Here is a 285,636-nt window from a genome sequence, read left to right as displayed (position 1 = left end):
TTTCTATTGTTTCTTTTTATTTTTTTTATTAAACGCCGACATTAAAACTTGTCCATTTAATGCGTTAAACCCTGCCTCTGTGTTTCTATAGAAACCGGCCGGCTACAGCTGAGGATTCCCAGGCTGACCTCATCAGCATCTCCCTCGGTGGCGTCTCGCCCACTCACAGTCACGTTGCTGTCTCAGTCTCACGGCTCCAGATCCATCCTCCCCTCTTCTCACTGCTTACCCCCCATCCCCTCTGTCACCCCCGGCTCCCTCTGTGCCCCTGGGTGTCTGAGGTTGGAGGGGAAACCCTAGCACAAAGGGCTCTCACAAGGCTGCCACGTGCAGAAAAACACCATCGCCACTGCAGGAGTGATTTTTATTTCCTTTCCTCCTCCGACAGTGCTTTGCCATTTGCTCGATGCTGAAGGAAAGCTACTCCCTTACAATGCTTGGGGATGGATTACCATTTAAATATTCCACCGGAGGATTCCCGTACGTGCGCTATATGCGCAATAAAAAGAGAATCCCCTCGACTGTGTTTGACTTGCAAGTGTAAAATCTGCACATTTTGCAAGTGAGCTGCCTCTTAATTGGCGAGGAGCATCTGCAGAAATCAGAACACTTCTGCTCCTGGTGTGGCCCAGCACAGCATCTCCCCTTCTCCAGACACCTTTCATTTATCTTCCCCCACTGTCCTGTGACCCGGCATGCTGGTCCCCTGCATGCAGCACTGGTTTTGCCCCACTGAGCAAAAGTCTCAGTCTCACCAGCCTTTGTGCACAGGAGGCTGCTTCCTTCTGCCCATCTCTCGCTGTAAATCAGGCGAGGCCCCAGGCTGAAGCAGGACATGGAGCTGCCTGTCCTCTGCAAAAGGGGCACAGCCAAACCTGCGGCTCAGAGGCCAGCAGTTTCCAGGACCCATGTCACTCTTTATTATTGCCTTTCGCCAGATGCCTTCTTCACAATCCAAACTGTTCAGCTGCTTCTTTTAGACTGACTTATTTAGCCAAAGATCATTGCAGAGGGCAAAGCAAAGGGCAGCATCCCCCTTTCAAACTGACTGACAGGATCGCTGTCACTTGAGCTCAGGCACGGGGCCTACCTGGGTATTTTCCTCCATCAGGTGAAGCAGATGAAACAAATCAGGTATACATGTATTTACAAATGCAAAATGGCATTTTTCTCCAGAACATCCATACGTTCCTGTATCCCCCCAAATCAGCTAACAGCTCTCAGTCCCATCTCCAGGGTTATCTTGAAGCTTTTGTTGTGCTGTAAGTCACATTCTTGAACTAATTGACCCAATTAGCCAAGACTGTCCCATTTCTCACCCAACCCACACACTTGTAACCAGACCCAGGACATTCCTGCCCTGCCAGGTGCCCCTGGTTAGTAGCTTGGAGTGACTTCAGGTCTCTCTTGTATAAAAGAAGAGGCTTAGGGAGGTCTTGTTCTTTGGTCTGTGTGAACAGTAATTAGCATCCTGTTGTCCTCTAGGGTAGCAGCAGGAAGATTTGGGCTGTGATATCTGCTTCTGGACAGATTATGTTAGAAGGCAGCAAGGAGGTAAGGTTTAAGAAGGTCTTTTCCAATTTTCTCATTCTAGTTAAGGAAATGCTACTGAAAGCTGTTTGCTGTTTCTCAGTGCTATGTACTAACATGAAGCTAGCACACAGCATTGGACAAGCTCACAAGTGCAGAATGATGCTGAGATCAATATTCAACTGAGTAACTGCCAGGAGGTATTCAAATGACCTTTCAGATCAAGAAGCACTCTGTGTGATGAAGCCAACCAGAAGGGACAGTTAATGTGAACTAGTTGGTACACCAGACTTTGTCTTGATTGTGCTAAGAGTTATTATTGCTGTGAGAGAATAAAATAGCTAAAATGGATTGGGGAAAAAAAGTATGTGTGGTCTCATGTACAGGTAAAGGAACAAAGTGAAATGGAAGGGATGAAGGGGAATCTTACAGGGATATGACTCACCCCAAAGAGTGGATGTGTATCTAGGCAATATATTGGCGATATATGCTTCAGAAAGTCATCGTGTCTAAGATCCTGGCTCAGATGAACAGCAAGGGTGTTTCAAACTGAAAGATGATTTAAGAGGGCATAAAAAGAGCTGGCCTTGTGAGAAAGGACAGAAATGGGGTCAAAACAGTAGAGTTTAAATACCTCAGCCATGAGATGGAAAGTAAACAAATTGGGGAAGCAGCTCTTAATGATCAAGTGGTGAACTGGAAATAAACTACTTCCTCTGCTGTGATTTAGGGCTGCCTTATCATGCCCCGCTGTAGTAGGGGCTGTGTGTGCCTGGTGTAATAAAGCTGTCTTGCTCCTGGTCGCACAGTGAGGATCATGCTGTGTGGCTCTGTGGGCACCAGCAAACTGAAATGGAGAAAATCCAACTTCATAATAACTAAGCCATAAATAAAAGGCTTTCTATGCAGGAGTCCTTTTATTGAGGAATAGGAACACAGAGCATCTCCTTTGTCCTGGCTTTCAGCTGCAAGCTGTGATGACACTCTCAAAGCCCCCATAACCCCCAGAGTAGAAAAGCAGGGTCCCTGAATTGACTTTTAAGGGGGCTTTAAGTATCCAAGCCCAGCTGCTGCCCTCCTGCTCAGCTGCTGCAGAGCTTGGCCCCAACTATGTCACCTGAAGGTCCCTGGGCTTTTGTTTTCAAAAAGAGATTTGTTTTCCTTGTGCCTCTGTGCAGCAAACCCAGCTGTGGAAATTCTGAAAAATTAACATCTTATCACATCTGTGCATATGAAAGCTCTTGGAAAAGCTCTCATCAGTATGCACCAGGCCAACCACAAGCACTAATAGGCTGAAACAGCCAAATATGTTTTGCCCCTATTCCACCAACTGTGCTGTGTCAAAATATGCCAGCCTAGTGCCAGTTTTCCCTTGCATTTCAGACCTGCTGGAATCCCTGTGCAGAACACCATTGAGCATAACAGGGTAGATATTCAAAAAAATAAATGTTTGTATAAATAGTCCATTAGGCTGCATCACACCACCCAGCATTTTTTTTTTTGCTTTTGTGAAAATCCCTGGGTAGCTCAGAACTCAGGATCTAAAATCTGTGCTTGTACTTCACAGAGGACAATTTTCTGTGATCAGAAAGAGCTGTTCTGGAAATTTATCTCCCCAGTAGGCCCAATGGAAAAAGACAGCCAACCTGCAGGACTAGATGCAGCAAGAAAGGGTGGATGAAGCTGGCTTTCCCTGTGCAGCCTGAGCCTGTGTGAGGGCATCCCCCAAAGAGCTTAGTTATTAGTCCTCCCATTCTGTTCTGTCCAGCCTGGTGTGGGTTTTATCACTGTTCTTAGTGTTTTGGTCTTGCAGCATTGAGCCTCACAGCTTATTTAAAGGTGATAGATTTTCTTCCTCCTCTAAGCAAATGCCACTTGATTTCATGAAACCAAACTGACCTTCTACCAAATACCTCTTCACTGAGGAGAAGGGAGGCACAAGGGATGCCCTTGGGTTAGGAGCCAGAGGACCCTGGTGCAGGAGGCTCTGGGCTGGGACTGCGCTGCATCCCTTGGCTGGCAGGGGAGATGATCCAGCACAAGCAGAAAGCCAAATGGGAGAAGAAACCAGGACTTGCCAGGCACAAGTTGCTCAACATCATCATATTTCAATATTTATAGAATGCTGTTGCCTCTCAAATGTAAAATTGGGCTGTTATCTCCGTATGTGCAGATTTTCTACAAATGCAGATATACTTGCTTTGTACTATAACTCTTTCGGTCCCTTCCACTATTTCTTTCCTAATCAAAGAAAATCTTTAAAAGCTTCTCTTCATTTTCCTCCTCCTATAATTAGGATGGATTTATTTTCCATTACATAAAATTCCAGACAACGCACCCCAAAAACACTGCAGTTTTGGGGTATGGCTTCCTCAGTGTGAGGACTTGAATGCCTCAAAGCCCTCACTGTGTCATAACCAGGGAGGTTCCTGCCTTTACTGATTTACGATGTTTTTGACAGATCTACCACAGGTTAATGAGAATTTCCCCCCAAAAAGCTGAGTTTCTGAAAATCACAGTTTCTAAAACAGGGACTACAGGGGAAAGTAAATTTGGCAGAAAAAGCTGTTGCCTTACTGTGCTCTAATCATCATTTCTGCAACTGCTGTCTTCAGGGATGCCTTTAAAAGATGGAAAGGGCCCTATTTCTGCCCCCAGGTAACCTCACTGAAACCAGAACAGCTTCACTGCTGGAAAAGCAAGTTTGAAGTGAAATAAGCACCACCCACCCCAAATCCACTTACCTGCCTGCTGATAAAGAACCTGATGTTTTTCCCACCCCCAGCCAAGGATTTTTGTCAGTTTTATGTAAAATTATGCGGATCTGCCCTCTGTTTTGTGATGTGGAAGATGTATCTTGGCTTAATTATTCACCCTGTGAAAACACATTTTACTCCAGGCAGATGGCTGCTGGCTGGGACAATTTCTCATTTTCTGGCAACCTTAAGACCTATAGGGACCATATGCCGTACCATATAGCTTATGCTATGTCTGAGCAGCCCCAATCAATCTTCCCTTGCAGGAACAGACCTGATTTTAATAGCATCCCTGTCCTTGTTTTATCAGGGACTGTCAACAGCATAAAGAAATACCCTAATAAATAGTGATACATAAATACTGAAACCCTGTATTTACCACATTCAGTGCGCATTGCTGAGCTGTTCATCATTTGATGTTACTGGTGTTGCGTGGCAACTGGTGTTTAAAGGTTTGCTGACTCAAAGAGCCTCTGTACTGTAAAAGGTTCAGTGTATTTATTTGACAGCCTCTAGCTTCAATGGGTTCTTTTTCATCTTTATGTGTGGCTGATGTCTATAATGATTATGAAAACAATTTAATTTTGGTTTCCATAAAGCTGAGGATTTTAGAGTTTTTAATATTACTGGGGGGAAAAAAAGATTTGAGCGTGTCAACAAAGAGGACTTGGTGTGTGTGTGCTGCTTTCCAAGTGTACTTGAGATCACCAGCCATGGCTTTGCATTCATCAGAGCGTGGCCTTTTCATGAGACCATGACCGGGTGAGATGAAACCCTGCGGTGTCACAGGTGGCTCCGCTTCACTGGATCCTTCTCTGCCTCTCTGCAGTGGCAAGAAAAGAAAAGAAAAAAAAAAAAAAAAAAAAGGAAGGCAACCCAAGGGTTTGTCTAGTAGCTGCGTGTTGCAAGGCTGCTTTCCCAGCACCTGCTGATGTTCTGCTGCAAACAAATGTTACTGTGGAGAAGGCTGTGAGATGCCTTTTTTTTTTTTTTTTTACTATAGTGAAAAGTACATTTGAATAGCATGTGGAGTTTCAAATTCCCAACCTAAATGTACCAAAATTCTGTGTAACAACATGGTATTTAAAAAAAAAAAAAAAAAGGTACTCTGGAGACTCATGGTGATCCCAGTGCAAGAGGTGCTGTAGGTACAATGCTCAGATATGCCATGGGGCTTGGCAGCTGTTCAGTTTCAGTATGTTGCATTATATTATTAAATCCCAACACTGGCTAGCAACACATTTATTTATACCTATTAAAGGAATGAATATTTGATTGATATCAATTTCTAAAGTTTGTCCTTTGTTTCTGCATGCTTTTGCTGAAGGATGTTAGCGATTTGCTGTCTGTATATTAAGATACTATGAGAGAGCCAGCCTGTGGTAAATCTTTGTTTATTCAGCCTCCTGTTCAGAGTTCAGATGTTAGCATCAAGGGAGTTTTCCATTGGTTTGAGCCAGTTTTAGCTAAAGCCTTCAGAGAGACAAACTCCACAATTTTTATGCAAGTAGAGTTTTGGAGGAGGTTTCCTCTAAGCTGGGAGATGAACGATCTTCTCGGGGGAGACAGGGAGCTGGAGGAGAAAGAATAATTTCTTCCTTTCCTGGAAAGCCACAGAGATGAAGGGTATTTTCTTGGTGGGAAAGCAATAGGGCTAACCGATCGCTACTGTCTTGTCCACATCACTAGAAAATTAAGTAGCAGCCACAGGTTATTTTTTTTTCTCTGAATGTTTGTTTTGTAAAGGACATTGCAGCAGAACTTCAAAATGACTGGAAGAAAAATAAAGGGAAGATGCTGGACATGGTGGCAACTGGGAAACTGGGCTTGCTGTTGGCCTTTTCAAGTACTGCCAAGACACGCTTTGCCTCCTGCTGCCAGCTTGATGCATTGTCAAAGGGATGCCATGTTTAATTAATACTGCATGCAGAGGTTGCTGGAGAGGGCGCTGAGTTTTGTTTATTAAAAGAAGATTAGCTTTGCGAAGCAGGTATATTTTAATTAAAGGAAATGTTACCTTATGGTCCCTGTAGGCAGGGGAAGCAGTCACACCTGCATCATTTCTGTGGTTTTTTCCACATCAGAATGCTGGGATGTTTTTTCTGCTAATAATGCTTTTTTTCTGGATTCACCCTTCAGTGTTGTTGTCTCTGATGTAAAGGGAGGTTGCCTATTGGAAACACCTGTCACTGCCTGAAGCCTTGACTAACACTGTGCTCAATGTCAGAGTTCCTGCAAAACCACAGAGTCATGTGGGATTTGGCCAAGCCCCTCTCCCTTACCTGGGTGCTCAGCAGTGACTTTGGCATCACCAGCAGCTCAGAAGGGACCAAATGTCTCAGCTTCCATCACCTGCATCACAGCAAGATGCATGTTGAGCCAGAAAAGCATCCCCACACACAGCTCCCTGCTGTGCAAACCAAATGCTCCAGCATGAGGACGTGGTCTGCAATCCATGCTGACCAGAGCACTGCAGAAACCTCAGGACTGCCCAGGTCCTGGGCATCTCCTTAGCTCTGCATGGAGAAGAGCTGGTGACCTTTAATTTTCCCTTATGTCAATGAGGTGAGGAGATCAATGTAAATATTTCGGAGCAGAGCGTACATGTGGGAACTGATCACAGTTGTACTCCATGGGTTATTTTCCAGGGTTTCCATTCAGACAGGTTTTTAATCAGAAATAGTTTTTTCCTTCAGACTTGTCAGTGCTGGCACAGCACCTGGTACAGAGGATCCCGCTGCGAGGCACTGACATGAATAAAGGAAGAGGAGGTCAGGGATCTGCCAGGCAGCTTCATCACTATTTTCTTCTTCAGACGCAATATTACTAGCCATTTTTGAGAGAAGAAATGACTTTTAATTATGCTGCATTATAAAAGATAGTGCTTTTGCATCCTACATACACCTTGACAATACTTCATCATTAACCCACATAAAAGCACTCAAGCAAATGAAAAGGTTGCCATAGGCAACCTCCTTTCGACATGGCAACATTAATTGCAGGACTCCCTGAGTGGATCAGGGATTCCCTACCCATTAACTAACCACCTTGATGAGAAGGCAGCAGCAGTTAAAATTAAAGAACTGAGCTGAGCTTTGCCTTCAGAAGGTGGGGGGAAGAATGACTAAAATACCAAGCTTTAGCAATTGCAAATCATAAATGACTTTCTTTGTATGAGAAGAATAAGAATTGTTTTTCTAAAATGCAGCAGAATGAGTAGAAATTGTAATTCAGCAGATTAATTCCAATAGGGGCATAATTGATACTTAAACTCAAATAATAATCTTTTAATCTACATAACTTAAACTGTGATAATCTACAGGAGGGAGTTATTAACAATACTTTCCAACAGTTAGTCTTGATCAGGTTCTTATCCCTTCAAATAAATCTCTTTACAATAAATACATTATATTTTAGAAATTAATGTGTTCTTCCACTCGAGTTCATCCTCAGAAGTTGACTGAATTCTGACAGATCTATAAAGCAAGCTACAGTCTTTTTATTGGAATCTGGCAAGGGATGACTCTTATGTCATGGATGTGCTTTGTGCTGTCCCTGGGAAAATCATCTCATATTTCACCAAGCTATAGTCTCCAGAAAAATTGCTGTTTTCATACACTCAGTAAAGACTCACTGGAACACCGCACAGAAATCCCTGAGGATCATCTCTGCAGTGAGCCGTGCTGGAAGGCTGCAGGTGGCCAGGGGCTTGTGGGATGGACCCAGGCAGCAGAAGGCCAGCACTGAGCCCTGCCCTGCTGCCCATGCTCCTCTTACCGATGTCCTGAAGGTGAAAGGAAAAGGAAACAGCAGCAGCAAGGGGAAGGAAAGTGAGGAAGGAGCCAGACTTCCTTCAAGAGGGAAGTGAGCAGAATTCAGTAAAGGGGTGGGAGAATGCAGGACCAGTGGGAACTGGGAGAAGGAGCCTTGAGATCCCTGGCAAGGCTTTTGGCCAGCAGTTAAGGTAGTAATTAATTCAAGACAGTGGAAAAGCCTTTACTTGCTGAGTTTTATCATTTCTGCTCTACAGCCTGCAAGTGCTTGTCCTTGAGCAGAGCCCGGGGGGAGGAGATGCTGCCCAACACAAGCCAAAAGGTCTGAGTTTACTCACAAAGTATTTGCTGTCAAAGGTATAGTTGTGTGATTTCCAGAGATTTCCTTTCCCATCTGTTTGCAAAATGGGCTTTACAGGCCTCAGAGGAGCAGGGAAAACACCTGCCTGGACTTGTTCTGAGGTTTCTTGGGCTGATCTCTACTAGGGTGAATTTTTCTGTTTAAAAATGTGTCTGTGGGCAGCTGGAAGTGCAGCATGCATGAGTCTCTCGAGAAGATGCTGAACTCTTTCCTTTTGAATGCTTCCTACATAGCTGTTGCCAACAAGAAGGAAGAAATCCATTATAAGCCAAATTTCTACAATGCTTTATAAGCTACTGATGAAATCCATGCTCGCTCCATTTTTTTCCCCTTCATCTTTCTAATTAAAATGCAAAATTAATCTTACTGGAATTAAAGCTGGGATTTTTTCCCTTGCTTAGAGTTGTTCTGGAATAAGGACACCCACATTTCCCTTCACATTATGCTAATTGCTAAATCAGCTTATTATTAGCTGCCCCTTGCTTTAATGAGAAGATTTTCATAGGGGTGGACAGGGCAGCTCAGCATGCTGGTAAGGAGGCCTGAATGCCAGACCCACTGTGGGAGCATCTTCAGCTCCTCCTGTCACTGCTGTAAGGAGTCTTTTGATTACAGGAAGGTCTCTGATGAACACCCTAGCTGTGTATCTAAACAGAGAAAATACATTTATATGAGCATATACACTTATAAAGGTAATTGCCTGGATTCTGCTGTAGAAATACCAGTGCCTTTCATCTAGCCACTGCCATCACATGAAGCACTTTTAAAGTGAGGGGTGAGCTTTCGTGGAGCAGAAACCCTCCAGTGCCTGGAGAGCTGTTTGCAGGGGCTGGGCAGTGAGATGTCCCCTCCCCGTGCAGGCACAGCCTTGTCTTGGTCTGATCTCAGCAGCTGGCTTCAGCCCCTGCTCTCCAGCCCCAGGCTTTGATGTTCACCCAGAGGAAGTGCAGAGCAGGGTGCAGTGACCCCAGCTGCAAAGCATGTTTCAAGCCTAGCATCACAGATTTGGCCCAAATTAGGCTTAATTTCACTTAAGTAAGGAATGCTGAAAATGAATGAAAAATGATTTACTCAAAAGCTTTTTAAAATCTTGTTTTTATTATAAGCTTCTTGGGATTTCTGCCAGAAAAATACCACCAATGATTGTTTACACCCTTGCCCATACTGTGCTTCAGCATTAATAGCCCTTGAGATACTGAACTCACACAACAATCATCCTAATGGACTGTAGCTTTCCTTGCTAGTTAAAAAGCAAATATATATTTAAAAAAAAAAAAAATCAATGCCTTATTGAAGTATATTTGGGCAGAGTTTTACTGGAATAAGTGAAAAATATCAGACTAGTACACAGCTCTTTACTAATGCAACTACTTGCAGTATTCCAAATTGTGGAATCCTTTTCTTGGTAATCAACTGTTAGCACAGATAATCTGTTGTAATTTGCTCCAAGAGTGGAATAAGGTTTGTTTCAGAATTGTGGGCACCAGCCATGAGGTAGGTCCATCCTTTATGGACTTGACCACTTTCTCTCATGTTAGCCAGGTTAATTATCCTGTGGGATTTAATGAGAATATTTGCCATCTGAGATACTGTGAAGGGCATCGTAGGAAGGGTGGAAAAATCTTTGTGTTTTTTTTTTCCTTGCTTTTTCTCAAGTCTGTAACATGAAAACCTCTAAAGAATGAAAAATTAATATTTCCAGCTGATTTTTTGGCAAAGGTGAAGAGGAGGAGAGGTTTGGGTGACCAGCCAAAGGAAATAGGTTTGAGAGAAGGAAACATTTTCAAAATGTCATCAGCTAAACAGAGGAAACAAGTGAAAGAAAAAAAGCTGTACACAAGACAAAGAATAAAGGTTTTCAATCAAAATATCTCAGCATGAATAAGATACAACAGGATAACACAACTTTTTCAGTTTTCATTGTTCTCCATAAAAATATTATAGGAACAATAAAAAGCAGAAGGGGCAGCAAGTTTGGCGTGCTTTGCTTTGCCCAGAAATGCCCAATTTTCCCTCATTTTCTCTTGCCTCAGCCATGTCTTTGTGGGGCATCCCTGGGCATGTGTAACTAAGGCAGCCCCATCCTGCTCAGAGCTCTTCCCACTCACCTCCTGCCACACTGCACAGGGACCTGCTGGTGAAAGACAGAGGGAAAAGCCCTGTCTTGGCAAAACCCACGTAATGAAATAGGACTGAACTAATGTGCCCAGTTTTCCAAATTCACACCTGTGAGCAGCCTCAGCCAGCACATCAGTTGGCAGCGCTTTATTAAGTGTTACTTCTCCAAATCGTGCAGCAAAAGGCCTTGTCGCTTCAGTTTCTTTCGTGGGTGCAATATTTGCTTTATAGTCACATCAAAGGCAGGAGGCAGTTTTCACTGTGTCCTGTTCTGCTCTTGGGCTGCTTACCCAGGGTTTCCACCGGCTTCAGGACTTGGAGGAAATGCAAGGGCTGGGGTGGGTGCAGGAGGGCGAGAGGTGGAACTGGCTCAGACAAGCTGGCTCTGTACCTCCAATGAGACCAGCTTTTAAAATCTTGCCTTGATTAAGCCTGGGGAATGGCCTTATACTCTGCAATTGGTGGCAGAGAGCCTGGGCACAGGCTGGTCCTCGACACACTGCTCTGAAGCCAGATTCACCTCTGCAGTGGCTGGAGACCTCTAGCTGGGGTTGGGTTGGCCTTGCTTGGTGCTTTCTTGATCTGCTGCCTTCTTCACAACCTTGCCATTGAGAATAAAACCCAATGATTTGATGGAAGAAACCCCATAACTTTATTGCAAATGGGTCTGAATAGGCCCAGACTTTCTGCAGGGTCACTGGGTCTGCTGGGCAGCAGTGCTGCGCACAGAAGTGCTGCTTTTATTTGCTCAGATTGACAAAATATTGCATGAAACAGCAGTGACAGAAACACGGCTCAGCTCCAGCAACTGACTGCACAAAAAAAAAAAAAAAATCCCTGTCCAGGACATGTCCATCAAAACCAGCCTCTAAAACCAATTTCCTGTCTTTTCCTTGTGCCAAGGCTGTAGCAGTAAGAAAGCTGTTGTAAAAGAATCCTTTCTTGACCTGCCAAACTGGGGAGATATAGCAAAGGTTATTATTTAAATGTAAATGTAAAAGGAACCCTGCTGGGCAAAGGGCTGGATGATGGGGCTGGGCTGGAATGGCTTCATGGGCACAAGGAGGGCCAAAACTATAATCCCTGTTGCCAAGGCTAAATTATAACATCTCCGTTATTTTCTGTTTTGGTCGCTGTTCAGTACAAAAACAATACTCCCTCAGTTGTTAACATTTCCTACTAATGAATTCGTGTTTCTCCTGTGGAAGGTGGTAGGTGTTATGTGTGCAGCTAGCGCTTGATTAATATGAACATTCAGGCAGGACTTGAACCCAACCTCGGAGGAGGGAGAGCAGCTCTATCCATAAATACCTCATCCTCTTTCATTCTGTGCACTAGCAGGGGCTGGAAGCACTAAAATGCCCAAGGAAAATTGTTTTTAAGACCTCTCCAACCTGCCCAGATGCACTGAGCAGGAGGAACTCACCAGAAATGCTGTCTGCATTTAATTTCCAGCCTGGTTTTGCAAATCCCTGTGGCAGAACCACAATTCAAGGAGCAGCCTGGCCACGTCAGGTGCACAGCTCACACCAAGAGGGAGGAGGGACAGATGGACAGCGGAGGGGGCACACAGACTGAAACAAGCAGCAGGTCCCATGCCAGCAGCAGTGCTGACAGTGAGATTCTGATTCACCCCTGGTCTGAGGATTAAGATAGACAAATAGCAGAGGGGACACTATTTGTCCCCTCTCTGCAGATGAGGTGAGGCTATGGCACAGGTTTGGGGCTACTCCAACCTCCCATGCCTTGGGGACCCCACAGGACCCCCCTCACAATGCTCATCACACCTCCCTTTCATGGTTTACAGTGTAAATGCCTTAATCTGCGCTAGCCATCCAAAACCTCCGTGAATGGAGAGAAATAGGCACCCATGAGGGTGATTCATCTTGTCCTTATGGAGCTGTCTAAAATAGGTCAATGAATCACGCTCTAAAAATGCCTTTTTCTCCTACAAACCAGCAAGGGAGTTTCAAGGATGAGCTCAGATGTAGATGCCTACCTTGTGGACATCTGAGGATGCATTTGCCATCCTACCTCTCTATTTCTTCTTTCTGCGTGGGCTGGCCCAGGGAAGGCATTTCAGAAACCTGCAGGGAAGGAACAGCTTTTATTTGGAGAAGGCCTGCCAGTCCAGTGCGGGATCCCAGTGTCTCCAGTCATCTCCCACGGATGGTGACACCCTCCCACCAGGGCACCGAGGCTCTCTGGTCCATCTTCAGGCTTTTTCCAGCAGCACACCAAAGTTTCTGCCAGGTACAGATGGTGGCTGGAGCTTGCAGCCAGCAGGCAGCAGCACCCAGAGGACTCACAGTCTGTGCCACTCTCACAAATACTGATGGTTGGCAAAGCGTGGCCTCAGGTGAGCGGGTGGATCACTGAACAACCACCTGCACCTACATGTACCGATAGGGTTACAGCTTTTATTCTGACTGAGCCTAGACCCCACAATCCTTGTGGAATGCCCACACCCTGATCATCGCTTTTCCTTCAGCCTACCCAAGGTCTCTGCCCTTGCCAACAGGGCACGGGATCCCGAAGCTGCTCCCAGCTTCCTTGCAGACTCTGTTCAGTTCCTGGCATTGATCCTGGTCACATTTCTGGCCGTAGCCGTTCAGCCAGATCACCCACCTGGGATTCCTGCTCCATCCCGAGTCCACGGTCAACTCTCATTTAAACCTGATTTTTCTTGATGCTATCAGCACCACACAATGCTCAGTTTGTGAACTTCTTGCCGGGTGCAGCCAGGGCCAGAGACGCTGCTCAGGTCAGGGCCTTTGGTTTCACTCTCCCCACTGACCGGGCAGTGGAAACACGTGGCTGAGAATCACACAGTTCAGCAAGAGAAAAGGGAATTTCTCAGCAAAATTTTGCAGGTTTTGTCTTCTGCCCTGACAGTTACAGAAGCTCATACCAGACTCATCTATATCAATCCTGCTCGCTCTCACTGCTTTGTCACAACCACCATTAATCTCCGCCAACACCAATGCACTGAGCAGACACCCGGAGCTTCCCTCTAATGAATTGCACGGGAAGGGTGGAGCTGGGTCAGCCCTTTCCATGAACAAGAACAGCCAAGGGCATCACAAACATACGAGAGCAATCTGCTTATGGCCTCGTTGCTCCAGCCTGCCTGGAAAGCTGCCACTTTGCCTGTTCCGAATTTGCTACCTCGCATCTCAGACTCTACAACCTCGGGCACGTGAGTCAAGTCTTGGGCTGGCAGAAGTCAGCTGAAGGCACCTACCTGGCTCTGTATTTCACTGTAACTGCCTTTCCATAGGCAAACAGGGAACACTTCTCATATCAAGGTCTAGGTGATGTCCATACCTAGACAATCACAACGCAATCAGGCTACCAGCCGGCATGGTACCGAGGAGGAGAAGGTCATTCCAAGGGGTTTCTTGGGCAGACTGGCAAGTAAACAGCAGGCACTTGATAATATAGCCAGTGTGCTCCTCAGCTCTTGAAAAACCTCTAACAGGTATAAATTATTCTACCTGCACTGGCTTCAGTGGAGTGTCAGAGCTGAAACGTTATTACAATGTTTATTCATTTATGTTCGGAGTTTAGTCAATCCAGACATCTGTCTTTAACACAGCATATTAACGAGACTGCCAATGGCTCCAAGTTTAATTTTATGCATACATGAAAAGCGTAACTTCAGTCGTGCCACACACTCCTGATTTACAGACAAAATGAATAGCAGCTCTACCAGTTTACAGCCGCCTGATTGATGCTGTGATGTCTGTAACATAAAATTAAATGGAAAGGCATTATCTGCGGGAGGATGGCTGGGCAGCGCTGTCCGGGGCTGGCAGTGGGAGCAGGCTGGGCATCCTGCCGTGGCAGCCCTCAGACCAAGCAGAGCCTTCTCTCTGGGCTGCTTCACCTCCTCCTCTGCACGTCTTGGATCGCTCAAGTGCTTGTTTGTAAGCGCATCAGAGCACGGTTATGATTAACGGCTCGGCTTGCTTGCTCAGCCAGTGTATCTGCTTATCAGAGTCATCTCCTGCAGGTGATTAGGGGATTACCTCCCGGCACTGCTCCCTGCACCTCTCCTGCTATGAGCACCTCGTGGAGGTTGGCAGCTGATTGTGCTCTGAGAAGCTTCACAGGGGTCCCTGGGGCCACTTTGCAGAAGGGGACACCAACCTGCTGCCTCTGGTCACATGGAGCCATTTCCCTTCCACCTCAGTGCACAGATTAATGCAATAATGGGATGCTCGGGGAAGGCAGGCGAGGTTCAACCATGGGAATGTGAAAGCATCGGTACCTTTAATTTTTAATTGCTTCTCATCAGCTGGCATCGGGGAGGACGAAGTTTCCTGAAATTTTAATTGGCAAACCCATTGACCCATTTCCTTCTGCATCCCTGGGTGGCAGCACAGGGAGCGCGCTGGGCTGGCAGGAGGACGTGTGTCGTGCCAGAACTGGAGGTCTGGGGCTGAGAAAAACCCAAACCCTGAGGACATCTGGCAGCTAAAAAGCACTTGTTTTGCAAGGGCCAACAGCAGTTTTTCCTGCTGATTCTTGGTAGATCTCTTCAGTCACAGAGACACAGACACATCAGGGGGACAGAGCTGCGGACACACTGCCCTGACAGCAATGGACCTTCTATTGTCATTGTCATTGCAGAAGTCACTCAAGGATGGCTTCCCCCAACAGGTCCAATCCTCCCAGTGAGCTCAGAGTCACTGGAGCATTTTCTGATCCACTCACAAACTGGAAAAGAAATGTAAAATGGAGCAAATCAGACAGAAAAGTGTTCTCAAACTCAAAATGAAGCAAGCCAAGCCTTCCAAAGAGGGTCAGTTTTGATGAAATTTGGTGAAATTGTTGGGTGAGAAGTCACTAAACCACCTTTATTCCACCCAAAGCATGTCAGGGCAGCCAAGAATCTGCCCTGGGCCATGGAATGCCTTAATCAAAGCTCTGAGCAGTGAAGGAGCAGGCAGGTGTTGGCTCTGCTGGAGGATGGCAGAAACAGAAATCCCTTTCAGAAGGGGGAAGCTGGGAGGAAATCCTGCCAGATGAGATTCTTGACATCACTGTGCAGATGCAGGATACTCCAATGTTTTGGATAATCACAGGAACTGGGAGCTGGGCGTGGAGCCGGTGCCAAATGCTCTGTGCAGGGCTGGGGAACGGGCTCTGGGCTTTCCCCAGGGAACATTTCTCCCAGAGCAGTGAGTCCTGGCCACCACCTGGATGAGAAATACCTTGAATGATGCCTGGCTTCAACGAGACAGGGAAAACCGTGTCAAACTGACATCGTTTCCATGCCTCATTTTCACAGAATATATAGTATTGTTTAACAAGGAGAAAAAAATCTCCTAGAAAGAGACTGCCAATCACAGAAAGAGGCTTAAAATCCTGTTATACATGAATATGAATTCAGAGTCATATATAAAATAACATTCTTGTCAATCAGGAGCTGTGTTATAGACACAAACCTGACGTCAAATCCAAGCATAACAAGGAAGCTGACTGAATGACAGATTGCATGGAAGACTTCCAGAATCAGGCTTTAAAATGCAGTTGGCCAGACACCGACTTTAGCAGCATTTAGAGATGAACTCACCATTTAAAGTTTCAAGTTTCATTTTTAAGGAAAACAACGTGCTCTGTTACCCAGATGGAGGTTTTCTTTGAAAAGAAGTCATTAACTTTTAAATCGCCTGATGTCATCCACCACTGATACATACACACACCTACGCGTGCAGAGCAGACAAAGAAGCTCACCACAATCCACTTCAAGGTGATGTGTAATGACTTCAGAAAAAAAAAAAAAAAAAAGAAAGAAAGAAAAAAAAAAAAAGGCAAAAAGAAAACCCAGAGAACCCCCAAAGAGCTGACTGGGTATTTAAAAGCAGTTTTTAATCTGTACACAGAATTCAGTGATAAAGTAGCATGTCCTAGGGGAGAGCAAAAGCAGGAAATGGGAGGAATATGTCCAGCACTCTCCCCAAATTAGGACTTCCTACAAAAAAATCAGATAAAATCCTTACTGCCTGGTGCAGCTGGGAAAAACATTCATAATTCAGAAAGGCAGATGCTGCCTTGAGCCTCACTGAGCCAGGGCCAGGGGAGAAAAGAGCAAAGCGCTGCCGCAGTGCAAGGGCAGGAGGGCTGATTCCCCTCCACCTGGAGCCCAGCAGCACACTCAGCCTCGCTCAGCACCACGCTGGATGAAGGTCGTGTGAAGCAGCTCTGCTGGGAGGCAGCAATGCGTGTTGCCCTCTAGATGACAGCAACGCCACCTCTCAGCATAGTCTCGATAGAGATGCTTGCTTCTCCCACCTCCAGCACTGATGTTTCGCAGGCTTAGCCCTCGCCGCCTTGGAAATTAAGATTTAATAGGGATTTGGGAAGGTGGCTTCTTTATGCAGGTTTAATACTAATTAATCAGTCAGGGTATAGTTGAGAACAAACCTGGAAAAAATCAGCTGGCATTTCAGTATTATGCGATAACCACCACAATTATTTGCAGATCGATGTGTCTCCTTTAGATTTAAAATGACAGCTCATTCCTCTGTGTTAAACACCAACTGAGATTATTAAAAACATCTATTGAGGCTTTAGCATCTCTGCAGTGAAATATTCATCAGTCTCATGCTTATTAGGGCTCAAAAGAATTGATACATTTTTAATAATCAATTGCCATTTAAAATACCATAACATTCCAATTAGACACAAATTAAACTTAACCATCCCAAATAAATTAACTTTTTTATTTAAAATGCTAATTAAATCAAAATGTTTATGGCTTTGAAACATTGTTCCTTCATTTCTTATTTGAAGAAAGGTGTGCACACTGCACAAAACACGAGTTTCAATGTTCATTCTGCTCGGGCTGTGCTGTGCTCCTCCACAGACTGTTTTCACAGCAAAAAGAAACTGCCACACACCAGGAAATTAGGTCTGTTAACGAAGCAGCTAATCAAAGCCTTGACACTGCAATTTGCCGGCCAGCCTCGGCTGGTGGCTTCAGGTGAAGGCAGCTGAGCTGAAGCCCCAGGGGGCAGGTGAGTGGCAGCGCATCCATCGCTGCAGCCTGAGACCCGGAAAACAGGTATGGAAATCTTCCCCATCAGGAAATTATTTATTTTCAATAGTGTTTGAGTCACGGCTGAGCCACTGCTGATAGAATGCAGGAGTTGTGCAGGGGCGTAGTGGAAAAGAGATCCCCGCGGGATCTGTGCGGGGCCGTGAGGGGAATCCTTCCCTCCCACTGCACCAACTCATACTCTGGTTAGCAGCCTCAGCAAAGGGGGATAGAAAACGGATAGTGGAAAAGAGAATATCCCTTCTACAGCTGGAGTCAGCCTCCCTGGGTCAGTTTTCATCCAAGATACTGGAAAGGGAATTCGCTTTTCCTCTGCCAGGGGGTTTACACATTTTCAGTGGGGAAAGAGTGGGTGTTAAAGTCTCCTTTCAGTGCAAGTTTTCCACAGTGCTAGATTTTCACCAAAGAAACACTTCAACTATTTGTGCCTCTGTGTTTCCATGTTTTGGCAGCATGTGCAGAAAGAAGCCCTGTCCCGTGCAGAACCTCAGTTTGTCATTCTGCACCTCACCTCCAGAGTTCGCCTCCTTCCCTTGCAAAGAGGGATTAACATCCCTCACCAGGACTTCTTGTCATCAAAATAATCTCTCCTATTCCTCGCCAGAAGGCAGGAAGACAACAGCAACTCTTTTTGTACAGATGTGCTCCACTTCGTGGTTGAGGCCCCTCAACCCAAGTGGACAGCACGTTTAAAAGAAAAGGAAGAACTACCCCACACAGAGTAGCTTCGTGCTGCCTGCAGGAGGCAAGTCAGAGGCCAGGCTCAAAGCAGAGCCTGGAGCTCCCCTACGAGTAGGTGATGCTTGCAGGAGCTCAAACTCCAGTGCTCCTCCTCAGTCCCTCAGGACTTGTCCAGGTCTAAAAGATGCAAATTGCATCCTCTAGAATTCGTTGCTGGTCACCGTTTCCCGTCCCGAATTGATTGTTCACCATCACAATTAGCAGAAAAGAACAGAAAGTGCAACAGCCCACTTGAAGCTATACACCAAAACCCAGGGGCTTCACTGCCTCTTTTGTTTGTCTGGGATTATCCTTATTGTTATTTTACAATCCTCTGAGTACATCTTCTTGCAGAGAGAGGCACTTTCAGCGTGCTGACTCTGAGCCATCAGCAATGATCTATCTGGAGAGCAGGATTAGAGGTCGCATCATTTAAACTACAGAAATCAATTGAGATTCATCAGATGCCGTACTGTTCCACATTCTTTTAATTGTTATTTTTATTGCTATCACTTTTTCTAAAGCTTCCTGGAAATTAGAGATAGAAAAAGCTTATTAAGATGTGCAGGTTTTCTCAGCAGATGCAACCCAGGGATGATCCCAGTTTGTCTGTTGTGAGATGTGCCAACCAGCAAAGCTCCCACTGCTTTAGTGCTGCCCTGATGGGTCTGCCATCCAACCCAGCCTCTGCATTACACCACCTGCTACATGTGTGCCTGTAAGGTTTGGGAAGCAAACAACCTCGACACAGGATCAACTCCTTAAACCCCTTGAGTAAACAAGTGTCCTGCAGGAGAACAACACGAGGAAATGGGATTTTAATGGGGAGGGAGTGTTTGGTGACCGCATCTTTAGAAGAAGCTAGCTTTGCCCCAAAATCTGTGCCTGACTGGATGTTTTCCATCAAAACTGGCTTTGGGGTGCATGCACTTTTCTTAAGGAAGAAAGAATTTGTTGTCAGTTGTGTTGGAAGCTCACGGTCCTCCAAGGCATGCCAAGCTCTCATCACAGCCCCTTCTTGGGGCCAAGTGAGAAATAAGGCAGCAGAGAGCAGGCATTTTTAGATGCACTTTCTTGGCAGCCAAGCAGTTAACAAAGCTCTGATGAGGAGGGCGATGCCCTGCTCGCATAGCGTGGCCGTGTGCGAGGCATCCCCTCGCTGGCAGGGAAGCAGATGCGCCCGGGCAGACCCGCTCCGTCTCTGTCAGGTGCAACCTGCAGCGTTATTTTAAAGGAGATTTTTGCATTTTATCTTTTGTATCGAGCAGCGTGCGAGTCCAGCTCAGTTGCTAAGCAACATCCCCAGCGGGCCCTGGGCTTCCTTCCTCCTACAAATGGGAAACAACAACACCACAAATCCCTTCGTGTTCGCCAAAATGAGGCAAAGCCCTCCGAGTCACTGATCCTAATTGCATCCTCCCCTCCAAGGGCTTGGTCCTGCTGGGACGGAAAGAAGGCACATAACTGCTGTCATGATGCACAGGGTTTTGAGCCACAGAAGGAGAACAGAGCATGGTGTGGGGGCAGAAATAGCAGGAGCAGCCCCACTGCTCCCTTTCGCTGGGATGTGCTTGGTTTTGCAGATTCCCCACACCTTATCTCAGCTGTCTGCTGGTCGTCCAAACTTCACACTGCTCCAGCAGAGTCTGCTTACTTAGGATTTCTTTTCTTCCTAAGAGCAAATTATAGCCGCGAGCAAAAATCTCCAACAATTTGTGTTATCATATAATATTTCTAGTGCTTACAGGTCTTCCCATGCCTGTAGCTGTTGGATGCATTTCTCAAGGGCTCTTTGTGCGGAGGAGTCTCCCCTTTTCACTGCTGCCATTTCCAAAGGCTTTCGGAGATCTGCAGCTCCCATGGTCTTCAAGCGAAGGTAAATTCTTTCCTCCCCTGCCCAGCTCCAGCTCAGCCAACCTCCAAGCACCCAAAATCGGAAGCTGCAGGGCCCAGATGCCTTAATCACCCTGTGTCTAACTGTGCAAACGCTGTAAGAGGAAAACACTGCTGTAGAAACCTCAGATATATCTACATTACTGTGGAAAGCTTCCTGGATAATTAGCAGGACTCCAGGCAAATTAGGCTGAGAGAAATGAGGAGCTCTTCCACCTTTCCTCTCTGTGCAGACGGAGCAGCCTACCCACCACTGCCCCCCTGCCTCGCACGAGCTTTTTGGCCTGTTTTTCCCTCGAGCAGCAGCTCTGCCAAGCAGGAGGGCAGTCGGCGGGGCGGGTGGGTGCCCAGCGGGGCCACACGATGCAATTTGCACCCGCGGGTACCAGGCAGGCGGGAGAGCGATGGGAAGAGGCAGGCTTTGAACTCGGCGGTGTCAAAATAAAGCGATTTGCACGCCTGATCACAGCCTTGTCACGCCGTCGGCTCGGCAGCAGGCACAGCTACGCACGCTGTGATCTCGGCGCGGCGCTGCCAAGAAAGCAGCCCCGCACAAAGGAGCGAAGGCGAAAAGCGGAGAGCGAGGATTTGTTTGTGCTGCTCTGCGTACGGCCGGCGGATGATAAAACCTTGCAGAAGTGCCTTTGATGGAGATGTTTGCTTGGGAAAACATGAGGAATTACAAACTCAGCTGGGAGCATTAGTGATGTCCTGGCCGCCTCGGTGCCCTCCCGCCTGCACCCCATGGGCAGGCTCCCGCACTGCTGCTCTGCCTCCCAAACAGCTTGCAAAATGAGCTTATGTGATTTTAGACTTTGTTTCCCTAAACTGGGCCATTTAGCATCCCAATTATTTGGCGTGAGTGTTATTAAGATTATAATCCACTATTATCCTTATTGCAGGCAGACAGCCTGTCGCACAAGGTGCCGTATGAGCCCAAGCAGGTAACGCTCTTCCTCCTGCAGTTTTCATATGCATTAATTATTTTCCTTTTTTTTTTTTTCACAACACACTTGTAGGCTTAGACTAATAGATGGAAAACAACTCCAGATTGTCTAAAAGTTGCAGATATCATTAGGTAATGAATAATCAAAATTTCTTTTAATGATTTTAATTAATTTTACTTAGTGGCATTTTCAATAGCTGTGCAGTTTATACACTCATTCTTCCTTCCCATCACTTGGGATTTTTGCCAGTGGTTTCATTACTTTCAGGTTCCTTTCAGCTTGTCTGCCTCAGGAGTGAAGATGCTATCAAAATAAGGACAGGGAGCTGCCATCTGCATGGCAGGAAGCTGTTAGCAGCTCGTCATTTAATAACATACATGGTCTGTGACACAGAGCCAAGGTTGGCAGGTTCCCCCACACACTGCAGGAATGCAAGCAGGGCAAATTCAGCCACATTTAGGTTCTTGTAAAACAAGCTTTTACAGAACTCCCGAAAAATAAACGTTTCCATAAAATGTAAGCACAATAGAAAAAAAAATAATAGTGTGGGTTTTTTTCCTAAGCAAACATTTTCCTGCTTGTCTTGCAGCTGAGATATTGCAATTTTATGCTAGTGCATGTGGCCAGAGAGCGGTGCTGAATAGGAACAGATGGGCAATGTATGCAAATCGCTCCAGTGAAATGGAGACTAACGAGTTCGTGGTGACCCAGGAATCCCACTGCAGGAAAGTGCGGGGGTGGCAGGGCGTGCAGCGAGGTTTTTCCACGTGTGGCCTCGCTGATGGATGGATGCAGGAAAAAAGGTTTTAGAGAAGGCCTTGTGGAGAACTCCGTGGTACCCCAACCTCAGTGAGCTGTTTCAGGCGCCGGGGAACCCTCCTGGATGAAACCCAAAGGGAAATGTTAGCGTTTCTGTGGCTTGCAGAGGCTCTGTCACCGCTCCCCACGCATGCCAACTGCGGACGTGTAAAGCAGAGCTCCCTACAAGCGCGCTCAGAAGCCTCAAGATTTGACACTACATGACATCTGAATCACGAAAAGTCCCAAGATGACAAGCTGAGGGTTTGTATCACCTCCTGAAGTGCCTGTCTGGGGCATCTTGTCCTTGTTCTGCCAGCAGCCCAGTTGGCAGATCCCACCTCCCCTGCGCCAGGAGGGATGGCAGCTCACACAATGTGACATCTGGGAGTAAGGCAATGATCCTTGTTCCCAAACACCTTGTTCCACATCGCAGTGAGACAGCAACAGCACTGCCATCTCCCACCTAATGCCCCGAGCCAGCTTCTGCTGGAGACAAGAGCAATTTGCCCCTTAATGACAAAGGGAACTTGAGGAGGTTCCTTGATGTAAAGGTCGTCTTTATATCTCTAAATCTCCATTTAAACCAGTCGAACTGTGCCAATTTGCATCAGCCAAGGATCTGACTTCCATGATTGTGACACTGGTGTCAGCACTGAGGTGTACAAAGTAGAGATCATCTCTACCCAAGGGAAACCTTGTTTTTCAAAAAGCTGTCCATTGATTTAGCCATAAAACAGAACAAATTTTTAAACTGCACGTGAATTGGGGCTTTAGTATTCTTTATCTACTTTGCGATATGGCTGGTAAATTTGTTTGAGCCAAAATGTTATAAAAATGCACTTTAAAGCCCTAATAAAACCAGAGTTAACATTATGCACAGCTTGAAACCCTGGGAATTAAATACAAGGCAAAGGAAACCTGCTCCAGCTCTCCCTTAAAATAAACCCTAGAATTAAACACAGCCTTCAACTTGTCTGCAACACAGCCTTATGTGCACGAGTGGCAGGACCCGGCACAAGCCATCGGCAGCACCGTGAGCACAGGGGAAGCTGAGGGTGTCCCATCATGGAAAATGCAGCTCCCAAGAGCACAGGTCTCCCTGGGAACAACTCACTGCTGAGCGAGCGTGGGGTGGATGCTGGCCCAGAGCAAGGGGAAGAGAAGGAGGTACAAAGCAGACAAAGGCAGGAACCACTGATGCTCTTGTAATATGGGAATGGGACTGGAAAGAACCTCCTGGGCCTTGAGATGTAACTCCTTCCAACAGTCCCTTTTGCATCCCATATTATCCCCCATTATCACTCTGAATCATTTGTTTGTCCCCATCCCCACTGCTGAATATCTGGGCTAGAATTTCCCTTCTGTGGAGGATGAAAACATCCATTTAGCCTCTAGACAGTTTATGCTTATTTGTTCTCATGCCAAAATTGTCCATTAGCTTACACAGCACTGCTCTTTCTCAGTGTTTACCTCTCTGATGTATTCATAGTGAGCAATCATCTCCCTCCCTTTGTTGCACCTGAACATGTCTTTTTTATGGCTGATATCAGAGCAAACGCTTAATGTTCCACGTTTTTTTTAATTATTTATTTTATTTTTTATTGCTATAATTGCTCTGCAGATCTGAAATGTGTCCACTCATCTTTCAAACTTCTGTGTCACTATCCATCATTATTATCTTTTCCGATCTTGTCTCTCATGAGCTTGCCAGGAACCTGGCAGCCCTTCCACAGCCAACTGCCTGGCCTTGTAGGTGCTTGTAGGACAGGGCATGAGATGTCTGGGGCTTCTGCTCCCATCGCACAGGAATGTGGGTCAGCGCTGAGCATCGATTCAGGGATGTTTGACCTTTAAAGAAGTTTCTGATTTCAACTGAAATTGTGTTTCAGCTACTAATGTCCTGATGCCAGATTAAAACATCTACCATGAGAAATAAAAGGTCACTAAATCTGAACCTTTCACCTTTATGTCTGGAGGACTAGAAAGAACATATTGAGTGACACAGTTGCTAAGATGGTCTTAAATCTCCTTTAGTCCCAAGGAAGCTTTGGGGACCTATGACATGCCTAAACAACAGAAATTTGTGGGTAAAAAGCTTTCCGCAAGCGTTTCTCACTGCACACACAACCTTTGCCAGCTCCATGCAAAGGTGCAGCCCCAGCTCAGGCAGGACAAATCAGAAATAAATTCTTGAGCTGCCTCAGCTGGAGGGGAAGGGGAAAATGTGAAGCTGAAGCATGGAGCTGCCCATTTGGACATTATTGGAATAGCAATGAGGAGCCCAAGGAAGCACCAAAGAGGATGCAGAAGTCCACCAGGACTTTGCACTGCTGTCGTGGGCCAGTCAGACCTTACACAGGTTGGAGACAGAGACCATCAGTGCCTGCAGGGGGAAGACGACTCCAGTAGATTCAGCACTGAAAGATTTTTTTTCTGTTTGTTGTTTCTTTTTTATTCATTTTTGTGTTTAATAACTTTCCTCCAATGGGACTGCAAGTGCCTGCAGACGGGGAACAGAGCCTTGGCTGAAGCACAAGCACAAAGGCCAGGAATGAATGAAAATACCTCTGGCAGCCCAGGGAGCCGGTCCCAAGGGCCTGCTTGTGGTGAGGAGATAAAGTTTCTCGCAATATAGCAACAATGCAAATATCGAATTGCACAGAGAAAAAGAAACATCCCAGCCCAAACCTGAGCCTGCAAATGAAAATGCGATGAACATTTAAAAGAGTCTTTGCAAGCCGTCCAAACCAGAGTCACTGGGAAGGCTGCTGAGGAAGCTGCACGGTCACCACAGCGCCCGGGGCAGATGTCAGGGCCGGTGCTTTGCCTTCCTGGGCTGGCTCCAAGCCTTTTCTGAATGCAAAGAGTGACATATTGCAATTGCAACAAAAATGAGATTAAGCAGGGGCCCTGATCCTTGGCTGTGTTCCTGTAGGGACTTGGGGCTGAGTCCTCACCACGTGGAAATCCACATACAGCGAGTGCCGTGAGAAGGCAGCTCGTTGCATGCCCGATTCACACCAGCTGAGGGCATTTGGCCTAAACTAAGAGTCAGGGTAGGAAAAGGCTCCTTTGCAGTACGAATATCAACCATAAAGATGCCAGGCTGATGAATGTTGTGGCTCCCATGGAGGAGTTAGCCTCCTTGGCAGGGTGAAGCACCTTTCACTCGCCCCCAGTTCTTTGATGTAGAAGATTTTCACCGAAAGCCGTAAGGCCAGGAGCTGCGTTCACTCATTTGCCAGGAGAGCACCGTACCTCTGCTGCAATGTGGGAGGACTGCATGTAAAATTAACATATAATCCTTTACAAGCAGATTTTCCATAGCCTCTTTTGTAACCCGGTGACTTGTGTAGCCATTTACACCCACACAGAGCAAGAGAAAGCAGTGCAGGTAAAACACTGCTAGGAGGGATGGTTTTGCAGCTGCTTTACATGACTTTAATGCTGACACAAGGCACTCGGTGATGCTGAACTGGTCCTTTAATATTCACAGCCTTCGCTGCCTGGGCATTCTCAGACCCAGGCTAATACTAATGCAAGTATAGGATTTTGGCAGCCTGGAGAGAATAGCGGTTGTCGTGCTCTCTGAGCACCAACCCAGTCCCTTTGCACTGCCCTTCCTTTGCCTGCCAATCACTGTTTCAGTCACAGGGCCTCAGGCTGTCACAGTTTCAGGTTCCCCTCTCATGCTCTGACCTTGGGCAGCTCTCCATTCCTCAGTTTCCCCACCAGTAAAACAGAAATAGTGCTTCTACCCTTCCTAGAGCCCTCCGAGACACACAGTAGAAAAGCACTGCTTAAGTGCACTTAGGATGACAGTGGATTATTTATTATTCCCCCAGGAAATTGTTCCACAGCCTGATACATCTCATTGTTAAAAAGCTATTCTTGATATTCAGTATGATTTCTTTCCTTCCCCAATCCCATTCCATTACTCACAGTAATTTTACTTCTCTTGTTTCCCTTCCCAAGGGGAAAGGAAAGGGTTGCATTTTTAAGAGGTGGCATGTTGTGCCTTGTTTTTATATGCAGCAAACCTTTCCCGAACACAACTGCTGAGCACCTCCAGTGGCCTTGAAACCCATTCTGTGAGAGCTGCTCTGCCCCCAGACTGGCCACGAATATAATTAACTGGAGGGATTAGAAAAGAACATAATGCACAAAAATTCATTTGTTTCTTTCTTTGTTTTGCTTAAATTAAAAAAAAAAAAAAAAAAAAAAGAGCTACCTCCAAGGTCCTCTAGCATTATTACACATCCTCCTCCTTCTGCTAAAAAGAGGCAAGGACTTTGGATGAATTGTACTGATACTTTATTAATAAAAATGTTATTAAATGTAAGCGTTAATGTATTAATTAAATAAACCCTCAACTGCTTCCCTTTCTGTTATCTTTTCTAACACATTTTGTATTCACATCCCCAGTGGCTGAGTTTCCAGCGTTCACCCTGTAAAACTCAGTCGAGGAGATCTGCAAGCTGAGCAGACATTTATTTTCTTCTGGGACATCTCAGTGAAACAGGAACAAGCATAAACCTGGCCATGGCAAGAGCAGAACCATGCAGTACAAAATATGCCTTTTAGAGGTCAAAAATGATCCAGCAAGAAAGAAATCATCATAGTGGATTGGAAAGACATTTCTGGTGCCCGTTCATGCACACCACCAAGTTTCTCCGCCTTTTTCCAGCACCTTTCCCAACTTGATCTGCCTCTCCAAGAGACTGAGGCTGGAAGTCGAGGGTCAAACCCTGCCAGGAGTGGCAACGTCCCCAAGGACCTGCTCTCTCCTGAGGACAGGCAGCAGAAGTGCTCTCGGTTACACACCAGAAAACCTGGGGGAAGCTCTCTGCACCCGGTGAGGCTTCCCAGAGCTGCAGCAGTATCGCTGGCCACTATGTGTGCTCACTGCCTCGGGTACTGTAGGACAGTGGGGCTCTGGTCTGGTGTCCTTCTTCTTCCTCCAGTCTAAATTCTGCCATACACAGGCACCAGCTAATGGGTTTGTAGCAGAAAGTATATATAAGAAAGAAAATATATGGGCTTTGCAAAAGCCTCCTATCCAGATGTTAATTGCATTTGGGCTGAGTAACACTCAGTTCATTAATGGGTTTTCTCTCATTTTCTACATGCAGTTGGACAGTGGCAGCCTGTGATTATTTTAACTGACCAAAGTGCATGGAAATCCTTTCATTACAGTGAAGAATCTTGTATAAGCAAGTGAGTTTGGAAACACAGAGACATATGTGTCGTTTCTGCCTTCTCCAAGGAGTGCAGGAGGGAAGGGAGACGGTGAGAAGTCAGGAAGGGATATTGAGGAAGGATTAGTGCTCCTCTGAAACAGCAAACAACATTAAAATGGAAATAGAGAGGGAGGTTGAAAAGTCAGCTGCTAAATGCTCTGCGAATAAATGTTGTTAAATATTTAAATTTCACAATCAAGCACATTTTTGTTTATTAAAAAAGAAAAAAAAAAGAGAAAGAAAGAAAGAGAAATGCCCAGAAGGACTCCGTGGTTGAGTCATTAAGCAGGGTAATGACATTTCCACCTGCCCCCTCCCTTATATAAACAATTATAAGTGAATTATATACGAGGGAGGAATTTCAATAGTTCGACTGGAGCACTGCAGGTATGTGATGGGCTGATCTCCCTCCCGCAGCTCCAGCCAGGCACCATTTCATCCCCAAGGGCTCACACTGAGGGCACCCTGCTCAGGGACATTTTAATCACCAGGAAAGGGTTTCCACCACTGTCAGCACTGTGTGGTTGTCGTGAGCTGGTGGAGGAAGCACCTTCCAGTAGGGATTTCTGCTCTTTCAACAGTTGTTCATCCCACCTGAGAATGAAGGTACAAATGGAAATGAAAATGAGTTACGAGCAAGGCTGAAACATCTTGTTTCAATATTTTCAATTAAAGCAAAATGCCTGTGGCTGACCCGGAGTTTGTTTTCTCTTCTTATTTTCTTGCCATTTCCCAGTGGAGATTTCAGCAGAGTGGATAGGATCGGATAGGGCAGCATGGTTGGGGATTTTTTTTTTTCACACAGCTTGATAGTTAATTTGAAATGGTTACTCTGAGGCACTATGAAAGGCTCCTAATTTTCAGTATTCAGAAGTTTCCACCAACACCAAGCCACTTTCAGGTCTTTGAAAGCAAACGTTCAGCACTGAAGAATTCAGCAGTTCTCCTCCACCAGCCCAGCTCTCACCCACCATGGCTGTTAGAAAGAGTCGTGCCTTCTCTGAACTCCAGTAAAAGCAATAGCAGCACTGGTATAAGCAAACACTAAAAAGAAATTGCTCATAAACAGTGAATTCCTCAACCCAGACTCCATTCAAATCATCATTTAAATACAAATTTCCAAACCTATCTCCTGCCAAAAAATAAATGCATTTAAACAGTCCTGAGACATATGTACAATAACACCTTATTCACCCACTCTAATGAGCCTGAAAAGGAGATAAACCTCTCAGAAAGCATTCCAAATTTCCCTTCCCTGCTGATATTTACAAAAATCTGAATCAAAGGAGGGAGAAAGAGTGGAAAAGTGGTCTCTGCTTTCAAGCTTTTAACACTTACGGCTAGATCAGATAAAGGGCTTGAGCCGGGGGTGGACAGCAAGTCTGGACTTTCATCTCTCAGCCCTACCGAAGAGCTGCTGAACCCTGGAAGTGCCTGAGCTCTGAATCACACTGTTTGACATTAAGGTATTTTAAGCACAAATTTATGGTGGAAAGTTTGGCTCTAGCCTCTCCACTTGTCTCCGTCCACAGTTTTAGGGGCTCAGGTGCTCACCATGCAAGAGAACAGTGCAAAGCCTTAGAAAGCAGATCACTCCCGTGTGCAGCTCAGGACCGTGGCCCTTCCACCAACCCGGGGTCACGGCGTGATGCTCTGCTCTGGTGAACACCAGAACAGCTTCAGCCTGAACAGGGACCCCAGAACAAAGCTTGGTGGCTGTTCCTCTACCATCCCATTCCATCAGCCTCTTCTCCTGCAGACAGCTGCCCGGGGTGAGCCAGTCTGCAGCGGCTCCAAAGGGAGAGTTTTGCATACCAAGCTCCTGCTGAAATGGGTCCAGGACTTTTGGAAGTCCTGGATTTTGGAACTGGCTTTTGAAAATCCTGCTCCTTGTTCTTCTAGTAACAAAAATCCTCTCAAAGCAGGCTTGTGCCATGAGAGTGGGAGGTTGGCTAGCAGACAGGGTATCGAGGAGCTGCCAGCTTTCAGGATGTGCTCAGGTGCCCTTGACTGTCCCTGGGATTGCTGAGATTTCCCAGGGAGCAGCAGAAACCAAGGTCTGGAGACCCCACACTGCTGGCTCTGAGTCAGCCGGCGAACCCAATTCTCTGTTCCTGCAGTTTCCTCGTGTTCCCTAAGAAAACAATTTGTTGGGAACTCAGTGAGCAAAGCTACAAAGAGCATCCTTATACCCTGGAGGAGGAACAGCTGGCTGGGCTGTGCACACATCTCCCATCCCTCGTGCGGTAGGAAACGCTCCCTTTCACTCCGACTACACTTCAGGACGGCTCTCTGCGTTAACGTTATTATTTGTGCATGACCCAGAAAATGCAATCTACAGAATATCTGGCTGCATTTAATAAAATTTTCAAAGCTACACTAGTACACCATTAACATTATTTTGTTCTGAGTGACAGATTAGTAGTACAGAGGGAACACTTGGTTCCTCTGCTCAGCGCAGAATAAAGCCAGGGTGTTTTGCAGGGATCTGGTGGTGCATGAATGAATTTGTTCCAACTTCTTGAGCATGTCTCCCATGGGCAATATTTTATTTTCCACATGGAAGCAATCTCTGTTTGGAGATGAGCAGGCCACCAATGTAACAGAGCTATCCTGCTTCTGGTGAGAGAAAACTGCCTGGAGGGGCTACATGCTATCAATAAAGTAATCAATACAGGAGTGACTCTGTACTGTGGATGGCCAAGGACTATGGCGCAGAAGATGCTATGCACACACTGGGATAGATGTGCAACCTCAGTGCTAACATCTGAGGTCAGAGGAATGCTTCAGGGGGAGTTTGTCACTGAAGAACACATCCAGATATATTCTTGTTCAATTGAAATGTTTCCCTTTTTTTGGTCAGAATTCACATCCAATTGATCATGGCATTTCAGCAGCACAGTGAAGAGCTAACTGTTTTGGTCCTTAGTTCCAGCACTTATACTTGCCCTTGCACATCCCCTCATGGGGCAGACACAGCTCTTCCCCTTGCCCTTGCCTATAGGACTGCATGGCCACAGCCCAGGGACACCCCACAGCCAGTGCCCTCAGCTGGTGGGTGCCCCCTTTACAGCTGCCTCAGGAGCAATGGAAGGGCTCTAACCCACTCATGTCCTATAACCAGACTTCCAGGCTACAAAGCACTTAAAAACCTATTGCTGTCACAGGATGGAGTCATTCATGTAGGTCAAGCAGGAGAGGTGAGTGCCAAGGTCACCATTGCAACCTTTCTTCATGCACTGTGGGACACGAAGCATTTACTGTCCATTGGCACATCCTCACGTGATATTTAACTCTTCTAAATCTGCTCATTTTCTCAGACCAGGCTGAATCTGGCCCTGTGCATCTCGAGGGAAGAAGCCGTCCTATCTGCTGTAGATGGTGGGCTCCGAGCCAGGGTAGTGCCTGTGATTTCAGCACTCATCAGCGCTGTAACAATGCCTCCTTTGTTAGTGTTTTCTTCGGGAAAAGCTGCTAAAAGAACTCTAATATTGCATGCCATAGGGGAAAGTTTAGAAACACAGCATAATTAGGAGTAGAAAAAGCTTTCTGGCTTTCCTTACATTAGGGATTTGCCACAGTTAGTTTCTCCTGAACCACAGAAATTTACTTCCTGGAACCGAGTGAATGGTTGAAACAATTTTCCACAATGAGGCACACACTTGACACCCCAGGGCTCATAAACAACAATTGTTTAAATACGATAAACCTATTTCCAGGGTCTCCCAACTCCTCCCTCCAGCTGGCAGAACCCTGATTTTCCATTTTGTGATTCACATCTTCAGAAAGCTCCTTGGCATGCCTTATGTGTTAAAGACCCTTCAATGAATAGTGCTGGAGGCTGTGGCTGGGCCAAATGAGGAAGAGGAGATGCTCACCTGGTTTGGGTTTGTCATCATACTGCATGCATCTCCATGCCATGTTTCTATCTCAGTGCCTTTGAAAACTGAGTGCCTTTACAAACAGCTCCTGCTTACCTCACTCTGAGTGTATCTTCTTGGCTTGCAGGCTTCAAAACTGCAAGAAGCTTAAATTTTTAAGCATTTACAACCAGTTTTCCTCCCATCTGCCAGCTAACTTGAAGCCAGATGTAACCGGCTCAAAGAGATTGAAGTGTATTTTTCTGTTCAATATTTGAGAAATGGTTTTGTTCAGGTCACTGATGGCTCTTTGAGCAGAGTAAATATTTGATGGTGGCTACTGCTGCGAAAACACATGCTGGGTTTTAGCTGCGAAAATAATTTTATTAAAAGCATGCGGACTATTAGTGTATTAACTGCTTTCTGGAGGTGTGTTTCGGTAATGGTCGAAAAGGCTGATGGCAGAAGTGGGAAAACAGAAGTCTCCAGAGACTCGGGCTGCCTGGCCGTAACTACGAATATCTCATTTCAAATGCCAAGGACCAGCTCCAGTTGCCTGCACACCATATTTCAGTTAGCTGGCTCCAGCAGCCCCTGCTCAGCATCCTCTGCAGATGCTGTCCCTGCAGAGGGACCAGGCAGGGCACAGCTCTAGCAGGCGCCATGTGGTGGGCATCACAGCAGCAGGTTTCCATCATCAGGCTCTCTTCTTGACAGCGGTGCCCTGAACTCCCAAACTCTTCGAGGATGTTTTTCTGGAGCTGTGCTGGCAGGACTGGGGGCAGCAGATGATTCAGCATTCCCGAGCGGAGTTCATGCACCTCTAATGCCTTTCCCAGCCTCTCGTGCAATCCCATCTGTCTCGCCCTGGCTGTGCCAAGACCCTCCCTCGGAGCTGGCTGTGACCACCCGTGTCTGCAAGCGGCTGAGCTGCAGGCCTGCTGCTCCCCTCCTTCCCTCCCTGTGGTGGCCTGGGAAAGCCCCTCCAGCTGTTGCTCGAGGGCTGATGAGAGGTTGGAAGTAGTGTTCTTCCCTTAAACGTGGAACTGCCCTCACCTCTTCATACATTAGGCAGGCTGTTCTCATCTTTTGATTTGTAAAGCTGTTCTTAGATTCTGTGTCTCCTCGTGATGCTCCCTAGTCTGGGAACGCTCTCCTGTAAGTAAAAGAGTGTTAGGCTGATTATCTTGGACATCCTTTAGTTCTCGATTACCCTAACACCATCTAGAAAATGGTGAGCCATCACTCTTCTCTCCGTGCTGAACCATCTTACTGTTTCATGAGTCTTTCTCCTTTACAACTTCAGAACCAATCTACTGCAGCTGGAGCTTAATGCTGCATTAAATGAGGTTTAAAGGTGGAGAAAATGGTAAATGAAGTCTAATCCCTTCCTAGCATATATAAATATTTTTAAGTAGCTGAGTATTTGCAGCAAATTGCTTCCCTGGAGACTTTCTCCTGGACCACAACCACATATGCATTTCAAAGGCATCTCAACCGAGCACCAGAAGAAGAGACTAACAGCAAGCTGGGGAGTAGAATGATGCTGAAATTTAACCCGCTGCTCCAGAGCCCAACCCTGCATGAGCCTCTCTAGCCATTGGTCCAGATGTATATTGCAAAGAGTTTGTTAACCAGAGAACTCTGTTATCTCGGTGTGGAGATGCCCAGTGTTGCTCTCTACAGCGTGCAGTGACACTAGCATCTGCCCGTTGCTTCAGCTAGCTGGAGTGGATGGAGTGTAACCACTGGGGTTCTCTGACCTGGTGTGATGGGTTGCATAAGACTGAGATGGGAGAAATTGCTTCCAAAAGCTTGGTACCTTTGTAGTATGTTCTGCTGCATCCCTACTGGTTGCAACAGCCTCTTGCTTGTAGTATTTGTCTTTTCACATGAAATGGGGACCTTTCTGTTTAGCCCAGAACTAGGCTTGCTCTTCAGCAGAGAGAACTTTGTTAACCCTGCTTGAATCCCCTCTAAAGCTATTCTGCTGCAGAAATCAGAAGAAATGTTTTGCAGCTGTTACAGGATCGGTTATATATGTGGCCAGGCAGCATGCTCAGACTGCTGGAGAAGAGCAAGGTGCTGCTTAAGGCGGAAGGAGAAGCTTCCCTGTGACTGGGAAAGGAGCAGTTGTGGGCAGAATGGCATGGGGATGGGTCCTGATGGTGAGTAATGGTGCAGCAGGAAAGTGAATGATGCTTTCAGAGATTGCTGTGCACTCAACTGAGGTTGAACCTGAAGAATTGTTCTTGGGAAGGCTTTTTCTGAGAAGTGACAGCAGTTTGAGTTGTTCACAGCCCTATTGAGGAACACAAATCCAGTACATCTAACACTGAGCTGTGAAAAGCTTACTCGAACTGACTATTCTTTTCTGTTGGGACATCTCTCTGGCTCTTGCTGTCTAGATATGTGAGAGGGGTTTCCATGCCCTTTCCTTTTGCTGTGCAAGAGGTGTGCAGGGGTCTGTGCTGGGAGGCTGAGACCCTCCTGGTGCAGAAGTATCTGGGTGCTGGTTTGCTTTCCAGGGGCAAAGCAGCATTGTAAGGGTGTGTGGGGTGCTGGGGACTCTTCATGCTCACCATGCTGAATGCTGTCTACAAATGACTTTGAAAAATGCATTTTGAAAAAACTCTCTGTAAGCTACAGAAAACTACATAATGAAAATCTTTGTGTGCGCTGAACTAACTGTTAGCTTGGGTGTTATTTTTGCCTGCAACTTTAGGGATTAACTCTCAGATTGTGTAAATGAGTGCTGCCTCCATGGGAGCCATGTGCTTTCTTTAATTGACGAGCTGTGTGCAAGGAACCTTGCCTTTGTGTCACTGAGAAAGAAAGCAACGGCCCTAGACCAGTATGAACACACTTCTCAGACCAGTAGGAGCACACTTCTGCCCATCATGGTGGGACGTCCTCATCTGCCCAGCCTGCTCTGGAGGATGCCTGGGTACCACAGCCCTCAGCTGGCTCTGTTCCTGAGGACCTCTTCCATCAGCCTTAGGGGGAAAGCCACAGCTGGAAGCACTGGCTTCATCTCTGGCTGCTTTCTCAGGCCAACCACTGACATTAAGAAGCATGCGATGCTTGTTGCCCGAGGTGAATGACCCTGTTATCATGTCTCGTAGCCATCGTGGCTGGTAAAGGCTGGCTTTGTAGAGAGGAGGGGCATGGGTATAAGCTGGTCCTACTGCTAGCCTTAGTAGTAATTAATCTGTTAGACTGATACATGAGTTTTTATTCTTTCCATTTTAGAGTCTCTCAGACTACAAAGGAATCTGGAAGGATTTGATAGCTGAGTCTTTTCTTGTCGCAAGAACAAAGGGTAAGTAGCTATCTCTTTCAGCAGCCTAGAGAGGCTTCTAGCCAAGACTGAGAGATTAAGAGAAGCTACCTGGCAGGCAAGTTGGCTTTTAAAGGGAAAAACAGGCTTTTAAGCTATTGAGACAAGGGAGAGCTGAACCGAACACACAGAAAGCAGAGAGCGCAGCAGAGGTGTTTAATATGCTTTCCTGGTTGCAAGGGTAATGGAGTAGGAAAGAATTAGCAAAACCCCTTTGTTTTGCTTTTTGGACCCTTGTAGCATAACAAGTAAATGTTATGTAGTACAGGCATGTTCTAATTGCTCTTGATTGCTTCTGACTTGCTTGCTGTCTCAGCTATTTCGGTTGCAGTGAGGATTTTACCTCTCTAAGTGACCTCAGAGGCTCCTCTGGCTCCACCTTTATTAGCACATAAATATTTTAGGCAGAAATGAGCACAAAGCCCAGGTACCTCCAGTTCCAGAAATGGATATAAGCCCAAAAGTGCCTGAGTAACTTTTCCATAAGCCCCATTTACTCTGTGCTGCAAAGTCACCCGGATGCTCTCGGGAGCACTCAGGTCAGCGGTGTCTGTGTCCAAGGCCGGAGGGAGGCAGCGAGGCTCCCTGGGGAAATCTGGCTCCGAAAGGAGACCCGCAAATTGTTCAGCACTCTTGTAGCAGAGTCTTGTTGCTCTGCTCTTCTGTGGGGCCTGAGCTCCTCATCTGCTGTGACTTTATTCCTGCCTGGGTTGGAGACTCTTGTTTCAGATCGGTGGCTGCTCTGGGAGCTCCCTGGCTTTGCAGCACTGTCGGTCTGCAGCCTCTCAAGAGCTGCCGTCCAGCTTGGCTGGCCAAGCACGACAGCTGGCCTTACTCAGGAAATCCTCCTGCCCTCTCACTGTGCTCGCTTGGTTTCACCTGATCCTGAACAACCATGATTAGTTGCTGTAAGGGGTTAAAGCACCATCCCTCCAGCTCATTTCCCTCTTGTAGGGGAGCATGAGGAAACTGCAGCAGTTTGAATCCAGTCAACTGTGACCTTCTGCTGCTCAGTCACCTTCCAGGATGTTTTTCTGTCTTCCTTCACTGTCCTGGCCATGCTGCCACTGAACAGGGAAATGCTGCTGTGCCTCCCCTAGCTGCTATCTCATGCTTCTGGGCTACTTCCAGTGTGGCTGGAAGAAAGGGCACAGCAGAGAGATGCCCATGTTACAACGATCATGCTGTGGCTGGGCAAATGCTCAGGGATTTTGTGCAGAGATGAGCTGATCAAACCAGGGATGGAGTGGGATCTCCCCCAGCCTTAATCCATGGTTTGAGCAGATCTAAGAGGTTGTGCAATGCTTGCAACCTGCCTCCAAGGAGCACAGCCTGACCACAGTAGCATTGAAAGCGGTGTCTTGAGCAGGAATGCAGATGTCCCTAAACTGGCATGAGCATAAGCGTGGTGCTGCACGCGGCTTAGGTTCTGGCCTGAGGTTACTCAGCTTCATAGTGAGGGGGAAATGTATCTCATCTCTGTCCTACACTGGCCCTCGCACTTTGCTGCTATTAATGCAAATGGCACTGTGGCTGCTGCAGACCCTCCTTTGGCTTTTCTAGGACAGCCTTGATTTGTGACAAAACACTTATTTGCTGCCCATTGGTGCTTCAGAAAACAAGCTGTGCCAAGACTGTGGGCACCAATAACCTTCAATCAGGCGGTAATTGCTTGTTGCAGCTCTCAAGAACATAGGTTTGAACTCTTATTTAAAGCATTGACAACTGAGGAAAGCAGGCTCCCCTTGTCCTGCGCCTTCAGGACAGGAGAGGGCAAGGTCTGCAGCCTGAGCTCCTCAGCAGTGAGCTAAACCCACGTTCAGTGCCACAAACTGCCAGATAAGATCTGGAAGGAGGTGTTACCTCAATTAAAAGCTGGCTGCCAGGGGTTTGTGGGTGCTCCCTGGTCCGCTGCTGCAGTGCCACAACTCCAAAACAACTGCTTTCCCCTGCCTCATTCAAAGAGGAGGGATTAAATCCAGAGAGCTAACTGGCGTTCACAAATGGTGAAATGGAGCCTGTAGGCTGCTCGCTAGTGGATGTTTAGGAAATGAAGACATTGGCTCCTGTTATTACGTGGGAATCTTCTGGGGTTTGTGCAAATAGGTCTCCCTCGGCAGCAAGCGCTGCACAGCCTCCTTGCTCTCATGGCGATCTAATTAGACTGCTCCACAAATCGTGTTTTCTTCAGAGTCATTTACATTATGTCCAACACGGCTAGTTAGTTTGGGGAACACTTATTAGGATTTAAAACAATGAGCTACTAATTATCTCTTGCTCCAGGGCTGAGTGGGGTAATGCAACCTTTTGTCTCTCCTCCTAAATGAGGCAGCTGAGGAGCTGTGCAGGGAGCTGGGCTGCAAAGCTGCCTGGCTCTCTCCTGGGATATCTGTATTTATGCCTTGCTGCTCTCCCTCCCATGCTAAGCTAGTGGTGGCTTTGACGCTTCTTCCACTGCCTCTTGCAGAAATCATTCGGCAAGAGGAGTTGTCCAGTTGTTCTGTCTGTGAGCAGGAGTGATTGCAGCAGCCACCCTGACCCGGGAGTGGGGCTGGCCTTGTTATGTGTCCTCTCTGCACAGCTGGCTGGGGGCAGTCTTCTTGTATCATGCTCTGGAGACTGCCCACTGCTTCTTGGCTTGCTCTAATGTGTCGTACATAGTGCTTCTCTGAGAGACAAACCCACCTGGTCATGGATGTCTTCTTCCTTCTGTGAAATGAATGATGGCAGCATGAGGAGCTCCTCTATAGTAGGGCCAGAGCCATCTGTCTTCTGGGCAACTAAAGACTCTTTTTTGGAATGTAGCCTGGGCTCCGTGGGTCCTCCATGTTCCTCTCAGTGCTTAATTCTCCTGCAAAAGCTGCCCTTTGAGAGTCTTCAACCTTGCATGCAACATCAGTGCTCAGCTTTTAATGAGGCAAAGGCTGAATCCTTTGGGCCTGCTCCTTGTGTAGCTGTTCAGTGTTGTTTAAGGTGCCTTATTGTAGGGCCCTTGGTTGTTCTGGCTTGTAAGCCATTATCTGGGGGCAGCAGAGAAATAAGTCCACATCTGACATGAAGTCTGCCTGGAGTCAAGCCCTGCAGAGCTTCCTGAGACCTCAGCAGCATTGCCTGTGACCTTCAGCTAATGTGTCTGGTGGTGGGCAGCAGCCTGTGAATGCTGTGGCCTAAAAACCAGGGGTTTTGCAGTAAAATGACAAACTGTGAATGGTTTTGTAATCCTGCTTCTCTGACTGGGATCTTCAGAGTTTGTTATGCAATAAAAACTCTGAAATAGTGAATATTCTTAAACATGAGGATGGATGGAGAGGCTCCAGTGGCTGAAGCAGGGGTCAGTGGAGAGGCGCACCTTGCTCGTGAAAAGATCAAAGTTCAGAGGCCAGCAAGTGTGTCCTGACCATCTTCCTGCCTGCTGTTTTAGTGACCTTTCCTGGTGTTTTATTTTCTTTACAGTAAACTTTCAGAGCAATTTTCAAAGCCACGATGAGCTGGTAGCAAACCGTGGCAACAGCGCTGAAAGTGCATCACGCCCTATGTGCCTGAGCAAGTGAACTGCCTTGATAATTGGGTTTGTTCCAATGTTTGAATCGGTTTAATATTAAACTTATTCAAATAGTGAGGTCTCTTCCAATGAAACAGATTTACATGTGTCATTTTGCTCTGCTAGTCCAGAATCTCCTCGGTTTGTTCTTGCTGTATTTGTGCTCCCCCTGTCCCACTGCCTTTCCTACTGTAAGCAGCAGCCCTAAATCAACTAAATCCCCTCTTCTATCTGGGCATGGCCATCACTGCTGCTGTCACACATGAGAGCATCAAGTGGTGACCCCATACAGTGTGGTACAAACACCCTGGAGCAGACTCTTGCCCCTTAATGGCTTTAGGAGAAATTGGATGCTTCTCTTGCAGTGTGCATGGAAGGCCCCAAATTCACCATAGGAACCACTTCGTCCATGAGATGCTCCAAATGGAGTCAAGAATGGAGCATTACTCATCCTTAGCCCTATGAAATTGGAGCAGTTGGGAAATTTCAGCCAGATTGATGTCTTTATTTATGCTGAGTGGTACTTTATACCAGCCTGCTGAAGCAAATCACCATGATTAAATGTCAGAAGCCGGTTTCTTGTAACCTTTGGTAAGAAAACCTTCCTGTCTGGAGGAGTATTTTAAGGATGAAATACTCTCTGGTGCAGCCTGTAAGTTTAAACCCTCTTGAAATAAAATGCCCTCAGAACAGGGTTTAAATACAAGTTAGATGACATGCAGACAAGTACATGTCTCCTGTCTGGGAAGAACTTTGTCTCAGATGCATAACTAAGCTGCTTTCATTCTGAAAATCCTTCCTCTGCTCCCAAATGACATAGCTAGAAATTTCTCTGATGATGGTTTTCCAAAGAAAGCAACCTGTGGTCCTTTCTTGGTTGTCCCTGGTGCTAATAGAACCAGGGACCTGGGCTTCATCTCGCCATGGCTCAGCGGCCAGCTGCTCACAGCCTGACCAGCACTGCAGCGGCTGCTGCAAACACAAGGTGTTCCCCTAAGACTGTGGTGGAGTAATTACAGGGATAAAACCCTTTATGTGATGCTTTGTGGATGCAGATCTGCATCTGGGGGACCGTTCATGATGCTCAGGTCGCCTTTTGGGACCTGTGCCCACAATGCACTGAGGTTTATTGGGAGCGATGAGATCACACTGCCATTAGGAGCTGTTGGGAAGTGTGATCAATGAAAAGTGTCCCTGCTTGTCAGCCCCGGCCCCTGCTGAGCCACCTGAGGAAAGGCTGATCGGTGAGGTATTGCTTTGGTTTGTTACCTTTTTTCTGTCTTGTTTTTAATGTTAGACATTAGGGCTGTTAGGCTTTATCACATCCAACTTTGTGAGTTGGTGTCTTCACTCACCGCTTCCCTAACACCTTACAAATGTTCTCTAGTCAGCCAGAATCTCTTTTGCAATTTAACCTTCTATGATTGACCACTAATCGGTTACAATTTCTTGGTAACTAGAAGTCTACTAGTTAGAATAGATTTACCATCTCTCACCCTTTGTGTAGCCTTTCAGGAATCGAAAGCTGTATCCTCAAGGGCCACAAATATCCTCACCTCCATTAGCTCCAAGTAGGAAAAACAAACAGCCCAGTTCCTTACCTGTTCTCTGGATCTAAGTAATAAAAACCCTCAACGACTGTCTTTACTTTGCAGGTCACACTTAAAATAGCTCCCCTAGCCTTTCTAGGAGATTAATACTTAGCGGAGAGGCACAAAAGCACTGCCACTTTCTAACAAATGTCTAAGACGTGACAGAAGTTGTCTAACAGGGACATCTTATTTACAGGATTAATGATGCTTCTGAGCCAGTTGTCTTATCTGGAAAGAGCTGCCTTAACAAAGGATCCAGTGGGTGGTTTAAAAAGCCCCCTCAAAGCTGCCACGGTTGAGTTGCAGGCAACATGTGCTTTAGATAGGTGAAAAGTAGGAAACAGGCTATCAGTGATAGTGATCAATGTTTAAAGACCATTGCTTGAGAGCAAGTATAGATCGGATGGTGCCAGGCTGTTTCCAGGTGCAAGGATTAAATAGGGAAGAAAAGACAGTCGAGAAGCAGTGATAGTGTCATGGGAAGCATCTCCAGCGAGGGACGTGCTGCCTGTCAGCGTGTCTTCAGGCACGTGCATGTGCAAATCCACCTCTCTCTTTTCCTAGGCAATAATGCCGCATTGACAGGTCCCCAGGCACCGTGGTGTTCCCCTGGTGTATCCTGCCTGCTGATCGCCTTCTTGCTGGCTCCCAGGTGGAGATCCAAGGGCCCATCCTGCTTGGTCTGTCCAGGTTTAACTCATTCAGCCTCCCTGAGTCCGCAGGATTAATCAGGGAATTTAACCAGAAGCAAAACAAGCCAGGAAGGCAATTAAGCTATTGATTCAAGATGCCTGCAGTCAGGGAAGAAGCCTGCAGTCAGGCTATGCTAATAAAGCTACATGGATTGATCAATTGCTGTCAGTAATTTGGGTTTAGGCAGGAGCTTGTTTTCTGTCATTCAAGTCAAACTTGGTTTTGGAACATTTCCTTGTGAGAATTTGTGCAGGGATATCATCAGGATTGTGCCTGTCAAGGGGTGTTTGTTCAAGTTGTTGCTAAAATATTGGGCTCCCAGCACAAATCCAGCACTGTGCAATCATTAACTGCTTCCAGCTCTTGTCTGATCACCATCTTCCCACTCCCAAGCAGCTCTGCTTGGCTAGCATGGTCAACTGGCTTTTGGAAGGAGGGTTTGTCAGGTAATCACTGAAGAACAGGCCCTGTCACTGAAGGTCCTGCTGTGGATTGTGGGTGACATTGCTGCAGAAAGAGGCAAAGAGAAGAGCACAGGCCTTGGCTGAGAAGAAATAGTAGGTGCGAATTGTGTTGAGATCCTGGGAATCCCTCAGTTATAACTGATCCTAGATCTCCCTGCTTATCTACTCAATTCTTTGGGCTGAAGGATAGGAAGAAAGCAGTTTGGGTGTGCAGTCCCTGGGCCAAGTTGAGAATCTCTTGAATTAATAATAATCATTCCTGATTATTATTAAGGCCAGGATGGCCTGATTTCCACCAGAAGAGCTTGAAGGATGCGGTGTTTCTCTAGAATTTAATGCAAAAAGACATTGTCAGTTGTATCATTCATCCATCTTGTTGATCAGGTTATAAAAAATGAGGTTTGAGAGGATTCAGTAACTTTAAAGTGCCATCACCCTCCCCTCACAGAGGGCTGCAGCATGTCCTGGCAGCTGAAACCCTCCCGGGGCAGGGCTTTTCCCCATCCAAGCTGGTGCTTTTATTTGCATGAAAGCACATCATAAAAACATGTTGATTTTTACAGAAATGCAACTTTTTGACAGCTAAGCTCTCCATTTGGACATTCATAAAGTCTTCTCAGACATATTCTGATAGCCGAAGAGCTTGTATGCCTGTTACTGAATTGAGACTTTGATGGGAAGCCTTAGTGTAGGTCTTTGTTCCAAGTGGGGCTAAAGGGGATTTCTTTTAACAGTAACCTAGGTTTCCTCCGGAATGGAAACTCTGATGTTCACCCAGCACCAATGAATAAGTTGTTGGAAGTTCAATACAGCAGGGTCACATTTTTTTAGTGTTCACATGGGTGTAATACATAGTATTGTAAAGTAAATCCCTTGACTGCTCCAACTAATGTGCTCCAATTTCGTTGGCGTTTGGCCTACTATTTCAGAAAGGAAAATGTCACTGCTGACCTAAATAAGATTTACTTCTAAGAGGCTCTGGGGTAAGAAGCTGCCTCCATCGAAATCTAGAGGCAGTGCTTGCATGGATTAGAGTGGAGCCAGCTCCGTGTTTTCGGTGCAACTGTGTGCCAATTAAAGGTAATAGGCTTCCAGGACAGTGTAGTCAGTAATGAAGGGTAAGCCTCCAAGTTTCAGAAGGTCTGTTCTTAATGAGCCCTTGAAACATGGATGCATCAGGGAACATCTTGTGTCTGGGCTGGGACTGTGATGGGAACAGGTTTTCTAGCTTTTCCAATCCGAGCCAGAAAGAACCTGGGAGCAGATGCTGCCTTTCAGCTTTTCCAGCTGAAAGCAGAACCCCAAAATCTGGAAGGTGAAGTAAAAGATGTGGGGTTGATCAGAAAATTAAATATGGGGAAAAATGAGGGTGATATTTTCTAATCCTTCTGAGCAAGCATGAGGAAAAACATTTACTCATTTATCTTTATATAATATAAATGCCTTTTTCTGGAAGGTCTGTTTCAGGCAACTTAATTTCGTGCATTTGCTATGAGGCTTTGTTTCACAAGCTTGTTGGTGCTTTTAATTAAAGAAGTTGGAAGCAAGACACTGGGTGGAGAGAAAATATCCCCCTCTGCCTGAAAACCAACTCTTCAGGTCTGGTCACAATGTTGGATGGCAAAAGAACTGAGAAAACAAAGGCTTTTGGTAACTTTAAAAAATAAAAAACAGGCATAGGTGAAACAAAGAAATGGGGAGTAAAAGCAGTAATAGGTAAAGGTGGAGCAGACCTTAACTTAGCAGAAATGCTTGAGACTTCCATCTTGTATCTGTGCAACCCATCTTTTGTCTTAAAGCTGGTGGAACCAGAGCCTCTCCTGCAGCTCGAGGGCATGAGATCCCAAACTCCCAGAGAGCTGCTTCACAGAGTGACAGGGGCATGAAGCATGGAAATGAAGTAAAAATGAGGCTGGTTTGGGAGAGAAAGTGTGACGGCTCCTCTCCAGATGTGACAGAAAGGGGCCAGGAACACATAGCTGTATTTATCTCAACCCTTTCATTGGCTGGAACAAGTAGTATTTCAACTAAATGTGCTGCGTTTCCTCTTTTTTTTTTTTTTTTTTTAACCTGCCCTATGAATAATGCTTTGGCCATTTAAAAAGCTGACATACTAATAAAAGATTATTAAATCCTGCCATTTCCTCTATAGAGCAGGAATAAGTCAAGGCAGACATGACTGTGGAGAGGGAAAGAAGGCTCCAGATGTGATGGTTTATTAAGCTTTTCACCCTCAGTATACTTAATATGTATGAGGCTTCTGTCACTGCCCTACTAACGCTGCTTTAGACCCCAGTGACAATAGAAAGGAGCCTGAAAGGAGAGAAAAATGCATCCCTGGCAATGTCACCTGTATGGGACGTTTCTTGGGCCAAGGTGTTGCAAGGAAAAGGGCTGGGGAGCAGCCTGGGCAGCTCCAAGCCCCCAGCAAACAGCACGAGGTTTCTTTTGGTCCAGGCAGTCCCTTGTCTTACTGCAGGGGGGCTGGTGCTGCACCTCCTCCTTCCTGTGCCCTTGTTACCTGAGCCAAAACAAAGCTTTGGCTGGAAACACGTGAGCTTGCACCGCACAGTGCGTACCAGAAGGGGGGCAGCCTTGCAGGTCTCTCACCCTATTTCTTAGGGTCACGAACCAATTTTGTCTCATTTGACCCCCTCTTGCTCCTACTGTTATCCCACGCTTATCTGTGGAACAGATTTTTTTTTGTTGCTGCCAGCACAACGCTTTGCAGATATTTCCTACTGGCCCTGACAAAACGATAATGCTGGCCAACAGAGGAGGCAGACAAATTTGCTGGCTAACAAAGATAAATTTAAATCAAATTATGCTCTACCATCCTGCCACAACAACAAAAATTCTTCTGTGAACTCAGCCTTGCAGATTATCTGGAACAAACACAAAGTGGCCAGGGGCTGGTAACCCCACTAAAAAGGTTTTATGACCCCATTTCAGGTTGAAAACCCTGGTTTGAGAAATGCTGAGCTCTCTGGAAGAAAAGAGGGGAAAAAAAAAAAAAAAAAAGAAAAGAAAATAGACTTGCTTATAGCGGACTGAAGTGAAGCTTTGCTCAGGAAGATGAGGGCCCAGAGCTTTCTCTAAGGTTACATAAATGCAAAGTTTGGATGAGAGAAGGCAACTGCCTCCATGGCTTGCTGTGTATTGTGAGGAAGAGTGAGATTTGACTTCTGCTGGCTGTGATGAATTTCCAGAGGTCCAGATGGGCTCTGGCTTCTTCCTGCTCACAAAGCACTTCAGAGGAAGAGGTTGCTGCAGTATTTATGTATTGCCATGGTACCAGCTCTGTACTGTCCCACAGGGTGGCCATGGGTCCTGCTCTGGCATCCCACGGAAAGCTGCCTGAGCACCCTGAAAGGTGGCTGAAGAGAGCTGGAAGGAGGGAGCCCATTCAGTCCCAGGGTGTCTGGAAGTTTGTTATGATTTTAAGAGAAAAAATAGGGGTAGAAAGTGCTGGAAAATAGGTTTGCTTTTGAAACACCTCCAACTTCTGTGGTGTGAGAAGAACCTGAAGGCCGAGCGCAGGGAGTTAAATGCTGCTCATGGCCCAGAGAATGGGGGATGATTCCTTCTGGCCAGGTCCCTGCTGCCCCAAAGCATTTTGTAACATCCCAGCATCTCATGGGGTTTAATCCCCATTTGGGCTGCAATGGGTCAATGAGTGAGTACTGAGCTCTTCTACAGAAAGCCTGAGGCATCAGCTGGAGGATATGCTTAGAGGTGGAGGAGCTCCTTGTGCTCTTATCTCCTGGGTTTCTCTCCACCACTTCTCTTCATCTTTCAGCCTCCAGATCCAGCTGGTGCAGTTCAGGAGCCCACAGGAAGAGGGAGAGGCCTCTGGGGTGGCCGGCACTCCAGACCAACTCTTCTCTGTGTTTCCAGTCAGCTGAAGCTTTTTTAATAGATGTGGCTGAATTATTCATGGGGCATAAATTAGCTGATGTGCACAGTCTTTTTGTGACTGTTTATCATGCCTTTTTTTTTTCCTCCATGTGGGACATTCACTGCTTAGAAATTTTTGGCCAAATCCATCGGTTTCCAGCAACTTGCTCAGACCATTTGTCTAAGGTAGGGGTTGGCCTTGGTGGTCTTTGTGGGAAGTTTTCTCTCTCCCATGGGGTGTTTTGTGCTCTTGGTGAGATAATGGCATGCAGCAAGTGCTCTTTCTGCAGGTTTAAAGCAGAAATAGGTATTGTGGATTGAAAGACTTTCTGCCTTATCCTTGTGAGAACAAAACAGTGGTGCAAATGGCCAGGGCAGAGTCCTGAGGAGAGGCACCTTAATGGCATATGCCCCAGTGCAGGAACTTGTGTATGCTCTCGGGCCTCTAATGCCTGATGAATGTGCAAAATGAAACTTGTTAATTCCATAGCTCTCAATTTGTCAACTTTAAACAGCTTGTTGGGAAGACTTGAAAGATTCACATGCACATCTTGCTCATCTTGCTCTTTTTTTTTTTTCTTCAATAATATTCAAAGTTGCTTTGAAAACTTAGTTCCCAGTCAATGCTCTCACTGCTGCCCTCTGACCCTTCAAATTCTCTCCCCCTCACACTTCCCACCTGGCTGCTGAGGCATCCCCCACAAAATCTCCCTTTGGGCTGTGTGCAGATACAACCTTGCTGTAAGTGTGCTTTCATTTTGGGGTTCTGCCAAGTGATTTCCCAAATTCCCTGTCCATGGGAGCTACTGGGCACCTGCTGTTCTCGGTGGGTACACAAGGTGTTTTGCAGGGCTCTGTCTTCAGCGTGCCAGGGGTCAGCAAAGGTGCTTCTAGCCCTGTCTGCTCCTCTTCTCCCTCTGCCATGAAGCTCTTGGGTTAATTTTTCCATCTCCTTTTGATTTTATTTTTTTATTCCACCAAATTAGCTTGTTGTTGCACTGCCCGTACTTGTTAAAGGTCACAAAATAAATACTGTGCCACTGTCTTGTGTATCAAAGCTGCTTCCTACATTTGCTTTTCATGTGTTTTCAGACCATTAAAACTGTCTTCTTGCTCTTTGCTTTTTGTGATCAAAGCATCATTTATGCAGTGATCGCATGCTTTATCTCCCCCAGCAACTCTTGCTGCCTCCTGTGATGCTGCTCTTGGAGAACGCTTCCTTTTCTCCAAATGCTTTTCCCCTCCTCTGGTGGACCAGCTTGGGAGGGAAATGGTTCTGTGTTTTATAAGAGGGGGGGGGGAAATAGTAAAATAGACTTTATTTGTTCTGTAATGGGACTCCTGGTACCAGCATAAGCAGTTACCGACTGTTTGTCAGTAAGCCTAGCAAACAGAAAATTGTCTTATAAACTGTTCTGAAAGGCTGAAAGGTCATAAAAAGGATTTAGCACTATCACAGGAGACAACTTTGTTTAAACAGTGTCATTAGTCTCTTCATAGGTCTTTTTATAGTGCTTTCTGCTGTGTTCGTTACTCTTGTATCTTGGTTTGTTTTTGTTTTTTTTTTCCCCCTGTATTCAGTACTGAAGTCGTGTCATCTCCCGAAAGCCACCAGGAGCAGAGATGGGCAGGGCGAGCAAGCCTAGGCTGGGGCTCTGCTGTGCGGCTGCTGGAAGTGGGGTCTTCAAGGAAAAAGGGTAAGGAAACCCAGGCTTATAAGGAACAGAAGGCGACATACCTGGGGTGAGGATGCCCCGAGCCTTTTTGGATTATGTGTTTCAGAGTCAAAAATCCTCTGAGCTGCATGGGAGGGAGCAATATGGGAGAGACCCCCCTGGTGCTCAGGGCTCATGTCAAGTTGTACAACCAGAAACCTTCAGAAGTCCTGGTTTTTGAAAACTTTCTGTTTTCAATGGCAAGAATGGTGCTATGAGGGGCAGGAAGCACAGGGTGGCTAAAGAGTACTCAGGTGTATGAAAATAACTCAAGTCTGAAGCAGACCTTGGTGTAGGAAATGGGGGAGTCTCTGCAAAGAGATCCTGAAGGGGCTGGAGCTGGCAAAAAAAAAAAAAGACAAATCTCTGTTGGCAAAATCTTTTCACAGATGTGTCATTCAGGAGTGGTTCACATAACTGAAGAATGGCAAACAGAGTACTCCATATGAAAGGAGGAGGAAAAGCAATCCAGGCAGCGACTGGCCTTTCACAGTCTGCAAAGCTTTAGACAAATTGTGAAGGAAAGAATAATGGGATGAAAATAGGACTGAGTCCAATCCAGACTTACAAAGGCACATTGAACCTGCTTGTCTTGATATTTTTTTTGTTGGTAGGGGAACTGGTTTCCTCCACAAAAGAAAAATGCATTTCTTCTTTGGCTGGCTTTTGGTTAAGTAACATTTGGGGGATATTTCAGTGGATGAAGAGAAATGAATCATCTGTGCTAAAAGACAATGCTGAGGCATGAAGAAGTAAGTATTAATAGGTGATAAAATAAAAATGCAACCTGGAGAATGGGTTCTTAACAGTTGGAAGAGAGGCTTTTGCTGAGGGATGATGGGTTTGAGGAGACCTGAGCCACGAGGTCCCTCTGTTCCCCTGGCACCTCTGATGTGATATCTGAGCTGAAAGGGAAGGCAAGGGAGGATTAGCAGGGTCGAGTGATGCAAAGCTTGCTGGAATTGCACAGGTTTTCATGCAAATTAAATAGAAGAACACAAATATTCCTAGTGCACAGCTAAGGCTTTGTACGTGGCTAAAATGACCTTGGTGAAGACCAGGACTGCTTGCAGCAGGTGATGTCCTTCGGCAGCTCTGTCTGTGCATTTAACTATTCTTCTACAAAAAGAAAAAGACCCAAGTCCCCCCTGCCCATCTCTGCAGGGTTCTGCTGTGCTCCTGGAAAAAGAGGCTGCCAGCAGAGGGCCCCCAAAGATGGATATGTAGATCCTACAGAGGTCCTGAGAGCAGCTGCCTCCTGACGCTTGTCAGCACATGCTGAGCCCCTTTTTCCGAAAGGAGAAACTGAGGCAGGGGGAGAAGATGGTGAGTGTCAGAGCAGAATGTGTCCTGTGATGCAGAACTGAGATATTCGCTTGCTCTTCACAAGCAAGCTTTGATTTGGTTTCATTTCCTCCTCGCAGACTCTATTTCGAGGGCTTGGGGAAGCTTTTTGGTTTTCTCCTTTTGCACGACCAAAGGACACCAAGGTCCCATGCCAAGACATTTAGAGCTTAAATGTCCAAAAGCCAGTGGGGATGTTTCGGGTGCTCAGCTCATTGCCCCAGAACTGTCAGGGAGAGATGGAGACAGAGGTCACCTTGCAGCAGCCACCTTCTCCCAGCTAAATTTGTGAGGCTGCGAGCGTAGGTGGTGGAGCAAGAGGATCTGCTGACCTCCTCCATCCTCAGCCAGGATTTGGGGCTCCTCAGTATATCACAGCGCCCTTGGTAATGCCAGGATATGGCCCTTAGCTTGATACCCGAAATATAGGCACTTAACCCTGCTGCAGCTTGGATGCCTCCATGTCCTGTGTTAACACCAACTTGCTTTTTGCTCTTAGAGGTGAAGGCATCCCTGAACCACGTGTGTTTGTCTGCTCGTACCTCCCGAGCTTTCTAGACAGCTCCGATCAAAAGCAGTTTAATGCACTTCAGCCTTCGCGAGTGGAAATTTCCTCCACCTACTTCCAGGTCCTCAGGGTTTCCAAATGTCAAGTCGTCAACTGCAAATGTTATCTGAAAATGCTTAACAAGTTGCAGTCCGTTGGCATCAGTCAGTCACCAAAGACAACCGGCTTGTTTTCTTGCTCTTCTCTTTAATATTCCCTCCCAGCAAGGCTCTGGAGACGTCATTAGGAGCAGTGAGCTCCTCGGAGCCAGGCTAACAACCGCTGAGTAGGTTGTTTCTGCGTAAATAATTTGCTTCTTGGTTCCTCTCCGTGCCCTGAGCTGAGGGCAGTGGTGGCTGCTCAGCAGAGAAGGTGCCGGCCCCAATGGCTCAGTAGCACGTGAGGACACTGCTGCCCCTGATACACCAAGGTTTCTAGAGAGACAGGGTGCTGTGAGCAACCCCGCAAAGCCCCACACCAAGGGAGGATGCCCCTAGACCCAAGGGATGTGTCCTGGTCTGTCTGCATGGCTGGAAAAATTTGGGTTGGCTCCAGAGACCCAAAGACCTCCCAGCACAGTGGCAGCTTTGCACAGGATGCTCCAGCGATGGCACCTGCCCGGCAGTGGCTTTGCACTATCCTGACCCCTGTCATGGACCTCAGCTTCACCGTTGGCTGGGGCTGGATGCACCAAGACAGCAGTGTAAGGAGAGAGGGGGAGGAATGGTGCTTGTGGCTTTGCCAGATAAAGAACCCACAGAAATAACACAAATGAAGCTGTGATGGGCTCTGAGCCCTGTACTCCACCTCTGTGATCAACTCAGGAATTTGGGTGCACTGAAGTGGCTGTGCTGGGCCAGAAATTGGCTCCATGGCAGCTTTCAGTGCAATAAACCACCCCCCTTATTAACATCCTTTTGTTTGTTTATCCCCCCAAATTTCTCAGTGGGGTCTGGTTTTCCTCCTCTTCCCACCGCAACCCCTCTGCATTATTAAAAAGAACCATCCCATTAAATGATCTCAGAAAATAACCCTGAAAATTGTACCTCAGCCTTAAAATGAAGGGCTGAATATGTCCCTGAGAGCTCCTTATAGTTGTCACCTGAAAATAATAATTCTAATTAGCTTCCATGCCTGCCCTTGGGTTCAGCCTAATAAATCCTAACAATCGGGAGCTGATTGAAATATATCCTTTCGAGTTATTTAAAACAATGAGTGCTTCACTCCAAGGGAACAGTTAACAGCATTGAAGGGTCACCCACCAGTAGATCCCCTTATAATGAACAGAAGCGAAGCTGGAGGAGCAGAGGTCTGATGTTTTCCATGGGGCCACAGGGATCTGAAATGCTGACATGTAGAGCAGTAAGAAAACCTTAACTAATAGAAATGTCTGCAAATCTTCAAGGCTTTGGGGTGGTTGTTTTTTCTTGTTGGTGGTTGATTTTTTTTTTTGTTTGTTTGTTTCCTCTAAATTGTTCTTCTGGTAGCTTGGGTTTGGCCTCATCCAAGTGGCTCACTTTCAGGCTTGAGGGAGGGCTCGAGGGAGCCTGGCCACAGCCAGGACGTGCCCACTTCTCTCCCCACATGAGCACAGCTTGGGGGGGAATAATCTGTTGTATCCTGTGTGATGGGACATGCTGGGAATGAGAACGAAGTTACAGATTCAAGTGAGATAAGAAGCGGCTTTATTCTTGTGAATTACCCAGATGGTAGCTAATGTGAAAGCAAATCTTTACATACTTCAGCTGCTTTGTAAATGCCCTTTTTTTCCCCTCCCAATATATACGCTGCACCTTTTATCCTATAAATCACCACCCCTTTTGAATTTTCAATTTTTCAGCAAACTGGATTTCCCTTAACGGGGGAAATCTTGATGGCAAAAACACCTGCTTCTGCTAGAGCCATTTCTCCTTCCTCACCTCCCCGTACAAAGGCTGGAGCAACTCTGGTTTCATCCAGCAGCAAAGCAGGATGAAGGGTGACAGCAGGGCTGGGGAGACCATGAGTTCGCCCCATGCTGAGCTGTGCAGCGACACCCACCTGCAGCAAGCACTTTGTGGACTGGGACACGTTTGCCAAAAGCATCCATCAGACGAGCACAAGAGGCAGCTGATAGTGCAGCCTGGGGTGGTCACCCGCAGGAATTTCCAACAGAAATCAACCTCTGTCTCTTGGTGCTGCCGGGCATCCAGGCTGAATTATTCAGAAATATGTTTTTCTTATGCGTCTCGATGTCTCTTTAGCTGCTTTCACCGCACTGTTCTTTGTCCTGCAGATAAGTTTAACCTATTGCTTCTAGCTTGTTTGCTCCTTTATTTACTTGCCAGTCTCTATAGGTCTATAAATAAGAACATTTTCACATACAGAGCTAATGGAAGGGCAAAGGTGAGCTGGAGTTGGACTTTTAACATTCATTTGCCTTTAGTTTGCGGAAGACTTGTGCTCCTGCTAAATTTTTGATACTGATTGAGCCGCATGGCTCCCGTTCAAGCTAGCAAGAGCCTTACTTCTAAAAGCATACACTGTATTTTCAGGCTTGCATATGTCTTTTTGTATTTTTCCCACGTCTGTTGGAAACCTGCAACACACGGAATACACGATGGTGATGGAAAACTCCAGCGTGTCATCACAGGGTTGTCCGTTAAGTGAGACGCTGGAGCCTCCGCTTCTTAGTTACCCAGCAAAGACATTTAGCACCCTCCTTCCCTTTAGGATTCCCTAAACAATCCTAAGTGTTGGAGGTGATGAAGAGGGGGTGTCCTTCACCGGGACAGTGAGCTCAGCACCCTGCTGTGTGGTTGTAGGGCCGCCCCACAGCCCTTTGGGGAGCAGAGAGCCAGGTGTTTCAGGCAAGGTTTGCAAACCAGGACATGACTGCGCCCGGCCTGTGCCCGGCACGTGCAGCTGTTCGGTGTCTACGGCGCGGGATTAAAATAGCCAGCATGCCCCTCGTGTCCTGCAGCTCTCCGCTTTGCCTGCGCAAAACCCCAGAGCAGAGCCCTGAGCTGCAGCCCTGTTGTGGGCAAGCCCCACACCAAGGGCACTGCGTGGCTCCTTTACCAGTCAGGGTCGATACTGGGGACCCACAGAGTGCTGCTGTCTGAGCTGTGCCCTCAGAGCTGGTTGTGCAGTTATTTCAACTTTTTTGGGGGGTGTTAGCAGAGTTTCATGGGAACGGTTTCTATTTTTGCTGAGCGTTTGGTCTAACTCTTTCTAACAGTCCTAAAGCAATTACTTGTTTAAGTCGAGTTGCTTAAAGAGGCCTTGACACGCTGAAGTTTGGGCCTTACAGCAATAAAGTCTTTTTAAATACTGCAGAAGCTGAAATATTTATTTTTGGCTTTGTTAGCTGCCTGCAGTGATGAAAGGATTCTTTCAGGCAGCTGTTCTTTACATCTTGTGAAGTCGGCTGCCCCACGAAAAGGGAGAAAAGATGCTCTCCTGACCTTCAGATGCTCTCTGTGGGTTATGCCTTCAAAAAGAGCCTCCCTTTGCTGACCTCCTTAGAGCTGGAGACCACTCAGATGTCACCAGCTTAGGCTGTCATCCAACGCACACTGCTGTCCAACGAGGGGAAGCTAATTTTGTAATTAAAGCTTTGGGAAATCTGGATCTGCTCCTCTGTTGCAGGCTTCTTGTGTGACCCCAGATAAATTGTTTGGGGTAAAATGTTGTCTCTGAGGATGTTAAAGGTTTTGTTTTCCTTATCTCTGCCTCAGCAGGCTGTCTGAGGAACACAGACTCTCAGTGCTGTGGACAGCTGTGGGTCTACGCTCTCACCCAAGACCTACAGAAACCACCTACAGAATTAAGGTAAAGGATAACAGGAGCCAGCAGAAGGGCAGGTGGGCTTGTGTGCCCCCCACAAAGCATCAGGGAGGAGAAATCCCAGAGCTGGGACATGCTGGACCTTGGTGGGCTCATGGAGAGAGGGGAGCAGAGCAGTGCTGATGTCCCTAGGTAGGGCCGAGGGCTCCGGGCTCAGTCGATTGCAGACGAGCTCGTGGGATGCTGAGCACCATGCAGGGGCTTTGGGCAGACAGACACGTGCTGCTACAGGTGCTTGGGCTTTGATTAAAGACCATAAAGCCACGGCTGCTGCCTCACCAGGCAGGGTGGCAACACAATAAATCAAGATAAAATCAGCGGAGCGTTAAACAAGCCATGAGTGATTTACAATAAATTGTGTAAAGAACATTATAGGAGTTTCATAGCATGAGCAGGATGCAGCACTGCTTAGTTCTTGTTTCCTGTTGCATTTAACAAGATCTTTGGCTCATCACTGTCCTTCTGCAGGGCACAGCACCCAGGGCAGGCAGAGGAGCCTGGCCATGCCACACACAGGTATCCCTCTCACTACCTGCACGCATCCCAGCTGCTGCAGCTCAAGGATTTGCTGCCTGATAGCTGAACCTCTGCAGCAGTGCAATGTTTGGTCCCTTCGGCTTCACTCCCTTACCTTGCGCTTGCCATCCAACAGTTGTCTTTGAGGGATGGAAGAAAAATGTCAAACCATTTAGTGTGTATAAAAGGCATCTGCTTGCTTCCCCTCTGTGGACACGTAACAGTCCCAAATTAAGTTATTTCTCATGCAAAGCATCTTCTAATATATTCAACCCATACATATTCTGTGTATATCCCCATGTATGTTAAGTTCTCTAATATATTCAGCTCTTCAACATCATCATCTTGGGTAATTCGTTTAAAATATTAGCAGCTATTTAAAGGACTTTTGTCCCATAAGATTCGGTACTTAGTGCAACAAAGGTCATTTTGTCCAGTAAATTAGTGAATCTGTACCATCAGCAGTTTGCCTTGGTGATTTCAAATATTCTGTCGCACCATAAATGCATTTACCAACAATAAAATCAATTAGAATAATTTTACCTCTGATGGGGTCTGACCTACAGTGAAGCCCCTTAAATGAACAAATTAATTTTAATTCATTTTAAAACTACTCAGGTAGCTCTTTAGTTAAATTGTTTTATTTGTCTTTAATTTTCTGTTGTCGTCTGAGTAGAAGCATAAATTTTCAGCAAGAAATCAGACTCTTGCAGCCTTTAAAGCTTTAGAACTGCACAAAAAGTGTTTTCTTTACTGGCAACAAACTGAAGAGTCATTATTTTTGTCTTGTCTTGCCCGTCTAATAAACAAGTGGCAATGCAGCAGGCTTGGGCAAAAGTGAAGCTCCTCTCATTCTCACTGCATAAGGCTACAGGGCAATCAGTGACATTAAGGGATGTGAAATTCCAGATCTGTGAAAGGAAACGCTCTTGCTGAGGAAATCATGGCCATGATGATTGCTTGTAGCAGGAACACTCAGAAGGCAGTCAGGAAATGGAGCTCAGGGACCAGTAAGTTATGCAAAGGCAGGGCAACAAGCAAGCAAGCCATGCTGGCATGCCTTTGGGTGTCTACTCCTGCAGGGAACACACATCTGCAGCTCTTGGGCTCTCTGACACTGGTTCTTTCTCACTGAGCGGGTGTCCGCATCAAGGAGATAATGAAGATATTAAGCAAAGGGGGAATATGGAGACTAAACCTGTCTTCCCATTCAAAGTTGTATCTTTCAGTGATTTTGGGGATTTTTTTCAGGAAAGCACCAGCTGTCACTGCCAACCTGGTAGCTCCTCTTCTGCCTCGCTGGGGTTGTTGGCTTAGAACTAACTTCTTCACGTGGAAATTATTTTTAACAAACATTTATTGTGGAAATATTCTATTTGCAACATGTGCTAAAACCATAAAACATGAGAAGGCAGTCTTGAGCGCTGTATTTTTTTTTTCTCAAGGACTTGGAGAATATTTTGCACAGTTATTTTAAACAGTTTTTATATTTAGTAAGTCTAAACATGATATGAGAAGTAAATAAATCAAAGCGGCAAACACAACGGAAGAAAGAAAGAAGCCACAATGCAGGTTTTGAGCCTGTCCAAAATGTGTGGGTTTGAAATATGCTCGGTGATGTATTTAAAAATGCTGCACATTCAGCCGAGAGACTGGAAAGAGTGCAGGTGGGCGAAAGGCTTTGAAGGAAGGTAGCCTTGTGCTTCTCTAACACAGTGCTGAAAGTTGATAGGGGACATTTTCTTCTGAAAAATGATGTTTTTCTGGAAGACAAAGCATGAATGGCAGAGCCAACTTCAGAAGCATCGCATGGAGTCCTGCACCAGTTTTTCTCCAGCCCTGTTCTCAGGATTTAGGTGGGACTTTGTACTCCTCATGTGGGCCTCCTGTTGGATTTCTTAAGGCTCGGTGACCTAGAACCTAAACATTGCACCATAAAGGCATTAAAACCTAGCATGTGACCTTGGGGAGGGGGCAAATATTCCCTAAATTGCCGTGGGTGAAGAAAGAAAAATTGATTTTTTTGAAAATCAATGAAAAAATAGTTTTCATGCTCGATTATCTTGGGTCTTGATGCAACTCCTCTCTCTTCTCCCACCCTCACCACCCTCAGCCTCATCTGAAACCACTGGAAGGAATCACCAAACGTGGTGGCGTGTGAATGAGGCACCTTTGGATGGCTCCATGTCTCCTTCAGCAACTTCTGAATGAACTTCAGCAACAACAGAATGATTGTGGGCTTCAGGGCTGCTGCTGTGAGGATCTCCAGGAGCTGAAGACAGTAAAAAGAAAAAAAAAAAAAAAGTCCTAATCTTGCTCAAATTCAAACTGATGGAAGGATTTCTGGGGATTTTGATGGAAAACGGAGCAGGCTCCAAGTGGAAAGGACTAAGTCCCACCATCGGCCAGGGTGACATAAGTGGTTTGCTGCAGGGAGGGCTGGTGAAGGTATGTCGAGTGCAGGGGAAGAAACAGCCCTGCAGTAGGTAAGGGTTTTTTTGTGCTGGGGAAATGACAAATTATTGGTGAATTTGAAAGTCATAAAAGTAAAAATGTAATGTTGGCTGGGGACCTATTTATCTATCCATTTTAAAATGCATTTTAACATCCGTGTATTTTTAATTAAAAATACATTTTAGCACTAGCACAGCCAAACTACCACCGTGCCAATCTCCTTTTTTGGAAATTTCTCCTTGGCATTTTGAATTTATTACAAATTCATTGTTTCTAATACAATTTTTCCCCTTCTCTCGTCAATTTATTATCTGTTTTTCATTTCCCTTCTCTTTTGTTAATCTTTCTAAATAACTTTAAAGTGGTCTTCCATCTATTTAGCTAAATGAATTCACTCCGCAGATACTCATTATTTTGAGGATGATTTATGCAAGCACTATTAGCTAGATTGTTCCTTGTTTGAAGGTTTTTCTGCAATCAGAAAACCCAGATTTGAGTCAGCTAGAATTAGATCCAGTAAAAAAAATAAAAATTACATAAACTATTCAGCACCTCTGTCAGACTTCATGTATAAGAGGTCAGCTTAATAGGCATAAAAACACAAAGAAGCTTTTGGCTATGGGTCCAACCTACTGATCTCATCTTAGCCTGGGAAACGCTGGAGCATCAAACACCAAAAGTCAAACTGGATTTTTTTTTTTTTCCAGCTGATCCTTACAACTCTGTGGGAAGAGGCTGTGTATCACGTACAGTCACAGACAGGGCATTAAGCTGTGCTACGCCGTTTGATTTACTGCCCGGGTTTCATCTGACAGTGCCCCGCGATGGCACGCCCAGCACATTTCATGGATGCTGGCAGGGCTCCGCTTGGAGCCTCGCTAGCGAGCAGGGCGTGTGTCGTGCAGGGGATGCCTGGTCCTGCTTTCATCATGCCCACGACCTTGAGCAAATTGATTTTCAGTCCCGATGGGTGCCACCGTGGGTCTCCTTCGGATCGCTCCTGGCTCAAGGCGCAGCATCTGGGAGCAGAATCCAGCCGTCCCCCCCAAGCAGGGAGGCTGCAGGGCTGGGGATGCTCCTTCAGCGGGGTTGCCAGAAGGTTTACAGCCCTTGAGAGGCTGCAGGCAAGTTTGGGGGAGGAATATTAAGTACATTGGCTTTATGTAGAATACCTGAGACAACTTGAGGATTTTCTCTTAACATCCTGTCTTGTCTTTCTGTAGCAGCAAATGGCAGCTTCACCCTGAAGAGCATGGAATGGGGAAGATTAGGCAGGTGAGGCTGGGTGTCCACAGCCCATGTGTGGGCTGTGATGGTGGGAGCAAACCTGGTTTGCCTGCAGCTGAACGTGTTGTGGCTGCTGGAACTTAAGGAGCTCCATGAGTTTGCCCTGCTGAGCTCCCACCTCGGTGAACACTAACCAATTCCTTGGTCTGCGAGGGGTTATCTGTGTGATTTTGGGGCAGATGTGCACATCTCCAGCCTTTCCACCTTGCATGCAGTCTGGAATACACCCAGATGCATGCCAGTGGGGGATAATTTATCAGGGCCAGCTAAGAGCATTACACATCCCATTAAGTCAGCTGTGACTTTGCAAGCCAAGTGCCCATTCAGGGTGTACTGTGTATCCTCAGACCAGTATTGATCTTAAAATTTCTGGTGGCTTATTAATGAAAGCAAGGCTGTGGCCAGATCCTTCTGACTCGTGTAAAGCTGAGGAAGCCTTACTGCTGCCAGCGCAGCTGCTGGAGATGAACCTGGAGTAAAGGGAGCAGAATCTGCCCTACTCCTTCCAGCCACTACACATGGGTTAGGCAGGAACTATGGGAGGAAAAGAATGCTTTTGCCAACAAAATGTTGTCTCTCTTCAGCCACGACCACCTTTGGAGTTAATCCTGATCCTTTGGAGAACAAGCCAGAACCCCCTCCGAGGCCAGCATCGGGCCTACTTTTTGCCAGGCTTCTTCAAAATCCTCCCTTCTACAACAGAAGTCCTCAGCAGCCATCACTGCATGGAGCTTATTAATAAGGCTCTTGACTTTAAATACTCTCTCCATCAGGCAACAGGTTAAGACCTGGAAAATGCCAGGCCCCGTGTGCTCTGTCTGGCTCTGGGAAGGATGTCTGCAGCCCACGACAGCTCCGAGCCTCCGCCACCGAAGGACAGGAGCCGGTGCTTGCGGACAGCTGGCGGGGGAACGGCTTTGAAGAGGGATTTGTCAGTCGTGGCAGCAGCATCCCCTGACACAGAGCTGGAGGGAAGGCACGGGGGAAAGTTTATTGACTGGGCAGCTTCTGCTGCTGGGAGAGGGTCAAGAGGCGCCGGTGGCTCTCAAAGCTTGGCCTCTGCTCCCGCTTCCCGGTTTAGGAGAGCTCCTTTTGTTCCTGCAGAGGTCATTTTCTTGCGCGAGATAATTTATGAGTGGAAGATGGTTCGCTCAAGGAGAACTACACCAACTCACACACAAATCTTCCCTTCCCACAGTAATTTATGATTTGCCCTAATTAGCTGGTATAAACGTGTGGAAACTCCAAGTGCAATCTCTTCTTTGCATGGTTCACGTTCGCCTTGCAGGCTGTGTCCTGCTTGTCAGAGGCATTGTTTGTTCAATAATAAAATTGCCACATACTGTTAATCACAACCTGCAAACATCTAATAAAACAACCATTGAAAGTGTGTATGTAAAACCATCTCTTCACTAGCCCCATTAGGCTCGGCTCTTTCTGCTTTGAAAGCTGCATGACCTCCCTTTTCAATCAATTCCCAGTTATTAACCATGAAGAATAGCATTGGGAACTGCATTTGCAAATTGAATGTGGTGGTATATAATGAACTCACTCTTTTAAAAGATTCCAGTGGAGGGGAATGTATCTAGCTAACATTTTTAATCTCTCTTTTCCCCCCTTCCACCTGCACGACGCACAGATAGAATTCGCAGAATCTGAAGTAACTTAAAAGAATAAAACTTCCTAAGCAGAGTTTAAGGGGACGGTGCCTGTAACGACTTTCTATTATCTGTTTATTCTGATCCCTCCGAGCTAAGCCCTTGAGAAGATTAGCTACTCAGCTAAAAATCACTGCAGTTTTCAGAGCCGATCTTTATTTATTAAAACGCTCCGACCTCTACCTCGGGCTTATACATTTCTTTATTAAAACTAATGAATTAATGCCCCGGCGGCAAGCGGGGGTGGGCGGGGGGCTGGGGCAGCCCCGCAGCCCCCGTGGGAGCGGCGCCGGGCGGGTTCCCACGCGGCAGAGCCTGAGTGGGGGGGTGGAAATAGTGGGGGGGGGACACAGGGCCAGCAGGGCCCTACCGCCCCCTTAGGGTCCCGGGGGGGTCGCAGCTGCCCCCTTTGGGATGCGCGGCCCCGGAGAGCCCGGCGGAGCTGGAGCCTCGCGGCACGGGGCGTGGGACAAAGCCGGAGCCCCCCCAGCGGCATCGTAAAGTCCTGGGGTGGGGGGGGGGGGAGGAAAGGGGGTTCCGCCCCCCCCCCCCCCCCCCCAAGTGAGGGTGGCTCCCCGGAGGCCGTGGGCGCCCTGCATAGCCCGAACAAAGGCAGGGGGAGGCCAGCGGTGGGAGGGGGGGCACGGGCAGATGCGGGCGCCCCCCCCTCCCTCCCCTCCGGGGCTGCCCCGGCTCCTCCCGGCTGCCCGCCCCCGGCGGGCTCCCAGCCCCCTCCGCCCCCGCTTCTCTCCTCCCCTCTCGTCTCCCTCCTCCCCCGGTAAATCCGAAGTTTCCTGTTAAGCACGGGCGAAGCTTTGCAAAGCGGTCTGCGGGGCTGCCCGCTCGCTCCTTGGGATTACCGTCGGGAGAGGCTCGGCTCGGCACGGCACGGCACGGGCACGGCTCGGGGAAGGGCCCCCGCCCCCGCCGCCACCTCTCCTCCGCCTCCTCCTCTTCTTCTTCCTCCTCCTTCTCCTCCTCCTCCTCCTCCCCAGCCTCCATCCCCGCGGGCGGGCGCCGCACGCCGAGTCCCGGCCCCCCCCCCCCCACCCGCTGCCTTCGCCTTGCTGGGGGTGTGTGTGGGGGGGTCCGCCGCCTCCCTGCGCCCCCCCCCCCCCAAACCCACAACCCCCCGGCAGCCCGGTCCCATGTGAACCCAAAGGCACGGCTATGCTCCTGGGGGCACCGCGCTCCGCCGAACTAAGGTAGGACCCCCCCCCCCCCCGCTTTCTCGCGAACACCCCCCACCCCCTTTAGCGATACCCATCCCCGAAAATTAAAAGCTGGGAGCGGGGAGGAGAGAGGGAAGGGAGGATGGATGGATTGGGGAAGAGGAAGGGGGGGGGACACACATCAGGCTTTTCAGGGGGGTGGGAGCGGCCGCGCCCCGGTGGCGGCTGGACCCCCCCACACACACCGGGGGCTGCTTTGTGGCGGCTGTGAGCGCCGGGGCCAGGTGGGAGCCGCGCCCCGCTGCCTGGAGGGGGGGGTGGCCAGCGGCTCCCCCCTGACCCCCTGCCCTTGCCCCGCAGGTCCTGGCCGCTACCATGAGCGATGGCGAGAGCCGAGAGCCGCGGGCGGCCGGCGGCGAGGTGCGGGTGCCCATCCCCGTGGCGCCCCGCCGCCCCACCGAGCTGCCGCCGGAGGATGCCGGCTCCGGTCCCGGCGGTTCCCCCGGTCCCGGCGGTTCCCCCGGCCGCGACCCGCCGCCCGAACTGGCCTCCGAGGAGGAGGAGCAGGTGCCGTACCCGGCGCTGGCACCCACCGCTTTCTTCTGCCTCAAGCAAACCACCCGCCCGCGCAGCTGGTGCCTCAGGCTGGTCTGTAACCCATATCCTTTCCCCGGGGGGACAGCACCCCCTCCCATACCCGGAGACCCCCACCCCTCTGTACCTGGAGCACTCCCCTGGGGTCTGCGTCCCCTGGCTCGCCACCCCTGGGATGCTCTGAAGTCCCCGGGGTGTCCCCAGTATCCCCATTCTGTGCTGTCCCGGTCCCAATCTCCTGGGGGGTACAGGGGGTTCTGCCCCCACATCATCCCTATGGGATGCTCAGGGGGTGTGCACCCACGTTTGCTACCCCCTGGCCTCAGGGGGGGGCATGGCACGGACCCAGCATCACCCCCCAGGTGGCACCGGGGCAGGGGGATATGGGGTGTCCCGAGCCGCACCCCCCCCCTGCACCCACATCAGGGAGAAACCCTTCAGCTTCGCATCGCCCTCGGTGGGGCCGGAGGGAGCGAAGTTTGGAGCCAGCCTTGTATTTATTTTAGACGCGGTGGGGAATTTCAGACAGGCGCTGCCCCTTCTGCTGTTTATATAAGAGCCGGGAGTGCATGTGCGCCTTCTCGTCGCAGGGAAATGGAGCGGCTTGGAGTTGGCTTTGGAGGGCACATGCCTCGCTCGCCTCGTCCCAAAAACTCCCCTTGGCTTTTGTTCCTTCCCAACTTGCTGGCGGGGGAGGAGGAGGACGGCCAGACCTCGAAATCTCCCCCTCCCCCGTGTCCTTTACCTAGTTTATTAATGTTAAAGGAAAAAAAAAAAAAAAAAAAAAAAAAGAGCAGCCTGTTCCTCTCGGTTGTGACATGCGGAAAACTGAATTTTACCCAAAATGCTCGTGCGAAGGCAGAGTTGTCAGTCTGTCTTGGTGATCTTCAAAAAGTGAGCTTTCAGCTGCGCTCCGCACGTCAGCTCGGCAGCATTGACATTGTGCAGATAATTAATGCTTTTACCTATCCCTGCTACCTGCCTGCAGCTTGCTGCCTGTATCCTGCCGCTGCTGTTAAGAGCATTATTTATTAATATGGTTATTATTGATCTCCTTTCAGTTAACCAAAGAAACCTGTGTGCATCTGAGATCACTGTTTTCCACAGCAACACCACCAAGCCGAGTGTTGTCATTAGGAGGAATTGCACAATCCTCCCCAGAAAGCTGCCTTAAGCCGTTATTAGGAGAAATCCTTGGAGGGAGAAAACCCCCAATTGTTATGGCCTTGAGTCTCCCGTCGATTAAACTAGGTTTACGTGAACTATCGGCTTCCACGGGGAGATTTCTGCTCTCCACTTTTGCGAGAGGAGAACTGGGCTCTCCCATGTGTGAATGGGAGGGAGAAGTAAACAAGTAGCGGCTCTCCGCGGTGATGCTTCAGCCGTAGAAATATTAAATGTAGCTGATGGTTCCCTACCAAAAAAGTGAAATACCAGGTCCTCGAGGGGCCCGGGGGAGGGCACTGTGCTCCTCTTATGTCAGAGGTGGGGGTTGAGGCTGATCTGTTCCTTCCAGTGTGGGTTATTGTGTTCCCAAACTTTGGGGGCATGCAGGAGGGTGAAGCCTGGGGTTTTGGCAGCGATTCGTCACCCTGGGAGTTGCCCTGGGTTTGGTGTCCCCACAAGCTGGTGGCAAAGCAACCCCACAGCTGGAGGAGAACAAAGCAGCCTCATCGCTGAGGTTTCTGGAGAAGTGGAGTCAGGTGTGTGCGTGCCGCTGGAGGGTGAGGCTGTTTTTATCGTCGGGCAGAACTTTGCGTTTCAGCATCTCGCCAAAGAATTCACGGGAGACCAGATTCCTTCATAAAACTTCCCCGTATGACATAATATTAGATGGAAATTGTGACGGTTGGTTAAGAGGGAGGCAGAAATCTAATAAAACCGCATAAGCCCCGTCTTAGAGCGTTATTGCTGTTGGAGCTGGCGTGTTGTGGCTGGAGCTGAACAATGCTCGCGACGCATCGCAGCGAGAGGGACGAGCTCCTGGCTGGGATTTTTCCCCTTCTCTCCCCTCCCGGTCGCCGGCAGTCCCGCACGCTGCGGTGAGAATTATCTCTTGAGGCTGCTCTGAAGTTTCTTGGCGAGAGCGCTTGTCTTGCTGCTGCTTGTGTTTTCTGAAGCTGCGTCGAGCGAGCCCGAAGTGAGATGTGGTCTCTCTGGGGAGCCGGTGCTGTGCCCGGGTGGTGCTGGTGTGTGTCGGGCGGTTGGCATCTCGGTGCTGAATGCTGCTGCCGACGGCTGGGAAGCTTGGAAAGCAGCTAGCTGGGCAGGCAGCTCGAGGAGGAGCGCAGGCGGATCAGTGCAGTAAGGGCAGAGATTCCCCGAGTGCCTGTCCCGCAGAGACAGAGTCACTTGGAAGAGAGGAGGGAGACACGAAGGTGGCTTCTGGCCACTCGTGCAGTTCTGGTGATTCTTTCTGCCTATGTGAAAGCAGAGATCTATAAAGCATGATAACGAGCTTTGTTTGCATTAAAATCTCCGTCTGGTAGAGAGAGGGGTGTAACTGTGGTGTCTCTTAAAATCTGTGTCTGAAGGGCTTCACTGAGGTGCTTGCTTATCTGGGAAGCACCAAACCTTTCTGTAAAGTTACCTCCTTCAGTGGTGCTTTTTGCTGTCCTTTGCTTCCTTTGGGATTTACTGGTGGGGGGGAAGCTGGGGGAACTCTCCCTCTGCGCCCCTAATGCCTGCGTCCCTCCTTTCCCCCTGCTTGTGGACTGTTCCCCAGTGTGGGAGCACATCTCTGTGTATCCCCCATGGGATGCTCTGCTCCAAAACTCTTCCCCCTGCCACCAGGCAGAAAGACTTTGGCTCTGTACCCCCAGAGAGTACAGAGGGTGTCCTGTCCAGCGTGGTTGGAGTCCCATTTGCAGCGGGATGCTCCTGGCAGAGGCAGGGAGCCGCACTGTGGGGCCCCTGTGGACCTGGGTACACGAGCATCCTAAAAAACAAATGCGGCCACAGCACGGGGAGGGCTGAACGTCATCAATCCTGATCGCTGGAATTGCGAAAGCAGCCCAGCCGCTCTGAATATTTCTCGTTAGCAGAGATAGCACAGACCTGTGCCCTGCAGCAGGTGGAAGTCCTACGCCTCCCAGCCAAAAGTGTGGTTTGCCTCTGGGGCTTAAGCAGAGGGGGTTACTGCCGGGCTTAGGGATGGCTATAAAAAGCTGCTGCCTGGTTCCCGGGGGGACAGGTGGGGTGGGGATCAGCTTTCGGGGCTGGGAGAAAGCCTGGCTGTAGGCACGTGCCTGCCCGAGGTCTGCGGGGAAGGGGGAAAATTGGGGAGTTGGCAGATGGGGAAGGTGCAAGGTTGTGGCTTTAATAGCTGTGCTGTTCGGCAATGTGAGGAAGAACCTGTAAAAATCTCCGTTACCCTCCCCAAAAAACATTTGCATGGTTTTGTATTAACAAAAACGACAAGCTGCTTAATTCTCAAACAGCAGAAAGCAAAAGAGCTGCGAGGAGCTGATTTTCACACGTGGCAGCAGTAATCAAAGAGTTGTGCCCATTAAACTTTAATCAAAGGAACAGAAAGCGCTCGGGCTTGCTCTGGGTCTGATTCGTGCGATGTTGCTGTACAGATGATTTTTTGTCAAGCTGTTTGCTGTGTTGTGTCACTCTTGCATTTGGCTTTCCTAAGCGATGACTTCGGCACAGGAATCTCCTTACAAGCTCCAGGGTTATCTCCAAACCCGGCTTCAACCAGAAATTCACTTGCACGTGGTGGTTTAGAGCAAATGGACAGCTTGGACGTGGTTCTTGTGACATGGGCAGTGGCTGGAGTAGAATCCTTCACCGTCAAGTTATGTTGTATTTTCCTTCAGTTAGGAGCAGCATTTTTATTTGCCTTTTTTTTTTTTTTTTTTTTTTTTTTTAAGGTATATAATTGGAAGTGCACTTACTTATTTCTCCAGTCCCGGATCTCCTACGTGGGGTTATTTATAGAGGCCTGTGGGTGGGGTTTTGTGTGCACGTTGGGTGCACAGAGCAGGATTTTGGCGTTGAGAGCCCACGGGGTCCTTCCCTGGCTGTTCACGAGCCGGCAGCTGGCAGCTTGGCAGAAGCACCGTGTGCATGGAGATGCTCTTTTTGTGTTTTTCTTTCCCATAGACTGTTGCTCTTGCTGATGTTTAGTCCCATGCAATGCCAAGTGACATTCAGGTGGCCGCTGGCTGTCCGTGCGTCTTGGGATGGATCCAGCCGGGGACCAGGGGCTGGTTCGAGCAGCATAAGGCAGGGCTGTGCTGGCAGGAGCACCATCAGCATGCAGGAGGTAAAGCAGCTGGAAGAGCGAATGCTGATTCCGTGGCCCTTGCCAGCACATGGCTGAGGGGGTCTTTGCTGTGTGGCTGGCAGGGGACACGTGCTGTGACCCCAGCTGCATGGAGCAGCACGGAGACCTGCTTCCCATCACAGCTCCGAGTGGCAGCTGGGCAGCGGGGCATCCATAAGGCCAGAGGAACTTTGCTGCTTGTTTCATGATTCATAAAAACATTTCATGATTCATAATAGGTTCAGTTCTGTGTGCCTTAGTCGGGGAAAAAAAAAAAAACACCCTCCTGTGATTTATTTTCTCAAGTGGCTACAGAGCTCGTCGGTGCCAGCGGGTTTCTGTGGGACTTGGCTCTGTTTTCCTATTCGGGTAGAGTGTCTGCATGCATCAAACCTGACTTTTTTTTTTTTTGTATTATTATGTATTTTTTTCTGAAGTACGTCCCCTTGCAGCACTTGCAGGTTGCCCTTACAAGCACTTTGGGGCAGCCCTAACACCCACACTCACGTCCTGCCTGTTATTTCCAGCTATTCCTTGGTGTAGGAGTCTGGAAGTACACTTGGGTGGTGGAAAAAAACCATATTTAATGCAAAATGGTGCAAGTGATCTGCATCTAAGGCTCCAGCCTGTGCCATGTCTGGACGGGGCTGAGCTGCATGCTCAGCACTGTCGTGAGTTGTGCTCTGGCTCGAGGCTGGCTTGTTTCCATCCCTTGTTGCACAAGTTTTGTGCACCGGCTCCTGCTTCTGCTGCAGTGCTGCAATTTGTGGCTTTGGGCTTTGTACTGCAAGCACGTGGAAGTGTGGATAAAAGTGGCAGTGTCTGGGCTCCCGTCAGTTTGGTCAACTTCATTTGATTGCATTCTGCTTCGTAGCTGGCGTGCTTCAGTTTTGAGGAGCTTTATCAGGAAGCCTTTGCTTTTAATCTGGCCCTATTCAGGCTGTATCCTGACAAGTGCACTGGGAGGCTTTGACCAAATCATAATTTGTCATCTCTGAATATAAATATTGCAGTGAAAATATTTAGCGTGCTGTGGAAAAACCCGTTACCGAGTAGCTGTATTTCTGGCCTCATCCTGGGAGCTGCTGAGCACCCACGACGCCCACTGAACGTGGTGAGAGGCGCAGGTGCTGCGCACCCAGCAGCAGCTCCCACTGAGTGACAAGCAATTAGGAAACACAAGTAAGAGGAGTCTTGCAAATTGTAACTCGTCTAAAAATATGCTGTCCACATGTGTTTTTAGCTCCTTTCATTTCAGCATTCTGTGTTGGCTCAATACATCTAATCAAGAGTTTAGTCCTGGGTTTCCTGTTTAGGATCAACAGACAGCGTCTCAGTTGGCCTCTCCCCCTGGCACCACCAAAACCCTTCAGCCCTGACCCCCTAATTTCTGAAGCACTGCTCATTGTACTGCCATAACATGCCTTTTATTCCCACCTTCTAACCAAGCTCATGGATAAGGGTTGGAAATTCCCTCCCTGTGCAGAGCTGAAGCTTTGAGATTTGGGAAGGATGTGATGAAGCAGCTGGGGAGCCAAGGGTGGGCTGCAGGTGTTAGTGGGTGCTTGGCTCCTGTTTTCAGAGGAACTTCTGCAACAAAAGAGGTCAGAGAGCTAATTGGAGGAGTGCTTGTAGAGCAGGTGGGGTTTTGCTGTGGTTCTTTGCAGCGAAGATTGGTGAGTGGTGACACCTGTATGAACTCAGGGGTGTGAATGTAGGGAAACCAGACAGAGATCTGGCGCTGGTGTCCCAGAAGAGAAACGTGAAATTGTTGGGGATGGGGGGGAAGTCTGGCCAAAGTGTGCAAACTAAATCAGGAGTATAAATAATGAAAATTAGATTTTAGACTTTAAAAAATAACTTTCAGCAAGTTGTGTTTACCCCTGCTCCTTTCCTCCCCCACCCAGATCTGCTGCAGCCTTGCTGAGCGCCACTGGGGCTGCTCCCAGGACAGTTGATCTCTGTTCCTTTGGATTTGGGTTTTCCTTACAGGCTGTGTGCACTGTGTCAGGGTTGTACGAGTTTACCCCAGCATTGTCCCAAGTCAGAACAGCAACAAGTGTGTAAGAGCAGCTTTAATCTGCAAATGCACTTAGGAAACTCGCTCCTCAATTCTTCCTTGTTCCTGAACCTACTGAGTGCTTCTATTTCTACAAAAGCCAATTGATTCAAAAGTTAACTCTCTGTATCCACACACAACTTACAGTATCTATAGTTTCACAGAAGGTAGTCATTAATATAATTTTAGAACGTGTTTGTGTGTGCTTTTCCTTTTCTGCTATTTTTTTAATCAGTCTGTATTGGATATTCCTGCTGAGAGAGATGCTAACTTGTTGCATCACATCTTAGTAAAAATTACTTGTAATATCTGTGAAATATCTACAATTCACTTTTTGTTTTCAGGCTGTAATTTATAACACATCAGAGCCATTAATTTGCTACTTTTCATGGCATTTATGAGATGCATCCCAGACTGCACTTTGTAAAGTTTTTCAATTGCCTTCAGATTTCTCACCTCTCAAATCTGGTGGGAACCAATAAATGCAGTTTCAATTTGCAGTTTGTTTACAAGTTTGCCTTACGTATTGAGACCATATGTCCTTTTTCCAGCACGTCTAGATGCCAGATCCTCAGAAATGTGAAGTAAAGTATTGTTGGAGTTGCACTCTGCTGGTTAATGGGAGCAGGAGATCAGAGCTCAGAGTTGGTGTCTCTTTTTCTTTGTTGTAGATGAATTTTACTCAGTGGAGCCCCAGACTGGATGTAGATCTTTTCCTGATAATCATACAGCTGTTTCTAAGATTTTTTTTACTGCATTTTAGTGCACTTTTTAAAATAGAAGAGTAGTTTTAATAGCGGTTTGTTTGTGTTTTTTTTTTTTTTTTTTTCCAAATAATTGAGTTTAGGTAAAGAGCAGTACCTTTGCAGAGCCACAACAGGACTGTGACAGCCAGCCCTTGTTTACCTTCTCCTTGGCTTTTGTCACCACAGTTTTGGGGCTGGGGCTGGCAGCCTCCACCCAGCTTGCTTGGAAGCAGGATCGGAGATTTATCTGACATGCTCTCTGTAAATGACATGTTTGGAGTAACTCCATTAGAGCGACTGGGATCGCATTAGTTTACAGTGAATGAACTCTGAATCATGTTTCTGTGTTGTTTATTTTTAAATTGCTTCTGCAGACAAGCAGCACTGCGAGCTGCCTACTTACAGAGCTCCGATTAGTTTTCCGCTGGATTTCACGAGCACGTAGCTCGTGATCTGCTCCTTCCTTGTGCTGGTGTAAATCAGGAGGGGTCCCCAGCTCTGTGGCCTGCATGCCCAGAAGCATGCGGGTGGGCTTCGCTCTTGCCCCACGTTCCTCCGTAAATTCAACCCGCTTGGGCCCCCAAACTGTGCCGCAGCAACCTCTGCTATTGGCATCGAAACTCGTGCAAGAAATATGTTACCTCTATTTGCACAGATGTTTTAAGGGAACTTGAGCTCGGATTTTGCCCTTAATTCTTAAGGTAGCATCTGGCATTCGTGTCCAATCCATTAATCCCGCCGTCGAAGCAGCATTGTGATTTTAAATAAGGCATACTTTTAAGTGAATATTTAGCTCCCTGGGATGGGAGGGAAGTTATTCCATGATCTCCCCCTAATAGTTAATTCTAAGATAACTGGGAACAACTTAAAATCATCAGGGTATGCGCTGTATTTCTGAACTAGCAATTAGGAGTCATCAGGCTGCATAGAGACAAATTGGGAGTGAATTAGAGGCTGATGAGCTCTGTGCAGGGCTCCCAGGGCTGCTCGCAGCCTCCTGCTGCAGCGGAGCCTTGGAGCGGTCACTCCAGAGGGGCCTGACAAGATGCAGCTGTAAAAGACAATTTCCCTCTTTCTTTCCCTTAATAAAAAATCTGTTCTGAGTGCTGTACCAGGCAGACTAGTTTTGGCAATGGATTAAATGCGCAGCTTCGAGATCTAATTTTGCCTGTTTCAACTGACAGATGGAAATTGTGTGCTCTCACAATGCTACTAGTATCTCCCGAGTTTGCTCAGAAGCAGAGCCTCTGGAAGCCATCCGGAGAAATCAGCCAGCCCTGTGTGTGTGTACGGCTCTGTGACCGCGGTTCCTTTAGATGGAGAGGTCGAGCCGCGGTGCTGCTCCGCGCCTGTTTCCTCCCCTTTGTCCTGCAGAGTAGGAAAGAGGATTTGCGTCGATTTCTAAGATCCCATTAAACCTTCCTGCAGAAAGTAAGCCAGAAATTGTGGTACTTGGTGCCTGGGACGTCTGTCGTGTTCCAGAAGGCTGGGATGCCTGGTGCTCGGGACAAGCAGGGGTGTCTCGGGAAGGGCTGTCCCTTGGGGCCCTCAGGAAGCTCAGTGCTCCCAGCTCTTCCATCCCAATTGCTCTCCGCTGTGCCCCTGTGGTTGTTTTGATTTTTCTGTTGTTGAGCTGCGCAGGGCTCAAACCCTCTGAGGTTTGCGGCGGGTACGCAGGTATTTGCACGGAGATCTGCGCCTGTCTCGGAGGAGCTGCAGCCCAGGTTTCTTCTTGACGTGGTTAAGGAGAGGAAGGGTAAGCTGACACCTCCCTCGTTGGCAGTGACAGATAGGGGAAGGGATGAAGAGCTCGCAAGGAGACAGCAAACCGCAGCTCTTGGTGCTGCAAAGGGAAACTCTTTGGGCACAGTTTGCAGGAACAAATGATGGAAAAGCAGAGGAACACACAAATACAGTGTGTGTGTCTGTGTACAACATAATACGTATCTATATCTCCATGAGGATGTGGTCAGATGGATCTGGGGGTGCTTCCTGGAGCCCTGGGGTGAAATAATGAATCCACGACAGCTTTGTCACTGACTTTGGGTTCCCACCTGTGGAGAAGGAGCGATGATGGTTTGGAAAAGAACCCAAGTCTGTTCTTCTTTCACCCCTTGCTCTAGGTGAGGTAACTTCAGTGCCAGCAAGGCTGATGGGTCCAGGAGCAGGATTTAGCCCTAAACACACAGTGTATCCCCAGCCTCTTATTACCAAGCCCTTTTGTAAGTGTGTTTGTGCAGAGCCTGTAATGGTATAATGTACACTGTAATTTTGTTGTTAAATCTGAGCCACTTTGGCATGGTGGGGACTAGACGGCTTATAGCGATTGGAACATTAGGGCTTATTGAATTTCATAGCCTGGGGGATTGAACCGCACAGAGCAACTCTTGGAAGAAAATAAAAAATACCCCATCCGTTTCTCCTGAATTTCTTTTCTAGGATGATTTTTTTCTCGAACAGGCTTGGACTTTTGGGCAGGGGCAGAGGGATGGGGGGCAAACACTGGGATGGTTGCTGGGCCGTGAAAGAGGCTCTCAAGGAAAGAGGCCTGGATCTGCTCCCAAGGGCACTGGTAAACGCCATGCCTGTGAATATGCTGGGGTTTCCTCCACCTCGCTGCTGTCAGCTCTGGCAATGGAATGGAGGCAGTTTTCCCTTTTTCAGTGATCCCAAATGTTGTTTCTGCAATTCCAAGCGTGTGCCTGGGCCATAAACACTTCTGTCATGCTCACGTCCGCGGGGGCTCTACCAGACACCCTGGTGCAAACCTGGACCCCGTGGGGTTTATGGGGCAGCAGGGAAAACCCACTCGTGGTTCTTGTATGCAGAGAGCCTCGTGCAGGGCTTGTGAGTGCCCAGGGCTGTGTCTTACACCTCGTACCCTGCGCTTGTTCTGTGCCCCGTTAAGTCCCAATGTGGCTCTACAAGGCAGAAGCTGGTTTGATTTCTGCATGTTGCTGTACCCTGCTTCTCTGACAAGGATAGGTGAAATGCTTGCTTTTGGAAATTCCTATTTTTGTTGTTGGTGTGATCTGGAGCCTACCTGCTCTGGGCAGAAAAGATGCCGTATTTCATATGGGCTTGGAGGAGACTTTTCTGATAACAATAGCTTGCTTCCACTACTAAGCATGCTCTTGAATTGATCATTTGGCATTTTAGGAGGGGGTCTTGGCCTGCTGAAGCTGTGGGCAACTCATTCATTGAGGCCAGGGTTGGGGAGTCTCATGTGTACTAACTCTGCTCTGATGCCTCCAGCTCCATGCACCTGTTAGGATGAACTGAAATCTTCACCTTGCTGGAGCAGGATGTGCTGTGACTGGAAAAAATCAGTGCTCAGCCATAGCAAAATGGAGGGTCTTCTTAAAGCTGTATTTATTCTGTTCTTACATTCAAAAAAAAATTTTAAACATGTCTCATTGAAACTTCCCAGGCCCTGCTGAGTCATGGCTGTTTTCTTGTAGCTCCGTTGAATTTTTGACAAGAACCTACTAGGCTTTCCTGTGTGTGTTTGTCACGGGATGGAGCTCACAGAGCTGCTTCTCGTGTGCACGGGCAATCAATTATGGAGCCCATTTGCTGTTCTCCTTATTCACATTTGTGAATAAGGAGCTGAGCCCAGCACCACTGCGAGTGCTGCAGAGGGCACGGTAAGAGGCAATTTGGGGCTTGGGGAGCTTCAGGGGGGGAAGAATTTCTGTCTTCCTGCAGAAAGCAGGAAGGGAACAAAAGCCAAGAAGTGATGAGGTGACTTGTGAGGAGCTGTGCAGCAGGGTAGAGATGGATGTTGTCTCCCTAGGAGCTGCCATTCCTCCTGTGAAGCATCTCCAAAGCAGCTTGCTTCCTTCTGAGCACTAACTTCACCTAGGAAGCAGTTAAGAGAGATGAGTACTGGTTTATGGAGCTGTGCACTGCATGTGGTTGGTGCTCTCCAAATGCTCCAGAACTTCTGATCCCTCTGGTGTAGGCTTCAGGAGGGCAGGCAGGCGGACTATGGAGAGGGAATAACCTCAGCCAAATCATGGAAAGCTTTGGATGTTGCATGGGCATCAGCAGTCCTGTCTTTCTGTGACCTTCTCTGCTTTTTACTATTGCTTATCTGAGACCAGTTCCAGCACATGGGCTGCATGGGCTGGGAGCTCCCACCACGGAAGGGTGGTTTCCTGCCGTGTTCCTGCGTTCCTGTAGTCCCACTGCACCCCAGCGGGGCTGCTCGCTTCGGCAAGGGCTGTAGAGTTTGCCCTTAAGCGAGACAGGCAGGATCAGGTAGGCAAAATCAATCCCCTGCCTGCTCCGTATCGCTTTGTCCTGATAAGCTGTCAGTTTAGCTCTAAATGCTGCGTTTGAAAGCACATCGCTGCTCTCCAGGATGGGTCAGTGTCAGCAGCAGTATTAGCTGAAGGATGGATTTAAGCCACCAGCTCGTCACAAGAAAGGGGAGCTACATCTGAGGCATCATTCCTTGGCAGCCTGTGATCTTTCACAGGTTGGAGAGAAATTTGCTCGGATAAAATATCCTCGGCTACCTCTGAGTCAGCCCTGCAGTTTAATGCTGCTGCTAATAGCGGGTTGTGGCGGTGAGGAGCCGGAGGTGCAGGCGAGGTTGGTTGGAAAGGAGCTTTGGTTTGCCAGCTGGGTGCGGGCTGACCCCTGTCCTGGTGCGAGGAAAGAGGGGGACACAAAGGGGACCCTCGAGCCACTCCACGACCATGCTTGGGGCAAAACCAAGGCAAACAGGACCCAGGCTGTCCCCTTGGGGTGATGGTGCTGCACAGGGTCCCTGGATGTCCCATCTGGGGGTCACGTAAGGACCGTGTTCAGGCTGCCCTTAACCCTGCGTTTCCTGATGTAAGCCAGAGCCGTTGCCTTGTCTGAACGCTGGCTTTGCGGCAGGGGTGATGGATTGCAGCGTGAGCTTTACCACCCTTCATCGCTGCTTCCTGTGCTCTTTTGGCCCGTTATGTTCAGTTCAGTCAGAGTTTATTATAAATAACTTCAGATAGCAAGCTGAAATATCCCGGGCTTGCTTTTTTTTTTTTTTCTTGGCAGTTGCAGAGTATGAATCGGCTTCAAGGCAATTGAGGTATTTTAGCGTAACATTTACAGCCCGTATCTATACAAAATATGACTTGTGTTTATAGAAGTGTGCCTTTAACAGTCTCTTATCAAAACATATGGGACTCTACAGTTGGATGCTGGGGTTCCTCTAAAGCATTCCCCAGACAATACAGCTCCACATTGCATTGTCTTGTGATGTCTGTAGACATGACTGAGTCTGTAATTCTACAAATCCAGTCATGCGCCTTCCCAGTCTGGCCTATGGTGCTCGCTTCTCCTCCTCCAAGCGCCTTGCAAGAGCCTCTGAAGCTCCCTTATCGCCGAGTCCTCCTTTCGCCCATGCACGTCCTTGGCAGCCAAGGCAATGTCACGATGCAGAAAAGCACATCGTGCAAAACAGGATAAGGTATCAGCAAAACGGAGCGGCGGGCTGACATAGCGCTATGGTTGGGAGCAGCTAGTGGTGAATAAGCCCCGAGAAAAGAGGCTTGCATTTTTTTTTCCATGCTGCAGGTCTCAAGAAAGTCTGGTTCTGGGGCGATTGCTCCTTGTTTGCATGGCATGCCCTGGGGTCAGGCTGGGCACCTGGTCATCAGACCATAAAACAGGGAGATGTCCTCCCACAAAGACCTCCGTGAGTCAAGGAATGCGTCTGGCCCCAGGGACATGTCCCCATCCAATCTCGTGTTGGATGCTGTCCAGGTTTTATGCGACTTAGATGGCTCACGGTGCATTTCACCTGCTATGGGGAGGGAACTGGCTGTCCACGAGATGCCCTCTGCGCCGTAACACCCGGACCAGCATCCTTAAAGAGGTGCACGGCCGTGTTGCATTTAATTGGGCTGCCAAGAAGAACGAGCTCCCTGACTCTCATCCCGCAGTATTGTTTCCTTTGGTACACTGTGACACCCTGCCCTTGCTGGAGAGCTTGAGAGCCTTCCAAAAGCTTCAGTTTCTGATTCAGAGCCTGTCCAGGCTTCCATCTCAAGCTTTTTTAGTTGGTAAATTAGAAAGTTTGAGCAAAAAGATTGAGCAAAAACTTCCTGGGGAAGTTGTTGTCCTCTCCAGTCCATGGATTTTAACGGGAATTGGGCATGCTGAATCTCTAGTTGGCTATGCAAATCTTATGAATTGAATCACACTTCCTCAAGCCCAAAGAAGGTCCTTTGTTTGTCTGGGTGCCTGGGATGGCCCTTAATGCTTGGGTTTATATCTCATGCCTATTTGTTACGAGTATGATTGATCCGTTTATTTCAAGGCATTGTTTGCAGAGGACTCTGGCGACTTCAGGAGGATAATGCTCTGTGTCTGAGCAGCATTGTCTAAATTAAGTAATGAAGTTGTCTGGCTGTGGGAAGAGTCTGGTTTGTCTTCCTGGTGGGTGTAAACAGTTGGATTTACACAAGTTGATGGGCTGGTGGCCCAGGCCATGCTGCAGCACCTAGGACGGACCCATCGGCTCCCAGTGCCTCCTACCAGCCTTTGGAAGGGATGATAATGGGTGACCCCACTGAGCTGCCACTTCTGCACCCAAATCCCAATGTCTGGCAGCCCTTGGTGGAACCATGCAGCCCCTTGGATTCCACATATTTTCCAGCACTGTGTTTCGGGCATCACATAGCTGTCCAAAACAGCGTCCTACAGCTCTTGTGCTTGCTCAGTGTCTGGGCATCTCCAACTTTGCTCTTGTATCTCCTGGCTGGGTCTGGGTAACCTCTCCTACCAACGCAGCTAGATCTTTGTAGCTCTGGTGGTGCTCAGTGTCTTTTGGCTGGAGAAATACCTCAGCCATCATGTGGTTTTCCTTGGGTCCCCTCCAGCAGGAAGGGTGGCTCCGCACAGATGTCCCCTGGCTGCAGCACGACGGCTTCTCAGGACCTGTCTGTCCACTAGATGTCAAACCTCTGCTGCAGAAAGGGTGCTCCAGATCACAGGGGAGGTCACAACCACAGCCAGAGTGTCAGGAGCACAATGGGATTTGAGGTCTGACACAGGCAGATGGCCACTGATGGCCTTGCTACCTGACTGGACAACGTGTGGGATTTCAGCTGGCTTTCCCTGGGGACCTGCTTGTGATTGTATCTTGCCTGTACCCCAATTTTTACAGTTTTTATGGGAAGCACCTGCTTTAACATGAGCAGCTACTGATCATCGTGAGCGTGATTTGGAGCAGAAATGAAGTCTCCCCGAGCTGTTGCAAAGTGGATGGGGCAGGAGCACAGTCAGGACTGCTGCTCACAGGCAGGCTGCGTGTCTATGGTGCCATTGCTTGTTCTGGTGATGCTTAACAACTTGTGGCAGGAATTTGGTGTTTCTTTTATCATGATGTTTTACTTTCCTTTGGTTTTTATTCTCTTTTTTCCTCTGCTTGTTTGTTTCTGCCCACAAGATGGGAGATAGATGAACTTCTGGGCTGGCCCGGTTGCCTGTCTGTGATGGAGCCGTCCCCGCAGACATGGTTGTAGTTTGGAGCATCACTTACGTTCCACTGCATGTGTCTGACTCCTGAAGGTTTGTCTGGGCTCCACATTTGGGTGCCCCGATGGAAGGAAGGATGGCGACTTCTGCAGATTTACAAATAGCCCAAAGCTTGCTGTGATCCCACCACACCAGGGGGCCCAATGCATCCAGCCCCTGGCACGTGCCGCTCGACTTGTCTCAAAATTCCCATCAATCCATATCTCCTTTTGTCTTAAGAAAAATACATCTATACTTGTGTGTTCCTTAGTTAAAGCATGAAGAGAAGATTCCTGGTTGGGATTATTTTAAGTCTCTGAAATTATTCATGAGGCTGCTTTCCCTGATTTATGACAGTACCCAGCGCATCGCCATGTAAATGACTTTTAAATGGAATGTTTCAGCAGTTTTATAAGAATTCCTCATGTGAGGGAAAATAAACAGTTTGTCATTTACCAGACTGTATTTGATTATTAGATTTGTTACTATAAACATCAGGCTACGCTTCCTTAAGCTGAAGCTGCCGGAGATGTATGAGTTCAGAGAGCCGTAGTGTTAAATAAAAACTAACCTGACGTGAGAAATCAGCACAGGATTGATCAGACCCATTCCCCACTGGCCATATAGATGCTTCTTGGTCAGAAATGAATGTCTGATGTTAAGATTAAGGAGACTCCAATTTTTTTTTACATCTTGTTCAAAGAGCTCACAAGGTGAGGGGCATGGGCTAGGTGTCCTGGGGTCCTGGTAAGGCCTTGGTATTCCAGCTTTGTGCTCCATATGGGTCTTGTGTGGTGTTTGAAGAAATTAATGTGAAGTGGCAAGCAGGGAAAGAAATGTACAGTGCTAGGGTAAAACCTCACAGCTCTGGTGAGGGGATGGGATGGGTAGAGCTTCATTGGTGTGCGCCAAGGCATTTTATATGCAGGCACTGGAACGGAAGGGCCTTCTTATGAGTGGAAAAATAACCATGCAAATGCATCAATTCCTTGTTACAGGGGTGTAAAATACCTGGGGAGCAGGTCTAAAGAGTAAAATGCTGACTCAGTAACTGTGTGGCAGGTTAGGAATTTCTTATTTGGCTCATCTTTTTCCCTCAAGTTTAATGCGTCCTGCGTGGAAAGGAGTTCTCTGTAATCCCAGTGACTTGGAGGGACATCTGGGCTGGAAGGACTGCAGGGAGCATTTGGGAAGGGGCTGCAGCTGGATGTTGGGCTGGCTGTGTGGTGAGGACGTGGTGCAACAAGGGACACCTGATGTCCTTGGTCCCTGGCACCTGCAGTCGGTGATTTCCTGGTTCCAGCACCACATTTGCAAACCCCAGCCCCACGTGAGGGTGGTATTGGTACATCCCCAGTGTGCCTGGAAGGGAACAGAGCTGGTACCAGGACAGGCACAGAACCAGCGACCCATCTCCTGTCACAAGGCCCCAGGCAGCTTGTTGAGCCCGTCCCCACTGCCCTGCACGCTCTCACCGGGAGCGAGCAACGTGAGCGAGTTACAGACAGAAACGGGCAGGGAGAAAAACCAACCATGAAATTGGTAATTTGAGGAGCTCCACGAGGGACAAAAGCGCTCGTTGTTAGACACCATGTAATTGCATCGCGGTGCCCGTGGTTACAGGAGCCAGCCAGCCTCAGTTTGCTCAGGAGGAGCCCTCCAGCCTTCTGCAAGCATCTGTGGGAGCAGGGCTGATGAGAAAAGTGTTTCCCCTCTCCCACTGCAGCAGGACTGGCCGTGATTCCCTGCATCCCAAATTCTTCCTTCCTTCCTTCCTTCCCGCTCCTCAGCAGAGCTTGGGTTGGCAAGGACGAGAGCCAGGGAGGGCAGGCGGGAGCTTGTGCTTCGTCTGTCACGGGAGTTTAACCGGAATTAGCGGCAGAGCCGAGCGTTGTGGGTTGGGCAATAAATTCTGCCGGGAATATGGTGTTTGTCTGGGTGAGCTGTCACAGGGACAGGCTTTGCACAGGGGGTGACGAGCTGCAAGGCAGCCTGGGGAGGAGGCATCATCCCAGAAGGAGCTGCCTCCCCAAACCATACCTGTGGCTGTGCTTCAAGACCATCCCAAAATACTCTGAGGTACCTGCAGCAACGGAAAGCAGGGCTTGATGCCACCATGGGACCTTGGCTGGGGTTTTATCCTTTGCTTCTGGTCGCTTTTCCTAGTGCCTGAGATGGGGAGCTGTCCCTCGCTGTCTCTGGGGCCAATGCCATCCCGTGCACACCCTGGGCTCTTGCAGAGTAGCAGGTCTCTGGCACCAAACTTCTCGGGGGTTATAAATCGCGTTTTTATATGCAGACTTGTTTTGCTGATTCTTTTTATTCCCCCGTGAAAGGCTAATGCTGCCCGTGTTGTAAAAATAAATCTTTGCCCTCTGCTTTCTGGACAGTGAAGGGCCGGTGTGTTAACAGGAGGGAGAAAGGGAGAGCTGGAGGGCCAGCTGCCAGCGGGATGCGCTTCTCCCCTGGCGCTCCGTGTGCCAAGATGCCTTCAGCCGGCTCCATGAAGGCTTTTCTGTGGTGCCTGAGCTCCTCCGGGGCTTTTGTTGTCTCCAGCCCCATGAGTTGATCCCGATGGTGCAAGGAGGGGGATGTCTGCTGGCAGAGGGGGTCCTGGCGGTGTCCGGGTGTGCATCTTCTCCCCTCAGGACCTATTTCATTGTTCTGCCTGCCTCAAAACATGGCCTTTATCTCCACTTTCTCCTTAAATGAGGCTTTTTGTGGACATCTTTTAGAGCATCTCTTGCTTTTTGTCAACAAACCAGATTTTTTTTCTACTTTTAACAAGGAAAACAGCATGTTTTGTGTATTTATTCTCTCAGAAATTATCCTTTTAACAAGAAAAACAGCATGTTGCTATGTATTTATCATTTCAGAAGTTATCCTTTCAGAAACTTTGGATGCCTAGGGCTGTGCTGAGACTAATTCCAGGTTATCCCAAGTGTTGTAACAGTTATAGTATAGTGTCCTCTTTAAGCTTAGCTCGTTTCAGCGTGCTTATGGCAGGAACCTGCACGTGGCTTCGAAGCGAGCAAGCTGCTGCAGCAGGCTGGGGTTTCCTCTCATTCCCTGCTGGCGTTTATTCACCTCCTGGGAGGCTGCAGCAGCCTGGGGCCACTCCTCAGAAAGTGCTGCTGAAACTCCTGCATCCCCGTTTAACCCCGGGATTAACACTGGTGGGATGTGCTCAGGAGCAGTCCTCTGCTGGGGGAGCTGCTCTGCTGAAGGACCGTAGCAGGCTTGGGAGGGACCGTGAGGAAAATTCATGTATTGACACTAAAACCAAAAAACCACGTTGAAAAATGGAACCTATTTAATGCCTAATGACCACCTATTATTTCCCTTTCCCTTACTGTTTTAAAAACAAAGTGCAGAACTTGTAATACTCGGAGGATCACTTTCGGGTATGCAGCTGTGCTGTACATAATATGCAGCACACGTTCACGTTCAAAAACCCAATAAAACTGGTAATTAGCCCCTGAAACAAATTAGAGCAGAAGATACAATTTTATTTTACATAGTGCCTTTTCTGCAAACTGCGTCTCAAAACACGTTGGAGAGTTAAGTAATGCAGAGCTTAAATAATAAGAGCACTGGGAGAGCAAATTAATAGAAAAAGGATGGATATCTCTGCGAAGCAGGAGGATTAAGGTTGGAGGAGCGGAGTGGAGGCCGTTTGTGTGGGTGTCATGCAGAGTTTGGTGTTCCCCCTCGGTGTTTCGGATTCCCTGGGTGTTGAGGAGGGGATGTGGCCGCCTGTGTGGGGCAGGGAGGTTCTGGCAGCAGGCACAGTGCAGGCAGGGCGAGCAGAGCGGCGAGACGGATGAGGTATGTGCAGCAGGCTATAAAACTACGGAGGGCAATTTTGAGCCAATTTGTTCATCTTTCCCTTTCATGGCTGAAGACGGAGTGGCTGTTGCACCGCGGCGCTTCCCTCCACTCCCTCTCTGCCTCATTGACTCAGCAGCTCACTTTAAATCTCGGCTGAAAGCAGAAGTTTTTCTCCTTCCCTATAACTCTCGCTCTTCCTCTCCGGGCTATTATTTTTAACGCTAACTTTGTAGCTGTATTTAACGCTGGGCAGTGCCGTGGGGATGCAGCCAGGCTGCAGCACCGTGTGCAGGGAGCAGCAGGCATGGCCAAGCCTTGTCACCTTCTCCATCCTTGGGGCTGGTAAATCCTCCAGCAGACCTGAACGCTCTGGGGAAGCTTAGAGAGTGTGGGGGAAAAAGTGTGAAAGTGTGCACGCTTTCCATAGGGCTAAGGGACCTAAGGCATTGTCTATGTGTTGCCTTGCTAGAATGGAGCTCGGATATGGGCCAGGCTGCTTTTGCATCATCAAGAGAATGAGGAGAATTTTTTTTCTTTCTTTCTTTTTAAGTTTCTAAACCAGGAATAAACACACAGGCTGAGAGAAGCCTTGTGTCATGGGCAGAAGAGAGTTGCTGCATATCGCAACGCCTTCAGGATGTTCTCAGGACTATCCCCTTACTCTCTTGTCCCCACAGGAGCTCGTCTGTCCCTCTCCCCTGAGCTGTCCCCAAAAGCACCTTGAGTTTTCAAACCCACAGCCTCAGCAGACGTTCCTTCTTGCTCCCTGTGTCCTTGCCCCAGATGGGTTTGGTTTGTGGAGTGGGGCAGAGGGAACAACCCCACACCTGGGGACCTTGATATAGGGCTGGGTGTTCACAGGTCTCTGCGTGGCCCCTCAGAGCCACCAGGACATGGGGCTGAGCCAAGGCAATGGGACCAGGAGTCAAAGCTAGAGGAGCTGGCGGTGGTTTGGGGTCACAAGGAGAGTCCTGTCTGGGCCCAAATGTGGAAGCTCGCATTTCCCTCTTTGGTGGAGGTGTCTGCAGCAGCAGCACGATGCACCATTGATTTTCCTTGGATGGTTACGAGGTGGCCGTCGGCCAGCCCGCGGGACCTGTGCTCAGGCTGCTCTGGTGCGGTCTGCTGCTCCGGTGCTTTGAGGGCAGCTGCTGCATCTGCAATTTCTCAGTTTGTGTTTTGTTTTTTTCAGCACGTCAATCTGAATGTTTGTTTGCTTTGTGAAAGCCGAGTTGTTGCGTTGAAGGGGAGTGCGGATGCAGTCGTGGTGTGAAGGATGAAAGCAGGGCAAGGCTGCGGGAAGCGCTCTCTGGGGCAAGTGAATGTGTATGGGGGAAAAGCATATCAAGCTTTTTTTGGGTTCAGAGTCATAGCTTGAGGAAAACGCGCAACTTTTGATACAAAAGCTGATGATTTTTGTACTGGCATGCAAATTACCCATGAAGATCCTGGGAAGGAGAACGCGTCTGCTCCTGACTGTTGCCTTTCGCAGCTTGTAACGAGCAGGGCTCGTGTGTGACTGCTCCCTTCCATGGGCCAAATTCAGCCCCTGGTAATCTGTGGTGACTCTGGTAGTAAAGTAGTAGCAGGAAGGAGAATCAGTATTTTTCACAAAGCTGCAGTTTTTAACATGGGGTTTACACCTAACTCGGCATCAGAGGTGCGGTGCTGCTGCAGGGAGGACATGGTGGTGACCTTGCAGGAGGCTGGGATTTGTGCCAGTGTTGCAGACTTGATGGGTTTCTAAAGCTCTGTGTGAATGATGACCATTAACACCACAAGTTTTAATGTTAACCATGGTCAGGTGCCTGTTTCGGCCAGCCAGAGCTAGTTGTCTGGGGGTAATTGAACACTGGGATGACCACAGCAGTTGTCTTACAGAAATCCAGGGCTGCTGAAAATTGGGTATGGAGAGTTTTCATCTGGATACCTCAGGGTGTTAGACTGGGGAGTTTTAGGCTCCTGATGCCGTTATTTCTGTTACTGAAGAAAGAGGATTTCAAGGTCCCCATAACCCGCTTCTGACTGCTCTCCAGTTGGGGTTTGCTTCCTCACGCAGCCAAGTGCTGAGCTCAGGTCTTGGCAAACATTTGTGGCTCTGCTTAAAGTTAGAGGGAAGTGGGAACATTTGGATTCTTCACATTTAAAGTAATCTGCAAGGTAATACATTTTGGTGGACTATCCTTCCCTGGAGCAGCTCATGGAGAAGGCACCGGCTTCCCCCCTCTCTGCTCACCTGCTGCTGTTTTGGGGGTCTGAAAAATTTCCCTTGTACAGATGGCTAATGAAGTCAGATGTGTGTGAGCTCAGTTGGGATATGGCTTTCCCGATGTTTTTAGGCCATTTATAAACTGAAAGAGGCCTGTAGGCCTTCTGTAAGCTGAAAGATGAAACCATCTCCTGAAGCTATGCTGTCTAGATTCAGAGTGATTTTTTTGGGAACCTGGAGCAGTTTTCACAGTGCTTTTAACTCTTGCTTTAGTCTGATGGGATTTCTGCATCTTGTTATGCAGTGGATAAAATAGTAATAGTGTCCTTGAGGAAAGGAATCACTCTTTTATGCGACTTAAAATACCTACCTTTTTTTTTTTTTCTCTAGAAGCCTGCTTATGTGAAATTGGGCCATGGTGATAGGTACTGGAATGATGGCCCTGGAAATGAAGTCTTTGTTTTATACGGAAAAGCGCAGCTTGGGCAGAAATGGGGCAAGAAATGGAGCAAAGTGTCTGATCAGTTTGCTCCTACCCTTGAAGGAGCATCTGAAGAGGATGGGTCCTCCACAGCCTGGAGTCTCTGAGTTTGACAGCAAAGATAAATTATCAGAGCACGCTTGGGCTGAAGGAGGGTCTGATCCTGGGAGCAGTTAATGGCTGAAGTCCTTCATCGGGCCAACCCCTTGGTGCTGCCCGTCATGGTGTCAGCACCTGCAGCTCTTCAGCATCAGCCGTGGCTGCCCAAAGGCTGCCCCACACAGTGTGAAAACCAACCTGGGGACAGAGCTGTTGCTACCAGCCGACCTTGACACGGTGACATTGTTTTGGAGATGGTTCTGTGTGCCTTCATCGAGGCACATGTGCTTGCAGGATGGCGGGGGGAAAGGGCTCTGTCAGAACAGGCGCTTCTGCAACGTGTCCCGGGTCACTCAACCCTCCTTCACCCCCTTAATGACCTTCCCAGGCTGTGTTACTTTGATAACTCGAATAACTTGGAGCTGAAAAGGCACTGAAATAGTCCAACCTGTCCATGCGGCCCGTCTTCAAAGTGACATCCTGCCCTCTGAGCTGCTGAGGATCATGTACATTAAACGGCTTCGCGGAAAGCTTTGCTCTTCAAGGCCATGGTAGCATTGCAGTACTGCAATTTTAAAGGCCTACATTAACCCAACAGCAGCATTTAATAGGACAAAACAAGTAGCATTTAAAATCCTTAGTCTAATCCTACCCAGGGTAAGTTGTTTTTAATTCTGCTTGTTAAGTCAATTAAGCAGCACTGTTAGGGTAATAATTTAGGCTAAAGCTGTAGATGTTTCTAAACACATCTTGTAATTCTACACCTCATTTTTTTTTCTGAAGGGCGCATTGTTATAGGTGGCATTTATGGTGTGCCTCGAGCACGGGCATGTCGGAGCTGGGAGAGGTGTGGTGACTTGATTGCCAGGAGTATTTCGCCTTTTTTGCCATCTTTTAAAGTGTGTTTCTGTCCTTGAGTCGTGAGGGGTCATTGCTGCCTGTTGCTGGAGGTGGAAGGAGAGAGGGGTGGTCATCTCCCTTGTCTCCAGGGCCAGTAGCAGTGGGGTGCTTTGTGTTTTTGTGGTTTGGGCATCTGCAGAGCAGTAATGCATCATCCCAATCATTTGTCATCTTGACCGTCTTGAAGCCAGGAGCATCATTGAGCTCTAGTCCCCTGGGAGGATGTTACTGTCATTAAGCTTGGATTTCGTCAGAAAGCCACAAAGTTATGTTTTTTTCTTTTTTCCTATGGCAATGCTTTATGACAATGATGTTTCAAGAGTCTTTAGCCTTTCAACCTTCAGCTTCTCCAGCATGGTGGTTATCAAACACAGTCCCTTTCACGTCAGCAGCCCGAGTCCGTTCGTAAGTTCAAGCAGCAGGGAGATGCTGAGTGAGTTCTGTAGGTGAGATGCTCCTGATGGGACATCTTTTAAGCTTCAGGTGGCTAGGAGGATGTACGTGTGTCCCCTCAAACCTGCATCTTCAGTGGCTGACTAAATATGTATGGATACACAGTGGATATTTTTTCTCAGATTTCAGAAGAATTTCACCCCAAAAAGATGTATGCACGTGAGCTTTATTAAGCTTTGCGTGCTTGATTCTGCCACATTGGCTGAAATCGAAGGAACTGAAGAACTGGCTTCAGTCAAGATGAGGCAGCTACCTCCCACCAGCGGTAGATTAGCCATATACAATGCTGTTAGGCAGAAACCAGCTCTCGAGCATCCCTGCCCCTCGTGGTCCTGGGTGCCCGCAGCCTGTGCCTCCTGCTGCGGTCCTGCCTCCGTGCCGCCCAGCCGGGCTGCCCGCAGCAGCGAGCCAAGCAACTCCCTCTTGAGTGCTATTAATATCCTTCTTCTACAAGTCTCACAGTCTTATTATGGTGAATAATGAAAGCATTTTCCCTGACCTTTGCCCCTTCTATCCAGATTGCATTCTAACAAGTATGTGTATTTTTGACCCGTCACATGATGGGAAAAAGACTCTGTCCTATTCCGACAGAATTAAAAGAAAGTCCGTTTTAAGAATGTATCCAGATGAAGGCTTTCCTGTTGGCAGCTTGTTAATTTGCTGACTGCTGTCTCTCTTTTCAGTCCCTGTGTTATGATGAACCTTAACAGCATCCCGAGCAGTTGTATTAAAGAGAAGCACTGAAGGAGCTTCTTGCCATTGTCATTTAATTGCTACATGGGAAAACAGTTAAGATGCCAGGTTTTATAATATCTGGGGCTTGCTTTAATAAAATAGAAATAACAATTTTAGACTTCCCAGCCTCTCTGGGAGAAGGGCTGTCTTTCTATTCTGTTTGTGTAGTGCCTGGTGTGATGGGATCCTGCTCTCTCTTGGGCTCGTGGGTACTTCTGCATTACGAATATTTTACTGTTCAGTGCATTTACTGACACTTGTTGCCATTTCAAGGACTTTAAGGTTTTAGAGGATTTTATTTAAAACTTAGCAATCTTCTGACAGTTAGATGTGTTAGATGTTCATCCAACGATACAACCCGGAGATTCCCCCAGGGGGTCCCTGTATCTAGAGGTGATGCTGCAGGTGGAAAATTTTGGAAGTGTTGTCCTAGCACTATCAAGCAGAGAGAAACAGCTGTGGACCTGAATATTTGTTGATTTTATCAGATTTCTGTCTCATATCAGCAGGCTAGTTTGGTGAGCACATTTTGCTATTTACATAAACAAAACACTTTTTAAAATTTATGTACTATAAATAGAAATTCCAAATGTGCTAATCCGTACTATCTGACAGTTTCTCTGGAGTGGGAGGTTCTCACCCAAAACGTCAGTGTTACTGTTTGACATTTAAATGAGAGATTAGGCTGGAGCTATAGGAAATAAAGCCTCTCTTGAAAGTCTGACAGCAGTAGGCTGGGATGTAATATTTGCATGTGAAAGGTATTTGGTTAATATTGCCTAAGACTTTTTATTGTCACTGCAGAGGATAAAAACCATAGAGATGGCTTGATTTGTTTGATATTCATGCAATCTCTTCTGATAAACTAATATCTCATTTACACAAAGCAAACAAATATGAAAAAGTAGAAGCTATATATTCTTTCCCCAGGCTTGTTCAGTTATTATGCTATTATTACAGTTAATTCAATATTATGTGGCTTTGAAAGGAGTAGCATTTGTTATAGAGGTGCTGCAAAACACTTAATACTACGAACGCTACCTAATTGTCCTGTGAGCAATCTCACTGAGATCCATAAATAAAAATAAAAGGAGCAGGGTTGATCTCAGTTCTAGTTTGACCTGTACTTCTTGGACAGTTTTTGAAATGCTAGAGCTCTCATTTGGAGAAGGCATGCAGAATAACAGCAAAGGAGAGCTAAGCAAATGCTTTTTGCATTTCTTTTTCAGCTGGGTTGTGTCCAGCACAAGCTCTGTGTGTGGAAGTCTGCCCGTGGTTTTTGGGAATCGATTGGGAACTGAAAGATGCACTAGGGTGTAGAAGGTGATAGCTTGGCCCACGAGTATTTGTACTTTAGGGACCAAAATTGCTGTTCCTGAAACTGTTGTTGCTCCATGCAAGGGAACAGCAGGTGTAAAGGAGGGAAACTTCAGCTCAACTGGGAAAAAAAAAATAAAAAATGAATGTTTATTAAAATTAAATGGGGATTCTTCTATGTTGTTCTACCCTCTAGCATGTATTCTGCTGGTACCTATGTAGCAGGTGCTCTTTTTGCTGTGGGTCTTTGCCTCTGCCCTCTTGCAGCTCCTGCTGGTGTTTGGTGAGGGGCAGTGGGAGCGCCCCTCTGCTCTGTGGTGCTTGGTTCATGCCCAGACCCAAACTGGTGCCTTGAATCCATTAAATGGCAGCATTTGGGCTTGGGATGGGGCACGTCAACACAGGGCACTGCCCTGCAGTGCCTCCCCTTTCCCCATCCCCTCTGAACGCATTTTGCAAAGCAAGGTGCAGAGCAGCAGGTGGTGTTTGCTTGTGCCCTGTTACAGGTGTCGCCTTGTTCGCAGGGAATTTGAGGTTACAGCAAGGAACGTGGAAGTTTCCTGGACTTAGTGCCTGTGTCTCCTTCCCTGGCATCTTTCGAGCAGCCTGGGCTCACAGTGTAATGCTGTGCGGTCTCCTGCAAGGGCTGCCCAAGCTGGGAGTTCCCCACCTGGGTGGCGTGGCTGCACGGAGCCGTTTTTGGGGAAAGTCAGGGGGGCAGCGCAGGGGTTGGGGTCTGGGTCCAGCTTCCCCCCTGTTTTCTGCCTCTTGCTTCTCTCCCTCGTGTCGTGATTCTCCCTCCCCAGCTGGGTTTTTAGGACAAGAAGAGAATTGCAGTCTCAAATCCGGGGCGAGCAAATTTAGGAAGCAGGACACGGGGCTCGGCTGTGGGAGAGGGCTGGGGGGGCTGAGGGGGATGTGGCAGCACCCGTCGGGGTGGGTGGGAGGGAGAAATGGACACTCGGCAGCCCCCGGGGCCACTCGCTGCTCTTTCTTCGTTTCACTGGGGAAATCTTTTAATTTTCCCCTCCCCAGCAGCTCTCAGACCACGGCATGTCCCTTAGCGTGCTGCTGCCCTGCAAAGGGGGGTTGGCCGCTTGCTTTCCCTTTATTTCATGGGTTATTGGGCAAATGCTGGGGGCGGGCGGGCAGCAGGGCTGTGCCACCTATGTGTCCCCCCTGGCTCATCAGCCTCTCCATCACTCCCACGCACCAAAAGTTTAGGATTTTTTTTTGGTATTTTTTAATTTTTTTTTTTTGGTGGGGGAAGGGAGAATTATTAATGAGTTTGGAGCGGTTACCATGGGAACCTGTTGCTAATGAATCTCTGGGGTTTCCTTTCCACCTTGAGTTTCCTGGTAATAGTGTTCCCATGGCAACGAGTGTCACCGATACCCCGGCTGGCTCCCGGGCCACCGCCGCTGATGGGCAGAAAAAGGGCAGAAAAAGCTCCTGGCAGTGCCGGCCGGGGGGCTCTGTGCCATTTGGGTAGGCTGGCAAACCTGCGGTCCTGTCCTGTAGGCTGCTGCCTGCCAAAATATCCCAGGGCAGAGGGATGGGACAACAGGAGATGGCAGGAGCTGAAGGAGTTGCACCGGGGAATTGGCTGCCTGCTGCCGGAGGTGATTTTTCCCCTAAAACAAGTTTTTTCTTTTTTTTTTCTTTTTTTTTTTTTTTTTTTTTTTCCCTGATGCTCAGCTCCCATCACCTGTCCTAGATGCATAGAAGCTGCTCAGCTTTAGACCTTAACTTCTGTTTCTGACATGATGAAGTGCATCAGCTCTGGAGCTTTGACCCAAGCTTACTCCATGGATGTCAGCGTGCCTGCAGGCACGTGGCCCCACTGCCTGGTGTCACGGGATGGGGACAGTCCTTGTTCTCATGGTGTGTGCAGCCGTGCCCCCTTCCTTTATTTTTTTTTTGAGATTTGGATTTGAAGCATTTCAATCTTGCATTGGTGGGAGCACGGATGCTGGGAGCTGGCTCCTCAATAAGGGACGAGAGGGGACAAGTGCAGGTGCCTGGGTGACAGCTCACCCCAAGAGCTGGATCCTGGTGGGCTGTCTGTGTGCAAGGCTGGTACCAGGTCTCTGTGCGTGTCTATGTGATTGCAGTTCTCTGCTAAAAACAAGTTTATTGGAGCACAATTGATTATCTGCCCCAGGCCTGGTGCTCAGGCAGCCCTGTCCCAGTGCAAACTCTGTGTATGCAAAAAGCAGTTTGAGGCAAGAACAAAACATTTATGTTCTTGTTTAGTACCACCTTTCTCATAAGGCAGGTAAATGAGGGGCATTTCATTAATGGGAAATTCGTTATGAGACCACAGCTGTAATGGCAGTCCTTAACAGAGGTTGTCCTCCGAGTCACACGTGTGGCATTGCTTGCGGTAGTCAGTCTGGCCAAAATTTTTCCTTTCATCTAAAAGCTGTTTTTCAGCAGGAGAATTAGTTGTTTGAGCAAAAATGGAGCAATTGAGAAGATCCGATAATGTACATCCCTCCTCCCCCCTCCAAAAAAAAAAAAAAAAAAAAAGGTGGTTTTCTTTAAATGATGGCATGAATGCAACAGGACCAAAATCTCTTCTGTATCAGCAGTGTCTCACTGGCAAGCAGTAGAAAGGCATATAATAGATGATTAGTGTCTTAGGGGCCTGGCAGTTTATCTGCTCATGCCAGCTATCTTCCAGCCACTAGCCCGGGCTGTAAATTGTCAACGAAGCGGTGTGCGTAAGCACTTAAGTGCTTTTGCTATTCAAGGCAGAGCAGACACCGAAATCCATCAGAAGGTCTATTTTTCACCAGGCAGTATTGACTAATCTGTTAAAGCCAAGTCACCTCTCATCACGGGCTTTGGGCATGATGATATTTTTCCCTCTCGTGGCACCTCTCTTGCAGTGATATTTTTTGTTGGTAGCACTTCGTAGGTGTGAATAAATCAAACCGCTGTGATCGAGGTGGAAGTAGTGAGGTACGAGAGGGCCGGAGTCCTATGAGGGAGAGAAGTAGCACCGAGAAGTCCCAAACCCTTCTTCCATGATCACAATTCAGCTCCGTAATAAAATCAGGATACCAGAGGGCATTTCTCCCAGGATCGCTGTCACCGGGATGAAAGCTATCAAGCATTAACAGCGATCATCTGAAGCTTTCCGTGTGCGTGTGTATTCTGAGGTATGAAAGAGCATGGCTAATGATACCTTGTAAAACGATGAATAATTTATCTAGCGGTTGATGGTAGCTCTGAAGTAGATATGAGATCCTGTACCCATCTCACAGATGAGTAAACTGAAGCTAATTGAGTCTTTGAGAGATCATAAATAAATGGGACGTGTTGTAATACAGGATGTTGCTGTTGATATTTTTTTTATCTGAAAGAGAGGGTAGGCTCTTGGCAGCATGAGATTACCACGATGCAGGGGAAGGAAAATTAAATGCAGCCCACCAAGTGGTTGGCAGGTGAAGTGGGGTTCAATTCAGTGAGTAAGTCTTGGTGTCTGCCCGGATTCCCCAAAATGGCAAAAGTTGTAATTTCACTGTACTTGTGTGCTGTGACATGATGGGAGAAGGATGGGCGTGGGGACAAAACTGCTCCTGGGTGGCATCACCCTTGCCCCACATGCCCGGTGATGCTCAGAGCTTTGCAATATCTGCCTTTGAGAGGCAAAGACGTGGAAAGAGGTCTGTGTCCCACTACTGTCCTGAGGTCTCCATCTGCCTCCCTGTCTGCTCCCATTATTATTTTTTTTTTTAACATCTCATGGATATGTTTTTGTTGTGTTCCTGATGCTCTTCCTCATAACTGCACATTGCAAAGAAGCCTTAAAAAAAATCCCTCTTTGCTGTTGTTTTTAGTTGGATTGGAATGATAAATATTTCATCAAATGCCTGCTTTCTTGTCCGCGTCCTCCTTCAGCGCTTTCCAGTACAGCACATGCAGTGATCTAAATAGCTTTATTTAGATTAGACAGCACTCAAAGGAGCTGTCTGCTTGCCCAAAGAAAGTTGAGTTTTGGAGTAGGCTGGTCATTTTGTGTTTAAATCTGTGGAAGGCCTCTTGGAGTCACCTAAAATGTTTTGATGTCCTGCAGTTGTTTCCAGTAGATGCTTTGCCTTCCAAGGGCTCCTCCGCAACGGATGGCTTTGCTAGGGAGCCTGGAATGTTTTGCTGCTTAATTTAGACTGTTTATCTCAAGAGGTCTTGGAGTTCAAAGCCGAAGAGATGTGCCGAAGCCATTCCCTCTCTTCCCAGCAGCTGCCTTTCGTAGCACAGATGCGTGCTGCAGGTTGACCATGTTGGGATGCCTGAGCAGAGCAGAGCATCCCAACCCATCTGCAGTAGGACTCTCTCCTCTTCATAGTCTGATAACCCAACCCGATACTTCTTTCTTGCTCTTTCTTTGTTCTGGAACTCCAAAATTTCCTTGGAAAAGCACAGCAGCCAGCACAACGCTGCCTCTCCCCTTGGTGCACAGCTCCCACCCCTCCGTTGCTCGCTTCCAAGCAGTGCCTAGAGAAGAAAGATCAGGTTCGAGGAGGATTTATTGAATCTGGCAGCCTTTCTCCAAGGCTGTCGTCCCAGTTCTGCCATCCTTGACCTTGGACGGGAGTCTGATGGGCAGGACTGTGGGTTGCTAGTGGGCTTGTTGGCATCAAGTCCCTGGCCTGTCAAACTTGGTGGAAGTGCTGATGATTTCAGAGCCGTTCAGATTTCAATTTAGTGGGTGTGATTTTATCTCACCTGGGTTGTTATAAATCCGGCTAATTCCAGTGGAATTAAATCATTGCACATGAGAGGCTGTTTGTGGCTGAGCCGCCTTTTGATTTAGGTTTTATTCATGATTTCTGCTATTATCATTTAAAGTTTAAAAAAAAAACAAAACCAAACCCTTCGGTTCAATTAAAAGAGAAATTAAGTATTTCATTTAAATCAAAGCTAGGCCATTATTCAGTCCTTCAGTTGCAAGAAATAACCATTTCTACAACAAAATGTAAAGTGGTCACCGTCTGATAGATGCCACCTTTTATGAATTTAATTAGAAAACATTTGTTTTATTTCATCCAATAATCTGAGAGTGCTCGAAAGGTATGCCAGTTGCCAGGACAACCCTTTTTTCTTTTTTCTTTTTTTTTTTTTTTTCCCTCCCCCCCTTTATTTCTCTTATGTCATTTTTGATCACATCATCTTGAAAGGAGATTTTATTATTTAGGTATTCAGGCTACTTTGATTGAAAGGCAGGTTTTGTGAGGCTAATGGAGTTTGCGGAGCTCTTCTTGCAGAGTCTCTCTGCGTTGGTGCCCGTCCTCTACGGAAAGTCAAAGCGGAGCGAGCAGAGCACAGCAGCGGCAAGGGCAGAAAATGTTGCAAAATCAGAGCAGAAAGGAGCAAGAAGAGGGTTCCCCTCTTCCCACAGAAGCCTCTTTCCTGCATATCTCTGTCCTTGGGCTGTCCGCCTGGCTCAGCCCTGTGGCATGGGACACAGCCGCAGCATCGCAGGCTCTGAGCAGCACTCACAGCCCCTCTGAACACAGCACCAGCAGCAAAATGCCTGTGGGGACATGAGGAAAGGCGGTCTGACTGGGGCCAGGCTCTTGGAAAACCCCTTTTCTCCCTCCCGTCCATCCTTCCCCGCCTGAAGTTGAGGTTGTGATTTATTTTTGATTACTTGAGAAGCAAATAAAAACAAAAGTCATGCACGCAGAGCTTGCCTTTCCTGATGAAGGCTGATTAAACCCAACTAATTCTCTCGCAGCAATTAGATACCACGTGGAGCACTTTCTCAGCCCCTCAGAAGAATTATTTGTGGTCCATGCACGTGCCTTGGGAGTGGGTCAGTTGCTGAGGCTGGGAAAAGGAACCCAGCAAAACCCCAACAAATCCAAAATCTTTGGTGCTGCCATCCTGAACAAGGTCAAATCCTGGAAAGCTGCGTTCAGTCCTTGCTCGAGCAAGCATTGAATCAACAGCACAGCTTTCCTACATGTTTTATAGAAGAGGGCTATCCATCATCCAGCTCGCAGGACGCAGCCGGCGCTGGGGTGAAGCGCTGAGTGTTTGCACAGGGCAGGATGACGGGTTGATTTAAGCCAACAGGGGAAGAATGATTTCTTTGGTCAGCAAGTTCAGAGGCTGTGGATAGTCAGCGTTACGCAGGGATCTGGGCAAGGCACAGGGGGAAACACCTTTATGTGGAAAAAAAAATATAAAAATCTGTTTAATCTACAGCAATGGGGATTTCCCTTTGTGGTCACAAGATGAAGTGCACATCATTTTTTAGTACAACAGCAGGATTTTGTACATCCCAAATTCCTCTTGCCTTTCAGACAGCAGCCTGCCACCACTCCAGCAGTGACAGTGACTGTGCCCACCTCGAGTGCCAGGTCCCAGCTCAGGGGCTGGCCCTGTTCCCCCCCCCAGGGGCTTGGAAAAGGAGCAGCATCAGAAACATCCTCGCTGCAGGCGGTGGGAGATGCTCCATTAGTATTCATGGGGTGTGGCGTCAATGCTAATTTTTTTTTTTAAATGTGAATTGCGTGCACACACAAATTCAGAAGGAAATGTTCCAACTGTATTATTTCCATAGAGAAATGCAGCGCTGTGGTGCAGGGAGATTCAGGTAGGTCTCTGCTGCCATGGGGGTCTTTTCTCCCCCCAGCCGGTGGAGCAGCAGCTGTGGATTACAAAGATATTTTTTCTTATTCAACCTAGACAGCCAGGGGAAAATGGAAGAAGCTACAGAATATATAAAAGAATTGTAGCTGGACTGTAGTGATTTGCAGGGAGATAATTTTGCTGATTAGTTTTGGTGCCGTTCCCACGTTAGACAATGTCACCCAAACCCCAGCACGCAACCAGCCCAGATGTGTGATTTCTATTGCTTTTGCATAAGATGGGGAATCAGGCGCTGGTTCTGATCGTGTTTCCTTTTTTGTGGAGTACTTGGGAAGTCCAGACGCTCTCCTGCCAGATGATGTACTGCTTCTGCCCTGATTAAACCGCTTTGCCTTGCAGAAAGGCTTGTTGGAGCTGGTGTGCTTCTCACTCCTTTCTGCCCTGTTTTGAAGTAATAACAATAGCTGCATCATCTCCACTGACGATACAATATGGTTATGTTTAACAACTGAAATTTTGATTTGCTTTTATTTCTGATAGAGCTGCAAAAGGGAAACGGGTAGAAACGTTTAAAGCCAAGATGGCAAGGCTGGGCCTAGGCCGCGACCTGGGCTTGGTTGCTTCTGCAGAGGAGGATTTTAAAAAAAAATTACACAACCACCTTGATTACAAAGACCTCCCAAGACTCAGTGCTGGAAATACTGGACCAGAAGACTTGGATTTTGAATCATGCTACATGATCTTGAACAAATCACTGACTCCTCCTGGAGCTGATATCTTCTGTAAGAGGCTGAAGGAACTTGGAGATACTTTGGGGAAAAGCTGATGGTGTCTCCAAAATGGTATTTCCTAGGGTCACAAACGAGTTCCAGGTGGGCCATGCTGTGCCATCTCCTACTTTGCAAGTAGACCAAAGCGGACCTGCCCTGTTGGAGGGGCAGAAGTTTGGCTCGGGGAGATAAAAGCAAGAACAGATGGATTAAAACCCTGATGAGCCTTGGGAGAGCGGAGGTGCTCTGCTGGGACCCTGGCTTATGAGGCACGGTCATCGGGCCGTGATCAGGAGGGCTTTTTTTTTCCTTGCCCTGGGAGGAAGACCCTCCTACAGATACATCCCGCACAGTTTGTGGGACAGTGGCATTATTAGGAGTGATGTTTGCTGGCGTAATCCCAATTTTACAAGTTTTTCACTTTGACTTCTGTCGAAATGTGTGAGTGAGCTGGAGCACAAAGCCTTGTCTCCAAAATGCGGAAAATATAATTAAAAAGGGACTTTCCATGCGTTTCAGAGAACATTTAAATGCTGCGGGTTTTTCAGTCTTTCATTTCAAATTTAATAGTGCTGAACGGGTGAGATGAAGGATGCGGAGTTTTTTGTTCCTTGATGGGGGTGAACCTGTTAATGGACTTCATAAATTGATTTTTTGTGCTGCACTTTCTCTAATCAAACAGAAGTAACTAGAAAATCCTTTAACAAATTTCTGTACAGCCAGTGTTTGAATTAGCAGCACATCCTCATGTGTTACAGAATCGGCATTTGTTGTTTAATGAGAGAAACCATAAAACCAATGTTAATAGAAATATTTTCCTGAAGTGTTAATTTTGTGCAGACCTTCGCCCCGCTGAAGCAATGACTTTGGCTGTTCATTTGCCCTCTGAGGGCAGCCCAGACTCTGCAGAGCAGTGCCCAGGGATGGGGGCCAGCCACCGAACACGGCTGGGACCAAGGCCGATGGAGCCGTCTGCTTTTATCTCTCACAATCAGGAGAAGGCAAAAAGGGAAAAGTAAAGCTAGTAAATGTTATGCTGAATTTAAAGCCTTCCCATTTTAAGAGACTAGTTAAATGTCTCATATTTTTCTTTCATGATCAAAATCATGAAACCAGCTTCAGAAAAAAAAAAAAAGCCAAAAAAACCCTTCTAACCTCCAGCCATTAAGATGTTCCTTTTCATCTCTGCCTTAGCCTGGCCTCTGTGCATTTTGGGTGAATATAAATGTGCAGACTGGAGCTTTTGGAAAAAAAAAAAAAAAAAAAAAAAAAAAAAGATTTCTAGACAGACACCTGGCTCCAGAAGTTACAGTGAAAAAGAAAACTTCAAAAAAGGTTATTCCCCATTAAAATGGGAGTAATTGGCTGGGACCTTCTGAAATCCCAGTGCCAGGCTCCTCCTGGTCCTACGGTGTAGCACTGGAGCACAAGCACCGATCCTCCCTCCTTGTCCCCTCCTTCACCAGCCTTGGAAAGAGTGCTGCTCCCATCCCTCCTGGGTCTGTTCAGGCATCATCAGTTCATCTTTCATGAGGCAGAGGGAGGGGAATAAATGTTAATTTTGATGATTAGAGAGAAAGGAAGGAAGAAATGGAAAAACGTAGCAGCCAAGAAATGCTGTGCAGCTCTGTTAGAAAATCTTTGCGTTGCTCAGGTGTGATTCCGAGCTCCTGGGCTGCTCAGATCTCCTCAGCTCAAAGTCACCATCAGGAGCAGCAAGGGGTGAGACAAGAAACCTCGACCTGGCTGTCCCGAGGAGGCTCTGGGTGTCCCAGGGGTGATGCAAAGCATCTGTCCTGGGAGTTCCCAAAGAGCTGTGTGCACTTAGCTCTGCTTTCGGTGAGTTGGGCTGCTTGAGGCTGAAATTGAAGCATAAAGCTTGTACTGTACACGAAGAATTCCTTGAAAACTTCCTTGTGCGTCCTCCTGGTGCACTCCTGACGTTGTCCCAGGGATTTCAGAGAGACGGTGGTGTTTCAATCCATGGTAGGGCTGCTCTGCCTCAGGGGGACAGCAGATAAATAAATAAATAAGCTGGCAGCTTCAGCTGCCCCAGCACAGCTGTCAGGAGCACTGCTGGATGAGCTGGCATGTTGAGCCCTGGGATGAGCAAAAGAACACTGCGAAAGGGGAGCCTGCTTGTGAAACCAGCTTTTTATTTTTTTATGTATATATTTTTTTTAGCTTAACTCTTTAGCCAAGCTCTTTTGCATGCTCTTGACCTGCTGTGGTCTTTTGTCCCGAGGCCAGTCGTTGACTTTCGACGTTTCTAAGCACTGTTTGTCCTGCTGTGAGTCCCAGGAGACCCGTGGTGTTTGCCCAGTGCGCTGCCTGCTCCGTGGCGCTGGTGGTTGCTGCCTCCTTCCCCAACCTTCGTGTCCTGAAGGGACATCTCCCCGTGTTAAGGGAGAAAAATCCTTTGTATCCCTTGTTTCTGACAGCAGGCTGTTACCCGATTAGATTGCAGAGGGCTGGCCAGCAGAGGAGACAGGAAGCCATCAACATGCTTAGAAGCAACAGAAAAAGGTGGCAATGTTTTATAGCTTGCTTCAAAATGAGATTATCAGTTCCTGCCGCCTCTTTGTCCTGCCAGTTGCCCTTATAACTTAATCAATAGCATTGATTGGTCAGTAATGGCATGTGCAACGCTTGGAAGCTCGGTTTTGGGCCAGGAAGGCTGTGATGGAGATGAGGAGCTTGTTCCTGCTTGGTGTGTGCGGGGGCCATACCAAGATCATTTTCTCCAGGATTACGTGTCCTCCTGGATGTCAGAGGCTCTTAGCTCTCTTTGAGACTTTTTTTTTTTTTTTTCTGAGGTTTAAGAGCTCGCTGGACTCAGGTCTCTTCCTGCCATTGCTAATTGCTTGGGTTGAATTCCAGCCAGGCTAATGTCGGCCACAGGATGCCTTTGAGGCCATGGATTTATTATGGTTTTGTCTCTCAGGGACCCACCTTAAAATCGACGTAATTAAGGATCGAGTGGTTAATTCTGAAGCAAGTATGTAGATAGATGAAGGAGTCGTTCAGGAATAGTGGATTTGAACATCGGTCTTCAAAAATACAAACCTTGGGATTGATCAGATCCTTGCATTCTAAGTAGAGTTGTGGATCCTTAATGGTGATGGGGAGCTATGAAACCTCGTGGGGAGGTAAAAGCCCTGAAATAAACCGCTTGGTCTTTGGAAGAGAGGAGGAGTGAGGTGCAGACAAGTATTGGCTGCTCGAGGGAAGGGACTGAGGTGAAAATTAGGAGAGAGAGGTTATTCCTTAAGATCTCCATTGAGTTATCTTGTGATGTGTTTGCTCTGGGCCAGGCTCAGCAGGTCGGGGTGTGCAGGGTGCCGTAGCTGCTATCCAGCTGGGAACTCCTCCGTCCCTGTGTGCCTTTGGTGCTCACCTCACATCGCTGGGCACAGGCAAAGGCTGCTCGTGGCTTCCCACCAGGCCTTTACCTGCCACGAAGCTCTGCTGCTTTTCCAGGGGTCATCCTGACCGGGGCTCTGCCCCTGCTTCAGCCAGGGCCACGCTAAGCTGAGCTGCGGGCCGGGGAGCTAATGAGGAGGAAAGGCAAGAGGAATTGTACAGCTGCTGTTTAATTGATAGCGACATCGATTTCTCTAATTGACGTTTCGGGAGCAGCCGTGCCAGGCTCTCTGCGGAGCCTGTCCCATGCTGTCACGTCTCTCTGGACTTTCCCTGCCGTCAGATTCAGACAAAAGTCCTGTTCCTCTGAGCTTTCTTTCCCGAGCTGCAGACTCAAGAGGTTCAATCTCCTGCCAAGTTTGGAGGTGCTCTCCAAGGAGCAGGAACCCACACGAACTGAGCTTATATCCCATCACCTCTGCCTGGTTTTTCCTTTCCCCAGAGAACCTCCAGGTGCCCTGAAACAGATTTAAGGCTCACTCAGCCCCTTGCATTGGGGTACAGTGTCTGTCCTCCAGGGATGTCATGGGGGACGCTGGTGTTTTAGACCTCACTGAAAGTGGGAAATGAGGTTTCCTAGCAAGGGGTAGCCAGAAATCTCTTGTATGGCCCATCTGATAAAGAGAGGCAAAGATTTCTGCTGGATTAACGGGGATTATGGAGGAATTCACCAGTTTGGGGTTTCCTGCTGTGTCTGGACACTAATTGCTGATTCCTGAGTGCTCCCTGCCTTCTCCTTGGCGTGACAAGGGTATGAATCCGCGCACTCCAGCCCCGTCTCTGATTCATTATTTATCCTCCAACGTTTACTCTGTAAAACATCTTCCTGCAGTCAGTGCAGCGCTGCTAGAGTCAAACAGACCTTTTGATCCACAATTTGGGTTTTGTCTGTTTAACTCAATCTCCGGGGGCAGCGAAAGGGAGGCTTGGAGGGGGAGACGTTAAGCGGAGCAGCTGATCTTCCCATCGTTTTTTTGCTGCCATCGGTTGTTCCAGTTTTGTCGATGATATCCTCCCAACGAGCAAGGAAGTGAGATCAAAGCGAGAGGAAAAATAAATACATGCCGAGACACCCGGCACTCGGCGGAACTGCCGCTTGTTGCGCTCCCTCCTTTGAGACATCTAAATTGAAGCTTTGCTAGTCCACATACTAATTACCCGTTGTTTGATTTTTGCATTTAATTAGGGAAATAAAGCCAGCAAGAAAAGTGCTCTTGAAACTTTCTGGTGGTACTTTGTGCTGTTCTGCGGGCTTTGGCTGTGGGTTTTTGGAGAGTGGATCCGTGCCTGTGCTGGAGCCACAGGGTGCTTGGGTGCCTCGTTGCATTTATCTTGCTTTGAGGTAATAGGATGATTTATTTTCCATTTGCAAAACTATGAAATAATCCATATCCGTGTACTTCTAGACTCTAATCCCTTCTCTTTTTTAGGGTGATTGCATTGAGTGTTATTTTTTTAAAGCTGTTTCCCAGAGTTGCCCTGATTCTGAATTAAAAATAAGAGTGGCTTGTAAATGAGATGAATATAATGCTGAATATTTTTATTAGATTTGTCCTTTCCCCATGACTTCATTTTAATTATATTTTTTTCTTGAAATTGCCCCCCTCCAGTCCTTCTCCCAACTTTGTCACCTAAGGATCAATAATTACTAATTCTTAAAAAAACAGAGGACTCAGCGCAGTTCCTGGCTCACCACCCAGCACCTTCCCCTCCCATCACAGGCCCTGCTTCTACAGAAACTCTTCCATAAACCTGGGAAGGCCTGAAAAGGGTTCAGATTTCCCCCTCCTGCTAATTTGGGAGCGAGAGAAGCCGGCTCACGTGGGGCGCGATGCATCATGGAAAAGGTTGCTTTTACACCCTGAATGGGGGCAAAAAAAATAAATAACATAACGGGAGGAACACAGGCACAATATTTCCATCAGCTTCCGACCATCCAAGGGTGCAGCTCTCCATTTGCGGTGCAGCAGCGGCGTACGAGCATGACTGGGGTATGTAATCTGTTGCAGCATCACTGATTCCCATCAATAAATTAACAGGGGTTGAGATCACTTGATATTGTTCTGAGTGCCAAAGCACGAGGCAAGTGCTGCTCACTCTTCACGCATAGGTACCGACTCGAAATGTCTTGGATAGCCTCCAGCCCTGCGTGGGTGTTGATTTTTGGCTATCCAAAGCCTTTCATGTTGGTTGTATTTTGTGATGGAATAGTTTGCTTTATTTTTATTTTTATATTTTTTTAGACTGTCTTAATTTAATTGACAGATCTGTATGGTGGTGGTTTTTTGTGTTTTTTTTTGGTTCATGAATTTTTATGATAGGAAGATACATTCTCTTGTGTAGCAAGCATGAAAGATTTATGTTTGAATAAATGGATCGGCTTGGCATCCATATAGTGGCCGCACAAATTGCTCTTTTTAAGCTCAGTGGAGATAATTAAAAGTGGCTGCGTGGGCATGGGAGAAACAACAGACCGAATTCAGTCCCAGTGGCACCGGGTCAGGCCTCTCCATATCACCCAGCAAAGGCTGCCGACCAGGAGCAGATCCAGGGTGTTTCATGATTTCATATGAATTAATCAAATTTTGCACTCATTAAAACGCTTATGTCTTTTAATGGAAAAAAATTGAAACCGATATCTAGAGCCTCAGTGAGTGACTGAGCACAGGGCACGTTGTCAGCAGGGAATTGTGGAGCCACCGAGCATTTAGGAGAAATGCAGTGACAACAGAGGGGGGGAATGAAATGGATGGAAGCGAAATTGCACGGAAAGAGGTACTGGGAGGAGCACAGCACCAGCTTCCCATAGCCCAGCAAAGAGATGGGGAAAGCTCATTTCTGGGGATGTTTTGAGCCAGGCTGGGCAGGTTGCAAGGTTGGGGGGATGCAGGTAAATGCTCGCTGGAGGTGACCCTTCACCCAGCACCGATGCAAAGGGTGGTCTCTGCTCAGCGGAGGAGCAGGAAAAATGACCAAGGAGTTGAGTTTTCTTCAAATTGAACCACACTAGGAGAAGATACCAGTTAATTGTCAATTAAAGGGCGATAGTTGTGCAGAATGCACCAACCTGATCACGTCCAATTGTGTGAATGTAACTTAAAATGTGCCCTTTTTTTAATCCTGTCAAATGGCGTGTTACAGATTGTGTGCAGTTTAATGTATTTATTTATTTTTAACCATCTTTAGCTCTAAATCCAGGTCTGATCCGGTGGTAAAGCAGGCATCTAAATCCCAATTTCCTTTTTTAATTAAAAGCAATGGGGAGAGTTGTGCAGCACGAAGCGGTTTGGAGCAGGGCAGCCCCGGCGGCTCCCTCTCAGTGGACTGCAAACCCCATCAGCTTCCCTGAGACATGGGGAAGCCCCTTGGCTGTGAAACCAAGTGGAAATCTGCTTGGGATATTGCTTTGGTCCTGCCATCACCCTGGGCTCTGCTGACGGAGCTTCGGGCTGGGGGGACCACCTTGCAACTTTTACCAATTCATTGAGTCCTAACTTGGGATGTGTGCATAAAATCCATTTTTCTCTGCTTTTGGATGAATTTGAGGATTTTTAATTTAGGAATAAGAAAGAAAAATGAATCGTTGAGGTGGAGCAGGTCAGAGAGTTTCTCTCCTTTGCTTCACTGTTGGTAGGAGCAGCCTGCTGCTGGTGTGGGATCCCCTGCTCCCTAGGTGTGAAAGAGCTCTCCAAATTGTAGTTTCTATCCCTATATCTTGGACTGGAAGTTGCATAATTCATGCAGAAATGGGGGTCATTTTCTTCTGTGTGCTGGCTATGGTGTCTTCTGTGTCTTTTGTCTGGTTGTACCTGTTTTGGGCCTAAAAGCTTGGGCTGACATGATTTAAGCCGGTCGATGAAACACGAAAGGACGCTGGTCCCTGCGTTGCCTCCAAGTTTTGGCTTCTGGGAGGCACCATGCACATGGAGACCCCCTGCAGCATTGGGCAGGGGTCCCCCTTTCCTCTCCAAAATGCTTGTAAAATGATCCAACGTTATATCCATGCTGTATCTGACTATTTATACCCACAGGCTGGGGGAGGAAGCAGCAAAACGCTGCAGGTCACTGTGCTGCTCCTGGTGGGACAGGGCTTAGCTTATATGAAATGGGAGCAAGATATTTGTTTGATTTGAAACTAAAAAATCAGAAAACTGAAAAACAAGCTGCCCTGTCCCTGTGACACAGGACTGATGGCTGCCTGCAGGTTCCCACTTTGCAGTTTCAGCAGCTGAGCACAGCTGGGGCTGCACCTCTTGCTGCTCCATTGGGCTCTGCCTGCCTTCCCATGCAGTGCCCGCAGTCAGCAGCAGGAAATATGCGTGGAAAGAGGAATGCTAGTATTAAAACCTTCTTCATTTTGTTTCAGATGCACTTTATGCATCTCTGAGCATCTTGCCTTGAAGTTCTTTGAGCGGGCTTTCCTGGCTCATCGTTTTAGTCCCCGGCTCTTTACAGTTTCTAAAGGCAGCGTTTATTTTTTTCTCTTCTCTCGGCAAGTCTGGTGGCAGAATAGCTCTGCTGGGTTCCTCCAACAGGAGTGTGGTGTGTTTCACCCGCTAAACAAAAATAATGTGACATTTGCAATATTTGCGCTGGCACCGCGTGCGCCAGACACTTAGAGCTGCAATTAACACCTGATCTGAAACGTGAATTGGCTGCTGGAGAGCCTTATAAAATTAAACCACTTTTTATCTGATCCTTTCCATCCATTGTCTCCCACGACGTGGTGGCAGGCAAGTATTCAGCGCCGAGAGGAGGATGGTCCTGGCACAAGGCTGTTGTTCAGGGCTGCAGCTGGATTTGATTTCTCCTCCAGATAGCGCCCTGCGAGTGCACGGCACAGGCGGTGCAGCCCGGGTTGGAGGAGCTCTGCCAGCCCACCCCAGGGCCCCACAAGACCCCATGGCATCCTCCGTCTCCCCGAAACTGAGCATGTGCTGGGTGTCTGGAATTAGGCATATGTATGCATGTTAAAGTTGTTCTCTTGGAGCTAATCTTTAACTGTCGGAGCTAATCCTTAATTGGGTAAGCTTGCTGCACCGTGGTATTAAAAGAAAAAAAAAAGAAGTAATCACAGCCTAGTTTACAAGTATGAGATTTCTGGGTTTCGAGCATTGGTCTCTGCCCTCATGGGAGCTTGAAGGCGTTTTCTAGAGGAAGAAGCAGGAGGAAAACCAAGATTTTCATGTTGTTGCCTGACTGTCAGGGACTGGGCTTCAAAATGTAATAACCCAAACACAAATCCCAGTAAAATACTGGGAGTTGACAGGACCTCAGGGAAGGAAGAAAACTTTGATAATTACAGAGTATTTTGTTACCCTGGGATTTTTCTTGTGTGTGTTAAAAATCTACATTAAGAAGAGCAGCACTGAGCATGGTGTGTGTGTTTATTAAATACCCACTTGTTGTGCCAAGAGTTCAAGAACATCACTGAGAAAAAGGCAGTGGTGGGGAAGATGATAGAGAAAATCAGGGCTGGGAAAATCCATCTTCATTTCTGAGATGTTTCAGGGGAGACCCTGCCGGATTGTGCCCAGCACTCCTTCATTTCCCAGTGAAGAAGGAGGGCAGTGTGGGCTTTGTTCCCGGGGACATGCTGGAACTGCAAAGATTTGATGCATGCTTTAGAATAATTCAGTTCCTGAGGCTGCTGCTACAAGGAGGTGGAGTGGCAATTCACAAACGTAACCTTTTCTTATTGAACAAATACAGACACTTGTGTGATGCTTGAATGCACGCTCATCCCTGCACGTATGTTTGTGTGTAGAGAAAGGTACAGCGAGTGCCAACATATAGACAAGAAAGGGAGCGTATGTACTTTGTGATACTGCTGATACTGCTTACTCCTCCAACCAGAGAGGTGACTTTTATGTACGCAAGGAAGAGAGACTGCAATTTAGAGCCTGGAAAGTCCTTTAAAATAAGTGCATTTGTCTCCCACAGTGTCAACATGCGCTGACTATCGTTATTCTGCCTCTGAGGTCAGGTTCAGAGCAGCAAAGAGCCCAGGAGTTATTTTCATAATCCCCGCTGACACCGTATCTCACAATTTTTTAATGTATTTGTCTTCCCAGCAACCTGGGGAGGGGGAGTCTGACCGTCCTTCCTTGCCAGGTTGGAGGCTTGAGAGTAAGTGATTTATTGGGGGTCGAAAGCGCTCATGCCCCACGTCCTTCTGTACAGGAAGGTTACCTGGTGCGTAGATGGAGCCGGGAGACCTTTGCGGTGTCACAGGGGCTGTTCATGCTGCTGAAAGCCTCAGCCAGAAACCAGGGCGGTTTACTCTTTACCAGGGAAAGCACATGAACGGGTGCTTTCGTTCGTGGCCGTGTATTTTAGGAAGAGGGGGACACCGAAACACGATCCGTGGCCGCCTGCGGGCTGCCTGCTGGCCGGATGCCGATGTGGCTGCCAGGGCTGGTGACACTGGGAAAGCCACCGCAGAGCTGAGTCACGGCGCTGACCCCGCGAGGCTTTGCTGGTCAGTGGCTGCTGTTAAATAGTTTTGCGAGGAAATTTCAGAGCACCGAGTCACAGCACTGCCTGCCCGTGGGGGACATTGGGAGTGGGAGAGCAGCGTTGGCTTCTTGTAGGGACCAAAAAAGAGTTTAATAGTGAGAGCTGCACTGGGAATGCCTCCGTTAGGTGCCAAAATACTGCTTAAAGCTATCTGTTGGCTGCGGCAGCAGGAGGGAGAAACCACACGCTTTGCAGGGTAAGAAGTACTGAAATTAAAGTTTTGTTTTTTCCCTACTTGAGTAAAATTCATCCACAATCTAATGAATCTCTTGCAAAGCCACACTCCTTTGTGTAAACTTTGCCCTTTCCCCCTGTGCAAGGTCCCAAGCTGCAGGGAAGAGCAGGACACGCTATGGCAAGGGTTTGCAAGGAGATGTCAGGGCTTCCTCGGCTGGATGGAGGAACTGCACCAACCCGTGCGGCATTCCTGAGGTCTGTTCTAGTGACTTCACCCCACGTCTCTGCTCTTAACTTCAAGTTCAGGCGCTACAGTGTTTAGAGGGGAGGACATCTGTAAAGATGAATAACAATGATAATTTAACAAGGAGTCCGGCCAATTTTACTTTTAAATCAAATTTCAACAAGGCAGGCTGTACCACTGTAAATGCCAGGGCTATTTATAGCTCACGCGGAGAGCAGGGATAAAGCAAAGAATTAGAAAACTTTGGTATTTCAGCAGCTTGTTATCAGAATGCAATTTGTAACGGGGCACAAGCCATTAATGCTGACGCAGGCCAGGATAGGGCTTATCTGGAGCAGGGTGCTGCGTTTTCCGAGCCCTGCGCTTTGGGCAGGCTGTAGGGCAGAGCCTCTTGGCTGCTGATCCAGCATCTCCTCCCTCGTCCCTGGGGCTGAACACGTGAGGGTTTGTCCATTTGAGGGTTTGATGCTTGTTTTGGGTGCTGCTGGGGCAGGCTGGTGGCAGGGGGCTGGGTAGGTGTGTGTCCCTCCTGTCTACATGCACCATGTTGGTGCAAAAGGGTCAGGATGCATCCACTTGGACAGCACAAGAAGTGTGGGAGCCTTGTGTTGGTGCTGAGCACGGCTGAGCACCTGGTTTCAGGTCAGCTGTGAGCAGTGGTGGAGCAAAGGCTGGGCTGGATTTCATTAGCCCTTGTCATACACAAACTGTTATTGTTAATCTAGAATATCTCACCACTATGGGAAGAGGGTCACCAGCACAATGTGGCCCTGGTGGCATTTAGGACATATTTCTCCTACTCAGAGAGTAGAGAGGAGATTACAGAGGTCGTAGGGGAAAAGTGCTGCATTTCTGCGCAGAGTGGGACTTCCTTGGCATCGTTTGGGCTTTTCTGTTTGCCTCTTTATGGACTGAGGAGGAAGCACCATGAATCCCAAGTACTCGAAAGCATTTGACCTAATCAGTCAAATTCAATGTTGACTCTGCTTTTGGCAGGAATGCGAAACGGCCTCGGTCGCCGGGTGAGTTGGGTAATAGATATTAAAGGATGTTCTGCCAAAGCGAGCCATGTCGGGCACTGAGGGAGATGTCTGGGCTGAGTCGAGGCTCTGGAGCCTTTGTGACGTTGGCCTGTCCGTGGTGATGGAGATGTGGTTTGGGGCAGCAGTGCGGGATTGTTGAGACCCCTTGCCGGGTCTTTGCACGTTTCATTGCGCCAGTGCCCGGGTGGGATGAGAGGAAGGGGAGGTTTTGAGCCCTGCTTGAGCCCTCGAGCTCTTCCTGTAGTGCTCACCAGGCTGCTTCCAGCCCTGCTGCCAGCAACTGCCAGATCTCACTTCCGACACTGCGGTCAGTCAGGATGCCGGGACATCACGGGAGGGATTTATTTGTTGGAGAAGGGCAGAGAATTGCCCTCATTCCTCCCCTGCTCCCTTCCCTGCAGCCGGCCCCGGCACCCTCTCTGCAGGCTCTGCTCCACTCCCACCCTGGGGAGCTCCCCCAGGACACCCCCGCAGCGGGGCCGGGGCTGCCCGTGGCTGCCGAGCCCCAAATACCACTCGCTTCTTTCTTTTTGTTCCCTTCGCAAAATCCATATATGGGGTGTTTCCAGAAGAAACCTCCCAGTAGGACTCTAATCTAAACAGTGGCAGCATCCCAGTACTTTTGCATAAACGTGCAAGTACAGGCTCCTGCTCGCAGCTGCAGGGAACAGACTCCTTCTAAAATTAAAAGATTATTAGGAATACCGAGCGGTGCTGTTTCATATAAAAACCCGCCTGGAAGTTGGCTGCTAAGTAGCCGTGCCATTAGTGGAAATGTGAAAGGAAGAAACCTCTGCCTGTTTTGAGATGCAGGAGCTGGCGGAATTTGGGCGCTGAGTGTTCATTGTTAAGGGTTTTCTCGTTCTTCCTTTGTCATACAAAGCTCTGCTTCCACCTCCAGTAAATGAAGCTAACTATCCGTATCTAGTTTGATGTGATGCGACCAGCATCTGGCGTCTGCAGAGATTGCGTTTTAGCATTTATGCCCTTACATTCACAACGATGCCGTGCTGCATCCTGAGCGCACTGCGTGTCTGCGATCGGACTGCTAAGGGGGCATAGCGAGAAGGGGGGGAAGGAGAATTGCTCCTTTTCCCCATACTCTTGCTTCTTTGCATGTGCTTTCACCTGTGTGAAAGGGACAGCTCTATCCATGCTACCTCCCTGCAATGGCATCATTGCACGAAGGATGAAAGAAGTTTCTGAAAATGCTGTCTGTGCTGGCACACTGCAGATGCAAATGTTCTCCTGCTGCAACTCAGGTCTGTGGTAGCCCAGGGACAGCAGTTTGTAGCCCTCTGTGAACCTGTGGCTGGAAGGAGAGGCAGGAGAGTCCCTGCAGACCATGGGGCTGTCACGTAACGGGAATAAGCTGTGGAACTGTGTTTGGAGGCGGGTGGCAGTTTTACAATGGGATGAACGCAGGGCTCCAGTTCATATCCATCGAAGGAAATGTAGAGGCAGATTTTATTACTGCAAAATCTTCTGACTTCATCAAAATTGTTTTTTATCCTTTTGTTTTGCGCCGGGGGTTGTGCGTTTAGGGTAAAGCGGCCAGATGTAGGGAAAAAGAGGCTCTCTGCACGAATGCTTTCATTTAGCAACCCCCACCGTCGAAGCCCTGGGTGGGAAATTTGTGCTCAGCCCTACGAATCCCGTCATCCAAAAAACAGCAGCCCCCTCCGCCCCTCTCCGGAGCTCTGGAGTCTTTGTGCATTACTGTGAGAACTTGAGGATGTTTTACATGTTCACAGCGTATGTGTATCGTGAATGAATCTGTTTGTCTGGAAATGAGTCGATGGCAGCAATTAAATCGGCTCCGTAGCTGCCAGCGTGTCTCTGAGTGGCATGAGCCTCGCAGGGCAGCGAGACAAAAGCTTTGAAGCACAGGGAAGGGACGGGCAGGCATCGCTGCTGCCCACCGCCGGTGTGTCGGGGGCATCCTTGGGGACGGTGTGTTTCAGATTAAAGCGCTTGGAAGGGCTTGAATAAGGTCCCTATTGCTGTGTTTGATGCCAAACTAATTGCACGGGGCAGGGCAAGTTTTTCTCAGCCATCCGTGCCTCTGCATTGTTAATAGCACATGTGATTTTTAGGGTTTTTGGGGTGTTCAGGGAATCCCACCCGTATTTTGGCAGTGAGGTGGGAGACCCATCCATGGGGCTGTGTGTCTGTGTGACCTCGGAGCTTTGAGGCTGCAAAATGTCACCTCCGAGCTGTGGCCTGGGGGGCATCACCTCCCTGCCCTGATCCACTCCCCAGCACATTTAATGCACGATGCTCGGTGCTGCTACATGTAACCTCACACACCACTGGCTTTCTCATCGGGGTGTAGGGGACAGCAGCCTTAAATAGGGCTGTGCTGGGAATGGGAGGGTGTCTTGAGCCCAAAGTGCACAAAAAAATGGGGGGGGGGGGGGGAAAACATCGAAGGGACAATGATGTTCGTTCTGTTCCCTCATCTCCCTGCTGTTGAGAGTCAGTTACTGTGCCAGGCCAGGCTGGCTGGAGGTTGTGGCTGTTGCATGGATATGAGCTTGGCTCGTGATGCCGTAATCTTGAACTTGTGACATCAGAGTTCGTGTCATGACAGCAGAGGAAGGTCATGGCCGTGCGCCAGAGGCCTTGGGTTCAGATGGCGAGGAGCAGGGAGTGCTTACAACCGGCCCTTTTCCCTAATAAGGGCTAGCGGGAAAAAAATCCCATCCTAATTTTAACTTTCCTTCCCCCTTGCAGCCAGCTTGCAAGCTTCCCATTCATAATGCAATCTGCAAAATTATCCTTTAAGATTATTTTGCTTCTCCGCATTCACGAGCATTGCCCAGGGGCGGCCTTTGCCCCGGTGCTCCCTGCGCTACCGCTCGCCTGCTGCCTGCAAAACCCCTGCAGTGCCCAGGACGAGTCTTGGACCTGGTCTGGTGACGGAGCTGTAGGAGCTAAGGGGAACTTTTGTGTCTCTTCGGGCTGCCCCTAAGCAGCAGCACCAAGAGAAGGAGGGAGCTCAAGGCACAAGGCAGCAGCCCCAGGCGGAGGTGGCCTCCAACCGATGGCACAGACAAAAACGAGGATGCTCAGGCTGGTAGGGTGTTTTGTTGTGTGTTGTTTTTTGTTTTTTTTTTTTTTTTTTTAAATGAGTGTTTTTTTTAGCTGGCAACCAGCCCCGTGACTGGAGCAAAGAGCTGTCACCTTTATTACTTGCAGGAGTAAGGAGGAGGGGGGGGAGATGCAGCAGCTTAGTGCAAATATTGCCAGGCAGCAGCAGCAGCGAGCCAGATGAATTGGCTGTTTATTGAACTGGGGTGCCTGGCAGATATGAAATCCTTTGCTTGAACTGTGTCGGGATTTCTCCAGAGAGCAGCTGCTCCCTTTCTTCCCTTCCTCTCTTCCTGCGTGAAGTCGCTGAGCAGTGCAGGAGGGGCTGGGCTGGGGGCTGCAGGGGCACCCAGCCGAGAAGTGCCCCTTACCTCGCATTGATGCACGTCTTGTTACACTTCCTTCCCCTCTAAAATTAATCAGATTTGTGTAGATGGAAAAACAAACTAAAATAATAACCGCAAAGCTTGGATAAATTAGTTTTCTTTTCCCTTTTTTTTTAATGAGTGCTTTTTCTGCAGCCAACTGCTTTGCAAAGCAAATGGACCTTCTCTAGCTACCAGTGAGCGAGCAGATACTCCTCTCATCTGCTTATTTTCATTGGCTGCTTTTTCAGCGGAGGTAAACAAAGCTTACGATATCTGGCACTGTAAAATCTAGAGCGTAGCATGCGTTAGGAAAAATAAACGCAGAAGTAACCACAAGAAAAGGAAGGCTGGAGGTAGGCACGCTGCCTTCGTCCTCAGCTTCATCGGGAGGGTAAGGTGTGAACAAGAGGCAGGAGCGAGGACACGTGGGGCATCCCCTGGGTCTGCCTGGTTGCTGTGGGGTCCGACCCCCACATCTTGCTGCCTGTGCTTCTCACCACCGAGCAGAGAAGTGCCATTTTAAACGGCCTTAAAACCCTTTTAAGGGTTTTGAGACCCAGCAGCTCGGGTTTGCGGTGTGTTTGGGGGGTGAGCAGAGCCATCCCCAGCACAAATAACCCCGCTGCCCTGCTGGGGCTTCCCAAAGGTTTGTTCCTCTCCAGTGCATGTCAAGGCCACGAAGGTTTTAGCTATCTTGTTTTCTTTGCCACCGGAACAGAGAGCAGGGCTGGTTGGACACTGTTTGCTCTGCGTTGAGTTGGTAAAACAAACTAATGGGAATTACACTGTGCATAATTTAGGAATTTTTTGTTTGGGTTTGGGGAAGTCTGCGGCGTTTTTGTTTTTGCAGATTGCTCTGGCTTCACCTGAGAATTAATTTCTGCCTGGTTTTTGCTTATCGCAAACATTTGTGTGGCGTATGATTTCCTAGGACAGGCTCCTCAGCCAGCTCTTACTTCCTCATCACCCTCTTTTCTGCCTGGGGGCTATCAGCAATAGCAATTTGCTCTTTGCTGAGTTTATTGAAATGTGCTAAAATAAATTGCCTGAACACAGAAAAGCCCACCAAATCGGTGTCAGTATTTTAGTCTGTGAGTGTTTCCCATGCAGAGCCCTCTCATGTGGCTCTGCCATCACAGGGACAAGGCTCTCGTACACATTAAGCATTAAGAAATCGTTGCTCCTTGTCACTGTGACCCAAGAAACAGGTGAGGAAAAGCAAAGACTGCCTGGTCTCAAATGTCTGTACCAGGGTCTCTGGCGCTGAGCAGATTTATGACAACTGGAATGGGATGTGATGGTGGATGGGCCAGTGCTTGCAATTCTTTGCATCTGCTTCTAGTATCATGAGGATGAGGATGAAAAGAGAAGGGTCAGAATGAGTGCTCTTTGATTTAAACTCCTCGCTCCACCTTCAGAGGCTGGTGGCAGCCTGCCCAAGCCCGTGGCCGTGGATCCGGGCTATCCATGGCAGAGTTTTCCCCACCCCATGAAATGTGATTTCAGGCGTTACGTGCAGCACATAACCTGGCAACCCACCTACACGCGGCACCGAACGCAGCCCAAGTTATCTAATAACTATTGAATATTTGACTTGAAGCAACTCAGTTTGCAGCCTTGAACTATTGACTGCCACGGTACCTGAGAATTAAAAATATGGGCAAGAAAAAGCAAAGCAGCACTTTCAAAGCTGGCTCTGACGCGAGCCATCTATTCCGCTGTAACCAGGTTTGCTTTTCTATTTCCTATGGCACCAAGGCAAAAGCCACCCGTGTTGGCAGGCCCTGGCACGGACCCGGTGTTGGTTATTAACCAAAAACCTCTGCTGGGCTTTTTGATCCTGGGATTTGCACCCTGGTTCATCTAGGAGTACTTCTTCTTGGGTAGAGTTCTTTGGAGTTGTCTAATAACTGGTTTTAAAAAGGAAAAGAAACAGAAAAAAACGTTTTAACAAGCAAACGGCACAACTCGGGCTGATCCTGCCTGCTTTTTTTTTTTTTTTTTTTTTTTTTTTTGTGTTGTTAGGGGTGTTTACACATTGTGACACAGGGAGAATACCGGAGTAATGCGATTCTCCATGTAGTTAGTCACTAAATTAATTCCTGCGCTTCTTTGTCAGAAAGTTGGCAACACATCCCGTCATTGTGAACAGCAGGGTTAATGAGCGCATTCTTCAATATTAATCTTATAATCAAATTCTATTGACTCATCGTCTCGTACACGTCTTAACAAAAGCCCGGCGCTGCCTCCCTGTCGAGATGACACCGAGCTGTGCCGCAGGAGCTGGGTTCCCTTCTCTGTGCCCACTGGGGGAGGAGGGTTTGGGCTGAAATTCCCATCCTGCATGCGATTTGGGTAGGAGGAGTGTGACCCCTGCCACTGTGGGTGCCTCACCAGTGCTAACTGGTGGCACTGGGGGTAACTGGGATAGGCTGGGTGTCCACACACCAGCAGGAGCGACACGGTTTGGTTTGCAGCTTGTGTTTTCGGGGCTTCCCGCTGGTAGTGGTTTTTACCCAGGGTAACTCAGGTGTGGAAGACAAAGGGATTAAGCTGATAAATGGCAGTGAGCAGGCTGTGAGTGCTCAGAGGCTGCATCCGGATGAGTCCTGGAGGGAAGGTGGTGCTTGCCACCGAGGATGAGCCCTCAACAGTGCAGCGATGCCCTGCCTTGGATGCTCCCCGTGCTTCGGGATGATGTGTGTTGGGGTCAGGACTCACAGCTCTGCATAGCTGGGAGCTTGCTGGGACTTTCTGTGGTGGTTTCCCTAATCTGCATCTATCTGGGCCCAACAAAACAAAACAAAAAACCAGTTTTTTCCTTTCTTCCTTTCCTCCTCTTCTTCCTTACCTTCTCACCCTGCACCACTTCGCCTGGACCCTCTTGAGTTCCAACCTAGTCCCAGTCAGGTTAAAAAAGGATTGCAGCAAGGCCAGACAAACCCACTCAGCACCCATTAGAAGACAGGGAACTTTTCTGGTGTTGAAAAACACATTTGCCTTGTCACTTTGTGTTAGACATGAAGCCAAAGACCGTACAGCCACTCCTTAGCCAGGTCCGAGGCATTGCTCGATAGCTGCATATATTGCAGGAGAACATCTTTGTGCAGTTTTGGAGACAAAGCAGGTACTCAGCGGACAGGAACGTCTCCTCTGGTGCTTTTACATATTATTTATCGTGTCAGCGAGTAACGCGGGGGCCCCTCCGTGTTGATGTGAATATGGATGTCGAAACGAGTGTTTAAAGTGATGCTGCGTGCCGCGACTATCACCAGCAGATCTAAATCCTGCATCCGCCTGATGGCTGTTGAAAACAATCTGGGCTCTCAAGAGGCTTTAAAACTGAGGGGGGTGAACAAGAGATAGAGCACGGCAGGGTTGGGTGCAGCCTCAGGACCCACAGACCTCCCCTGGCTGTTCAAACTGGGGCTGAATCCAGCATGGACATGTGGAGGGGTTCCTGGCTGGCTGGCCAGAGCCCGAAATACCGTTTGTGTCAGCGTTGTGCTCTTGTGTTGGCATCTCGCAGACTGTAGAGGACCAAAAATGCCTGATGTAGCATTTATGTGATAGAAAAAGCCCTGAAGCCAGATTTATTGCATGACAGGACAGCCCGGGTTTCCAAGGCTGTCATTTTGATGTCTTCAGTCTTGCCTTTCCAAAGGGAAAAGAGCGAGCACGCTGTGGAAAGCTGGGAAGTGCCAGAAAAATGCCATTGAAAAGCCTTCTCCTGCCACAATCCTGGGCAATTAAAACCAAATAAATTAAGGGAATTTTTTAAGAACTCAGGGGGCAAGAGGAGGTGAGGGCTGTCTGTGCCAGGTGCTGCTGGGGTGCCCAGGAGGGGGCTCAGGCCCTGGGGCTGGGGGAGGCAGCAGGAGGTCCCCGTTCACCTCCTGCACAGCTGGGAAGCGGTTAACGGAGTAGTTGGGGGAAAGGGAGAAAAAGTCGGTCAGGAGCACGTGTGTTCGGTGCCGAGTTATAAACTTCTTGAAAATCCGGACTTATAAGGCAACACTTGGGAGAATCTCATTTTGAGCCTTGCGGCATTAATGGGGGGTGGGTCTATTTGGAAATAAATTTGGAAGAGGAGAAAACTTCCCTTTTGTGAAACGGAGCGAAAAGCAAAGCATGCCGAGCATGCTCGATCTACGTGAAGCACCCTCGGCTTGGCAGCCAGCATCTCTCTGCTGAAAGCTGCAGCTTTTCTTTCATTCCTCATCTCTCTCGTAATATAACAAGGGTGCAGGGAAGAAGTGACAGGCATGAAACAAGGGGTCACGGTGATGGTGATCCCACGGGGTCAGGGCTAAGCCCAGGGTGAGCTGAACCCTGGGGGTGGCAGCACCGGCTGCTGTCTTACCAGTTGCTTCCAGTTGTAAATGTCAAATTTGCCTTCAAACGGGGACTTAAAAGGGGAGAGAGGAGCACAAGGGTTGTTCGTTGGTGTCTGTGTGAAGTTCTCAGGGATGCATGTGTATATCAGTGATTCATTGAACCACACGGGGCAAGTAAGAAACTTCAGTGTGTGCCTCAAGTTAAGTACAGGAATGACCCCGCCACCCGTAAATATCTCCCTGAGCAAAGGCATGGGAGAACTGGTGCAGCACACGACTTACCCAAAACCCAGCATGGATTTAGTAACTGTGCCTCCGGGCTTCCCAGGAAGACCTCGTCTTCTGCCGGGTCTCGGATGGGAGCCCAGGGAAACGTGTCTCCAGTTGTGCCAAGTAATGTTCTGCCTGGAAACTCTCTGCTGAGTTTCTTTCTCCTTCACCCAGACAAACAGGGTGTTTACGGAACTGCTAGGTTTGCAGTTAGCAAAGTGGTAATTAACTGGAGCTAATGAGCAGTCGGCAGCAGAAGCTGTGCCCACGGATGGGTCAGCAGAGCAGGGGGGAGATGTGCAGCCGGGAGATGCCTTCTCAAAACAGTGGGAGCAGCGAGGCTCCGTTGGCATCCTGGTGCAGAGAGGATTTTCTCCTCTTGCCCTGTGTGCCAGGAGCTCGGCGGCCTCGACATCTGCACAGACACCCTACACTCCCGCAGCCCCGCCGCGGGACGCTGAAGCTCTCCCAGGCAGAGGAACTCGATAGCGCGCTTTAATCCTTGGCTGAGACAGTGAAAATATCAAGGTCAAATGTGCACTGTCATGAAGGTTTCGCTTTCCCCCCGCATTCCTCCAACCTTTCCTTTTATACAAGACACACATGGCAGCGTGGCTCCCCTCCAGCTGACGGGGCTCAGCCTCCTCCAGCCTCAGGACCCGGCATCGCCGCTCCCCAGGGACACGTGCCCAGGGGTCCAGCAGCATCGGGGCTCCCCCTCTGCAAAGCCCAAAAGCTCCTGCAGAGGCTGGTCGAGGCTGGGACTGTGGGGGACTCCTGCGTGCTGGGGTCTCCAGCTGCATTCGCTCACGGCCAGAAACGAGGCAGCGATCCCCCAGCGGCTGCGTGGCCCTGGCCAAGCGTGAGCGCTCGGTGACGAGGGGCCGTGCTGCGCCGGCGCAGTGATGCTCACAAAAAGCAGTGTGAAAAGCAGCCCTGCTCCTTGCTGAGCGCATGCCGTGCAGTGGGAAGGTATCTCGTGCTGGGACAGCTGCCTGGGGGGAGGATTTGGCATGTCACTGTCAGCCCTCGTGCAAGGAATGCACTAGGGAGGAATGCCAGGCGGGCTCCCTGCCCGCTCCCAGCCCATAAAAACCCCACCAGTGTCCCCAGTCAGGGAGGAATTAGATGGGGTTTGGCCTTGAGAGATTTTTACATCTTTAGTTAGGGGGTCAAATGACCTAAAGCACCTCACTAGCACCTTGTTGGCCATGTGGCATCCCAGAGACCTCCCCGTGGGGCTGCAGGTGGGCAGCGGCTCTGGAGCATCCCACAGTTGTGATCGCCGTTCATCACACAAACAGATCATTGAGCATCACCTGCACGTAGGGTCCAGGTACACTAACCACGCTGCACCACCGTGTAATTTTTCTCCATCAGGTAGTGAACTTCCCGGTTAAATGAATTAAGAGTAATTATAGGTATCACGGCGTAATTGCACCGCACCTGCTGTTTGCAGGATGACTAATTGCTGTATCCCGCTCAGCCGTGTGTGCACACACGCCGGGGTCGAGGCACTGTGAAGAGCATGACAGGGCTCACACCCGGCCTGGGGGAGCTCCTCACCTTGTGCTTCACCCCTCATGCTTTGAGGCTCTGGGTTTGGCCATGTTTTGCTGCACATTGCCCCGTGGCTGCTCCCTGCACCCCAGGAGTCTTGTGCGCACTGGGAGCCGCGTCCCACCAGAAACGCTGCTGGGTCTGCAGCTGGGGTTTGGCACCTTCCATCATTGTCCTCCCTGTTTGTGCCACGATTTGGAGCCGATGGTTGGATGCTGAGCTGGGAGCCTTGTGCTGGTGGGATGTGAATGAAGTGAGCTCAGGTCACGGGTCCCGCTGCAAAAAGGCAGCAGCCGCAGCCTGTGCTTCAGCTCAGGAGGCATCTGTTGGGTGATGCACAACACCTGGCGTGCTTAGGCAGGGCAAATTATCACCTTGTCAGTGGACAGCCCATGAGATACCTGCCTCTGGTGCGAGAACCTGCTTTGGAGAAAGGGAAACCATTGCCAGGGTTATTTTTGCACCCATGCACACCGTGTTCTGCAGCACTCGCAGCTCCGTTTCCTTGGACCACGGGTGACATCCAGTAGCCAGCGAGCTTCATCACAAGAAAATATTTTCTATAGATCTTTCAGAATATCTACTTCAGCTTGAATTTAAAATAAACATTGCCATGTTTGGAAATCTCCCTGGTGCACCCCCCCCATCCTCTCGGCATGAACTTTTGCTGAAGGGTGACTCATCATAATCCCTTCCCGAGCAGCACAAATACCAGCCCGCGCTGCCTTTTGGGAACCGGAGGGTCCTCGCTCAGGCTTGGGGTACAAAAGCCCAGCCACTCGCACGCCCCCAGCCCCCGGATGCATTTTTCCGATTTTGCTGTTTTTCCACCCCACATCCTGTGATTTTTCTCCCTTTGTGGGCAGGAGGAGTGATGATGCCCTGGGCTGGTGCTGGCCCCGGAGCGGTGTCACAGGGGACGCGGCAGGAAGGGATGGATGCTGCCACCCTGCTCGGTTTGCTGGCTCCCAGGCACAGGCACCTTTCCCAAGGGAGCTCATTAACCACGGCCCAAGGCACGGCCACGATGTCTTCATTTCCCTCTCCTTGCCCTGTGTCAGATTTAAATGTAAACCTTAACTTACGGCTTTAATCCTCGCGGGCAGTGGGCTTGGGAGGTGGATGAGAATAAAGATCAGTGGAGGCTGTTCTGCTGGACGCCTGGGCTCTTTAATTAATGCTCTGCAAAATTGCAGTTTGATGAGGGATAACTTTAAAGATATAATTATAGTGTTGCAATAATGAAGTAGGCTCATGTGGATGTGAGCATTTCCAATTTACAGCCAACAAAAACCCCTTTTCTTTGGCAATCGATAGATACAAATCTCTGAACTCCGGTGCATCAAAGCGGACCGAATCGGTCAAATGCATCCCCAAAACTCCTTATTTGTTTCTCCAAGAAAGGAGAAATGAAATGATGACAACCCACCAGTGACAAAGATGCATCTCCTTCAGCGATGGACTTAATTAACTTACTCATGTGTGAAGCATTAGGAAAATTCATCACAGGGGAGCACAGAGAGCACCGGTGCAAGGAGAGCGCTGTTGCCTTAGCTAAACCTTGGTGGTGGTGCTCAGGGATGAAACCTGTCATGGTGCAGGTGGTGGGCAGCCTTCCCAAGACCTGTTTGTTTCTTGGTAAGTCACTAAACCTTGCTCCCAGGCCCACAGTCAATCTGTTACACCCCTGGGCACGTACAATATGCAGTCAGCGTTATCCAAGTGAAGCCTCTTCCCCATCCCAGCTCATCCATTCATTAGAAACCCAACAATTTCAAGCTCAAAAACTCCTTTTTAGGGTTTGCAGAGCTCAGCCAGCAGCAGTCCCCAGTGATTCATGATCATAACATTGGCTTCCAGCTCTATTGGGTGCCGGTCAGAAAATCAGATGTCTTGTTTTTTGGGAGGTTGCACAAACTGCCTATGCACGCTCAGCATCCTGGCCCAGAGAGCAGCGTTAGTGCTTTTCTGCTCACTGGAAAATACCCAGTAAAGAGAAAAAAAAGTATAAAAGGGAAGGAGGAAATAAAAGCTCTGCTGCTTTTACCACATTTGTGTTTCTTTCCTAATTTATTTCAAAAAAGTACAATATCCAGAGGTTCCAGCTGCCAACTTTTTCTCTTTGATAGTCTCATAAATCCTTTAAATTAAAGTACAGTGTTTTCCCCTAAATTGAAGTTAAAATCTATTGAATTAGAAGAGAGACGATGAAACTAAATGTGTATGCATATGTGTGTCTGAATGCTCAAGTTAAAAACATTTTGGCTTTTAAAGGGGGTAGTTTCGTATTCATCCAGGCTGTTTCTTGGTAATTGTTTGGTGCTAGCACTGAGCTCTGAGGCTGCCTGGAAAATCCTGCTCTCAAACAGAGGCAATTGCTGAGATCTGCGTGAAATGAAGAGCTTTGCAAGAAGGGCATGAGACAGCCTCCATTTCTGATGCACGATAGCAAAAGCCCTTTTTATCAGAATGCAGGTTCACGTTTAGGCTTCTGAGCTTAAATATATTTAATAATTTTGTAATAATATTATATATTTTTTATAACTTAATATATTTTATTTTTAATATATATTTAAGGGGGGAGACCCTTCCCATTTGACCTGCAAAATACTAAATAAGAGTGTGACTGAGAACAGGATGGGGAAGCCAGCTCTGGCCCCAAACTTTGGGGCTGGCAGGGGCTCTCCGGGGCCATCCTCAGCACTTTTGGTCTGGCTGCTTTTGGGGCTCCTACACAGCCGTGCACAGCGTGGAGGTTTTGCAGGCAGCTGGGAGGCGTCGCAGTGACTTTCTCAGGGAGCAAACGTCCAGTCTGGTGCTTGCGTGGAAAGATGCTTCGGTCGGGTGGTTGCCAAAATGCTACTTCCGAAGGTGCCGTCGTGGGAGGGGGTTTTCCGCGTGCGCATTTATCTCCCCGGGCTTCTGCAGCTGTAGGAAGCTCCCGGGTTGTTGCAGAAGGAATCGCACATGTGCTGGCGGGGGCTGCACGTGGCCACTGGGTGCCTAAAAATAGGGGGGCTCGGAACTGAAATGCCGGGATCGGAACCGCCGCCCGCCTTTGAATTCAGCGTGGTTTTGGGGGGTGGTTTCTGGTTCTCATCCGGCCCCACGTGTTCCCTAATTGCTCGCCTGGCTCCGTGCAGTTCTTTGAAGGATACCTCCTCTGTCAAAAACTGACATGCTGAAAAAAACAAAAAACAAACAAAAAAACCCACTTCTTTGCTTTAGTTCCCTTTCTTAATTTCTTTGGGCTCGTTTCAGCGAGGCAGGCTGCTGCTCGGATCCGGGTCTGGAAGGGGAACAAGAATTCGTGGCTGCTGAGCCCGCGGCTGCTGGGTGCAGGGGGAGCCCTGAGCTGCCCCCAGCCCCCGCCTTGCCTCCCCTGCACCGCTGGGGGGGCTCCTTCCTCTGGCCAGAGCCAGATTTTCATCAAAATACCAAACTTTTCGTTTGAATTAAGTTGCCTTTTCCAATGGGAGTCGCATTGGCACGGAGCGAGTCCCGATTTGTTTTAATGTGAGCCAGTCCCCGTCCTCTGAAGATTAATTCTTGTTTGCATTGACGCCCATAAATAGTCCTACTGGATTCAGAGGGACCGGACGTGTGTGGTGAAGTACAGCAGGGAGGCTCTGCAGTAATTGCAAAGCGAGGGACACCGATGTAAGACTTGCACAAATTGCGTGAAACTCGGTCTGGTTGCGATGAGCCGTTCCCCTTCCTTGCCTTGGGTTTTGTATTTGCAGAGGGAAGGTGCTGTAACTAAAAAATATGAACCAATATGGCATTTTCTTTTCAATTCTTAATTACTTTAAAAAATACAGTCGTTCATAGGGATGTATATATATGGAGATGTATATATACACATACGTATGCATGTATATATGCACATGATGGATTTATAACTTCCCCCACCCATGAGCTAGGTCAAAACTATATTGTCCTCAGAGTTCAAAATGCCATGCCTTTTTTCCCAGCGGATTTGGCATTCCTCTTGGAGACAGCAGGATGTTTTAGGCAGGGAGCCACAAATAATACAAAAAGCAATCCAGGACTGTGACTTTGTTTTTGCGGTTTGCTTGTAGATCATTGCCATGGAGCAGGCTTGAACACAAAGATGCAGCGGGTTTGGGTTAATCAAGAGGTAGCAGCAGCGGCGGCGTTTCTGAGCCAGGCTCTGATTTTTGTTGCAGTGCTCTAACGATTGCACTTCACCTGCCTGTGTTGCCAGGTTGAGAGCAAGTGTGTACCTCCCTTGCAGAGTGATTAGAAACCAGCCTCCCTAGAAACCTTCTGGGAACATATTTAATTGGGCTCTAAACAATAAAATGGGAACTTCATAGATTGTTATGCATATGTGACTTTTTTTTTTTTTGCTTTTATACCTTGTCAGCAGCTTGCAACTATGGTAACAACACAAAGATGAAACAGAAACTTGATTAAATCAATACATCAGACAAGTACCTACCATACACTGTGCTTCTTCACCCCCAAACAGAAAAACTGCTGAAAAGCGAGATTGAGCTAGCCTGTAGGGCTTTTTTTCCCCTGGTAAATCATTTGGGATCACTGTATTTATTTTTCGCTATATTTATTTTTTCAACTCCTGCTTTTTCATTTTTCCCCCTTTTAAACAAAATTGGGCCTGTCATTTAAATTGCAATATTTTGCATAGTTTCAAAGTCACACGGTAGAGAAGAAGAAAAATGAGATGCATGTATTAGTTTTTATATATTTTTTATTTTACTCGGGGAATTAGATGGTGGTCCTAAAAGCGATTTAAAAGCAGCGTTTTCACAAAGCTCCATGTATGCAAGGGGACGCGTGCGGGACTTGGTCCAAGGTCTTTCTTGCAGGGACTTGCTGCTTCATGCTATGAAGCAACATTTCCCTATCACATTTGCACCAAAGTGCCTAAGTGCTTTAAAAATACTTGTGCAACTCTATAATAAACACTCAGGAGGGGGTGACACTGACTTCAGAGATGCCCCATTCCTCCGGTAGGTGCTGTTTGGGCGGCTCGGGGGACGTCGGTGTTGCAGCTTCAGCCGGTGACTCAGCCGCTGAAGTGGGAATTGCATCCAGCCCTCTGCTTCCCATCCCGCCGGCATGCGTAAACGATTACAGGCATCTCAAACCTGGCTTTGAATTTGTAAAAGTGCACTTTTAGCGGGCTCGAGTTTCCCATGCTGATGAGTGGATGGGCGCGGGGCAGAGCCGGAGCAGTGAGGAAGGAGATAAATCCAGCGAGCAAATATTGCTCCATACTTAGCCTATGCGCTGGTGCAGAAGGAATGCAGGATGCGGCCCGCAGGACTGACGAACAAAGCGAGGCACCGGAGTTTGTGAACCCTTAAAATAAACACACGGGGTTTTTGCAGCGCGCAAACTAATTTTTACTCGGTTTAATTATTTTTGTGGAGAAATTTGAACTGACAAGGGTATGCAACTACAAGGCAGCCTTAGCAACCCGAGTAATAAAGAATCTTGGATGAATGCAATTCCTGCTCTGTTTCTACCGGGAGACTAAATAAGAAATGCCGAGAACCAGACTTCTCACTTGCTAGGAGCAGACAGAATTGGGGCCCCAAATTGAAAGCACATTCTTAAATCATGTTAATGGCCCTGGGATGCGGTTCCTCATTCAAGCTCCATTGTAAGCCATGGGAAGGCTCCTTCTCTGGGTTGGGCTGGAGACAGTTTGTTCCTGTTTGGTGGAACCAGCTGGTAAAATCACAGCCAGTTCCCAAAATTGCCTATTTAAAAACCGCCGGTGGCGGGTTTCACTCCTGGCCTCGCCCGTGCCGCCTCCCAGGAGCGAACCCAGCCAGCATCTCCTCTTGGCTTCTCCTGCCTGCTCAGCCTCCTGCCAGGAAATCCCTACCCCTGCTGGGGGACAGACAGGAGACCCTCACGGCCCTGTTTCTGGTCCCACTGAGCTGCCTGGTGGCTCTCAGGACGTGGTGGCTCCTCCTTGGCCACCCGCCGCCGCTCGCACCCAGCTGGATGCAGCTTTATGAAGAGCAAAATGACTTGGGCACCAAAATCCCTTGAAAAGGTATTGAGAGAAGTCATCGGGATGCCCTAAATCTGGGACGGGAGTACTCAATTCTGTGGTTCAGGGATGTGTAGAAGATGCATGGAAGGAAAGCCTGGCATCAAGGCTGCAGGCAAATGCCATCAGAAATGCAAGATGCTCACAGTGTGTGGCTGGGCTCACTAGTTCATAGGGAACGGGCTCTGCTGCAAGAGCTCAGGCTTCTGCAGCAGCACCGCTGATTCCTGCTTTGGCGTTCCCAGGGTGGTGTTTTGGTTGTTGAGTCTTTATTAAAAACAGAGAAAAAAATGGGAGAAAGAACAGGCATAGATTCTGCTTATTCTAGGTTATCTGTGGTGAAAGACTCAGTTTCTGTATGGGTGTGCAGTGCAGACGTGAAACGTTACTCAGGTACTTTACATTTGGGATTGCTCTAAACAAAGTTGTGGTCTCCATCGCAGTGGATTGGGGTCTTCACTCTTCTGCAGTCGACTCCCAGAATGTTGGTGCTCCCTCTCTCTAAGGCGCTAAGATTAAGTTTCTTGCTTTCTTGTGGTATAGACAATTTGGGGGTGCTCTGAATTGGAAGCTGCTGTGTAGTTGGGATTTTGGAAGTGCAGTTCCTGCGGTATCTCTTAGCAAAGCTGCCTCAGATGCTGATCTCCTTGGCAGTGGCTGGCAGAAGGTTAAACCCGTTATCTTCTATATATTTGTATTCTTGTGAAACATGGTTTTCAGAGTCTCGGTAAATGCATTCGGGCAGTTTCTTTAAATAACCAGAGATGATAAAACGTTATCAGTGGAAAGGCCATCTGTTCCCACTGCCTCGCCAGGGGAGTGGAAGTGCAGCTTCTTCTCCTGCAGCCCTTCCTCCCTGCTGGCCTCCCGGCTCTCCAGCTCGCTTCGAACCTCTTCTTCCAGCTCCCATCTTCCAGCCATTGGGTGTCCGTGGTCCGGGGCTTCTCGGTGGAGAGGTCACGACTACCTGCTGTACCAGGAGCTCTTCCATCCCTTGAATTTCTCTATGGCTCGACACCGCTCACGTACGTTTGTTTGGCCCAGACCGGGGGGACCAGTTAACCTTAATCAAGGAAGGCAAATGAAAGGCTGGGAAATAATCTTGTTGAAGTGTTTAGATTTAAAGATCTGACATTAGAGAGAGTAAATGTCAAGCCGAGTTTAAACAACAGAATAACACATGAAGGGCCAAATTTTTCTCAGGTGTATATGGCTGCAAATCCACTCACTTCCCATGGAGAGCTGTGTTTCCACACGAGCATCGCGCTCCCCGTCTGTGCCACGGGGCTGCTCAGGGCTGACCTGTGAGAGGCTTTTTTTGTTCTTCCTTACCCTATAATCCTCCTCATACTAGGATACCTGCCATATTTCCCCTTCTGTTTCTACCAGCCCTTGTTTTTATGGGTTGGTAGGTATTTCCAGGGCTATTTCCCATTTCCCACCATTTCTCACCCGTTTTCACAGGGCTGAGCTGCAGATTGCAGAGCACCATTTTGAACCCATTCCGTGTTTCTCCTGAAGGGCTTTTCGTTCTGATGCAGATGCTGTGCTCAGGAAGCGATGTTTAATCATCCCTTGATTGAAGAGAAGAGCGAATATGCTCACTTTCGGGTTTTTCTCAGAAGCAGTTACACAATTGATCAAATGATGAGAAACCTCATTTGGCTCAGTGGGAGCATGGTCTTCAGTTGGGAACTTCTTTATGAGGTCCTCTAATGAAGATAGATGATGCTTCTGAATACCTGGAATAGAAAAACATTCAGCATTATTCAACATTATTCAACATTATATTCAATATTCAGCATTATTCAACATTATTGTTAATTACAAGCCCCAACAAAGCACCTGAAAAAAAAATCAGGACCATGATGTTGCCTTCCAGTATGTGTGCCCGAGGTTAATGCCAACAGCTTTCCGTGCCAGCAGTGACCAGAATTATCCCATGTAGGCACACCAACACGCAGCCTGCTGGAGGCAGTGGTCCTTGCAGCTCTTCAGAGGGTAAGAGGCAAGAGCAGCATGGAAGGAGCATTAATTAAACAGCGCTTATGAAGTAATTGGCATTAAACATCACTGGAGCTGCCTTGCTGAAGAGTTGTAATTATTGCAGAGCACTGTTGCTGGAGGCTAAACATAAAATACGTTATCAAAGAGCGCAAGCACGGCCCAGAGAAATCATATGTTGGACGGCTTGTCTGGTGAGATGGAGTTGGGGAGACACCACCCGGGGTGTTCCCAGGCTGCCCCTGCCACTTCCAAGATCTGGGCAGAGGCTGGGAGCAGGGAGCTGATGCTGCTCCTGGGGTTTTCCTTTAGGAGCTACCGCATCCATCCGGGGGCTTTCTGGGACCGATGGGTACTGATGAACAGGGGGAAAATCATGAAATCATGGTAAACAGGCAGAGGGGAAGACTCAGGGATTCCCTGAAGAATTTAGGGATGGTTTAGTTAGAGGAAAGGCTTTAAGTAAATCCATGTTGAGTTCTCCAGCATCTGAAGTCCTGCGTCCAGCTTGATGGGTAGCTCTGGACAATGGCTGTAGCACTGTGGTAGTCTCTTCTGCAGGATGCTGATTGAGATGGTTCTCTAAAACCTATAATTGTATTAAGCACGGAGGGGGAAAATTGGCTTTCATAAACAGGAGACCACCATTGGAGCAGCAGGCTCTGGCTTTGCAGCACCCCAGCACTTCATTTCTCCACGGCCACTTTCAGAATAATCAAACTGCTCAGTGTGAATCAGGCCATCGACATCCATGAAGCAGGTTCTGGCAGCTTGTAATTTGGGGTGGTTTAATGGCAAGGGCCTGTTCTCCAGGAGCAGCACTCACATCATCACTGCCATATGTGGTTCCCACTCCTCTGCTATCTTTTAGGGCTTTCCTGCACTCCCCAGCCTCCACCCTTCACCAGGGAATTCCTCAGCTGCTTTTTAGCTGTTTCTTGTAGCTTTTGGACATTGCTGTCTGGGTTGGGAGGGCTCTGCAGATATTGCTTCCTTTTTGCCTCTTTTATGGCTGGGCAAAGCTGTTGGATCAGCTGTGGGTTGGGGACAGCCGAGTGCCAGGCACAGCAGTGCCCAGGTCGGGAGGGAGTGGTGAATCGAACGGCTCGAGATGCTTGGCTGGCTTTTGTGAGCCTGATATTGCTCATGTGTTCAGGAGACCGATTTCCAAGGTTTACAAAACAAAGCTCATCAGAGGTGCATAATTAGGGAAAGGCTGGGAGAATCAATCTCATCTCCATAGGCTCAAGCCCTAACAAGCCCCGGTGCTCCCTGCACCACTGCTGGTTTCCGTGCCGAGCTCAGCCTGAGCTGGTGAACAAGGACCTGCCTCCTTTACCTCCCCTTCCCTCCTCCTCGCACCCTGAACTTTAATCTACCAGGAGGCCTATTTGCAATGGCTGTTAAATTTGTTTTTAACTTGCTCTGCTTTTTTTTTTTTTTCCATGTATCCGAGGGCACCCTGCTCTTAGCCACGCGCGCTAACAGCTTGTTATTGCTGCTTATCAGGCTGAGTCCCTCTGGCTCCGCTGCTTTTCTTTTCGTGATGGGGACACAAACCTCAGCTGTTCTGAGAAGATTCTTTACTGTGTCTACAAAGTTCTCCAAATCCCACAAACCTGCAGCCTCCTCACCCTCCCTGGGGGGAACAGGGCATGAAGCCATGGCACGATAGGAGATGGATGCTGTGCCGTGGGAAGGAGGTTGTGCTGCTCGGGCACATTTCTGATCTGTGTACCTCGCAGGTCTTCCTTACTTCGATTTTTGAGGTGCTAAAGGCTTATTTAAGTAGAGGGAAAAAAAGCAGCACCAATAATTGTCATCTGGCTGTGTGTGAGGTTTTAATTAAGTATCCACCACTGTTCCTATTAGCTGCTTCTCTCGTTAGTTCAGCGGTCTTCCAAGGCTGCTGCCGGTACTGAAGGTGCTCCCTGGTGTTTCTAGAGCTCCTGCAAGATTCAAGCAAAGGCAAAAGCTGTCCTTTTTGGGTCTGCCAAGCCCAGTGTCCCAGTCCGACTCCCTTTTTAAGGAAAAAGTGGTGCTGGGGGGAAGTCCTGACAAAATACCTAATTTGAGAGTAACAAATTGATCCGGGCAGACGCGTTGTATTCGTGCATGTTCCCAAACCTGAGCTGCGCAGGGGGAGCCACCTGACTTGGCTTCAACTTTGGTGCATGTTTGTGGGAAACAAAAGTGTGTGTGTGCGTGTGTGTGCAAGGAGGGGAGCCCAGCCTGATGCCTCCCAAGCGCTGTTTGCTTCTCGCAGACCAGTTATCAAGAGAGCGAGCTGCGGTCCCGCTGCACGCGTTGGGCTGGGAGGGGAACCATGAGCAGCACCTTGTGAGGCAGCTGAGAAGCACAAGTGGCTGCTCACATCATGATGTGGGCTTCCTTGCAGTTTTCTCTTGCTGCAGTTTAGGGGGAGAGTTGTGCTCTTTTCTGAGGGGATCGGGGTTTTCTGGGATTGCGTGGTGCATTTGCCTTTAGTGGGGCATCTTCATGACCCAGGAGGTGCCTCCTTCTCCTGCCATCCCCACCGCACTCCTCCAGTGCTAGGGGAGAGATGTTTGTTTGTTTTTCTGAGCTGCTTAAGCCTGGTTTTTAATTTGTTTGCATAAAAAGCTAGTATCAACTCCTCAAATAAGCCTGTTCCTCAGAGACCTCGCAGTCAGCCTCGTCACAAGCACTCCAGATAGGATGGAGTTGGTCGCGGTGGTTTTCTTGTCACGGAAATTCGCAGCCCAAAGGAAAGGAGTCTAGGCAGTGAACATTTCAGGTTTTCAGGCAAAAACGCTGACTGTAAGAAACCTGAGCCCCCAAACATCACACAGAACCAATTGAAAATGGTTTCACATTTTTCAAGTGAGTAATGATGCTCTTCTCTGAGGAGGAAGCTCATCACGTAGGTTTTTGTTTCATGGACAAACCCGCTTCTCCCTCATTTGGGTAAAAGCTGCCTCAGAAAATGTATGACCTTTGCTATGATGAGAGCTGAGCTACTGAAGGGCAAACTCCTTGTAATAAAGAAAGAGGGGAAATAAGGATGGAAACAATACAATACGTCAGTTATCAATTTAGGACAGTGGGAAGAAGTCCATCCTGAAGTAAGAAGTGCATATATGGGCTATATGTATAACGAGCTTTATGACCCATAGGAGCGACTCTAGCCAAACTGTGTGTTCTTCAGAAAAGTCCTTGCCCTGTCCCTGGGCTGGGTTCTCCTGGGTTAACATTTCACAGGGGAAGCGATGGGTAAATCAGTTCTCCATCACTGCTGCTGCTTTCTGCCACCGAGCACATTCACATTCTCGGTGTCGAGCACAGAGATAACTGCAAAGCTGTTCTGGGCTTGTTTAGCAAAATGAAATTATATCTCCCTCAGCCTTTGAGGGAAAGCCATGTCACTAGTCAAGTATAAAGGATTGCTGACCCTTGTTGCTGAGATAAGGGTATAATATCAGGCTCTTTTCTTCCCTCTTCTCCCTGCTCAACAGGGAGTTAGGAGTGTGCCTGCCTAAAGACACAAATCAAAGTCCATCGCTTTTACCTTGAGTCAGATAACACCACCAAGAGCAGAAAGGCTCAGAAGGGTGACTGGTTTGCAGGAGCCCCTGGGACCCTATTGTCTTCCTGACTCCAGCCCCCAGTGCCAGCATGAGGAAGGGCTGGGGTGAAGCTGGTGCGTGGGTGGATGAAGGTGGCCAAATCCTGGCAGAAAACCTATGGTTTTCCTTCCAGCGGGTGGAAGGAATGCCACTGGCCTGGCAGGAGCTGCTCTCATCTGCACAGACACTGGGGACCCTTTTGGAAACTCTGCTGGGGAGAAGAAGATAATATAATAAGAACGTGACAGCGAGGCGGAAAGGTAAAGCAATGAGTGAAGACGACGTCTGACAGCCTGCGATGGAAAGAGATACTTAGAGGAGCAGATAATTCCTATCTTTATGCCCAGGGAGGTTTCTGTCCATTAGTCACTTTAACATTAATAGGAGTTGTGTGGCCAAGTCCTAAAGAACGGCTTATTATGAAGAGCACAGCCTGCTATAAACCATGTCGTGCGGAGTGATAGAACTGAACTGACTTGTGGCTCCGACGACGGAGGGGAAGGAGGCTGCAGGCTGCCACAGCCGTGCTCACCTAGGGTCAGTCCTGCTGCTGGTGGCATCTTGGGAGGAGTTATGGAGCCCTCCAGCATGAATGAGGCTGTGGGTATGGTGAATTTCTCATCCCCGCGTGCCAAAGGACTTGGCCACCCAAAGGGCCACCGATGGAGGAGAAGGAAGCGCTTGGCTCAGGTGGGTTCGCTTGCTTGGGTTTGTTCTTTCTAGCAATATCGAGCCTCCGACAGCTTGTTGATGTGAGGTGAGGTCAGGGCCTCCCTCCAAGTCTTGCAGCCCAGCTTTGGGTCCCATAGTGCCCTACAAAGGAAGGGAGCCTCATTGCTTCCACTTTTCCTAGCAGATGCATTTGAGTACCAAACATCAAGTGCATGATTTGAGGATCCAGCTAAGTGCTGCTTTAACCAGACTTTCCAAGAGGGCCAAGTGGAGGAGAACAGAACTGGGGAGATGGGAGACAACGGGTGAGTTGGGCTGATGTTTAAGAAATAAAACCAGGAGCTGTCTGTGAGTGGAAAAAGGACGATCCCCAGCTATCCAGGCATGTTCACGGAGCTCACTGCTGCGCAGTCAACAGCTTGTCCCGCACCGTGGTGGAGCAGAGCAGGACGGCAGCAAAGCCAAGAGGCAGCAGCCAGGTCAGGATGCTCTCCAAGGCTGGCACCACATCCTGCAGCAGTTTCTGGGGTGACCTGATGGCACAACCAGCCACTGCCGGGACATGGGTCGGGCTCACCCGCCGCCAGGGCAGACGTGCAGCGGCAGCCGCCTCACCTCGCCCCCGTGCCCGGGCCACCCACCCCATCTGTCTGCTGTCAGGTACTTTTAAAACGCTCCAGCAGCGTTCCCTTGGTAACACTTTGAGATGCGGATCACCCAGTGTGGAGGAGAAATATTGAACTCCACAGCCAGCCGCTTAATTACACGGTGAGCGCCGTCCCGTTGGCGCGCTCGCCGCGTGGCTCTTCCTATTTCCCAAAGGCAGGAGGGGTTCAGGCTGCCGTTATTTTTAGCTCTGACACGTTGCAAGTATCGAGTAATCTGCAGGATCGGATGCTCGCTGTGCGGTGCCGGGGAATTCGCGTGGGGGAACCCTTGGGATTTACCGTGTAAGTCGAGACCGGCCCCGGCTGCCGAGGACGAGGCTGGATTTCCCCAGGCATCCCCACCGGCTGCTGCTGCTGCTTGCTCTGGGGTTTTGGGATGGAGTAGGGCAGCCTCGGCCCCTGCCTGGCCATGGAGGGTCCCTCCCAATGGGACCCCCTGGCAGGACCCCTCTGTGCTTGCTGTGAGCTCAAGTGGGTGCTCGTGGGGTGCCATGAGGCTGCTCAGCACAGCCTTCCCCAGCCAGGGGATGACTGCCAGAGCATGCAAAATGATTGTGCAGAAGCTTTTAAAGCAAGGGGGAGGAAAAAAAAATGAACTTCATGTTCAATCCGTGGCAATCTGGGTTCATTATAGCTCCCTGCCAGCTCTGCTCTCCTTCTACCAGCCGCTCGTTTTATTAATTTGTCCATCTGCTTTGAGGGAAAGTGAGAGAAGTGGGACTGGGGGTTTTCTCTCTTTTTTTTTTTTTTTTTTTTCAGTCAGGGAAACTAGAGGGGAAAAAAAATCATCTGGGAAATGTAGGCCATCCCATTGTGGCACAATCTGGGTCTCGAAACCATCAAGCTGGGCGTATTTGAAAGTAGCCATTTCTTTCTTGGTCTCACCCTTTTGATTTTATTTTGGTTTTATTTTATTCAGTCATCTGGAACAAGCAGGCACAGAGGGGAGATGAAAGCAGAGAACACTGATAATAGTTCTTCAGCAGCAACTTGCGCATAAAATAGCTTTATCTGCACGTTTTGTCCTTTTTTTTTTTTTTTTTTTTTTTTGCTTCCATTTGCAGTGGTTCAAAGGCATCTGGAGAGGGGCTGGGGCGGGTGCTGGTTATCCCCGTGCTCTGCAGAGACCTTGTGCTTGCAGAGGTTGAGCAGCATGACCCCAGTGACCCACCTGCACCCACCCAGCCCTGCGCCCACCACTGTCCCGTAGCATCCTTGCATTTGGGGTAAAATCATCAGTAAGTTGAAGGCCTGTGGGGGTTTTTGGCCTGCATTTCTTAGCTGACAGTGACTCTGACTTGGCTTTTTACCCTCAAAGAGTTTCCACTGAATTTTGCTGCCTGCCAACCCTGAACTTGCTGCTGTGGTGCAAACTGGTTCACTGCAGCCTCTGAAACCGGTGCATGCAACCTCTTGCTTACTCTAGTTCATGTTAATCACATCGATAGCCCCGAACTTTGTGGTTCCCTGATCCCACAGCATGCAGGATGCTCAGAGGTGTCCCTGCAGCTGGTGTGGGGTGCTGCAGGGAGGAGCAGCTGCTCGTGGTTTCCCCCAACGAAAGGGAGGAGCGTGTGGCTCTGCACCCTCTCCAGCATCAATCTGCCCTTTTCTATCTGCACCTTTCTTCAAACCCATGAGTTGGATTTCCTCCTCCTCCCCGCAGCCTGTCTGTTATCCCTGCAAGGTCTCACAAGGTGGCAGTGTTATTGCTAGTCCACCAGTGGGCTCCTCGCTATACGTTCAGCACAGTGGCTATACGTGTTTCAAGGCAGCCAGGATAAAGTCTGGGATGTGTGGTTTACAACCCAGGAGGCACCGTTGGGTGGCTGATAGCAGCCTGTCCCTGTGCCCACCACAGAGAGCTTTCGTGGTTTGTCCCCTGGTGTCCGATGGGGCACGGGACGTGGCCACCATCTCCATCCCCTGGGCACTGGGTGCCTCTCGTGCTTATGCCTTAAAGCAGCCAGAAATGTTTTCTCCAAGCAGGAAGCAAAGCCTCGTCTGCACCTTGGTATCCAGGTCCCTGATCATTGACAGAGGCAGTTTTTGTCGTTGTTTTCTGGTTTCTGGGTTGCTTTGTTTCCCTGGTTTTCCAGAGGGCTGGTGAGAAGAGCTGCAGCATAAGAAGGGCCCTTCTGCTGCGCAGGCATCCTGCTTGGGGCTGGGGAGGGATGGATTTGGGGATGGGGGAGCCCAGGTGAGGATGCAGTTGATGGCAGGAGGGGAGGCACAGCATTGCCACAGGCAGAGGCACTGGGCAGGATGTCCCAGGGCAGGATGTGCGGGATCAGATGGTGCTGCATTTCGTGTTAGCATGGCACAGGCACAGGCCAGCCCTGAGCATGGGTACAGAGGGCAGCCAGCACCCTGGGGTTCCCACACGCACCCCAGTAACTCATTACCAACACAGAAATCTGTTAATAACAGGTGAAACTGGAGATGAGCATCAGCTCGGGCTATTTGAAGTTGGGAGCCCTAACTGTGCCTGCATCTCCCACAAATTGTTCCTTCTCCTCTGCTGCTCCTCGGTGCTTTAGAGCAAAGCCTCAGCCTAAAGGACAGACACAGGAGGCATTTCCTCAGCAGTATTTCCTGCATTTATCTGCTGTTGCTCTGCCTCCTACGTTGCCGTCTCGTGAATGCCTGAATTTCCTCCTGCGTGGGCGTGCAGTGCTCAGCGTGCTCATTGCCAAAGCAACCAGGAAAACCGGGCAGCTTTTGCGGCCAGCACTTGAAGCCTGGGCAGGTCAAAAGCTGAGGATGCTCTGGCAGGTCCCCTTCTCACCAGCCCCCCAAAACACACATCAGCCAGTGTCGGGGCTTTCGGGGGTGTTGGGAAGTTGAGGTGTGTGCTCAGCTGCGTGCACGCTGCTGCTTCCCCGTGATAACTAACTTCATGGCTTGCAAATGTGATTTCCCATCTTCGCAGCTCCAATCGCAGCAGTTATTGACGGAGCACGGATGAGGTAACCGGGCACCACCGTATCCACTTGACTGAAAAGCTTCTGTGCATCTCTGTTGCCATAGTACGGCAGGATTATGGTTTCAGAAAGCACTTAGCTTATCTTGTGCCCAGCCCAGCAGATCTCAGCATGAAACGCTGAACATTGTGCACGTGCCTTAGTGCCTGCCTGAGGCAGGACCTGCACAAGTGCAGCAGTGCAGAAATGTGAGGGGCAGAAATCACAAATGCTGAGCTCATCTCAGTGGGAATAAATGTCCTTTGAGTGGCTCTGCTCGCCCGATGGGGCTGGATTGGGCCAGGTGGGGTGGCTGGGGCATGTGTGAAGGGCTGCAGAAGGACTTGCTGGTGGTACACACTGTCTGCAGGAACAGAAAAGGGGCTGGGGCTGTGGGAATCCCTCGCGAACCCGCTTTGAAGCGAGCACCCGTGGAGCATGGCGGTGGCACGGGTGCTCTGCTCAGCGGTCGCAGGCACACACACATCTGCCGGCCAGAGGCCTCGGCTCCTGGCTGGCTTTCTTGTTCCTTTGGTGTGAAGGCAGCTTTTGAAACCCGGGGGACTCCTCGGGAGCGCAGGGGTGACTGGGCTGCTGAACAAACAACTGCTTGAGAGCTTTGATGAAGAGAGATCTGTGCTCTTTGTAATTTGCACCCTACCCACCCCTCTGCGCGTGGGAGAGGGGGAAGCATGCACTTTTAAGTCAGAGCAGCACCAGTAATCACCCCCTCGTTGGAGCAAGGACCACACGAGGCGCAGGGAGATAGAGCGTTAGACCCAAAGCGTTTCCAAGAAGGAATTTCAAACCTTCTCCTTTTATGCTGAAGAACTAAAAAACCCTCTCCCTGCCAGCTCCCAGCCCGTAGCAGCGATCAGAGGAGCGGGTCCGGGGACGCGGGGAGCTGCGCCGCGTCGTGACGGAGCTGGGTCGCCTCCAAGCCTTGGCTCTCGGCTGCTGGCCCAGCCACACGGCCAAGGACGCCGCGAACTTCTCTGGAACTTGTCTGCAGAAGGCATCCCGCGATGCGTCGCGTGTGTTTCTTCTCCCGTCGCATTAGGCTTTCAGCGTCGTTACGCTCATTGCTGATAAGAGTAATATATAATATTGATGCAGATCATCTGACAGTCTTAAAGTGCTTTTAAATTGATGATCTGAGCATCAGAGCAAGCGCTGGTTGTAAAATCAAACCACTGCTGTTCTGCGGTATTTCAGGCACAGGCTGAGCCAAGATTTTGAAGTAAAAGGCAATTTCAGGGACTGCAGGGCTGGTAAGAGTTTTTTCATCAACTTCTTTTGAACAGAACGGTTTTGTTTGCATTCACTTCGTATATATACCTTTCCAAAACATGTCAGTTAGGGAAATCCTGAAGGGGATTCATGAAGTGAACACCTTTTTCTTTTCTCGATTGGGTTTTGTTAAACTTTCACCCAAGAATTTGGAGCTTTTTATTGGGAATTTTCATGTCGAGGGTTTCTTCCCCATGTTTCCTGGTGCCGTTGGATCAGAAGTGTCAGGGCAGAGTCCGACTGCTGTATCAGCGCACAAAGATGAGGCATCGCTCCAGGGCGTTGCACTCTGTCCCCAGTAGCGCCTGCCCATAATGACTTTAAAAAAGTAAATAAGAAAATGCTTGAGTTGATGCGTCGGTAGCACATGTCAGTAGTGAGCAATTCCATGCTGCTATTAGTACTGCACCAGGAAACTACAGCAGCCTCACCAAAATAGCCTACAAAACCACAGCGGAAAAAGAAAATCCAGTTTTCCAATTCGTTTTTTCTTTTACTTTCTTTTCTTTCTTGCCCTACCGTGTTTGTTCAGCAACATGCTTAGCTATGCCTGGCCTCAGCCTCTTGCTGGGAGACCGTAAGGGTGTAAGGGTGTTGTGAGCCCGAGGTGGGCTGGGAACAGGATGCAGCCCCAGGAAGAGGGAGCTGTTGGGGATTTGGGGTGCTGGCAATGGTGCTGGGGAGGTGGGAAGCACATATGCCTGCACTGGGAAGTGCTGGGCAGCTTGTGTGCCTGTCTGGGGCAGGGTAAGCCACACAGGGCATGAGGAAGGAGGGAAGTGAAAATCCAAGCCTGACCAAAACGTTCAGTTCGGGTGGAGGAGGCAGCAGTTCACGTTTGCAAACTCAGCCCGTAGCAAGAAAATAGGAGATTCCTAATTGCCAATTAGGAAACGTGTTCTTAAAGTCAGCAGATGTGACAGAATGAGTCCGGCTTCGTGGCAAGCAAAATGTGTGATTCAGTTTTAATTCCTAAGGCGCCGGAGAGGAGGAAGCCTGCAAATGTAGGAGGGCGCGAGGAGGCCTGAGGAGTACAGGGCACAAAATGTCTTAATGAGGATTAGAACCAATATTTCTGCTTCAGCTTTTGGATGATTGTGCAAGAGAATTGTTATGAAAATATGGAGTTAATAGCTCCATTATCCTCTAATAACAAATGCAAACAAAAGCCTATTATGCTTTTGTGTCTGGAATAACTGATGTATAGGCACTGTGAGGTACAGGGTGAGTGAGCTCCTGGTGTAAAGGCATCGCCTCAAGGTGCCTTTTTCAGGGCTGGGGAAGTTTTTGCTGTCTCTTGGTTATTCAAATGAATAGTGAATAACTGGGAACAGTGACAGAAGGATAAGCTGGGTGTGCAGTTGTTATAATTTCTGTGGGTCACCTGCCCTATTTCTTCAGGATGCCCTTAGGCACTGGAGCCTGGGATGCAGTTGTTTTACCAGGGAATAGCCCCCAAATGGGACAAAGGATCCTGCCTTACAAGGCTCAGCATAGCATTCTGTGGAGGGAGATGAATGTCCCTTAAAGTCTATAAACTTGAGTTGCTTTATCCCTTGCTTGTCACAAAGCTTGTTAAATTGGAAGGTTTGTAGCAATGGTTTAATGTTTTAAGCATTGACCCAAATTACCTGTTATCTGCCCTGTGAATGATTAGAAACGCTGCAGCTTGGGGAAGATCATCTCCTCCACAAGCCTTCCCATGCCCCAGCAGCTCAGCCTTTACAAGTTTTATTGGTTTAGAGTGGAATTGATAGCAACAATTTGACTTCTGCTTATTGTAATGCTTTTTTTTTTGTAAGCAGATTGTTTTGGTTTGAGTTTGTTTTTAAAAGTCTTATTCGTCTCTAATCCAGACTAATACTATCTCTGTGGCTTTTAGCGTGATTAAATAAGGCCAGGCTGTGACGACACTGGGCCGTTTGGTTGCCCATGGTGTATTGGATTTAGCACAGGGTGAGGCTGCTGGGCCTTAAAAAGAAGAATTTTGGTGGCCTGGGTTGGGCAGACCTTAATTCAACCCCCATGGTGTGTCGTGAGGTCACAATAATGCAACTGTTCCATAGCTAAGGGTGGGAAAGGAGAGCCTTTTGCAGTTGATGCTAGCCCCATCTCTGGATCTACCATGCTAAGCCATGCAACGTTGTCAGCCCGTGATGCATCAGCACATCACATTGTGGGATTCCTGTGTTGGAGAGCTCAGCTCGTTGGTGACCAGTGGTGGGAGAAGGAGGGGGTGACATTTGCATTGCCGCAGACGTGGATGCATCCACACCCCAAGCTCTCAGGATGGTGCAGGGGCCCTCCTCTGCCGGGTGGGTTTGTAGCAGAGAGATGCTGCAGCAGCCAGGCAGCACCCAGGAGCTGTGTGATCTCGTGCCAGCCACCCAACCTAATTACATCCCATTTCCTTCATGTAGAGCGGGTGGGTAATCTTGCCCCCAGGAGCTTTCCTTTCAGTGGTGTGGAGGAGAAAACCCATTCACAGCCCCGCTGGTGCCCCGCAGCTGAGCCCACAGCACAGACAGGCGGTGAGCCCTGAGCATGGCAAATTCAACGTAGAAAAGAAGGTGCTAGGAAAATAAAATGCCTACTTGTTGTTGTTATTATTATTATTATTATTATTAACACTCCTTGTAATAGCAGAGCGCTGTAAAAGTAAGTAGCAATTCACAGACAAAGGAAAGCCACAGGCCAAAATCCTCCACTGGTGTAAAGTAATCTAGGGATTGGGCTTATTATGTCTGCTTCCATAAGCTCACCCGTCTCTCTGGATATAATCTTAAAAGCTCTTCAAATCCAAATTCCTCGTATATCCGTCAGAATGTGCACGCAGAATTTTTCAGGGCTTTTTTCCTGCAGTCCTGACAATTCTTCCCAAATGGTGCTTGTCTTTTCATGCCATGGGTTGGGTGAGGGTGGGACCTGGGTCCCAAATTTAATATGTGGGCACTGCTGGTTTGAAAAGAGGGACGCAACTCGGATCAATGCATGTCACTGCTAGGACTGCCACCAGCTCGCAACACCCAAGGGAAATACTACCATGTGTTGTCAGCTTCTTGTGTGCCTTCTCCTGGCTCCCTAAAGATGGTTCGTAATTATGGGGCAGCTTCTCCGTGTCCGTGGTGTCATTAGTAGCTGTCAGAAGTAATGAAAGGTGACGGTGGTGGGATGAAAGCAAAGGCACCTCTTCTGCGTCTCTGAGTGTTGCTGCCCTTTAGGTAAATGATAGGCTCTTCCACAGCAATTAGTGCTTTTTGAAGGGTGTTTGATTAAATTAGATATCCCTCTTCCAAAAGCAGGAATAATTAATCTATCAGTGCCTTGAGCGCTGGCAACCTTGTCACTCCGCCGTCACCATGCCAAGACATCTCCAAGTAATGGGGGAAAGGGGACGTTACTCTCTACTCCTGGTTTTTGTGAGTGCTGAGTCTGCTCCTCAGGGCCTCTTTTCAGCCCACGGCTTAACCAAGGGCTTTGTTTTGAAGCCTTGGCCTGGCTGCAGCCAGGTGGGTGGCTCAGCACCCAAGTGGGACCTACGTACACCCCATTGTGTGGTAAATCAAGGCTGAGACCCTATGGCTGCTAGGCCCGGGGCCGGATTCCCATGTGTGCCAGCACTGCAGGCCCTCTGAACGAGGCACGGGGAACGCGAGGCTTCGTGGCAAGTCCCATGTGGACAGCCTTTTGCACCCACACGTCTCCTGGTGGCCCTAAGCCAGAAACCGCCGGCGCCTGCCAACTGTGCACCGAGGCTGGCCCAGCTCAGCCACTCCTTTCAGCACCTTGGCACCAAAACGGCGCCGTGGGCTGCAGGATCCGGCATCGCTGGGCTGAGGTTGCATAGAGGTGGCCATGGTCACACGAGCCAGCACCGCCACACGTGCCCTGGGGACATCCCGGCTCTCATTGCAGTGGCTTTATACTCCTTTTGCTTTCCCGGCCTCCCTCCCAGCCCCAGCCTTGCAGGCGAGGTCAGCTCACGGCACGCCAGTCCGCTGACAACCAGGGAAGTAGGCATGAAGTATAATTAAATTGAAAGCATATTTAAACTGTTTTCTGAGCACTACTTATGAAGGAGCATGGATATTCAGAGCATATTAAACTGTCAAATTTAATAAATCTTAAGCAGCATGGCCGTGGGCCAACACCAATGCATATTTTTTGCAGCACCATTTAATTAAGAGCGAGTATTGTTCTTTAAGCTTATTCATTGTTCATCTGAGGCGGAGTGCACAGTGAGAGCCGTGGAAAGGACTTGGTTCAATAAATTAGACCTGGCTACCGCTTTTTTGTTTGGTAGCATTGAATCTTAACCCAGCAAAAGGAACCACAGTGGAGAAGGTAAAGAAGAAAATGGCCCAGGCAGAAAATAGCCCTGGTGATGCAGTGGAGGAATCGGAGCTGCTTGCTCCATCCAAAAGCAGTGTGAGCACTGGGGATGCTTTTGGGGCCTTCCTTGGGATGAGTTACAGTGGCAACAGATCTTATAAGTGGGCTTGGGAAACTCAAAAATTAACTAGCCCCTGCAGGGTGGCCCTCCAGATTCATCTGGAAGCTGCTGGGTTGCTTGCTGCATTTACGTTTGTATGTGCTCGATCTGTCAGACCCAGCCAGAGCAGCTTGCTGTCCCCAGGTGATTTGCAGAAACTAGGTGTTCCTTTTTTAAAAAAAGTTGATTAGATTTACCTTGAGGACACATACAGTGATTATTTGTGATGTATGGGCTTGTAGCACAGCGAGGGCTGTGTGCTGCAGGACTGGCGGGGGCTCGAGGTTTGCAGGGCTCCTGCAGCGGACGGTGTTAGTTTGAGAAATGGCATTTCTCCAAACCCTGCGCCCACCTTGCTCTCTTGGCCCTGGCTACGTGTTTGTCCCCCCATGGGACAGCTGGCCGTGGGAGCAGGCAGCTCTTGTGGGGGGGCCTTAAAGTTTTTCTAGAGCTTTTTTAGTTTTTCTAATGCATTTGGAGCTCTTGTGAGCTCCTGCTGAAGCCCCAGGCTCCTATAAACGGCACTTGTTTTTCGCTCCGTAACGCTGGTGAGAGCAGATTGCAGGGCACAAGGATGGCTTTTGCTATTTAGGTCTGCCACTGAGGTTCTTCTCTACCCCTTCCCATCTTTCAGAGGTGCCTAAAATTGGCATGGTGGTTGTAGCACTCCAGATGTTGCTCTTTGGAAAAAAAAGAAAGAAGTCAAGTCAGAATAATTTGCTAAGGAACTTCAAATGCAAACGAGTGAAGCTTTCCCAAGATCAGGCAAAATATAACATTAAAATTCACACCCACTACTTCTGTCACGCTTTCTTAGGCTCTGACAACGAGGAGGCCAACACTTGGCAAGTCCTCATTTGGAGCTGTCAGTCTGTAACCTTCAATTTAGATAAAATGCTGGAGAGATCGAAGTCCCCTTCTCTGCGTCTCCTCGCCCCTTCTCTGCTTGGTTCCCTAACAAAAGAGCAGATGCTCCTGCCCTTTTTCCTCCCCAAATCTTAAGACTAATTAGACCAGGGAGGCTGCAGTGTTGCTGTTTCCCTTCCCATGTGCTGCACTAAGTTAAGACCCTCATCCCATAATTACCAAAAAAAGAAAAAAAAAAGAATAGTGAGTGCCAGGCTGTAATAATCCTTAATAATCCTTGCAAACTGAGAGCTGAGGTCCTCTTCTGCAGGGGCTTCAGGCTGTCTCTCCTTGCAAAATGTCCTCGTGCCCATGTGGGCTGCACCCAGGTCCCATGGATGCTGCAGAAGAGAGGCTAAGCTTGGTGCAAAGCCACAAACCATCTTTGAGGGGGTTTCTTTCTGTTTTCATGAAAAAACAAAACAGCTACTTTTAGTGGCAAGGAATGGCAAGAGGGCAGGATTGCTCCTCAGGTGTCCACTTGAGCCTTGCTCAGCAGACTGGAGAGCAAAGCCCCTTGTCTGCCTCCAGCTCCGTCTCCGTGTTAATTTTCACAGGATGAGCAGCTGAGCTTTAATTGAGTGGGTGACACACCACGGAGAAGGGGGAAAAAAAAAAACCACACACAACCTCAAAGCGAAGACTGTCACTTAAAGGTGACAAGTGATTAGGTAGCGATGGGAGGCTGTCAGAAGCAATTAGGCACGAGATTGATGGCGCCGCACAAGTGCAGGCGCACACGTGGGGAGTCGTGAGCTCAGGGACGTGGGCACGGGGCAGGCGGGAGGCGCCGCCACGTTCAGCAACCCCAACGAGGTAACGGGGGAAATCCTCCTCTTGCACTTAGTCACTTGTAATTGCTAAGACGTTCCCAGAATTACATGTTCCGTTGCCAGCAGCCTCCCCAGAACTTTGCAAAACGCTATTTTAAAGCGCGTTCTCCACCCCCAAACTCCCAGCCCAGCTTTAGGAGAAGACCTTGAAATGGAGCTCAGCATATGCTTCCTCCGTTACGCCGCGGGCCGGGTGTATTTCTGGCACCATTCAATGTCAAAACACTCCCAGTATTTTTAGTAAAATTCCTCCGTAGGCACGAGCTTCTTGCAAACCAACGAAAAACAGAGCTCCCTTGCAAATATTCCCAGGATTCCTGGAAAGGGGTTCAGGCTCTTGCTTCCCTCCCGCCCCAGTGGCGCAATCCCACTTTAATTAAAGAAATGACGAGCTCAGAAAAGCATCAGGATCAGCAGACCCAGCACCAGGCTCTGCCATGCAGCAGTGTGGGTTGTTTTGCCCTGAGGGTTTGCCAGCCCTTGTTCTCATGCACTGTTCATGAGCCACGTGGCACCACGGACAAGTGGTTTTGCGGAACATCTTAGGGTTTTCTGAACTGCCTAGGTCTTAAATGCAAAGATTTTCCATTTGGGACCAAGAGGTCTGAAGGCCTCTGTAATCACTCCGAGCTGGAATGCAAATATTCTTCAGTTCAACCTCTGTCTCCAGCTGGGGAGAAAGAGCAAACAAACAAGCAAACAGATTAAAGCAATGCAGAGGGCAGATAAGGGGGTTGCTGAGAGGGAGAGACCAAAGTCATTCCCTTCTGATGATGATGAAGATAAAACATCCGAAGCAGGACAATGTGACGACTGGGTAGGAGCGGCTTCAGCGAGCTGCAACCACTGTGCCTGGAGGAAAGCAACAAAAACATTCTTCCCATTGCCCCGTGTTCCAAAACAGCCTTGTCTCCTTTGGCATATACTTTCTGCAGCTTCAAAATGTTCTTCTGTACTGTGGCCTTGGTCTCAAATTTAATATTCTGGGTTCTGCCAGTGGGGAAAGAATCGGAGTTTTCTTTCCCTTATTTTTAATCCTTCAATGGACTGCTTAGTCACGACTCAAAGTGGACGTGTATATCCATGTTTTGTGGAAGATGCAACTTTGCTGTTGCAAAACAACTGTAGGGAGAATGTAAAAACAGAATAAATCATGAGACGGATAAAGGAAGGGGTAGGATGCTTTTATGTTGTCCCTACGTATTAACATTTTATGCCACTCACATTCACTTTCAAATCTGTGAGACAAGAAAGTTGCATTGAAGGGGATGAGCAGAGATAATGCAGTGGAACATGGTTAATTATTAATATTAATATTTCAAAAGAATTTATGGTGGCTGTGGAGGGCTCTGTGCTATGTATTTTCCTCTGCAGTGTGCAGCCTTTTCTGCTTTATGTTGGCAAACTGCAGGGTGCAAAAGCTGAGGTGTCGCTGTCCGCAGCTCCGCACCATCTGGGGGTGACTACCTGCATGCTGACAAATTGCATAGGAGGTTTTTAATGAGAACAAAGGAGAACTGGAGCTCGGCACCGAGGATGCAGGTACACCTGTGCAGGGCAACGCATCTCTGGGCAAAAAGCTCCCAAGCCAAGACTCGTGAGCTGTAGTGCAGCCACATCTCAGCAGTTCCACCCCACGGTTTCTGGGCTGATGGAGATCAGCCCCATCCTGGTGAGCGTAAAGGGCAGCGTGACCTCTGGAGCCAGAACCAAAGTTTCTGGAAGATTCAGGCTGTGAGAAGTTTGTCCTTTTTCTGTCCTCTTCTGTTTGCTGTCTGCAGGTTTCAAATAAGCACGAGCAGATATTTAGGTTTAATTGGCAGCGGATATCTCCTAAGCTCCCCTGAGCGAGCCATTGCTGTGTCCTTACAGAAGATGGAGAAGTGAGATCTGTTGTTACTGCCCGTCTCCTGGAGCCTTCCTTAAATTGGTCTCCGACTGCTATAACAGACCATGGGAGAGAAGAAGAGGATACATATGCACATGCCCTTGCTGTCACTGCCGGGCTATAAACGCAATTTCATCAAATGCTAATTTCATTCACGTCCTGACACTTTGATTGAGCTGTATGCCGGTGCTGTCCGGGGCTGCCACATTAACTCAGGTTAATACAGATTTGGAGGCACTTCTGCACTGGCTGCTCCGCAGGATTGATGGGCTTTGCCGCGGTCGGAGGGGAGCAGATGCTCTGCAAGCTTCCCCAGGCGCCGGCTTCCAACCTCCCACGGCGTTTCCTTTCAGAAAGCTGGGAAATCTGATTCTTGCAATGCGCCAGGTTTATAGTTATGGTGCAGGGACAAATGTGGCTTTTGGTGACATTATCGGAGCGGCTGAGTGGGTTTAGGATGTGTGCGTGGATGAAAACCCCAAAATGGGAATGCTCAGCAGGGCTGGAGATCCCACACAGAGCCTCTGCTCCTCCCTTCTGCTGGTTCCTGACTTAACTCCAGCCAGATTGTATAAAGACAGGAAATTCAGTGCACGAGGGATTTCTGGGTTCAGTTTTTCGCTTGGTTTTAATGTCAGGGTCACTTGATGCCTTCAGGTGTCCCCAGCCCCGGGTTTAGCAAAGTGCACACAGCACAAGTTGGGCAGAAAGTGCAGAAGTGGCTTCTGTTGTCTGGGTGAGTTGGGACCATCCATGACAGGAGCTGCTCAGCCCTTTGGTCACCCAGGCAGGACACGGCTGCACCACGCAGCTGTGTCCGTGTGTCCGTCCATGCGTGGGTGGTGGATAAACCCCCTGCTACTGGGAAAAATTCACCTGGTGCCTTAATGAATGTTTTCCCTCCTGGTTCACAGAAGACTCATGCAGGTGTGTGGATAAAATAACAGGAGGGAGCTTATGAGAGTCACTGGAGTGAGACCATCGATAAAAACCTGAGCTCCATCAAGCTGTCCTCAGGTACACTCAGCTTCTAAGAAGTATTCTCCTTCTCCTCCCACCCAGTCAAGAAAAATACAGACTAGAATTTCCCACCAGAGTATTTTATTTATTTTTTTGCGTTTTCTCTCAGTAACTCTCTCGAAAGTGCAGATCCCCACGAGCTCCCAGCAGCCGGCTCCAGCCCTCTCCAGCAGCCGGACTCCGCGATTGGAGCCAAATTACAGGTGCTGCTTCGGTCCCTTTCATTTGGGCAACTAAAGGTGTAATCAAAATGCAATTTGGCATCCGTGCCCAGACACGGTCTGCTCCTCCCTGCGTGGTGAAATTCCCTATTCAGAGAAATGATGGAGGCAAAGTAGTTTTGCAGCATGAAAGCCGTTCTGATGAGCCACCTGCACCGCGTTCCCCTCCGCTTTGCTGAGCCTCTCCCGGTCTCATCGGGGTGACCTGGGAGAGGTTATACCTGCAGCCTGCAGGTATTTCTCCTCCCTCCTTCACCTCCAAGGCAGCCGGCAGCGTTTCAGCCCGCTCCTCTGCCGTACAGACTGTTTGCTTTCAGAGGAGGGTGCAGTAAGGACTCGGAAAAATGAGGATTGCAAAATATCCAGAGATTTGGCACGTTCGTCTCTCCCCCCAGCCAAGGGCAGACGCTGCAGTTCTGCAGATAAATGAATTGAAAATAGCCCAAGCGTGGGGGCTTGGGCACAGGGTGCCTGTCTGAGCCCTCATGGCCAGTGAACAGTTGCAGGGGCAGCCTAGAGTTTGTGGAGTCCTTGGAGACAAATGCCAGAAGCTTTTTTTTTTTAAACGGCATATTTGGCATCGTTGTAACCAGCTCTGCAGCCCAAGAGGGCTGCTCCTGAGCTGTGGGTGGGATAAACAGACACGGGGCTGTTGGTGGCAGTGGGTTTCGTTCCTTCCCTACAAGTGGACTTCATAGGCAAATTTTCCAAAGGGGAAAAAACAAACAAACAAACAAACAAAAACCAACCCACAACTCAGCAGAATGAAATGTCTTGGATTTGAACAGAAATTCCCACTGAGCCATCTCATGATTTCCAGTTGCCAACGGATGAAAATGTTTGGAATTTCATCTCGTTTTTTTTTATAGTCGAGAGCCAGATTTTTTTTTATCATTACAGAAAGAGTCATCTTCTGTGGAAAGTTATTTTGCCAGATAAGAAACGAGGAAAAGGAGAGCCCTGGGGGAGTGATGCCAGCGGCCCTGCTGTGTGCTTGCAGTGAGGGACGACCCGTGCTGGCTGCAGAGCTGCTGCATTGCAAGGGAATTGCTCCTTGAGCACAAAAGCTGCTGAAACCCTGCCTGGAAGCAGGATTCTTGTGCAGCCGATGGACTGGCCTGGAGCTTGGCCTTCCTGACACAACCTCTCCTTTCCAGGTGCTTTGGGTGCTGCAGGTTTCGTGGGCTGCAGCGTTCGTAACGCCCGCAAGGTTACAAACTGTGAGAGTTTGCAGGCTGGGGGTGCCAATCAGACTTAAATTAGTTCATTAAAGCTGCACGTACCTCTGCTCAGCAGCACGACAAGCCCTGATAGGTGTTTTTATTGGCGCTTATTAGGGCATCAGTGGTTGGGAATTTATTTTTGATGTATTTTATTGCGTGGTGATTTACAATAAGCTCTTAAAGAATGCACAGTCATTGCTGCTAATAATCGTTTAATACATATTCATAAAACATTTCTAAATGGTACCTTCGTTCAGAATATTTTAGTGGAAGTGGCACGCAGGCTGGAGGCTTCTTCCGAGCTGCTCCAGCGTTAGCGCTGTGTGAGACCGACACAAGGTCTGGTGGAGGGAAACAACTCTTTGCTCATTTCACGGTGCGGTGCTGCACACCTTCAGGTAACCTTTAACTTCCTCGGAGAAGCAGTTCTCCAGGGATAAAGAATAAAATAAAATAAAATAAAATAAAATAAAATAAAATAAAATAAAATAAAATAAAATAAAATAAAATAAAATAAAATAGCTGTGTTTTAGCGTCACGGCAGTCAGGCTGCTTCAGTCATGGCTTTGCACTGAGACCTGGCACCACTGACCTGGGAGGAAAATGCATTGGCTGGATCCCCCCAAGCACTGGAATGCCTTCAGGCAGGTGTGGCTCATTTGTCCAAATGGTTTTGTTGCTGATGAGTGTGAAAATGTTGGTGGATGCAGTAGGATCTACAAGTACAGCACAAATGTTACATGTCTGAGAACTGAATCAGGTTATGGTGAGAATCCCTGAGACTGTACAAGAGGAGAAAACCTAGAAGGCAGCATGATAAAGGAGAACCCAAATGTCAGGAGAGAGAATCCCTCCCTTGTCTGAAGCCCTTACATAACCCCTAAATGAGGTTAATGAGTGTGCTGCAGTGTGGGACAAGGCAGCACTGGGTGGTGGCGATGGTCACGGTTCATTGTGATGCGATTTTAGCGTGTTTGGAACAAATCCAGGGGGAAGAGATGGACTAAAGCGACTTTGGTGGTCTGGTCCCAGACTGCTTAGCTGGTAAAGTTAGGACAAAGGAGAAAGTCAGAACTTTGTGGGTAAATTGCTGAAGTTTAAGCAATGACACCTAGGCTTTGTTTATTGTTTATTATCAATTAAGTTCAAAGCACTTTGAGAAATAGGCTGTTCACTTCCTCCTGATGGGGATGGGGAAACTGAGGTACACAGTAGCACAGTGATTTTTGCAAACACTACTGTGAAGGAGAGCACGCCAGCTGTGTCCTATCCCCTAATTCTGCGCTGAGAAAAGCAGCAGCGGTGCTGTGCTGGGACATGTGCTCTGTGCTGAGTTCTGTGGATTTGGTAAAGATGAGGTTGTTAGAAATTAGATTGCATTATGAAATGCATTAAATAGAAGGAGAAACAGTGAAATAATCAAATTTTTATAGTTTGCTCAGCTCAACTATAGCTGCTGTGCCAGTAATGCCCTGTCCCAGCCATGCTGTGTGGCTGTGCAGGGGAAGGACAGACTGGTGCCAGCTCAGATGTGGACCCTGGGAGCCACTTCTCTTCCTAAACCTTAGGAAAGGGTAGTGTCCACCTTGTGTTTTGTCCCAGCTTTGTCTCACCCTGCTCTGAGACCCTCGGGGGCTGAGCATCCTGCCTTTACCTGCAAAGAGCCTCGCTGCTTCCCTGACACCTCCGCCAGCGACAGCCGAGTGCGTTCACCCGTACAACAGCAAGGCTTGTATGCAAATACTGCTGCTGGTTGTACAGTGCACAGCCATTAACATTTGGGAAGCTGCGATTATATAAGAAAACAGGAAAATAAATCATCAGGTGCTTTATCTTCCTGGTTAAACGTCCATCAAGGGATCCAGCGGAACGGTTCTGTTTAAACAGAGCATCGAGTGGTGCCTTGCGCGGGGGCTGCTTTCGGGTGGTTAATCACAGAGGCAGTAATTGACTGTCATAGCGCTTTCTTTCTCGGTTTTATTCTCATTATTCATTGCCTGGAGAGAAAAAGGGAGGTGACAGCCAGGGAAAGCAGGAGCGAGCGCTGCCGTGGGGCTCCCCGGGGGCGGCACGGGGGCCACCTCCTGCACGGGCACTGTGCCACCGGAGGGGATGAGGTCCCCGGGGAAGCAGCAGTGTGGGGCAGCTCCACGCGGGCACACACGGCAGCCAGGAGCTCGTCCTCCTGGGCCGTTAAAGACTTCCCCGTCAATCCTTTAATTAAATGTTTTCCAGCAGTTTGTTGGCCAACGAAGCACTAAGCCTAAATTTGTCGGTTGCAATTAATGAATTCTAGTCCACAGGCTAATGGTTAATTTCTTCTTGGATTTCTTCGAAGTTAAATATATTCCCCCGCGTGCCTTAGAGCTAGAGCAGCCTCCAAATTGTCAGCCTCACCCTTTGTGGGGTGGCACAGCTCTGAACCCCACTCTGCACCAGTCCCCACCACCCACAGTGGCCCTGACCCATCCCTTCCACTGCCATTGCAAGTTTTTTCTCCCCTTTTCCCCCAAAATCTCCCTCCCTTCCCCCTGCAGGGCTGGCTGCCCATGTCCCCCTCCCAGCCACTCATCCCAGGGACCAGCGCGGTGCCCCATGGCCACCGGGGACCGGCGGGGGCTGAGCCCTTTCCCAGAGTTGATCCGAGGCAAGCAGGGCACAATTAGATGCACATTTCAGCCCTTCTGCTGCTCAGCTAATTGAGAGGAGCATTGAAAGTTATTTTTACTCAGCGCAGTCTAGAGACAGCAAAATATTGTTCTTGCTGGAGGAGTTGTTGGGCTGTTCAGCACGGCCGAAAATTTCCCTCTCACCGCAGCACAGCAAAGTCCCAGCAAAGCTTGCTGTTTATCCAGCGCAGCCAAGAAGGGAACAATACTAAAAATTACAGCTCTCAACACCAAAATAAGTCCCCCTGCCCCTGGAGAGGTCTCATTTCCATCAGTGAGGAGCCGGCAGGTTTCCCCTGCAGCCGGCACTGCGGGGACTGGTCTGGTGCTGAAAAGTGCCATAACCTGGTGCAGCATCTTGGGTGCAGAAAACTGCTTTATGGGATCCGGATAGAAGTGGTGGCAAGTTATCTTATGAGGCTGGGGAGTTTCTGATGCTTACAGCCAGATACAGGCAATTTTTAAAATAAATAATACTTGGTTTTCTTGTTGGGCATGGGGCGTGTCAGAGGCTATCAATGAGAACAGGCAGGTCAAAACCACAGTGGGTGCGAGGTCTGTACCCGTTAGGCCTGCAGTTACAGAAAATGTTAAAAAGGCCCAGAGTTAACGTAGAGAAATGGTTTTAGGAACTTCCCTGGAATTACTGTGCAAGTTTAATGACTTGCACATCGAGTACACCGGTACTAAATCCACGAGATAACTTCGCTCAGGGGATTTATTGCAGAATCAGGCCGGCGGGAGTGCAACAAGCTGGTGCTGCTCAGTGAGGCTCTCCCTTCGTGTTACAAAAATCTGTGAAGGAACCAAAACCACATGGCTGGAGAAGGCAGCATTACTCTGGCTGAATTGCGGTGTGGAAACAGCATCAGCCAGCAAAACACTGATGGGTACCTGCGGTCTTAGGCACAGCGTGGTGGCACCACGAAGGCTTCTCAGAATTGCCCGTGCTGCTTCGTGTGTGTTGCTTGCCTCATTTTTCCAGCCTGCCTGTGGAATATTACTGCCCTTGTGCTTGTTTTTAAACCCACATCACGATGGGCAATCCTCTCACAAGAAAAGGGGTCAGCACATACAGCCCGGACTGCACCAAGGACCAACCCGAGGTGGGAATCACTGCCTGGAAACCTCTGCATCTGTGTGCTCCCTTTTGCTTTTATGTGAGCACCGTGTTTTATCTTCCTTCTGCTGCTGAAGGGGAGAGGCACCAGATGTGGGTCGGTCCGTGCTTGGCCCCCCTGTCCTGCCTGCCCGACGTGCTGGCATCTCCTCGCTGCGACAGAACTGCTCGGTTAGAGCTGGAAGCCCTGGGCTCATTTGCTCTTGGAAAGCCAACCCAAGGCAAACATTTTCTTCTTTGCCGAAGAAAAGAAATCGAGGTAAAGAAGACCATGCTGGCAGAAGTTGTGCAATTTGGGTTAATCATCTGTGTGCCACCAATTAGCATCATTACACGCTTCCTTGCTCCCGACTTCCCCCTGAAATAGGCACAGATGATACCCCTGGGATTCCCACCCCACCGCTCGCTGCTGACCCCGTTCTCCTCCCCAGCCATGGGGAGCTCTGCATCCTCCCCTCCCACTGCATCAAGCACACTCCTTTCACTGCCTGGATCTGGCTGGAGGATCACCAAACACTTGAAGTATCTCTGAGCCTGGGAGAAATCAGCAGGAGAAGGCACGTGTAAGTGCTGTGCTGGATTCGGGCCAAAGCCTGTGGAGTTTACAGGCGTGCTTGACCTGAACACTAAACCCTAAATGCTGCAGAGCGTTGTTGCAGCTTCAGGCTAAAATGTCCACGGGTGGTCGGAGCAAAATGCCTCGTTGCTGCAGCACCCCTGGGAGTTGCATGCAATGGGGGGCAGCTGTTAGTTCAGACCCAGCTGATCCCTTTCACGATTTGGTCCTTTTTTTTTTTTTTTTTTTTTTTTTTTGCAGGAACTGTCAGCAGGCATTGCAAGCATCCACCAAGTTTAATGACTGTTTAGCCCAAGTGGATAGAAGTTAGCAGCAAAAACCCTCGGCGAGCCCATTCCAGCATCCAGCTCAGCGTGCATTATGCATTCGCTGCAGAGCTGCTGGGTTTGGGAATGGGATGGGGCTGGACCCCCACATCCCAGCTGCAGTCGGGGTAGAGCCGATCCCAGGTGCTGCCACCCTGTTGTGGCATCTACCTGGCTGCACACGTTTAAAAAAAAAAAAAAGTTAAATTTTGTGCATTTTCCCCAAAGCTCTGCTAATATCCATGCACATCCCATGCTGCAATCATTTTTCCCAGTGCTTTGCCAACGCACCCTTTTTAAAGCTGTAAGTGGTGCTGAGGAGGGGCCTCGTTAACATCAAGGCGTGTTCATTAGATGGGGGAAGCCAGATGAGTAACGTGCTCTGAAGGAAAGACCTGAGTTTGCTGCAATCTTTCCAAATCCTTCTAATTGACCTTTTTTATACTATTAGCAAGGCAGTGCTAAATAAATACTGTCCTGGAGACCCGGCACAGCCTCTGCTCCCAGCCCTGATCTGCAGACAGCCTGGCAAGAGCCTGGCCCCTCTTCCCATTGCACTTGAGCACCTCTGGATATTCTGCAGTGCTTACAAACCTCCTGCCTCTGCCAATGTCGCCAATTTACTCCAGATAACTGGAGAGAGAGGTAATGAATTTCAGCTGTTTACCTCTTTAAAAAACTCGTTTCTGTTTAGACATAATTACCCAGCCACTTCTAAGAAAGGCACCATTGATTGCAGAGCTGAATTAGCATTTTGTTGCGTTGGCTCTGACAACCGCCTGCACTGATACAAGAGCACTTCATGAACATTAACTCATTTAAAGTGTAAATTGCAACAGCTTTCTCATTTTGCAGCCTGGGACCCGGCTAAGCAAAGCTTTGTTTGTGGCTTCTCCGAGCATTTCCCATGCCTGTACGATACCAGAGCTGGGGCTTCCCTGTTTTGGGAGAGGTGTTGAGTGCTCCTACCTGCACCCAAAAGGCAGTGATGCTTCGGGGTGAGGCAGCACCAGGGGACTGAGAGGGGTGTGAGGCGTTGGGACAGGCTGCCCAGGGACGTGGCTGAGCCACCAGCCCTGGAGGTGCTCAGAGGACATGGTGCTGAGGGACGTGGTTCAGCGGTAGGCTTGGCAGTGCTGAGTTTCTTGGTCTTAGGGGGGCTTTTCCAGCCCCAGTGATTCAATGGTTTGGTGGGGACAGGTTGGAGATGTGGCTATGGTAGAGGTGATGCTGTCTTGGGCCAGTGAAAGTGGAAAATTCCTTGCTTGTCCCTGCCTTATCTTGCCCCGCTGGGTTTGTAGCCCTCAGTGCATCCTCATGGCCAACCCAGGCCAGGCTGAGCTGGAGGAGCTCAGGGACAAGAGGAAGGGGGAAGAGGGGGATGATGCTCCCAGAGCTGCCCACCATGGACCTTGTCTGCAGTGCCTGCTCCTCTCCAGGGCTCGTTTCTCATGTGCCAGTATAAAGCTGTTTTGTTTGGATTGCAAACACTGCAGGGGGAATTTTTAAAAAAGCTTTATTTTTTTTTATTGCTGTGTTTAGGAAAAAAAAAAAAAAACAGAAGCAGCCCAATAACTTTTCTATTAATATAAAGCTTTGTAAGTCTTTTGTTTGCTTGGTTTGTTTACAAAATCCCTCATTTTGGATCTGAACTACTTGACAGTGTCCCTTTGAATATGTGTTAAAATAGATCTCGGTTTCATTCCGCACATTTTGGGAAGGATATGAAGCAATTTCACTTGTCAGCCCTGAGCAGGAGATGGATGGGACCGGTCCCTGAGCGCTCGCCGTCCCAGGAGGGAGAGCAGAGAGCAGCTCCCGGCCTTCGCTTCCTTCCCCTGGCACTGGGTGGTGCTTAGTGGCGACGGCCTGACCTGCTGATGGGTTTTAAATAAAAAAAATAATTTGGAAGGAAGAGCATCGCTGGGGCCTGACGTGGTTGATGTACAGACCGTGCTCCTTGCACGCCTTGCTGCCCAGGGCACTCCGAAGGTCTCTGCAGCCAGGCAGGTGCTTGGGGTTTGCAGGGCAGGCAGCCTCTCCACAGCCTCCCCAGACCTCCTGCTCAAGGCCAGCTGGATCACACTGCTGGCAGGGAAGGATCAGGCCCTCGGTAGGATGTGCAACCCCATGGGAGGAAAGCAAGCATTACTTTGTGCTCGCTGCTCTCATCTGGGCTCTTGTGGAGCTGCTTTCCGGGTGCAGAGCCACCCTGCCCATTCCCTTGAGGCCTGCTTCTCCCTCCTTTTGCCTTCATCCCTTCTCACCCTGTTGCATCGTTAGCAGTGAAGGTGTTAATCAGCATTATCATGATGAAAAGCCTGGGGTGCAGAGCGCTTGCTCCCTAGACTGCATGCACCAGAGCGGTCAGTGGCAAACACAATACGAGGCTTTGCTGGTCAGCACAGCAGGTGAAAAAGAAAGGCACCCAAACCCAAAACTGAAGCTGTTTTACACAAAAGGAAGAAAAAAAAAAAAAAAAAGTAATTATTTGAGATTGCTTCTCCATCAAAGAGATGGAGAAGCAATCTCAAATTGCACATGGCAATTGCGGTGGGGGTCTGGGCTGAGGAGTGCATGCCTGAACCTTGTGTGGCCCGAAAAGCAGCTGAGAATTGGCTTGTGTTCCCTCTGTCCAAAAGGGACAGCCAGCACTCGCTCTTTTTTCTGTCAGCTGCATCTTGAGATCCACTGTTTATTTATTTTGATAATATTCCAGTTGGAGGCAGAAGCAAGAGATAGCAGGGGTGAGCGGAGAGAAAAATGAGGGCTGTGAGGGGCTTTTCCTGGCTCACAGAAGCCCAGCCGTGCTGGCGTGGCCAGCTAGGACAGCTGTGAGGGTCACTGTGGGTTGCAGACGGCTGCAGACATCGCCTCCAGGGACCTTTGCCCCTTCCCATTTCAGCATCCTCGTCCCAGAACTGCTGGGCATCCCCTTACCGCAACCTTGTTGTGTCCCACTGCAGGATTTTGGTCCCTGGCTAGGCAGGAGTGAGCATCTGGAGGGCAGTGCATGGGGTTCTGTTAACACTACCAGGAATTGCCTTGTAGGCTTTTTTACTTGGGGACAAATACCATTTTCAGCACTTCTGCAGCATGGGCTGGTTGTTGAGCGCCGTGCTCCATCTCTAGGGCAGGTGGGGTTCAGATGCCACATTGCTTTTCTTATCCTGGGGGCTGGCTTCTCTTGGGGGCAGAGAAATAAGTTGCAGAGGCGGTCAGAAATCAGCTTCTGACTGTGAGATTCACTTGCATGGCCAGACACTTTCTGCAAGGAAAAAAAGAAGGAAAATATTTCCAACCGACCACTCCGGTTTGGTAAAATCTGGTTCTGGCTCTGCAGAGGTGAGAAGGCAATTTTGCCAGCAGTCAGAGCAATAGCATGATCCAAGTGAGAGTCAGTATGACCTGGTAAAACACCCACCACCTCTATTTCTTCATCCTCTGGTGGTTTTAGGCACCCGTCAGCGAGTGCCGAGCAGGTCTGACCTCAGCCCTGGGGACCTGGGATGCGACCCCTCTGGAGAGGGAGCTGGGCATCACCGTGGGGGTAATAACAGTTGTTTGCCTCTTGGTTTTGCCCACTGGTGATGCAAATGTGTACGTCACCAGGGACCAGAATAACCATATTTCTTCCTGTTGGCCTTTGCTATCCCTGCTGTGATAGCTGAGTCAGCAGGGAGCTGCTGGAGGGGGTGTTTTCCCATTGAGATTGGAGAGGCCCAGCGAGCCTTGCCAAAATGCCTTTAGTGAAAGAGCAGACTGGAGCAGAGGAATGGGGAAATCGATCAGATTTTCATGTTGACGTAGCTACTGACTGCCTACGTGATCGTTGTGCTGCGTGGCTGGAGATGCCGGGACCAGAGCATCCCGGTCTGTGGGCAAGTGCTGTCTCCCTTAACCTCCAGAGCTCTGTTAGAAAACCTTCACGCTCCCCAGCTCTATTAAATTAACATCATATTCACCCGTTTGAAACCCACCGAAGCTCTGGTTCAGCTCCCACGAGCTTTGCAGGGATCTGCGGTGGTAAAAGCAGCTGGAACCGTGCCACTGCTGCCTGCAGCCCGTGGCTTTGTGCCCCCAATTTCTTCAGCCTCTCTCCGGGCCATTTCCCTGCTCTGTGAGTTAGGCATAGCCCGAATCAGTTGTCTCTGAAGTGCTGCGTTTGAATCGTGCCTCATTTCCTCTGGCATTAAGGGCTGCATTTGTCATCCCGGCACAGACTACAGCTCGGATAGCAGGGAAGAAAGCCGGAGAGCTGTGCCAAGGAGGAAAGGCACACAGAGAGGATGAAGGAGCATTTGGGGTGAGCCGCCTGTAAAGGCGCCACTCGTGCAAAGAAGCCATTAACGATCGCGAGGCTCTCCAATACCACAGCAGCAAGGCTGGCAAGACCCTGGGTAGAAAAGGCACAAGGAACATCTTTGTGAACTAGGGGAATAAGTCCTTTTTTGGGTGCTGTCACAGCTTGTGGCTGATGGTCCGTAGGCTGGTCAGCAAAGGGGAGCGAATGCTCCAAGGCATCGGAGCCACGTGGCACCCCCAAAAAGCAGCAGTGTGTGTTCACCTCCTGGTCAGGGCAAAGGTTCATGTTTCAGCTGCCCAGTTATTTATTTCCCTGTGGTTTGTACAAGCTTGTTTAGGTGCCAGTGGGTTGTATTGAGACACCAGCATTCACTGGATAATCCAGGACTGCAAAGCGAAGAGGAAGCACCGCAGCATCCAGCCAGGCCAGATGATACGCAAACCCTCATGGTACAAGGGTTTTATGGGGGGTTAGAGAGGCAAAGGCCATCAAACCACACTGTGACACTGCTGTGACCAGCAGCACTCTGCGCTGGGATTTGCCTCTTCCACATTCCTCCCAAAGCTGCAAGATGCTTTTGGGAGGACTGCTGCATGGCATCCTTATCACCTGCCTAAATCAGAGCATTGCCCATGGCAGAGCAGGTCACTCAGTCACCCAGGTCCTTTCCCTCCTGAGATTGTTGTAAACTGGGGGGTTATTACATGGCAATTGTGGGGCACGGAGTTATTTGAAGCGGTGAGTAGAAAATCACTAGCTGATAATACCACTTGGTTTAAATTCGAGCCCATTTAAATGTCAGTCTAAACTGCCCCTTGAATCAAAGCTGCTGAAATTATTCTGGAAAATAATTGCCTCTATTCATCAGAAGAACATGCCATGGATCCAAGTATAACATGAAGTGTTTGATTGGGGAATTTATTTTATTTTCTCCCTTTTTTCAATATTGCAGTCAGGAAAAGAAAAAAAAAAATAAAAATAAAAAAGAAAGCTCTTTGCCAGAAATACTTTCTTTTAACTGAGTAGGTCAATCCATCAATTCTCTGTGCTGAGATAGGTGAGCTTTATCTGGCTGTGATGGATGTTGCTGCTTACATGGGTCTATCACGACAGCCCAGCTGCAGGAGCGCTTGGCGCTTTGGGAACCTCAGCTTCCTGCAGCTGAATTAAAAATATGCGGCTGTCCTAAACAGGAATTGTGAGCGAAGAGCTGGTGTTGGGGCTGACTGTGGTCCTTCTGGCTGCCTCGAGGCATTTGTCAGCAGCTGGAAGCCTTCCTGAGGACGGGTACATCTGTCCAATGTGCATGTGGAAGCGGATTGAGCTGAGATAGCTTCGCTCACTGAGCTCGAGCAGAGTTTTGGTAAAAACATCTGAATGCCAGTTAGGTTTAAAGGGTGTTTCTTGGGTGGACAAACCACGCTTCTTGGACCTCTTCGTCTTCTCCCGCAGAGCCCATTGTGGGAGCAGATGTTACAGACAGGCAGTACATCAGGAGTGTTTCACCAAACCATCCTCCAGGCCCCAAGCTGCCTGGAAGGAATTATTACCCTCTTCTTAACCCCCATGCACTAACTGCAGGGTGTCTGGGCAGCCCCTGCCCACAGCAGTGGTGAAAAGCAAGGACAGCAGCAACAGGGCCAAATCCAGCAGCTGGCAGTGCTCGGGGCTAAGGTGGAATTAGTTTCCTCCTCCAGGCAAACTCCGTGCCCCACGTGCATCCCTGGTTTTTACCTTCCTATTAGCATTTCCCAATTACTCGATACTTTCCGGCAGGGTGACATTTGGTATTGTTGTTTATTGACCCTGGGGACTGCGGCATTGACATTACTGCTACGGAGTGACATTTACATGGACACCAACGTCACGTTGGTATCGATAGTGGCAGCCAAGTTTATGACACAGCATTAACTGTGTGAGGCAAGAAGGGCACCTTCTGTTATTAATGCTGATACGCTCCAAAAAGCTTGGTTGTCCAGATTTCTAGCAAACTCAGTGCTGGGAAGCATGAGCTGGTCTCATGAGATGTGCAGGGAGGAGATTCCAGCTGCAAACACTTGGGATCCCCCTGGTCAGGCTTGGTGCCTCTGGTCCTTTCAGATCCTCCTGTACCCGTGTTGGCAGAATTGATTTTTTGAGTGTAATAGATGTTGGTTCTCCTGCTGACATGGGTATCAGCCGTGAGTGTGGCTGGAAATGGGCAGAGATGGGGTAAATCAGAGCCCAGGTGCTCACCAAGAACCCCTCCAAAAAGATGTTCTCCTGATCCTCTGAACTGAGCTTGCTGGATTGTAAAAACTTGGAAATCCTGCACAGAAGTTTTGGGGCACATTGAATTTAAAAAGACCACAAAGTTTTAATCTGAGTGACCTGATTTTAATGTCAAACTCCTGAGTGGAGAGTGAGGAGATCTGATGGAAGTGTCCCTGGCTCTGTGTGATATTCAGCTCATTAAAACAGGGATCGGTGATGCTAAGAACTGAAATACTGAAGTGTTTTGAAATTACCCCAGGCTACTCTGAAGCTGGGACCTGACCTGGGTGCAGGGGCTGCTGTGGGAAGAAGCTGAACCCCTCACTAGGTCTCAGCTTTGAGCCCTGTGGCAAAAAAAGTTGGGGGCCAGGGCTGCTTTATGGAGGGGGACGAAGCCAAAACGTGGCAGACCAATTTTTTAAGGTGAGCAGCTTGACACAAAGCAATTGAATCATCGCAGAAACAAGAACAAATTCTGTGGTTGTTCTCTGCCTTCACAAATCCCAACCCTAAGTGCCGTGGTGCTAACGGCATGCGAAGCACCTGGAACATCTAACACCGGGAGCAAAAATGTTCAATTTTTCTCTTTCCTGAGAATCAGATTAAAAAATTCTCAGTCAAATTCCTGCAGCGTGGGGCATCCCAGCCCCCTCGCACAGAGGGACTGGGAACTGCAGGTGCAAATCCCATGCTGGGGTGTTGGGTGCACAATGCTCAGCCAAGGGGCGGCCTGTGTGGTCGGGGGGGCTGCAAGGAAGGGGCTGAGGGAATAGGATATCTGGTCCTTTGGGAAGTTTTCTGCTCCTCTCATCCTTTAACAACCAGTCCGTGCTGTCCCCAGAGCTACTGGGCTGCACCGCAGCTTGTTTCCATCCCACGCGGCTCCGTCTGTAGCTGAAGGAAAGGACAGAGGAAGGAAAAGCGCAGCTGTTTCTCTTCCAGCACCTTTTATCTTTCAGCCTTTCCTTTGCTCTTGGAAACCTGCAGGAAGCTGGGGGTTGGATTCAGCCCGGGCGAGGTGTCCCCGAGTCGTCCTCCCCGCGGCATTTCCCTGTGCAGTCACCCGGAGGTGGGGAGGGCAGGGGGAGCTCGGGGTGCTGAGATGCTCCTGCAGGGAGGAGAAGCACTTAGAGCAGCTCATCCAGTAACCCCAAAACATGATCCCACAGGGGAGGTCATGGTGAGAAACCCTGGCCGTGTCCCAACACCACAAACGTGGCTCAGGGTCTGGCCGTCCCCACTCAGTCGGTGCCGGCTGTTCTGGCCTGGGAGGTGGCTGGGGGGGTCGGGACAGGCTGTGAGCTTTCTGACACCCACCGGGGCTCAGACCCAGGCTGTGTTTGTCCCCCTGAGGCAGCCTGCAGTGCCCTGCATGGGTTCAGGCTAGGATCACGAGCGGGAGCACCTCGCAGCCCGCCCGCCTCTTCCCGCTGATGTTTCCCATCTGTAAAAGGAGCTTCTCCTTACCCACCACGCTGTGCTCCAGCAACGTTTAATTTATTTGCTTGCTTTTTCTCACAAAGCACTTTTTTGCCGGCTGGAGAGATGACACAGGGAAAACAAAGTCAGCCTCTCCTCTTTGTTTTCAGGGGTTCCTGCTGAGTTCCCATCCCCGGGGCTGCGCCTTTGAGGCAGGGAGCTGGCGGGGCAGGAGCCGTGGGCCTTTCTCCTTGGGGACTTGTAGGAAAAAGGCGAATGGAAGCAAAGGTGACGTTTGCTTCCAAACGCGACGCCCCCTCCAGCCCCACCAGCAGGGCAGAGGAGATGTTTAGAGCTCGGCCTCCCTCTGGGTTCACCCCAGCAGCAGCATTTTGGCGGTGGAGCTGCAGCCCCGAGTTGCTATGACACCGGGCAGCCCCCGGGATGCGGCTGCGGCTCGCTGCCCTCGCTGCCCCGCTTCCCCCCCCAGGGATTTTGGCGTCTCACCCACGCACCCGCTGCTCGCAGGCAATTACCTGCTCTGATTGCTCACCCTCGCCCGGTGCCGCGCAGATAGGTGCTTGGATGTGTTTTAATCAAGTGAGTCACGCAGGGACTAGGCAAAACATTTCTGTCCTTGTCTCCTTAAATGATGGCTGGGTATTCAGTGAACATGAGATGCTCTCGTTTGGGTGGATTTAGTGGGTTCGGTGGCTGAACGGGTTGTGATGTGTTTAGGGATCATTTGGGTGTCTTTGGGGTGAATGGTTGTGGCTTTACCTCCAGCCCTGGCCCTGGGATCTCTGCACACAGTTGATCAGGACTCACACCTTGGAATTCCCAAGGCTTTAGGCATGATGTGTGGGAATGGCAGGACTGGAGGCTTTCCTGGGGCTCCTGCCAGGACTGTGCTTCACTCCTGAATGCACTGCTGAATCCCATGGAGTGCGTGCATTGATGTCACTTCAATCGATACAGCCTCGTTTCCTGCCGGGCCATCTCAGGATGCCTTCAAAACACGCTAAATGCATTCCCCATCATCACTCTGGACACTAACAGGCACTCAAGTAACGCAGCCAGCGGAGGTGATTTGTCCCAGGTGATGCGTGCTGGCAGGCTGGCGTGGGGAAGTTTCCCAGTGGGTTTGGGCACAGCAATGGTTCGCATCGCTTTGATTTCCCTATGTGAGCCCCAACAGGACAGGTTTGTGCTGTTAGAGATCCTGATCCTACAGCCCCAGGGACAGGGGAGGAGGAGGCAGCACCCTGCACCCCTCGAGGTGCTTTTCTGCCCGTGTCGTCCTTTTAGCTGGAGGTTGAATCCCCCAAAGAAGTGACTTGTGCACCGCCCGTCTCCTACAGCAGGCAGGGTGAGCGGAGCTGCCTGACAAATGACACGCGACAAGGACTTGGAGTTAACCACTTTTAAATTCATTATGGCTCCAAAAGATTGGCTTGAGCAAGGTGAATGATTTAAGGTGCATAATGGGTTGGATTTATCCTCCCTTTACTGCCACTGGACGATCTGTGAACAAGCTCTGATCTCGGCATTACGGCCATTACCCAGATTTGTCAGCAAAGGGGGGTTATCTGAGGACTGCTGCCCATTTGCGTGTGTCTCAGTGGATGCTAGAGACCGTCCCCGACAGGACAAACGCCAGCTTTTTCTGTGCTCAGAGCAAATACCTTTGGTGCAAACACATTTCCAGCTAGCCCAGAGTGCCAAAACCAAAGAGGAGGCGTTCAAATGGCACGGCACAGCCCGGGCTTTGCAGCAGGTCTCTGCTTTGCACAACATCCAGCGAGGCCAAGATCCAGGAGCTGTGCCCAGCTCTCCCGATCTCTGGCCGTGCAAGGCAAACAGCATTATCCCCACGTTGAGAAAGAAAAACACATCCTGCAGCAGCCGCTTGGCTTGCACACGTGTTGCCCAGGGTCCGTTTGGGCTCTCGTTATGGTTATTTTACATCTTATAACAAACAAGCGGGATGCAGTTATTCCAGTAACTCAGGCTAATCCTTTCTTAAACAAGATTTCTCTGCAGTCAGCCCGATCTCCAAAGACATGTGCCAACTTGGTGTCTTTCGGGCTGAAATATTGCTGCTGGGCTGCGTGTTTGTGGTGCTGGTGGGGAGGTATATATTTCTGAAGTGCAGCTGCCTCATTTTGTTTTACAATTCATAAGCAAACGAACCCAAATGATCCAGTGCAGTATGGGCACTAAAAATAGCTTTAATCAATCAACTTTTTAAAAATAAGAATGTTCCTTAAAATTCTGCCAGCACCAGCCAGCGCTGCCTCTCGGGATTTGTGTTCTGAGTCATTTTTCTTGCAGTTCTGTTCTTTCTTCTTCTTCCTTTTTATTTTTTCCCTGCTCCTATTTACCAAATATCGTCGCGTCCGGACTGTTTTCCATCATTTAGCATAAAGGATGAGGTGGATATTGCAGGCTTTTAAAGCTATTTTTGTCACTGCTGGCATGAGGTGATGGGAAATGTTACCCTAACTCACCAAGATGTTGACAGCACCCCTAAATAGGTACAAGGTACCTTCACTTAGGTATTTTTACACCAGAGCTGCTTCCCACCTTTGTCTGAGCCTTTTGGGGTGGCCTGTCCGTCTGTCAGGGGGCAAGGACAGATGGACGTGGTGGTTTTACTCAATGGGATGAGGCAGTGGTGGTGCCCACCCTGTGGTCCTGCTCTTCCCCATCCTGGCCACCCTTCCCTGCAAACAATTTGGTGCTCCAGCGCTGTGCCAGAGCCCAGCTGCCATCTCATGGGGTGAGTTTGCATGCAGAGGGGCAGCCTCGCATCCTCGGGGTCTGCTGGGCTGCTCGGGGTCCCACCGAGCCCTCCCAAGCCCTCCCCTGCCTCCCAAGGGCTCCTGCAGCCCTGCCTCTGCCAGGGACAGATGCTGGGCTGGGCGGTTTGCGAGCAGGTCCTTGGGTTTCCAGCTGGCCTCATTTCTGAATGGAAAATAAGGCTGTGATGTTGCACAGCAGGAATTACATCCCCGAGCCCTGCTGCCTTCCTACGAGAAGTGCATGCCCAGCTCACCAAGAGCTTTCCGAAAATCCCCGTCTCTCAGATGCGTGTGTATATATATACGTGCGTGTGTGTATATTTAGTGCATTAGTCACATCTTCGGCTATAAAAACTGAAACTTCAGTTGGCTGCTGCTTCTGTAAACATATGTTCTGCTTGTAACTATAACTTGGCTTTTATCGCTGTGTGTTATTCCTCAGCATCGTGCGCGGTACGTACAGATATGGCAACGGCAATAATCGCAGTACTGCCAAATCCAAGCATTTAAAATAACGGGTTAAGTCTCCAAAATCCCCTGACTGGCTTAAAAATAATAAGATTATGTGAAAATGGTAAGCACCATGATCCTGCCTTGCTGCTTTCCAGTGGCTGGGCGCTGGGCTCCTACCTTTCGGGGGCAGCTTTGCTGGGAAGCTGCAGCAGGTCCCCCCGCAGGACCTGGGCTTTATCAGCACATCCTTCGTCATGAGGCACGGGATGAGAGCAAGAGACTCTGTGACACAGCAGAAATACAGCCCCAGCATTTTTACTGTGTTTATTGCAGAAATATTTTCAGAATTAGAGTGATGGATGGTGGAGATTATCCCCTCGAAAATGGTGAGGCGCTGGCGGTGCTGCGGCATGGAGCAGACCAGCGCGTTAGGAGATGTCTGAGCCCTCCCTGTGCCCGCTCCTCTGTGTTTGTCTGTGCTTGTTACATGGACAGGAGAAACACCTGATGCAAAGGCAACAGGATACAAACCAGAACTGCAGGCATGGCAATCCACTGTGAACCCACGCAGCTTTAAACTGGGCATTGAAAACCTTGCTTTCTAGCCAGACTAGCAGTTTCTTCTCAAGTCTTTAATTTTTACATTTAACAAGGCCTTCAAATTTTTAAAGAAAATATTAGACTTTCACCTGCAGGCCAAGAAATCCCCATATAACATCGGGCAAATGTGTAAGCATCTTGAAATCTTCCAGAAACAGGAACTATCCACATGGTTTTGCTGGCTGACGTGCATGAAGCGGAGATCCGAGCCGCATCACTGAGCTCATTTCATGTTTCTGCTTGTGCCAAGAACCAGAGGTTTACGGGGGGAAAGAGCTGGGAGAGGTTGGGATTGCATTTGGGTTTTTCGATGAAGGCAGACTCATTCTTTTCTTCTGCCTGCAGCCTTCCACGCCGTGGTGTGAAATAGCACAAACCATCTCCGGAGGAGCTGGAGCCGACTGTCCCAGCTGGGGCTGGGCTTCCAGTTGAATTCTGTCTGTGGCTAAGTTGGCTGAGCTAAACGAGTGCAATGCTTGGGAAGGACACGGCTTATTTCTGTGCCTGCTTAAGTTCGTGCTGCTGCCATAAACGTGGTGGAATTAAGGCTCTTGTAAAGTGAGATGAGAGGGTCAGGCCCCCAGGGTGCTGAAGTTCTCCGGCTGCATTTCGTCCTTGTGACGAGCTCATGCAGGCAGGTCTCCGAAGTGAGAGAGGGGGGAAGAAATGTTAAATCAGAGGCCAAGTACAAACTTTTTCTCGGGTATCTCTTGCTGCATTAAGGCAACTTGTCTGTGTCCCACTATAAGATGCTGTACCACCTCAGGCTGCCTGTCGTGAGGTGCAAAGCAGCTCTGATGTCCTGTTCCACTCTGCACCAGCAGAGAGCTGTTTTAAAGACCAAAACAAAAAAAAGTGTTTCGGTGTTTGCTAGCTGGATTCCTTAACTAATTGGCAATATCCTTAGGAGAGGAGCGAGTCTTGCTGTGCAGCTGCCTTTGTGCCGGGTGAGCCTGCTCGAGCCCTGCTGCAGGGCTGCGGTCGGAGGCAGGAGGTGCTGGGGCAGGACACGTGCACAGCTCCCACATGGTTTTATTTTGGTTTGCCTATTCCTCACACATGTGCTGGCATTAATGGTGATGGGTAGGTGATGTGGTGCCAGTGACTGGCCCATGTCTTTGCTCTGGACTCCTTCAGTTCAGTTTTGACTGCTGGAAATACTCAAGCTGTCTTGAGTGCCCGTATGAACATCCATTTTAATTCTTTGTAAATCAGGTGTAGCTGGTAAGGATGAGCCAGTAAAGACCAGTCATACAGGCATGGCAGAGGGTCTTTATCCTCAAGTCACTGGTCTTCCCCTGGAGGGATTTTCATAAAACCCTGTGAAAACCTGCCAGAGAGCATCAGCACCAGAGGCTGTGCCAGCAGCAGGTGCTACCAACAGACTTTGAAGGCAGGATCCTCTTTCTGTGTTGCCGCTTCTGAACTCGGGGCTGGATTTTGGCACAAGAGACTGCTTCGACCCCGCAGCACAGAGCAGCCCCCGAGCACCACAGCCGCCTGCCTGAAGGGCGTTTGGGGGATTTGAGCTTGGCCCAGATACTTCAGGTGCCATCACCCTGGAACCTGCAGCAAAGGCAGAAGCATTGGGTGTCACCCAGGAGGCCTTTCTGTGCTGTGGGATTTCTGTTTCCATCCACCCATTTCCTCAGAGTTGGGCTCCGGGGCCTCTCAGAGGTGGGGTGGCTTCAGGGGGGGCTCTGGGAAAGTGGTCACCAAGGGCTAAAAGCACAGCTTCAGAGCCAGCAGCAAGGAACTGGGGACTGAACTGAAGTTGCCTTGAATATCTGCACGGTGGAGGGAGGATTAGTCCCGTCAGGGCAGAGCACTCAGGGTAATCCTGCTTTTGAATCAGGGAGCAGATCGCCGTCACTAATCTGATATGAAAATAAATAGGGCAGGGGCTTAAAGCTTTTATAGGAGCTGCAGGAGGAGGAGGTGGGCTGAGGAGCAGGCAGGACCCTTCGGCTCAGCACTTCCAGCCCCAGCACCTCAAGAAGGGATGGGGAACAAGGACTGGGGAAGCATCCGGGAAGCATCCAAGCCAGGAGCAGGGGTTTCCTCCTCCCTCCTCTGCTCCATTCTCCAACGAAAGCAGAGCTGTTCCCACAGTGCATTTCCTTCTGCTTCTTCAGACTTTTCTTCAAAAGCAGAACGAATTTTCTTATGTCTCTTTTCCGTCGTGTGGCTGTGGCTGACCCTGCCTGGTAGCTCCGAAAGCCTCTAAACATCTGTGACCACGGAGTAGTGGAAGAGCCTTTCTTTTTTCCTCCAGAAAACTGAAACAGCTCTTCTGGCTTCCTGAAAGACACCGAATTCAGCTTTGGTGTTAAGACGGGCTGGTGACAGTGGCATTTCTGTCTGTATGGAATCAGGGCTCTCGTTTCAGCCCCAGTGACAGTTGTCATGCAGGTGATTGTTTACACACAGCAACGAAAAGCCACAATTAGAGTATTTAGAAGAAAGAATGAAATTTTGAGGGCTGTGGTTCAGCAGAGCACCTGAACAAAGGCACTTCAGGTCCTGGGTGGCTCAGCAGGACAGGGGCTCTGCTTCGCAAGTATCTCCAGCCTCAGGTTTCAGCTGATCCTCTGAAACCAAAACTCAGAGACAGATGCTGGGTCCAAATGGCAGGCAGATTTTCTGACTGTATTCTTTTTAAAGTGTTTGTGATTTGGCATCAGGATGAGAAAGATCTGAGCAGCAGACAGGCTGCCTGCTCTCCTGAGGTCTCCCTTCGGCACCAGCCGTGCCTCTGCCTTGCTGGGGACAGGCTTTTCCTTTTCCTTGTTGTATCTTCAAACGTCCATGCTGATCGAACGTCGCTGTCAAAGCTGGTCCCCTCCAATGACTCACTTCTGCCAAATCGGTGTTTTCTAATGGGAGACGAAATCTAATTCTTGTTTGGTTCTGCTAGAAACAAGGGCTGGGGTGGCAGAGAGCAGGACTGAGAACAGCAACAGAGCGAACAACCCTCGGTGGATGGGGGATTCAAAAGCCTCATTCGCCCTTGCAGTGGGGAGAAGTCTGGGTTATATGAGCTGCAATGCTTTCCCCAGTGCCACAGCAGTGGAGGAGTGGGGTCAAAGCCAAACAAGTGCACGGCCAACAGGCTCCCCTCCTCTAGGAGAAGCAGACCCAATCCATCAACACTTTCTTCTGTGTTGGCTTTTTTTTTTTTTTTCTTTAAAGGGAAAAAAAAAATCCCCAAGTATAATAAGTGAAATGAATGCAATTGCAGGCACCCTGGGAATAGTCCAGGAGCCGTGTTTACAGGGAGTTCCACATGAATCCCATCAAGCAATGCAAATATTGTAAGGAGGATGTGGCCAGGGGTTAGGTTTTGTTTGGGTCTGACGTGGGCTGTTTTCTCTGTGGAGCAGGATTACCACTCTGCTTCTAATTAGTTGAAAGGGAAGGAGAGCCAGACAGCCCCTAAAAATGTCAAAAATCAGGAGGAAGTCGCTGAAGGGAGGGAGAAATGAAAACGAGCCGAGGCTGGCATTTCAGCAGCACAAAAGTCCTCTGGGGTTGTGGCCAGGGGCTTCACCTCCTCTGGCTCCTTCTGCGTCACCACCAGGGGAACCTGGGTTTTTATTTATTTGTTCAGTTATTTGTTCAGTTTATCCCATGCATTTTCACTGCAGACAAGTGGGTTTCCAAGCATGATGTGTCTCTGGTCCCCAGCATGGGCTCCAGGGGGTTCCTGGCTCTGAATTTTCCAATTAACCCCCTCTCTAAAATAGCAAGTGGTGCACCAGGCAGTGAAATCTTCCTCTCCCTCCTGCTCTGCTGCCTTCTGGTGCCTCTTGCTGAAGCCAGTGCAGGAGGGCGTAGGTAGGTGAAGTACTCCTGGAAGCAGGGATGGACCAGAGGACATCCAGAGGCGTCTTCCAATCTAAACCATCCTGTCCTGCTGTGAAAGCAGCAAGGGTAACTAAGGTAGGGTGGGTTTTTTGTTTTGTTTTGTTTGGGTTTCCAAAATAGGATTATTTTTTTTTGTTATCAGAAACAAGACAATGTTCTTTCTCCACGAGCCTTTGTTCACATACACTTGTGTGTTTGAAAGCATAAAGGTTTATTCATACACAGATGTTTCCAGTTATTTTCCCAAGAACAGTTCTCTCATTCATTCGTAATTTGTGAAACTCCTGTTTAGTTCCCCCATTTTTTTTTTTTAATTATTTTTAATAGTCATACCAGCAGCAGTAATCATAAGCTCTGGGCCTACTTTGTGCTGATGCAAATCACCACTTACTACACCGAAGCTATTAATGACAGCGCAGTTGAGCACTGGTGGGGCCTGTAAGACAATACAGCCTCTTATTTTTGGTGACTGCGGGTACATCCAGCCTTGAACCCTTTTCTTACCTTACTCAGTCTGTGCTGTGCAGCCTGTCTGCACCTGGGATTTCAGCATGTCTTCGTGGCTGCCCCTGCAGCTTATGCTGGTCGTGCTGGCTTTGTTTTCCTTACATCCTTCATAATGCAGAGCTAAGTCAGACTCTGCAGCATCTTTAGGATGGGAACGAGGAGAGCAACTCACTGGTTGGGGCAAGGAACAGGCTGTGAGCCTGTTTTCTGCTGCTGCTGGTGCCTGAATTCACTCCTCTCTCCTCGTCTTGCTTTCTGTAGCTTGGCAATGACAGAGTCAGTGCTCGCAGACATTTTGGGTGATTCGGTGGTAAAGCCATTTGAGATCTGGAGGTGAAATTTGCTGTGGGAGGAGGACAGAGGGGGCTGTGCTCTCTGCTGCCCTTTGACATGCACGAAATAGAGAAGAGGATGGGGGGGCTTCAGATGGAAAACGTGGCCTGGTGCCTCGCTGGGCTTCTCCGACTTTGCTGCTGTGTAGGAAATGAAAGGCATCCTTTGTCCCTTCATCTCAACAGGAATGCCTTTCCAAGGCCCTTTCCTCAGTTGCCAAAAACTTCAAACTTCAGCAAATCTGGGATGTTTGGAGGTGTTTTCTTTTCAGTTTGCGTGAGGAGCGAAGGGTCTTGGGCATGAAAATCGTGCGGATCCCTCACTTCCCCCTTCCCGCTGCCCCCTGAAGCACCGTGTGCTCTCCTTAACGCCCTCCCCTCACCTGGTTCGAGCACGTCAGCATGCTGGTCATCCTCCTGAACTGCGTCACCCTGGGCATGTTCCAGCCCTGCGAGGACGTGGAGTGCCAGTCGGAGCGCTGCACCATCCTGGAGGTAAGCTGAGCTCTCACTCCAGCACAGCCGGCGCCACAGGGACCCCCTTGCTGCCGTTCCCACCCCAGCCAGGTCGCTGCTGGCACCTCTTGGATCACTGTGGCATGTCCTGGGCGATGGGGCACTGGGGACTTGGCCACCTCAGTCCTTTCTTCATGAATTAAAAAGCACAGGACGGGCCCATGCCCACCAGCTTGAGTGCAGCATTGCCAAGTGCTGGGATACCTGGCCTTTGGGAGATGCATACCCATTAAAGCTTTTAGGCCCTCGTGCCCAGGCTGCTGTGGGGCATCTCAGTTCTCACTTCATCCCTCCCCAAGTCCTGGCCGTCCCCTCGCTGCCATATGCCCGCAGGGTTGGTTTTGGAAGCGCATCCCGGCAGCATCTGCTGCGTGGGCTGCACCTTGGCGCGGGGCTGCCCGCAGCAGCTTGGCTCGCAGGCTTGGAAGCAGCTGCTCGTGCCACCAGCCGAGGCTGGCACTGTGACACGTGGGGCTGTAATGCGCCCGGTGCATCCCAGTCCCTCGTGGACCTGCTGCTTTAATTCCTTTTCGGTGTCTGAGCAGTACAGGGAGGCCGGTTGGATCCTTCCAAGCAACACCTCCTGCCCCTTTCAGAGGTTGGTCCAGAGCTGTCTGCTGCTGCCAGGACTAGCAGAGTTTGTCATCAAACCCTCTTCCAGCCTTAGAAGAGGATCTGTTAATTGCAGAGCCAAGTAAACCTGATGAATTGAGTGAGAAGCCACTAGGCATTCATTATGGAATAAGATAAATTTTAGGCATCCAGCTTAGGGAAAGCATCACAGGTGAAGCATATCCCCTGTGTTAGATGGGAAAAATTCCTTCTAGGAGGTGTGAGCTGCCCCGCCTGGAAACTCAGCTTCCACTGCAAGTTGCTGAGACCTCCCAAACCCAACCACGAGCTGATGCTGAATCGCAGAAGCTCTGAATGCCAAGAAAAATGCCCTGCCTGTATGATGGCGATGTCCTCCCGTCTTTGCCAATAGATTAACAGAAGCTGCTAATGCTTCCCAGGCAGTGAACCAACCCAGGAGCTACACTCGGGGCTTGCTATCACCCCTCAGGTATTGCAGGGCTTATTTCTGAGCTCAGCAGATTACTTTGGTCCCACTGCCCAGCCTTGCAGCCTCTGTCTCATGCTCGTGTCTCTGCTTTCCCTCTCACTGATAAGAGAACTGACTGTAATAATCTTTTACTGGTCTCCAGGCGTTTGACGACTTCATTTTCGCTTTCTTTGCGGTGGAGATGGTCATCAAGATGGTGGCTCTGGGGATCTTCGGGCAGAAGTGTTACCTTGGAGACACGTGGAATCGCCTGGACTTCTTCATCGTGATGGCGGGGTCAGTAACACAACCTCACAAACTTGCCTTCGCCCTGAAAGCCAGAACACCCCGGAGAACCAAATCTGGAGGTTGTCCTGGCTGGTTTGCGTAATGTCTGGTGAAAGCTGCCAAGCTGCAGCCAAGGCAAAGTGTCCTGAGTCTCCTTTGGTTCAACCTCTGGCAGCCACACCAGGTTATGGAGTGGGGTGTCAATGTCAGGGCAAAAGCCTTTGGGTTTCCAGCAGTGATCCTTCAGCCAGTGCCATCTGTCAAACCAAGTGCGTGCTGACCTCGTCCTTGCAGTGTCCAGTACGTCCCAGTGCTCACCATTAAGACTGCCTCTCGCGAGGGGGTGGGAAAAGCACACAGAGGTTCAGCCCCCTCCTGCTCTGTGGCACCCTTAGAGTGAGGCAGAGAGGCAGAAATTAGCCAAACAGGGAGAATCCAGTCCAAAAATCTGGTTCAGAAGGTTGAAATCCCAGTGCAAGGAGCTTTCCAGACGTTGACCAGCAGCTGCTGTTGCTGATCCTCCCAAATTACAAGCACATGCACGTCTCCTGTAAACTTCTGTTGGTTTACATTTTAATACCGACTCCCACAGCTGCTTATTTGTGTAGGACGTGTTAATAAATAGAAATAATTTATTTGCGGAATCACCCAAGGAGGATCTGGCTGCTTTTGACATCAGCTCATTCACACCCATAAGCGAGTGTACTGAAAACTTGGCAAGTCTGAAACTTTCTTCTATAAATAAATGGGTTTTAGAATCTCCAGGCTCTCTTACCTGCTTAGTGTACCCTAGGAAGGGATAGACTGCTTTAATTACAGAGCTCTGCCTTATTTCTGAATTCCTGCGTTTGCAATGACCAGCCTGGGGTTAATTAGAACATTCCCGTAATATGTTGGGGGCATTTTTACCCTTGCGTTGGTAACGTGCAATCTTTTATGGAGTTTTGTTTTGCTCCATGTGGTGTGTCTGGCGTACAACTAGGACTGGCCCTACTGCCTTGAATAAAACATGACTTCCCCGAGCAGGGATTCCTTTGAACCAGTGCATGGCTGCAGCCTAGGAAAGAACAACGAAAGTTGTTGTTAATTACTTTTTTTCTTTCCAAAGCTGCTGCGGCAGCATTTAAGCCAGAAGTAGCAGAAGAGGGGGGCTGTGGCTAAGGCAGAGCGTGGGGTCAGAAATCTGATGTCCCCAACCAGTCCCCAGCTGTAGGATGGGCTCTCCTGCTGGGCGAGCAGAGGATCCTGCCTCATCAGACACATCATCACAGCAGAGCAGGGGAAGAAAGGAGCACGTGAAGGCAGAAGGAAAGGCAGAGCCCTCTGCTCACACCTCGGAGCGAGGTTTTGGCACGGGGATCTGCTCACACAGGACCTGGGGCGAGGGGGAAGGTGTCTGGTGAGTCAGTCTGGAAGCTTTCCAGGCCGTTTCCCCACCCTCCGTGGCTGGCATATGTTTGAGAAGAAGGAAAACTGCAGAAACACAGCGAGACCCCAACGGGAAGCCCTGCTGCCTGTCTGGTGTTACTCAGGCTGAAGAGGAGAGGTGGAACGACGCCTTCTATGCCTGATCCTGGCCATCTCCAGCTGATTTGGGTGTATTTGGGCCATTCCTGTGGCACTGTGGCCAGTGATGGAGGGCAGGGAGGAGGCTGGGGGTCTTCTCCTCATCCATCTCCACCATTCAACCCAGTTCCTGTTCCTAAAACTGGAGGCGGTTTTAGCAGGGAGCTCACGGCCGGAATTACCCAGTTGCTTTTTCCAGCAAGTGGATGGACGTGATGCAGTTATTATGAGGCTTTTCTGATAAGAAGGGAAACAAGTGATACACAGCGCTGCCTGCTTTGTTTGTCCCATTCAGTCTCCTTAAATAAGCTGATTTGGCTGACTAGCAAGTATACCAAAGAGAAAGAAGGGTAAGCAGGGAAACTACAAAATAAACACATCTTCTGCCTCTAGCAACAGATTGTTTCTGAAGTTTGTTCCAGCACTGAAAGCCCTTTCATGTTCTGCTCGCCTGAGAAATGTACCCTGGAAAATTTCAGACCGAATGCAGCTTACAACCTCTCAGTCTGTCCAGCAGCCAAGCTGAAAGCATTTCCCAGGCAGCAGAAATGTTGTCCACAACAGCTCAAAGCAGAGAGGTTCCTTGTGCATCCTGTCCCTGGAGACGCTGCGGGCTCATGTGATACGCTTCGGATGTCTTTAACTTGACAGCTGAAGGAGTGGAAGCTGCTCGTGGCAGGAGACATCACAAAGGCTTGTACTTCCAGTGCCTCCAGTGTGCCTCCAGTGCCTACAATGTTCCTCCAGAGCCTCCTCTGTGCCACCAGCACAGAGGCTGTGGGGCATCACCTACCAAGTGCCAGCCTGCCCCAACCTCCAGTCCCCACTTACCCCAAATTTCCTGCTCCAGCACGTTTCCATTGGGGATTTCTGGGGTGTCCTTGGGTTAAACGTGTGATATGAGAGCAGGACCCCAAGCTTCTCCATGCTGAGGAAACCTTTGATTTTTTCCTGAAGGCTTCAGGTGGTTTCAGTGCTTTTAACAGGTCCAGTCCGGAACCCATTGCAGTCGATGAAATGAAATTGGATTTGATGGGTGTTGTAGGCATCACTTGATTTGAAATCCTAAATGGAGTGTCATGGAAGTCCAAAAATGTAGGGTCAGAAGATCTGTTTCCTAGGCCATACCCTGGACTACTCATCTGTCTTCAGCCCCATTGAAACTCCACGTGAGGCCTCAGGAGCTGGCCCTGCAACACGCACGTGGCTGCGTGGGCTCTCTGGAGCACAAAAGCATCTCCCACTGGAGCAGTCCATGCTCCTTTCACAGTTCAAAAACTGCATCGGTTCCAGTAAAATCCACTTTCTCAGCCACCCGATAAATTGTGCGTGTGCTGTGTTGGGGCTACGCCAGCCTGCAGACCCTGGCTTCAGCACCATTCATTGCAGGGACCCCAAACAATGGCACATCTATTGCTGCAAGGGCTGCTTGGAGCAGGCACCTGGTGCTGGCTCCAGCCCCTCGGTGCAGGTGTGAACGGGCGTTTCCGATGGCTTTCCTGCTGGGTGGTCCTTTGTGCAGCTCCGTGCTGCTTCCCACGGCTCAGCTCCGGCTGCTGAATGAGCACACCTCAGATTTAAAACCTGTTCTCGTGCTGTGCTGAGTTTTAAAGCTGTTTGCCATGTTGGGCTCAGGACAAGCTTTAAGTTCAGTTTGATTTATAAAGCCATGCTAGCCACTTCAGAAAAAAGTACCTCCGGGAGGTTATCACTAAATCAATTCAAAATAGGCAGGGTCTCTGCAAGACAAGGCAAGGCTCAAGGGGCAAAGTCACCTGAGTGCCATAGCAGGGATATGGTGGGGTTACACCAAGAAGCTCAGGCCAAGACAACAGAGAAACAAACGTCAGAGAACCTGGAAACTCCCAGGTAAACTTTGCAGAGCCAGGCAAGGCACCAAATACAAAGTTCAGGGGCACCCAGAACATGGGCACCAAAGCAATGGTGTCCCTGAGCAAGGATGGCCATAAACCAGCCTCCCCCCTGCTTCACTGTTGCCTGAAATCCAGCCAATTTGGCTGGTTTTGTTTCATGGCACATAATAATGTTGGTCCATCCTGGCTAGAGGATGCTTATTCTGAAAAATCTCCCCACTGAAGCTGCTGCAGCTTGCAGTGAGAGCAGTTCTGCTCCTATTTGCCTTCCTCCTTCCGTATCTGTTTGTTTATTTATATAAGGAAAAGCTCTTACTCCATGGCATCCAACAGCTTACTCGCAGGGTTGCTTTTGATGCTGTTATGTTATTTGAACAGGCGTGGTGAGAGATCTGTGACATATTTACAAGTGCTTCCCTGTAGTCAAGCTCATAAATTGTAATTACAGCCATGCTAACTAGCCATAACCCCATTAAAAAAACAACACTACACACATTTGCCACTCATTGCTATAAAAGAGCAAGAAAACTGACTAAACTTAACGTCCTTCCCAGCCTGGGAGAGAAATGTTTATGTGAAACGGAGACGGAGCATGAAAAAGAAAATGTTCCCTATTCTTAATAATAAAATGGAAACCACACTACTTTAATGTCATTTGTCGGCTTGGTTATTCACACTTGTGTCACAGGAGGATAGATAAGCTGGCGTGAAGATGCGCCGGGGTGCTAGCAGGGGGTGTAAGAGCAGAAGCATCTCATTGCCTTGGAGCTGTGCAGCATCCCCCCAGGAAGGCTGCGGATGCACAATAAGCTAACAGGAGGGTGAGATGTGTGCCTGCGTGACCTCAGCAGCTATTGGGGACCCGCAATTTCTGTGGCCCACACTTTGCAGTTCCCTGGTGTGCCCGGAGCACACCCGCCAGCCATCCCTGCACCAATGCTGCTTGTGGGGGGATTTGCAGTCTTCCAGAGGCTGAAGTAGCCCTGCTAGCCCGTATCACTCAGTGTGAGCTGCTCCCCAACCCCAGGCAGCCCCGGCACCCAGGCACAGAGCCCCCCACACCCTGACGCCTCTCCTCTTTCCCCACAGCATGATGGAGTATTCCCTGGACGGACACAACGTGAGCCTGTCGGCGATCCGCACCGTCCGCGTGCTCCGGCCGCTCCGAGCCATTAACAGGGTCCCAAGTAAGTAACGCCTCCATCTGTGCCGTGCTACCAGCTTTGGGGTCAGCCCCAGGAAAAAAGGGGGGACAAAACCCCCCCAGCTGGCTCCAAGCACCCTAAGCCCTGCCACAGCCCCTTCTCCTGCTGCCGGGAGCAAGTTCGTGGATTTTCATTTTTTGACGGGCAGTCAGAGATTTTTTATTATTCCTAGTAAAGGGCAGGTGAATAGAGCGTACACCTGGGGGGCAAATTTCCGTGGCTGTTTTCCAACATTTTTGTCAACTCTCAGGCAAGTCACTCTTAGCTCCGAGGGCCGAGTAAATAACAAAGTTCCCATAAAGAAAGGGGAGAGATCGGTTCTGAGGAAGATCTTCTTGCCCTGGATAAGTTAGTTTTTTCCTCTCAGCTATTTAAGGTCTTTCAGTCTCTTTGTGTTCAGGATTAGAAGCACAGCAGTCTCTGTTGTTGGTAAAATACCGCAGAGGGTTTGCTGTCATGTAGAACAAAATTGGGTTCATCCACAATAGGAAGTTCAAGTGGCCCCTAAATCCATTTTCAAGTGGCTTCAGCTGCTTGTCTTCTAAATCCAATTTGAAAGACGAACCAACAAGTTGAAATAATTTCCTGCCAGTACCAGCCGTCTGCTGAGCGACCTTTGCAAGGTACTAATTTCATAGCTCTTTCATCACTTTTTAACCAAAATCCACTCAATACAAAATGCAGCAGCGTTGTGTAGAAATCGTATAGGTTCCTCACCCAAAAAAATAGTCCATTTTTGGTGTTTTGAAGAGCATGTTCAAATGACACAGCCCCACCAGTCCTCACTGAACATCCTGCCGAGATTAATTGCCCGTTATGTCGGCACATCCAGAGACACCAAAACAAACTCCCCCAGATCGGTTTCAGTTCCAGTACTTGAGATGAACATGCAAGGGAACAGATGGGTGTTTACACATGGGAATCTTTGAAGTTTCTCTCTGAGCTCAAATTCTCTGGGATTTTTCTTTAAAAAAAAAAAAAAAATTAATCTGTAAATTCAGCAGTGATGTCATTAGGAGTTAAAAAAGAAATGAGAAGCTAAAAAGGACCTCGAAACCCTCCAGAGCTTTGGTTTCCCAAAGAGGTTTTGTTCACAGGGCTTTGGAGCAGCCCGGCAGCACAACACAAAACTCGGCTGGACTGCGAGCAGAAGCCATTTTTGATGCTTAGATTGTTTTCTTTTTGTCAGAAGATAGGCGATGATAGAAAATCTTCATTTTTTTTTACTAATATGTGAGATTAAATCCGGAGAGCTAAACCCATTTTTGGAATTTCCTGGGCTTGGTGAGGCTAGGCTGGTCCTGCAGCGTTACCGGTGTCCTGAACAAGCGCCAGGCTGGGATTAGTATTCTTGGAAATATCTCGGTTCCTGGAGGGCAGATAATCACAGACTTTACTTGTTTATGAGACGCCAACTCCATCCGCTTTTCACTTCGGTACTTGCACTGTTTCAGACCGATGCCTGACATAATCCAGGGTCTGCAGAGAATGGATAGCGATAACCCTCTATTTTTTGTATTTTTGGAGTTCCCAGCGATAAGTTACATCTCCGGTCTTTCATCCGTGGGGATGCGGCAGCTTAGCAGGGGATTACCTGGGACATCCCCTGCGTCCCAGCCCACAGCACAGCCTCAGCTCCTGCTCAGCACCATCCCCACATCCCCAGTGCCGGGATAATGCTGACTGGAGCAGGGTTTTCAGCTCGGTGGCAGCCACAGGATGACATCGAGCAGATATGAATTAGGGCTGGGTCAGCAGAGACGAGCCTGGCATCCAGTCACAAACACAGGAAAGCAGAGACCCACGAGAAATCCATGAGAAATTGCCCAGCGATTTATCCCCGTGATGCCTGGGCACTTTCCTGGGTTCCAGCCAGTACTGTTAGTGTTGCGCTTCCAGGCATAATAAATTCACCCGCAAGATTATTTCTTTTTTATTTTATTTGTTAAGAAAAGAAAGGAGAACCCCGGCCAACAAAAACATCATCTCTATTAGAAATTATTCCTTGGAAATGACTGGAAAAAATATAATTTCTGCAATTTATACATTTCTCTGGGGCTGTAGCTTGGGGTTTTTTTTAGTAGCGGTCAGTGTTTTTTCAAGCCCATTTCAGTGTTTTATTTTTATTTTCCTACTCGGTGGTTTAAACCGGGCATCACACGAAAAGGGAACAAAAAGAAATCCTGATCCTCGTTTCAGCCCAACCGGTGCTCACGAACTTTTCCCATGGCACACTTGACATTCTGCTGAGAGCCTCGAGCACCCTGAGCGGATAGCGAACAGATGGATTCAATCCCGAGGATGGTGCCACTAAACAACCCGAAATACCACAAGTAGCTGAGCGGAAAAAAGTTGTCTGGCACAGGAAGATGAATTTTAACCATTTTTGGGAAAAAGTGGGTGAGGATATTGGCGAGGGGGAAAAAAAAGGAAAAAAGGAAGAAAACAAAAAGTCCATCATCCTCTTTCCAGTGGGAATTGAGTCCTTTCTGCTTGCCCAAAGATAGATTTGCAGGGAAGCCTGAAGGGCAGTGCTGTTTGATGTGCTTTTTGCAGGGGCTTATGCCTCCGGCACCACTGTTGCCTCGTCCCCACGGCCAGCACCGGCATTGCGGTCACGAGGATGACAGGGATGTGAGCTGGGTCCCTTCCCTGCAGGGTGCCAGCAGCGCTAGGTTGGAGCTGGCAGGGCTGGCACGGGGCTGGCAGCCGGGACCGCGGCTCCTCGGCAGAGGCATCCGCTGCCGGCGCCAGCAGCGGGGAGCCGCGCCGGAGCCAAGGCGCAGCTGGGCACGGAGACCTTGAAAGGCTCTTGCCCCGGGATGCAGAGGTCATTAGTCACACCTAATTATTTATTAGCGCAGACTTCTTGGCAGAGGCGCTTTAAAGACTCGTGCCATGCTGACGAGGTAACTCCGGCCCCGGCCCCGCTTGGCTGCTCCGCGTTTCCGCTGGCAGAGCCACACGAGGAGGGGGGCGGCGCGGCGTGGGGCCACGGCTGCTGCCAGCGCTGCTGCCCACGGCATCGGAGGCACTGGGAAAGGAGTCACCACGTTCCTGGAGCCACTGTTCCTTCCAGAACCTGTTTCTGGGGCTGGCTGAGGGCAAAAGCAACCTGGAAATTAGTGGGGGGCAAGAGAGACCGCAGCGGTGGGAATGATGCTCTCCCTCGAGCTGCAGCAGTTAGTGGAGAGCAGCATCCTGCTAGGGGAAGCTGAGGGGAACAGCCCCACACAGGCAGGGAGAGAAGTTTGCCAAACAGCTCCTGAGCAGGACAAAATGCCTGTGAAGGCAGCAGGGTCACCGGCCTTACCCAGCAGGCGCATTGATTGCCATCGTGCCATAAACTTGAGCCCTGCTCCCTGCAGAGCACCACGCTCCCGAGGCTCGGTTTTTCATTTTATCCCTTCCGTAATTTAGCATTTGCCTTTATCAGTTGCTCTTTTCATTATTTCTCCTCTCATCAATTACCAGCTGTCGGAATGATGGCCAGTCGGTGTCTCAGAGATTCATGTAACCTCTGCTGAACGGCTGAGCAGCACGTCGTTGTTCCCTTTTTATTCCTGTTTTCTCCTTGAAGGTGTCCTGACGTGCTCTGCCTGGTCCCTGCCTCCCCGCCCAGTCCTCAGGGAGCACCAGGAGCGTGCTGGATGGGGGCACAAAGTTTAAGGGGGGCCCTGCAAGCTTTACTCAGTGTTCTGTCTTATTTAGGAGCCCTGGGAGTCCTTGCACAGAAGTCAGCGTGTCCCTCGCAGCAAAGGTTGGGGCAGCCCCTGCTTTGCCTGCAGGTTCACAGGGAGCCTTGCAGTGGTCTGGGACCGTCCAGGCAGGTCCCAACAGCACTGGGCAGGAGAAGGGGGCAGAGCTGTGAGCACTTCGTAGGGGAAGAAACATTTGCATCCCGCTTCTTGCATCAAAAAAAGTCCAAATTTGCCCTGTCCCCACTGCTCGGAGCATGAGCTGCTCTCAGCTGCCGGTGGTGGAAGCGGAATCGCCCGTGGAGAGTAACGGCGCTTATCATCCTACACGGGGTTCCGCATTGTTTAGGGGAACAATCTGTGTGATTCATGGGAGGCGTTCAATATGTTTATAAATATATATTTTGACAATTCCTCAAGAGGATGACGGTTTGCGGGGGCGTTGCTGCGCGAGCGGCTGCCTTGCAGCTCTGCCCGTGCCTGTGTGCTGCGGAGCGCCGTGTCACTGAGAACATCTGAAAATCCCACCCCTAGGCCCTCCCTTTGGAGTTGTGTTACATTGGCCATTTGTCCCCTTGCTCTGTACTCTTTACCTTCTTTCTCAGCCTTAAGATTTAGGGGGAAGTATAAAATTCAAAGCTAGACACCGTAATGGCCATGCCATCAGCGTGTGGAGGCTCAGGAGCCGTGGCTGTGCCTCTGGCCTCGCTCTGCCAGCACGTGGTAACCTCTCAAAAGGGACAGGAGCCTGCTCTTTTGAAAGAAAAGTTCACAAGTATCTCATTTATACATCCCAGATCCTCTGCCTGAGATGCCCTGGCTGCAGGATGGAGCTTGGCAGCACATGGGAATTCGGGGCACTCGTGCTCACCCCAGCGAAGGGCTCCTCTAACCTGTCTTCTCCTTCTCCCCACAGGTATGCGAATACTGGTCACCCTGCTGTTAGATACTCTGCCTATGTTAGGCAACGTCCTCCTCTTGTGCTTCTTTGTCTTCTTCATCTTTGGGATCGTCGGTGTGCAGCTCTGGGCAGGGCTGCTGAGGAACAGGTGTTTCCTAGACAGGAATTTGGCAACGTAAGTACGCAGAAGTCCCCTCCTCGTTGTCTTTTCTCCCTCTGCCCTGGCGGAAGAGCCCTGGTGGTGTGGGTTTTGTCACTCAGGGGGTGCTTGGAGCTATCCCCCGTCACCTCTAGCTCCGTTTCCCCAGCCAGTGGGAGCTGCAGCGCTCAGACACAGTGGTCCTGCCCCCAGTTCTCAAGGTTTTGGGACTCCAAGCCCAGGTGCTTTTTGTTGGCAGGTTCCTGAGGGTTTGCAGTGGCTTTCTCGTGTTTTTCCCAGCGGACAAGGACATTAGTGGTTAGGTTTATCTCTGACAAAGGAAGCTGAGGTCCCTGACTCTGGGAATTTGAGGATCTGGAACAAACTAAACCTCTGAAAATTGCCACTTCCTGAAGTTGTGTTGGTCTGGGAGGTCACCTGGTGCATTATACCTGCTGGAACGGGGTTAATTCAGTGCTCTGCCCACTGGAACATACAGAGGTGCGGCTGAAACACCCCAATATGCCCCTCTAGGAGCAGTAAAAAGTGAGATATGAAAGGCATTAGGGATGTTTGTACACTGCTTTGTCAGAGCAGGCGTCAGGGATTCTTCCAAGCTTGGCAAGTGCATGGACCAACACCCCTGCCAGGTGCTGAGGGTGCTAATAGGCCTTACTTGCCCCAATGACCCTCACCTGGGACCCCATCCCCACCCTTGCCATGGCCCAGGAGCTCTATTTAAGTCAGCCCAGAGGCCTTGGATCTGGTTTGAGCAGTGCTGTAGGTGGGCATGTTTGTTTTTTTTTTTTATCCCTGGCCCCTTTGTCTCCTGCCTGGGCTCCCTGGGTGGGTTCTGGACCTGGTTCAGCACTCACCAGGGTTTGGGCTGGCACTGGATGACCCTTGGCTCCTGGCGTGCCCCTTCAGCAGTGCCTTGTATGGCCACAACTTAAAACCCATCATCATAAAAACCCTCAGCACAACCAACATCAAAGCCAAGTGCAGCTTGCCAGCGTCCCTGCGAGCTCCTGCAGGCGAGGAGGTGGGCCTGAGAAAATCCTCCTAGAAGGTCTCCTGTCAGAGGCTGCTGAAGATGTCAGTGGTTCAGAGGTGAGGAAGTGCTGGCGACCAGCTAATCAGGGCAGCTCTAGTTCTGTAGGAGAAGAGAGAACCTGTAATTATGTCTGTTTGTAATCATCTGCTGCCTAGTGCTTGCATTGTGTCTAGAAAATGAGCAGATATTATCCCCCAGCTCTACCCCGGGTCCTGTTCCTGCCTCTCCCTGATTAGTCTGGTGGCTTTCAGCTCTCCAAGCCTCTTTCTCTGCTGCAGACCATCCCTGATGACACTTACTCATCCCATCAGCGATGCTGAAAGGCAGAAAATCAATGAGCCTGCCATCTGCGTGTGCCTCCACTCCCACATCTCCATGCTCCAAGCTGGCGAGCTCTCTCCTGCATCCGTGGCAGGGATCTGCTGGTCACCGGGACCCTCTGTCACCTGCAGAAATCCAGGGGCTGTCATCGTAAAGCTGGGCTGGGATGCTCGTATTGCTTTATCGGGGGCTGGCCCCGTGTGGGCAGAGCCTTGGAGCTGTCCTTAGATGAGAGGGACATGCCTGAGCTCTTTTAAAAGCTGACCAGGCTTTTAAAATGCTGTGTGATTTCCTGCAAAATGGAGCTTTTAAATTAACCACGGAGTGATTGTTTGCTAAGTACAGATATTAAGCAGCCGGGGAGGAAATCGGGCTGTTATGTAATGGCCATTATCAGCATCAAAGGCATCGCGGGATCTTATCAGGGTCTCAGCCCTGTCCTGCAGTGAAGTCGGGCTCCCTGTGCTAAGCCCTGGGAGCTGTTTGAGGAATTGGGGGGTTTGTGGGGTGTTCTCCTTGCTGCAGCTTTATGCTGGCTCCTGGGGCCTTCAGGGGTATCAGAGAAGCTCGGAATGTGCTCTGATGCTGTCAGCCAGGCTGAAGGTGCTGCCTGGGTCTGTGTTTTGCGGAGTCAGCTTTAGACTTGTGAAACCCAGCAGGAAATCCCCATTCCAGGCATCGAGGTAGGGCTCACTGGTTCACCTCTGCAGCAGCCTCTAACACCCCAACAGCAAGTTTTGTGGGGGAAAAGGCATTGACTGGCTGGGCTGTGGCACAGCAGGGAAAGCTGTTGTGCAAACAGCCCCAAATTTACAACACTGGCCCCAAAACAGCAATTTCCTCCTGCCCAGCAGTGAGATGCTGTCTGCTCGCAAGACAGCGTGGAGCTGCAGGCGAGGTCGTGGCTGGGGCTGGGCTGCAGAGGATCCATCGCTTGCTCCATCCCTGCACCGAGCTGCTGCGCTTGGCATCGCTGCTGGAGAGCCCTGACCCACCGTCCCCTTCCAGGGAGAGCTGCCAGAGAATGAAAACTACAACAAAACCTTCACGCAGGGGCTGTAGGATTAAAGTAAAGCTCTGGTTTTGGATAGAAGTAAACAGAAGAGAGCTCTGCGGGGAAGGAGGAATGAGACTCTGGCCATTTAGTTTCGTCTGCCAAGTCCTGCTAAATCCCAGTGCTGTTGTCCTGAGCCCAAAATAATGTCCACCAGTGCTTCAGCAGGCTGTGAGGAGATGGAGGGTGGGGTAGGGCTGGGGGCTGAGCAGATGGTGGTCCTGGTCCAGTTTTTCTTATAGTCCCAAGAAGGGGAAGACCTGGCTTTTAGGCAGGGCTCACTGTGGTGGTGGTTCAAACCCTCCCAGATGAGACCAGCACGGTTTTAAAGCAAGGGTGAACATCTGAACATGGTGCAGGTGCCAGGCAAGGAAGGGTCACAGCACCAAAGCTTTTGGGGAGTGCAACAGGTGTGAGCTCAGAGACCAGTGCTTCAAATGCAGTTTTTAGTGCTTCTCTGCCCGCTTGCTGCCAGCAGCTTTCTGGGCCACGTGGCTTTACAGCAGGCATCAGATGCAGGAGGGACTTTGATTTTGCCATAATTCTTCTTCCTGTGAAACCCTTTTTAAATCCCTTTTGAAAGACAACTGCTTCACGTAAAGAAATTATTTTTAAACACAGTACCTTCAAATTGAAATCCGGGGACTTCTTTGAGGTGTGCTGGAAATATCTGCCTCCCCCCCTTTGAGAATTGCACTGTTCTGACGCAGTGTCCTGCTGGAAGGGGGTGGTTTTGTTAAGGGTTCTTTCAGCAGTGACTTTGAAGGAATTGTAGAGAGTTTCTGTGCTGTTGCACTCTGGTGAGTTGAAGGCTAATAAAGTGGAGTGGGGCACTGCTGTGTGCCATGGGGGGCTCTGGTGGCTTGGAGACATCTTTAGCCCCCTGGTGACCTTGGTGGCCAGGTTGTTTCCCTTGTTATTGCACAGCAGTGGGGAATGGCAGCGCCAGGATGGCCTATGCTGCTTTATGAGCAAGTGCAGGAGGTCCTCAACAGTAGGAACTGGAAAGGGAATTAATTTCATGTGGGCTTTTTTGGGTTGCTCTGGCCTGAGAGAGGAGGGCTCGGCACACTTGTGTGTGAAGGGTGAGCGTAAGACCTGTGGTGTGTCTCCCCCACACAGCCCCTCTGGCTGCCTGCTGCCAGCACGAGCTGCTGCCGTGGTAAATAAGGAACGGGGTCACCCCCAGCTCGGCTGGGCTGCTGCTGCTGGGGCTGGGGTGTTAGGCAGAGGAACGTTTTCCTCCCCATAGATCCTTTCAGGGAACTCAGTGGTTTGGAAGCAGGAGAGGGGAGAGAGCTGTGAAGCACTCTGTATTTGTCTAATGCTGCAGGACAGTTATAATGTGAGCACTTCAGTCTTAATTAACTCTACCTGCTTGGCATTGTACTGCCTTTGGCTCCTTGGCTTTTACAGAGCTACTTGAAGGCGCATTCGGCCAAGGCAGACAGCTCTGAGTTTGAAAGGTACTTCTGAGTGTTGCCTAATTGCTCCTCCTGGCATCACTCTGTGCTGCAACGTTGGGCTGTCAGCAGGGTTTCTTCCAGAGAACAGCCTCCTCTCTGAGGGAACCGATCCTGCTTGGTGCTGAGTCTCTGCCTTTTCCCTTTCCCCCTCTGTTCCTTGGGAAGCTGAAGCAGGATTGCGCTCAGACCGTGCGCTGTGCTCCAGCCCTTGTGGGTGCTGTCCTGCATGGGAGGGCAGAGTCTGGGGGCAGATGGGGCAGGGAATTACTGTTCAGCCTCTCTTGGCATGGGAGAGAGCAGATTTTCCTGCTCCTTGCCCAGAAACTGAAAGACAGGAACACATAGGAAAGCTGCTGCGAGCCCAGAGAAAGATGTGCGCTGGGCAGCTGGCCGAGAGAGGGGTGTTAATCCTTTCTAATGTGATAACAAGATCCATTCTGGGGCTTAGTTTCTCGTGACTTTTCCCTGGAGCACAAGGGTCTCACGATTAGTGGATTCATTACCATTAATGAGTTATTTGGACTGTGCCTGTCAGTAAGGAACAGGGAAGTCTGACCTCTTGCGCACATGGAGGTAGGTGGTCTTGGCAGGGCACGTTCATTTATTTTGTGGATATTGAGGATTTTCTCTTTCTGCAACACTTGGCTTCTCATTCCTGCCATTCCTTCCTTCCTTCCCCTCTTCGGTTCTGCCAACACAGCCTTCAAACAGAGAAACCAGAAAGAGGTTTTAAATCTGCAGTGCATGCTGCCCAGTGGTGTGTCCCGTCCCTGCTGCCCTGGCCAGACAAGTGCTTGTGGCATCCCATGCACATGGAAGGGAGACTTGAAAAGGGCTGGGCAGGAATTGGACCCAGTGCAGTTGATTTTGACTTGTCAAGGGCAGGACTCTTGGTTTGTGAATGATTGGGGGGGGGCAAGTTGCAGAAATGAGCGAGGCAGAGAGAAGGTAGGATAAAACCTCAGTTAGCAGCAGAACCAAATCGAGCTTCATCCATGCTTTGCAACGCAAAGCACGCAAGCTGTGCTTTTATTTTTCTGGCTTTATTTTCTTCCCACAGCCACCAAAGTGTGTCGTTTCCCCCAGAGGGTCCATGCCCAGATCTCTCTGCAGCTCTTCAGATCACAGCCCAAGGCAGCATGTCTGCAGGCAGTTTTTTTCTCTTTCAGCCCAAGGCTTCCTAAACTGTGACTCACAGGCAACAGCCTCTGAAATCTGCCGGTGGCTCATCACGAGCCTTTCAAGTTGCAGTGTGTAGTGAAGAGAGGCATTGCACGGAGGGGACTGGTCCTGCAGATCCTCAGCCTGGCTGCGTGCCCCCCTCCAACCAAGCTGGGTACGTGGGCTCCCACAGAACTGGCTGGCACATGGCTTTCCAGCTCACCGTGTCCCCATCCAGCCTTCCCAGCTGGGGAGGGCACATCAGGCGATGGGAGATCACCTCTGGGGGCTGAAACCTCGATGATTAACGTGGGTTGATGAGTATCGGTCCCACAGCTGGGAGGGCAGGCAGCTGTGGCTCTGTGTGCCGTGTTATTGTGCTGCGGTGGGAGAGGCAGCGTGCAGGGGGCTCGGGTGTGAGCTCGGAGCAGAGCATCACGCTGACGCACCAGCCCTTCTGTCTGAGCGCTTCTTCCATGGGCAGCGTTCTTGGCACAGGCTGCGAGTCTGCATCCGAATGCAAAAACTGCTCCCGGGAAAAGGAGCTTGTGCAGCCATAGCCGCTAATTACCCAATCATCCCTCCAGATGGTCCGTCTCCCTCTGCAAGTCCAGCTTTGCTCTGGGTAGAATCCTAATTACACTGGCCCACGAGCTGCGGTGTGTTGAGCCTTCCCATCCTGCCCGCTGCCAAAAGCCTTCCGCAATCAGGAAATGCCTGCTGCTGGTGTTGCTCTTGGGTTGTTGCCTCCAGGGAAGTGAAGAAAATAAGTTTTTGAGGTGTCCCACTGCTCCACCCAGCTCTGGAGCAAGTTTTCCAGTTGTAGGTTCAAATAATGCTGTCTGGAGTGGCACACCCAGATCAAAGAGCCTCGTCCTCCAGCATTGCTTTGAGGGAGTAAGAAAGAGCAAGAGATGTTCTGAGAGCACGTGGGTTCATTGCATGGCAAGGAGTTCAACGTGTAGCTTCAGTGTTGCAGGATATGCTCTGTGAGACCCCCTTCTGCAGCTCTCCCTGCTGCAAGCACCAGGCTGGGTGTCAAGCTACCAGTTGGAGCCAAAGCTATGGGTTTATGTGAGGTATCACATCAGGAGTGGATGCGAGTCATGGAGACCTGCCCAAGCTGGAGGTCTGTGTGCTTTGACAAAGAGGTAACACGTGAGACATCTCTCCAGACATTGTGGTAGGGACCCATAGGGTGGCTTTGCCTGTAACCCACCGGGTCCTGGTTTCAAGAGTGGTGGAGTCAGCCCTTGGGAAGCCGCTTGTAACCCTGCTGAATTGGTAAGGGCACAGCGTAGTGCCTGGGCTCTGGGCTGTGCTCCTCTCACCACCACGAGGTGCAGAAAGCCCTGACCTGGTCCCCTTGGAAAGGTTTCAGAGGTGCCAAGCACACGCTGCTTAGTCCCTTGGGAGAGCTCTCAGAACCTTCCAGCCCCACCACATCAGAGGGTGCAGGAGCCCTTTGCATCCAAGCTGATTATACCCTCTGTATACCCACTGAGGCCAAAACAGCTCTGCAGGGGCTCTGTGCGCTGCTAGTGAGTCAGGAAAAGTTGCTCCTCGTGTTTCTCCTCCTACTCCCTCTGTTTCTTCTCTCAAGTCCCTCAGCTGTCTTTGCCCACAGTCTGTAGCACTCCCAGGCGCATCCCTGTGCCTCTGTGCCTTGTAATCCTTTGCAAGCCTCCACAATGCCCCCCTCTGTGTGACAAACTCTGCTGCTGGTAGTATCTGATCTCCTGGCAAACACGGCGCTCAGCCTTTTCTTCAGCTCGTTTTATATGGAAATTTCCTCCCAGCGAAGCCAGTCGGTGGGAGGGGAAGGAGAGGGCTTTTAGGCAGTCCTGGAGGACAGTTTTTCGAGTGTTTCTTCTCTTTGAATATAAGGCATTGGAAACCAGGAGGGAGATCTCACAGTCGTGTTTGGGGGGAATGAGGATGTTGTGTGAGGGAAGGGGAATAACTGGTGAATAAGTTCGATCACCAGCAAATGCCCAATTCCTCTGGCGTGCTCCTCGTGGTTATTCCTGTAGCTGGATGAATCCTCAACACCTATCTCAAGTAATTCACAGATGGAGGAGAACCAAATGCCTTAGGAAAGTTGTTCAGGGCTCATTTTCCCTGTGGTTCTGCCCTGCACCAACTACTCTCTCCTAAAAGGCAGGTGCTGATTGACTTCTGCGTTACTCAAGGGTTTAGGGGAGCAATTTCAAACAATCATATAGAATAACACCTGTTCGGCGATCCTTAGAGCCAAATCTATTTGGTAGTTGGGAACATTCAGAAACAGATAAAAATGCATCTGTCCTGTCTTGAGGAATTACCTGCTTATCTTCCACCACATCTTGCTTGGTCGTGTAATTTGTCTTGCTTTTTCCCTCATCTCCTGACTGATTGTTTAGCATCTTAGGTCCCTGCAGCTCTGAGCACAGCAGACAGTCTGCCCTAGGACTTTGCACCTTCGTGTTTTGAGCAGCGCATCAGCAGTGAGTGCTGGTGGGCCCCACGGACGCTGATCAAAGGCTGCAAGGAGACGAGGGATCTGCTTGCTTCATCTGCCTCAGAGCACAGCCTGGGAAAAGGCACATCCCTGCCATGCTGCAATTAGAGTACTTGCTTATCGGAGCTCTAACAGAGCCATAAACTCTATCCAGGCCAATTAAATCAGATCTGCAGTAAGCATACAGTTCCCATTAATGTGGGCTCTTTTCTTTTCTTATGCAAGAACAGAAGGAATTTGAGATGGCCTGCGGCTGCCTCTCTCCTTGTTAAAGTTCAGCTCACTCGTCCCAGAGACGTGCCGGGGGGCAAATTTCTTGGAAAGCTGCTTTGCCTTCAACTTGTGTGAGGCATGTTCTGAGCATCAGAGGATCTGGCTCTCAAGTTTTGGGAAGCATCTGGGCTGCTTTTACAGTGTTTTCCTCTACTCTCTCATTTCAACTTCCAACTGTCTTGCCTCATTTGCTTGCTTGGACAACTCAGGCTGATTGTTAACTGAAAGATCCCTGGAGATTACGGGATGCTGTAAGCAGAAAGGGTTGTAGGCAAAGGTTGGGGCTGATGTCTCAGCTGTGACTTGCTGTTCCCAGTCTGAAGGGGCAAAAATGAGAGAGAAACTTGCTAGGCTTTGGGATTTTCAGGTGGAAGAGAGATGCTTTCAGAGCAGGGAGGTTGCAGGGACCTTGTTCTCCTGCTATCAAGATAAGGGTCTTGATTCAGGGTCTTATTTTGGCCGTGGAAAGAAGCACTGGCAGTAATATTCTTTGCTAATCTTCTGAAGGGAACAAAGGAAAGCAGGTGGAGACTTCCAGGAAAGAGGTGTTTTTTTCCAAAAGGTGTCCTACTAAGTTTCCTTTCTTGTTGCTAATCCTGTTGTTAGCTGCATGTAAGTCCAAACTGTTCAGGTGTTTGTGCAATGCAACAAAGGCATTTTCCAAATGCTTTGTGTGAAGTGTTCCTTAGTGTTCCCAGGTGCCTGGGTTTCCCTCCTTGGGGTGCCAATTCCCTTTTCCCTCACTGTATTGCTTTCTGTGGAAGGCAACGACAAAACCACCAGTGAATGCAGCAGGCCAGGACAGAGCTCTTAAACACTGAACACAGAAATTCCTCTTTAATATTTTTTGACCTCTTTGTGACTGTGGCATGGCCAGTTTTGCCACCATGCTATACTCAGCTCTAGGTACACACCCTCTACCATTTGGTTCCAGATTTCTCAGATCACTTTTTTTGTTTCCACTCAGCCTGCTCTGCACTTAAAGCACCTCATTTCTAAGATCTCCACGATGCAGTCTGCCCCTTTTTATGTGCTTGCTCTGTTCATTCCAATTTAAAGGGCAACAGAGAAATAACACCTAAAGCAGGGACAGGAACTGGTGCCTTTTGCTACAGATACCACAAGGGCTGTAGCACTGGTTCTCATCCCTCTTTCTTTCTTCCCCCTCCAGGACGTACAACCTCACCTTCCTGCATCCGTACTACCGGACAGACGAAGCGGAGGAGAATCCGTTCATCTGCTCATCCCATCGTGAAAACGGCATGCAGAAATGCTCCAACATCCCAAACAGGAAGGAGTACAAGGTGGAGTGCACCTTGAGCATGGACTCCTACACCCCAAGTTTATACAACCCTGACTTCAGCAGCAGGAATGCCTGCATAAACTGGAACCAGTATTACAACGTATGCATGGCAGGGGATGTAAACCCACACAATGGAGCTATCAATTTTGATAATATTGGATATGCCTGGATAGCTATATTTCAGGTATGATTCTCCTCAAGGTTTTCTATTTCTTTTTGTTTTGTCCTCTCTTGCTTGGGAGGATTTTGATCAATGCATCAGTGGAGAAAGGAATTTGCTTGCACCTGCATGAAACTGCAAATAAAGACGCATCAAGTAAATGAATCAGACAAAAACCTGCACAAATGCTCCAAGAGAGCATTTGGAGAAAATAAAATAGCCGCTTTTCAGTGGTATAGAAGATGGAGGAAATACTGCTGAAGGCAGACAAAAGTATGGCAAGTTCTATCACTGAAATCAGACCTGGGTTAATCCCGGGGAGGAAATCATTTTGAGAGCTGGGATACTTATTTATTGCTGTGGTACAGGAAATGGAGAGCATTGTCCAAGTCCTTAAGCAAGAATTATTATTTGTCTAAAATACAGCAACTAGCTTGATGGTATGATTTGGGCTTGAATGAAGAATTACAAGGTTATACTGGTTAGTACAGTATGCCACACAGAGGAATAAATACCCCAAACAGTCCGTGCTGGCTAGAATACCTGTGAAGCGATGCCTGTTCGTGTGGGGTTTGAGCCTCTCTTGATTAACTCCTTTACAGCTCTTCACTGGAGACAAAAGTGCTTCTAGCTCAGACTGTGGAGACTTTACAGGTGATTAAAAAAAAAAAAAAGAAGCACAACAAAACTCAAGTATCCAAAGCATTTTCAAAGTGTTTGTCGCTCTGGAACACTAGATAACTCATCTACACAGTCATGAGGCAATGGTCTCGTAGAGCTAGTGTATTTGTAATGATCCATGTGTGGTTTTCAGTCTTTAATTTCCATTTTCTTTTTAATACAAACTTCTTTGTGCTTTCATCTAGATGCTCTGTTCTATTTGGCCTTCCTGTAGTGTAGGTGACATCTAGTCCTAAATGAGAAACAATCTCCTTTTAGTTTTGTTAATGACAAGTAATTACCCATTCACAGCTCCACATTTCTGAATTTCATTCTTTCTTTAATATGAATGTAATAACATAATTTTCATCTGAGAGCTGTAAAGGGGCGATTTGTTTGCTCTGAGCATCTTGTTTGCTCTCTCATGATGTGGCAGTAAGCATACCTTGAATCGCACTGTCGCTGGTGTCAGAAGCTCAAAATCAAATCCAGAAGGGTTCAGACAGATCCCAAGCCTCTTCTAGGTTACGTTTTTTAAAACGCTTTGGTTCTCTCCTGCAATTAGTATGTCAAGAGAGGAGCATGACTGGTAGTGCGAGTAGCACAAAGGAAAGAGGGAAATCAAAGTGAGAATGTTTGGTAGGTCTCTGGCTGCAATTGCACTCTTTTTTCACACAGTTCTTCAACAGGGCTTGATGGATGTGCCCAGGAGCTCCTGTCTGGCTCCCCCCACGTGGCAGCAATGTTCCTTCCAGAGAAAGGGCAGAGGCCAGCGTGTTTGCGGGGTGCCTGTGACAGTGCTCTGAAAACAAACAGGTGCTTCTCAAGGGGTTCTGCTTCCCTTTTACCTCCGGAGCATATTTGCAGGCTGCAAGCTTTCATTTCATGTTGGTATTTCATTTCTTCACTGTGCATGGCCTGCAAATGTACAAGTTTAACCCACAAAACGCCACAGCAGAGGCTTTAGCTGATTTCTTTGGAAAGAGCAGGGGGTCTGGCAAAGTTGAATATTGTATCCATAGATCACTTTAACAGACGCTAGGCTTTATAGATGGTTATAACGCTGCTTAGGCCATCCAAACACTAAAGAGCCTTTTCCAGACAAATAGACTTCTTACGTCATTATTTCTTTATTCTCTGAGATTTTTAGAATTGAAACTGAAAGCAGTGTAACTGCAGGTACAGAAGCAGCTGTTGGGAGTGAGGTGGCTGCTTAACTTTGGTATGGAAACAGTAAATCATTACTGCAAGAGGTTGGATGCTAAATCAAAACAATTGCTGTAAGCAGAGGACTTTTAACAAATAAAGCTGTTGAGCTGTGCTCTCATTACATTTAATATTTGAAACTGGGTAGCACCAGGTCATCAGTTAGATGAGGCCTCAAAGGAAGTGGTGCAGAAAGTAGAACTGATGGCTTTAGTAGCCTGGGAGCTTCCCTGTGAATTGGTATTGAATTACTGGGCAGAAAGCACTCTGCTGTGTTCTGGATGAGACAGATCCAATTGTCCTGATCCCTTCTGGGGACTAATGGATATGTGGTACTTTGCAAGGGCTGTAACGGAGGATTGAACCTCAAGGTCTGGCGAGCCTTCCCTTTGCATAATGGTAGTCTTAGGACCCAGCTGGATGAAGCATCCCTTATGATTTATCCCAAATGAGTTTGAAATCTAGCATGGTTTAAGAGCTGTCAGAAGGCAGATTGGTGAAATGAGCCCCACAGGTGAGATTGGGAAGGAATCTTCCACGTATGGTGACTGCAAGTTGTGCCCAAGAGTTTTCAAGGGCAGTCTTATACTGTGCAGCCTGCAAACAAACAAGCCCAAAAGCAGACTGACAGGGAAGTCTGAATGTCTCTCCTTCCAAATATACTTGTGTGTGGTACGCCAATATAGGAGGCTAGAGAAAGTATAATTCCTTATGTAATCCTGAAAATGATTCATGTTTTGATTCCCCTCATTTGTTGTGTAATAAGCTAATTCATGTATATATTTGTTACAAAGGCATGTTCAATGGCAAATTATGTGAACTAATTAGCTTATTACAGAATAAATGAAAGGAGATAGAACCTAAATTAACTGTGAGGTTTGGCATGATATTAAGATCCCTTTATTGCTCACAAATTTCAGCCGTAACAATAAGAGCAGTAATTACAGGTATTGTTGTCACACTGCAGATGATGAATTAGCCACCTAACCAAAGTCCAATTTAATTTGAATTACTGACAGTTTCAGGGGAACAACCAAAACACTGCCACTTCCCCAACCACCAGTCCTGGTGTGGCCAGGCTTGAGTGCAGAAACCCTGCTATAACACAAGGGCTTTGGGTGGTTTCTCAGAAGCACAGTTTGGGAGGCAGGAAGATGACCTAGGCTTCTTTGTACATAACAAAACTGTTGCCTAGACCATTGCAGGTTTGACCTGCAGAAGAGTGAGACTTGCAGCAGTCTTTGCATCAGGAGGCAGGGCTCTTGGTGAAACCAGCAAGGCAAAGCTCAAGGAACAATAACTGTCAGCTAGATGGAACCAAGAAGAGACCAAGGGAACAGACTGTTCCTCTATGCCTCCTTTTAGGATGCAGGTGGAAGGACTTAAATTTGAGAGCAGATGTTTATGGACTTCAAGGAAACATCCATCCAACACAAGACAGGTTTGTCTGGCAGTTAGGAGGGGCTAACATAATGCTGGTGATGGCTGATTTACCCTTTCCGTGGCCTTCTATTTCTCAAATGCAGCATATGAAGAGCTGCATTTTCTAAGGGGCTTCCAATGAAAGTCCATCCTGAAATTAATATCTGGATGCAGCTCTCAGATTCATGACTCCGCTTCTGCCGTTGTTATTCTGGGTGCATATTGCTTCTACAAGGTTTTGCTGTAAGAAGACATCTCTGTTAACAAGTTAATCAAGTCAAACACGTAACACATCTCTGGCCCATCATCAGAAGGCCCTAGCGAGGGAATTCTCAGAGGAGACTCTTTTGCATTCAGCATCCCCCTTCCTGCTGTCAGAGGGAAGGAAAAAAAACAAAACTGGTTGTGTTCATGAGAGCTGAAGACAGCCCGGCAGGCACACAGCATGATGAGAATGCCCAGGAAAGGAAAAGCTGAATCACCTTCTCAAAGATGTCTGGAAATATAGCAGCATTATAGGAATTGTCAGCTGCAACAGGAGTTTGAGGTGTTATCCTGATTGTGTGCTTAGATGGAAAACTTTTCATTGCGCCCAGCTTCACAGAAGCTAGAAGCATGTCACAGCCATCAAGGTGCAGTGACCTGCTGAGGAAGAAAACAAGTTTGGGATGGGAAATGGGAATTGATGCCACCCGTTTCCCCCTTCATTTGTCCTTCGGATACTTCACTCCTCGGCTAGCTGCAGGCTGCCTGAGCAGGTACGACAGCTGGCAGTGACAGCCAAACGCTGCAGGCCACCTGCCGGGATGGCCCTTTTGTTTGGACGTGAGGTTCCCTTTGCTGTGCTCCAGCATGTCAGAAAAGCTCCTGGGACCTTAGAGCTCTCTGCATCTAATCAAGGATTTAGGCATTTTGACCCTGCACGGCGTGCTGGTGAGCTTGCTTTGCCTCTGTGTTGCTGATTCTGCTTCTGCCAAGACACATACCCTTGCTCATGGTGCCAGTGGATGTGTCAGCCCAGGAGGTTCACACCTGGGGTGAGATTTCAGGTTTGGAAGGGGAAAAGATTCATTTGTCCCATTTCTCTGTAAGCCATTGTCCAGTGGCCCTATCTGCTCCACAGCCATTGCCCACTTCACATTGTTTCAGCCTCTGTTCATTGATTGAAAGCCTTCCCCAAGGATTTTTCCCTTGCCTGGAAGTTGTTCAGCCAGATCTATAATGGGAACCACATCTTCCATTCAAATGAAAGGAAAAATGACAGGCATTTCAATGCACTTCTGCTACAGCCAAATGCAAGAATGAGGCTGGAGTTCCTCATCCATTCTAATGTCACTCAATTAAGAAAAGATCTCATTCAGTGAGACAAGACCCAAAGCTTTAATGCTGCTTTCCCTTACAGTAAGCACAAACCTCCACCCAGACACTTACTGACAGGGCAATTCCTTTTGGTTCCCACTTGTACGTATTCCTATTAGCTGGGGTTTTGCTTAAAAGTGTTAATTAGGACTGGTTGTTTTTGGTTTTGGTGGTTGTTTTTTTTTTTTGTTTTGTTTTGTTTTTTTTGGTTTTTTTTTTGAGCCTGTTTCTCTCATTTTGTTGCTGGGATGCTGGGTTACATGTTGGAATACATCAACCAATTTCCTTACAAGATGACAGCTCCGGAATGGTTACAAAAAGCTCTCAAGTCTGTTGTGCCTGAGATGCCACTGATATGCTTCCTTGCTTGTCTGCTGCAACCTCTGTTCTTCTGCTTTCAGCAGTTTTAAATATGATTGGGAACAGTCAAAAAGGCACACTGAAGCAGAAGGAAGAAGAAAAAGCCTGAGGCTTCCAACTGCAATTGTATCTGTGCGTGCAACACGTAGTTTTGTGGACCGTGCTTTTCAGAAGCAGCTGTCATGTTGGGTGCCCTTGTTTTCAGAGTTTGACTAGATAATTTTTTTGGCCAAAAAGGGACTTTTCTAGGTCAAATGGTTCATTCTTTAAACTAGAGATGTGTGTCAACAACGCTTATCTGTGCTGAATTTGGCAAGAAGTTTTGGCTGGAGGGAAAAAGGGAAAAGAGATCATGTAAGCTTTGCATTTCCACTGCTTCAAGATGATGCTTTGTCACTAGACTTGAATTGGGTTTGTTTTAGATCTCTGAAAATATTTCATTCTAAATGATAGGGTTTGAATTTTGTTGGTGGTGTTTGTTGTTTTTGTTTTTTAAAATTTGGCCAGCCAACTAAACATCACTTGCTGCAGTTGAAGAGCTTTCATGCTGAATACCCAATCTAAAAATATCCAGCCCCTTTAAAGCATCTCAGAGTGTGCATCCAAGAGGATTAGATGCTTTTGAAAAAAAAAAAAAAAAAAAAACTCTCTAATTTTTGAAGGCCAAAAGGAATTGTCCCGTATAGCAAAAGTCAGAGAGGCCATTCTGATTCCACGACTGGGCCTACTAACCTGGGGGAGGTATTGGAGGGACCCAGGATTGCACAGAAACCTGCTACAGACTCTGCAGCTTTGGAGTGTTTTCATCCTACCTCAAGAATCAGGCTTCTGTATTCAGGGTAGAAAGAGAGGTGTCTGCAGCAAGGCATCATGTAATACGGGTGTCAAGTTAGGTGATTTAAAAAAAACAAAAAACAAAAAACCTGCTAGTCTTCTGAGGGGGCATCAATGCTTCCTACAGGGAAATCTTGATTTGCTTTGATTGCCCCAAAGCTGCTCCATCATCAGTTGTTGCTGTCACACTCTATAGTGTGAGGGGAGACCCATATACCAAGCCCAGGGTTCAGTTCTCTTGTCCCACAGTCCCCACGCCACTGCCTGCAGACTGTGAGCTGGCAAATCCATCCTGCAGAATGAGCCCCCCTTTTGATTAACATCAATGAGTAAAGCTGGGACACCTGGAACACGTTCACATCATAGTCCTGCAGAGGGCTATTTCCACTTGAAGCTGTGCACCCTTTGTCCCTAATAGTTTCTAATATAATTTGAAGCAAGGTAAAATGATAGTAACAAAAACCCTTGCTGTTTGCGTTGGGGCCAGTACCCCAAACTGATACAGATCCTGACAGCAGTGTTTGGAGGAGTGCTGTTGTTTGTCCCTGTATGGCACACCCAGCTGTAACAGGGCTCTCAGCCTGGATAAGGTTCCCTTTTTGCTGCAGATGCTTCATCCTTCAGCTTTGCTCAGCTATAAAACTGATTGATGTCTCTCTGTGATAATGGACTCATTATTGCTGAAGTTAAACAGTTAAATACATTCCCTGTGCATAAGATACTTTACACAAACAATGAAGACAGGATAATTATCACCGTAAATCAAACCTCATGAATATGGACTGAGATGTGATTTGTTATAAGCAGCAGTCATCTGAAATCAGTGATGTTTTTGCTATCAGATGAAGATCTTGCTTTATTTAGTGCAAAATGGGGAGACAGTGACTAACCTTGCTTTTGCAGAAGAAGTTGTTGAGTTTTGATGTAATTTTAAGCTCTTAAATTCAGTTTTGTGATGCTCAGGGCCACCAGTAACAGCATCAGCGACCTCTCCAACCTTATTGCACGCTGGCTGCACTCTGCTTTTCAGGATCCACCATTGGTAGTGCTAACCAGGGATCAGACTTGCATGGGGCAAACTTGAGAGGTTGTCTCTAATCCAAGACAAATGCAAGGTTGCACCATTTCCTTTTATCTTCTGGTTTGCAGGGCTGCTTTTCAGAGCAGAGGCGTGCTTTGCAAGACTCCCAACATATAACAAAATGTCTAAAGCTGCTTTGTAAAGAAAGCAGGCCCTCAAAGAGAAAGGAGAATCTCTTCAAAGGACCTTACTCAGAATACAATAAAACCTGTTTTTCTGACTGCGGAGGTTACTTAACAACATGTGTCATGAGAAAATAATTAAAATTATGAAATTGGCTTCAAAAATAGTTAGTGATTTGATTAGCTGCCAAGCACATTGCATACAGAAAAGGCATACTTCATTTTGCACTGGTCAGCACTTGCTAGCCAAGTCAGTGTTCCTGAGAGGGCAAAATACAGAGATAAGGCTTTCTGAAATGAATACTGAAAGCCTTGTAAAATTCACTGAGAACATCATAGTAATTAATACCTTTCACAATTTATATCACTGTATCTTGTCTTGATGAAGTTTATGAAAAAGAAAAAGAAAAATTGTGCAGCACAGCCAGGGAAATAAGATAAGAGGTTAGAATAATACTAATAATGATTGTGGCAGTACTCAGTTGCTGTTCAGTTTAACGTAATTGATTTTGATGCAGATAATGCCCATCTTGTCCCCAGAGGACCCAGGTTAGGCCAAAAGAGACTGAGTGCAAATTATATGTGTCAATTAAAATGAACACTTCAAATGGTTTGGAAACGCTTGGGTTTCTCTATATATCACCTCCTGCTTCAGCCAGGTGCCGAGCTGAACAAGCACCTGCAATTCTGAAATCAACAGCTAAGGATTTTTTTTATTACCAGAGCTATGCATTTTAGGGGTTTTGGTCAAGGTGTGAGACACTAATTTTGGTTCCCATACCTGAGGATGTTGTCTCTGCACGTGAAGTTCGTTCAGTTAATCGCAGGAGTGGCATCTCAAGGTTGATTTGTCTGCAGTGATCTATCTGGCACCAACCATTAGTGCTTTTCAATACGCAGAAAAGAATTCAGTGTTTGACTGTATTAAGTAAAGTTGTTTGGGTTGGAGTTTGGGTGTTGTGGTGTTTGGGTTTGTTTTTTTCTTTCCCAGATGATTCTTTTTTTTTTTTTTTTTTTTTTCCTTTTTCTTAAGTGACACTAAAGCAAAAAATAACCTGCTCTGGAATGGAGTATAGCCAAGAACTTGCAAAAATTTTGGCAGAGTACAAGGACAAGGATTTTTATGGTGAAAACTTCTTGACATAATAAAAGAAATTGTTCTGCAGAGACCTTTCAAGTGACCCCAGAAAAAAACAATGTAAACCTCCTGTCTCCCTGGGAACAATGAGGAGGTCTGAGTTAATTGCCAGTGTCTTTAATCTACATCTCCCTTGTGATTTCCACTCTGGAGTTTTAGATTGATTCTGATTAGCTTGACTGGAAGACCTGATTCTGTCCCCAATTACGCTACCATAAATCAGATGAGCATCGTTGTTAGAGCTGATGAGATTATTGTGGCGTGAGCAAACCAAGAGGAGCAGAATCCCAAAACAGGAGACTTAAGAAACCTGACTGTCTGCTCCCATCCTGCTCACCTGAACGTGGTGATCAGGGGCTGCTGGACAAGAGACTGCGTGAATGGTGTCTGAGCCAAAGGTCGATGAAGTCAAAATCTGTATTTCCATTCACCTCGGTGAGCTTTCAGTTAAATCCTTGCTCTGATGGGAGAGTGAATCAGGTGCAAGAGTCAGGGCACTCAGTCTTGCCTCTAAGGTATTAATGGGAGAAAAAACAATTTCTCCTCTCCTTGCTGTGTAAGATGTACAGGGCTGAATGAGCAGGCAAGAATTGCACTGAGCATCACACAGGATCTCCCATGGATAGGTGACATCTCTGTTCTCTGACCAGAGCCTCAGTCCTCTGGAGGCCAAGCTCCTTTTGCCATGCTAAGGGGGCAATGCCTCCTTTCCCTCTGGGTCCGCAGCATGTGAATGCAGTTGGCAGCATCCTCCAGAGCATGCTAGCCAATCATCTTAATTGAATCTTTCAGCTACTTCCCTGCAGCTGATGATTTTAGTGGGCCACATATCTCGAGCATCTTTTTTATCAGGGCAGAATTAGAAAACGTGTTTCTTGCCATCTTATCTCTGTTGATAAATAATTGTATGTTGCGTTTGTTGGAAGCTTTGAACTGGTACATTTGGAGGGGCTGTTTAATATGTCTGTCTGTGAACAATCGTGGTTTGAACAGAATTTAATTACTGAGAATGGATTGCCGAGATTGGAAAGCACAAGAAAGGTGCTCCAGGTCCTTGGAAGACATCTGTAAAGAGCTTGGAGGGCCAAATGCTGGCGCTGCAGTCAAGTGGATTAATCAGATTGGAAACTGCAGAGTGGAAGAAGTCATTTCTGCTTAGCAAAGTAGGTGATATTGCATCCAGGATGCCTCAAGGGAAGAACAGTAGTCCATGTAGTACTGAAGAAATGTATCAGTGTTCATGGGAGAATAGAAGGAGTTGTTAGCTTTCCCTCTGAGTTCTTCTGCTCTGAGAATAAATGTAAAGGATCAGATGCTGTACTGCAGCGGGGAACCTTGCACCAGTGCAGATGCCTCTGACTTGGTTCCAAAAATAGTTAAAGAATTTAGCTCATGGTGGATAGACCAGCTGTTGGCAAATTCAAATGGTCTGGTTCCCATTTACACCCAGGCCTTCCTGGGGATATGCAACGGGATCCTGGAGTAGATAAAAATGCACATGTAAAGTCATTTGGAGTGCTTTAAAGGACAGCCTGAAAGAAGTCCTCAGCATGGCAAGAATCAGGCTATAAAAGTCATAGAGACCGTTTCAGTCCAGACAGGTGGCCATGCATGTGTGTTGTCCTGCATTTCTCCGGAGCTATTTGATTAAAAAAAGAAGACAGATGTCTGTGAGCACGCTCTCTTCCAGGATTGTTAGTACTCTCTAATCCTCGGCAGCTCGGGAATCCTCCCCTAGGTACTGCTGCATTTATACCGGGTGATGAGCCCAAGAATGAACCCACAAAGATGTCAAAAAGGAGAACAAAAGCCCAACGGTCTGTTTATTCCTCCTGTGTCCCTGTGCTTTACAAGTGAGTAGTAAATAATGCAAATTCTAATTGCATCTTAAATATTCTGCGAGCTGGATGAGCATTTTCAGCCCTCCAGAGGAGAAATGTGGTGTGTTGATTAATTTTTGCTGAAAATGCTGTCTAGCATACAAGAAAAATACCTCTCTAAATGTTTGGTTGGCCCTCACTCTTGTCTCAGCAGCTGCTTCCCAGGTGGGGGGCTGGCAATGCCTGCAGAAGCCCAACAGCAGCCGTCAGGTAACTCCTTTTGTAGAGAGGGCTCTGTGTTTAATCGGTTTCGTACATTTATTTGGCGAGGGGGTGTAGCTGATATGCTCAGAGTCCCTGGGCTCATTTTTCCTCCCTGAGTGTAAATGGATGGAGCACCTGCCGTGGCAGCTGGGGTGGCCTCACTCTGAGACACCCGTCTAAACAGAGGGGATGGAAGGATGGGACTTTGGACAGCCCAAAGGAGACAATTTCTTAGGCAGTGATTTGGTTTAGCCTTTTTCCTCCCCCCATATGATCCCTCCGTTTTCCTGGTGAACCTGCAAAGCACCGCAGAGAAAAGAGGGATCATCGACTGCTCACGCACGCAAGGGAAGGGGCTGGAAGGAACTGTGCTCTCTGTAAATGTTTCAGCCGTGTTAAAAGAAAGGCAGAAAAGGGCAGTTTGAGTTTGATTGCCTGTCCATTTCACACCACTGAACAGACTGATTGCTGCCAGTGTCTGCCCAGACAGCTTAACCCATTCTCAGACTTGAGGGGGAATAACAGCACAGAACGTGTCTGTTGCTGGATGCTTTCCACCAGAGATCAGTCTCTGGAGTTCACGTTGACCAAAAGCATTCTCTTCATTTTTGTTCAATCCACGCTACTGGAAGCACAGCATTGCTCTCTGGCATCTGTATATCCCTAACCAGCAGCAAGGATGTGATGTGAAAGAATACCTAATGCACGTAATGAGGACCAGGAGAGGTGGGTGCAGTTTGTGTAAATGCAGTCAGCACGTCATCAGACCTGATTGCTCCAAGTCTTTAGCAATGCAGACAGAGTATAACAGCTGCAGAGACAATTTTTACCTGCTCCATGGCAGATCAGGTTTATTGGTTTTCGTGTGGGCCTGTATGTGCTGCCTTGCTGCAGAGGTGGTGCGAGCACTGACGATGGCTCCCTCTCACCCTGCTGAGTGGTGGGTGTTAAGTGTGCTTCAACGTGGGAAATGGGTTTGAAAACTTGCCGGTAAGTTATCACCACGTTTGACTTTAGGGTGAGAGGAATTAGGAGTAAGGAGTGTCTCTCTTCCAGCACTCGTGAGCTCTGACAGTCTCAGGCAGGCTCAGTAACTCAGTTCCATTGCTGCAGGCATGGTTAAACTTGGGAATGATGCCACTGAAATTGAAGGCAGCAGGCAATTCTGGGTTTTGTGCTAGGGCCACTAAGGCTGGCATCAGGCATAGCAAACAGGATGCATCAGTGTAAGTTCATTCAGAAAGGAGCTTTGATTTGGTTGGAAATTGTGATGGAGCTTCAGCTCTAGCACCAGTAGCAAAATGGCACTGGAAGTTTGGTACGTTTTATCTAAACAAAAAGTGTAAATTACATGGCATCATTTGCTTTGCTGTGTACACAGCCTGCGTGGTGTTAATTAAATCCTCAGCTTCTTTTTTAGTAGAAGGAAGATTGAGAAAACAAGTATGAAATCAGTTCTCCGTTTAATTAAAGTAACTGTCTTCCATTCAGATGTTTTCCTGCTATGATGTTGGTGATGTAGTTGCAATGGTGAACGAGATTAAGTATCACAAAGAAATCAGTTTTTACAGAGACAAAATGGGCTTAAAAGCTTAAGAATTTTGCACGTAGCATTACAAAACCAGGATCCTAAGGTAAAAGCCCAGAGCGCTGCGCAGGAAGGCCTCTGCTTTGTTTATAAACCTTCCTTAGAATTTCTTTGCATTGGCTCAAAACCAGTGTTTCAGGTGTTTTATTGTATTGTTTTCTCATTTTAATTGTGCCAGATTTCTGTGGAAACCTCAGGCCAGTCTTTTGGTCACACATTGCTGCCATCCTAAGCCAACTAGGAAAAGAAGCACAGCGGGTCCGGGTGGATGCTGAGAGATGCTGTGCGGTGATGAGTACCAGAAGACTGATGTTGACTAACTTTTTGGTTGACTCCTGTTCTCACACTTTCTTTCTCTGTCTTTCTGTAGGTTATAACCCTGGAAGGATGGGTTGACATCATGTATTATGTGATGGATGCACATTCTTTTTACAATTTTATATATTTTATATTACTTATAATAGTAAGTATGAACCGTGAAATGCTCCCATTCCTTGTCCTTATGGGGTACAGTTGTTTCCTGGGCTTTTCACAGAGCTAACTGGGATTCAGAATGAGACCTTCCTCCCATCATAAAGGGTAATCATGCAGGTTGTGATTAGTGCTGTAGGACAGGTTATTGGCTACAACAGGCTCTGCACTTTTTAGTGTCACACGTGATGCATAGTCACAGCTTGTCAAGCCATATGGTCTTCCCTCCCTCTTAGTCCCCCAGTCTTGGTCTTGTCACCTTGGTGCGTCCTAACTATCGTGCCTTGCCAAGCAACTGCTGATCAGAACAAAAAGCAGAGATACAGCTTATTTCAATGAAGGGCACTCAAACAGTTGCTGAGTTTCCCGTGAGCCTTTGAAATAATGGTAATGATAGCAGCACACCTTTCTGAGATCTTAACGGTGCTGTTGTTCCTAGAAACAAAGTATTATTCACTGGAGGTTTCCCTCAGGAGCTGTCATCCCAGGTTAGCAGGGTTCTTATTTTTTTTTAAAAAAGGGCACAACCCTCCCCAGGGGTCTACATCTGTGGAAAAGAAATGCTTAAGTCAGGAGGAGAGCAGGGAGAAAAATTCTGGACAGATGTCAGGTAGGACGTGGGACAGAGGCACTTCAAAGTGCTGTTGTGGCCGGGTGTTTTTGCATATAATTCTGTCCATCTCTGTGGTTTTGAAGGCCTTGGAAAGTCGAACCACCACAGCTCCCACCACTGTGTGAATCAGGGCAGTGTGAGTGTTTCCCAGTAATGGATAGCGTTCTGAAGTCAGTGATTTTTGAGCCTTTAGCAACTTGCCATGCATGGTGGAGATTTACGTTCCACTCCTTTGAGCTCTTGTCTGCATGCGGATCCCTGCAGAAAAGCCAGGTGACTAATCCCCAAGTCACTTGGAGCTGGGAATTGCTGCTTCTCAAGCCTTCTCCAGGCTGATATTACAGATTGGAGAATAACACCGCAAACCATCTCCCACCAGCTTCCCCCGAGGATTCTCCAGACAATGGCCCAGATTAAATCCATACGTCTCTTACTGAGCCCAGCACAGCGGTTTGGCCATGGAGGCAGTGGCACTTTCTTGACGTCAGTCCCTTTCACGCCTAAGGGCAGAGATCCTCTGATGGGAATATCTGACATTTTCCTTTGGCTGATTTATGAACTCAAGTGATGAAAAGCCAGTTTGTGGACTCAGCAGCTGAGGGAAGGATGTAGTCTTAGGTCACTTCGCATTCTTGTCCTTGGGACTTCATTTTGAAAACCTGATATCACCCAAGAGCACGTCAGCTCACCCAGGCAGTAAATCAGGCCTCTGCAGGAGCACTGAGTCTCCTGGAGATGTATTTCCCTGTGCCAGAAAGGTACAAGGGTACCAACACAAGGACCCTGACTGTCCTCCTCAAAATGAGGGTGCCTGTGCCAGGTTGTGAAGTGCTGGAGGAGGAGGCAGTTTGAGTTCAGCACAAGCAGGACTGCAGGCCATCTTTCCTTGTGGGTTGGCCGGGTGGTTCCTAGTAATCTGTTTTGCTGTGGTGACTGATCACGTTGTGTTTCATGCACCCTGCGTTAGTGGCAAATGTCATCACCGCTGAAGGGAGGAAAGTGGTGAAGGCTATTGTTAACAGCTTTCTTCACCATCGCCAGAACAATTTAACGTGGTTTAGGAGCAAATTTAGTAGCTCAGGCTCATGTTGACATAACATTTGGTGAGCAGACCCTGAGATTTGGCACATTTGGAAATCTCGGGATTTCTAAGAACAATGCTTCAAGTCCAGACAGCATGTGGTGGTGAAGTGCACGTGTTGCTCCGTAGAGTCTCTGCTAACTCCTTTTGTTTTGTTTTCTCCAGGTTGGTTCCTTCTTCATGATTAACTTGTGCCTGGTTGTGATAGCAACACAGTTTTCTGAAACAAAGCAGCGGGAGAACCAGCTGATGCAGGAGCAGCGGGCCCGTTATCTCTCCAATGACAGCACAATCGCCAGCTTCTCGGAGCCAGGTAGCTGCTACGAGGAGCTGCTCAAGTACATCTGCCACATCTTCAGGAAGGTGAAACGGCGGACAATACGCCTGTACAATAACTGGCAGAGCAAGCGCAGGAAAAAAGTGAACCCAAACAGCACCACGAATGGGCAGAGCCGCCGAGGCAAAAAGCGCATCACCTCCATCCACCACCTCATCCACCACCACCACCACCACCATCACCACCACTACCACATCAGCAACGGGAGCCCTCGTGGGCCACGCTCCAACCCTGAGATTTGTGACTTGGAACTCAAGGTCATGAAACCTGGAGGCAAACTGATGCTTCCTTCCTCATCACCCAACTTGCAGAGCCCCGCACCTCCTCCAGATTCAGAGTCTGTGCACAGCATTTACCATGCAGACTGTCACGTTGAAGGACCACAGGTGAACTGTAAGTCTTCCAATGCCCCTGCAAGCATTAAACTGACTGCCGGACTCTCCAACCATGGCAGCAACTATCCTACCATCCTGCCTTCTCCAACGAGCAAAGGCAGTTCTGTGCCAGTTCCCAAAGGAAAGAAGAATGGCAACTCACCTGTGGCAGTGGTTAACAGCCCTGTAAATTTGGGCACGGATTCTTATGGGAAGCTGCAGCAACTGGTAGGAGAGCATGGTAAGGACAAATGAGCAGATATTTTTGCTTAGGAGAACTGGGCATAGGGCAAATAGCTCAAGAGTTAAGGGGTTGATGATAGCCAAGAAGGGTGCTGAAGATGGCAGCTGTTTTGTGAATGATGTTTGAGCTAAGCGCAGAAGCCAAAAGTAGGACAGGTTGAGGGACTGAGAGCTCTGCTCCTTCTAGCCTTGTATTTGCAGTCATTGAGTAAAGCAAGATGCAGGATGAGTGCCTTTAGGCCACTGCTGAAGGCTCCTTTCCCATTAGATGCTTCCCCTCTCCTCTTTCACCATGTGTAGAAGAAATGTAGAACTGAGTGTTACTGCAGATTTGGATCTCCCTTCAGTCTGACTGAATGAAAAACATGTGAGGGACTCGTGTTTCTCTGTCCCATTCTTATCTGTACAGACTGCAGCCACATCACCATTGCTAGTTAGTGCAGTTTTATCTCTGTTCTCATATAAATCATCCAGTGCTGGTGTAGTGATTACACGCAACACTTAGGTTTCTATTTTGCAAATTTTTTCCAGTCCTCATGGCTGGAGCTAACACCTAAAAAATAGTTTTAAGCCCTCAAACAGTAAAAAGTCAAAAAGATCAAGCTTCCAATTTTTTTTTAATCTCTTTAAGCCAAACTCATCATCTGTTTTTATCAATGCCTGTGTTTTCCAAAACTGTTTATCTGTGTGTGCATGGACACAAATATTTATCCTAGTGATGCATGTGCTGAAAAAATACCAAGCCTAGCTTGAGGGAGGTCACAGTAAAGGTTGCTTGCCAAAGAGGTTGGGTGGCTTGTCTTTGTTAATATTTTTTTTTAAGTGACCATACAAAAGGGTAAAGTGGATTGTTTATAGAGAAATTGCCTTCGGCAGACATTTCTGTACTTTTGGAAGCTTAGCAGGAGGGCAGGAGGGGCAAGGTTAGTTGCAATGTTCTTCCGTTGTTAAGCAAGGGCTTTATATGAATCACTGATACATCTTTAACTATGCAAGTTAATGAAGGTTATTATGAGACTGTGTATTTACCTTGAGATAAAAGCCCAGGCTCCACAGAAGTCTGGAACTGGGAAACCAAGGACGAGCAGAAGAGCTGTTGCTTGGAAGGCAGCGCTCAAGTCAGAGGTTTGGTTCTCCGTGCTCACAGGGGGATCTGCTGCTGGGGCTCATCCCAGCAAAGGAAGCCCCAGATCTCAATCACACCTGCAACACCCCAGGGCCACTCCAGTGACTTTGGAGATTTTCACGTGGCCTCTGGTGGTTCTTCAGAAGCTTGAGGTTAGATGGAGTTGCTGTTAATAACACAATTATAGTATCCTCTTTTCACAGAGACAATTCAGCCCAAAGGATAACAAAATGTTTTAAACAAATCTCCTGAAACTGTTTTTGTCTCTCTCAGAAATGTGGTTTTATCTAGAGGAAGTAGGTGGACACAGCAGCTCTTTGCTGGTGAGCAGCAGCTTTATGTGGCACCCTGAGGAGCACAGGGGCTAGGATGGGAAGCAAGTTGGCCTAATCCATCTGGAGATCCTGTCTCAATGTGTCCATGCCCAGCCTTTCCCTTCCACCCTGTGCCAGACAGGGAAGGTGAGGTGGGCTCACAAGCACCCCCCAGCCCTCCTGTGCCCCTTTGGGCAAACAAAGGGCCGTTTCGCTTAATTCTCTCTCCACTCTCACCAGACAACAAGCAGAGTCTGTTCACTGCAAGATTTGTGCAAGGGGAGCACACAAGTGATAATTGAGAGCATTAAGCAGGCATTAGCAGCCAGGGCACTCTCAGGCCCAGCTGGAAGCAAGGTTGGTGTCCGCTGGGAAAGATGCAATTGTGGGAGAGAGTATTCTCTTCCCTTCTTTTGTTGTGGAATTGAACAGCACAAAGTACAGCCTGTTCCTCCGTGTTCTCGTGCCCTGCAATGCTGTGAGGTTATTTTAGCAGGCAGCCAAGGAGACTCTGGTATTTTGAAGACATCTGCGGCGCCAGTGTTTTTCATATAATTTTTAACACTTTGATAGCATTCAGGACATCTGGCAAGCCCACTGCCTCTGCCATCTGCACTATTGGGTCCATGTTACAATGTTTCCTCATCTGACCGGTCCCAATCAGAAACACCAAGCTGGTGTGCAGCGCTGACCACTGCTGCTTGCAGGTTGAGTAAGGGGGCAAATATTTTTCCTGGTATCTTTGATGTAAAGACCAGAAGGAGGACAGTTCTCTCCTGCGAGACTGTTTTGAAAGCCAGTGATATCTCAGTGACATTCAGGCAAGTAAAATATATTTTGTCTCCTGTCAGAACCCAGCTTTCAATCTAACAAGGTGCTTTATTTGTTTGCTGCTGCCTTCTCTTTAAAGATGTCCTCGAGTGTCAGCCAGGAGTGGCTGAAATCAGCAGTGTTACTGCTGGGTGAGCTCCAAGCTCCTGGGCCCAGAGCCAGGAGCATCCACTGCCTTTGTGCCTGGTCCCCCCCAAAATGTGTCTGTATCTCCATCCAACCTCCAGGCAGGGGCATGTACCAGGGGAAAAGTGTCACCTACACCTTATTTTCCATCAAGGAAGATGTTCATTAATGGTTCGATGGCATTTTGTTGGAAGGATCACATTCAAGTGGTATTTATTACATTCCTGTTTTTTTGTTTGTTTTTTTTTTTTTTCCCTGTCATTAGTATCTGGTTCCTAAATATCACGAAATCAGGAATTTCGTTCCTGAATATGAGGAAACAAAATCTGGTTCCATTTCCACCTGACTCATCCTCATTACGCTTGGCCACATCGTCTGTGTGCCCTGGCTCTGTGACGGCAGCCAGCGTTTCTCCTCACACCACAAACCATGTGGTAATGTGTTTGTTTGATTTTAAAATACCTTGCACACTCAGTCATGTGCCTCAAGCAACGAATACACCTGAGCTTTATTAAAGGCTGAAGGAGGGATGAAGGAGACTAAAGGGACTACGTGACCCTCCGAGCTGTGATCCGTGGTCTGTAGCCACCTTTGGTCCATTTCTCCCTCTCCCACCTCATTACTATCTAAATGGAAGCTCTACCTAAATCGTATGTAACAGCTTGATAGTGCTCAGATCACCACTAATGACATTAGCCTGGTCAGATATAATCAAAAATAATTGGAAGCGAGAGGTGTGCCAGTCAGTCCTCCCTGAGCAGCAGAGCACAAAACGGCCCCCACGCTGCGCGGAGAGAGGTCCCTCAGCCCCACAACCATGGAGGGGGCTAGAGGGTGGCTGGCAGGGTTTGGGCAGAGTGGAATGGAAGGGAAAATTGAGGCAAAATGAGAATTGCTTGGTTAGATAGAGTGCTAGAAGGCTGTATTAGGTGTAATTGAACATGTGTTGGGAGACCAGCACCACCTGTATGGGGGGACAGAGGGCAGTCCGCCATGTCGAGGGTGTGCAGGGACACAGAGGGTTGTCCACCATGTCGAGGGGAGGCCGTGGGTGTGCAGGGCTCACGGTGCACGTCTCCCCTTGCAGGTCTGCGGCGGACATCCAGCCGGCTGTCGGGGCTGAGCGCGGCCTGCCCGCTGCCCAGCCCGCCGGGGGGGACGCTGACCTGCGAGCTGCAGGACTGCCCCTTCTGCGCCAGCCTCCTGGAGGATCCCGAGTTCGCCTTCAGCGAGTCCGACAGCTGCGACTCCGACAGCAACGGCGTCTACGAGTTCACCCAGGACCTGCGGCACGGCGACCACAGGGACCAGCTCCAGCAGCAGCGCAGCAGGAGGAGGAGGAGGAAGAAGAAGCCCAAGGAGAGGAACAAGGTCACCCGCCTGTGGAAGGCGTTCGGCAGCAAGCTGAAGAGGATCGTGGAAAGCAAGTACTTCAACCGGGGGATTATGATCGCCATTCTCATCAACACGCTGAGCATGGGCATCGAGTACCACGAGCAGGTGAGTTGCGGGGATGGCCTTGAGAGCCCTGTGGGTTTGTGGTGTTGGGTGCTTGCCGTGTGCTGGCTCCCTGCAGTGCCTGGGGTGCTCCCTGTTTGCATGGTGGCATGGGCTGGCTCGGGCAAAGCCATGCCAGAGGGAAGAGCGAGAGGTTTTCATACAGATGGGAAGCACCAAATGGGATCGAGGGCCTGATCCTGATGGCGTGTGTCGAGCAGAAGCATTGTTCTGTGTGTGAAAAGCCTGGAAGGCGGCTGTCAGCACCACTGAGGTGTGGAGAGTTTTAAATGTGTGTGTTAGGACCTGGCAGCTCAGAGCCCGACGGTGTAAGTTATTTGCTGTGAATTATTCATACAGGCGTGAGTTGTTCTAGGGGAAGTCAGACCCTTTGGTCCGATGGTGGCGGTGCATGGTGGTGTGTGGGCATGAAACTGACCTCCCCAGGAGCTGCACCTCGTTGTGCAGATAACCCATGTCGAAGTTTCTCCTTTGATCCTGGACCTTTAAATAAAAACTTCAACTGTCAGGCAATGCTAAAAGCAACAAAGAAAAAAAAAATTGAGTTTCTCCCTGGAGGCTCCAAACTGTTTAATTTGATCTCCTAGGGTGCAAGTAGGTCTTTCTTTTAAGTGCTTGGAGGGAGGAAAGAGAAATCATGCTGTTCCCAATGTTAGTCTGAACGTGGTGATGGCAGAAAGCAGTGCTGGCAGCGGAGGACAGCTTGTCCTTGTGGGCTGATGGGAGCCAAGGGGCTGTAGGATGGGAGAGAGGGGTGAGTCATCTAGTAGCTCCGGTTGGTCACTCTGGGGAAAGCTATGCTTTTTTTTCTCAGAAAAATTGGTTACTTTCAACCGTTTCCTGAAGATGTGCTCTGGTGTTTCTCATGCTGCCTCTATGTTGGGTTTGGAAAATGCTTCCTAGAAGGGCCAGGAGATCCTCATACTGATTTTCTGGCCAAAGGTTCACCAACGTTCCCCCAAATCTCCCCTGCAGAATAAAGAACAAGACAGTATTTATAAAGCTACTCCTTCTCTCTGTGCCACAGTCTGTCTACTCAGGAGGAAGGGCAGACAGGACAAGAAGCTCTGCATTTTCTTCTCCATCATTTCCCAGGATTCAGTCCTTCTCAGGACTATGGCAAACAATCCTCCAAAGTGTTAATCCTCTATTTTCTTCCCACTTAGGTGTTTTGTACTGCCATATGCCATCTTCTATGCCGTCTGAGGCATATTTTCTTTCAGAAAAGCGAGTACTCAGCTAAAACACGTGAACCTCGGCTGTACAACAATAAATTAGTTCACGTTTACAGCAGAAAGGGTCCAAACCCAACAAAGAAAGAGCTGTCGCTGTCAGCTTTCTGTCTGGTTAGCTGTTCCATAACAAGTTTTAAAATCAGGAAATACACCTTGTCGGTCACCTTTGAATAGACCATTCATTCCTCACAGCGGCTGTGTTTCTGCATGGATACTCTTTTGTCAGGCGGATACAGCTTTGTCAGTCCTTGGATATTGCCGTTGATGGGTGCTGGGGGAAAACTTTAGGCAGGCTGCAGCGAGAAAGCCCAGGGATCGCATGGAGTCTGTCCACAATCACTCGTACAAAGGCAAATTGTGATAATTGCATCCTTGCTGCTAACAAAGGAAAACTCAAGCTAGCAGGTTTATATTGAATTTTACCTTGTAAAAGATTTGCTTTAAACCATCTCAAAGCCAATGGCAATACAGATCCCGAGGCTTTTGGCTAGGGAACGTCAGACTCCCGCCAGCTTTGCTCACAGGCATGGCCCAGCTTGGGCCCAATAAAAAGGGAGGAATTTTGAAGTGAAACTTGTAAAAGTTCCTCCACGTGCCTGACTGCAAAGTGTCTCTGGTATAAAGAGCCGTGGAGCTGTCAGAGCCCAGCTTCGAAACACCTCATGCAAGCACTCTCCTATCAACAGAATGACCTCCCGGGCATTGCCCAAGTCTGAGACACCATCCGAAAGCAAAAGAAAAAGGCTCTGGGCTCCCAAACTGTTTGGCATGAAAGTCTGGGGGCTTCTGCAAGCAAGGCGTGGCGATTTCAGAACCCACAGACCGCCTCGTGTGAGAATTGGCTGCAAGGCTCGTGGTGGGGGGCTGGTCTTGTGCGGAGATAAGGAGCAGATGCCTGGGCAAAGCTGTCACGAACCCACAGCATGGTTTTGGGATGGTGGGAGGTGAGACAGGCTCGTTTTGGTTATGCCATGCTCCACGCCAGGAAAAACAGTTTAATCACAGCTTTCTGGTTACCGTGTGACAGACACTGCTCAGTCACAGCACACCTCTGCTCAGACCAGGCATTACAAGGCGAGAAGGTGTGAGCCTTCCCCAGGCTGTTAACCAGGCACGGGCATTACTGTTGTCTCCTTTTGCCTTTTCCCAAGGTTTTAGGAGCCTGCTAGCTACTCTCTGTTGTTCTCCTGGCTCTCATCCTCTTTACTCTCTCCCTGAGGTTCATGGGGACACCTCCTGCCCTCTGTGCCTGCAGACAGCAGTATGGGCTCTGAAGCCCTGCAAAAAATCACCTACCATGGAGACATTTGCTCTGGATGGAACAGTTTAAGCAAGTTCCCTGGCCGTGATTCTTGCTGCTTGTCCTGCTGAACAGCCATCAACTGGTTTTATTAAACTGGGCTGCAATCATTGCAACAGCCCACAGGGAAGCCCTCCCCAGATCTCACCATCTGTAAGGAAATGCCCAATCCCCTTTAAAAAAAAATCATTAGCGGTTGCTTGCTTTTCTTTTCTGGCTTCTCAGACTTCATACGGACATCGGTGGCTTTGCAAATAGATGGGCACACCATATACATTTTTATTTCGGGGTGCTGTTGAAAGCCAAGGCATCAATCCTGTGTGCGTGGGAGGGGAGGAGGGTGCTGAGCAACATATGGCATGGAGGAGAGCGGCACTAGTCCTGGCGTTACCTCGCCTTTCATCCCGGGACATGGCAGCGCTCGGCGGAGAAGTCGCACGGAGCCCTCTTGAGGCAAGCAAGCATTATTGTCCCTAACTTCTGGATGAGGAATCGAGGTTGCAAGGTGCCAGGCTGGAGGCAAAACCCGATGGCTCTCAGCGTTTATCTGCTGGCCCTCGTCACAGCTGCGGGGCAAGGTGATGCCTGTGCTGGGCAGTGCTTTGGCAGCATCCTTTGGCTGTGCTCTGTCTGCACTGCAGCAGCCCACGGTGCTGCCTCCAGATGTCTGAGAGCGACCTGTCCACATCCAAATCCTCCCAAGGCTTGAATATGCATTTTTAGGGGAATTTGAAGCTCGCAGCAGTCTGCTCTCACAATTACTCTGACTGCTCTTGGCTAACACGGCTGGCACCACCCCATTTAATGCATGCAGCCCATTTATAACACTCTTTTAGGCAGGGATCCTGTCCTGTGGCTAAAGGCACAGCTGAGGCAGCAGCAGCTGACTCACGGGGAGGAAGAGGAGATGCCAGAGCACCTCTGCACAGAGCTGTCCTTTAGCAGGCCTGCTCTTCTCAGAGCTAGACTGGGGATTTCATGGCAGCACAAACAGTTTGTGGCTGGAGAATCACGCAGCAGGAGGCAGCTGATGATGGCAAGCGAGTTTCTTTGGGATTTCAGTCATCAGCAGGATCGGATCCTCCCACACAGCGCATTCGCCGGCTTGCCAGCCAGCACTGCCTCCAACTGCCAGGTCGTATATGGCTGGTAATTAGGAGGTTACAGGATGCTCTTAGTTAGCATCAGCACAACTTGTATTTCAAAGGTTAATTGGCTGCTTTGGAGTTCCTTTTTTTTCTTCCCCTCCTCTTATGCTTTATGCATTTGTCTATCCGAGGCACAAATAGGCACTCCCACAGATGAGGAAAGCCAAGCACAAAGAAGAAGGCAATCCTCGCATTAATCTTCCAGGCAATTTCAAGAAATGGATGATTTTCTTGTGCATTCATTGCAGCTGACAGATCCAGAGTGTCTGAGAACGTGCCATGGTACTGCAGCAACCACACAGGAGCAGTGCTCTCCAAAAGCACGACCTCTGCCATGCCTTTGGCGTGGTGCCTGTCACAGACAAGTCCTGTTCCCGTCGTCAGTCAGCCTCTGCTGCTGGGCTATTTCAGCCCTGCTAGAGGGTGGTGGACTCAAATCCTTCCATCAAGGCCATGAAGGAGTAAGATGAGCTTATTCCTGCCAGGAGAGCTCAATTCCCAGCTGCCCAATTGTCCCACAAGGACAGAGTCCTGTTCATTTGTCCAAGAGAGATGCTGGTGATATCCTTGCAGAAGGGTGAGCTCTGAATTCATCCTCAGGGACCTCTGATGTTTTTAAATTGTGAGGAGAGACCCCTACTTGGCTTCCCCGAGGAATTTGCAGAAGTAGCTGCTGATACTTGTAATGATTCCACATAAAAGGCTCAATTTACATCAAATGGCACTAGAAATGCTATTTTATATTCACTTCTCAGAAGAGAAGTACAAATTAGTATTTGTTCCAAGCTATTGCTGTTCAAAGAGCTTTTAATTGGTTTTCAGATCTCTCACCCATGGCACATTTCGTTCAGAGCAGCTGTCTTTGGAGTAGGTTGGAGCTGACCTTAGTGGTACCCAGTGGTCCGTGGCCTATCAGCATATGAGAAGTCTTGGTTTTGAGTAGCACATTTTATTATTCTGGAGTAAAAGTAATTCTGTGTGATTTAAGGTAGCAACCGGCTTCTCTAGTGACGCTCTATTTCAGCATTTGTCGATTTTGTCTTGAAAAATTGTTTTGGCCTGGAAAGCTCAGCACTTACTCAGAAAGCAGAGGTGAATCTTTCAGAAGCGTTTGAAGCAAATTGCTTAAATTCCTTTTGAGTTGTGTGTCAATAAAATATTATCCTGATCTGTGATTCTCACTTTCAACTAGTAAAGCTTGGTCACTCCTCAAACTTGGATCCAATTTTAAGAACTGATGCACTGGCTGGGCTTGAAGTAAGCAGGTTCCCCCAGCCCAGGGGGTCTCTGCTCCCCCACTGAGGTCCACTCTGCCAGGACGTTCCCAAAAGTGCCACCAGCTTTGTTGTCCCCTCTGCACGCTTCAGGCTGCAAGGCTTCTGCTCGGAGCCAGCAGCAGCACTTGGGTGAGCACATACACCTGGCAAAGGGATGTTTTGTTCCCGTGTTGGGGGGAATTGAGGACCAGAGGCAAGAAGTGAGGTGCTACTTCATAACGTGACGGATGGCAAATGCTGGCAGCCCAAAGTCTTGGCTCAGGGCTACATCCATCTGCTGGATCTCGGCAGCCTTCATGGCAAAGGGTGTAAATCACATCCCTCCATGGGGAGCCTACCGTGAGTGGTGTTCACGGGGATTTTACCCCGTTCTGTAATGTAACCGACTCCTCTGCTGCTCTGTTTTCCTCTGTTGGATTGTATGTTCTTGGTATATTTTTTTTTACTATATAAGGGAAAGCATACTAGAGATCCTTCCATTCCTCTGACTGCTACCAGACAGGAACAGCACCTCTCCAGTGCAGAAACTGAGTGTAATAACTCACTGGAGTGCTGACACGCCGAGCAGCCAGGGGAGAGCCAGGAGAACAACAGAGCCAGTCATGCCGAGGGGAGCTTGCAGCCTGATCTGGTTCCGATGGATGTGCTCATTGGCCTGGGGAATAATATTAGGATATTCCCCACAGAGCTGTAGGCACGTTTTACTACCACCAATGGCTCAGTTCCTTCCCCTCACGCCGTTAGCTGCTCCGCGTGGGGAGGGACTGGCCGTATAAATCCCCTCCGCTCCCTGCCGGGATGACAAACTTCGTAAGCAGGTGACAGTAACGTGCTTCCCAGCACAAGCTGTCACGAGGAGGCAGGACCCAGGGGCTGTGTTTCTTCCACCTGGGTCACGCAGCGAGTCAGCTGAGGCGGTCACGGTGCCCTCCGAGGCTTCCCAGGCCGAGCCCATGAAACCCTCACGCTTCACGAGCACGCCTGATGGCAGCGGGTGGTTATATATAGCAAGCGGACAGCTTGTTTGCATTTCGACTGGCAGGTAAAATAAACCAAGTGTAATGGAGCCCCAAGAATGAAAGCAGAGCGCACTTGCCAGCTGCGTTTCATCACAAAAAATGCGCGTAAATCACAGCCCTGGGCGGCTGGCTTCAAATGTTAGGCTGACAATGGCCCTAATGTGCTCTGAGGCGGGGAGGTTTGACACAGCTGGACGGTGCGGTGCTCGCTTTCTGCAAAGGGAAACTGCAACGAGAGACGGCCTGGAGGGACGAAGGTGGCTTTCACAAACAAAGAGCGTGGCGCTGCATTGAGCCTGTGCCCTCCCGCTGGCTGTCAGCGAATGCTTTTCATCTGGGAGTGGGTTTCGTGGGAGGGAGGCTGGCTTTCATCGCCTAAGTGAGCCCTGGGGAGAGTGCTCTGTGCTCCAAAGCAGGCGTACCTGGTAGTCCTTTGCCTGAGCGACAGCAAGAGGCAGGTTTGAGGATGAGCTCAAGCGTCTGGTTCGTGGCAGCTGTGATCAGTGGCTCTGGAGAGGTCGTGGTGCCTGCAGGCAGCATGCAGAGCCCAGCGCAGGCTCCCCCGCGCAGCCCCCTGGTCTTGGTACAGCACACAGCAGCTTGCCGTCCTTCCAGCTGCCTCCACGAAAGGCAGACGGGCTGCAGGGACAGCAGCAGGGGAGAAAATGTAAGTGAGCAAGACATTTGATGGGGGCAGGAAACCTGCTTTGGCTCTGCCACCACTTCCCAGGCTCAGAGAAGGGCAGGAAGCAAGGAGCAGCTTGGGTTGACCCAGGAGCTCTGGGGAAGATGCGACTGTCTGCAGGAACCTCCCACATCAGCCGAGGCTGTCTCTGCTTCCTTCCACTCCCCCATTCTGCCTGCATCCATCTTTTCTTTTCTTGGATTTTTTTTGTTCCACAAGACGAGGATTGCGTTTTGTTCTGTGTACCTCACCCAGCCACGTGGGGCTCCCGGGCAGGGCTTGCTGGATGTGATTACAAGTCATAATAACAGCAGGAATGGGAGCAGAGCGCTGTGCCTCTCCCAGCACCAGGATTTATGCCTGAAAGTTGGAGGTAGAGCCTGCAAAACCGAGTTTACAGCCCAGATTCAAAGCAGATACAACAGGAGTGTAGCACAAGGAGATGTGCAGAGAAGAGGGTGGGTAGTGTGTGTCAATTGGTGGTACCCAACTGTCAGGAGGCAAAAGAAGTGGTCCTGTTTAATTTAATATCTTTGTGCCTTGCCAACCACTCCTTGTGGATGATTGCTTTCTGTGTAGATCTGGAAAATAGAGAAAGACTCGAAAATACATTTAGCTGAGAAAATATTAGGAAGGTGTAGAGAAGACAGTCGTGCACACCTAAGAGAAAAGTGAGGTTAGCGTTGGGCAGTACATATGAAATGCTGACAGTGTAGTCTGTGAGTTCTGGGTGATGATCCAGTAGTATTGCTAAGGGGACTGTACACTGCCTGGGTCCTCGGGGCTGAGGATTCCCAAGCAGAGGGTTAGAGATGCCCGGGCAGAGGATTAGAGATGCCCAGGGTAGAAGTCTATCTCCTTTCACCGGAGGAGAATCACTGTGAGGAACTAAACAGGTATGTTTAGTGCTGCTGTCAACTTGAGTCATGAATTTTCCTCAGGTTTTAACCAGGGTTCTCCAGCTGGGACAGTGAGATTATCCAGAATTATGAATGAAGCTTTAAATGTCTCCTTGAAACCTCCTCCTGATTTTTTTTTGTTACAAGATCAGGAGGCTTTTTTTTATAAATGGATTGGAGAGGTGGGGGGAGAAAGCTGCATCTGAAAGGAGTGAGACTCTTACTCCAAAACAAGGGAGATTTGGCATGCCTGCGTGCATTCTTTCAGAGCTCTATTTTTGTTTGCTCTGTCTGGTTTACAGCCTTAAAGACAGCCTGGCTCCCAATTTGGGAAAAACGCTGTGCACGGGCCGTGTAGCACCGGTGGAGGGGCTTGCTACGGCCACAGATCTGCCACCGAGGGGGACAGAGGCAGGAAGACCCCGTGGCTCCTTTCCCCACCCCGAAATGAAGGCATTTCGTTTCTCAGGAGCTGTCTCTGCTGCCTGATGCTCGTACAAACGAACACATCCTCTCCCCCTAGCCTGTTCCTGTCCCATGCGCAGATGAATCCAAAACTTCTTACCATAGTGCTCTGGGAGCAAGCAGCAGAGAGAAAAAGGCTTTTATTTATTTTATGTACTCCGAGGGGAATTGGGGTTGCTGCAGACAGACGGATCATGTAGTTCTCTGGCTCTAGGCATGACTATACATGGGCTTGTCTGCACTTTAAAATTAGGTTGGATTGAGGTGGTTTGGGAAGAAAGTGTGCTGGCTGCTCCTAGCAGCTCTACCTATGGAAATTTGGGGTTGTGCTCACGTTTCGCATTTAACCACCCGGCTCAAACATAACTCACAGCGACGTTGGGTGTTCCCCGCAGTAGATGGTGTGACTCCCCCCGTTGGGAAGGCTTTTTTGTTGGGTGACAAATGCTCTTCTGGAGTCAGATTGTGCCCACCTGGAGTTCCCCTTGTGCCCCTTGCTCTCAGAGCTAGGCAGAAACTTCCCAGCTCCAACCTGCCCCAAATCCAATCGATAAGAAATAAATCGAACCGCCGTATGCTGCTCGGTGTCGGAGAGAATCAGGCTTTTTATTTCTTCTGTTGGTGAAGGATTCGGAGCCATCAGCCCTGTTACCATTGCTCATCTCTGGTCACTACAGCCGGGGAGCACACACAGCTTGAAGTCATTTGTGTAAACTCGTTTCAGCCAGAGCCTGAAAGCAGTGTGGGTTGCCGGGCAATTATCTTCTCGCCAATGGCCTGTGCTAAGGGGGCTGTATTTCTCACTTGTGCTAAGGTCTCTTGAAGCTGCCAGGATGAGAGATCAGCATCTTAAATGTCTTGTAACAGAACTACTAATGTGGTATGGCGGAATGCTGGCAGGTACCAGCTGCTACTGGTGCCAAGGTACGAGGGACTGGGCTGCAGAGCATGGAAGTGCAGGGGGATTAAATGCCAGAAAGCCCAGTTTATGCTGAGGACAAATGGGAGCTGCAAATGCCTCTGAAAGCCCCTAGAGCCAGAGGTGGGAGCAGGGACAGCTCACCGGCACGACACTTTGCAAAGGTAACCAAAAGAGCATTCCCTTTCCTCCTCTTGTCCTCCTTTCTTCTTTCCCTAGCTCTGTCCCCGCTTTAGGGTGTCACTGGGATCTCCAAAGCTTCAGGCTGGACTTAGGTTATTTCATATTAGCCTTCCTTCCCGCTGCCAGAGTGTCAGCACACACAGGTACCCCCCAAAGTAGCAGGAATCACTCCCGTGCTCTGGTGTAGTGAATTGGATGGCTGAGGACCTGCCTCTGCTCCATCCTTACTCATTCACACACTCTCCCTGTTCCTGAGGCTGTTTAACCTGTGAGTGAGTGATGGATGGACACGCCGAGACCAACAGATACTGACCCTGCAGCAGATGCTTCCCACCTGAGCTTGCAGAAGTCCTTTTGTGTTTCAGAAATGATTTAATGCTATAGATTTCCTCCTGTTCCTTTTTCTCCCTTGCTAGGCAGTGTGTGATAGCAGAGGGGTTCATACATATTTGATTTTTTAACTATAGCATGAAATCTGAATACCATATTTATTGTTGCAGCTGTCACTCCTCTGACAACATGCAGTAAAACGAAGGTTAACAAGCTTGGGCTCTTGGGAAAGCATGTAAAACAGCAGTGCAGAGGGCTTCATGTCATCACACCAGAGCAAAGAACAGACATTTTCTGAGTTTCTCCAGTCCTGGGTTATTTATCATCATCCGAAGCAAATACTTTTCTAATTGTATGTCCTTGTTTGAAATTCTCGAAACCCCAAATCAAATTCTTTTTCCCTTGTACAATGTACACAGACAGCACAGGATACAGAGCCTGAGGGGATGGCTTAATAGTTTAAGAATCAGGTTGGCACTAGCCAGACTCTGTGCAGCCATATGTTCAAATCCCAGGGGTGAGCGCTCACCGGGAGGTAGACAGTGCTACATGCCATCTCTTCTGTGCTCATTTCAAAACAGATGTCCCAATTACCGTGGCTGGAGGTGCTCTGCCTCTCTTCCGAGGAGCAAGGGCACGCCACGCTGCTCGGTGCCCTGCCTGCTGCGTGCTCCGTACTGCTGCGTGTCCACGGGCTGAAGTCTGAACTTTGGTCGATTCTAACGGAGAGCTGCTTAAAGAATGGCTTTTGGCATTTTAAGCAGCACTTTGGGTGTATTAAATGTGCTTGGCATAGTGTGCTAGGTGTAGAAGGTCTTGTTAGAGCCATAGGGCTCGCGGCTGTTTCTCTCTAGGGTCTCTGCGCTCAGGTTTGGGCTCAGCGTGGCTCAGGGCAGCTGTGCCAGCACAGGAAGGGATGTTTCAGCTATGCTGCTTGCCTCTCCGTGTCTGCCTGCCTGGGAAAAGCGGGGCAGAGCCAAACTGGGAGCTCGCATGGGTGCTGGGGGAGCTGGGCATCGCCGCCGAGCAGAGCGCGCTGCTCCTGCAGGACCAGCTGGGTGGGATGGGAAAGCTCTAACGGAGCAAATGGAGCTGTCAAGATTGATGGGGCCAGGGTGTGGGAGAGTTCAGACATTTCTAGTAATCACATCCTTCCTGTTGTGCGTTGTTTTTGTTTTTAAGGCTCTAAAATAGACTGTGTAGGAAGTTGCAGGCTTTGGACTCCTCTGCCCAGTTCTGCAGATGAAGGGGATGGAGCTGCTCTGCGAGGCAGCCAGACGCGGCTTCGGTGCGCTTCCCAGAAACCTCTGAACGCAGGAGAATCGCTTCTGCCTTGCAAATGCTCACGTCCCTGCCTCTCCCCATCACGTCCACACCGTAAGGAGGCTGGGCAGGCTGTCCTCCCCCGTGCTGATGCCCCATTGCCTGCAGTTAATTAAACTCTGCGTGATGCCGAGTGCCGCGTGTCGGTTTGGTTAACGCCTGCCAGCCAGAGCAGTAACCCACCCCCTAACCTGTGGTCCCGGGGCTCTAATCCACTCCTCTCACCCCACGTTCGCTGCTCACCCAAGTTTTTGCTGTGCCAAATTCAGCACCCAGAAGGTGTCATTCTGTGGTGTGTTTTTTTTGTGTTGTTTTTTTTTTTAGTGTCACCATAGAAACCACTTTGGAGTTGCAAGGTGCGGGGTTTATAGAAATTTAACAAGAAACTAATGTAATCGTTCAGGTCAGTCGGGTTTGGGGCTGCCAGTCGCTAGGAAGGAGTGTGCATTTCAGTGATAAACGGGAAGAAAACCAGTGGAAATTCTCAAAGGCATAGATGCAACAATTTTCTGCTTTTCAGCCCAAGCTAACGTTTTATGATAGCGTGAAGTTTACCTGAAGTTCATTTAGAGGGAGACACGCATATTTTTTTTGCTCTTACACTAAAATCCGGGTGAACTTCTTGCCTAGGAGAGCACCAGTTTCTGCGTAAAGCTGCCTTTTTATGAGCAGGTCCACTCCTTCCCCGTGTTAACCCAGCTGCCTCCCCGTTTGACCTCCCTTAAAAGGTTTAAATGCATTATAGATTAGTGTACTGCTGATGCCTGGGCTAAAGAAGTCCTGAGCCTCTCTGCTTTCTTAATCCTAAACTTTGTAGGTAGAGGGACAGCTCAGGAGCAGCCGGCACTGCACCCAGGTGTGATGTCCACCCGGCTGCTGGAGAAGGCAGCTCGGGGCTGGGGAGCAGATAGGCAGGCACGAGTAGAGCCCAGCGCCTTCACCATCCCTAGCACAACCACCTCAGGCAGCTTTTAGACAGGGCTGAACTCCGAAGTGAAAAAAAAAAATCATCATCAGACAGCGAAGGGGGAAACTCCTCGCTGTGCTCAGATGTCCAAAGGTCGCGGTGGTTTAGCAGCACCCGTCCGGGTCTGCGGTCACCAAGGCAATAGCTGATTGCCATGGAAACACTCGCCACCTTCTCCAGCGAGAGCATTTGAGCAAGTCCTGATGTTTAGCAAATAATTGCTTGAGATCCACTGTGTATCTCACCCCTGGACTCTTTGGGGGGCTAAGCAATAAAATAATTTGACAGCTTTCGCCATGGTCTATCCGCTTTGGAAACGCCGGAGGAGGATTTCCACTGGGGCTGAAATGTTTGCAAGCTCCGTTGCTTTCTCAAGGGCTCTCCGCTTGCACATGGTTGTTTTAGCTTTGCTCGTTTATTAAAGCCACCACGCTGGAGATTGCATCTAAATTCTCTTTCACTCCCACTCTCTGCAAATAAAGCCTTGCGTTGCCTGCTTCAGATGACAGCTGACGTAGCTGTTCAGAGGATACGGATCAGTTTGGCTTTTTCCTGGGGTTGTTTTTTCAGCAGGGGGTGCTCGGCCATCCTCCCAGGGCAGGCAGTGGGTGCAAGCCCTTGTGCAGCGGTGTGGCCATGAGCCCCAGCTATGGCAACAGGTCAGGGCAGACTTCATCCATCCACTCCTCGGGGCTCTCACTACAGGAGGAACGTCGCTCCTGCTCATCAGAGCCACGGCAGGATGCCAAACGCTGCCAGGAGGAAAGCTTGCATGTGGCACGCAGGCAGGTTGCGAACAAAATCCATTTTGGTTTTGCTTCATCTGAGCTGTCGCTCGGTCTGACAGATCTCCCCCAGGTGAACGTGGCGGTGGGCAGGGGCTTGGCAGAGCCGTGAGGTTGGTTGGTGCTGCCCCAGTGCTCTCAGGAGCAGGAGGTCGCTGAGCTGCACCTCATCTCCTGCGCCTGGAGGGTTTCTCCTGACTCTGTTCCTGCACACAGCAAGGGAATCAATTTGGGGGCAAAGCAGCACAGAGCCTGGTCTGCGCAGAGCTTGAGGGCCAGGCACGGCCGTGGCGTCACGGGGAGGGAGGAAGGGAAAGCGTTGCCTGGCTCTTCACCCCGACCAAGCATCTTCCACAGAGCAAGTGCTGCGAGATGGTAAATCAGGAGGCGTCTGCTGCCTCTTCCACCTTTGCTTTCTCTGCCTCGCAGCTCCACTTGAAACAACAGCCGTGCATAATTGCATCGCTTCGGCGTTCGCATCAGTGCTGATGATTGGAGAGGTGGTGTTGTTGTTGCTATTAGCGGTGTAATTAGCGTTAGCGTGACAGTTCCCTTTGCCCGACGCATCAAGGCTGAACTAACGACCTCCAAAACCAAATGCATCCACTCCACCAGCCTGGGGGGAGAGCCTCTGCTCTCAGGTGCTCAGCAGCCCTACATCTGCAGCTTGGCACAGCAGCCTTGTAAAACTAGTGAGTTACAATAATTTTAATTAGTGCTTCTGCTATTAGGGCTAATATAATTGTTATTTCTCTATTTTAGCAATGATTTTATTCCATTATATTCTATCAGAATGACTAATTTTTTTTTCCGCATCATTTTCTTCCCATCAAGATAGAAACATAGAATCATTCAGGTTGGAAACGATCTCTAAGATCATCTAGAACATACTGTTTATCTGGGGCATGACAGCGTGTAAGACATACTTCATGTAAGAGGAAAGAGAAAAATTCAATGGAAAGTCACCTCCTTGTTTTCAAAGTCTTGTTTTCCAGATTTGAGTGTTTTTCCCCAGTATTAAATAGAAATATTGCTACACATTGTAAAGCCAGCACGGTTAATTTAAGTGAATTTTTTTCTTTGGACATCTCTGAAAATCAGTAATGGCTTAATATAATTACAGTTATTGTTTTGTGATGGTTTTGTTTGTTTGTTTGTTTTTTGTTTTTTGTCAATAAGGTGAAAACATGGACATACTTTAAACTCAGTGGTGGGTCCACTGAAGTCAAGCAATTCCAACACGTGAAAATCTGATAGTTATCTGTAATATAGAAACAGTGAATGTGAAGAGGGACGAGAGTTTCTGAGCTCTCCAGCTGGCTTGTGCTCGTATTCAGTAATTCCCAGCTTTTCTTCATCCCACGTCCAAGGGATGCTGCTATGCTGAAGGGCAGCTCCATCTCATAGTTCCTTTCTGACCTCGTGTGTCCTTTCTTGCCTTTGTAAAACAAAGGGCTGCTGTGTCAGGGAGCAAGAGGGATGAAGGTGATTGTCATTGTTATTTTTAAATGTATGAGTTTGAAGGTCCGTATTGCACACAAGTGTAAGCTAAAAGGGGGCAGTGAGCTCCCGGGAGCAGCTCATGCCCTTGCCTCCAGCAGGAATGGCAGTGTTGTGTTGCTCACTGGTCCTGATGTGGGCTGTTACTGAAAACTTATCAGAAAGAGCAGGACCCAAAGCCTCCCTTGCTAGCTGGAATAGCACACTGCAGACTGCTGGCAAATACAGGCTCTGGTTTTGTACCTTCCCATCTTTGCTTTTTCGTTTTGATCATCGTAGATGGTTTTAATTGCCACTTTAGCGTGATGCTCATGGCTAAGAAGAATGTATCAATAATTCACTTGCAAGAACAGTGTGGCAGCTCGAAAGTTCCCATCTGCCTGCTTTGGCTGCAGGCGAGAACACCCTGGGCTGCTTGCAGCATTGTGTTCTCAGGGACAAAAATAAGCTTGTAACAATTGCCTGGGTTGCTTTAGGTTTGCTAGAAGGGAGGAAAGGTGGATTTTCCCTGAATTTGTTCTGCTGGCTCCTGGCATATGTCTTTGATGCAGAGAGGAGAGGAGTTGCTGCCTGTGTTACAGATGTGGATTTGCAGATAATCATTTCCATGCTGATGAAGGTTTTGAATCTTAAACCCTTCATGAGTGTTTCTGGAAGCTGCAGAGAAACTATACCAAAACTGAGTCTGTACCAAGCACAGTTCTGCTTTGGAAAACAAAAAGGATGGAGGTTCCCCTAACTCTGTTGCCCCTATAAAATGTCCCTGAGGATAGACCTTCATTAGCATACAAAAAGAGCAGTAAGATGTAGCTCCCACAATATCGGTGGCCTGGATCCTAACAAACTGAGGAACAAACTGCCTGTGCCCCAATGTCCAATACATGCTGAGGACCATGTGAGGAACAGGACAGTTACAAAGCTAGGAGTTAGGAGAAGAGCTTGGGAGTCCTAACATTTGGCATCTTGGAGACATTGAACCTTCTCTTTGTGACCCCAAGAATCAAGGTTCAAGTAGGCAATCCCTGCTATAGTGGGAGCCACACCACCGCATTTTCTCCTGATGTCCACCCAACATTTTTGTTTTCTTTTTCTATATGAAGATCATTGAACCTCTGTAGAAAAGCTCTCCTCATCTCCTTCATCCTTCCTTTCTCCACTCAGCTGCCAGAGGTCAATTACAGCAGATTGCTCAAACTTTTCTGGAGAACCATCCTCTCCTTGAGCATATTTCCCCATCAGTCCACTTCAGTTTCCTCTCCTTGGGCTTAAGAGATGACAGCGACAAGGTCTGTGTCAGCTGTAGACTAAACATACTCCCCGTCCTGTTCTTCCCATCAGCAGTCCTCTGTCGTGTTTTCTCGTCTCCTAATACCAGTACACAGCCCGCAAATCACGAATGTGCATTATTTAAAGGGACTCTCCATAAAGGTCTATTAGCAGGGGATGAGTAATGGCTTGACAAAATAGATTTAAGTGGCCCCTTCTGAATCATCTTGGCAGTAATAGAGAGAGTGTGTCCATTTTTTGATTAAATATTTCCAGTGCCATTAGCTTGGGTGAAGTAAACAACTTCTATTGAGTTTGCCTGCTAATGACAACCCAAAGGCCTTTGATCTCTCTGTTATCAGAGAGCAAGCCTGTTGCTGGGATGTGGGAAAAGATCATATAATCATTGCGAAAGGTGCCTCTTGCAGTACGGTCAAATTGTTTGGAAGCGGTTCTTTATTCTCTCAATCTTCATGTTTCTACCACCTTTAATGGACATGGGCAGAGCCTCCCTGATGAACACTCTATAACCAGAGTCTCTGTGCACAGTCAAAAACGCACAATTCCAGTTTGGCTGCAAGACTTTAGCAAATAAAATCAACCTTGATCTCTTATGCAGACTCCTTGAGGCAGAGCCTATATGTCCATTTTTGTCTCTGAGGGGTTGTAGCTTATTTCCATGTTCTTCACGTCTCTCCTTTTACAGCATGTCCCACAATGTCATGTGTTTTTTTTTTCTTAAATTCTCTAGTTCCTGAAATCCCATGACTCAGTTTATATCCAAAAGGAAACTGTAGAATGCAGCTTTTCTTTCTAATTAAGGGTTTGGAATGCCTACATATTAATAAATTAATCGGTATCCATGATGCATTATCTTTTTTAAAATGTATGCTTTGTGATTATCCAGCAAAGTCAATTTGGGGCATTAGGCTGATGAATTTGGGCCATTTTTTGTTGCCTTCAGCACAGACAGTGGTCAAGACCACAAAGCTTTGCAACGGGCAAGAACTGTGTGAATATAATTCCTTGTGCGGCTATAATTTTTTTTATGGCGAGGGATAAGCCAGATATATTGGATGAGAGTCAACACAGGGCTTGCAAAGCGATGTCACGCCTCGCAGATCTGCTGGCTCTTTGAAGGTCTCCACCAGCATATGGATGGGGATGATTCAGTCCGTACAACTTCCCTGGATTTTCGCCAGACGCTCGTTGAGGAGCGAAGCCGACGTGGGGTGGGATGGCAGCCTGCTCCTGGAGAGAACCCTGCGGATATTTAACGGCTGCTTAAGGGAAGAAGGAAGGGGCAGAAGTATCAGATTTGCTTCTGACATGTCGGGAAGTTGCTAGAGCCATCTCCTGATGCGTGGTGGGACTCACGCATCACCACTTGAGGCTTCTCCTTTAATAACTAAACCTAGACGCTTCTGGCCTTGTTGCGGGGGGGGGGCGTATTTATTTATTTAGTTCATTTAAGTCTTATCTTTTCAGCCATCTGTCAGACCGAGTGATCCTCCATCAAGACATAATCCAGCTGATTGGCCTACTTTTCGGTGATAATAGCAGTAGTTTTGCATGCTGCTGCTGATAGCGTTTCAGATCGCCCAGGTCCTTTCCTCCTGAGGGTGGAGAAGACAGCAATTGATCTAATCCAGCTTGGCGTTTATGCCACTTGAAGTGAAATTGCATTTTGCTGGATGAAAGTGAGAAATGGGAAAGTAATACAGCAAATTTGTTGTGCCATGTGGGACCTTGGGCCTGGGAAGCTTCATAAGGAGGTCACAGAGAGGAGCTGATTATCCCAGAGAACAAAACCACCCTGATCCAAAGCTCTTGTTGCAAGAGACAGAAGTATGGCAGCCGAGGTTTCTTCTGTAGAAAGCATGCCCAGGGGTCAGTACCCAGTGACCATGAAGGATTCACACAAATGGCCCAGTGTCTATGACTTCAGTCTGTGGTTATTGCTGGATAACATTGGCTCTAATGGCATTTTTTTTGGAATACTGGAGTACATCAGGTGTGCGTGCAGCTTTCTTCACTCCTCCACTGATGCCCTATGCGCAGCCCCAGAAAGGAGCAGTGCATTTTGCATGTCTGACCATATGCAGTTGGGTAAGTAATTATTAGCAGTGACTTTCATGCCACAGAGCAGAGAGGTAAAAGCAATTCCATGGAGCATTAGGAGATCAAGTAGGTCAATTGAAAGGAAGAAAAATTACCATCAGCTACCTTCAATTAAACTGTTATCGCTCCACATGAAGGATCCCATTTAGGGGAAGGCATAAAACCTGAGAGTGGAGGTGACTAAGAGAATAAATTTGCCATTTCTAATTCCAAAGCCAGAGAGGGAACATTCATCAGGACACACAAGGAGGAGATATCTCTCTCTCCTTCTCCTTCCAGCCTACTTTTAAGTAGGGATTAAGTAGTAGATTTGGGAATCTCTCAGCAAAACATTTTTTTTTCATCAGAAAGCACAAATTCACTGAAGTCCCAGCTTCTAGTAGAGACATTAACAACAGTGCAGCCCTCCCAGAGAAGGGCTTTTGGCTCAGCGAGGTGGTGATGTCTGGCTGTCAAACGCAGGGCAGAAGGCACATCAGAATAGCAAACATCCTGGTGACCAGGGCAGACTTCTGGAGCTGGGGCATCCTGGTTCAAGTCCCTGGTCTCTTTCCAAGGCCAGAGAGCGTAAATAGCTTGCATCTGCACTTGTGTGCATGGGAAAGCACCAACCGAACCATTTTTGCTACTAAGTGAAGCTATGTCATATGAAGGTAAGGCAATTTCCGTGGTTTGTGCCATAGTCTAGATCAATTAAGCTGGTTTGAAGTTGATGGTAATACAATAAGAGTCCTATGCTGTGGTCAATAAACTACATCAGAACAGTTTATAAAAGAAATATTTTCAAATGCAGAAATTCAATTGCTACTTGCATTATTCTTCCTATTTTTTTAAGGTCAAATTAAGGGCAGGGAATGAAGAGGAGGAAAGAAGCCAAGTCTTGAAGTGCTTTTCTTTTTTTTTTTTTTTTTTTTTTTTTTTTTTTTTTTTTAACCTTAGAAATATCAGTACTATCCACTTTGGTCTTTGACAAGCAAAAAAAACATAAAGGGGAGAAAAGGTCAAAACGTAGCCTTCACACTTGCTGGGAGCTTTCTGAGATGTCACTTACATTCCCTGACAGCTCTCTGCTTCAGCTGCGAGCTCCTCACTCTTCAAACCCCCTCCAAGAGGTCCTTTTCCCAAAGTGTTTTATAGACGCTGGAGTGAAAGCTGTAACTAAAAACACACGCACAGCTTGCGGAGCTTAGGGCAACCTCGTCTCTTCTGCTGCAGAATGGGTTCCTGGCATGCGAGATGTCTCAGCATCCCTCCCTCACTCATTTCTGGTGCTAGGGTTTTTGCGTTTCGGCCATGCTACACCCTTACATCTTATCACTGGTGTGTGAAGCACCTTGCCCAGCCCAGCCCAGCCAGGGCTGCCTTTTAGCAGCACCCACATCTGCTCTCGGTGCATGGGCCCGATCACTCTTGCTCTTATTCCTAATCCTGCCGGCCTCTTGGGCACATGCCCTGATTTTCAGTGAAGTTGTTGCCAGTGCTTAGCCCTCACGCAGGATGCTGCCGCTGTCTGTGTGTCCTTTGGCCAAAATTTGCTCTGTGTCAGGTCAAAATGCCTGTGGCGTGGCTGTTAATTATAGCTCCTGGTCCACGAGCAGAGCCTCCCTGAGGAGGCTGGGGCTCTTCCTTGGTTGAACCTGCTGTAGGAAAAGGTTTTGGGCAAGAAACTGGTGTTTGATGCAAGTTTTCGAAGCATTGAGAGTGCAAGAAATGCAGTTGAGGGTCCCAGACATAAAACCTGAGCTCGTGGGAGTGCGAGGATGTGGGGATGATGCTGGGTGCAGGGAGCTGTGGTGCACGGGGAGGATGGGGAGCGCTGGGTGCTGGGATCAGCAGCAAACTCCGAGCAGAGGAAAGAAAGGAGCCAGGCTGCAGCTCACAGATCCCAGCACCGCTCCGTGGGTTACACCCAGCCTCCAGCAGCACCACGCAAGGTTTTACCCAACCCCTCTCCCTATATATTTGGAAGGCGTATGGGTCCAGGCTGGTGCTGACTGTGGGAGTCCACCCATAATACTAGTGTTGTACAGACGTTTCCCACATGTTCTGCTTTTTCAGAAAAAGTTAGAGGAATATTTTGTAATCTTGAGCTCTCTTTAGCAATTTCATTGATTTGCTCCCCTCCTGCGGTGTCTGTGCTTCAAACTCATTTAAGCTGTTTTCCACCATTTTTGAACAATATTTCGTAGTAAAAAAATACTAATTCCTTCCCAACCATCGCTTTAATCTGTCCCAGCAAACTGACTTTCATCTCGTGATTGCTTTCACAGTGGCACATAAACCGTACGAATGTAATATGGAGCCCAGTAATCCATCAGTTAAACAGATTAGTTATGTAGGAGGCTGCGTGGCTCTGTGCGTAAAGCAGGCAGGCTTTAATCTCCCCCGTAGAGGAAAAGCTGGCTCAAGTATGGCTCTGTGGCGTGCGATCGATGGGATGCAAAGAGCTTCCTTCCTCCTCACAGCTCTCGTGGCAGGGATGAAGCCTGGAGGGTCGCAGTGCTCCTCGTGGTGGAGGTTGGAGGCTGGAGCCGGAGGCCAGGCAGTGAGAGGAGTCTGGGACTGGGTTGTTGTCCCTTTGCATGGTTTTCCTGGGACTCTTGCCTTTTTGCAGCTGGTCACATTGTGGCAGAGACTGTGCTTTTGCAACTTGCAGACGTGTTAAAAAAAAGGAACGGTGCTTAGTGCTGCTTGGGTTATCCAGGATTGCACTGATTGCCATGGGTTGGGTTTATTAATGCAAAAAGTTGTGGGTGGGATTTTCCCTTTCTCTACCACCTCGTCATAGTTAGCCTGAAATCCTCCTCTCCCTTGCTCTCTGCCTCTCCCTTGCATTCCCTTTGGTTTTTAATTCCATGAAATGAGGATGATGCCAAAGCCTGCAGGCAGGTGAGATCCATTGCAGTGCAGTAGCTGGTAGATGGAAAATGACAGCCCCTTGAAAATGGGGTGAAGAAAGAAAATGTAGCGTGTCCAGAAGCAAAAGGTAAATTGACAGTTTACGATGTCTCCTCTTCCTGGTCGGAGTCTCTGCAGACTGAGTTTAAAAATACTGAGCAGAAAAGCGAAGATAAGCACGTGTTCAAAATCCCATTGACAGCTTTAGGCCCAGGACTAGAGAAAAAACAACACAAGCGCAAAGGATGTTTATGAGACTAAATGTTCTGGATTTGTTTACCACTCCTCTGCGTCTCTGCCAGCCCCAGCTCTCCCTGTTCAGGAGTCAAACGGCTGCTTTGGGCTCGGGGGGGGGGGGGATTTCTGAAGCAAAGCACATCCTTTACTCCAGAAACTTCCTTCTCTGTTCGTTCACCAGGAGGGACCAGGTGTCTAACAGCCCTTTTTCTCCACCGTGGTGCAGGCGTGATTATTTTATTCTCAGTATCAGAGCAAAAAGGTGCTCCAAGGTGCCACGGCACGGTGCCATCCTGCTCGTGGCTGAACCTCAGCGACGTGGAATAAGGTCTTTGTGGGTGCTGCAGTCGAGAGAGATAAGGTAGGATATGGGCGAGAGGATAAGGAAAGAGATAGAGTGACTTGCTTGAAGAAATGCGGTAATTCAGCTGCACTACAAGAATCTAAGGCTGCAAAGCCCTACTCCTGTTCTTCTTCATCCTCTCTTTGTAGGGGCCATCAATAATTTGACCATTATGGGTTTCTCTTTTATTGATTTTTCTCCTGATTCCAGGAAGGCTCTGGGGTTGTGCTGCATCTCGCTAAAACCAGAAGTATCAGGTTCTCAGAAAGACACTAGTCTTCCGAGGTTTTTAGACCCAAACTATTTAGAAAAGGATTTTTTTTGTCTGTTTATCTGAACTTGGAGTGAACTGCTGAAATGTTTGAGGTTTCTCCTTAATAAAAACATGGTTTTGAATCACTGAAATATTCTGCAGCATAACTAGGGCCTAAAAGTGAGCAGAGGTGGTCGTGCTTTCCTGGGACGTGTTTTGCTTGGAGTCAAAGCTGTTACTTTAAACTCGATTCAAAGATGCTGAAATCTTGCGAATTGATCCCATAGAGTTCTGTCCTCTTTAATGGTGGGAACCTTACTCCTGTAATGTGAGTTTTCATTTGCATCTTAAATCCATAAGATTTCTATTCAGATCTGAACCCTATATGAATGTTGCCTGGGACCTGATGGTGGCAGGGCAGGTTAAACCCTCCTCTGGGCTCATTTCTGCTGAATGTCCCCAGCGTGTTCCCATCCCAGCCCCTCAGACTGGTGCTGTGGTCCCTCGTGCCCCTCATTGCCCACCATCTCCAGCATCACATCCATTGCGGGGGTTCCTGGGTGTTTTGTGGAATCGTGCAATGCCATCTGGGTGCTCTCTGGCTATGCTTTGGCCTGGCCTGTCTCTGGAAACCTGGACCGTTGTAAAGGTCAGGCATTGCAGCAGCAAAAAATGTGGAGAAATCCTAAGCTGACGAGGGGTCATGCTCCCTCACTGGCTGTTGAAAAAGGAACATTTCACTAACACAGCTTGGAGCCCTAAGGTGGGGAAGTAGTTTCCATGTCAGAGTTGTTAAGGCTTAGAAAGTGTTTGGTAAAAAGCAAAAAACGCCGCTTTAGAAATACTCTGTTGGATGTGCATCATTTTGATGTCAACCTTTGTTAGCCATGCCTTGGAAGGAAGGAAGTTGCATTTCACAACACAACCACATCTCAAGCAGAAAACCTGAAATTTCCTTTTCTGAGAAGGTCAAAACAAGACATCACAGCATTTCTAAAGCTTTGTTGCAACTTCATTTTCTTCCAGCCAGGAAGTTTGACAGAAAATAAACCTTGCCGTGAAAAGTTTTGTTTTCAGCAAATCAACATTTTGTTTTTCCCAGAGAAAAAGGCTCCTGGAAAAAATCGTGCTCTGGGGTTGGCTTGAATTTGAACAAAACAACAGTGTCTCCTAGTGGCTGACTCCAGGGGAATGGCCAAATCCATCTTGGCTTCCAAGTGTCTCTTCCTTAACCCTCCTCCTCGATCTTCGCTCATCGGGGAGTGAGAAAAGTGGGAAATGAATTGTGCTCTGAGCAACAAACCGTTTCATAAGCTATAAAAATATCCATGGCAGGCTGTTTTCTAGGCTCCAGTTGGTGTTGAAAGAAGGTAATTACATTTGAAGGCAGCATCACTGGATGTTTGGCTCGTCTGCTGTTCAGCTTCCACTCTAATAACACAAAAGCTCACATCAGCAGCTCGCCCAGCGTGCAGGGCTATCCATCCTTGTCTCTGCCCGGTGAGTCCTACCTCCGGGTCACGGCGGGATTGCACTCCAAACATCCCACGTTACAGCAGTCCTTGTCACCAAATTAGTTCTGCCTTACCCCAAATGGGAGCACTAAAGGATGATGAAGATCTCGCCTGAAGCACGAGAGGCTTTGCAGCACCAGGCTTTGCCCTGTCATCCTTCTTGATCCGTGGGATCAGCCTCTCATCACGGCTATGGATGATCTCCTCCGTGTCCTCTCCTCTCCCTCTTCCTCGTGCCCTCTCTCGCTGCCCATGAGAGATCGCTGCAGCTTTTCTTCTGCACTCCCTGAACTCGTATATGAAGCGAAAGTCATGGTGCTGGGGAGGAAGCAGTAAGGACACCGAGTTGTTGAAGGAAATTGGCAGATCAGTTCTAGCAATTACGCAGTTATCAATACATTAACTGGTCGCAATCCAGTATTTCAACAGGCCACAAAAATGTTGGGGTTGGATTACAGAACAGGATGTTTTAGAGCATAACAGCTTGCAAATTCTTTTTATTTGCCTGAGGGTGTTTTTTTGGTTTGTCCAACTTGGGCTTTTCAGGCTGGACACTGAACTTTTTTTGTAAGGCCTCCCAAAATTGTCTCATTGTACTCATATAACTCCAGGATTAGGGATTTTGAAAAGATCCCAAAGTATCCCAGTTTTCATGATAAAATTGTGCCTCTTGGCAGCACATCTGGCAGCAGTGAGGAGAACTGGGAGAATACAGAATCAGGTTTGGCTCTAGCAGACGAGACAACCGCCGTACTGCAGGCTGCAAGGTACCATAGGGAGCAGTGGGCAGGTTCCCTGTGTTTCTGGATAGAATCAGGACTACAGAACCACTCTGTCCCATCAAAGCTGCCCCAACTGCATCTTCCTTGCTGTGGATTGTCATTAATTTCCTAGCCTCAGCCCTCTAACGAGCCATCCTTGGCCTGCCGTGCACATCCCGTCCCAGGGAGGCTCCTTCTGCTGCCGGCAGGGACGCAGGAATTTAGCAAGTTATTTTGCCTCTTGTCGAGAATGCTCTTGCATAACCCCAGCCGAGGGGAAACCGAACGTGCCAGCCACGTCTGACAAAAATAATGATGCTGACAAACGGCTGGAGGATGCCGCCAGCGTGGTGTCCCGTCACCGCCATCACTTGCAGCGGGGCCGGCGGCTGGCAGCCAGCGGGGCTATTTCAGGAGCTGTCTCCGCTGGGGAGCTGGGGAGATGCCATCTTCGAGCAGTCCTCTCCTTCAGCTGGGCTTCCCTTGCGAAGGAAAGCCCTCTGCCTGGGATGTTTTGGCACTGTCAGGGAACGGGCATGGGCTGGAGAGGGAATTGCTGTCCCTGCAGCCAGGAAGGTGGAAGGAGAGCAGCCCAGGGGCCTGCAGCCGTCTGGGCCACCCTTTGCTAGCGACTAAAGAACTGCGAATTGCACAGTCCTTCCCCTGGTGTCCCTTAGTAATTAGTGTATATGGATTATAATCATGAGGACTGAGGCTCTTAGTGCTCTTTCTCTTGGATAAATGGTTGAGCACAAGACAGTCTATTGCATAAAGTAATTTAGCCTATGAATGATGGTTCATTAGCAGCCCACAGACTGTCGCTGCCGATAGTAGGGGATGTGCAGGCTCTTCCTGGCTTCAAGTTAACTCTTTCCCCCTCTCCTTCAATTGCTGGGGATTTGCTTTGCAGGGTGTGGAGTTAAACGTGGCTGTGCCATAGCATTACAATGGTCTTGTCCCTTCAGAGCCACAAATAATGCAGCAACAGCCCCAAGAAACTGCCATCTATTAACATAGCGTCTAATGACGGATGGGGAATAAAGGAAGCTATTATCAGTCAGGAGATGAGTCAGATATGAAAATAACACCTTTTTTTCTAGACAATATTATTACACCGAGGAAATGAAAAAGACTCATTTTCTTTTACAAAGGAATGGGTCGTGAGCATTAGAAATGCGCATTGCAGAGCTCGGTGGTGTCGGAGGGAGTAGCTGGAGTAAGTAACAAACCCCAGCCCACCTTTTGTGCGTGTCCTGCTGTGCCACAGTTTTGCATGAATCGAGCCCAGGTGCTGGGCAGACATCGCTGCGCTCCCCAGGAAAGGAACTTCAGGGGCTGTGTCTGAAACACAGGGTTGTAGCCCAAGGTAATTTGGTGCTGCTGATGGAGGAGAGGAATGGAAAGATCAGATCTTAGAGGTAAGCTGCGCGCGGACAGGTTCAACCAGAGAAACCCACTCCCATCCCGGAGGGAATCCTGACACCTGGAGCCGTACTGCTGTCACTCTAACAAGATTTGCTGTAAGTTACTGACCAGGATTCCAGGAGGAGAAATCATCTTGTTTTGTTTTCAGGGGTGATTTCCAAAGGCACTCAAGGGAGATAAAACTATTGATCCTATTGACTTTCACAGATATTTGTTTTCTTAATTCTTTTAAGAGATGTCTGCAGGAAAAGCGCTTTCGTTGTATGTGAATAAAGCTACGCTGTGTTGACAGCGCTCCTGCTTTGGATACAGAAAGACACATAAAGCTCTGCAATAAAAACAGCCTGACCAATGCAAGTCTAAACACAAGACTTACAAGCCATGCTACCCTTGGTAGTTGGTGTTGCAAAAATGCACAAGTGCTCTTCTTTGTGTAGCTTATATTGGGCACATATATTGGGCGTAGTTGTTCTGCAGCTCCAGAAATGGGCTGGGATTCTGTATTTCCAGTAAGCCTCCTAGGGGACTGCCTGTGATGGTTGTTTGCTGTCCCCCTCAGACACTTACCTGCCTCTGTGGCTCTCAGGAGGAATGCAGGAAGCCACAGCATTTGTGCATCATTAGCACAAATCCCAGAGGGGGAGGAACACACCAGCCCATGGCTATTTCCTCTGCACATCTATTTGACCATGTTCCTTTTTTGCCCCATAGCCGGACGAGTTGACCAACGCCTTGGAGATCAGTAACATCGTCTTCACAAGCATGTTTGCCCTGGAGATGCTCCTGAAACTCCTTGCCTTTGGCCTCTTCGGCTACATCAAGAACCCGTACAACATCTTTGATGGGATCATAGTTGTCATCAGGTCACTGCCAGTTCTTTCTCCGCTGTGGCTTTTCTGCCAAGGGCTTAGGCCTGCTGGGGAGTGGGATGGGGAGCAGGAATGACATGGCATGCGTTAATCCAGGGCTCACTGGTTATCATGGGCTATAATTACACCGGCCTTTTAGATTCCCCCCAGTAGAAGGGCCGTCCAAAGTAAATGGACCTGGCAGATGGAGAGCAAGGTCTATTTACGCCACATGTCTGGCACGGTGGACAATTTTCCACTGAAGTGCAGAACGGCTGGTCCTGGGAAAAGAGTACTGTGAGTGTCCATATCCCAGCAGCGTGCCCTCCCTCTCCCAGATTAACGTTGAACCGGGCAAGCTGGAGGGGAAGAGAGGGCCGTGTTCTGCTGTCCCTTCCCAAGGCACCACCATCCCAGCCTACGCTGGGAATGTCACAACGTGCATGGCAGCAGCTCATGCAGCTCCTCTCTAGGCTGGGATTCTTTCTAGCAACGCCATTCAGCCCTTGGTCAGTAATTTGGGGCAGACACAGAAGCGCTCTTGGCTTCACTTGGCCCATCCTTTTGCCGCAGACAAGTGAGGAGAAGCAGGGAAAAGGTCCGGAAACAAAGGCCAGTCTGTGGCTTGTTAAATATTAAACACTGATCAAACCAGCCCGTCCCCACAAATGTAAATCCCTCTGGATATTAGCCCGGTACAAAATTGCGATCCACTTTTTGTGGCTAGGCTTGTGACTGTAGTGAAAGCAGCCTAGCAGGAGACATGGTGTGTTATGAAGAGCCACAGAAAGTAAGGGAATTAAAGAATTAGGAAACCAGCTGTAAAGGCTAGAGGTTAGGCACGAGCATATGGCCCTGCACAACTGGGAAGCGGAGGTGTTTTTCAAAAGCAGCAGCAAATAACCCTTTTAGGGCTTAAATGGTGTGATATCCTGTAAGAAGCCTGCCTGCTCTGGGCTTTCACAGTGCAGCGCTGCTGTTAATAGCTTTTTTCCTTCTTGCATCCTGCAGCGTCTGGGAGATCATCGGCCAGTCAGACGGAGGCCTGTCCGTGCTGCGAACTTTTCGGCTGCTCCGGGTGCTGAAACTGGTGCGTTTCATGCCCGCCCTCCGCCGCCAGCTGGTGGTCCTGATGAAGACAATGGACAACGTAGCCACCTTCTGCATGTTGCTCATGCTCTTCATCTTTATCTTCAGGTACCAGAGGCTTCCGCGGCTTCTCTCCTTTAATTAATCGTTCGGCTCGCTTAAATAATCCATAGATCAGAATAACAATGCAGCGTGTTTGCTAGGCTGCCTACATGACAGAAGTTCTCACAATAGACTGACAAGCAGACGCTCAACAGACGATTTACTTCTTTGCGGCCTCAGTTTTTCATGCGATACTGTAATTCTGTAGGTGAATGAAAAACACAGACAGGCAACAACAGTCAAACAATTGTTCTGGAGTTCCTGGGAGGCTCATTTAGCTGTGTCTCAGTAAGCTGTCAGAAACAGGACTCTACCGGTCTCATATTTGAGAGGGAGGTTATACAGATTTCCAAGACCTCTGTCTGCTTGACCTTATAATGCTCCTTGGGATCCTGATCTTGGAAACCAGATGGATTAGGCAGCTGGCAATGTAGTTTGATGTTTTCTAGAAAAATGAGATCCCTGATTTGACTTCAGTGTAGACAATTACTACGAAACATGACACACAAGAACGAAATGGCAGGATTTGATCAGTGGTCACATCAATGGTAGTGCAGAGCCCATCTTCTTGAGAGATACCACTGGCACACAAAACACTGGGGTAAAAAAAGTATCCCAAATATCACTGCAGTCCTCACTGCAATCATATTTCATGCAATAATATATTTCTTCCATCTCCCTTTTTTCCTACTCTAGCATTCTCGGCATGCATCTTTTTGGATGCAAGTTCAGCTTGAAAACTGATACAGGAGACACAGTTCCAGATAGAAAGAATTTTGATTCCTTGCTTTGGGCCATTGTGACAGTGTTTCAGGTAAGCTCTGAGTCCTCCGTGAAGTTTTAAAATAGAGCACCTGGACAAGTTATTTCACTTTTATAAAAAAAAAAAAAAAAAAAAAAAAACATTCCAATAGGTGTCAAATTTGGACTGAAACCACACCACAGAGTTATTAGGGCAAAGTGATTGTGTTTGTCAGTTAGTTGGTCTCTACAAACACTGATGGAGAAATCTACTCAAAACCATCCCTATACCTATCTGTTGTTAGCAAAAGTAAAGTCTGGGAAGACTTGGAAATTCGCTCTTACTTTCCTTTCATATAGTCATTAAGATCAAGACCCACGGTCTACTGTCCATTCTGTTCCTATTCTGTGAGTCTCTATCTCCTTTCCTGCTTTTACTGCCCCAAAAATGCACTTCCAAACAATTTTATTTAACGGGGAGTGACAAAATAGTTTCACAAATCAAAGCAGGAGTTGCTGGCTCTATATGCTGGGAAAGTCTTTATGTAAAAAGTTACGTTTCCTCTGCAGGCAAGGTCTGTTATATATTTTAAATTACTGGCTATTCCATAATGGAGCAATAAGCTGCTATTTCCAGGACATTCTAAATATAAAGATTAGACTTTTCTGTTTAAAAGCTCAGTCCTTACAGCCTAAGTGCACCAAATGGAGCACAGTGTAAACAATGTTAAGGGAAGTTTCTCAGCGCAGAGTAGGTGTTCACCACAGTATTGTTCAAGGTACAAAGCAGTCCAGAGTCTTCAGTGGGACGAATATAACTTCTTGCAAAGTTTTCCTTCTTACAAAGAAGCAAGGAGAAATCAGCATTAGTCTCACAGGTTCATATGGTTTTTTTCCAACATAAATACAGACTTCTGCATTTATTCTAACAGTCCCACGGGAAATAGAGTTGGCACAGAGCACAAATGCTCAGCACTGCATCCCATGAAGGTTAATGAGAGACACGGCTCAGTGCCGCCGACCGCATTCCTATCCCCAAAGCTACCTTGTTTTCGGGAGGGTTAGAAGCCACTTCCGTTGTAAGCCTGAATTAATGTGGAGCATGCATCTGTCATCTGTTTTTCATAGGCCCCTAGGTTTTCGAGCTCCAGTGAAGCTAGAAGAGTGCAAATCCCCTAGGAAGGTCCCTTAGAGCAAGGTTTTGCGAAGAAGTGTATTTTTTTTTGCCCAGTTTGTCAGTACTTTTACCCAATGGAAACCGTTTTGCTTCCCTGAGTTTCTTAAGCCACCCTATGGCATTTATCATGTCAAATATAATGTATCCTACCCTTTTCTTCAGGTCCAGATGCCTTATAAAGAGCAGCTCCACAGGGGACAACAGCCCTGGCCTCAGGTCTGTTATCTACTGATGGTTATCAAAGGAGACAATACCCCCCACACACCAAATAATAGGACCTAGACCAGCACACCCTTTACGTTGCCATATCTAGGATCTGAACTAGTCATTTTTATTGGCAGCAGTGCGCTAGATCCTCCTGCAGGGAGGGGAGGTTTGGCCAGGAGAGAGCTCTCATGTGCAAAGCTCAGAATAAAGGAATGTTTTGATGTCTTATCTCATGAGACCTGCTAATGATTATGCTTAGAAAAGGTCAAAAGGAGAGGAAGAAATGAGTATGTCAGTGAGGTTTTGAATGCAGCTGCCATGCATGAGAGGAGTGGAGTAATCAGAGTCTCGCCCTTCACCTCTCTGCAGATCCTCACTCAAGAGGACTGGAACGTGGTCCTGTACAATGGGATGGCATCTACATCCTCATGGGCAGCCCTCTACTTCGTGGCCCTGATGACCTTTGGCAATTACGTGCTCTTCAACCTTCTGGTTGCCATTCTGGTAGAAGGCTTCCAGGCAGAGGTAAGAGATCTGAGCAGGGGGAGGGAAAAAATTGTGATGTGTAGGTAAGATTGTACAGACCAGTCTGCAGCAGTGCAAACATCCAGCCATGCAGGCAGCCCTAAATTTGACTTTAAGAGGTGCAGATGAGCTGGGTTGGGCATGTGAAGCTCTGTCCTTGCACATAAGGTCCCCTGGACTCTTTGGGACTTGGGTGATCAGCACTTGGAATCATCTGCTGCAGGGTGTGTAGTGTGACTTAGAGGAAATCACTTAGGATGGATTTCACTCACCTAAATCTCACTTATGTCCTGTGTTTTGTTTCTTTATGGAGGGCCCACCACATAAAGACCATGTGTCTGGTCAACACTTGTCATGTGGAGCTGGTAGGATGTGAGCTGGCTCAATCCAAGCCTTTCCTGGAGACTCTGCCCCTTACGTGCTATTTGAGGCTGGTAGCACAGCTGTTAGAAAAACTGTACTGCAAGGTTACAAAAATTAAATTTGGAGGAACTTGGGATGATACAGGGCATATAAATGCTAAAGAGATTTTTGCCCACACCTGAAATTAATGTCTGTAACAGGTCAGTGAGCAAGGAATTTGCCCCTAAGTTTCCCTCTCCCTCCAGTCCATTCCAGATCTGCTTTCAGCATCCTCAGAGTAGCTGAAACCCACCATCCCCTGTCCTATCCTGCTCTTCACCATCTTCCTTTCATCACAGCAGATCCATTTGGGGGAGATTTATTTTAAATAAGGATGATCCATTTTGGTTGTAAATACGTTGATATATATGCACATACATATTATCCAGGAAGGAAAAAAAGAAAAAAAAAAAAAGGACTTTTTTCAAAGTCCCAGTGCAAATGGAAATGGAAATGAATTTGAGATTTAACAAAAATCATCCAGACTTAGTTGAAGCTAGGAGTAGTGGTATCAAAAAGGCTTATGTCACGCTTTGGAATTTTTTAATTACTTCTTATTTCTGCAACCATCAAGAAGGGGAAAATTTGCTTAGTGCTGGATTGGCTTCAGAGACACAGAGACTAAGAAACAAAATGAGAAAATGGTTTCAGTTTTCACCGCCTTAGCTCCCAAGGGAAAGAGGAGAAAGAAACACTTTATTTTTATACTGTTTTGTTTTTGTTTTTTTTTCACTTTTCATTTTTTCCCCAGAAATGGCATCATGCTCTTATTTGCTATGTTTGTATCAGACTTGGACAAACCATCACAGACCATGAAATATAATTGAAATATTCATGGACCAACAATTCCCTTCTCTCAAGCCAGCACAGCCACATTATGTCCTTCAAGGATGTCTGCATAGATTCATTATTAAAACATCCCTCCTAGCTTCCTCACAGCACTAGTAGAGGAAAATTAATTGAAACAACAGGAGCCAAGGCCCAGTTTGGAGAAAAACAACCCTGATGTACGTTGCCTGGGGCTGTTTCATGGATCCTGGGGGCAGTGAGTGCCACCTGCCCACACAGAGAAGATAGGAGTAGTCCAGCTTTCCACTTTCAAAATGAATGGCTCTGCCCTGCATTAGGGACATCCTGATGTCTTGTCCAGTGGTGCCTATGCCCTGAAGATCCACCACAAAGAGCAGGGAGGACCTTCTCCAAGCTATACTCCATGTGGCAATGCCTTGAGCTGATGCTGTTTATTTCCAAACTTGGGTGCTTTTCTCAGTGTCATCAATCTCAGCATCTGCTGGCTCTCCTCTGGGTACCCTCACCCCTTTGCCATATTCCTGTGCTGGTGCAGCCCGTGGCAGATGGAGGTGGACATTTTAGCCCCTAACGTAGTAAGACCAATTCAAGGAATTACCAGTATTCCTGCAGGCTCTGTAGTAGTGGCTGCCTTCCCAACCAGAAGAGGTTTTCCTCCAAGAGACTTGTTAGCTGTGTGCCAAGTGGTTGTGCTTGACCTCAGTAAACAGCACAGGCCATGGCAGAATTGGTTGTAAATATATTGTTTTTGTAAATACATTGACTGTACAAAGTCTGTGCTACAGTAGTAGATTTTCCTCCACTGAATGCAGAAGCAAATGATGCAGTTGGCTGTTAAGGGAGGAGGCTTTTCAGTGGCCAGACGTGTCAGATATCCTTTGATTCCACCAAACCTGGGTGGAAAAAGAGGACATGCCAGGGAAACCCAAACAGATAACCATCGAGTGCAACTTGAATGACTGGAAACTGCTCCTGCTCCTCTTGTTGCCGGTACCACTGGTGCTTTTAGCGGAGGGGAGACATCTGGGATCTGAGTTCTCTTATTTACCATCCATTCCCATGTCTGGCTGTGCCTCTTTAGTGCATGGAGACTTCTTTTTGAGCTCAAGCAATCTGCATTTAGGCACAGAGAACCCTTGCAGAGTGCCCTGCTGCTGTGTTACACACAGGGGCAGTTTGTCACTGAGTGCTTTAGGGCAGAAAAAAGTTCTCTCCATCCAGCGACCTGGCAGCCTGCAGGTACATTTCCGTGGCACAGACCCATTCCTTGCCCGCCCTCTTGGAGGCTGAATCACATGCTGATGTGAAGCCAGAAACTGGCAGCCTCGTGCAATATTCTCTGAGTGCGTGATTACAGAGCTAGCTCTCACTTTCTTGCTTAGGCTTGATGGCTCCTTTTGGAGCTGTTATGGAGCATGATTTAAATACATGTAAGGAGTACTTTTCAAAAGCTTGTATTATTCACTCGGCGCTGCCTCAGAAAAGGCCAGCAACCACAGGCATGACATTTGCAGAGCACATTTTGCTCTCCACTACCATTTATTTTATATTTTGACATCAAGCCTATGGGCTTGTCAAATGTCTCATAGTGAGGTATCAGCTGTGCCACAGAAAACCCTTCTCGGGGCTGTATTTCAGCTGTGAGGTCTTGGTTCAAGTCTTGCACTTATAAATGCCTAACTTAGCTCTGGTTGTAAACAAAGGACTGTTACAATCTTCTTGGAGAACTCCCAGGAAGAAGTTGAAGCTTGATGGAGCTGGGTTTTCTTTTGTCATCCCTGGTTCTGTTTGTATGTTGGGAATATGGCAGAAATTCATGTTTCAACCTCTTTGACTTCTCCCTCCTGCAAGATGATGCTGTTAGTGGGTAGAGCAGGCACTGGTGTGCACTACTCCTCCCTTTGCTCAGGTGCTCATTCCATTTAGATGGAGAGCGACTCCTGGGAGACTTGTGCAGCTAAGAGGGTGTATATTAGAGCTGCTTGAAGCTCTGAACCATCAGCAGTATTTCAGCAAGGACAGTAAAAATTATCCTGTGAATCATGGTACACAGTCTCAGCTGGATCTCAGGTTCCAAGCTGCCTGTGGAGCAAGTTTGGCAGGCATATCCCTAAAAGAAAAGGCTTAAATGGCCACAGAACCATTTTTAGTACAGACTATTCCTCATTTGTGCTTAGGACAACAAGCAGCCAGACTTCAAAGGGGACTATAATTGCATATTTGTGTTTACATTGTTCCCATGTCATTTTGAAATCTACCCCAGAGCTGCTCCGGAGAAGCAAGCAAACCTTCCAAAATTATGCAAATCTTTCAGCTACTCAGTGCTAGTGCTTCTGCTCCAAAACAGAGAAGATGGATAAGGGAGCTCAAGCCTTTCAGTCATCCTGTCTGTTTGGCTGCACCAGGCAGCAATATATCACAGATGAAATTAAGTTCGCTGACACTTGAGCACTGTATCTCTAGAAACCGTGGTGATTTGTTCAGGCATCAGTTAAGGAACTCTGCTTCTTCTCCTAGGACCAGTTGCTTTAGTCCAACCGTTTGCTACCAGTTTGCACAGCTTTTCTGCAGTCTTGATGGCTCACGCCAGTCATGCCAATAGCCTTGCTGGAATCCCTTCTCTCTGCAGACTCACCAGCAGAGGAGAACCTGACAATAGGTCCTCTGTCCCAGGCTTGTACATTATTTAGGTCATTTTTGGTAGCAGACACTTGTAAAAGAGCAACATAATTGAGCTTCCAGGAGGAAAGCCAGTCTAGCTGGGCTATTGGCTGTTGTCTGTCCTGAGATGATGCTGTGCTTCCAGGCAAGCTGGCCTCATTCCCTTCTACCCCAGCTTCAACATTGCCAAGAGATTTCCCAATATAATCTCAATTACCGGCCAGTGAGAAGGAAGCAAATTAGGGCTGGGTTTTCACATCTCAGTCAAATTTACAGTGATGACAAAGACGTGATAAAGAAGAAAAATTGTTTCTCATCCTTTGACATTAAAACCTAGGTGCTTCCATCTGGAATCATGGAGAGAGTAGATATGGAACCCCACAATGCCATTTTGCTTCGTCACTCTTCTGATTGCATCTGCACTTTCATGTTCTCCCCTGGGACACACTGTCTGGTGAGGCTGGGCACAGGGAAGGAAGTGCAACAACACTGCAGGAACAGTAGTTGCAATCACAACATCATCCTTTCCGTCTAAGTGTGAAAACAAAACTAAACAAGTAGAAGAACTTACCTGGGGTCATTCCCCAGGGCAATGTAGAGGGAATTTTGCATTCTGCTCTCCTGGTTCTTGGGCCATGCTCTAATTACCCATGAGAAGCAGAGGTATATCTGAGCTGCTAAATAATCCAAAACGCTTTTGTGCTGAAGTGTAAATGAATCAGATCTGTTAATTTCCTTTCTCCTCTCTGCAGGGGGATGCCAATAGGTCAGACACAGATGAGGACAAGACATCTGCCAACTTCGATGATGATTTTGAGAAGCTGAAAGACCTCCGAGCAACTGGTAGGATTTTGGTTCTGTGTTTTCTCATTAATTTGAGTTGTGCTACCACTCGGCCTCTGCAGTCATACTTTCCTGGAAATTTATGGGAGAAATCAGAAGAATACCTTTCATTTCAGAATTGATCTGATAGCTATGTTAACAGAGTCACTACGCAAAATGTGTTGGGAAGCTAAATGAGCACTGATATTTCCTTTAAACAGATGTTTTTCTAATTTCAGCTATAGTACAATATTTAGTTATGTCTCATCGTTTCTTCTGTATCATCGTTACCACAGAATGGTTTGCTGACAGCAATATTCTCACACGACTTCTCAGAAAGTCTCCTTCTCAAATCAGTCATTTTCTCATCTGTTCTTTTGGTTTCACACAAATGCACTTAGGTGAGGTTTGATTGATGGAAGTGTTGCAGTTTATTTGTGTTACAGGCGAGCCTGATGATTGATAGTATATAAGTCCACGTTGTACTACTGCATTATAAGCATGGAATAGTAGGTGACAAGCTCTACACTCTGTAGAGTTTGCAGTTAGGTAGGGGAAAGGAAGGGATCAGATATTTAAACAGAGTGAATGGCACAATGGTAAACAAGAGCCAGTTTAGTTCCTCTGTATTTTTATTCTCATCTTGGGCTTTTGTTAGGATTACTTTAAATACTTCCAAACTAGGGTTCATTTCAGCTAAGGAAATTATATTGATTGTGGTGAGCAGATGGAATTCAGCTGAGGAAGGGGCAGAAGTGATTTGGTGAGGAAGATGAGACAGAGCTAGATCACAGGAAGGTGACGGAACTGCTGGATCTGCAGATCAAGCAACAAATCCCAAGCACCAAATGACGAGATAAATATCCATTGCAAATAGTTGGCAAGAAAATCCACAGCTTAAATTTCCTCTGCACCAACTATATGCTGGACAATTTCAACTAATAACAGAGTTCTAGGGGAAGGAAATATTTTCACCTTCTCAGATAGTACAAGAATAGAAAACAGGGCTGAGCTCGCTGTCAGTCAATGTCTCTGAATAATTTTGTGTCTCCATAAGCCTCCTAGGTGCCAACCGGTGACTGGAGAGCATACGGACATTAACAATTCTATTACGTTGCCACTGGTCTGTAAACAGATACACTGGCAAGAGGAACGTGTACTGCAGATTAGCAAATTTTGAGCTGGATCTTCCACCCCTCGAAGTGAGTGGCAATGTTCCCAGGGACTTCTGTGGTGCAGCTCAGATATCTGTGCCCAAGCCAGCAACTAAACAGATGATACAATAGAAGCACGCTGCATTACAAAAGCAGCCTGTGGAGGAAAAATAGCAGGGGTAATGTGCTTACTTGGATTTCTCACTGCAGACTTTCATCTTTCCTGCTGATCACAGATGGTCCCATCCTTCCCCCTCCCTAGGACTGTGATTCTGCAGTTATTAAACTAGAATCCACTAAGCCCGGTAACACTGAGGATAGTTCAGCTTAACTTATGTGTATGAAACTAGGCTTTTGGTTTGGGGTGGTACTGCAATCCATAGAGCTACAGGCATTACATCTGGTTTGTCTTCAGTTAGAATGCAGTTGCTGTGGTCCATACTTGCCATACAGCTAAAATAGATGCTTTCTCCAGTTGCCACAGAGCTGTGTCATCACATTTTTCTGTTACAGATTTACTCCTTTAGGCATGTAGAAGTTTAGAAGCCATTTCCATTTCCCATCCTCTGAACAGATGACTAAAGACAGTGACTGATGTTTGCTTAGTGCCTGACACATGACAGAACTCAGAGCACATCAGAACTACATAAAAATCTCCTTCCAATAGGCTATGTCAAGGAGAAGAGATTAACTTCATAGGGTGAATTTAGCTAGTCCTCATTGTCCTTTCCTTGGAAACTCTTTCCCAGACCCCAAAAAATGAAACTCCAATCTCCTAATCCCCAGAAAGACTGAGCAAAAGAAGGCAGGGCTGAAAGCCTCTTGAAAGTTTGTGACATTTGCTTTATGCCTTTCAAAGTGATGGGCTAATCTTAGTATTGCCCACAAAATTTAATCCCCATTTGGCAGAGTTCCTAGGAGTAATGTCTGGAGTAATGTCCCAAGGAGTAATGTCTGTTTTGAAGAGTAGTTTCTGTAGCTCTAGCTTTACATTCACCATGTGTTTTCTCTCCAGAGATGAAGATGTACTCACTTGCCGTCACCCCGAATGGGCACCTGGAGGGCAGGGGAAGCATGCCACCTCCTATCATCATGCGCACTGCTGCCACACCAATGCCCACGCCAAAGTGTTCCCCACACATGGATTCAGTGCACACTTTCGTGGACTCAAGGAGAGGGAGTAACGCTTCAATAGATCCCATGAGCTACGATCAGAAGTCCTTGGTAGGTGTTCATGGCTAACAACTCTCTCTCGAGTGCCTGCAAGCAGCACAAGTGACGTGTGTATACATTTATATATATATACATAGTGATTTTTGATGTTTGCTGGTGCTTCTGGTACTACTCAGACTGATTGCCACCAGGCACAGCTCGCGGAGCAGAGATCTGGCTGGAACTGCCTGCTTTGGCAACTGATTGCATTTTGCCTGCAACAGGGGAGCGGGAGGGCAGCTCTGTGAAAACAGAGGGAGCAGACTTAATAGACAAAGTGGATTTTTGCTGCTGCTTATCTATCCTATTCCTCTGCTCTGTAACTGCAATATCATGTTCAAATCAAGGCAGTGGACCGTGAAGGTACTTCACACAGAGACAGAGCCACTATCCCCTTTGGTAAGCTGCTTAGTCAAGGTAATGCTTTTGAAAAGAAAATAGAGATGACTGTTATTTGCCTTGGGGTTTAATGGTATTGTGAGTTGCTAGAGAGGGCGGTTCATGGTTTGAATTCTTTCTTTGAGAGCACGTCAGTGCCACCAGCCAAAGGAAGATGAAGCAATCAAAGGAAAGCTGGCCGGCACTGGGGAGGGGGAAGGCAGTTTGCCTTGTTTCTGTGCTAGGAGGAAGCCATGGAGGGAAAAAGTGTTCCTTCTAGTTTTTCTGCTCTGACCTTAAGTGCTGTTATCGTGGCAACCACCTGCCAACCAAAGTGCATTGACACACTGATCATTGCCAGAAATTTGCTGTGAGAAAGACATTCATTCCACCTCCTTGTGCAGCAAATTGAAGAGAAAGTAATGTGAATTTGGGCACGGTTTCCAACAGACACTTGGGTGACTCAGGTGCCAGCACCCTTTTGGAAGCCAGGGAAGTTGTGTCCTGAAACAACTTGGACCCGGGGAAAGAAAATGCTGCTTTGGTGGTTAGTGTCTTTGGGTTCGGTTTTTATGCAAAATTGATGTTGACAGGACAACAGGAAATCAGGCAGCACAGAGGATTGGTATCTGTGCTACGGGTGTAGTTCAAAGAGTGCCTTCAGTGTGGGCACAGCTGGGTGCTTGGCTCCCATCTCAAGGCATTGGCACGGTAAAATTGGAGCGGTAAAATTGAAAGGAGAAGACATGCCTTGCAACGAGAAGGGTCTTCCAGTCTGGGCAAAATGCCATACTCTGCGACTTCCTCCTGCAAGCACACCCTCAAATGTCTTTCTCCTCTCTCAGTCCAGCCTCCGCAGTTCCCCTTGTGCCAACTGGGGCACCAGCAGCAACTGGGGAAGCCGACGCTCAAGCTGGAACAGCCTGGGCAGAGCCCCGAGCCTCAAGAAGAAGAACCAGTCGGGAGAAAGAGAGTCCCTGCTCTCCGGGGAGGGCAAAGGCAGCACAGACGATGACTCTGACGACGCCAAGTCTAGCACGGTCAGCAGGCCCTCCCTGCATCGCCGGGCAGAGTCCCTGGATTACCGCAGCTCCTTGGACCTGCCTGAGCTGCTGCAGTTGCCCACCATGCGCCACTCGCTCAGTATCAGCCCCATGGCTGTTCTGCCTGCTGAGTACCAGGACTGCAACGGCAAGATGGTGCACGTCCCCAGCGAGTTCTTCCTGCGCATCGATGGCCATAAGGAGGAGGCCATGGACTATGAGGATGACATGGAGGATGTGAGTTGAGGGGAAATTGGGTGCTCATGCATAAAGTGGCTTTTCCACTCCAGTAAGGCGGATTAAAAATCCAGCTCAGACTCAGATGTCTTTGTGCCCAATGGCTGGTATAAACAAAACGAATCTAAACCTGAGGGAAGGGCCTCTGGTTCCCAAAAGGCTTTCAAGCTAATGGTGTGGTCTGTTACATTGCATTGGTCTCTAACAAAGTAAAACTGCAAGGGGCTGTGCAGTCATTTGCCTGTTTTTTTTGACTGGCTGAGATTGTCTTCTTTGTCAGGATGCCTACAAAAATTAGCTGTAGGTCACAAAAACTAGCTAATGTCTTTGCTCACAGGAGCTAACTGGTATCTTGAAAGCTTGAAAGTATAGAAAGAGTGTTATCTACACTATTAACTTTTTGACTGCTTAAGGCCTTTTTGGTTTTGACAAAACTTTAGATCTCAAAATGATACCTTGTTAGAAGTCTTGATTTCTCATGTTCATATCTATCTCGCTGTAAAAACAGCCCCTTTCTTCCACTCCTTTTCTCCCTGTTTCACTAAAAATACGACAACCCTTTACCATGCCTGCTCTGTCTCTGTCCCAAATGCTGTGACTATGAAATGCCAGGTACTGCCCCCTTTCACAGAAAAACTGTGGAAGCTGAAGAGGCAGGAAAATAAAAGAGGAAGAAAAGGTGTTTCTTGTTTTCTATCCAGAGTTACTGCTACCGGATTCGTAAAGTCCTCGAGCCCTACAAACCAGAGTGGTGCAAGACTCATGAAGATTGGTCCCTCTACTTGTTTTCCCCACAGAATCGGTAAGAAATTCTAGGGAAAGGCCAGCCCACTGTGTCTTGCAGTAAAGGAATATTACATTTTTAGTTGACCTTCCTTTGGGAAAGATCCCTCTGATGCAGAAGCGCTGAGGGCTTTAGAAATCTAACTCCTGATTTTTAAGTAACATTTCTGTAAGTTGTGGGCAGAATTGTTGCAAGGGTCACTCTATGCCTGTCTGGGAAGTAGGATGGTTTAACCATCATTAATAATAGCCATTATTACATCTTTTTTTACATTAGCCATTGGTAGTAATGCTTGAAGCCTATGCTTGTAGAGAGAGACTTGTTCACTACCTGGACTGATGCTGGCGGCTTTCAAGGATGTGCCATTAAGGTGGGGGTCTCTTGCTAATCCAAGCGTCTCTCTCCACCATATCTACAGGTTCAGAGTGATGTGCCAGAAGGTGATTGCCCACAAAATGTTTGATCATGTGGTGCTGGTCTTCATATTTCTCAACTGCATCACTATAGCGCTGGAGAGACCAGACATAGACCCACACAGCACGGTGAGCACCTGAGTCATTTGCTTCCTTGATCTCATAAGCACATCTTAGTCTTGTCAGTGCAAGACCCTGTAAAATAAAAGATGTTTGTTTTCTAACCTCTTTACATAATATGCTGCTTTTTGTTGCTTATGTTTTAAAGGAAAGGATATTCCTGAGTGTTTCTAATTATATCTTCACTGCAATCTTCGTGGCTGAAATGATGGTTAAGGTAATTATATCTCCATCCTATGACACACGGTGAGGCCTGACAAAGATTGAAAATCTGACATAGTTACAATCTGGGTGCAGATTTAAATGTCCTTCTTCTCCTGGCTGTAGGTAGTAGCTCTTGGCTTTTTCTCTGGGGAGAACACCTATCTACAGAGCAGCTGGAACGTTCTGGATGGAGTCCTGGTCTTCGTATCTATCATTGACATTATTGTCTCCATGGCATCAGCAGGCGGAGCTAAGATCCTGGGTGTCCTTCGTGTTTTGAGACTTCTGCGGACCTTGAGACCTCTCCGGTATGCTCATGGATAGGGTGACTAAGTTTATTTTGTGTTGATAAATCAAGGAATTTGAAAAAATGCATATGATCCCTCAAGACTTTGCTTAATAACACAAAAAGCTGAAACACGGTATGGGTAGAATCATCTTTGGGGAGCTTTTATCTAGTGAAACTGTTTGAAAAGAGTGAAATTAGTTCTAATATAATTTGTCTTCTCCGGTGTGGAGAAGAGCGGATGGAGTTTGGAGCGAGTGGTGTTATCACACTCAGGCAGTTAGTGCACTGAATGCCTCCTCCATGCTGCATTTTTATCACCGTTTTACAAATCAGTCTGGCTCCTTGTTAAGCTGTGCAACCTCTTAGTCGTTCCCGAGCAAGGAGGTCGTATTGGCTGAGAAAGAATTTGCAATTGAACAGGTGCTGATGATAATTTGATAAGCTCCAGCATCTATACCTGCTCTCCCGTGCCTGCATATCTAAGATCATTGCAAAACAATTTAGCTCTCAGTTAGGAAGAGGATGGGAAGATGCTTTCATTATTTGAGAAAAAGAAAAGGAATTTGTATTTTGTTTACAATGATGCAGTAACAAAGAATGTTAATGCTTGGGGGATTCTTATCAGCTCACGGCTCCTGTTCTATTTCTATCCCGCTCAGCAAGAAACACAAGCCTGTTTTCATGAAATTTCAGTGGAAATAAGATAGGCACCTCCAGAGGCCTGTAGGCTTTCTGATGAAAAGCTACTTGCTGCTTGCTTATGAGAGTAATAGGAAGAGGCAATCTTATTTAGGCCTATGACTGCTAGAGCAAGAGCTATTTGTCTGCTGCTCTGCATTTCATTGCTGACAAGTAGCTTTGTGAGTGTTTGTCCTCTTTCTTGTTCCCACACTGTTCTGCTGGTGGCATGGGGGTTCCCTTGCAGTGCTGGCTCAATGGAGCTGCTCTGGGTCACCCTGGACAAGCCATGGCTTGGCAGGGCTTCGGGGCATCTGTCTGACACACATAACTGGGAACAGAAATCAGGGCACGGGCGGCTCATAAGCATACGTAAGGGAAAAAAGGGGAATTGGTCTCAGAGAATAACTAGGGCAGAACCTATTAATAGAGGGGAATTCATCACCCCTCACATTGGCTTCACTTATCACAGCCTCTCCTAGGATTCCTCCGGGGACCGTTCCTAACACTTCGTAGGTGCAGTTCAGTCTGCCACATTACGTACTGCCAAATGAGACCCTGTTGAAACCTTTTGTCCCTGCAGCATACGTCTCTGCTATTTTCTCTGTTTGGCAGGCATTAAAGCCTCATTAGCCATGCAAGTTCAGACTATCTGCAAGGATTCGTACTCTCTCCCCTCTACAGGCCCCTCCTAAAAAAAAAAAAAAAAAAAAAAAAAAAGAAATTGATGTTTTTCAGTCAAAACACACAGCTTCCCAGAAAAGCTTGCTCATGCTAGTTACACTTCTGTGTGCAAACACATTTTTCAGACACCCATGGGAGAGCTGTTCTCCAAGCGCTTGAACAGAAAAGGGAAACACTTGCTCTCCATAATACCCAAAACCTGCTTCAGGCTGTGCTCAGAGCATGCCTGGCCTCTCATCGCCTCACGGCAAGTAAGCACCACTGCTCTTTAATGGGATGACCCTTTGGCTGTGGAGCTGTTGGTCGTAAGTCCCTGTTGGCAAAGAGTCAGTTCAGGAACTAATTAGGAAACAAACTGAAATTACTTTGTTTGAAATGTTGTTACGGGGCGCAGGCCAGCAGGGCAGGTGAGCACTTAGGCCTTACTTTTGAGGGATTGTGTAGTCCCAATGATGGCAAGGCAGACAGACACATGCTCTAGGGCTTTGTTTCCCTGAGGGCCGCGGCTCCTGCGATTCACCTGCCTTTCCAAGGAGCCCTTCTCAGGGACATCAGTTGTGCCTCCGTTTCTACCTCTACACCAAGAGAACATGCTCTCTAGTGCCACTGCAAAGCTGTTCACTCATTGTGTTAGAAAGCAGGCTCCTGCATGGAGTGTGTCCCTCTGCTTGGATCACAGAGACCTCAGAGGGGCCCAGCCCTCTTGGCTGAGGAGCAAATAGCCCTATAGCGGGAACCTCCATGACCCTCTACCCATACAGAGTATTCCCTCCTCACTGTTGCTAGTAAGCAGTTGCCCAACAGCCTACCAACAGGATGTCTTAAACTGTTTAATTCCATCTAACTGTGGATGTTCTGATTGTCCAAATAAGTCAGTAATCATCTCTGAATGCTGTCTGCAGGTAGAGGGGGATTTTGGTATCTTCACTGAAGCTCAAGCAGAGGTGAAAAAGCAACCATATAGTAACAGGAAATTTTAATAAAAATTAAAAGCTTTATTGTTTGGCTTTTTTCAGAGTCATCAGTAGAGCCCCAGGTCTGAAGCTGGTGGTAGAAACCTTGATCTCTTCCTTGAGGCCTATTGGGAATATCGTTCTCATCTGCTGTGCTTTCTTCATTATCTTTGGGATTTTAGGGGTGCAGGTAGAGTATTTCCCTCACCACTGCCTTATATAAGCAACTGCTGCAAAAGAGAGGTTTTTCTCACCGCCTGGTGTTAAGGTGGAAATAACGAGCTTAAGTCTCCCCAGGGGAACATTTCAGTTAGTTGTTAGGAAAGAAGAGTCAGGCTCTAGAAGAGACGCTCTGGGGTGGGGTTGACATCTTCTCAATAGAAGATCCACAGGTTTAGAAGAACAGACCTCCCTGGGAAGGGGAAGGAAAAGCCAAATTCTGAGTCTCATGTCTCTGTGTGCTGGGATTTATATGTTAGCTCTTCCTCTGTAGGGGAGATTCTCATCCTCCCATCAAGACAGAGCAGGCCTGCAGGATCGCCTTTCTTCTGTTGTATCTGAGGCAATAAGCACGTATGCCTCAGTACCTGAATTTTCACCAGAGGTGGTTTCCTGCTGTGTGTGTTAAGACAGGTATCTGAGCTGGGAGGAAAGAAAAGGAATTTGAACATGGAAAAAAACTCTACCAAGGGACAGAAAGATAAATCAGAGGAACAGACTTTCCATAGCTGCTCCTTTTTTGTTTTTTTTCTTTTGTTGTTGTTGCTTCTCAAATACAGCTTTTTAAAGGCAAATTCTACTACTGTGATGGCCCTGATGTGAAAAACATCACTACGAAGACTGACTGTACTAACGCACGCTACAAATGGGTTCGACGGAAGTACAATTTTGACAATTTGGGACAGGTAAAGTCCTCGTCGCGGGAATTTTCATTACCATTTTTTAATGAATGAGCGCTTAAAACATATTCTTTGAAGTGGGTGTAGAACCTCCATCAGAGGAAGCACCCAAGAACATAGGTGCTCATCTATCAGAAACAACCCTGATTTAGGGTAAGAGTGTATCAAGTCACCTCTCAATGTGTCATGCAAACAGACTTCTTAGGGTTATACAATTCCTTGTTTATAGGAGAATTTTGTCTTAAAAACACTGCTTTTGCATGTGATCCCTTGTGTATGGAGCTCAACTGTCACTTTGAATCTCTTGGCTGTTAGCTGTTAGGTTTGCCAAAAAAAGAAAAAAGAAAAAAAAAAAGAGGTGTTTTATACTGGCTGAAAAGTGAGACAGTCCATAGTAGGAGCTGGGATCTGTTAAACTTTATTAAACCTCATGACATTTGTCCAGCCTGGCATATTGATTTTTAATCATGCTTAGGTGACCAGACAGCCTGATGTGGCTGAGCAAAAATGAGCCTATATGCGAGGGAAAATGACTGTTATTGACCATAGGTTGCTCAGCTCTAGTTTTAAGCCACAGGCAAACAGGTAAATCAAACCACATGTTGTGTTTCTTCACCAACTCCAGGGCAGATGATGTGTTATGAGCTGTGGATCGGTTTTGCTGAGCATTGCCTGTTAGTAGTTTCTTCTCTGGGAAAATGCAAGACCAGTCTTCTCTGCTTTTCATTTACAGGCCCTCATGTCTTTGTTTGTCCTCTCCTCCAAAGACGGTTGGGTGAACATCATGTATGATGGTCTGGATGCTGTGGGTATTGACCAACAGGTAATGTACTGCAGAGTCTAGAAGTGTTGCTGTCAATAATCCCATACTTGATCGGTGTTTGAAGTCCCAGGGAGGAGCAGAGTTATGGGGCCGACTTGAGGTCCTTACTGCCCACCAGACTGCCAAGTGTTTCCATCCTCCACTGAGTAGCTTTTACAGTGGCTGCACCCCTTATAGTACACAGCTACTGATGGGGACTTTACTCAAAATAATGGCACTTGAGTTGGCCCATGTGAGCCATTGCACTGTAACTCCGTGGAAGGCATGATGAATACGAGCAAACTCACATGAGAAGGGAAACAATCAGGGTTGTTATGAAAAAGACATTAAGGTTGTGTGCTGTGAGACATGCAAAGGTAAATCAAGAGTCTTAGATGAGTAGTAGTTACCCCATTGTAGCTACAGTAACACTTTGCGCTTAATTTTCTTCTGGTTCTCAAGATCTCATAACAAGTGAGAAACAATGAATGCTCATCTCAAAAAAGAAATAAGCTGGAGCCTTTTTTTACCTAAAACCCAGGTGGGTTGATACAGATCCACTGAGATTTATTTTAACCTATGTGAAATAAATGCTGAAATAATTAAATCCCATAAGCCAAATTATGGGGACTACAGCAGGTTTCACAACAAAAGTAAAATGTAGCTAGTGAGAAAATGAATGAGAGGAAATTGTTTTGAGAAAAATCTCCTAACTCCTCCCAGCCCTCTCCTCCTCTCCACGTGAGTGTAGAGTGCTGTCTTGTTACACAGTGCCAAATATCCTGATGTATACACATCTTATCTGTGCCACTTCTCTTTCTCATTATTTTCTTCTCCACCTCACCAGCCCATCCAGAACCATAACCCTTGGATGCTTCTCTACTTCATCTCCTTCCTGCTCATCGTCAGCTTCTTCGTGCTCAACATGTTTGTGGGGGTGGTGGTGGAGAACTTCCACAAGTGCCGACAGCACCAGGAGGCAGAGGAGGCCCGGCGTCGGGAGGAGAAGCGTCTGAGACGCTTGGAGAAAAAGCGCAGGAGTAAGGAGATATACCTGTCTGGTCGGTAGACTGTGTTACAAACCAAAATCTTTCTGAGCCCTGCCTGCTCCCAAAGCAAGACTTTCATTTTCCTTTGGTTTTGTTTCCATGGGATTCAAGAGGCTGTTTTGCTTCGTTACCTTGTTGGCGGTACCTTAAGTCTCGGGTTGCCAACACCCTGGAATTGTCCTCTACAAGCCTGACGTAAAGCATTACCTGTTTACTTGGCTGGAGAGCAAATCCTCTCCTGTAGCAGAGTCCTGTAGCAGGAACTAACGCGCTCTGCAAGGCAAAGGTGTCCCTAAGGTTCCCCAGCACCAAGCAGGAGCTTGTGGTGCGGCTCAGGGATGCAGTGAGTAAACAGCTGCAATGCTTGCCGTGCACGTGAAGGCCAGTCCTGAGGGTAGCCCTGAGGCTTAATGTGCCGCTTGCATCTGAGGATGGTGGTGGTTTGATTTATTCTTTTCTTAGCCCAAGTAGTTGCAATGCCTTTTAGAGTCCTAGCGCATGGCCCCGCATGCCACAAACATGATGCATGAGGGCATGAACATACCAGCAGCCCTGGGGAAAGGAACTGAGCCCTGAGATGGGGCTGTCCAGAAAAGCCTTCTTCGGAAGATGTCCATTACAAGAGATGCTTGCCCCATCACGGGCTGGGGGGAGCCCTTCAGTGTACTGGGACCGACCCAGTAGGATGATCAAGCCAGACCAGAGAAACACTGGAGCATATGCTCCTTTCCTGACCCAAACCTTCGCAGAGTTTCTCATGTATTGATTTTCACCTCCACTGCTCCATGGTGGGCTTCACCAAGAACAGGCCTATAACCTCTCATGGGTATTCCCAGGGGAACTGCCAGGAAAACAGCCACTGTAACTTCCCAGACCATTTTAGCAAACAGGGATAGCTGGTATTAGATGCTGGCAAGTATTTTGCAGAAGTAAGTAAGAGAACATGGCCTAGCCACTGCGATCAAAGCTGAGCTTAGTCAGGGATGAGGGCCTGAGTACTTCTGGCCCCACTTGCCACATAAACCCTGTGGCTCTTTGCCTAGCACTGCACTGCTCTGTGTAATCAATCTGTTGTAAGGACCTAATATCTCCTTGTGATAAATGGCTAGTTGTCTCCCAGACATCAGGCCTTAGGTATCCATTCTGAGCAGGGAAAACTGCAGTTAGGTTGAATAGTCTTTTGTCTGGCTGTAAGGACATAGCAATCAGAGGTTTTGCTGGTAGAAACCTCATCCCCAGCCAATTTCCTCCATCCATCCACACTCAAATCAGAAGGCAGGCAGCTGTGTCCCCTGCAGCTCCACTTCTGCTCTTGTGCTCCTCTTTATTAGAGTCATGGGAGACCTCAGCACCAATGTCGGCACCCTGGTCTTCAGAGGGCCTTAATGACTGACTGACCTGACACCAGACTAAAGGCCGAGCCCACTTCATTTTAGCTAGTTGTGAGTTAAGTAGGTGGGTTAAAATGAAGCCTAGATCAAACTATCCAGCTGCAAACAGACATTGAATCTCTTCAGAGATTTAGAAGAGTTGAAATGCAATTTCATTTCCTTTTTCCCGTTTCATTTTTTGAGTTTGAAGTTCCAGCTAGGATTAGAAGTGGAAACCCTGAAGGCAGCATTTCAAGCACAATAAGAGAAATCAGTTTCAGGCTCTCAGGAGTTCTCCTGCTTGTGTAGTATTTCTACCCCAGTGTGCTGACCCGAGAAGATGCTCAGATAAACTCAAACATTATATGCAAAGAAATAACTTATATGCAAACAGAGAACATGAAGCATCCTTAGAGGAAATAGATTGAAGCACAGGTATAGAGGGGTAGTTTAACCACAGCTCATTGCTGTTCCTGATTAGTGAGTAAATCCTATTACAAGCCTGTCTGTGGCTCACTGCTCAGACACCGAACAGAGCCAGTCCCTCTTGAAGTGATGGACGTGGTTACATTGTCCCTCTTTATCCAGCTAGATAAAGATAGGATCAAGTCAAGGACGTGTTTCAGGCTACAGACCCAGGCACTACACAGATGTGGGTTGTAGGAATTCACTGAGAGCACACAGGGAGGAGGACAGCTTTCTGGAAGGTGATCAAGTCCAGTTCAGCAAATGAGAGTCTAAACATTTGCTCAAGTGCAGGGCTTCCAGGAGGTTACCTCAGAGCATCTGTCTCCTACCTGCCTCTGTTCACCATGGATAGCTTGGCATCCAAACCTGAGTTGTTAGCAGGGCAAAATCAAATATCAGATACACATATTTGAGGATTATTATTTACATTTTAATGTTTTTGTTTGTTTAAATGGGTGTTTCACCTCCTGGGTGGTGTAGAAGACGATTGGATTTGGTAAAAAAAAAAATAATAATAATAATAATGCGGCAGACTCAGAAAGATGGGAGGTATGGTTGGTGCCATGTGTGGTAGTGAGTCTCTGCTGGAGTGTTGGTGTGTGCGTGCTGCTGTGGTGACACAGGGCAGGCTGGGCAGCCTTTCATGTGCCCCAGCGCTGTGTTCATCACCCAGATGGAGGAGTGGGTGAGAGGGATGGGTGCACCATCCTGTGGGACAGGATGATGCACAGGAGACCAGTGGTTCTGTGGAGGAGCAAGGAAACTGCAGTTGGAAGCCTAGTAGAAATCCGTGCTTTTCCTTCAGCTATCATTTCTAGCATTTAGCCTGAAGAAACCATAGGGAAAGGAAGAAATAAGGCTGTTAACAGGAGTAAAATCCAGCATAGGTAGCAAATATACCAGCTGAGCAGCATCCACCCATCTGGACTTCTCTGTCTGCCTGGCACCTTGTCATTTTGTCCTCTCACCTATCTGTAATGATGTCCTGTGTGTGTAGCAACCCTGTCCATTTCTGTATTTTAGGTCTTTGGGCATCTATAGGTACCTCCACACAGAGAAATGCATCATTTAGGCGAAGTAGATTGCAGCTCAGGCCTGGAAATGGTTTAAACCTCAGCTTGTCAGTGCCCTGAGAGCCCCATCCAAGGTAGGGAATCATAGGCTGTGCAGGTCTGGTCCAGGGTCAGAGAGCAGACAGTGCTCAGTCTGTCATCAGCCACAGGCAACAGGCCTGTGGAGCTTAAAAATCAAAAGTTCCCTATATCTGTGTCTGGTTTGGGCTGCAGGGCCCAGCCTTCATGGCCAGGCCATGATAAACCCAGCTGAGAGCAGCTAGAGCCAGTGCTGAGAGCAGGCAGCAGCAAGGCATGGCCAAACAGCCCTGCACTGCATGGGTTTGGCCAGTCAAAAAGTCACACTCAGTTTTTGGTGCCCTTGGCTTGCCCCACTGCTTGTTACCTGTGTCCTGGCAGTGCCCTTTTGGTGCTCCTTGGTGACGTGGGTGTCTCACTCCCTGTCCCACCCTCCTCTTGCAGTGATGTGGCAAGGAGAGCATCAAGTGATCTTTGTGAGCACAATTTGCTTTTGCAGTCCACGCACTGCAGGCACCATTGGTGTGCGAGGAACATAAAATAGCACTCCAGCACTGCAGTGAGGCAGTGGGTTTGCCAGGTTAACTGTGATCACATGAAAAAAGAGGGCAGGGTGTAGGATATGCTGTACAAATGTATTTGATGTGTTTTTAAAGGCAGAACTGCATGGCATAGTTTTTCTTGTGAAGGTAAAAATTGAAGATAAAGTAGAATATTTTTCTGACACAGTCACTACCGCCATCAGTTAAATCTACCGCATAAATAAGTGAACTGTAATTTAATCATCCTGCAGCTCCTAACCTTTTAATGAAGTTCTCAGAAGACACAGACTGAAAGCAGCCTCCCCAGATTAAAGTTTTTGATTAAAACCACGTGGATCAGCTTGATCTTCTCTGCCTTCAGGACACGGGGCCAAACCCAACCCGCCTGTATCTGCTGGGAAGCCAGCAGTCGCTGATGTCAGGTCAGATGCAGGCAGTACCCTGGGCTTCAAGGGCTGTGAGCGGGGTCTGGGTGACACTGCGTGCCGAAAACAGTGCTGGAAACTCCAGACATCTGTCACAGCCCAGAGAGGCCCCAACTGGGGAGAAGAGAGTGTCTTGCAGGACTGACAGTGGGTCATGGGTCCGTGGGAAGACCCCAAAAGCTGAGAATTGAGAAAGTTCCTGATTTCCACTCCATATAAGAGGAGTGTGGCCACAGCCATGTTCCTCCAACCGTGGCATTTCCCAACACAGAGCTGAGCATCTGAGTACCGTAGAAGGAAGAGGCTGGTTTTGTTTCAAGACCCAGCAAAGCTGCCTGTCAGAGCACTGACTGTAAGCCTTTCTCTCTGGGGATGAGCAATCATGGGCAGCACACAGTGGTATTTAAATTAGCCCATCCTCTCAATGCCACAGCCATCTCTGTAGCCAGCAGAAACATTTGAGCTGTAACTAAAAATTCAGGCGCTGCATATCTTAGTGTTTAATATTTCCAACTAGGGAATTATCAAACCATCTTGCTTATTTTTCCAGGCAGCTGCAGGTACAGAGCTACTCTGTGCCAAGCATGCTTATAAACCCATTAGGGCTTTCTAATGTTTCATGCAGAGGAGAATAATGGAGGAGCTTTAGCTAGCAATTGTAATGCCAACCTAAATGCTTTTTAGCTAGGAGACAGTGCTTCATTCATTTTCATGTCAGCAAAATCACAAGCAAAGAAGTCTAAATATTCTTCAGAGAGGTGAGATCCAAGCATTAGCCAGCATCCAGAAGTGGGGGCGAGACAGGACTGTGGTTTTCCTTTTGTCTGTGTTTGATGGTGTCTCCTTTGCCTCCCTTGTTTCCACCAACTCAAACTGTCAGCTGCAGCTGAGAGGATGCTCGTCTGTGTTTGATATATGTCTGCCAGTTGGCTGACTGGAGTCTCATCCCAGGAACCATTTCCCTGGAGCAACCAGGCACAGGTTGCATTCTGCCTACTGTAATTAAGGATGCATTCTATCTCCCTCGTTTGCTGTGCCCACGTCCCTACGGTCCGGTGTTCTCCTCATACAGTTCTCCTGCCAAGCCCAGGTCTCTGGCTGAGCAGGCTATAGCAGTAGGTGTGTGCAGTGAACACTTACACCCAAACTGGTGAGAATAAGATGGTATAATCTCATAAGTGGTGCAAATTTGTGTCTGAACTGAGAGAAGGCCAGAGCTACTTGCTGTGCTGCCGACTGAAGTGAAGCTCCTGATCCTAGTGGGACCGGGAACGAAGTGACCCAGCCAAGCTGGGGGACCTCGGAGCTCTGAAATGCAGCCCCCCTTCCTTCTCAGAGGGGGTCAGAGCTGCAGTGAAGCTGTGTGGCTGGTCTCTCACTGCTTTCACCCTGCTGCAAACCCTGTGCCTTCATGGGATGGCCCCAGCCTAACACCAGCATCACCCAGAGCAGAAGCTCACCCGTCCTTCCTGCACACCCCTGCTCATTACCGTTAGCCTCGCATGAGCAGCATCTCCTCTAATGGACATTGCATGGGTTGCTGCACTCCGCATGTTGTTGCATGTGTTTCCAGGCGTTGTCAACTTTATCCCAGACTGTCCTTGTATGTGACCCCCAAGGAGACCTGTTCTTCATCTGTTAATCTGGCTTCAGGGGTGTAGGGCGTACTAACCAAGAAAGAAATTTCCTAGAGCTCCCTCATCCTGGCTCAAGCTAAACCTGTCCCAAGCTTTCTGAGTGACCCAATGACCAGACATAGCCATCACTAAGCCCTGACAGAGTAGAGATACGGACCTCCGAGACACTTTAATGCAATAAAGCACGCGCTCCGATATGGCTGGGTGGCTCCTCTTTACTGTTTGAATGTCCAGTCCAAGTAAAAAGGGAGCTGTGCTGCTGACAGGCAGTGCAGAAGGATTTCTGCTCAGCAGCTTTACGTGGAAGATGTCTTCTTGGGATTTTTCTTTAGAATTTTATATAGCCTACAAAAGGCAGTAAACATCTGATCTTCTACTCAATAGTTAATCACTGGCTGCCTTTGTACAGGTTAGAGAGTAGCTGCAGTCACTGACTGTGCAGCCAGGTTTCACACACTGCCCGTCACTGCTAATGTTCTGAGATCTGTTAATCGATCATTAGTCCATAATAAATAGACCTTTAATATAAAGTTTGGCCATTTAGGGTATTCTCAGACCTTCCCAGAAGCTTTCTTTTGCATTCCCAAGAAGACATTTCCAGCAAAAAGAGAAGAGCATGTCATAATCCTGAATACACATGAAAGCACATTGTACAGACTTCAGTAATATTTACTGCAACATTTTTATTATTGTTTTTTTTAGACATACCAGAAGATGAGCTGAGCTCAGTAGCAAAGACAGCATTACCAGTCCAAGATGACTGGTAGGACTTAGGCACATAAGCAACATGAAAATGAATTCAAAGACAATTGCGTTTCCTTTCATCTTGTTTTTCCACACCCACTAGCAGAAAAAAAATAAGGCCAGGTGACCCCAATCAGAAGGAAATGTTTTCAAAATGCCTTCACTCCACTTTTAACTACCAGGAAAAAAAAAATAGCCATTGAAAGAGAGCAGCAGATTCAGTTTCCTTTTATCCAATTTATTTTAGTGTCTTAGTGTCTTGGACTCTAATCTGGCATTTAGTTGCACTACCGAAAAGAAAAAAAAAAAAAAAAAAAGAAAAAAACATTAAAAGAGTCACTCCATCTGAAAGATATTAACAAGATGAGAGGAGTGGAAGATGTATTTCAGGAGGGCACTGAGTACTTCTGAACTTATTTTCCTCCTTATTTTTAAGGTGAAACAACTACTTTTTCCCAACTCCTAATGCATTTAAAGCTGAATTTGCTCAAAAAAAAAAAAAAAAAAACACTCTTTATACAGAACAATCCTACCCTGGCTTAGTGTGACCTGTCTCTTGCACTTGCAAAATCTACAGTAATGCTCAGTTTGGCCTTAAGTACCCTCTTTGAATATTTATATTTCTTAAGTTTGAAAAGAATTAGACTCCATCAGAGTGCCCTTGGCTATCTTGTGGTCAGTCTAATTTAAGAGAGACACATGCAATAAATACAATTGAATCACAGGGCAGTGTCCAAACACTCGCCTTGGAACAGCCCAGGAAAATTGGTCATGTGCAGAAATTTCCCTATTTCAAAGAGAAGAAAGGAGGAGTCATGCCCAGAGGCAGAGATACAAAATTCATGTGGTCATAGCCCACATATTTTTTAGATGCAATCATGCCCTTATATTTGCAGAGGAGCTTGTGCCGATAGTCTTTGTAGAGCCAAGTGCTGAGCACCCCGCTCCATCGCCGTTGATGCTACCCCGTGTGCTCGTAACCCTCACGCATGTGCCCTACTTTGCCACAGGCATCGCTGTGTTTTCTCTAGACCTCTGTAACACACCAAAAGCCTTCTCTCGCAGATGCTGAGCTCAGGTTATGTTCTACTTATATGTAACATACCTGACATCAGCTGGGTTAGAAGAGATGTGGCAGAGTCCAGCCTGACAAGACCTACTCTGGGCCTTTTCTCGAAACTGGAGTTGAAGCTTTGCTGGGTTTGGAGCTTTGGGGCTCTCATTTCCATCCCACTTCTCACCCTTCCTGGTTTGTGGCAGAGGCCCAGTATGTGAAAAGGCTGTCCTCTAGCCTGAGACAGTGGTAAGAACAGAGAACACTTGGGAGAGAAGAGGACCTGGTTGTCAAAGGTGTGGAGGTCCCTTCTGCAGGCACAAGAAGTTTGGCTCAGCCTGATAACCCCCCCATGGTTCTTGAAGACTTCGCTGCTGGGTAGAAGCACTTGGCCATTGCACAAGGCCTGCTTGAAGCAGTTCTCCCAGGGACTTTGCCCTGCATCCGTGTGTGTATAAGACGTGGCAAGGCCACGGTGTGGTTGTGACGGCTGCCAACCAAGCAGCAGGGCCTGCGCTCATTGCGTTGCCTTTTTGTCTTTTCCTGCAGAAGCCCAGCGCAGGCCTTACTATGCAGACTATTCTCCAGCACGGAAGTACATCCACAGCCTCTGCACCAGCCACTACCTCGACCTCTTCATCACGTTCATTATCGGCGTCAATGTCATCACCATGTCAATGGAGCACTACAACCAGCCAAAGGTAAGAGCCGTCCAGCAAAATGTGGGCTGTGAAACACAGCAGTGTGGGGGTCTGCAGCCAACCCCACTTCCCTGGCACCGTTGCCTGTTGTTTGAGACCCTCAGCAGGCTCCAGGTTCAGTGTCACACATCCATCTTCCAACAGGCCAGCTCTGCCATTCAGTCACTTGCCACAGCCAAAAGCTTGATTCCCTTGCTTTTGTATGAAAACAAAACAGAACAACAACAACAAATGAATAAGGCTAATGGAGTATGAACTAAAATTTTACTAGGACTGACCCACAAATGTGAAAAGGAGAGCTTTCCTATGGCCTGAGGCTTCTTCTGTCAACAAAGCAGAAAAGCTTTTTCTTCCAGTGTCTATTTTGAAGTTTATTGTTGTCGTTTTTTATTGTAATACACCTATCCAACATTTAACTAAATTTCCCTTCCCTCCCCTCTCTGTCTCCAAATCCCTACTCAACCAACGAGCTGTTTTACTCTGCAACTATTTTAAGGTCCAAGCAAGATTCTTTTGCTATTGTTGGCCTCCAGTTCCAACAAAATCCATTATAAACACTCATCATATTAAAGTATAAACACTGTGGATTCCTGACTTCCGAGAGCAGCTCTATAGAGAGAGTGAACATTGCACCAAATATGGATATACTTTGCCTAGCTCTAGAGATGTAACATTTTTCAAGAAGGCAAGACTAAATCCATTCCCAACATTATTTATTTTTCTGAGTGTTTTAATCAAAGCCATTGTCCTCAGGATTGCCATGTTGGAATGAAGAAATCATCCATCAAGTCTTTTATTCTACCCAAGGCTACACAGTTCAGAAAAAGTAAACTTTATTAGATGGGGAAAGGGTAAAGCCTTCTTTCTGCCCCAGACCCTGAACAATTTATGTGGTGAAGTTGGAGAATAGATGGCTCTCATTGTTTTTAACACAACAACTATTAGTGCTTATGAAGTTTTTGTTTACATCAGTTTCTAATCTTTTATTTGAGTTTTGCTGTGTGATTTAGTGCAATTTTGTAACAAAGCTCTGCAATCTATTATGACTTTACTTCTTACATCTCTGTGCTTATGTCGCCCTTGTTTCTGCCAGTCCCTCTACACTGATTCTTGGAAAGGACAGTGTGGTTGGTCTAACTGGTGCCTCTCTTTTCAGTCCCTGGATGAAGCCCTGAAGTACTGCAACTACGTGTTCACCATAGTTTTTGTGTTCGAGGCAGTTCTGAAGTTGGTGGCATTTGGTTTTCGAAGGTTCTTTAAGGACAGGTAAGAGTATTTTAAACTCCTGTGCATTTGGGATAGAGCTGTATTGACCCAGTTTCAAAGCCAGATGCTGAGTAAATGTAGCATCACTACAGTAGTACCACATACTGTGTGCAGGAGAGAGCAAAAGGCTGTCTCTCCATAGGTGCAAACTTTATTGTGTAGGAGCTAAAAATCCTAAGAACTGCTGATACTGCTTTGCAGAGGGAATTCAGGAAATGTTTAAAAATTCTAGATACTTTCCTTCTGGCAGTATCTGTCTCTCTGCCAGATCTGACCAGCTCAGCCTAGAGCTCACCTGATGGATATCAATGTAGTCCTCAGAAAATTAGTTTTGGCAACCTAACCTCACAAACTTAGTCCCAAAAGCAAGTCTGTTTTGCCAGTGGACCAAACCAGTCCATTGACAGACTGCTGCCTTTGTAAAGGCCCTTGGCAAAGGTACAGGTAGTTGTGTTAAGCCCCACTGCCTTCAGATCCCAGCTTCAGAGACCTACAGATCGTATTCTGCCACGCAGTTAGCCAGAAGCGGTTGCATGTGAGAGCACACTGCGGTCTGGCAACTTGCTGGGGAGCAGGGTGAGATCAGATGCTTTTCCAGAAAACCAGCATGTTTGCCTCATTTACCCTGACTGAACAGTTGGAAGCTGCTATGAGCAGGATTGTTTAATGGGGAAATTGTGTAGGAAAGTCACTCGGTTTCTCTACATCGCACTGTCTTTCAGTGTTGTTGTAGAAGGACCTCTACGATTGTTAGGCTATAAATCAGTGAAGTTATTCCAGTGGAATGATCGAAGGGGCAGGTGACATAACATGCAAGCAGCTGTATTGCATCGCATCAAAGGTTCCTCTGCTAGTGTCTTGTCCCTGAAAGTGGCTCCAACTGGATATGGGGGAACAATAGGGACTGGGAAGTGGAACATCCCAGAGTACAATCTGAGCCAGCAGCAGCTTGTAGCTAAGGACTGGCTGTGCCAGCTTCAGTGAGTTGATTTTATCCCACACACAAGATCTGACAGAAGAGGGGCATTTGGAATTTGCTTGTGATCATTTTTAACAGTTAATTCTCTGCTCTTGGATGTCTGTCAATATACAATTCTTTTTTTATTGTCCTTCCTCTCTTTGTTAGGTGGAATCAGCTGGATTTGGCCATAGTTCTCTTATCAATTGTGGGAATCACACTGGAGGAAATTGAGATGAATGCTGCACTGCCTATCAATCCCACAATAATACGCATCATGCGGGTGCTGAGAATAGCAAGAGGTACGGCCTGCTCCATAGGTCTTCAGCCATCCCTCCAGACACGTCAGGAAACGGTTTGGCCATTTGTTCTTCTAGTCCTGCTGTTTCAGTTTGATTTGAGAACAGTTAGCAGATAAGCCTGCAGAATGTCAAACCAGAAACCAGCTAGGTGGGGTACCGTGGGTGTTTGAAGTGTCTCAAATTGGTCTCTGATTCATACCCAGGATCACAGCCCTTTTGTACTGACACTAGACAAGATCAGAATTGGTGGAGAAGGGAGGATCAGAGTTAAAAAAGATGCTTTTCCCTGAGGAAGTGTCTCCCCATCAGTCGCCTAGTTTCTTGCTAGGGCATGCTGGAGTTCTGTGGCTTTTAATCTCTTTTACTAACGTCATTAACATTAGTTGGTGTGGGATGTAGTCAGGATGTTTGGATGTTCTGTGGGCCCTACCAGGGTGCAGTGAGCTTGCCATCTGTGTGAACGAATGCAAGAGAGATGTAAGCCCTCTCTTACAAGATGTGAAGCTATATTTTTCCTTTATGGGTTTTGCTTGAGATATTTTCCAGCCCTGCTGACCAGGATTTGGTTTTTGTTGTAGTGCTGAAACTGCTTAAAATGGCCACCGGAATGCGAGCTCTCCTGGACACAGTGGTACAAGCGCTTCCCCAGGTAAGCCTCCAGACTTTATCCATGCCCAGCTTGTTCCTCTTGGTGGACTGCACCTTTTGGGCCTGGGGATAGCTCTGTGCCATGGTGTTTGGTGGGCACTGGAAGCCACCTGGGGAGGATATCAGCTTTCTCCACTGCCACCAGTGCTTTGGTAGAGAAGTTTTGCACGGTACATCCTGCCCACATAGCCTGTGTTAGATGGAAGAACCAGGATGATGGAAAAAGAGTTAACAGAGAGTATATTGCTGTAGATAGAGCTCTTTTAAAATGCAGAATTCACTGGAGAGTTTGGGAAACACCAGAACAGAATGAGAAAACTGTTAGTGAAAGCACGGGAAGTAGATAGCTTCCAGCTCAGCAGTTCTCTTTGTGAGAGACGAGCAGCCACAGTTATTGACATGCATTGACAGAGGAGCTGCAGACTTTAAAAGCCAAATAGGAGAGACGTTTCTGAGTGTTAAAAGCTTGAAGTGGGGTCTCAAATCACTGTATTCTCATGTGGTGCAAGAGGAAGAAAGATTCTGCCAATCTGAATGATAATTGATAGGTTCCTTCAAGTGTTCAGTTCCTGGGACCACTTTTATGTGGGTCAATTTATTTGAAAAGAGAAGGATAGAAATTTTGCTGACTTGTACCCTTACCCCAAAAGAATCTAAAGCACATAGAAGAATTCCAAGTTTAGGGCCCCTTTGTTTTTAAAATCTCGTGCTATTTAAGTTTTGTTCTGCTAGTTTGTGGTTTTGGCGGTCTGATTCTTAATCTTTCAGTCTTCAGAGTCAGCTCAGCTGCCTACACTTTCCTATTTCACATAGAACCAGACAGCACTGGAGGTGGGGACTATAGGTTCTTGTGGACTCACTCACCCCTGTACAAGATGCTCTGAGATTAGAAAGGAAATACTTCTCTGCTTTGCCCAGAAGAGGCTGGCAACATGAGGTGCCAGACCACTGAGGGTCAGGCAGGGGAACTCTGCGGTGTTCTTCTGTGAGCTGGCAGTTCAGATGCAACACTTCAAGAAGCATGGGCAGACAAGTTCTAAGTTTTCAACCCATCCAGAACATCTCACAGCTGGAAGTTCTGGAAGGAAATGTATGAGTAGGCCTGCTCTGTTTGGTGTAAAAGCCAGCGTGGTGTGCCCTGGGATGGACTGGGAGAGTCAGGCCTCCCCTCTCCTCAACACAGCCCATCAGCACAGGGGAGATGGCAGCACACCATGGTGGGTGGCCACATCTTGATGAGCTTCAGCTGTCTGCAGAGGGATCACATCTCAAAGGCTTGGCCAAAAGCACGCACCGTGTAGACATCTCTTCCAAAATATGAGAGGCCACATGAGAATTAGTAGAACTAGTGTATGTAATTACCCAAATATACCTCTGTGAGCTAGTTGCTGAGTACAAGAAGCCCATGATCTATCGAAAATGAACTGGGAAACAAGGGGAATTTCTTTTTCTTGGAAAGGCCTATCTACTTTTCATCACTGCCATAAAGATGTTTCTAATCTGAGACATTTGCCCTTTGGTATTCATATCTCCTTTTCAGTGAAGGATCTTGGCTGAGACTAAAGTATGGAATTTACCAACTTGACCCCTGTTTTGGCATTTCAAAAAAGCATTTGATTTGTGTCTATTATTTTTCTTTCGAAAGCATTGTGATTATAGAGCATATTTTATCTTTTGCCTTGTTTTTTTCATCCAAAAACAATAGGGTGGCTGCAGGCCAGGCTTTTTGTTTCCTTGGGGTGTTTTTTCAGTTAACATTCAAACTAAAGTCTCTTTTAAAGGGAAATCCTGAGGGATATTCCAAACAGATCTTGTGCTGATAAAAATGCCACTTTGCCCCTCAATGTAATTCAGAAGATAAGAAGGGAAGCTTAGGGACACCTCTCCCACAATGATCACTTTTCATAAAGCTACAGTTTTCGTTTCAAAGGGAGGGGAAGAGTTCCTACTGCAATTAATTTAGCGGCCTAGAGCCACAGCTGGAAAACCCTCCTTGAATGTGTCTAAGTGACAGAATTGAATTCCATGTTTATTCATTAACTTTTGGGGAGAAAAAAAAAAAGAAAAACATTCTCTGGTGTTTGTAGAATGTCCATTTATGGGCTTACCATAATAAGATAGTCATTACAGTGCACATATTTTTCTTTTTCTTTTGGGTGATCTTCATCAGCTTCTTACTTGTTTCTATTCAGCAGCAGGGAGAGTTTGAGTAACACCTAGAGAACCAACTATCCCCAGCTGTGGGGAATGTTAGCATTTTGATCCAATATTGAGGATGTCACAGTACAGGCTAAGCCCCCTCTCTTGGAATACAGGCTGACCTTAAGCTTCTGTTTTCAGTGCAGGAGGACTTCCTACCCTACTGTAGCCTTCTTGTCTAGTAACCTGGTGTCTGCCCCTTCACAGTGATCTTCTCCTTCACCAGGTATCTGAAAATCAGGAAATGGAATAAAGGAGTACAAAAAAAGGAGAGGCAAGAGAGACAGAAAGAACAGTCAGGGAAAGGTCTCAAAATGGCACAGTCTTTGTCCACTATCTCCATGCCCTCTTAGACCCAGCAAGCATTTGGGATAGTTTGAAGGAATCATCACATTCCTGCCATAGACCATCTGTGCTTGTGCTGTGCGGGTTCTTTTACCCCCCTACTGTAAGGTCTTGAGGCAGTATCTCCTTTTCAAACAGGAACACAAGTTTTCTAATTTCACAGCTGGTTGACCTGGTAGTGGGGCCAGGGTCACCCAGAAAGGCACCATCAGCCTCAACTCTGAACCACGGTGTTCCCTTCTGGAGGATGAAAGAAACCTGTCAGGGGCTCTAAAGCATGAAGTGCTAAAATCTGTTGCACTGGTGTAAACTTGAAATAGATCCTCTGATTTAAACAGAGCAGCTAAAAACAGAGCTGGGCTAGCATGACCAGCTCTGACTTCATCGCTTAGAAATTGCCAGGCCCAGTTCAGCCAGTTCAGTCCTGCTGTTCACAGATCAAAAACTCCCCTGTGACCACAGAGGCCTGCTCCTAGCATAACACAAGCCCCAGAGCTCTGGGTTGAACTCCAACACATCTTAAAAGCCGCCCCATCTTCTTTTAAGCAGGGGAAGTGTTAAGGAATCAACCATCCCCTGCTGATGAAATACATTCTTCCAGTAGGTGTTTATTCCTTCTGGTAAAAAAAAAATCTGGTGTTTTTGGTCTGAATTAGCCAATTTTGTTTTTTCCTTGGATGTCACTTTGCTTTTTTCTTTTAGAACTTCTCCTTTGTGGAGGTAATAAAGAGAAAAAATAATCTCTTGCACTCTCACAAATAGAAGAACATTGAAATCTTTTAATCTCTCAGTATCAAGCAGGTTTTCCAGATCTGTTTCAAGTTTTTTCCTCCTCTTTATGATCTCTGGCTCCTTTAAGGCTGTGTAATGAATTATACCACCCTTATGCTTCAGCTGTCTGTTCACTTGCTTATACATCTGGTGGTTACATCAGTTCTGTAAGCAATGTCTGCTCCAGAGGACTCCTATTCGACAGTAATCCTTTAGTCTCTTTCACATCCCCTACTTTCCAAAGTACAATTCACCTTTTCTGTAGCATGGCCCACACTTGACTCTTGGATTTGCAACTTCACGTTTGGTTGGATTAAAATGCTCCTTGTGTAAGTGAATCCTCTGTACTGAGCAGCCTCGCTCGCTCTGCACAGCACTTCTGGTATCGATTGCCAGTAAGAAAGCCTACAGCCAGTGCTGAGCTGCCAGTGCTGCTCCTGACAGCGAGGACTAAGAGGAATCCAGGCCAATTGCCACCCTGGCTATGCAGGGCCAACCATAGTAAAATGTGGACTTTTCCCATCAAGTCATATTAGCAGGAATAGCAGCAAACACAGAGGGAGCAAAGGGTGTTGGTTTTCCATCAGCCTTTTTGATGCTATGATTTCACTTCAGCAAATAAAGGAGGTTTTAATTCTAAAGTAAATGAGACATTTACAAAGACAAAACACAATCTGACAGCTGAAGAGAGCCTGTTTTGCAGGGTGGTCTGCACAGTTTTTTATCCTCTTTTTCCTGATGCTCATTTGCACCACTCCAGTTCTGTTAAAGTGACTCCTGCTTTGCACCCCTGTGACTAAGAGTGAAATCCAGCCCATCTATTTAAACCATCTGGGTTCTTCTTCTTTATTCTCACTTGGTCTGTGGACAGCACATTAATTAAATGCAGGACTGTACAGTATACCTCCTCCTTGTCTTCAAAGCTTGGAACTCCCCCCACATACAGTCTGTGCCAAGAAAAAAAGTGAAGAACTCCTCGTCCTATTAGTCCCTTGAAGGACAGTCTCTCATCTGCTCCTAGCCAGGAGTTTAGCTCTTCTTGGTGGTGCAGTTCCTGTGCTTATCTCCAGCTCTTGAAGACATATTCTGGCATTGTCTAACAGCAGTTATGGGACACAAACAATAGCCTGCTTTTGCAAAAGATGCTGAAAACCCACAATGACTGCAAAGCTCAGAGAACAAGAATAGAAATGTCTTACCAGTAAGTGTTTCAGGTGCGACTGATTCTAGAAGAGGGGTAGGTGTGTGCTGTGCTGCACACCAGAGAGCTTTGCAGAGCTGTCTGCAAGATGTCAGCAGAGAAGGGAAACAGAAATCACTAAGAAACCACTGTTCTGCTGGCTCTTAGCACTGGTCTCTGTGGGGCTGAAGGGATACACAGAAAGGGGAGCTGGTTCAGGTCAGCTAGTGGCCTTGTGTTTGCACCAACAAGGTGATCTGAGCCTCAAGGGTGTCTGTCTGGCCCTTTTCCCTAGTCCTGGGATTCACACAGATGGCCTCTGTTTTCCAAGCAGACAAACGTGCCCATTTTCTCTTGGGTTTAATGCATAAATTACCCTGTGTTTTCTTGCTTCCAAGATTATTGCTTTGGCTCAAGAGTGCTGGAAGGAAGATGAGGAGGACTCATGTCCTTGGAAAGGATTGGCAGAGGCTTAGTTTTATGAGAAATTGTTCTTGACAGGCATCCCAGGGAGCTGTGTGTGCTTTGCCTGCATGGACAACTGAAATGCCAAGGTGTGGGCCAGCGATGCAGAAATAATTGATGTCAGAGCAGGAAGAGGCACAAGAAGAACTGTAGTGTGCCTCAGCCAGCCATTGCAGGAGCGGGACAGCAGCAGACCTGTATTTCATCAATGCCTCTCCAAGAGCAGGGAGAGCAGAGGACGGCAGGCTCTTGAGGGATTTGGGCAGGATCGCTCAGCTGACAGTGCGACAGAGGAGTGATGGTGCCCAGGTGGCTGGCGTCCTGTTGTACGTGATCAGCACATTAATAACGAGTGCAGTAACTTGCCTCTAGCCCTTGGCATCTCAGCATCCCGAGAGGCTTCCCACAGCGGGTGAGATCCACTGGCCTCGTGTGATGCTCCGATGAGGAGCAGGGGCACGGTGATCCACAAGGGAAACGGCCTTGCTCACAGTGGTGTGATCTAATACAGAGGGAAGCTGAGAAATGGGAGAATCATGCAGATCTCATCCTTTATACATCCCACTGACAGCAGGACCAGCCTGTGCCCGGAGGGAACGTATATCACACCTCCTGTAGCTTGGCATCGGTTTTTTATCACTTGGGAGGCACAACACTTTACATATCAAGCTAACACAACCTGCTGTAGTTTCTCTGTGTTCCTGTGTCTGCAGATACCAGTTTTTTACTGGCATAGGTCCAAGGCTGGGCTCTGATGGGACATGTGGTGGTGCTTCGCTACTGCAGCCGTCCTTAGGGAGAGGCAAAAAGCTAATGGCAGTGAAGTCTGCAATAGCTAAAGCAGAGACAGCCTCCTAGACCATGCAGGAGCAGTGGGAAAAGGGTTTTGCTGGATGTGTGGAGAACAGAGTTGCTTTTCTTACTGCTAAGCAGGGTTACTCCAAGTCTTTTGCAGCAGTGGCTTCTCTGGGGTACTTCAGGGCACCAACAACATCTCCAAGACGTTCTTCATCTCTGCTTCACTCCCTATGGGGCCCAGCCTCCCCCCCAGCACTGGAGCCATGGCAGATGATGGATAGCCCCTGGCTGACAGGGAGAGGGGTTATTTGTAGTTTTCTCTGCCCAGCCAAAGGCACCAGCCCAAGTCAGGGGGAGTTTGATGGATAAACAGAGCATGGGCTGACCTGTTCGGAGCTGCTAGAGCAGAACCACTTTTCAGAGCCTGCCTGGCTGCCAAAGCTGAGGTTGCTGACCAGAGCTGGATCTCTGTCCCCGATGGAGAGTCCAGCACAGGCATCCCAGCCTTTGGATGCTGGGGAAGAGAGCCTGGATGTGCTCCTGCCCCCTCCCGTTCCTCACAGCAACATGATTCACACGCAATCTTTTTCTTGTCTGGTCTCAGTAGATCTCAAAGTGCTTTAGAGGCATTAATTACCTATCCGCAAGGGTATTACAAATGGGTACGTCGAGTTACAGGAGGGGAATGACTCACTCAAGGTCACAGACACACATGCAGTCTGCTTTCTCGGCGGCTCAGCAGCCGCTGGCTGACCTCGCTGCCTCTGCCTCAGCCCATCTCTGGGAGCAAGCCTTGGGTCCTTCTCTGTGCTCATGCTTTGGTGAAGGCCACAGGCTGAAGAGGACCTTCCTTTCCCTTCCCATCCTGAGGGACAAGTACCAGAAAGGCACAGGTTAAGACAGACAAAATATTAAATCTGGCACTGACTTGTGCTGGTTCAGCAGAGCCAGGAGCTGCACAAACAGACCAAATGGTTTTGCTGGGGTGCCTGAGAGGTAAGCCATTTGCTCAGCCTCTTTCTCTTGAGCATCAGGTGTTCTTGTGCTGCGGAGAAGCTCGTGCCCTGTCCAGCTGCAGGAGGCACGAGCTGCCCACACATCCCTGTGGCTGTTACATCTGCAGGGGTGGTCAGGGCAGCAGGGTGTTCCTGGGCACAAGGGAAACAACCTGCTTCTTGGCTTACACCACAGAGCAGCTCCAGATGTCTGGTGCAAGGTGGGATGGAGTTTAATGACAGTACACGTGGTGCCACCAGCCTTTCGCTTGCCTCTGTCTCCCACCTTTCTCTTCCACATGGCCACATTTCCACCTCAGTGTCAGACCTCAGTCACTTCCCAGAAGATCCTGTGCATCAGCCAAGCTTTGAAACTGCCCCTGGGGCTGCTCTCAGCCAAGGGCAGAAGCAACCTCAAGCAGCAGCAAACACCACACTTACAGACACACTGCTAAGCATTTCTAGAGTATGCCGGTGGTTGAGCTGCCTTGAGCAGCCTGTACAGCAGCCCCATGAGTGTAAACTGGTCTTTGAAGGACTAGTTATGAGACATGTTGGTTCAGTAAAGTACGTAGTCACAATCTTAAATACAGAATGTTTTCCAAATGCACACAAGGCAAATTGTTTATGAGCAAATGTTGGCTTAGTTCAGAATTACCAGTTATCAGTACTTATGCGTGCAAGGCAGTCATGCTTTGAATGTGGGGAGGTAGGCAATAGTTTTGACTGATAACCTGGTAATAACTTTGATGTTAGTCTAAATTCCTTGGAATTTCATCAATGCCAAAAGTTTGCAGGCTGATTTATTAAACATTAAAATAGCAGTAAAATATTCAGCTTATAGGCTGCTTTGAAAAAAATCCAAGACCCTCTTCTGCAGTGCTACAACATCAGGCTTTAATTTACGCTCAACCTAGAAAACTTGTTTATCACTTTTAATTTCCTTCCCTTTAATTATTTGCTCATTTGCCTCCCTGGCAGGGTGTGTGTACACTTGTGCCTCTGCCTGTTTTCCCATATTTTCTGATTTGCAGTCATTTTGCAGACTGCCTCCTAATGTCGTACAAACCATCAGTGGTCCAGCAGGCTTGAGCTAAAAAGCGTTATTCCAGAAGGCAGTACATGCAAAGAAATAATCCAGACCAGCCATCCACATCACTGTATTATCTCTATTATTCCCTGGAGTATGGTAATAATGTTAGTGGAATTGCAAAGCTCTATGTGTAGTAGACAGTTTAGACTTTATAGCAATTACAGTCTCCGCTGGATAATTTCACTATTGCCACTTCTTTAATACAAGAAAAATAAAAAATAAAAGTGATAGCTGTGTTAATTTGATAATAACTGATATCGTATTGATAACCACAGTAATGAAATTAAGCAACACGGTCAAAATAGCCATCAGTGCTGTGGCTGTGCTGCCCTAGAGAAGAAAGCTCTCTCTGACTGAAGAGTTCACTAGAAGATACCTTAGAGATCATCCATCCCTTGGCCTCTCTACTTGAATCACCACCTTGATCATTTTTCCTTAGAGATAAAATGAAGCTCATGACACCCCGTCTAATGGGAGAGCAATCACTCTACCTCCATTATGAGTCAATAGACACACGGCACTTAAAAGGGACAGGAAAGGTAAATGGGGGCAGAGTTAGTTGCAGGTAAAATGCAGGTAGTTAGCTGGTCAGGCCACTCTGCCCCTCACATTCTCTGCCTGAATCACTCCTAATCTGCTCTTTGAGATGTTTTAAAGGCTTAGACTCCAGTGCAGATAACTGTAATGCCATTGTTATTAATAACCTTTGTGTTCCCTTTAGCATCATTGCACTTCTATTACCATCCCCTTCAGCCACTTTGCAAATGCATGCGGATACCTAATGGCAGCACACCACGCAGCACTCAGACTGCAAGGTGCCTGACTGGTAGCATGTGGAATGAGGTTTTTCTTTTGAGACACCAAAAGCTAAAATTCAGGTAGTTGTGGAGAAAAAGCTGTAAATGTCTCTGCAAGGCATCTTACTCTAGAGTAAGATGTAAATTTCTTGCACGTATTCCTTTTCCAAAAGCCCTCCAGGCCAGCAAAACCTTAGAAAACCAGGCAGCTCCTCCTGTGGCTTGAGACGTGTCTCATTAATGTCACGGTACTGAAACCCTCTGCCTTCGTGCTCAGAATCAGTCCTGGCAAGCAGAAGGGTGAGGCCTTAAAGCTCAGACCAGAGCACCAGGTCACTTAAACTGCCACATCCTGACATGTGGTGCTGAGTGCCGCTGAGGCTGGCCACGGTACAACTGCATGCAGCGTCCCAGGTAAGTGCAAGCAGGATGGAGAGGCACAGAAACAGCTTTGCTTCTGCTCCTTTCCCCACTCAGGAGGCTTCTCTGGGTCTCTTAAAGCAGACCCGTGGAAGGAGACCAGGGTGTTGGAAGCCAGGGGAGATAACGATTAGCCTCTGGCTACCAGTGTCCCTCTTTTGCTTATATTTAATATGTGATGGAGCAATTTAATTTGTGACCTCAACTTGCCTGACCCTTCTTCTGCTTTCTCCTTGTGTAGGTAGGGAACCTTGGCCTACTTTTTATGCTCCTGTTTTTTATCTATGCTGCCCTGGGAGTGGAATTGTTTGGCAAGCTAGGTGAGTAATGTGCCTGACACGATTTATTTCATCCGGTTGATATTTATTTGATATCTAGCTGTTTCCTTTCTTCTCTCTTATTCTTGGGTCTTACTTAGCTTCACAGCTCGGACTCTGAAGATTAAAGCTTTCTCTTGATCTCAGGGTCGCAGATGACACATAAGGATGTAATACAGAACCTGCCTAATGTGCACACACATTTAGAGGTTTGTCCAACACCACTCTTGGCTGTAGAGGAACTATTTACTGTTTAAATATAATTGTCTAGCATGGTTATGTTCACAAAGATGGAAGTTTGCTACTTAAGACAGCACATGAGCCTGCAGAGCTGGATGGTAGTCAGATTCATGTTGGAGGGATGCCACCATAAACATGTCCCTCCTCAGAGCTTCCACCACACTCTATTAGTTTTCTGCACTTGGCTGACGTTGCTCTTCCAGCTGCCCAAGTCTTGTCTGTCCATTGTTCTTCTCAGCATCACCTTCCTTTTTCTGCATAAATCAGGAAGCATCCCCTGGTTCCTGATTGTCCGGCATCATTTATTCCTCCAGCTCAAGGATGCTGCAGAGCCAGTTGTGCGTGTGTCCACCACTCCAAACATCAGGCAGAGGTAGAGAGAAAACACTACGAACCTGGATGAGCTGAGCAAGGCAGCCACTGCCTTTAAACGTGCTGTTCAGAGGAGACATGCCTGCCCTCTTGCAGCCTCCTCAATGCTTACATCCCTGGTAGCATCAGAAGGGCCCGTCCTCCGCGGTGATTTTATGGCTGTCATTAATCCCCTTTATGAGTCCAGCCCTATGCTCAGATTACAAATGCCTGAAAGCAGAATATTTCTTTCAACCCAAGACAAATTATTTTTAAGTCTCCACAGGTTCTGGAAAAAAAATTAGTTCAGCATCCACCCCAAATGAAATACTGTATGTTTTATATTGCGTGTCTAGATATATGGGCATGTATTTATTCAGCCACAGAGCTGAAAAAATGTCTTATTCACAGAGGCACCTTCTGCTGCTCTGAGTCCTCTTTGTCTTTGTGTTTCCACGCACACACCTTGCTAGTGCCAGCCCCCGGGTAACCACAGCACGTGGTCAGAGACTGGGAAAGCCCTGATTGTGTCTGGGGCAAACAGCAGGCAGTCAGCACACTGCTTCCCACCCGGACTTCAAATGAGAAATACTTTTGCTTCTTTTTTTTTTCCCCAATCACTGCTGGTGCATGTCAGCTGCAAGAACCATCAGTGCTCACTCCTCCAGGACTGGTCTTTTGGGGGATTTTCCTATTTGCTTTTTTCATTTTCCTTCCTTTTTTGCTTCTGAAATAAACGCTCAGTAGTGAAACTCCCTTGCAGGAGCCATTGCTGCCTGTCATCATGAAAATATAATGAACCTGTGGTTTATGGAAAGAGGGATATTTCGTGTGTTCAATTTACATTCATTAGTATATTAACTCTCAGGAAAAAAAATACAAAATTGCTCTACTTTATTGCAGAGAAATATCCCTTGCCGTAGATGTGCCCTTAAAAAAATAATCAAGGCGAGGAATGCAATCAAGAGGATAGCAGACAAAGTGTACCGTAGGGCAGTGTTTGTTGAGACACCCCAGCAAAAGCCTTCTTGCTTCCACCTCCTGTTAGATCACCTTGTGTTGGCTCTGCCTGTTCAGGCTAAGTCAAGAGAATCAGGAAAAAGTTGGTGGACCTCTGGAGGTCCCCAGCCATCCTCTCCTTGAGGCTCCATCTAGCCTCATCTGTCTAGCCAGATCCTGAACACCAAGGATGGAGCTCCCCTGCCTCCCTCCATGTAAAAACACATTGCCTAATGTCAGCCTGGACCTCTTAAGCCACACTGTGTTACCATCCATTTTCTCATCTGCCTGCACCAGGACGAGCGTGGCTGCACAAGACCACCATGGGATCACCACGCAGCCATCCTTCCTGCTGCTGCAAACCATGGGTGCAGCTCTGAAGGAGCACTGCCAAACTTGGCTTTACTGACATGCTTCCACTTCTTTCTCCTGCAGACTGCAGTGAAGAAAATCCGTGTGAAGGTCTGAGCCGGCATGCAACTTTCACCAACTTCGGCATGGCCTTCCTCACCCTCTTCAGGGTGTCAACGGGGGACAACTGGAATGGCATCATGAAGGTGTGTGCAAGTTCCCTCCGGGTTCTTTATTTTCTCTCTAGATATAGTTACAAACTTCAAGCAAACTGAGGCACCTCTTGTGTGGGGAAAAAAAAAAAAGCTTCCTTTTAAAACATAAAAATTAAACTTTTCCATTTAAAAGACAAATATTTTCAAAGAATAATTTGGCCTAAGTCTTGCTCAACCTGAAACTTCATTTTTTTTAAGATTTATTATACTTCAGGCAAATTGTGCCTGTTCTTGTAGCTGGGAGAAGTAACCATGGACTCTGCCCTGTGCCTTTAGGATATAACATGATCCTCCTCTTTGCAGATGCTGTAATTCATGGTGTCTATGTTTCCTTCCATTCATTTAGATTGTACACGCAAGCCATTGTGTCTGGGTTATGTAATTATATGTTTTTCTGGTCGTCTTTGGTTGTTTCTGTATTTGGAGCCCCAGACTTCGTTAATCCCTCACCGCTGGCTCCCTGTTGCAGGATACCCTCCGGGAGTGCACCCGGGAAGACAAGCACTGCCTCAGTTACCTGCCCGTCATCTCTCCTGTCTACTTCGTCACCTTCGTTCTCATCGCACAGTTCGTCCTGGTCAACGTGGTGGTGGCAGTGCTGATGAAGCACCTGGAGGAGAGCAACAAGGAGGCCAAGGAGGATGCTGAGATGGATGCAGAGATCGAGCTGGAGATGTCCAGAGGAGCAACCACCTCGGCCACCACTGGGAGCAGGGGAGGAGGGGTGGCCCCAGATAGCAGGGCACCCTACAGAAGTCAGGAGGCTGTGAAGTCGGAGTCAGCAGTGCAGGCGAAGCACCAAGCCCTGGTAATGGTTCACACGAGGTGTCTGCTATTCCTGTGCTTGGGGTAGGGAGGGGACAATTCCTGCCAGCCACTGCTGTTTGATCCCGAGTGACACCGAGCCAAGCAGGCAGGAGATGAGGTAGAGTGGGAGGAAGGCAGCTTTCCTGCACCCCCCTCCAGCAGAGATGTCACCACCACCTCCACACCTTGAGTCATCTCAGGAGGGTTCCCCGAGGAGGAAGGCCACTAGAAACATTCTCCAGGGCTAACACTGTCCGGATTGTTGTTGTAGGGAAGAGTTGAAGGTCAAAGATCATGAATTTTAAGTTCAGAAGCATAGAGCCACATGTCCCTGTCCTGTTCCCCAGGCAGCACATTGGTCCTTGTCATTTTAGCATAAGCAGCAGCACCAGGGAGCAATCTCCTAAAGCCTTGGGCTCTCTGGCCCTGACAATCCTGACACATACGAAAGGGATGGCACAAATTCCCTTCACACAGACACAGAAATCCTGCTCAGGTTCTTTTTAGCCCCATTTGGGGATTTCCGGAGAAGCCTCAAGCAAATTGTAGCATGCAGCTCAGAAGGGCTTGTCTGTAAACATGCAGCTTTCTGCTGGCTCACACTCTGCTCAGGGCACGGCCCTGGGAATTGTCAAGGTCCCCTGTCAAGAAAGTGGTGCTTCTGGGGCTGATTTTCCAGATACTACCTGCTCTCTGGGTTTTACTAATCCTCTAGAAAATGAGGGCAATCAGAAGTAGGGGGAAATAAAGGAAGGGCATGAGATAATTGTCTCATCCCGTGTCAGCAGAGTATGATTAAGAGTGAAGATGGAGTTCCTTTGTCACTCTGATTGCAAATAAATCTACTGCAAAATCAATGAGAGGGGTTCCGATTAAATTACATTAAATTAGATTTTTGTGAAATCCATCAGACTCTATTAAATCAAGTAAAAAGGAATTTGGTTACATAGCGATGGGGAATTCACTATTTAAATAGAGCTTCTAATAGAGATTTCTGCAGGAAAGTGCACCATAAACACCCAGGTTGCTTTTTTCAGCTGGAGACGAGAGGGCACATCCTTTTACACAGGCTCTGATTGCAAACTGAGCTCTCTCTCCTTGAGTTTTCCTGATCCATAAGTACCTCCTGAGCAGATCAGGAGCCACAGATTCCTCGGGAGGTTGCTCACTTCATGTGCAGAGCCTCTTCTTAGCCCTAGAAGCCTGCCAGCACTGAGGGGCTTAAATACACAGGGCTCCGTGCAACAAATCCTGCCTCTGATGGTGGCACAGGCACCCAGGAAGGTGTTACAGGATGCTCTATATTGCCCTGGTCTGTGTGGAGCACTAAAACCACCTTGCTCTGCTACTGATGCTTTTTATCTCCCTGATTTTAAGGAAGCGCTGAGCTGTGAGAATGTCTCTTTAGCCATCCCAGACACGCTGGAGGGGGCAGAGACTCCCGTGATGGAAATCCCGTCCTCCTGCTCTGTTTCCCACCATGTCCTGACTCCTTCCCACCACCCCCCAGGCCACGAGGCTGAGGTGAATGACGCCGCGCCGTTGCTTCTGCGTTGTGGCATTGTGCTTTAGTGCTGTGCAGCTGGCGGTGGTGTCCGGGTCGTCCTAAGCCTGTCGCTTCACAGCCACAGTCGTTTCCATCCTCTGTCCTCTGTACTGCCTCTGCCTGTGCAGGAGCTGGGCAGGGAATGTGTCCCAGCTGATTTTGCCTGCAGTCTTGTCTGGAACACAAGAGAAATATTCTTTTTTGCCAAAAAGGAGTCTCATATTTAATGTACAATGTGATGTGTAAGCTGTCTGTCTTCGAATCATATATTGAGAGCTGGAGACAGGCAGATTCTTTTCTTGGTTTATGGAGAGAACATGGCCCAGCTTGGTTTTCTTGCTGTTACTGTAAGGCCTTGTTCATGATCTAGTATTGAGAAAACAGAAAGGTGTGCATAGATCAGCACATTTACCTGTTGGGCATTCAGCAAGCACCAGAGCTGTGGATTCAGGAGATGCTCTATGCTCTGCTGCACGTCATCTGCCCTGAAATTCAGTCTCCAATTAGAAGCATGATGGAGCAAGCTGGTGAACAACTTTCCATCTCTTCCTTCACTCATCCTGCCTCCTAGAGACCCCTTCTTCCAGCTGCAGGTGCTGTACCTCTCCACCTTGCTCCTACTGAGACCACACAGAACCAAATGTGCCCGCAGGAGTGACCCTGCCCCAGATCTCAGCTGGCAGGAGCTCTCGGGCCCAAACCTGGAATGTGCCCTCCTAAATCAATGTGCTGCTGGATGGGCTGCAGGCATTTGGCACAAATGAGCCCAGGAGAGGAGGTGCAGTGCCACGAAGCTGTGCATGCTGCACAGGGGAGCACATCCTCTGCCATCAGACAACTTGCAGTGTCCACCCAGAATGAATTTGCTTTAGGCTTGGTTTAATCACCCAAGAAGGGTAATGTCCTGCAGAGTTATTTGCAGGATTGTTTCTTCTCGAGCTCCCTTTGGACCAGAACAAAATCAGAGCTCCAGCAGGTTACCAGTTCCCAGACACGAGAGGAGATAGCTGTGCTCACTCATTAAAGATGTTTAACCAAGCCTCTGAGCTGCATCCCCAAGGCCCTCTGGGGTCATTTTATTGCTGTTGGAGAGCTTTGGTACAGGCAGTGGTCACCACGCACAGCCTTGGCAGTGCTGGTTCAGGTTGGGTTTTCATGGGTTTAGAAGGATTTCACTGATTTCCAAGGCCTGGGGTCTGGTTCCTGAGTGCATTTCCCAGCACAGAGGAGGAGCAGCACGGTGTTGTGTCTCCAAGCCTTCCTAGCTGTCAGGAGCAGCTCGCCAGGTGTGAGCCAGCAAACTTCTTGCACACGTTTCATATTTCAAGTACTTCTTACGGTGGCGTTGAGCCATCTGGAACTTACCCAAGTCCCTCAGTCAATTGGGTCTCAATAGCTGAAACCTTCAAAATCACCGTTGTTTGTGTCAAGAGGGGATTTCTGTCCATTTGTCCCAGCCGGAGCAGACTGATATGAGATCCCTCAGCGACGAACAGGGATTTAATAGAAAAACACCGTGCTCCTTCTGTTAGTGTGCTGAGACAGCGGGGTGAGGCCTTTTTTTCTCCATGTGGCACAGGATTTCAACAACTGCCTGCCCACCTTCTGCTCCAGGTGCCGGGATGCTGGTAGCTCATTAGCTGCAATGGCCAAAGGCCAACTGGCACAGCCGCCTTGCCGCTGCATCAATATAGCAGGAGAGAGGCCTGGGTAGACCCGGAGGGATGCTCGGGATGCCAGCTACCTGTAAATACCCGAGGCTGCTCCCCTCGGCTTCTCAGCCAAGTTCAAGAGGGTAAAAGCGTGGAGTAATTCGTCTCGGGATGCATCTCTGTTGGATCTGAGGAAAGAAATTCATGAGCAAGGAACGTATGGAAAAAACAGTTTCAAACAGATCCTTGGTGACTTCCAAATTATCCAGCAAGGGGTCTCAGGCCCAGCTTTTGCTAGCACAGAGGGAAAACAGGCCAGTGGAGCGAAGCAAAATACATTTAATTTAAGACATGCAGCTGGGAAAATGCTTTCAACCAGTCACTGTGAGGCTGACATTAAAGGCAAAGCAGGGCAATTAGTTGTACCTTAGATAATGTGGTAAATTGTAAGGGGAAGGTGTTGAGGACCAAAACCTTGGGGCCAGGAGCCAGGTTGCAGGTGCAGGGGTCCCGCTGCCCGGTTGGCCTGGTCACAGCACCACCTCTCACCGCTGCTCCATCAGCACCACGGGGACATTGTTGGGGACCCTGAGACCCTGGGATGAATTCACTGTAAGGTGGATGAAGTGAAGAGAGCCCCAGAGAAGCAGTGAGGGCTCCGGTTTAAGGGTTGTGATGGGAGATGCTCTGTCTGGGCACTTCCAACCAGAGACCTGTTTGACAGAGAGGCCATACAAACACAGAAAAATCCCTTTTCTTCCCCAGAACAGGCTCCACACCCAGGCAGTGCCACACCACGATGTCCTCTCCTTCCCTCTACCCCCTGTGGTGGGGCTGCCACCCATCGGCGCCAGCGGTGCCCAACAGGCCCCATGCAGTAAGGGAGAGGCCCAGGGTCTGCAGTGGTCTTAACGTGGGTGTGTGTTTAAACGTCTGCCTCTGTGTGTGTGTGTGTGTTTGGGGGGACAATCCATGAATTTCCAGAAGCTCTTGGTACCCTAAGTCCACGTGGCCAGGGACTGTCTGATTTTGTCCGTCTGTCCCATCACCACCCAGGCTGGGCTGAAAACATCCCTGGGAAAATCAGAACAGTGTGAGAAATGCTGGCTTTCTCCTGTGTTCGGAGGGTGGGCCCCATTTTCCTGGACCTTACTCCTTAGCTGCTGTGTCCAAGAATCAGCTTAGCGGTGGCTCATTGATGCCTCGTTTTACTCGAGCCGCAATTTGAGCTCTTTCTGCGGCTTTGGTGTTCTGTTGCAGTCACCGGGGCTGCTGACTCCCTGTAAGATGCCAAGAGGAACATCTGCCCGGGTTTTAAAACAAAAAAACAGACATGAAGGAGACCACTGTAAATTCACCAAGATGCTGAGTGACCCCTTTCCCTGTCTCCTTGCTTTGCAGGTTGGCACGGCCAGTCTGCGGCCACAGGACTCTCAAAACCTCCTGACGGTGCGCAAGATCTCCGTGTCCCGCATGCACTCCTTGCCCAACGACAGCTACATGTTCCGGCCCGTCATGCCAGCCAAAGCCCCCTTCCCCCTCCACGAGGTGGAGATGGAGACGTATCCCTGCAAATCCCAGCGAGGTACCTACCACTCGTGGAGATTTCCCTTCCTCCTCGCACAGCCAGCCAAAACCGAGCAGAGTAACTCCTGCCTGCACACATGTGGTTAGATGGGGAATACGCAGCCAGCGCCGCGTGTGGGTTGAGCCAGGACTCGCTTTGTTTGGTTTGATACCATCCCACGGGCTGCAGTGTTGTGTTTTCATCACGTCACTGCGTTTTGTCAGGAGCAAGTGGGCGGTTTGGGTGTTTGACTGGGGAGAAGTGGGGCTCCCGAGCAGTGCGAGAGGCACAGAGCACAGGCGGGTAGCCAAGGAAAAGGGTATTAGCTGCACATTTCTTCTGAAATGATCGGCCCTGACATCAGGAATACAAATCAATAAAGTCAACATGAATAAAAGCTGGCGTCGGCGTTGCTTCCTGACAGAGCTCCTGTACAGCTCTTGTTTCAGGCAGTCTTCAGTCTCAGAGCACTATCGTTTTAGCACAGTACATTGAGTTCACAGATGGAGGAGTTTCTTTGGGAGCATAAAGATTAGAAAGCACTCTCCAGTGCCTCTGTAGCCTGGCCTTATAATGAATCTTGTGGAGAGACCCCGCAGCCAGGGAATCACGAGCTACACAGAGCCTTGGAGTATACATTTACCCAACTGCATCCAAATACATTTCCCCTAAAATGCCTTTCTTTCTCCTTTGTTGCGCAAATTGGTTTGAAGGGGAAATCAATAAGAAAGAAAATACCTGCCTCCCTAAAAGCACATGTGCTTCTTGAGTGGCTCCCAAGAACTTACCAGTATGGTTTCCTTTGATGCAACGCTGTTTGAAATGCAAGAACTGCTTGGACAGAGGAGTGGTGGGTTTGCAGACCCTGGTGGGGCTGGCAAGATCTGCTCTGATTTCCTTGGGTGAAGTAACTCTCTATTTGCTTAAGCTGTCTGGATACCCGTTAATGTTCTCTGCTCAGTATTTATTATTATTTCACCTGCAAATTCTTTGCTAAGCAAAGAAAACAGAGGTTGAGTTTCATGGCTGGACTACTGGGGATGATTTTCATCTCTGTAGTGGGTGTAAATCAGGATTTATGCTAGTATAAAACTGCTGTGATGTTGGCAGAGGTGGGTAGAACTGGCCAAGGATTTTTCATCTTTCCCAAATTTCTCTCCAGGAACACTCGAGTAATGGATATGACAGGTGCTTACCTTCTCTCTGAGCTGGTGCATCCATCCAAGGAGCATCACCCAGAGCTGTGCTGCTCCTGAGCTGACCAAACTCCGATTTGTGACAGTCCCACAAGTTACACACACAGATTTGCATTAGCATTTGTGCTGTCATTGACTTTTCGATGTCAGTTAAGGATGTCTGCTCTTCTCCCAACATTTTGGTGTCTACACACTGAAAATGTGAGATGACCAGGTCTTGTATTATTTTGGTGTTAGACGCAGATCCCTGATTTGTTAGAAAAACAAGAGAAAAACATACAAACCCAGGGATATTTGGCTCCCTTCAGGGTTCCTGACCATGCAGTTAAGAGGGTTTTTTGGTTTCCTATAGGACAGCTAGATGGAAAGTTTCCAACAGAAGGAAATTCCAGCTACGGATGGGGAGGAAAGCGTAAGGTTTTGATTTTATGACTGTGTTTGTAAAAGATTTTATGACAACATTTTTCTGCATCATAAAAAACATTTCGTAAAGCCTGGATTATCACAATGAATAGTACAGACTCAGCCTGAAACTCTGCCTGTAGGAGAGCCCAAAAACAAAAGAGGGAGAAGTGGGGCAGGTTGTGGGGTGGGAACCTCACTGCTCTGCCGCTTCCGCGGCTTTCTGGAGAAAAGCTCCAAAAGAAAAATGATTAAACGCTAAGTTTTCTTTCTCCCCAACAACAAATCTCTTTCTGAAATGAAACTGCAAACTGTCTGGATGGCTTTTGTCATAGGTTCAAGTTCCCTGACCTTTGGGCGAGATCTCTTGAAGTGATGGATAGCTGTGTTTTTAACATGGAGCAGCAATGTAGAAACAGACATTGGGTTTCAAGCTAATGAGGACAATAAATCCTGCAGCCAAAAAAAAAAATAAAAAAAAGCAAAAGATCTTTCAAACAACACAGAAATGCAGTAAAGCAGCACCACAGAGGGACTGGGAGCCTTCAGGAAGAGCGCGCTCCCTGCCTGATGCATGAGCTCAGGGACTCTCAAAGCACTTGAAGCTGCCTCTGTGCTGTGGATCAGCCAGAGGCTGCCTCGTGGATAGATATCGGGGGTAGGATTTGCGTTGTAGGAAATGGAAAAACTGCCCTGTGCATGCCAGCAGTGTCTCCTCCTGGCGAAGTGGCTGCACAAGACGAGGCGAGCTCCGGAGGCTCTGAGGCAGTGGCACAGCGCTGCTTTCGCCTTCCCCTGGCAAAGCAGCACAGGGCTGTGAGCCCTGCAGGTGGACTCAGGAAAAAACAGCCCAGCCACCAGATTTCCCCTCAGCCACCTTCTCCAAGTCCTTTTATAAACCCCTCTGAGGCAGTGCTGCTGGGAAAGAGGCAATGGCCGGGCTTCCAATGCAACCCCGGTGCTGCCCTTCACTTGCTGCTGTGTGGGGCTGGTGGCTGCCATCCACCCTGAGCATCACGGCCACTGAGAGAGAAGGTTTCCATTGCCTGGAACAGAAAACAGACGCTGTGAGCATGAAGTTTGTAATGGGTGGTATCCCAGGGAGGGCAGAGCCGCATGCAATGCAAGTGGATTGCAGAGGAGGCTTCTTTCGTCTCCTGATGAGGTGTGGCCAGGTATTTAGGGCAGGAGACAGGACAAGGGGCACCTGGTTTCTAATCCTGGCACTGCCCAAGGCTTGTGGTGAGGTTTGGGATCTCAGCTGGACTCGACAGGCTTTTCCTTTCCTCTCCAGCATTTTCTTTTCCTCTCCAGCATTTTCCTTTCCTCTCCATCATTTACACTGGAGCCTGTGGGCACCAACCCAGCCTCCAAACTTCTCAGCCCCTACCCTGGCCGTGGTGGTGACTGTTCCCTCTCTGTTTCCTAGGGTCCATCACCTCCATCCGCTCCCAGCCCGTGGGAGCATGTTCCTCCTCTCTGAGAGTCCCCACAGAGTCCCTCCAGCTGGCCGCGCGCTCTCCCAACCACGACGGCCGGCACCGCTGGAAGATCCTTCCCCCCCACGTCATTCCTCGATCTCCTACTCTCAACAAGCTGCTGTGCAGGCAGGTAAGAGGCCAAGAGCCTGCAGAGGCAAACTCCCTTGTGGTCGCCTCGGTCCTTCTCTTCTTTTCCAGTCCTCTCTTGGGTTTGTTTTTTTGGAGTTGAGAGCAGAATTCCCCTTTTTAGGACAAAAAGGTCCCAGGTCTGGTTGCAAAACTTGTCTGGAGGCAGTCCCATGGGGGCTGGCACTGCGGGGTGGAGACGGGGCGGTGAGGGAATCATTACACCCACCAACCGTTCTGCCACAGGCCAGCTTTCACCCTAAAAGTGCCACCAGCCTGGCAGATCCCCAGGCTCTCGCTCCCATCTCTCTCTCCTCCCCTTCCAGGAGGCTGTTCGGACGGACTCCATGGACGTGCAGACGCCGGATCCCAAGGACAGCCTGCAAGCGGAGCCGGGAGAGACTCTACCATCAGCGAAGCAGCCCCAGAGCACCTTCACCCCCAGCCCTCTCCACCCCACAGCCTCCTCCCTGCCGGCCACCCCTCCGTGTTCTCCTCCATCCTCCCCACATCGGCACCCCGGCACGCTGGCTCGGAAGCACGGCTGCGGCCAGCGTGGGGTCCCCAGCCGGCCGGGCAGCCCCGCTGACAGCCCCCCCGGCCCCGAGGGCTGCCTCGTGGAGCCCTCCGACCTGGCCGACGAGGAGGTTCGCCACATCAACAGCTCAGCCAAAGACTGGGGGGAGCACTCAGAGGCCGGGAGCCACTCGACTTCGCCGTTCATCTCCCCGGCCCCGTCGCCGGTGCCCCTCAAGAATTGCAGCACAAGCAGCCTCTCCGGGGGAGGCGGCAAGGAGAAGGACTTGAAGAAGTTTTACAGCATCGACACAAAGGGCTTCCTCAACAAGCCCAGCTGGGCAGACGACCAAAGGCGGCACTCCATCGAGATCTGCCCCTCCGTCAGCGACGGAGACTGTAGCTTTGAGGACCCTGCCGAGGAGAAGCAGCGGTCCCCTGCCCACATCCAGCCGGAGTCCGAGTACATCCACGGAGCCCGGAGGAAGAAGAAGATGAGCCCGCCCTGCATTTCTATAGATCCTCCCATGGAGGACGACGGCGGGGCGGCCTCGCGCACCAAACCCTCCGAGAACAGCATGCTGCGCCGAAGGACCCCGTCCTGCGAGTTCCCGGCTTACAGAGAGTCCTTGGAGCTCGCGGAGAGCCAGCCCGGGGGGGAACCGGCCTCCAAAACGGAGCGCCGGGGCCAGCCCCCGTGCCGCGGGGAGCACCTGGCCATCCCCAACTTCTCCTTCGAGCAGTCGGACGGCAGCTCCTTGAGCAGCCTCTCGGATCTCCTGGACAGCGGGCAATCCACGCCGGATTCCCGGCCGGACCCCGCGGCCCCCGAACTGAAAAAAGCGGATCACTTAAAAACTCAGTGGGGCAGCGCTGAGAAAAGCAAAGAGCTCCTCGGCCCCGCCAAGAGCCCCCTCCGCAAGCAGGACTTGGGGCCCGTGACTGTCGCAACAGAAGAAGACATCGACGAGCCAGTATAGCTTTCTGGGAGGGGGGAACGGGGGGGGTCTTAAGGGCTTGACACCAATGTGGGTTTTGAAACCGAAGGGACTGAGCGGCGGCGGGTGCGCGGCCGCTCTTCTCTCGTTTTTTGTTGTTTTTTTTTTTTCTCCTTTCTCGCAGTCACTTGTTCTTAAGCGCTGTGGAGGTTTGCAAAAAAACAAACAAACAAAAAAAAAAACGTAAAAAAAAAATTAAAAAGAAACCAAACAAACGGCTGGACGAAACGGTGACGGGTGTTTCGGGGCGGGGGGAGCGGCTTTGCGAGGGGTTTGGGGGGTTTCTTTTCTAAACGGGAGGTGGAGCTGGCCGGGGGGTGGCTTCGGTCCCCCCGCCGCCCTCCGTGGCCTCGATCACATTGATTCGGGTGCGAGGTGGTGGCGGTTGGGGTTTGGGGGATTCTCTTTGGGTTTTGTTGTTGTTTTTTTGTTGTTTTTTTTTTTTTTTTTAAAAAAAAGACGCTCAACTTTTAAAAAGGCACCTTTTGGAGATGTCACATTACGTGGGAGTGCCCAGGAGATGGGAGCTGTACATTGTCTGTATATCAGCAGTTATATAAATAGAAATAATGTATTTGTGAGATACAAAACAAGGAAAAAGACAAAAAAAAAATATATACCCACGAAAACTCTCTCTTCATAATGCACATATTTTTATAGAGAAACGATACTGTTTTTTGCATTACATGTGACTCCGCAACTGGGTGGTGTTTCCTTGGGTTTTATGTGGATCTAATTATTACGGCCATGCGTTTTCCAAATGTTTCTCCTCTTTCTTTGCTCTCCTTTTTTTCCCCTCTCCCCTCCCTCTCTTCCTCCACCATCATCCTAGCAGCTTCTTTTCACAGCTGATGCTTTAGCCGTCTCTCTCATTTTTCTTTTGTACTTTAGAGGTTCTCCTAACTACAGAAAAAAAAAAAACAAATCACTACTGAATTGTAGCCAGTGCAATAATAAGTTATTCATTCTTCTTGTCTGTACAATTGTCCTTTTGCTTTTTTTTTTTTTTCCTTTTTTAATGGATATTCAGGTTAAATGTCGCAATAATCTGAACTAACGTGCACAAACAAGGTTTCTTGCATTGCAAAAAAAAAAAAAAGACTAAAAAAAAATGAAAAAGTTAAATTTACAGAGAGATAGAAAAACAAATAAATAGTAAGTTATTTAAGAAATGTATTTTGTTTACTGCAGTTCAGAGTAAATTATTGATACAGTCTGTAAAGGTATAAAGAGCTGTCTTAGGTGATGTTCTTTGTGAGCATTTAAGCTAATGATTTGTTCTCATCGCAGAATGCCTCTGAGAGCTCGGTGATAGCCGAAACCTCCCCTTTGCACTCTTTCTGTTCGTCTTCCTCCGCACACCCGCACCCACGTGGACCCGCTGCCCTCCGAAGGCCCCTCTGCTGCCGTCGCAGACCCAGAAGCCTCTCGAGGCATTCGAGGCACCTGTCAACACCACTTTAATTATTTTTTTTTTCAGTTTTGGGGTTGATTTTTCATTCTTAGCCTCCGTTCCCTGCCCCTTCCCCGCTCTTCATCCAGGCCCTCCCCGCGGGACAGCTTCACCACGGAAAGCCGACGTCAACCCGAGCGCCGGGCAACAGCAGCAAAAAAGACATGCAGGAAAAAAAAAATAATTAAAAACCAACCGTTTTTGTTTGGTTCGTTCCATGCCGCCTCATATTTATGCATTCACATATATCTTCTGTTATTTATGCATCCATTACTCAAAAGGAAATGTATCTTGTTTCACATGTATTAAACTGTATAAACTGGAAGCGTGGCCTGACTTTGTGCCGCAGCACGGGGATGCCGCTGCCACAGCCCCGGCTCCAGATGTCCCCTGCCCTGGGGGGCTCAGGGACGCTGTGTGTTTGGCCCCTGAGGTGCTGCCCGCTGAGTCCTTGCCCCAGAGCCTCTCTGTGTCGAGTGGCTTGGTGCCAGCTGCCTCCGAGAACCTGCACCGCCACAATGAAGTCGTTCAGGATTATTGTAATTATTCCGCCTCGGTGGGATAATGGGGAATTCCGGAAAAACACCATAAAGGTAATGATTGCTGCGGTTGTTACTGAGCTTTGCTGGGAAGGCAGCGTCCAAAGGGGCTCTGAGCCATGGGACAGGGTCAGGTATCCATAGGAGATGGCTGAATATTCAGGGTATCAGGATCCCAGTACCAAAGCCTTAATTTTGAAGCAGGAAGCAGAGCTTGGAGCACATGAAGTGAGCCTCCAGGAGGCCAAAAAGCAGCCCAGGGGTTACTTGGTTTTATGTTAGCAAAGATGTGAAGGGAATAAAAAGAAGCCGTGCAGGTGACAGTGCCTCTGCCTGCCACCCGGCCAGGAGTAGGAGCAAGATGGGACACGACGTGTGTCTTGTGCTCCACTGCAGCCAGAAACCCAGCACGGCTGCATCTGGAGAAATGGGACAGAGTGATGGAAATCACCCAAAATACGCAGTGAGTGCTGGGGGTCGCGGTTGTGTTATGAACCAGCTCCTTTATAAAGCAGCAATTTGTTAAAACCCACACGTTACATGGAGGAGAGCTGGGTCTTAGGCCCCCAAGCTGGCCATCAACAGTGGCATGGAGAAACAGCCGAACTTCGTTAAGCCATGTTCCTTTTCCTGCTGATTGAGCCCTTATCATGCTAAGCAATTTCCACCAGGCTGCCTGCAAGGGTGGCATCGCTCGAGGTTGGAAGTGGAAAGCACCAGACAAACGCAAACCATTTCACCAGATTTATTTCTGTTTTGCGCTTTAAATGACGATTCATTCACATGCATTTCTCAGCCCGACTCTGCCCCAGCTCTCCCCACTGCAGCAGAGCCTGCAGGAACATCAGCCTGGCCTTGCTGCGGGGAGCCCTGGAGAGCGGGGATAAAGGAGGACTGCCAGCAGCGTGTGGAGGAAGGGGCAGAGGAAACCACCTCAAAGCATCTTCAGCTGGTCTCTGCTTCAAGGTCGAATCGCAGATGGCATCAATGTGAAATTGTCTTTGTTAGGCTGGGAAGAAAAAAAAAAAGCTTTAAAAAAAAAGTCTCTAATCTGAATCCATCCTCAGCGCAATTAGATACAACCTTTAATCTGCCAATGTTGTGAGATCATACAGGTGGCATGAATACTAATAAGGACTGATATTTGTACAAGCTTTCTTAGGTTGAATAATTAAATTGACTTTATCCATTAAACATTCCCAATTAAGCATTAAATACATGGCTGTTTTAATGTCTGGGGCCATCGCCTCTTCCTTACGGGGCCTTAATTAGAAATTTTACTGCCTCCCACCAGCACCTCAGCCATCAGCAGTGGGGGCCGAGGGGCTGAAATCTCCAAACATTCTTTTTTTCCAAGCAGCTCAGCGTGGCTATCTGCTGCAATCCCACTCAGGCCCCGTGATAACTCAAGCTCGCACCGGGTGGGTGCTCAGTCCTCTTACAAAATGGTGTTAACAGAGGCAGCCCCCCCCCCCCGTGATGATTTTTTTTTTCCAACCTTTTTTTTTGTGTGCAGCCCCAGTGTGGGCTCTCTGCAGTGACTGCAGGACATGCAGTGGCATAAGCCCACCCCTGATCGATATCTCTGCTCACAGAGATGTCACCAGGGGGGTTTCAGCCCTGTTTTGTGTCCATGGCCCCACTGGGCTGAGCTGGGGCTGCGCCTCATGCCAGGACCCCTCGACTTGCCCTCATGCACTTGCCAGCCAGGGGTTGGGTTTTCCAGCTGTGGCCATTGGATTAGTCAGGGAAAACATCTGTTTGCAGGGAAAAGCGCCAGCAACCCTCATTATCTAACACCGCAGGAAAGAAACCAGATTAATTATTAAACTATTTGATTAAAAAAGAAAAAATAAAAAAAAGAGCAACTTATGTTTCTTGCTTCAGCTTTGCCCGCTCAGAGGCACAAGCTGCTGAAGGTCTGTTGCGATGTTGCCCGGGTTTGCTGCAGATGTCCAAGCAGAGGCTCTCCCACCTGAGCCTGTCTTCCCCCAAAATACAGCCACGGTGGCCGACAAGCAGGAGGGCTTCGTGTCTGGCAAAGGAAGGAGCTCGCCTTCCCTCCCCTTCTATCCACAGAGCCTCCAGTTCCTCATGCCCTTCCCAAACCTGATGGCCCTGCTGTGACACAGCTCCTCCAGCCCTCCTCGCCCTCTCCCCCTTCCTGCCTGCATGTTAATTTATTCCAACTGGCTCAGATCAAGTCACTAATTAATTTTCCTCATTAACCAAAAAAAAAAAAAAAAAGAAAAAAAAAAATCTAACAAATGGTAACAAGTTCCAAAACAAATTAATTTTTCATAGAAGACCAGACATCTCACAGCCCACTGGCAATAGCACCTCGTGCACGCAGTGATGCTCTGCAACTGGCCTCAGGGCTGGATCCCAACCTGATAAATCACCCAGTGTAATGGTGGGGGGCAGAACACTGGGTACTGACACCCCTGCTTTGTCTTTTTGCTGTGCTTTTTTATTCCAGGGGGATTAGGCCAAATTGTGCTTGGGCTGAGGATGATGCAAGTCTCCTTGCAGTCACACATGGCCTAGGTTTTCGCAGTGTGTTCCCCTCATGTCCCTGCAAAGCCACTGCTCTGCAGTGCCCAGGATGCTGGGGACCCTCCTGGGGCAGCTGCAGCCCCTCGCACTGGTTTCCTGGCTGGCTCACAGCAAGTCAGCACGTAACAGAACAATTCACCCCGCCAGTCGCCGCCCAATTACTTTCCCACCAAACTAAATCTCTGGGTAAATACATTCAGCAAGAATTACAGCAAGAATATCGCTGTCTGGGCTCAGGCTTTTCCGTGTACTTCCACGTTCTTTGATTTGAACAGCGGGTGGGAAGAGCGCTACGAACAGAAGAAAAAGGCTGCTAAGACAAAGGGCAGGGAAGCTCTCTGTAGCCTCCTCGCAGAGATGAAATGCGGGCAGGGATGAGTCAGACTGGCAACTTTGTGCAAACACTCTAAAAATAAAGCTGGTTTATTGCAGATTAATGACACCATAAAATGTATTTCACTGGCCATTTAGCAGGTGTTGATCGTAAATATTTGGGATTAAAAATAAACTTTTCTGCTGTGCCACTGTATTGTCGTTCCTCTCTCACCCACCCTCCCTGAGTGCCTTTTGGAAGCGATGAATCAGCCTCGGGGTTGGTTTAATCATACTTGAAAATGTAATGGTGACAAAGAACCTGTTTTCTGGGCACCAGCCTCCAGCGCAGATTTTAAAGCACTCTCTCACCTGGGTAGCAGCAAGCAGCAGCACCTGGGCCTGCTGCTCGCACCAAGGGCTCCATCTCACTATTGCAATTATGCAGTTCTGCAAAGGAGCCCTTCTCCTGTGCCTCTCACAAAAACCAGGCTCCCCCAGGGAGGAACTTTGTGTCTGGCAGAGGCGAAGGACTGCACAGGCTCCTTTTGCCTTAGACGTTCCTTTTTCTCACTGTAATCTCGCCCTGTGCAACCCCATTTTCTCTTAGCCAGCCTCTTTCTTCCACCGCACTCCCACAAGGATGCTCTTTGCCACAGGTGAGAACATCCACCTACGCGCACTGAGCGCTGGATCACAAGTGGCAGCAACACCCAAAGCACTTTCCTGGAAGCTGGGAGCCTAAAAAAATGTCCTTTACATGAGCCTGGAAGAGTTGGCACAGATTTTTCTCAGCCTTGGCTCTTCCTGGAAGTGAAAAAAAATGCAATTCCCTTAGCTGTTTAATGCCTTGTGCACAGAGGTCAGTGCTTGCTAGAGCAGGAGATGTTCTTTCAGAGATGGGACCTGTCCTGCACACGATGGCAAGCCAGCGAGCATCAGGTGAGCACTTTCCTTCCCTGGGTGCCCCAAATGCCCCGGGGAGGTTCCCAGAAAGTGCCTCACACAGGGAACACCAAACAACAGGACCAGGACAGGGCTGGAAGAAGAAACTAATGTTTTACTTGGCCAAGAGAGATGCCAACATCGTTAAATAACACCCACAGAATAGCCCTGATCTGTGAGTTTTCATTATGCTTGAAAATTGAAATCTCTGATGGACCGTTAATTAAGTTTTCTTTGCTTCGTTGCTTGGGATTTCATTCTAATCATAAAGAGCAGAAATGCAGCTAATTAGAACAAGATTGGCAAGTAAGGGGGCGGGGGGGAGAAAGGTCTCCTTACAACTGGAAGGGGACAGAGGCCTTCCACAGGCAGGTACAGATGACTCATTGCTGCAGAATAACCCCGCTGCCTTTTCTCCGTCACGGGGAAAAATCTCTTGGTGCCGGTATTAACTCCTCCAGCAGCTGTATAT

At 48.3% G+C, this 285,636-nt stretch overlaps 1 protein-coding gene across 1 annotated transcript; it reads left to right on the top strand.

The window, feature by feature from the left end:
* Nucleotides 1-59,097: 59,097 nt before the first annotated feature.
* CACNA1H (calcium voltage-gated channel subunit alpha1 H) lies at nt 59,098-279,341 on the top strand (the record flags this gene model as incomplete). The annotated part of the gene is made up of 35 exons (XM_084295770.1): nt 59,098-59,146; nt 59,474-59,772; nt 162,165-162,276; nt 163,503-163,636; nt 168,157-168,254; nt 172,887-173,046; nt 182,011-182,326; nt 194,527-194,619; nt 196,487-197,273; nt 200,760-201,172; nt 226,755-226,906; nt 227,903-228,088; nt 228,779-228,896; nt 230,577-230,732; nt 235,358-235,448; nt 237,597-237,805; nt 239,017-239,451; nt 240,153-240,253; nt 240,654-240,777; nt 240,917-240,985; nt 241,096-241,280; nt 243,640-243,766; nt 244,356-244,481; nt 245,209-245,298; nt 246,125-246,338; nt 254,207-254,358; nt 255,515-255,624; nt 256,751-256,884; nt 257,463-257,533; nt 266,837-266,915; nt 268,938-269,059; nt 269,538-269,876; nt 274,475-274,658; nt 277,668-277,849; nt 278,172-279,341. The coding sequence occupies exons 2-35, from the start codon at nt 59,489-59,491 to the stop codon at nt 279,339-279,341; spliced, it is 7,323 nt and encodes a 2,440-aa protein (XP_084151896.1). The 5' UTR covers nt 59,098-59,146; nt 59,474-59,488.
* Nucleotides 279,342-285,636: the final 6,295 nt, after the last annotated feature.

The sequence above is a fragment of the Netta rufina genome (genome assembly GCF_964035555.1).
Source record: "Netta rufina genome assembly, chromosome: 15".
Taxonomy (NCBI): Eukaryota; Metazoa; Chordata; class Aves; order Anseriformes; family Anatidae; genus Netta; species Netta rufina.
This window is presented reverse-complemented; position numbering and strand designations above follow the sequence as displayed.